This window comes from Ceratotherium simum, chromosome 20 (genome assembly GCF_057802395.1).
Source record: "Ceratotherium simum simum isolate JZ-2026a chromosome 20, ASM5780239v1, whole genome shotgun sequence".
Lineage (NCBI taxonomy): Eukaryota > Metazoa > Chordata > Mammalia > Perissodactyla > Rhinocerotidae > Ceratotherium > Ceratotherium simum.
This window is the reverse complement of record NC_141919.1, coordinates 15,846,991-16,099,071: the sequence shown is the minus strand read 5'-3', so window position 1 is coordinate 16,099,071 and position 252,081 is coordinate 15,846,991. Positions and strand designations below refer to the sequence as shown.

Genomic DNA, 252,081 nt, shown 5'->3' with positions numbered 1-252,081 from the left:
GTGGCTCAGCACGGAGACCCAAAGGAATAAATACCCAAACCTCACTTGTTCTCTTCCCTCTAATGTCCTATCCTCTGTTAAGCATGTGTAAACCCCATTCAATACCTATTCCTAGAATTCCATCCACATATGTCTCCTCTAGACCTTTTTGTCACCAACTTTCCAGTCTTATTCTTGTTTAGCCCCCTATTACTGGTCAACTCATTGAGCTATTGGACATGAATGAGTATAAATCTAAACTCAAGTACATGTCTCTTCACAAAGGAAACAAGTAAATATACTTCCTTAAACTCTGCCCGGTGGGAAGATTTGTTTTCACCACACATTTCAGAACCACCCTTAAGTAAGACTAACTGCAGCAGCCATAACTTCCAATGATGCCGCCATACATGGTAGACCCAGTTTGAAGGAGATTTGTTGGGTATACGGCCACAGGTCTCCCTTGGGGACTTTTGGGGAATGATTAATTGTATATTCTTGTGACTAAGTTATGAGGAATTTTGTCAAAGGGACCCAGACTCCTCTTTAGTCGAAGCCTCCTATCTATAAAATAGGATATATCAAGAATTTACAAAGAGAATCTGAATCCCTGTTGTGATGATTTTGTGTTAGTTTTCTGCCCATGGGACCTAGAATTTCATAGGTATATGGATAGGTATGTCGAAAAGTATCTTAGTAGGGTGCCCATCTATTTCATTTCAATGAACTTTATGGTCAAAGAGCCACCACCACAGATCCATAAAAGATGGCTGCACATCAGAAATACTCTGAGAATTTTAAAAAATATTTGTCAGGATCCCATCAGAGAAATATATATCTCATTGGTATAAAATGCCGCATGGGCTGCTCTTGAGTCCACAGGGAGTACACTCGTATTGATAAATTTGGCCGTATCCAAACATAATTCATCCTTCCTGGTCTAATATCCTAAGGATCCACCCTCACATATGCTACCTAGTTTTTGCTTGTACTATTGAGCAAGATCTTGAGTTCCTTTTGTGTTGTGTTTTGTTTTGTTTTCTGGATTAAACCTTGCAGTTTTCCTCAGAGCATAGCTGATTTTTTATTCCTGTTATGGGCCTAGCGTCAGTAAGGGAGGTTTTACAGGCAGGCCCTGAGGAGAGTGTGCATCTTATTTCAGGGATGAGTTATACTAGGATCTCCCCTTAGGAACTGGAGAGAAAGAGACATGAGAGAGCCACTTGCAGCATTCAGTTAATCTTCACTTCTTTTTCTCAGCTCCTCATAAGCAGTGACTTTTGGTAAACCTAAAAGGCCTTAAAATTGCAGAGAGTGTGCCAGATACAACAAAACTGAACTGCCTAGCAAGCCTCAAAGGTGTACAGAGGCAGGTGTATGCCCGCCAGGCAAAGTGTACAGAGCAGAGAATATCAGTTCTGACCAACTAGTAGTAGGTGTTTGACCATATCCTTCTCCTCTGATAATAACTTTGGGCTTCCTGGATGCTTGGTAAATCCACATAAGTGAAGGAATACAATTTCCTCACCTTGATCTTGACCTCACACTGAGTGCATCCTAGCAGGGATTAGGGGAGGTATACTTACCTGGCATCCATCCTCATGTGGGTAGTGATCATTTTATAAAAGATTTGGGAGCATAATGTCCCTCTTAAGATATTCTTGTATTCCGACTTTATCTGAATGAGGAATTGAGGCTATCTATTGAGAGCCCAAATACATTGGATCACTTTTTAAACTGTTCCAACGCCTCCATCTGGGAGCTGTTTCTCTCTCTGTCTGTCACTATTAGATTAGTTTTGTCTTTTCTAGGGTTTCATGCAGAAGGAATAATACAGTGTACTTGTGTGTGGCTTTTTTTTTCACTCAGGATAATGATTTTGAAATTCATCCAATAGTTGAGTAGCAGTAATGCAGGAATAGCCTCACACAGGGAGAAACAACTGCTTATGAGATCAAGGGAGACTCATTGTGCCCAAGGAGTTCAGGCTATATATGAATCCAAAGACATGTAATCATTCCAGATTCCTAGGCTTTCCCAATAAATGTCCCAAATTTCATCTAATACACCTCCTCAAATTGTGGATCCAATAGTTATTGTAATTTTTTGAAGAAATAATGATCCAAAACTTCCCAAATTTGATTAGAAATTATTAATTTACACATCCAAGAAGCTTACTGAACCCTAAGTAGGATAAATACAAAGAGATTTATACCTAGACACACCATAGTCAAACTGTTGGAAGCCACATACAATGACAAAATCTTAAAAAAAAAAGAGAGAAAAACAATTTAATATGTATGGGGGAGCATCAATACAAATAATGTCTAACTTCTCATCAGAGAAAATGGACCCTAGAAGGCAGAGAAATGACATATTCGAAATACTGAAAGAGAAAATTGCTAATGAAGAATTTTTTATCCAGCAAAACTATCCACCAATTATAAAGGTAAAATAAAGACATTCCTAAATTTAAAAAGGCTGGAAGAATTTCTTGATATCAGAACTGATTTATGAGAAATACTAAAGGAAATTCTTTGGGCTGGAAAAAAATGACACCAGACAGTAGCTCAAATCAGCTGGAAGAAATGAAGAGTGCCAGAAGTAATAAATATCTGGGTTAAAAATAAAAGAATCTATAAATATATTTTCTCATTTCTTCTGTTAAATTCTTTAAAAGGCATAAGATTGTATAAAGAAATAACTGTAACACTGTATTATTGGTTTTGTAAGGTATATGGATATAATATATATGAAAATAATAGCACAAGAGGAGAAAAGAATAGAGTTACATTGGAGAAGACATTCTATATTTCATAGGAATTAAGTTAATATTCATTTGAAATAGACTGTCATAAGTTAAGATGCATATTGGAATCCCTAGAGCAGACACTAGGAAAATAGCTCAAAAATATAGTAAAAAATATTCAATAGAGGAATTAAAATGATATGCTAAAAGATTTATTTAACACAAAAGAAGTTAGTAAAGGAAGAACAGAGGAACAAAAAAGACTGAAGACATAGAAAACAAATAGCAAAATGGCAAATGTAACTGTGACTCTATCAATAACTGCACTAAATGTGAATGGTCTAAAAAACCCAATTAGAAGACAGAGATTGGTAAAATGAATAATAAAGCAAGACCCAACCATATGCAATCTACAAAAGACACATCTTAGATTCAAAGACAAATATGTGTTGAAACTAGAAGGATGGAAAAGACATACCATGCAAATAGTTAACAAAAGATTGCTAGAGGGGTTGTATTAATACTGGACAGTGTAGATTTTAATTTTATTTATTTATTTATTTTCCCCCAAAGCCCCAGTAGATAGTTGTATGTCATAGCTGCACATCCTTCTAGTTGCTGTATGTGGGATGCGGCCTCAGCATGGCCGGAGAAGCTGTGCGTCGGTGCGTGCCTGGGATCCGAAGCCGGGCTGCCAGCAGTGGAGCGCCGCACCCAACCGCTAAGCCATGGGGCCAGCCCGAGTGTAGATTTTAATATAAGAAATATTACTAGAGGCAAAGAGGCACATATCTAAATGATAAAATGTCAATACATCAGAAATATATAAAAATTATAGATTCATACAAACATAACAATAGAGCTTCAAAATACATGAAGTAAAATCTGACAGAAATGAAAGGAGAAAGAGACACTTCAACAATAATAGTTGGAAATTTCAACTGCCTACTGTCCATAATTGATTTTAAAAAGGAAAGAAAATCAGCAAGGTCATAAAAGACTTGAACAACAGTATCAACCAAATTAACTTAAGTGACATATATAGAACATTCCACTCAATGACTACAAAATACACATTTTTTTCAATAGCACATGGAACATTCTCCAGGATAGACCGTATACTCATTCATAAAATAAATATCCATGAATTTAACAGGAATGAAATAATATAAAATATGTTCTCCAGCCACAATGGAATGTGAGATATCAAGAACAGAATATATCTGGGATATCGAAAAATATTTGGAAATTAAATGATACCGATCTGAGTAACACATGAGTCAAAGAATAAATTGGGAGGAAAATTAGAAAATACTTTGATGTGAATGAAAATTTTAAAAATAGTATATCAAAATTTATGTGATGTGCCTAAAGCAGTACTTAGAAAGAAATTTATAGTATTAAACACCTATAGTGGAAGAAAGGAAAGTCTCAAATCAATAACTTAAGTTTCTACCTTAAGAAACTAAAAAATGGAAAATAAACCAAACTGAAAACAAGCAAAAGAATGGAAATAATAAAGACTAGAACACATGTCAATGAAATACAAAACACAAAAATCAATAAAATCAGAAATTGACTGTTTAAAAGATCAACGAAGTTGACAATCCTTTAGCTAGCATCTCCGAGAAAGAGAGAAGATGGACTTTACCAAAATCGGAAATAAAAAAGTGCCATCCATACAGAAATTAAAGAATTATAAGAGAATATTATGGACAACTTTATACCACAAATTAGACAATTTATAAGATATTGACAAATTCTTAGATCCAAATTTCCAAAACTGACTCAAAAAGAAATAGAAAATCTCAATAGATCAATAACAAACAAGAAAATTAAATTAGTAGTTAAAATCCTTTCGGGAAAGAAAAGCTCAGATTCAGATGACTCAACTGGTGAATTCCATTGAATATTAAAGGAAGAAATAATCCCAATCCCTCACCCTCTATTTCAGAAAATATAAAAGGAGAGCACATGTTTCATATCATTCAATTAGGCCAGTGTTATCTTGATATCAATGGCAAATGAAGACATCACATGCAGAGAAAAAACCAATATCCCTCATGGATATTGATGAAAAACTCCTTAACAACGTATTAATAAGTGACATCTCCAAGATGGAGGAGTAGAAGACCCCAGCCTCCCTCCCCCCACAAAGATCAACAATTGGACTGCTCCCCATGAACAAAAATAGCTCTGAGAGAGCTCTAGAGTCCACTCAAGAAACTTCAGCAACACAGAAGAGAAAGAAAAGAGGGTAACCTCACAAAAAGGGACAGAAGAACAACTTCATTTTGCCTGCATCACCCCATCCTCTGAGCTGGCATTGCTCAGTGCCAAGAGGGACCTCCTCAGCTAGAAAGAGTTCTCCTTTCAGGGAAAGGAAGAGTGGAGTAAGCAACCAGCTTCCCAGCCTTCCAGGGCATACATGAAGCACCCACTTCGATTTTATCCCACCCAGAGACTGGCAAAGCCGAGACATATAGAGATGGCTAGGAACAAGGGAGAAGAGCAGGGTTACCAATATCAGCCACACAGTGGAAAAGACTACAGTTCTGTGACCTGTTCTGTAGATGACCCCAGCAACTTTCACCACTGAAGAAACCAATGGCAGCACAGCCACTGCAAACACCCAGCAGAATTTATTGGTTTTTGCCCTGCAAGTACATCATCGCATTTGCTGCTGCCAGCCACCTGAGTCCCTCACTGCTCCCCACTCCCACTCTCACTCCCACTGGAGCCTGGGACCCATACAGGCAGCCAGCTCAGGCCTCTGAGGCTGCAAAGTTTAGACCCCCGTGGCTGACCTTCACCACTGCTCTTGTACTAAGCGCTAGTGCCTCAGTCTGCGCATTACATGCCACGGGCCTCCATTGCTATGTGTGCACCCATAGCAAGATCTTACACCCAAGGAAGTACACATCCATAGTTAAGGCCCCCAAAGCTGCTTGTGGGCCCAGGTTTGGCCCTATCTCCTGTCACTGGCCTGCACCACAGGCTCACCTAAAACTAGCCCCCACAGCTGCCCACCTGTACAGTACAGCCCAAGTCTGACTCTCATCACTGGCCTCCACTGCCGTGTGCACACCGGTGGAGAGACCATGCAGCCACAAGAGTGCACACGAACAGCCAGGGCTGCCACAGCCACTTGTGGGCCTGGATTCAGCCCTGTCGCCTGCCACTGGCCTGCACCACTGGGCTTATCTGTAGCTAGCCCCTTAAGCTGTGCACTGCATGCCCCCAACCTGACCCCTGTCCCTGGCCTCCACTGCAATATGCATGTCTATGAGGAGACTATGCAGCCACAGGAGTGCAAGCCAACATCCAGGGCCCCCATAGTTGGTTGTAGGCCTGTATCTGGCCCTGTTTCCTGTCCCTAGCCTGCACCACTGGGGTCACTTGCAGCTAGCCCCTCCAGCTATACACTTGTATGCCTCTGGCCTGATTCTCAACACTGGCCTCCACTGCTGTGCACCTGTGGCAATAACCAGCAGCCATGGTAGTGCACACTGACAGCCGGGGGTCCCATAGCTGCCAAGGTGCCCAAAGTTGGCCTCGACCCTTGCTGCTTACCCTGGCCCCCACCACTACATGTGTGTTTGTGACCAGCTTTTCCACTACACAGGCACCCACAGCTATCCCTGAAGCTGAGTGTGTACATACTACTGGCTCCAGCTACCATTGCTGCCTGCCCTAGTTGTTGCAGGCACTAGGACCTGGAGGTGCCTGTGAGGACCCCAACAGCCATTGCAGCCTCTATGAACTGCCTGCACTGCACACCAAGGATGAAGCACCTGAGCCAGCAAGTCAGCACAAACCCCTCAAAAAACTGGAACCACCACATGCCCTTGCACTTGGCACCCCACACCACTACACCTGGGGTCACACCGTGCTCCAGCATACCCCCACAAGTGGACATCTTTCCTTAACAAAGTCAGTTCATAAAGTCTGGAAAAGATGACTGTTTCTTCAGATGCACAGACACCTACACAACGTTCACAAAGAATCAGGGAAACATGACTCCACCAAAGAAACATAATAAACTTCCAGTAACTGACCCCAAGAAGTGGAAATACAGGAATTGCCTGACAAAGATTTCAAATAATCCTTCTAAAGATGCTCAGAGAGCTACAAGAGAACAAAGATAACAATTTAACAAAATCATGAAAATATTACAAGAAAAAAAGTTCAACAAAGAGATAGAAAAACATAAAAAAGAAACAAACATAAATTTTGGAGCTGAAGAATACAATGACTGAACTGAAGAATTCAATAGAGAGCTTCAACAGCAGACTGCACCAAGCAGAAGAAAGAATCATTGAACTTTATGACAGATCATTTGAAATTATCCAGTCGGAGAAGCAAAAAGAAAAAGAATAAAAAGGAATGAAGAAAGCCTACAAGAATTATGAGACACAATTAGGAGAAGCAATCTACACATCATTGGAATCTCAGACAGAAAAGAGAAGGAGAAAGGGGTAGAAATCTTTTTTAAAGAAATAATGGCTGAGAACTTCTAAAATGTTGGGGAGAGGTTTGAACATCCAAGTTCATGAAGCCAATAGGTCACCTCAAAATTTCAACCCAAAATTATCTTCTCCAAGGCATATTATAATAAAACTTCTGAAATCAAAGACAAAGAGAGAATTTTAAAAGCAGCAAGAGAAAACAAAAATTGTCGTACAAGGTAACCCCCATAAAGCTACCAGCAAATTTCTCAGCAGACTCTTACTTGGCAGGCCAGGAGAGAGGGGTATGATATATTCAAAGTGCTGAAAGAAAACAATGCCAATTAAGAATACTTTACCCAGCAAAGCTGTGCTTCAGAAATGAAGAAGAGATAAAGATTTTGACTAAAAAACAAAAGCTGAGGGAGTTCATCACCACTAGATCTGCCTTACAAAAAATGCTGAAAGGAGTTCTTCGAACTGAAACAAAAGGAGATTAACTAGTAACATGAAAACATATGAAAAGATATAATACACTGGTAAATATAAGTATATAGTCATATTCAGAATATTCTAATACTGCAATATGGTGGTATGTTAACCAGTTAACACCAGTGTAAAAGTTAAAGGATAAAAGTATTAAAAATAGCTATAGCTGCAACAATTTGTTAATGGATACACAATATAAGAAGATGTAAATTGTGACATTAAAAACATAAAATATGAGGGAGAGGGGAGTAAAAGCGTACAGTTTTTGTATGCAATCAAAGTCAAGTTGTTAACAGCCTAACATAGACGGTTATATCTATAAGATGTTTCAAATAAGCCACAGAATAACCACAGAACAAAAACCTATAGTAAATATACACGAGATAAAGAGAAAGGAATCAAGTATACCACTACAGAATATCGTTAATTCACAAATGATGAGAGCAAAAGAGAAAGAAAGGAACAAAGAAGCTACAAAACAGCCAGAAAACAATGAACAAGATGGCAAGAGTAAGTCCTTACCTATCGATAATTATTTTAAATACAAATGGATTGAATTCTCAAATCTAAAGTCATAGAATGGCTGAAAGGATAAAAAAAATAGACTTACTTATATGCTGCCTACAAGAGATTCACTTCAACCTCAAGGACACACATAGGCTCAAGTGAAGACATGGGAAAAGACTCCACACAAATGCAAATAAAAGAAAGCAGAGGTAGCCATACTTGTACCAGGCAAAATAGACTTTAAGTTAAAAACTGTTACAAGACATATAGATATATAAAAAACATATAATTTTAAAGGGGTCAATTCATCAAGAGTTTATAACAATTGTAAATATATATGCGTGCATAATCAGAGCACCTAAATATATTAAGCAAATAACTAGCAGATATGAAGGAAGTAATAGACAACAATACAATAACAGTAGGGGACTTCATTACCCCACTTTCAATAATGGATAGATCATCCAGAGAGAAAATCAATAAGGAAACATTGGACTGAACTATACCCTAGACCAAATGGACCTAACAGACATATACAAAACATTCCATCCAATAGCAACAGAATACACATTCTTCTGAAGCACATATGGAATAGTCTCCAAAGGAAATCATATTTTAGGTCACAAAACAAATCTCAGCAAATTTATAAGTGTTGAAATCATACCAAGTATCTTTTCTGACCACAATGGTATGAAACTAGAAATCAATAACAGGAGGAAAGCTGTAAATTTCAAAAATAAATGGAAATTAAACAACACATTCCTGAACAACCAATGGGTCAAAGATGAAATCAAAAGGGAAATCAAAAAATATATTGAAACAAATGAAAATTGAAACAAATGTGGGATACAGGAAAAGCAGTGTTAAGAGGGAAGTTTATAGTGACAAATGACTACGTTAAGAAAAAAGATCTCAAATAAACAATCTAACTTTACACCTCAAGGAACTAGAAGAATAAGAACATCCTAAACCCAAGTTAGCAGATGGAAGAAGATAACAAAGATCAGAGCAGAAATAAATCAAATAGAGAATAGAAAAACAACCGAAAAGATCAATTAAACTGAGTTGACTTTTTTGAAAAGATAAAATTGACAAAACTTCAGCTTTTTTCTAGAGAAAAGAGAGGACTCAAATAAATAAATCAGAGATGAAGGAGATATCACAACTGATACCACAGAAATACAAAGGATCACAAGAGGATACTACCAACAATTATATGTCAACAAATTGGACAACCTACAAGAAATGGATTAATTCCTAGAAGTATACAACCTATCATATCCACATCACAAAGAAATAGAAAATCTGAACAGACCAATAAGGAGTAAGGAAATTGAATTAGTAAACAAAAATCTCCCAACACAGAAAAGCCCAGGGCCAGATGGCTGCACAGTTGAATTCCACCAAACATTTAAAGAAGAATTAATGTCAATTCTTCTCAAACTCTTCCAGAAAACTGAAGAGGAGGGAACACACTCAAACTCATTTTGGAGGCCAGCATTACCCTGATACCAAAGCCAGATAAAGATACTACAAGAAAAGAAAACTATAGGCCAATAACTTTGATGAATATTGATGCAAAAATTCTCAAATTCCTAAAAAAATACTGGCAAACTGAATTCAGCAGCACATTAAGAGGATCATACACTATGATCAACTGAAATTTATTTCTTTATTTCTGGAATGCAAGGATGGTTCAACATACACAAATCAATAAATGTGATACACTAAATTAGTAGAATGAAAGACAAAAATTATATGATAATCTTAATAAATGTAGAAAATGCATTTGACGAAATTCAACATCTTTTCATGATAAAAGCTCTCAACAAATTGGGTAGAGAAGGAACAAACCTCAAAATAATACAGGCCATATATGTCAAGCCCACAGCTAACATCATACTCAATGGTAAAAGGTTGAAAGCTTTTTTTCTCTAAGATCAGGAACAAAACAGGGCTGTTCGTTATCACCACACCTATTCAACATAGTACTGGAAGTCCTTACCAGAGCAATTAGGCAAGAAAAAGAAATAAAAGACATCTAAATCAGAAAAGAAGAAGTAACATTGTCTCTGTTTGCTGATGACATTTTCTTGTATATAGAAATCCTAAAGATTCCACCAAAAAACTGTTAGAATAAACAAATTCAATAAAGTTACAGGATACAAAATCAACATACAAAAATTAGTTGCTTTTCTATATACTAATAATGAACTATCTGAAAAAGAAATAAAGAAAACAATCACATTTACAATAACATCAAAAACAATAATATACTTAGGAATAAATTTATTCAAGGAAGTAAAAGATCTGTACTGAAAACTATAAGATATTGGTGAAAGAAATTGAAGAAGACACAAATAAATGGAATGATATCCTGTGTTCTCAGTGTTCATGGATTGGAAGAGTTAACATCGTTAAGACGTTTATATAACACAAAGCCATCTATATAGTCAATTCCCTATCCAAATTCCAGTAGCATGTTTTACAGAAATAGAAAAAAACAATCTTAAAATTTGTATAGTATCACAAAAGTCCCCAAATAGCCAAAGTGATCTTGAGAAACAACAAAGCTACAGGCATCACACTCCCTGATTTCAAACTATATGACAAAGCTACAGCCATCAATACAGTATGGTACTGGCATAAAAGCAGACACATAGACCAATGGAACAGAATCAAAATCACAGAAATAAACCCATGTATATACGGTCAACTAATCCTTGACAAGGGAGTCACGAATATTAAATGAGGAAAGGATAGTCTCGTCAATAAACGGTGTTGGGAAAATTGGATATCCACATGCAAAAGAATGAAACTGGACCCCTCTCTTATAGCACTCACAAATATTAACTCAAAATGGATTAAGGACTTAAACATAAGACCTAAAACCATAAAATTCCTATGAGAAAACATGGGGTAAAAACTCCTTGATAGCAGTCTTGGCAATGATTTTTTGGATATGACACCAAAAGCACAAGCAACAAAAGAAAAAGCAACAAGTGAGACTACATTAAACTAAAAAACTTCTGCACAAAAAAAGAAACTATCAACAGAGTGAAAAGGCAACCTATGGGATGGGAGAAAATATTTGCAAACCACATATCTGATAAGGGGATAATATCCAAAATCTATAAGGAACTCATAGAACTCAATAGCAAAAAAAAAATAACCCGATTAAAAAATGGGCAAAGGACCCAAATAGACATTTTTTCAAATAAGACATACAAATATTCAACCAGTATATGAAAAGGTACTCAATATCATTTATCATCTGAGAAAGACCAATCAAAACCATAATAAGATAGCACCTCACACCTGTTAGAATGTCCATTATCAAAAAAAGAAGAGATAGCAAATGCTGGTGAGGGAGTAGAGAAAAGAGAAGCTTGTATACTGTTGGTGGGAATGTCAATTGGTGCAGCCATTATGGAAAACAGTATGGAAGTTCCTAAAAGAATTAGAAATAGCACTAACATATAATCCAATAATCCTACTTCCAGGTATATAACCAAAGGAGATGAAATTACTATCTCCAAAAGATATCTGCACTCTCAAGTTTATTGCAGCATTATTCACAATAGCCAGAACATGGGAACAATCGAAGAGTCTATTAATGGATGAATAGATAAACAAAATGTGATATGTATATATATATATATACATACCTACACACACACATATATACATAGAACAGAATATTATTCAGCCATAAAAAAGAAGGAAATCCTGCCATATGTGGCAACATGGATGGCCCTCGAGGGCATTATGCCAAGTGAAACAAGTCATACAGAGTATGACAAATACTCTAGGATCTCACTTATACGTGGAAGATAAAAACATTGAACTCATAGAAACAGAGAGTAGAATGGTGGTTGCCAGGTATGGAGAGGTGGGGAAATGGGAAGATGGTGGTCAAAGGGTACAAATTTTCAGTTATAAGATGAATAAATTCCGGAGATCTAATGTACACATGATGACTGTAGTTAACAATACTGTGTTGTATACTTGAAGGTTGTTAAGAGTAGAGCTTTAATGTTCTCACCATAACAACAACAATAAAATGGAAATCATGTGAGGTGAAGGAGCTTTAGCATCCATGTGAATGGCAGGCACTCATTTTGAAGGAGAGCATAGGAGGAAAATCATCTGCAGAGAAAGACTGTGAGTTCAGTCTGGGAGTGCTGCATTTTGGATGCCTTTGTAAAATCCAAGGCAATGTACTACAATTGAATACACACAGGAGGGAAACCACGAGATTATTGAGTTATGAAAGTTTAGTAAAGAGAGTGTCTCCAAGAGGAAGCTATCATCATCCACAGATGCTGTGGGGCCAAGTGAGACAAAGATGGAAAGGTGTCCCTTAAGTTTAGCTGTAAGGAAGTCACTGACCCCTGACCTAGATGTCTGGAAATTCTTGCTAGTGTCTTGTCTTGTTGACTCTTGGTCTGTCATTGCCCTTGAATGCTAAAATATATTTCATTTGGAAAGAATTCAATGTAGTGAAATAAGTAATAATTTCAAAAAGAAAAATAGGCATTTAGGAACACTGTACTAAATTGCTAAAAATTATTTTTTATTTGTAGCAGACATTGAAATTATTCATCTAACATCCATCTCAGCTTCCTTGAGTGACAACCACCAAGTTTAGGAGGGATGAACCTTATCTTCAGATCCAGAGGAAGGCCTTGCTTGGTCTAAACCACTCAGAATAATCCTATTTCCTTGTCATAGTGATTGATGCAGGTTTAAGCCAATCAGATCACAACATTCCCCTAGCTGCAGAGATTGTATCTGGGTAGTCCAATCAGAGTGAAGCTTGGGAGTTTTGTGTGATGCTTCTAAAAACTGGCCTAGGTCTTTGCTCTGCCCTTGGATGTGAGTGCGGAGCCGCCACCATGAATGCTGCTGGCAGTCTTTTTACAAGGCCAGCCAAAGAACAAAGCCAACATTTGAAGGCAGACAGAACTGAAAGAACTGCATAAAAACTGAGCCAGAGCCTGGACCAAACCATGAAAATCCTATGGACTTTTCAGTTACGGGAGCCAGTCAATTCCCTTAATTGTTTAAGCCAGTTGAATAGCTTTCCTGTTATTTGCCACAGAAATAATCTCAACTGATAATATTTTTGTTGGTTTGAGTAATTTAAACTGAATTAAAACGATCTTCATTAAATGACAACACATTGATAGCTTCTGGATATCAAATACATTTATAGTTTCTGTTAGATACACATCGTAAAGGATCAAAACTAAAATCCCAAAAGCTGAACTCACTGCCTCATTCACACAGAAAAAGGGCTACAAATTTCAAGGAAAACAAACCTTTAATATTAAAGTTGCTTGAAGATAAAGGAAAAATTATAGATGAGCCAGAGCTGAAATAGCCTGAAAGAACGACAGCTACTTTGACATAAACTTCTGCCAAGCTGGCAGAATAGAAATGAAGGAAAACTGATGCCAATTTAAGGTCTACTACTTACACATTTGCCAGTTACTCTCATGTACATTATCACACTGAGTTCTTACAATAATCCTTTCAGGTTGCTATTATCCTCTCCCCCGCCCTCTCCATTTTGCATTTGTGGAAACGGGCTTGGAAAGTAAAAGTGATTTTTTCAAGATCATATAGTTATTTAGTATCAGAGGCAGGATTTGAGTCTAGATTATGCTCTTTCTACAACCTTGCTGTTTCTTTATAGGATATAGCTGGAAACAACAGAGTCTGTGATGCCAGCTAGGGTTGGAGCAACTTAGCTGAAACCATCATATACTGGCATCAGAATGCCGTCAGCAGTTGCTTCGTGTGCTGGAGGTCTGTTATGTTGCAGGCCCTAAGCTTTAGCTTTTCAGTATTATTTAATTTACAGACAAGTCTGGCCCTTTGCCTTGGGAATAGCAAGCACAAGGGAAGCATTGGATTCAGTGGTGGTTGCTTCCACAGAACCTAACCAAACACAGAATGCCTTATTCTGATGCACTGCTTCCTTCTCGTTTTTCTAAAAAGATTCACGAACCCTCTGCCAACATGGTAAGTGTAGGGGGAAATGAGTTCTTGAATTGTCATTCTAGGAATTGCCTTTTGCAGCTGAAACTTCACCACTTAGTCAAGACCTCCCCTGCCATCTGTTCGGCTCCGAAACTGCTCCAGAGGTTGAGAGGAGCTGCTTAAATTACCAAGAGCCATACTTGTGATAGACATTCCACTCCGTGGAATCTCCTCTCCTTTTCCCAGCTGTCGCGCACTGGCTCCAGAGGACCACACCTTCAGGCTCCCCAGGGGACTATCGCAAGGTACCAGGTCTTCAAAGGCAGCTCGTTCATCAACAGATCACTGTTCACAAAAATTCATCCGAAGCAACCTCATAATCTATCCTTGAAAACTCACCTCGTCCCAGGCACTGGTCCAGTCAGGTCTGAGAGAATTTAAGGAAACCTCTATCAGGTTTGACGGCTCAGTATCATCTTAGTCCCTTGGTGGAGATGACAGTGACTTGCTGGCGCACAGTAGGCACTGTTCTTCAGGCCTAATTGTTAGACTCTTCCCTAGTTTTTGTGAGCAAACACACTGTCTGGTGCTGCTGTTCTAGAACAACATCTGTATCTTTTCTCTCTGTGCTCAAGTCTTTAGTTTATCAAGGACTGAAGTTCTTTTATTTTCAGTTCAGCCCTTGTAAGGGCCAAGGAAGTCTTTGATTCTTGCTTCCATGTCTCTCTAACATTTACTCTTTCATTTATTCATACATTTGTTCAATATGCTTGGTTATTAGAGAATTTTTGCCAGGTGTTCCTGCTGGTCATGGAGATTCAGTGTCTTAGGTCATGCTCCCTAGATGCAGAGACTGAGATGGGAATTGTTGTGCAAGTGGTACACTGAGGGAATGCCATAAAGGGAGGGGGGAAACAGCACAGGGCAGGAGAAGAGCTGGGCACTGGAGTGATTTCAGGGGCCACCTGGAGAGTGAGTTGTACGTACGGGTTATTCTCTCCATCACACTGGGGCTCGGCTGTCAGACCCCTGCTACCAGGCACTGATGGCTATGGACACCCTGGGGGTGGGATGGGTGGAGGCTGCTGTAAACCCCCAAGCGCCCCAGACAGTCTGTCAGTCAAGGACAGTTCCTCTGGAGACTTGAGGTGTGAGCCAGTAGCGGCCAACCCGCTGACATCTGGGGGTGAGTGCACCCCAGTGACAAAGGATCTGGGTGGGGCATAAAGAGCGTCTGCTGCACCATGATACCTGGTGCTTAGTCTCTGAGTGACTCCATAGAAATAGGTGGTGATAGCACTCTGCACAGGAGGAGCAGATAAACCAAGCCAGGCTTGAGCACGTGGGGGAGGGGGCGGAGGGGAAACAGGGGTGGTTGTCAAGGAACATTCTCCAAGGCAGTGACTCGTACATTGAGTCCTGAAGGGTGAGACAGAGGATGGGAGAGGAGGAAGTTTCAGGCAGAGAGCACTAGCGTGAACATCGGTGCACAGGGCTGCGTCATGACTTCTGTGTGCCCTGGGCGCTTCGGCCTCTCCTGGGCCCCCTCCTCCATAAAAAATAAATAAATAAAAATTGCATTTTATGACTGCATTGGTATAAGTATGAATATAATCCAGGTTGGATTTTCTTTAGATTTTGAAAGAGATTGAAACATTTTCATGGGCCCCTAAAAGTACCCTGGCCCTGTGCCTCTTGTGCCTCATGGACACATGGGCCCCGTTAGTGAAGGGAGGAATGTGTGGGAAGGAACCCTGAGTGGTTCAGCACTGCTGGATGCTAAGTGTGCGGCTGTTTCTGTCTCCCTGCCTTTCCTCCCTTCCCCTGCCTGCACGTCAACTGACCCTTATCACCTTCTCTTAAGACATGCTCTGCTGAGACTGGACTGGGATGAACAGTGTCTCCCCCAAACTCACATCCACTTGGAACCTCAGAACGGCATTACTTAGAAATAGGGTCTTTGCAGACGTAATTAGTCAAACTTAGGCGGACATCCTGGAGTAGAGTGAGCCTTAATCCAAGGACTGGTGTCCTTATGACAGAAGACACGGAGAGAAGAAGGCCATGTGATGACGGAGGCAGAGATCGGAGTGGTGCAGCTACAAGCCGGGGAATGCCAAGAATTGCCGGCATCCGCCAGAAGTGAGGAGAGATCATGGAACAGATTCTTCCCTAGAGCCTTTAGAAGGAGTACAGCCCTGCCGACACCTTGCTGTCGAATTTCTAGCCTCCAGAACTGCAAAAAAATAATTTCTGTTGTTTAAGCCACCCAGTGTGTGGAACTTCGTTATGGCAGCCCTGGGAACCTAGTCCAGACTCTGCAAAGTGTCTCCTCTGAATCTCAGGTGTCCCTGGTTAGGACTCTCTGGGCACTGTTGGGCCCAGACTCATTGACTCTTTGCTCCTTACTTTCTGCAGCCGCTGTCCGCTTCCCAGGGTGGTAGTCAGCCCCTCAGCGCTGAAGAGCTAGCAGAGGAATGTACAACCAGGAGGTGGTAAGGCAGCTTTTATCTCACCAGAGTCGTGTCCTTGCTTCATTCATTGCATCCCACTTACCATCAGCAGTGCTGGGTGCTAGAAGAAAATGGAGCAATGTCTTCAAAGTTCTAAAGAAAAATGTTTGCTTTGGGGGACAGGAGGAGGAGTGGAAGCTAGATGCATTTGCTATTTAATATCTTTCTTTTATCCCTGATTCAGAAAGAATAGCCAAATATACCCTGTCCATAAAACCAAGCCTTTCTTGTTTTCTAGTTGTTTAACAAAATAATTGGTTAATGTGTAATTACTGTGTAAAAAAATTGGTTGCATGTGTACTACATGCAAATGTGCAGATGATACACTGCAATATCTCATAAACTATGTGCTACTGGAGGGGAAGGACCATATGTTTTTCTTCATAATGCTCAGCGTCTGGTACAGGGCCTAGAACATCAGAATCTTCCAGGAAATGTTTGCTGAATGAATTGATCTGCCATTGCATTGATCACCAAGGTAATTTAGCTCATCAGGGCCACTGGGCAGATGTCCCTCCCTGCATCACATGCATGAGTCCTAAAGGGGCATCTTCTGGATGGGACCACGATTTCATTGGTGGGGGTGTATGAATGACTAGCTATGTTCTCCAGGTAGTACCTCCAAACAAGTCCTCAAGATCAAATACTCTTCACTGATGCATCAATACAATTGACTAAGGTATTGTCCTGTGTATACAGCAATACTAGTGCAAAATTATAATCTTACAATTAAAAATTTTTGTTTGTGATTGACAACACTTCATTTCTAGTAGGTTTACTGAATATGGAGGGTAGCTTTAATATTTACTGAGTGTTTTCTATGAACGAGGACTATGCCAAGCACTGTATATGCGATATCTCATTCAATCATCACAACCTATCTATGAGGTTATTATTATCACCACATTACTGTTGAGAAAACTGAGTTTAGACAGATTGATTATTTTGCCCATAAGTGGCAGAGCTAGGATTCAGATAGTGGTTTTCCTAACTGCAAAACACTCTGCTGGTGAATCTCCAGCTGTAGTATACTAAAAACAGATTGATCAAAATACAGATTCTTAGGTCTCACTCCTGGAGAATCAACAAGTCTAAGGCAGGCTCAGGAATCTATATCGCTAAGTATCATCCAGGTGACTTGGATGCAAGTGGTCCATGTGCCACACTTTGAGAGGCACTGCTCTAGACTATGAGATGTCAAATACACAGTGGGAATTACTTTTTATCTGACATCATGATTCAACATGATTTTCCCCCTCATAGGTATCCAGTTGTTCCAGCACTATTTACTGTAATTATCATTCTTTCCCCACTTCTTGTAGTTTCATTTTTGTCATAAATCAAGTGTCCACATATACATGGGTTCTGAACATGACCCTCCTATTTTATTTTTTCTACATAATTCTTATCATCATCCACTGTAAACACTCTTTGAGAAATTCCACTGTGGACCAAAGGGCAAGAAACCTTGGAAAACCCCATGGATCATTTCGTGACTGGACATGATATCCGTTAAATATAGAGACGCCTATTTAGAAAGCAATGCCCAGAATTTCCTGGGATCCTCATTTAAATACATCTATTTGAATCAGTAGAAGAAGGGAAATAATAAAAATCAGAGCAGAAATAAGTGAAATAGAGACTAAAAAAACAGTAGAAATAATTAATAAAACCAAGAGCTGGTTCTTTGAAAAGATCAACAAAATAGACAAACCTTTAGCTAGACTCACCAAGAAAAAAAGAGAGAAGGCACAAATAAGTAAAATCAGAAATGAAAGAGGAGAGGTTACAACAGACACCTCAGAAATACAAAAGATTATAAGAGAATACTATGAAAAGCTATATGCCAACCAATTCGACAATCTGGAAGAAATGGATAAATTCTTAGAATCATACAACCTTCCAAAACTGGATCAAGAAGAAGTAGAGAATTTGAATAAACCAATCACCAGTAAGGAGATCGAAACAGTAATCAAAAACCTCCCCAAAAATAAAAGTCCAGGACCAGACGGCTTCCCTGGTGAATTCTACCAAACGTTCAAAGAAGACTTAATACCTATCCTTCTCAAACTCTTCCAAAAAATTGAGGAGGGTGGGAAGCTCCCTAACTCATTCTATGAAGCTGACATTACCCTGATACCAAAACCAGACAAGGACAACACGAAAAAGGAAAATTACAGGCCAATATCACTGATGAACATCGATGCGAAAATCCTCAACAAAATACTAGCAAATCGCATACAACAATATATTAAAAAGATTATACACCATGATCAAGTGGGATTTATTCCAAGAATGCAGGGATGGTTTAACATTCACAAATCAATCAACGTAATACACCACATTAATAAAATGAAGAACAAAAATCACATGATCATCTCAATAGATGCAGAGAAAGCATTTGACAAGATACAGCATCCATTTATGATAAAAACTCTGAATAAAATGGGTATAGAAGGAAAGTACCTCAACATAATAAAGACCATATATGAGAAACCCACAGCTAATATCATCCTCAATGGTGAAAAACTGAAAGCTATCCCTCTAAGAACAGGAACCAGACAAGGATGCCCACTGTCACCACTCCTATTTAACATAGTATTGGAAGTCCTAGCCAGAGCAATCAGGCAAGAGAAAGAAATAAAAGGGATCCAAATTGGAAAGGAAGAAGTGAAACTGTCACTATTTGCAGATGACATGATTTTATATATAGAAAACCCTAAAGAATCCACCAGAAAACTTTTAGAAGTAATAAACGAATATGGTAAAGTTGCAGGATACAAAATCAACATACAAAAATCAGTTGCATTTCTGTACACTAACAACGAAGTAGCAGAAAGAGAAATTAAGAATACCATCCCATTTACAATTGCAACAAAAAGAATAAAATACCTAGGAATAAACTTAACCAAAGAGGTGAAAGATCTGTACACCGAAAACTATAAAACATTTCTGAAAGAAATTGAAGAAGACACAAAGAAATGGAAAGATATTCCGTGCTCTTGGATTGGAAGAATTAACATAGTTAAGATGTCCATACTTCCTAAAGCCATCTATAGATTCAATGCAATCCCTATCAAAGTTCCAACAACATTTTTCACAGAAATAGAACAAAGAATCCTAAAATTTATATGGAACAACAAAAGACCCGAATAGCTAAAGGAATCCTGAGAAAAAGAACAAAGCTGGAGGTATCACACTCCCTGATTTCAAAATATACTACAAAGCTATAGTAACCAAAACAGCATGGTACTGGCACAAAAACAGACACACAGATCAATGGAATAGAATCGAAAGCCCAGAAATAAACCCACACATCTATGGACAGCTAATCTTTGACAAAGGAGCCAAGAACATACAATGGGGAAAAGAAAGTCTCTTCAACAAATGGTGTTGGGAAAACTGGATAGCCACATGCAAAAAAATGAAAGTAGACCCTTACCTTACACCATGCACAAAAATTAACTCCAAATGGATTAAAGACTTGAATGTAAGACCTGAAACTATGAAACTTCTAGAAGAAAACATAGGCAGTACGCTCTTCCACATCGGTCTTAGCAACATCTTTTCAAACACCACATCTGACCGGGCAAGAGAAACAATATAAAAAATAAACAAATGGGACTACATCAAACTAAAAAGCTTCTGCACAGCAAAGGAAACCATCAACAAAACGAAAAGACAACCTAACAATTGGGAGAAGATATTTGCAAACCATACTTCTGATAAGGGCTTAATCTCCAAAATATATAAAGAACTCATGCATCTCAACAACAAAAAAACTACCAACCCAATTAAAAAATGGGCAAAAGACCTGAACAGACATTTCTCCAAAGAAGATATACAGATGGCCAACAGACACATGAAAAGATGTTCAAAATCACTAACTATCAGGGAAATGCAAATTAAAACTACAATGAGATATCACCTGACGCCCGTCAGAATGGCTATAATTAACAAGACAGGAAACAATATGTGTTGGAGAGGATGTGGAGAGAAGGGAACTCTCATACACTGCTGGTGGGAGTGCAAACTGGTGCAGCCACTATGGAAAACAGTATGGAGATTCCTCAAAAAATCAACGATAGAACTACCATATGATCCAGCTATTCCACTGTTGGGTATTTATCCAAAGAACTTGAAAACACCAATTTGCAAAGGTACATGCACCCCTGTGTTCATTGCAGCGTTATTCACAATAGCCAAGACTTGGAAGCAACCTAAGTGCCCATCAAGGGACGAATGGATAAAGAAGCTGTGGTATATATACACAATGGAATACTACTCAGCCATAAGAAACGATGAAATCCAGACATTTGTGACAACGTGGATGGACATTGAGGGTATAATGCAAAGTGAAATAAGTCAGAGGGAGAAGGTCAAATACCGTATGATTTCCTTCATTAAGTAGTAGATAATAACAACAATAAACAAACACATAGGGACAGAGATTGGATTGGTGGTTACCAGAGGGGAAGGGGGGAGGGAGGAGGGTGAAAGGGATAATTTGGTACATGTGTGTGGTGATGGGTTGTAATTAGTATTTTGGTGGTGAACATGATGTAGTCCATGCAGAAACAGAAGTACAATGATGTACACCTGAAATTTTTACAATGTTATAAACCAATAAAAAAAAAATAAAAAAATAAAAAATAAATACATCTATTTGGCCTAATTGTACCAAGTACCATTTCTGGTACTTTTAGAAATCTGTCTACAGCTCAGTAACACCCAGGAATTACTCTTTTTCCCTCTTCATTTTCATAGCTCTCCTTCCCCAATATCTCTTTTATCAAATCAGCAGTACAGCATTTTGGAAAACAAGTCATCTTTTATTAAGAACATCTTATTCTACATTCAAAGGTCATTAGGAAAGATAGATAAAGTATAGACATAGTAGTATTTACCTCTCAGGTGTCCTGCTTTTGAACAAATCTTTTTCCTCCTAGCAAGTTGCTATTGCCTCAAATAGGGTGCTGAAACAAAAGGCTTCTGTTTCAATATGGTTTGATGCCAACAAGTAATTTGGATATGCTGTGAAGCAAACTCTTAAAATCATCTTTTATTTTTACAGTATTATATGATACCAGTCAAAAAGGTAGCATTTGTGATGAATCACAGGTGAGGAAACTGAGGCACAGAGATATGAAATTATTTAACTAAAACCATGAAGGAAACTGTGTGAACAACCCAAGTTTCCACTGCATTGCTTTTCAAGGAGTTCTGAAGTTGGGGACAGTTACCCAGCTGGATTCCCAAGAAGGGCAAAGGCTTTCCATTAGCAATGGTTCAGGCTCCGGACACCAAGTTTCCATTTATATCTGCATTGTGGACAGTTGAGCGGTGACCCAGCTGGTCACAGGAAGTATGTGGGCTTTAGGGTTCTTATCCGAATGATTACAGAATGGCCAACTCAAATTCCGAACACTAATTTCTCAATAGCACAGAAGGAATGTTTTTCCAGTACAGGGGGTGAGATAACTTGGACTGGGCTGTGCTATGTTTATACATCCTTTCTTCATTCTCTGTCAGTGAAAAACCCCACAAGTAAGTGTTGAAGGAATTTCAGTTGTTCTGTAGTCAGCCACTCAGCTCTTGGGACCTCAACTGGTGATCTAATTGATAGTGACTTGGGGAGAAACAAATGGATTTGGAGGCCTAAGAAATCACCCATAGCCACTGCACTCAAGGAAGAAGTTCATGGGCTTTCTTCCTTCTGCACAGAGACCCCAGTTTGTCTGTTGAGCACGATTGGCTGAAATTTTCCTCCACTAGCATGTGCAATGCTCCCAAAGATATGCTGACCACACTTGTATATTCCCTGGGCAAGCATAGTCATATTTTATCATTATATTGGGGAAAAAGGTCATTATGTTAATTGTTAATTGAAGTTGATGTTTTCTTGGACAGCCACATCCCTGACAGGCCAACAGACAGTGCTGGGGAAAGGATGGTGAGCTTCCCTGAGGCTGGAATGGGAGTTCCCCTTGAAAATGTTTCTCAAGGTTCCCCGATAATAAGAGCAACCTAGGGTGTTGGTTAAACATTCAGATTTGTAGGCGTCTCCTTTGGGGATGCTGATTTGGGGGGTTGGGCTATGTCCTGGAATATGTGTTTTAACAGCTATGTGACTATTCTCCTTAGGTATGGGAAACACTGCCCTACAAAGTATGATTTTGAAAAAGTGATCAGAGATAGGGAGTCCCTGGTTCCTGAATATCCCCCATCATTCCTGTGAAGGCATTTCTTTCTTTCTGATTACTTTCCAAAACTTTCATTCTGTACATCCCACTAACTGCCATTCAGTCCCACTCGAGGTGTTGTTCTTACCTCAGATTTATCATGTCCTCGTCTCTTCACCTCAGCTTACAATTCCCACCCCATTTCAGGTCATTCCCTTTCCACACACTCTCAGTCACAAACTATCTGCGCTTCCAAGATATACCAAGCTCCTCAAACCTTCTGACTTTTTTCACATTCCATTTTGTGTATGGACTGTCTTCTCTCACTATTTTGCTCACTGCACTTTTATTTCTTCTTCAAGAGCTCAAAGGTCACCTCCATTAGAAGTTTGTCTTCTGCCACTTCCCCAGGCGGAGTTAATTCTTGCCTCCGTTCTCAACACTCTGGATTTCCCTCACCTGTAATGTAGGTCATGTTGTAATTATTTGTTCACTTGTCTGTCTCTCAGGAGGCAGCATGGACAGGAACAATGTCCTCGTCTCTGCGTTACAGTGCCTAGCAGAGTGCCAGGTACATGGTAGGGATTTTATCACTATTTGCTGAGTGAACTTTAGATTTTTAATAACTATGTATTAAATGATTATTGTCAAATAAAGAAGATATGGATTAATTTATTTATATAAGCCCAGATATTCATTCATTCTTTCATTTATTGAGACAAATATCTATTGAAGCCCTATTATATGCTAAGCATTAGCGATTAGTAATAAGCAAAAACTAGACATGATCCTTGCCTCAAGGAGGTTTGAGTGGAAAGAAATATATTAATCAAGTAATTATGTAATGAATAAAAGATTTTCTACAGTGAAAAATACCAAGAAGGATAGGCATATGGGGGCAATGAAAGCATATATTGAGGGTGGGGGTGACAACTGATCTGAGTTTTGATTATGAAAAGGAATTATCTAGGGAGAAAGGAGAATTAAGAGTCTTCCAACCTCAGGAAAAGGTCTGTTCAAAGGCCCTGGGGTGGGAGGGAGTATGGAAAGAACAGGGGACAGAAAGATGGATAGTATGTCTGGAGCAGAGAGAGCAAGTGGACTCATGGCAGAGAAATGCTGTCACATAGGGCATATGGGTTTTCATAGTCCTGCGAGGAAGTCCTGTCTTTATTCTAAATGCAGTGGGAAACCAGTAAAAAACAGAGTGATGCTGGTGAGTGTGTTATTGCATTTTTGTGGGGATTTATTCTGGCCAAATGATGATTTGCTTTACTATTTATTTTTGTTTTGACCATGCAAACTTCTTCAGGACAGGAACCATGTCTCATATTTCTCAGTGTTCCCAGCATCTAGCATCACACAATAAATAGAGTGGGTGACCAAGAGATGTATGTTTCCCATTTTATTTCGGATTCTTGAGAGCTGGGCTTTACATAAACACACTTAGAAAGGAACTTAACCAAATCCATTCAATCTCTTATGATGACATAACAATTTGTGATAAAATTGTGAGAAATGTGTTTGATATGGTGAATGGACAGCTGGTTAGCCACTATTATCTTAATCAACAAAGACTGTTTCTTAAGTGTTTGGGAAGCTAATAGTCAGGGTTAGTTTCAGAAGAACCTGCTTCCTTTGTCCAATAAAGTTATTTTATTACTCATGATGCTTGAAGTTTTACTACTACAAAATCATTACTAGGGCCTTAAAGACCCTTTGGTCTTTAAGAGTCCTCTTCAAAAATGTGAATACTTAATTGGGGGTAAGAGATATATTAATATTTATCAACAACGGGCCAGCCCAGTGGCATAGTGGTTAAGTTTGCACACTCTGCTTCTGCGGCCCGGGATTGGAGAGTTCGGATCCTGGGTGTGGTCTTACACAGTGCTTGTCAAGCCATGCTGTGGTGGCATCCCACATACAAAAAGTGGGGGAAGATTGGCACAGATGTTAGCTCAGGGCCAATTGTCCTCACACACACAAAAAAACAGTATATCAACTGACATCTTTGGGATATTTCAATGGGGATTCAAATATGAAGGAAATATATGTACAATCATGAGTCCCTTAACTACAGGGCTACATTCTGAGAAATGCATTGTTAGGTGATTTTGTCATTGTGGAACATCATAGAGTGTACTTACACAAACCTAGATGGTATAGCCTACCGCACACCTAGGCTCTATGGTACTAATCTTGTGGGGCCACCACCATATATGCAGTCCATCATTGATTGAAACGTTATGCAGTGCACGACTGTACTGGGGATAGAACAGGGGCATCAGTTATGTGGACGTGAAGTCTGCCAGGTGGCCAGTTCCTCAGTTTTGCTTTTAGAAATGAAACTCATTTTGAGAAGATGGCAATGGCTGTGCTACTGACTGTAGCTGAATCTGTCTGGACTTTGGCATCACAATAAAACACAGTACTTTTCTCCCTAACCTCTAGGACACTGAAGTTTAATGATATCACGAGGGACGGTGCAGTGGACTTTGGGAGATACGTTGCTCTGTCATTCGAGCTGAGCTGGTGGCACTATCTATCCAAAGCCTTTGTATTTTAATGGACTTCTCAAATCAGCTTTTCAGAAGCAAGTTCCTTTTGTAAGGCCAGGATTTCATTAGAACACCAGTGTACCTAATATTAAAATAGTGCTTTCTGATCTTCCATCCAATCTTCCAGACTTCTTTATTTGCCCCACTGCTCAAAAAATTTCTAGGTGCTGGAGGGGACATGAATGAGAAAGAGACTCTTTGTTGAGATTTTGGGGTGAGGGTGGTTTTCCAGAATATTCCATGATGATTTGAAAATTAAGAACTCTATGCATGACAGGGGCACATTTGCACTCACATGTTCTATGAGACTTTTCTTATTTCCCTCTAGGGCTTTCTGCACTCTGCCCTGTGGATTTCTACAACATCATTTTCATATTTGGCAATTGTTCCTCACTGAATGAATTGTGGCTATGGCAAATCTTGTATTAAAAATAGTTTTAAATAAAGCCATTCTGTTATTAAATGTAACTGCTTTATTTCTTCATATATTCACAAGAGATGAGTTCGGAGTTTCAATAAATTAAAAAAATCACCACCAAGGACTAAGGTTCCAATTATTCAAGCAACCACACTAACCAAATTTTGATCCACCAATTTTTTTTACCTCTTCCTCTGAGAGATGCTCATCTCAGTTCCTAATTTGTCTAAAAGAGTCTAAATCAGGGATCAGCAAACTGTAAGTCAAATCTGGCCAGTAGCCTTTTTCTGTAAAAAAATTCTTACTGGAACACAGCCCCGCCCATCCACATAAGTACTATCCATGCTGCTTTTGTGTTACAGTAGCAGAGTTGAGTAGTTGCAACAGAGAACATAGCGCCTGCAGAGCTGAAAACAGTTACTGTCCGACCCCTTACAGAACAAGTTTGCCGACCCTGGTCTACGATATGTTTCTATATATTCTTTGACTATCAATTAAGCTCTGAGCTCCTTGAAAACACAGACCAAATATGATTTCTCTCTGCATCTTCACTGCTTATCACACTGTCTTGTTGGAAAGAAGTGCCCAAGTTCAGAAAGAATGAAAGTAACCTAATCCATCTGTATAAATAATCATGTTCGCCTCACCCCCACCCTTAAAGAATATGGGAAAGAACCATTGAAAACCAGGCATAGGGTGATTTCCTGTCAGGACAATTTTGCATTGATTTTCAGGAAAATCTGTATCAAGAGGGCAAACTGACCTTGGTGGGCTGCAAAGGATTGCTTCTGTTCTCATTCCAGCAATCCAGGGATGGGAAGGCAGGGATGTGAGGGAAGGGCCAATGCAACCTTTCTGCCCCAAGAGCATTTTCATACCTAGTGATTCCCCACGTGTATTTGTAAGGATGTCCTGGTGTCAGGTGCTGGGCAGCTTGGGCAGGGACTAGCTAAGTGGGTGTGCTGGGATATTCATGTCCCCACTCACTCATCACAGCAGGAAAATTCTGTTTTGACATTTGGTAATACATGAAAAAGGAGGTTTGGGGGAAGCAAATGTAGCCTGTTCTCTGTACTCTTTCTACCTTTGTTCGAATGTTCTTGGTTGACTTTCCCTACATATGTAAGTCTGGGAAATGACTGGAATGTAAACTAGTTTTTTTTTTAAAGGTTCATAGATCTAATACCTCGTTTGAGTAGGAATTGGAAAGGCCTTAGGAAATACTCTTGGCTCATTTCCTTAATAACCAAGCCAGAGGTGGCAAATCTATACTAAGTTTATTACCACTCTGACCCCTTATCACCCTTCTGCTGTCAGGCATCACTAATAAATCACTGCGTTCTTCAGACAGAGCCTCAGAATCCTTCTTAACATGTTCCAAGTAGTTACCACCAATTAGTCAGAATTGGCACATGAGATGAAACCTTACATTCCAAAGCTGGTTTTATATATTTCTAAATGTGAGAATCTAATTCCACCTTTTATTTCTTCCTTAGCTCCTCGTGTAGTAATTGATCCAGACCTTGAAGGCGGGAACTGGGGAGGCCTGGCAAACCAAGGCATTTTCATCAGACTGCAGAGCACAATCAAGGTGTGAGGTGACTAGATGGAGTAAAGCAGAGTGTGCACTGGAAAGTCACAGGCAGTGAACTTGGAATAGGAGGAAGGAGCCAGGTTAAGGTGGGCATTGGCGTTCAGGCCGAGACATTTGAATGTGATTTGGAAAGTCAGTGTTCCCACAGGCTGGTAAGGGTATTGGGGTGCTCCAGAGAAACAGAACCAATAGGATAGCGTGTGTGTACACACACACACACACACACACACACACACACACACACACACACAAAGAGGGGTGGCGGTGGGGATCTATTTTAAAGAATTGGCTCAGGCAAATGTGGAAGCTGGCAAGTTCAAAATCTCTAGTGCATGCCAGCAGGCTGGAAATTCTGGCAGGAGTTGATGCTGCAGTCTTGTTTCTGAAGGCAGTTTGGAGGCAGAACTTCTTCCTCTTCAGAGGACCTCAGTCTTTTCTCTCAAGTCCTTCTACTGATTGGATGAGGCCCACACACACTGTGGAGGGTCACTCACTTTACTCACAGCCTAGTGATTTAAATGGTAATCACATCTAAAAAACACCAGAACTGAAAGATTGACTGGTGTTTGATCAAAGAATGAGGCACTGTAGCCTAGCCAAGTTGACCCATTAAAATTAACCATCACAGTCTGCATAGGTAATTTACGGTGGCAGACAGATTCGTGTTTTTACATTTGTGTTATATATTTTAATTTCATTTACATAAAACTTCTGATTTCACAGAAATTATTGGTTAGAAGAAAGGTAAATTTATTTAAGTAAAACAGAGTTGATTTAAAGAAAATTATTAAATAAATATTAGGCACAGATGGTATATGGAGATGGTGAGTATATGAAGGTTGTACTGAAATGACTGAGATTAGAAAGTCATAAGCAACAGAGAATTGTTATTTTTGACCTTAAACAAATGACAGCCAGTTATTTCTCCAGCAAAAATGGGTTTATTCAGGATTAGCAAAGAATTGCAATTCGGGGTCTGCAACCATAGCAAGCCATGTGGAAGTCCCTAGCAGCAAAGAAGTCTGGAGAAACTCAATTACAGAGAGGAAGAGGAAGTTGGGAGGGCTATTACAAAAAAAGAGTCTATTGGAGGGATTGAGAGTTCAAAGTGCAGTGGCTTTTCATTGGCTGAGGTATGGCAGTCTCTCACTGACTGAGCTTCTTGCTGGTCAAGAAGTCTTTCCTCTTTCTGTTGGGCTAGGCTATGAGGTAGGCTGTGAGAGCTCCCCCTGTTGGCCTCCTGACTCTATTTTAACGAGGTGTCTGTTTATTAATTTCCATACTCTACTCCTGAAACAAGGAAATGTCATAAGGAAACAAGGTTTTAGGAAATTACTTCTGCTGCCCTGAACAAAGCCTATGGACGGAAAAAAATCATCGACAAATAATAAATGTGAAAGTGTTCTTTCTTGTTATAGTAATAAGATAATGCATTTTCTAAAGACGCTAACTTTTTGCTATATTTTGTGAACGTAATTTTCCCAATCTGCTGTTGTTTTTTTAAAAAATTGATTATGCTACTTCTTTTCACAAATAGAAGTTTTAAATTATGTGTAATCTGTGCAGTAGGTCTTTTGCTTTATGATTTCTTAAAAGAATTTTAAGCTTAGGAAGTCGTTCTTGGTTTTAAATTCACAAATCTAATACCTTATTTGAGTGGGCATTTGGAAAAGCATGTTTTAAAAATATTTAACTTTTTAATGTATCTTGCATTTATTTTGTTATACACTATGAGGGATGGGTCTAAATTAATTTTATTTCCTTTAAATTTCTACCCAGTTATTCCTGCACAAGTTAATGAAGAGTTCTTCCTTTCTGGTGATGTCACTTTCATTTTCTAGCAAACTCTTATACAAAACAAAATCAGTTCCTAAACTATCTAGTCTGTGTTTTTTATCCATGTATTTTTTCTTCTTTCAGTAGTGTCTTATTTTAATTATCATATCCTTACATATGTTTAAATATCTAGCGTGGCTAGTCTTATCTCATATTCTTCATTCAAAATTTTCTTTGATAAACTCATCTATTTTTCCTTCCTGAGAACTTCAGAATCTGGTCAGATTTGCCAAAGTTTTCACAGAATGTTAATTGGATTTTGCGTAAATCATTTTGTGTGTTGTAATGAATTTAAGTATAATTCATTCTGGTATGGATTTATGCACATTTTCAATCAACTTCTGATGGTTGTGACTATAGAGCACAGATAAGATTAGAGTCAATGAATTGGTCTAAAATAATAACAAAGACATTTTATGACAGTTGCCTCCTTCACTTTAGCAGTTTAGACGTATAAATAGCTAAATTGAATTTAATTCCCTTTCATTCTTGCACCTAAATGTCTGGTCCAGTTGTAATCCAACAATCAAGGATCCAATGACTGGCCTCAGAGAACGGAATAAAAGAAACGATGATAAACATTGTCAGCGAATGGATTTAGAAACTCTTAAAGAGTAATTCCCATTTCAACTTTCATTTTAATTCCTTAGTATTTCAAATGGAAACCCATGATCCCTTTCTGTAAGAATCTGCACCTTGGGTGTTTATAAATTTTTTATTTCTGCTTTCTTTGCCCTCCTTATGTTGGTGGTATCTGTACAGCTGGTTCTCCTGGCCCTGGCTATTTCTTGGTGCTCTTGAATCTCTCCTGACAGTAGAAAGCAGTGATCAGACAGGTTGAATGATTCAATGGAAATTTAATCTGATCTCATCTTAGCCACGTGTAAGAAGCAAACTGCTGTGAACTAGAACTGAATGCTGGGAACGATCTGATCATCCTGCAGGTCTCTCTCCCTTCTCTGCCCTGATATATGACTGCTAAAGGAATTTAAAGCATGTAAAACACTGTACACGTCGATTTGTTGACTTGGCCATTGATCTGGACATCTTGCCTTCTTGCAGGTAAAATTAAAGGGGAGAATCACAGATTCTAGATTTTACTTATAAGGGCAAAGCATGTAAGTGTATTTACTTAAGTTGCTTCTTGATGCAGTAATGTCTTATTTCCCTTTAAACTAGACTTCCAGCTTTGAACCCAGATGTAAAAGCAAAACAAAACAGGACAACAACCCAGACAAAGGATTCTCTGTCAATAGAACACTTTAGCTGCAAAGACTGTAGACCTGAAGAATAAATAGAGTTGACACGATGTGATTGTCAGTTCACTGATCTGAAGGAAAGGAATCCTTTATTTGTGGTTGGCTAAGGAAGGCCGGTTACAACGCAGAAAAGCTGAGAAATGGTAGGAGAAAGTAGAAAAACAAACAGGAGCAGAGAGAAAAACAGGACGTAAAAAAAGTGTTAGGAACAGAAGAAACAGCAACCTTCAGAGTCTATGGTGCCAAAGTTCAAGAAGATTATGGTGACCACTGTCACATTGCTGGCCCCCAATGATCCACATCTCCCAATATTTGCCTTTGTGTGGTCCTCTCTTTTTGAACCTGAGTTGGGACTGTGACTTATTTTAACTAACCAGAAGTGGCAGCGTGATGCTGTATCAGTTCTTGGTCTAACCCTTAAGTTCTGCTTTTGTGCTCTTAGGATCCCTGATCTGCCTTATAAGAATTTTGCTACCCTGCCAGAGCTATGTGGAGAGGCCATAGGAGAAACCATGTAAGAGGGAGAGGCCCTGAGAGAAAAGCCCAGCTGTCCCAGTGTCCCAGCCAAGCCCAGTCCCCTGCTGACCTACCAGCTGGATGAGTCCACATGAGTGACCACTGGCAAGATCAACAGAAGAGTCACCCAGCTAAGCCGAGCCCAGACTGCAGAATTGTGAGCAAATAAAATGCTCGTTGTTTTAAGCCACTAAGTTTTGGGGTGGTTTGTTATACAGCAAAAGATAGCTGCTGGTATGACAATGGAGGAGAAGAGTTGGGATCAAGACCCAGTGACTCTACTCTCCGGGGCAGCATCGTGTAGAGTGAAGATGCAGGCGTGGGGCCAAAGCAAGCTTGGTTCAAATCCTTACTTTGTCACTTTGAGCTCTGTGTCCTTGGGCAAGTTATTTAATCTTTCTGGTGCTCAGTCTTGTTACCTGTAAAATGAGAAAAATATTTCTTCCCGCACAGGAGAGTTAAGAAATGAAAAGAGAAAGTTTGGGGCACATAATAAGTAAGTACCCACCAAATATTAGTTCTTTTCCATTTCCTCCCTATGGTTCCCTCGCAGCCTGAGGGGATGAAAGTGATCCAAACTACATTAACTCTGAAGGGTGGTCCTGTGAGCTGCTAAAGGCAGCTCTGTCACAGGTCAGTTTTGCACTGTGTGTGTGTATTTGATAAACATTCATTGTGTTTATATGAAAAAGAGGTAAACTCCTAAAATAGAAGTGACATTTTTTTTTTGTAATGATGGCAGCTTTTGGGGCCACTGCTGGAGTCCATGCACATTTGTGTCTATGTCTCAGACCATCTACACCTGCTCCTCTGGAGGACCGCAGTTGAGCATTAGACTAAGCTTCGGTCATCAGGGAATGTCGAAGTTACATTCAGTTTATTTTATTGCAGAAGACATGAAGGCATAGACTATTTCTATTAGATTTTCACAAAAAAGCATCACTATCTCAATTGTTTGCAAAGTTCACTTAGGCAAAAATTGCACATTTTGAGGCAGTGCTGGATAAAATCTGGCTCTTGTTGAGTCCTTACCTTCATACTGGAACATGATTTAGGGCCCTGGAAAGAAAGAAGTCCCACATCGAGTGTCTAAATTATGTTAAAACTGTGCAGACACCAAGTTTCCAAGCCTTCTGAGAGAAAACACACACACACACACACACAGAGACACAAAAGAAAGGATTAAGAAGAAAAGAAATAAACCTGCCCTGCCTCACTTTCCATTCTATAAAAAGAGAAAGCCAGACTGGAAGGTTCTTGATGGCCATTCCAGCTCCAAGGGTAGCAGACCTCTCAGATCCTGCGCCTGTGTTAGCCCTCCGTGAGGGCTAACACAGGGTGCTCTCCAGAAAAATTTTAATTGCAGAGCTTTAATAGAAAAAGAATCAAAATACTCTTTCAGATTCTGTTTTTTTAATTTTATTTTTAATTGTGTTTTTATTGTTTCCATTTTATTTTGAAAGAGAAACAAAAGCCACGATTTGCCGAATTGCTTCACACATTTCCTCACCATACAACTGCCCTGGCAAGTTAACCTAAAACAATTTTCTAAAATGTATTTTTAATGAGAAACTTAGATCCCTGAAATTTGTCTTAAACATGTTTTCCCTTCAGACCTCTTCGAGGGCTCTGGAGTTTCCATACCTCACTGTCAAGAGCAGGGCAAAGGAATTCGCCTCAGTTTAGAAGTTACCTTGTATTAGTCTCACTCAAAGTGGTTTTTCTCTCGGTGGCTCAGGAAAGCCATTCAAATGATGTGATTCTAGTAATAAAAGTTCCAACGGGGAGGGTAAGTGTATGCCCATGTAATGCTGAGCCTATTAAAATGGCCACATCCAAAGCTTACAGGGACTCTGAATAGGGGCGGGTCAACGTGGAAAAAAGCATGAGAAAATAGGAGAGCTAAAGTGAGTCTAGGAGTGTCCTCCTCTCTCCAGATTAGGTCCCAGGATTATAGTGGACATTTGGTTTTGCCTCCTCTCATGCCAAGAGGGAAAGATCTCCCCAAAGTCCCCCTGTGTATTTCCAGAATGCTGACTTGCCCCCAGGCTTCACAGTGGAGCATGTACATTAGACCACAGTTTCTCAAACTGTCTGTGGCGAAGGACCAGTTTGCTTCTTCTCCCATATCCCCACCCACTGTGGTCTGAAACTTGTGTAAGACACAATAAAAATGTCACTGGAAAAATGACACACAAAACAAAGGTATATACAATACAAGCCTCATTTTTTTTATTAGATTTAATTACTCTATCAAATTGCAATAAAAGTTTCTAGCCATCCTCAATTTCTGTACTTATCTTGTTGCAGATGGCAACAAAAATGTGCAAACAGGTATGGGTCCATGGACCACACTTTGAGCAGCACTTGCTTAGACTAGGCCAATAGTATTCTCTGGTTCCCAGTAATTATCTCAGGGGAGTTCTTATGACCTGAGAGGGTCCCATTCACTTGAATGTTGGGACTTTAGTTGAGAGCACTGGGACAACAATTCTGCATTTTTCCTGGCTGGATACCATCTTGGGACCACAAGAGAAGTGGCTTGAGAATGAGTTAAAACTGAGAAAGCAGAACCAAGGGATGGCGAGTCAGAAGCTAAACCTACTCCTGTATTGTGGAGAAATATAAGGCAATAAATTAAAATTTTTACTTAAGCCAGAATTCATCCGGTTTTCTATCCTCTGTAAAAGAAAGAGTCTTATGTGATACAGTGATTAATTTGCATATTTCCCATGAACTCTCAGCCAGCTTCTCTTTTGCCAGTCATCTTTCCAGAACACAGATCTGGGTATGCCGTTTTTCTGGTTATGAAAACCCAGCTTCCCATTGCCCTCAGCGCAAGTTCAAGCTTCTTAAACTGTCATTCAAAGTCTTTCACAATTGAGTCCTCTTCTACTTTTTCAGCCTAATTTCTTGCTACTCTTATCCTCAGGCACTTACCCTATGCTTTAGTGTGACCAGACATGTACTTTCATATATGTTACAACTTTGCTCACGTTCCCTCTGCCTGGATTGCACTTCTTCCCAAATCCTTTTCTGACTTTCCAAGAATAGAACCTTGAGAACATAAGGTATTCTTTATTTTTAAATGTTAAGCATTATGCATCACTATCATTCCTGCTGATTCGAGGGCTGATTTTGAGAGTGTTCACAAGAGGGCAAATTGATGCACCCAAAGCGTTTGATAAAAACTGCATTTATCCCCCAAAGATCTCATTTCATAGGGAGTCTAACATGGTTATTCTACCAAAATCTCAGAAAGCAACAAGCTTAGACAAAATGTGACTTTAAGTTATTGCAAAAATTAATATACAAGAAACGAAAACGTACGTCCACACCAAAATATGTACACAAATGTTCACAGCTTTATTCATAATAGCCAAGAAAGTGGAAACAACCCAAATGTTCATCAACTGATCAGTGTATAAACAAAATGTGGTATACCCATACAATGGAATGTTATTTACCATAAAAAGAAATGAAGTAATGATACATGTTACAACATGGACAAACTTTGAACATATTATGCTAAGTGAAAGAAGCCAGATACAAAAGGCCACAAGTTGTATGATACTATTTACATGAAATGTCCAGAATTGACAAATCTATAGAGAAAGTAGATTAGTGCTAACCTAGGGCTGGGGGGAATGAGAAGATTGAAGGGTGAAGGCTAAGGGGAACAGAGTGTCTTTTTAGAGTGATGAAAATATTCTAAAATTGATTGTGGTGATGGATACACAACATTGTGAATATACTAAAAGCCATCAAATTGTACAAACTAATGAGTGAATCATATGGTGTGTGAATTATGTCTCAGTAATGTGGTTTAAAAAAAAAAAGTTTGTAGGAGCTTTATTCACAGTTGCCAAAACTGGGAAGCAACCAAGATGTCCAAGGTGAGTGGACAAATCAACTGTGGTACATCCAGACAATGGAATATTATTCAGTGCTAAACAGAAATATTTTCCAGTGCATTCTGGAAAAGGAAAAATTCTGGAGACAGTAACAAGATCAATGGTTGCCAGGGGTTAGGGAGGAGGATGGGATGAATAGGCAGAGCACAGAGGATTTTTCGGGCAGTGAAACTACTCTGTGTGATACTACAAGGGTGGATACTTGTTATTATACATTTGTCCAAACTGTAGAATGTGAACCCTAATGTAAACTATGGACTTTGGGTGACAATGATGAGTCAATGTAGGTTCATAGTTGTAACAAATATCCCACTCTGGTGCTGGATGTTGATAGTGGGGGAGGTTGTACTTGGGGGGGTGGCAGGGGATTATGGAAACTGCATTTTCTGTTCAGTTTTGCTGTGAACCTAAAACTGCTCTAAAAAATAAAATCTACAGAAAGAAGAAGAAGGGGGGGTGAGGAGGAAGGGGAAGAGGAGGGAGAAAAGGAAGAGGGCAGGGGGAGGAGGGGAAGGCGACCTCACAAGGTCCCTCTCACTTGGCACCTTCTCTGAAGGTTTCCCTGACCCCTCTCTCCTCTCCCTCCAGGCAGGAGAAGTAATTGCTCCTTTATCTGTGTTTTCCCTGTGTTCTTATTCCTACTTCTTTTACAGTTCCTATCACTTTATTATAGTTGGTTGCAGGTCTCACTGACCGAACTATGACCTGTCCGAGGGCAGAGGCACTGCCTTATTTTGTTGATATTTCTACTAGAAATATTACCTAGTAGAGTTCAATAAAGGTTTGTTGTGTGAATGAAGGACATCTTACAGCTTCTGTTTTAAATGCAATTTTAAAGGATTTTTCCCCAGAATCTGTTCTTCTCCAGGCTTTTTGGTATCCTGCAAACAGCTGCCTCCACAAGGTTCATCCCAGGGACAGTGGTCAGGATGTGAGAGGACTGTCCCTAGAAAACTGAAAACGTATGTGAGTCCTAAACTAATGACTTCTCTCTATTGAGTCTCCTCAGCAGCGTATTCTTCTAGTAGAGCTTGTGGAAAACACTCCTCCTTGGAGACCTTATAACCAAGTGCAGTCTGAAATCCGGGACCAGCCTTCTGTGGTGACCTCAGTCAATTGAGAAGATGTCATGGTGTTGTGGGGAGAAGATCTCACTCTACCAAAAGCCATCTCCGCCACCTGCGCATGGCTGCCTGAAATGCTCTGGTGAGAGCTCTCTTACAGGGCTTAGGGGGGAGATATACGTAAAATGTATGAGGTGTCTTCCTGGAGGGGTGACATTTTAACTGTTATTATCCATTTATACCTCACTGAGAGTCACATGAAATATAGTTCTTGAAAGCAGGTTTTAAGAGGACAATAGAGAAAACCTATAAAGACACTGGTGCTGAGAGTGAAAAGAAAAAGGTAACTTAGAGGTGGTAGAATAACAAACATAGCTTTTCTTTACCTCCCTCATCTGCCAGAGTTAATGGAGAAAGTGAATATTCTTAGCCACACAACTGCTTTAATTTTAAGACTAGTGCACACTTTCTATTTTAAGAAGCCACTTACTAATATTGTTTAAAATAGATGCGTTGAGGATGAAGGGGATTTAGGAGTCAGGGCTCTTTTACTCACTCGCTGAATGACCTAGAGAAGTCCCTCACCCTCTCTGAGCTTCAGTTTTACTCATTGATAGAAGGGGCACAATAATACCTGTCCTGCTTCCATCCCAGGGTGGTTGTGAAAATCCACTGAGATCGCTGAAAGTAAAATGCTTTATAAATTAGACGCGCAAGTTTATTATTTACAGTCGATGTTAGTGTGGGAGGGGGAAGTGCCATGAACCTCTCCTACGAAACATCAATGGAGTTTATTTTTGGTGGTACAAAAAGAAAAAAAATCAAAGAAGTTGCATCTTTAGTGTCTTGTTCCTTGTTCAGAAAAGGAATCTTACTAGCATTTGGGGAAAAGCCTTTTTATTGAAAGTTCTGGTAGGTTTTAATTTAAGGCACACAATGTATAAGGCTATCTAGTGAAAACATGCCCTTTTAAAGGAGAAAAGCTGTTGTGTGAGCATCTTTGTTAATTTGTGTCAGAATCTGGAGAGGGGAGACCTGCAGGGATGCCTTTCTGAGGAGCCTGGTGTGTTGAGCAGGTGTCACCCACAGTATCTGTCCCTTGTCTGATCTCTTCCAGAGATTCCTTGGCAGTTCACGAATGTGCCGGGGCCTATCCTGTGCAGTCGTGTGACTCTTGACCTGTGCAGGGCTTTTCCCTAAAACTGCACCATGAGGTCCTTAAGGACAGAGACCACAACCTACAGGTACTTGTGTCTCCTGGTTTCCAGCAGTAAATGCTATTAAATGAAAACCTGGCTGAGGCTGCGTATCAAGGCGAGGAGGAAGTGGCGCCTGGTGGCAGATTTTATCCTCCAGGCAGGGTACCTGTTCCTGCATAATTGAAAGGAGACTCTGCTGGAGTGAAGGCCGCTTCACACTTTCACAGGAGATCAGGTAACAGTGCTGGGCCGTGGGCGTCAGAGCAAGGGCATCACAGTTTAAGAAAGACATGAGAAATCAGGAGACAGGTCAGAGGACAGCTGTCATGAAGATAAGGAGTTTACAAAACAAGATGTAGGAAAAGAGGAGGGAAATACTGGGATTATTTAGACCTGACGAGGAGCCTGAAAAAAGTGTGACAGGTAGTTGATTTTTGAACATGTGTAGGGATGATTATATAGAGCAGAGCTTCTCAGCCTGTTTTCGTGGCAAGGCACTCTTAGAAAAAGACTATATTTACAGGGCCCACAAGGGCAATCAAGTGAGGCTGCTCAAGACTAGATTCTGCCCTAGGCTTTGACACTCCAAGGTCCCATCCTGCCACCCAAGGCCTGAGGGGATCAACAGCTTAGCACAGTGTAACCTATCCCAGCATTTGGGGAGTATATGGACTGAATATTTGTGTCCCCCCTCAATTCATATGTTGGAACCCTAATCCAATGTGATGGTATTAGGAGATGGGGCCTTTGGGAGGTGATTCAGTCATGAGGGTGGAGCCCTCGTGAATGGGGTTAGTGCCGTCATAATAGAGACTTCACAGAGCTCCCTCACCCTCTTTTTCCACCAATGAGGTTGCAGGGAGAAGGCAGCTGTCTGTGAACAAGGAAGCAGGCCTCGCCAGACACTGAATCTGCTGGTGCCTTGATCTTAGACTTCCCGGCCTCCGGAACTGTGAGAAATAAACCTTTGTGGTTTAGGGCCGGCCCCGTGGCTTAGCGGTTAAGTGCACGCACTCCACTGCTGGCGGCTGGGGTTTGGATCCTGGGCGCTCACCGACACACCACTTCTCCGGCCATGCTGAGGCCGTGTCCCACATACAACAACTAGAAGGATGTGCAGCTATGACATACAACTATCTACTGGGGCTTTGGGGGGAAAATAAATAAATAAATAAAATCTTAAAAAAAAAATGTTTATGGTTTAAGCCACACAGCCTATGATATTTTTCTTATAGCAGCCTGCAATGACTAACACAGAGATTTGTATACCTGTTAGGAAATTGATGTCAAGGGCAGGGACTGCATTTGAAAAATACCAGATTGGTTTGTCAAAGGGTGTGTGTGTGTGTGTGTGTGTGTAGCTGTCCCAAAAGTCTTTTATGCAGTTTAAGCTTCACTAACTTTAGAAAAATAAGTGCTACAGACTTACTCCCAAGATCATTTGAAGGTTTAATTATTTATATTTATTTTATACAGTCGTGTGCCACATAAGGATGTTTTGGTTAACAAGGGACTGCATATACGACAGTGGTCTCATGAGATTAGTACTATATAGCCTAGGTGTATAGTAGGCTATACCATCTAGGTTTGTATAAGTACACTCCATGATTTTTGCACCACAAAATCGCCTAATGATGCATTTCTCAGGATGTGTCCTCTTCATTAAGCAATGCATGCCTGTAGATTAATTTGCATTTTCTACAGTTTTATATAAATGGAATCATACAATATATACTCTTTTTGTTGGTCTTCTTTCCCTCAGCACAATTATTTTGAAATTCATCCATGTTATTACAGCTCCTTCCTTTTTATTACCCAGTAGCATTCCATTGTATGGGTATGGATACATCACAATTAGTTTATCCATTCACCTGTTGATGGACATGTAGGTTGCTTCCAGCTTGAGGCTGTTACAGATAACATTGTATGTAAGGCTTTGTGTGGACACAGGCCTTCTTTTCTCTTGGGTAAATACCTAGGAGTGGAATGACTGGATCATATGGTAGGCGCAGGTTTAACTTTTTAACAAACTGCCAAACTGGTTTCCAAAGTGGTTGTGCCATTTTACATTCCCACCAGCAGTGTATGAGAGTTCCATTTCCTACACATTCTCTCCAATATTTGGTATGGTCAGACTAATTTTAATCTTCTTAAATAGATATTTCATGTATCTCATTTTAGTTTTAATTTTAATCTGCATTTCCCTAATGACTAATGATGTTGAGCATCTTTTAAGTGCTTATTTGCTATTCGTATACCTCCTTTGGTAAAATGTTCATATCTTTTGCCCACTTTAAAAATTGGGTCATTTGCTTTCTTTTTTTTTAAAGATTTTATTTATTTATTTATTTTCCCCCAAAGCCCCAGTAGATAGTTGTATGTCATAGCTGCACATCCTTCTAGTTGCTGTATGTGGGACGCGGCCTCAGCATGGCCAGAGAAGCGGTGCGTCGGTGCGCGCCCAGGATCCGAACCCAGGCTGCCAGCAGCAGAGCGCGTGCACTTAACCGCTAAGCCACGGGGCCGGCCCTCATTTCCTTTCTGATTTTCCTTATTTTACATGCTATATTTTTATGCATGTGATGGTATTTCATTCATTTATGTTGAGTATAGTATTCCATCATATGAATCCACTCCACTGTTGATAAACAGTTGAGTTTTTCAGATTTTTGCAGTTACAACTAGTGTGCTGTGAACATACTCGTTCGTGATTTCTAAGGCGCGTGTGAAGAATGTCTATATAGGATGGAATTACTGAGTTGTAGAGTACGTTCATCTTCACCTGGACTAGGCAATGCCAAAGATTTCCAAAGTGCTTTGACCAGTTTACACTCCTTCTAGCAGTGGATGAGAAAGGACTTTGCCACATCCTCACCAATAAACAAACGTAGTATGCTCTGACCTCAGCAGTGTGAAATGGTATCTCATTGTGGCCTCAGTTTGTATCTCCCCAGTGAAGTTGGGCATCTCTTTATATGTTTAGGGACCATTTCTGGAGCAGTAATCCTGGCTTGTTACTCTTCACGGTATCTTTTGTCAAACAAGTTCTAAACTTAAATGTGGTCTAAATTATCAATCTTATCTTTGTTTACCTTAGTTTATGCTTTTTTTGGTCTTGTTTAAGACATAGACCCTTTCACCACCACCTCTCCCTCAAGACCACCCTGCCTGACCTCAGTCTCTTCTTGGCCTAATTTGGATCTCCAGCTTTTTGTAAAAGGACTATTGAAACTTTTGCCCTTTTTAAAAATGGAGTAGGCTGTTTTTTTCTTACCAGTCTGTAAGTTTTTTAATATCCTGGAAAGCAATGTTCTTGTGGGTGATTGGTGTTGTAAATATTACAAGTATCTTTTCTCCGTTCGTGTCTTGTATTTTCATGGTCTGCATTACCTTAATTTTAATGTAGTCAAGGTTATCAAAATTTTCTTTCCTAGTTTGCACATATTACATCTCGTTTAAGAAATCCCTTCCTGTCCCAAGTTCAAGACATTTTATAGTTTTAGATTTTTGCTTCCACATTTAAATCTTTCCTCCTTGTGGAATTGATTTGTGTGTACGTGTGGTGGTGTGAATAAAGACTCACAGTCATTTTTCTTCCCCATATGGAATAACTAGTTTTCTCAAGACCACATATGGAATAGTTGTCCTTATCTCACTGCTGTGCAGTACCTGCTTTCTCATAAGTCAAGTTTTCATAAATATACACAGCTGTTTGGGAGCTCTACTCAGTTCGATTGGTCTATTTGCTGTCTGGGCCAATATAACAGTGTCTTAATGAGTATTGCTTTGTAATGAGTCTTTGATATCTGTCGACCAATCCCCCACATCTGTTCTTCAGCAGTATCTTGGCTCTATTTGGCCCCTTGCTTTTCCATATAGAATCATCTCGTAACATTATGTTACCCTTTTGGAATTTTGATTATAACTGCATTACAACTATCTGGAGAGAATTGTCATCTTTACAATATGGAGCCCACTTCCTACTCAAGAATATTATATAGCTCTCTGATTATTTAGGTCTTTTTAAAAGTCTTTCAATAAAGTTTTATATTCTCACCATAAAGAGCTTATATATCTTTTGTTAGGTTTATTCCGAGGCACTTTACAGTTTTGGTAGATAATATCCTCCCTCCTCTTTTTTTCCCCGACATTTTCTGAGTTATCATTGCTACTCCTGGGCTGTCTTTAAAAAGCTTTGGAAGTAGAACTTGAAATTACTTTACCCTAAGTTGTAAACAGTGCCCAATCCATTTCTTCAAGCAATTTGTCCATTTCAACCAAGTTGTCAAGTTTGTTGGCATAATATTTTCTTAGTTTCTCTATTTTCTGTTTCATTGATTTCTAGTTAATTCGGGTTGACTTTACTCTTCGTTCTCAAGTTCTTTTGGTACAACCTAAGGTCACTGATCTTAGCTTTTCTTCTTTTCTAATATAAACATTTAAAGCTATAAATTCCCCTATAGCACTTTTTTGGCTGCATCCCACAAATTCTGATATTATTGTATTTTCATTATCTGTCAATTTGAGATACTTTCTAATTTCCCTGGTTTCTTTTTTGACCTATGGATTATTTAAGTGTGTTAATTTTCCAAATATCTGAGGTTTTCCCAGACATCTTTTTCTTACTGATTTCTAGTTTAATTCCAATCTCATTTAATTCATAATCCGTGTAATTTTAATTCATAATCCGTGTAATTTTTTCATTCTAAATTTATTGAGATTTATTTTGTGACCCAGCATATGAATTAACATGGTGCATGTAGCATGTGCTCTTGAAGAGAATATATATTCCGCTGGTGTTGGGCATAGTGCTTTATAAATATTGCTTAGGTCAACGTGGTGATTTTTTTTTTTTTGATCTTATACGTCTTTACTGATTTTTTTTTTTTTGTCTAATTGTTCTACTAATTGCTGAGAAAGAGGTGTTAAAATCTCAAACTATGATGGTGGATTTTTCTGTTTCTCCCTTAAGTTCCATCAATTTTTGTCTATGTATTTTGAAGTTCTGTTATTAGGCACACATATTATGATTGTTATGTCTCTGATGTATTAACCCTTTGTCCTTATGAAATACCCCTCTTTATCTCTACTAATGCTCTTCATTTTCAAGTCGTCTTAATTTGATATTAATACAACGGTTCCAGTCCTCTTATGCTTACCATTTGCATAGTATTTATTTTTTCCATCCATTTACTTTCAACTTATCTGAATCTTTATATTTAGTGTGTCTCTTGGAGACAACATATATAGTTGGGACTTTCTTTTTCTGACATTCTGACAATTTGTGTATTTTAATTAGAATGTTTATTGTTTTAACATTTGATATAAATTATTGATATGGCAGGATTTAGGTCTACTGTTTTACTATTTATTTTCTGTTTGTTGCCTTTCATATTTGACTCTGTACCTCTTTTCCTGACTTCTTTTGGATTAATTGAATACCGTTTTGAATTTCATTTTAACTTATTAGCATTTTAGCTATACTTCTTTCTGTTAATTTTCAGTGGTTGCTCTAAGGATTGCAAAATGCATCTGCAACTTTTCAGTCTACTTAACTAACACTGTACCACTTCATGTAAAGCAGACCTCCTGTAACCCTTCACTCCTACCCATGCCCTGTCCAGATGCACTTCTATATTGACCCAATAGGATCTTCTACCTATCCTATAATTTCGTATAAGAAGCACTCTGACCTCTTTCCTCAACACTTCTTATGTATAATGACCCAAAACTCATCATTAGTAACAACAAAGCAACAAAGAAGGGAGACTTTTCTCAGCATCTTCTTGGTAAAGAAGGAACGCACATTCACAAACTTATTATGCCTGTTTTTAAACTTGTCTGTTTCAGACTGACAGAAACCTCACAGCAATTTAGGGTGCGGAAGTGGTTTAAAAATTTTTAGCAAATACTTATTTGCCAGACTTTTTACATATCTCCTCTAATCCTAAAAACTCTGTGGCAGATATTATTGCCAATTTAACAGATAAACCTCACCCCTGAGCATCAGACCCCTGTCAGCTTCTCAATGAGTCCAGCCCTGGCCACCCTATTTAAAATCACAACTCACCCGGCACTGCCTGGGACTCTTGCGAGTTCCCTTGCCCGTTCTTACTTTTTTCCCATAGCACTGACCACCTCCCAATCTATTATATAATTCACTTATTTATTATTCTTATTGTCTCCCTCTCTAGAAAGTGAGCACCTTGAGGTAGGGTTCTTTGTGTTTTGTTTCCACTGATACACTCAAGCACCTAGAACAGTGCCTGGCATGTATTAGGTGCTTGGTACGTGTTTGTTGAATGAATGACTCTCCATCATTTTCACCTGGATGTTTCACAGGCATCACATACTCTGTCCTCCAGTGTCCCCTATGTACCATCATTCATCCAGGTACTCCTATCAGAAGTATAACTGTACCCATTCACAGTCTTATGTTCACTCATTAATTTATTCTTTGAATAAATATTTTGAGCATCTGCTATGGACCAGGCAAAATTCTAGACACTGGAGCTTCAACAGTAAACAAAACAAAAATCCCTGCCCCATGACTCCCAGTGAAACTTTTACTGGGGGAGATAGACAAAAAACAAGTACATCTGTCAAATGCTAAGGAAAAGTAAAAATAAAGCAGGATAAGAATGATAGGAAGGCTTATATAAGATGGTCAAGAAGGGTCTCTCTAATAAGGAGACTTTTCAGCAGAGACCTGAGGAAAATGAGGGGCAAATTGTACATATATGAGGAGAGATCGCAGGCAGAGGTTATAGCAAATGCAAACATCTGAAGCAAGAGCAAGCCTGGCATGAGCTTGGGACAGCAAAGCCAGCATGGCCTTTTTCCTCTCAGTATTTCATTTTGGATAATTTCTATCACTATAACTTCAAGTTCACTCACCTTTTCTTCTCTTGTGCCTTATCTGCTGTTAAGCTTGTACACTGGATTTTTCATCCCAGACAATGTAGTTTTCATCTCTAGAAGTTCAATGTGGGTCTATGTTTCTACATAACCTTTGGAACATACGGAATACAGTTAAGCTAACTGTTTGAATGTCTTTCTCTGCTAATTCTAACATCTGTGTAGGTTCTGGGTTGGTTTTAATTGGATCTTTCTCCTCCCTGAGTTGTTTTCCTGTTTCTCTGCACATCTGGTAATTTTTGATTGGATACCAAATATCACGAGTTTTACTTTGTTGGGTGCTTCTTTCTCTGGCTTTGTGGAGTTAGTTTTCTCACACACATGCACCGTGGATTACTCCAGGGGGACCATCCTCAGACCTCCATTGTTCCATGTGCAGCTCTCTCCTTTCAGGTACTCTGTTCTGCAAACTCTAGCTGCCTTGTTCTCTCTGGACTGCCAACTCTGTCTCCTCAATTCAGGCATTCTGCCAGGCTTTGCCTGGGTTTCCCCTCACAATGCCATGTCCTGGAAACTCTCAAGGCAGTGAGTAGACCTCACCTTGTTTCATGTCTCTCAGGGATACTGTACTTTGATAGCTGATGTTTAGTGTTGTGAAAACCATTGCTTTACGTATTGTGTCCAGGTTTTTGGTTGTTTTAGGTAAGAGGGTAAATCTGGTCCCCATTACTCCATCTTGACCAGAAGCAGAAAACTCTTTCCTGTAAGATTTTACTTGTATAACTTTTAACTTTGAGATATGATGCCTGTTTCCTTATTTGTTGTAGAAAATTGTATTTATTCATTATATATTGTAGGAAATTGAACTTTAATCTATTCATCAACCTTGTAATATTCAAACCACTGACTATGACATGCCTGATCTTATTCTATAATGAACTCAACCAGTATAAAGAAAATTGTAGAAATTTCCTTAAAGACTGGAAAAATACCTGTTTTCCTCTTTGCATTAATTAAGGTACAAGTAATTGTACCTTGCAAGGTAAATTGTAAAAAGAATCCTTAAAAAATGAAACGTAGATCTTTGTATCTGTAGGTGTGTTTGATAAGTCTTGCTCATCTTTCAGATTTCAGCTCCAATGTCATTTCTTCAGGGAAGTCTTCTCTAAGTCAACACCCCCTACTGCTCAGAGCACCCTGGCCTGTCTTTTAAAATGGTTACCTCAATTCTGACAATTATGCAATGACTTGTTTGACACATTTCCTCTGCCATATAAGTTCGGTGGTGGGAGAAATTATATCTATCTTGTTGACCTCTGAATCCCCAGGACCAAGTCTGGTGCCTGACACAATGCAGGTTCTCAACAAATATTTGTGAAATGAATGAGAAAGTGAAGACCACACAGTAAATAGTGAGGCTGCGATACTGGCCGGGCCTATCTTCCTCCACTCTCTTTTATCTTTCCCCAGGCTGTCTGTGATGGTAAAGTGCCAAAAAAAAAAAAAGGAGAAAGAAAGAAAGAAAAGAAAAAAAGACATTGCATCTTTCAAAAGATTTTAGTGCAATTTTCAACATATCAGATCGACCATCATTAAGATGTTTAATAATAGGTTGTGTTGGTGAAGATATGGAGAAATAGATACTTTCCTTGCTTTAAAGTGTTTTAAAGTGTAACCCTTTAAGAAGATCCATCTGGCAACATCTGTGAAAATTCAAAAATGCACATGCACATTCAGCAATTCTACCTCTAGGAATTTATACTAAAGATTTAGTACTGACAGTGAACAAAGAGGTGTGTACAGAACTACTCATTGTAATACTCATTGTAATATAATGCTAAATAGGAAAAGATTGAAAACAACCTAAATGTTACTTATTAGTAAAGTCTGGTGTGTGTGTGTATAGTGTAGTGAAATGCCATACAGCTTTTATTAAATGAAGGAAATTTGTGTATGAATATAGAACAATTGGCAAAATATGGTAAGTCAAAAAAGCAAAGTGCACAATAGTATATATTGACCACAAATATATTAAAAAGCAGAGGATATGTATAATATGTATATTATATACATGTACATGTGCATATGTGTATTTTTTTAGTATTGCACAGAATGTTCCTGGGAGGATACTGTTATCAACAGTCAGTGGGGGGCCGACCCCGTGGCTTAGTGGTTGGGTGCGTGCGCTCCACTGCTGGCGACCCGGGTTCGGATCCCGGGCTCACACCGACGCGCTGCTTCTCCGGCCATGCTGAGGCCGCATCCCACATACAGCAACTAGAAGGATGTGCAGCTATGACACACAGCTATCTACTGGGGCTTTGGGGGGAAAAAATAAATAAATAAAATCTTTAACAGTCAGTGGGGTGGGATATGGAGGAATATGGGCAGAGGGCGTATGGGACACATCTTTGGGCCACTTCAGACGATCCTGGTGTCACTGGTGTCTCGTGTAGGTTACAAGTTTCTTCACTACAGGCCAACACTTAGTTTCTGGCTTCTATTATTTTCTGTTGGGAGATAATTTTCCATGGGTCTCTTGATATCTTCCAGATGATCTTTTCAAGGATGTGCATACAGCGAATAGGCTTGGAAAGTAAAGATAGTGTCTCCCTCTGGAGCAAAGGGCAGGTTTGTTTACTATCCAGTGTGTCTTCCACGACTACAGTGAGTCTGGCGCACCTACTGCTTGCCCATCATAAAGCATGGTTTCCTAAACTCAAGGTTCTTCTCCTGTAACACAACCCAATGCATGTGCAGGCGTCACCCAGCACTCTTTGTGTCACTCTGTGAGATCTGGGCCTCAGGGAAGTGGTGCAAGATTAGCACTCTGGCTCCTATTCCTGCTGTGAGTAATAAAGTGTCCTCTGACTTTGACACAGGAGTTTTGTGCTTCTACTACTCCTGAAACTGCGGCAGACTAACTTCCTAGCTTGACAGTGGGGTACAGTCTCAGCCCCTTTATAAGTGACATCTTCAGCCTCAGATGAAGAGTCACATAGAAGGGCATGGACCTGACCTCATCCATAGCTTCTGAGCCAGATGGCACAATCTTGAAGCACAAGGAGTTATCTTTCCTGGAGCAAACTGTGAAAAGTACAAAAATTCTCTCTCTCTCCTTCTGACGGACTATTCTTAGGCAGTGTTTCTTTCCAGACTATCCAGAGATGTCCCCAGGGAACTAAGTGACCCCATCTCGTTGTGAAGCAGTAGCTGGCATGGTAACAAACAACTTTGTATTTTCTCCTCATTCATCTGTGCTTCTTCTTTATAATCTAAAAAAATCATAATTTTTCTTAAGCCTATCAGAACTGATGTTGCAAGGCAATTAAGTAAACTGAATGCTAGAGAGGGACAATCATCTCCAAGGAGAGATAAAGACACATGACTTTTTCACATTTGCCAGAGTGCAGAGGGGGCTGTTTTATAAGCTGCTAAGTAGTAATCTGCAAACATTTTTATATTCTTGGCAATTGTGGGTTAGCATCTCAGTCTGGAATAGCTGGGATGTTAGTGCCCCTTATGTCTCAGACATAAGGGATGTTAGTGCTCACTCATAGGTTTTTTCATGGCCTTCCACTGGGTGCTCAGGACAAAGACTGGGGCAGGGCAGGAGACTGGAAGGCATGGATGTACAGTATAGCTGCTGCTGAGGTGGGACAGGCATAAAAGCCCACCTGTTTCCCTGGACCATTCTCTGCTGTTAGCAAAAGCTGTAAGCCATTGATGGAGGGTCAGCAAACATTCTATCAGGCACAGACATTGCTGCTGGGGGAGGAGTAGAAGCAAACCCCCTCTACCTCAGGGGAGGGGTAGGAAACCCTCTCATCCCCAAGACAAGGGCAAAGATCCTTTATTTCTGGAAGAAAAGTAGAAGCAAAAATCAACATTTTGGGGAGAGGAGCAGAAAAAAATTAGTACCTAGTATCCTCCACTGATACTACTCCTGGGGGAGCAAGAAATTCCTACTTAAGACAAACCACAAATACAGGAAAAGGAGGATGGTAATGCTGAGAAAGACCTACTTATGAAGCCCAGGTGTGCAGAGGCTGCCTAAGACTGAGACTAGACTAAGACAACAAAGAACTCCCACTGTCCCTATCGTGAACCTAGCACAGACCAATGAGGAACAGTCGTCTACCCCTGGGAGAGAGGCAGGATCATGGAGCAAGAACCCCTCTGTGGCACAGGCATGCAGAGACAGCTGAATGCTAGAGAGGGAACAGGAACACCAGGGGGAAGAAACCCTCTGGCATCCTATCATCTACTCTGAGCACAAGGTAACAACAGCTCCCTGCTGGTGGAATTTGAAGCCTGTGATGCATTGCAGATAACAATGACAAAACACAAACCCAACTCAACTTCTTGCAAGATTGACTCAACCTCCCACGCTGGCCTAACAGGCATATGTTTATATCCAGGCATAAACACTGTTTACCTCATTTTGTGAGTTTTTTCCTACATACAATAAATTGAACTCAATATTAGGAGACTCAGGAAAAAAGGAAAAAAAAAATACACCTTGTCAAGAGATGAAGCAATTAACAGAATTAGACTCAGAGATGACCCTAATATTGGGATTATCAGTCAGGGACTCAAATTCCTATAATATATTAAGGGATATAGTGGGAAAGGCAGACAACATGCATTGACACACAGGGAATTTCAGCAGAGAGATGAAAATTATAAAAAAGATAAATAGAAATGCTAAGAATAAAAAGCATGACATCAGAGATGAAAATTCAACAGGTTCATTAGTAAAATAGACACAGATGAAGAAAGATTCAAGAAACCCGAAGATAGGTAAAAAGAAACTATTCAGCCTGAAACACAAAGAGGGAAAAACCAAAGAAAAAAAATAAGAAACCACCAGAATACAGCATCCAGGAGTTGTGGGACAATAACAATCTAATGTATGCATAATAGAAGTCCCAGAAAGTGAAGCAAGAGAGAAAAGGGCAGAAGAAATATTTGAAGAGATAAGGGCAAAGAATTTTTCAGAAATAGTAACAAAACATCAAACCAAAGATCCAACAGGATAAATTCCAAAAACAAAAATTACAAAACCACAGACACCTAGTAGTCAAACTACTGAAAATTAAAGAGGAAATAGTGAAAGCAGCCAGAGAAAAAGAAACACATTCAGAGAGACAAAGAATTACAGCAGAGTAGTCATCAAAACAATGGAGTGACATCTTAAAGAAATAAAAAAGTCAACCCAGAATTCTGTCCTCAGTGAATACATCTTTCAAAAATAAAGGTGAAATAAAGACTTTTTCAAAAAACAAAACCTGAGAAAATTCATTGCCAGCAGCCTATGATAAAAGAAATGTTAAAGAAAGTTCTTCAGGTATAGGTATGCTATCAGATGGAAACTTGGATGCACACAAAGAACTGAAGAGGGCCATATAACAAATTACTACAAAACTTAGTGACATAAAATAACAAACATTTTCTCAGAGTCTGTGGGTCAGAAATTCAACATCAGCTTAGCTGGGTGGTTCAGGGTTGCTGGCCAGAGTTGCTCATGTGGTTGCAGTCAAGATGTTGGCTGGGGCTGTTGTCATCTGAAGGCTTGACTGGGGCTGGAGGACCCACTTCCAAGCTCATTCAATTCATATAACTGGAAGAGCCCTCAGTTCTTCACCATGTGGGATTCTCCATAAGGCTTTTGAATATCTTCATGACATGTCATCTGTCTTCCCCTGGAGCAAGGGATCTGAGAGAAAAACAGAAGCTGCAATTTCTTTTATGACCTAGCCTTAGAAATCACACATTTCCACCAGGGTCTATTCATTAGAAGCAAGTCACTACTGCCTGCACCTCAAAGGGGGGAGAATTAAGACTGTCCTAGAGGGAGGAGTATCAAAGGATTTGTGGACATATTTTTAAAGCACCACACACCAGAAATTATAAAAATGAAGATAAATATAAAAGACATTTTTGTTATTTTTATTGCTTTAAAAGAATTCAGTCTAAAGCAAAAATAATTACAATGTATTTGGGGGTTTATTACATACATAAAAGTAAACTGTATGACAACAATAGCATGAATGATAAAAGAGAGTAATTGGAAGTATATTCTTTCTTTTTTTTCCTTAAGATTTTTCCCCAGTTTTATTGAGAAATAATTGACATACATCATTGTATAAGTTTAAGGCATACAGCATGATGGTTTGATTTAGATATATCGTGGAATGATTACAGTAGGTTCAGCTAACATCCATCTTCTCGTATAGACACAATAAAACGAAAAGAAAGAAAAAAAGGAAAAAATTTTCTCCTTGTGATGAGAACTCTTAGGATTTAGTCTCTTAACTTTCCTCTATATCATACAGCAGTGTTAGGAAGTATATTCTTGAAAGGTTCTTGTAACTCTACACGAATATATAGAATATATTACCATTTGAAGGTAGACTGTGACAAGTTAAAGGTGTATATTGTAAATCCTAGGGAAACCGCTGAAACTTTTTTTTTTTGTAAAGAGCTATAACTAATAAGCCAATAGTGGAGATGAAATCAAGAAAATACTCAGTCCAGAAGAAGGTGAGAAAAGAATAAAAAAGGAAGAAATGGGACAAGTAGAAAACCAACAAAATGGTGGGCGTAAATTCAACCATACCAATAATATTAAAAGGTAAATGGATTAAACACCCAATTAAAAGATATCAGATTGAATAAAAAAGCAAGACCCAGGTATATACCATCAATAAGAAACCCACTTTAAATATAATTTAAGAAAAGATAGGTTAAAAGTAAAAGGATGAAAAAAAATGAGTACCTGCAAAAACTGGTAAACTCTAAACAAGGCCTATTGTTTAATAATAGTATCATACCAATGTCAATTTCATGGTTTTGATGAAATGTTACTTTAGGGGGAAGCTGCACGAAGGGTACAGAGGAACTCTCTACTGTTTGTGTAACTTTTCACATCTTCTGCCAGCATCCACAGAACCGTAACAGGCTAACTCATTCCCTTGTAAATAGGGTAAAATCAAATGCCACACTCAGCAGTTTTGTTGACAAGGATGGCATGCTGACAGACAGGGCTCTCCAGGTTAGGAGGGACAAGGCCCTACAGGCCAGTTCAAGGAATGTAAGTCTCCCCGAGATCCAGTAGTGAATGTTCCTGCCCCAAAGGTACATGCAGCAGGAAAGTAGTGAGTCTCCTACATCCTCTTAATGATGCTAAGCAGCTAGAGGTAGGATTGAAATCAGTCACCCAAATGGTACCTTGATTCTTGCTTACTCTTCTAGGCAGGAAGAGGAAGGGATGTTATCATAACAACAAAGCAGCAAGCCCTGTGGCCCCAGCCACAAGGCAGTATGGCTGTGGTTGCTGAGGCAAGGAATCACCCAAACTGACATTAATGTCAGCGTTGAGGTCTTTACTATTCAATATAGAGCTCTGAGTGACCTAAAAACAGAAGTTCATTTGGTGGAACTGAGTGTGGGTGGCAACTCAAAAGTGAAAGTGAAGAAAAGTGAAGGATTGCCTGTTAGTGCAATGTCGAGTATCTGGTTCCTGCCACAGCCAACTTGGTTGGTAGTTGAGGACAGGGCTCTAGGTGCCATGGCTGTGGGTGGCCAAAGCTGGAAGACTGCGGACCAGAACATAGTGACAACTGCATGGGCAGAAAGTAAGGGGCCCTGGATGCTGGGAGAGGAAACAGCAGAGGCGCTCAGCATCAACCCTGGAGCCAGGAGTCAATGCAATCACATTTCCTCCCCACCACCATGGCTCCCACTCTCCATGGACTAGCTTCCCCTGCCAGCTTGCACTCCCAGCTGGGGGTAACTTGGTCTCTTGGCAGCTGTGCTACAGCCCCTGATGCACGTTAAACTTTTTGGTGTACGTTCCTGTAGAGGAAAAATGACACTTGAATTTAACTCATAGAGTGTGGACAAGGTTTGTAGTGGGGAAGGGAAACTGAAATTGTTAGGGGCTCGTCTGAGCCAGAGAGAGCTGAGGTGCCAGGTGTTGGAATAGCCAATTAAAACAAGAAGCCAAAATGAAAATAACAGTCAACCCAAACTGAAAGTAACCATCAAGTACCACGATAGTATAAGCAAGAAGCTAAACCAGACAAAGCATGGACTCCCTGTTCCATTTTCCCCCACAGAACGGCACACCAGCCAAGGGTCAGGTGGACCAGCACAGAAATGGTGGCCGTTTCACAGCTGAGAGAACTCTGAAAAGGCTCCTGCAGCTTTATGAACCCGGGGTTGGAGATGGGTGAGAGAGAGGAGGAAGGGCTAGGAGTGGAAAAAGTACCGAGTCAGAGTGGAGAAAAGTGTCTTCAAGTTTCCCCCCTTCCCCTCCTCCTCATAAGCAGGTCTCAGCAGAGGCACCCTAGGAAGGCCTCTGTTAAAGGCCCCTTGAGAAAGAGGCCTCTGAGGGTAGGCCTGTGAGCTAGGACTGCAGTTGTGCAGAAAAGCCCGGCAGGAGGGGGCCCTGGGTCCTTGACTTTAACTTCCTTCACAGACTACAGTGCAGTGGCAGCTTTCTTGGAGGGCAGCTTTCTCTCATCAGCGTGTCAGGTAAAGCCTTTGTAATCACCTATGTTTGGGCCTGAAAAACCACACTAAGGTTTCTGACCAGGAGCCAGATCTCTCAAAAAATAACCTGTCACCAAGGTCCTTTGAACTAATTCAATATATGTATAATGGAACTGATCTATTATATGCCTGCACTTTCCCTTCCCCCAAGTGTCACATTCAAGGACCACCGCACGGACTGCCCAGCGGAAATAATATAGAACCCCAGGAGGACAAAGAGAAACCACAGCTTCAAAGACTTAATGGCTGCCCGAGTACTCAGAGTCATGGCCAGGTACCACAACAGCACCAACTGCCTGACATGATCACCAGATACACCTTTGTACAAAAGGAGGCAGCTCTTAACCTGCTACTAAGCTTTTGCTGAAACTGAACGCATGCCTCATGGAGGCCTTGTAACTCTTTGGCTTGACATCCCCATTTTGGGGTGGGTCAACTTGGACTCGATGACTAACAAGATGAAAAGGACCCAACAAGCCTTGCAAGTCAAATGGAAAGGGCGCAATCAAGAATGCAGCAGCTTTTTGGTGCTTTGAAAAAGTGGCAGCTATTCCTTTGGGAGTAAACATTATGACCCACTCTACTGCCTAAAGTAAAGCTGCTGGCTAATGGCGCCCCTGACCCACAAACACTCCCTAAGCTCCTGGGCCTAGACCACCGATTGTCTAAACTGAGACCTAATGGAGTCCAACAGGCTGCTGCCGCTGCTCAGCCTCGCCGGCAGCTACGTAAAACCAAAAGCAGGTGTGGTCGCTCCTCTCAGTGGACAGAACTCAAAGCAGTGCTTAGGACTCTGGCCAATCCTCCCCTTGATGAGCCTCACTACAGTCCTACTAACTTTTGGGTTCTCGCCTTCTAGCTAGGTTGTTGCCAAATGGCCTACCTGGTCTGCCAGATGAAAACCTATAGATAGGCAGATTAGACACCTCTCTTTGGCCATTAAACTTAGGCAAATTGTTCAACTTCCCTAATAGTTAAAGAAATGAATATTAAAATTAGATACCAGTTTTGATCATATTGACAAAAATGAAAAGCTTAGCAATATCCAGTATTGGCCAGGGAATGGATGCAAAGTTATTCTCAAACACTGTTGATGGAAAGTAAATTGGTAGTCTTTTTGAAAGGCAACTTGACTAAAAATTCACATACACACTGAATGATTCCACTTCTAAACAGCTATTGAAGAGAAATAATCAAACACATGTAAGAGGTGTGTATTAACCTGTTTGTAAAAGTGAGGGTAACCCTCCACTAAATTTTACTTGTGCCCTCTCTCACATTACCTACTATTATATTTCTTTACAATTCCCACCAAAGTTTTGGAATCTATACCTAAACCTGTCATCTTTGGCTTTTTCCCCCAGGATTGCACTGAAATTTTCAAAGGGTCACCATAACATTATTAAAAGTAATGTCCTGTTACCAATCTTCATCTCTATCACTATACAGCAGTCAACATAAACTGAAATCTAATTGTCTACCATGTGCTTTCAAATAACTCACATATACTATTTTACATATAGCTCATATGATCTCATAAAAACCCCTTGAAACAGGTGGTATTAATCCTATCTTACAGATGAGGAAATAAACTCCGAGTGCCTTGCCAACAGTAGTTCAGGAAACCGAACCCAGAGTACCTCAGTGCCAGTTCAGTGCTTGTTCTACTAATATTAGGGTGGTCCCAGAACTCTCATCTACTGGTTCCTTTATAATTCTTTTTCTATTATTTACCAAAACCAAAGATCAAGATTAATTACGCCCAGCATACTCAAAGACCAAGTGTTCATATTATTGACTTTCTAAGAAGCATATAAAAATAGGCAATTGAAGGATTCAAAATTATATGCGTTCAATTAAATTCCCATGTCTATGGTTATCAATAATTTAGACGGAAACAACCAAGCAAATATTGTTTCATAGCAATTGGCAGACTTTAATATTCATGAAAAATTAAGTCCATCATACACCTTAAAAATATAGGAAATTTCATGCAGACATGAAGCTTCCAATTCAGCCTTTGTGGCAACTTTTAGAATTACATATAAATACATTTTACAGTTCCCAAATGTCATAATTTCATATTGTGGCTTATACAGCTTCTCTTTATATTTTACACATCTCACCTTGCTCACTTGATTAACATACCTTAGACTGCACCACTTCGGATTATGGAAATTAAAAAAAAAAAGCAAGCACAATGACCTGTCTCCTCCCACTTTATGGAAATGAATGAAAACATTTGTGTATAGAGCTAATTAAAGAAAAATATAAAAAACTTTAAGGCTTACACACTTTAGTAGCTAGGACTACACCTTAAGAAATACAAAATTAAATCCTCCAGTGACACTTCTATTATTAATGGATGCAATTTTCAAATTTAGAATAAACTACAAAAGCTATGAGAGAAAAAAAGTGATGCAAATTTGTGTAGCACATTTAAAAAATAGTATTCATGATATGAGGGAGAAATTAAAAATAAATGAAATAACTGATTTCAGAATTAACTGAAATGTAAGCTGTAATTTAGAAATTAAGTAACATTATTACAGAATAAAACCTGATGGCAAAAATTTTAAGTAATAATGCCAACCCATGGGTATTAACCTGTTGTTGCTTCCATGAGCAAAACAAGATCATTTGTTTTGAGACAAGTTGTAAAAGAATGAAAACTAGTCAGTGAATTCAAAGCCTTTCTAAATTATGCATAAACAGCATGCCTTCCTTTCCTTTCAATGGATTTTTAAAATATTTAGGCTCCTTTTAAGTTTCTTTTCTTTCTAAGAAAAATAATAATAATCAAAATAATTTTGGGGGTTTTTTTCCCCCTTGCAATTAACTTCAAGATCATTCATATGGTAGGTAATAAGAATTCTCATTATATAAACATCTGCCAAGTACTGAAGGACATAAAAAAGAGAAGTAGTTTTAAAAAAAACTCAACAGGTTACAGGCTTCCATAATTTGACAAGTCAAATTTACTTCATGGAATCCTTTACTGCACAATGGCGTAAAGGCCACAAGACCTCCTGTGGTGTATGCAGAAAAAGTCCTACTAGTAAGATGCCAAATCACATAATGACTCCCTCAACCTGACAATAAAGGTCTGAAGATTTACAAGTAAGTCTTCCTATTAAAACATGACATTTATGCTACCAGCACATTATTGAGATTAAGTCTATCTAATCCAAATTGCCACAGAGGTCATTTCATCACAATCATCTGTGAAAATATTCAAGAGTACTTCCTTTTCTCCAAGAAAAGGTTAAAACATTAAACTAATCATCTCTTCTTTCCAAGGTACTGGAAATAGAATAATAAACATAAAAAAATACAAAGGAAAATTCCCTCCAATAAAGATCTCCTAGAGGTAGAAATTTAAAGCAGCAAATACTGTTTTAGCTCCAGCTATCAGGAAACAAAATTGGTATTAATCTGAAATTATATAAATGGCTGCTGCTTACGATACTGAAGACACAGACCACGGGCAGTAATTTATCCCTGAATTTCATACTCAAAATTCCCCCATATTAATACCATCATGACAGTTTTTACTAGTATATAATCGTTTTAATGAAAAAAAGTGCTTGCTTTTGTAATCCAGGTCATCTAAAGAAAAGACATTATTGTAAACATCTCACTGACAAATTGTGTATTCATTTAGTTTGACATCATACATTTCAAATATGCAGATTTTATTCTTATTTACCCAGATTCCTACTAGTGCCTTTAATAAAGGTTTTTGTCCCTCTCAGATGCTGAGATCTCATACATTTCAGAGTGGTCCATGAGGAGTATGCTTTTAAAAAATGTTCAGTTTAGTGTGGCCAAAAGACTTACTAATTTCTCAGTTACTTGAATGTGTTTTACTGCCTCGTGATCCTATTAAATTTAGCATTTCATAAAAATGAAACGTCTGATGCTTCTCTAAGTTCAGCTGAGCTAGAAAAAAATAAAATCATATAATTTGAATCGTAAGAGAACAGACACACATTTCATGTACAGATTGCTTGGGTTCAAAATGAACAAAAGTCCCAATTCCAGATGTTGAATGTGACCGAGGACCCTTAGACTCTTCTAAAAATAACATGTGCAATGCATACAAAACAACACAAAAGGAGATTATTGTGGACTTCAATACTATTAGTCATTAGCATGGCAGACTTGCAACGGACAGCTTCATGAAGACACTGGAGATAAAGTTTTTTCTACTGAAAGACAATTCTGGGTTTCAAGAAAAAAGTATACTTGAAGACCTTTTCTCCATTTTTACTTGTGTAGTACAAATATGCATGGCATAGTATATTTCTGAAAAAGCAATAGACAGATTAAGAAAATAGACGCTATTTCTAAATTTTGTTAGGAATAAGAAGGCACCACTGATTTGAGGTTGTGTCCTGTCAATGTGATAATTGATTTTGAGTTGTTTATTTCAGCAATTGCTCTTATTAAACTTTTTTCCTGGTGATATCACTTGAGACTATTGTTGTGGTTTACGGACCACAAACAAGACACATTCATAGTAGTACTTCATCATAGAGAGATCATTCACAGTATATGTTGACAAGACAGATTCTTTTTCCACCTGTAATGCAAACAATAATCATAATGATGATGATGATGATGACCATGATGATAACACTAACAGATACTGAGCACTTTGAGGAGGAGGCACTATTTTAAACATGTCATATATTAATTCATTTATTACATACAAGAACTCCCATAAAATTGGCACTATTAGCCGTCGACTTTACAAAGAACAGGCAGCTCAAGGTCACACCACTAATAAGTGGTGGAACTGGGATTCACATTCAGTGTCCAACACCAGAACTTGAACTCTAAACTACCGTAATATATTGCTTTTCCTTAAGAACAAATCTGTTGTTTATTTTTATAATCAATGCAATGCTTCTAAATAAACATACAACTAAAACACAAAGTATTATAAAACCTCATAATGCACACGATAAAAAAAGATTCAACAGTACAAAAGTACATACAGTGAACAACATCCCTCTTACACCTGCCCTCCCACCCCATGTCTGCTTCTCCAGAGCCTACTAGATATCTAGATACTAGGTATCTATCAGTCTACAAAGGCCAATATTACGATAATGGTCAGCTACCATTTACTGAAAGGTGAGTACACCGGGGATTATACTTTTCCATTTATGTACACATTATCCCAAACCCTTATAATTCTAAAAGCTAAGTATGATTATTTTTACTTTATGGATGAGAAAATAGAGAGGTCAAGCGGTAAATCCAGTAACTGCCATAATACTGCCACTCCTATTTAAGTGTTTTGGAAGTTAAACTTTGGGAATACTTATTTCATCCTTACCTCTACCTGGAATCCATACTGCAGAACGACATTTTTTATATCTTCATAGCTCAATTCTATGGAAAGTTCATTTGCCAGATTTTCAAAGTGGTATAGCAGAGGACCTATGGTTTAAAGATACCATGAATGAATTAACTTGAATATAGACATGCACTAGTAGCTGTGTTAGACTGAACTCCAAGTTAAATAATAAGCTGGGTAGTGGATAAAACAGATATAAAGAGAAGTAAGGAACCTTTACATTTGCTAAGGACATGTATCCAGACCCCTGAAACTCTGGCCCAGTAATTAACATTCGAGTGCTGGGCCTACATTCATGGGGAGTGAGTCCCTCAGGTATACCAGCCTTGCATTGTGATTCTCCATGTCATGGGCCTGACATCTGTAACTCTTAAGTCCCTGAAGGAGTAGCTGAATCAGAGAATGCTAAGTCTCCCAATTCCAGAGGTATACTGTAATTATAATTCCATAAGTAAATACAAAACTGCAGCTACAAACTGGATATCATGTGAAAACAGAGAAGGGTCCTCAAGCTAGCCTGGGTAGGAAAGAGTGTCGGGGTGAAGGGAAGTCATAGGCAAAGCTCTCCTGAAGGAAGACGTGACTCAGAGCTGGCTTTTTAAGTGCACAGTTCATATCCCAACCCTAACATCTACTGTGTGCCTATGGACAAGTCACTACCTCTGCCCCATCTGTAACGTGACTTTAATGTGATAATACACATGGAAGGTACTAAGTAAATGATACCTATTACAACTTTTTTTTATGACAGTCCTCTTTTACTATTTTCTCATTCCATATATTCAAACACCTATCATCTGACTCAAATCAGATTTTCCAATTGTTTAATCTCTCACATTTTGCCCAATCCATCAGCCTCATCCAGACAACATTATCATTCCACAGTTTTATTAATCCTGTCATTGGGTTAATTATAAATCCTGGGACCAACTCACCACTCCCACCCCATCCCCACTCCTCATACAAAGTGCTAATCATAGGAGATAAAAGTAATAACCAGGACCAAGTTTCTGCTCCCAAAGGCTCACCACTCTGGAACATACTTAGAGTTCAGAAGTTCTTCTTCTTCTCCCCTCTTTTTTTACCCTACATAAACCAATAGAAAAAATGACTACAAATATAATTTATATATTAGTGTTCTTTTCAAAAGATAACAATGGTTCCCTACCAAACTACTCTATCAAGCTTAGATTCTTGTTAGTTTTATTAGTACTAGTAAAAATGACAGTAGCTACCATTTACTGAGCACCTGCTGTGTCCTAGACCAACCCGAAGCTTTTTTAATAAGAATGCAGAACCTCACAGCAAAGTCTTTACAGCTGTAATGAGTATGCTATTCCTGCTCAATTATTTTAAGAGCTTCCCACAACACTGTTTTATTATATCTACATAAACACACTCCAATGATTCTTACATACTCAGACCATATTTTACCTCTACTCATGTTGTGTTCCACCCAGAAAGCTGCAACTCTCAACTCGAGCTTTAACCATGCTCCAAAACCTTGCTGAAATCATTTTAATATAATCCATCCGAGTTTCCAAATCTACTGCTCATCCCCTTAATATAGTGCACTTGAAATTCATTTAATGAAATGGGGCACTGACTGCTCAGTCATTATTTTTCATGTAATTAGTACTGTTTTTTAACTAGATTACAAGCTACACAAGTAAAAAAAAGTGTCTTATGTTTCTTTTGAATCCATCATAATTTCCAGCATAGCACTGCATGTCCAGTTAAGCACCCGTAATTTTACCACCCAAAGACAACTAGTACAGTTGTGCTGCAATTTTTTACAGTCTCCTATTACAAATGGTACTTTAATACCTCTGTGCATATTTCAGATTTTCCTTTACAAAGACATTCCTCAAACTGGAATTTCCAGGTCACAGAGAATCAACATTTTTACTGACTTTATTCAAACTGCCAAAATGCTTTCCAAAAGAGACAGAACAGTTTTCACTCACAGTCGCAATGATGAGTACTTGTTTCAACACCTTAGCAAGTAGTGGGACTGCAATGGTGCAGTTCCTTTGGAAAACAGGTTGGTAGCTTCTCATAAAGTTATACAAACACACACCATATACGACCCAGCAATTCCACCACTAGGTAAGTACACAAGAGAAATGAAAACTTGTGGCCACATAAGGATTTGTACTCAAGTGTTTACAGCAACTTTATTTATAATCATAAGAATTTGGGAACAACCCAAATGTTCATCAACCAGGAGTGAATAAACAAAATACAGTGTGTTCATACAATGACTACTCAGCAATAAAAAGAAACAAGCCACTGGTACATGCAACAACATGGATGAATTTCAAAACCATTATGCAAAATAAAGGAATCCAAATACAAAAAGTAACTTACTGTATGATTCTATTTATATAATATTCTGGAAAAGGGAAAACTGTAGTGATAGAAAACAGAATAGTGACATCAGGTATTGGGGGTAAGAGGAGAGCACTGACTACAAAGGGGCACAAGGGAACTTTTTGGGATGATAGAAATATTCCCTATCTTGATAGAGGTATTTGTTACATGATTATCCAGCTTTCAAAATTCATCAAACTATCCACTTCAAAAAAGGGGGAATTTTATTATATGTCAATTATACCTCCAAAAAAAATCTGACTTAAGAAAAAACACAGTAAGCATTTTCATTAAACAAAATATTTGCTAATTTGGAAAAGGGAAAATGATAGGCTGTATACAGTTTCATCTGCATTTCCTTGAGGCTGAGCAGTTTTCCATATTCATTACCTAATCGCTCATTCTTTAAATGAAAGTTCACCAAGCACCTAGCAAATGCCTGGCACTGGAGATATAAAGATGAATAAACATGGACACACTCCTTAAAAAGTTCTTTATTTTCTCAACTCTCATGTCTCTATATGTTCTTTTTTTTTTTTTTTTGTGAGATCATCTGCCAATCCTCCTCCTTTTTTTTTTTTTTTTTTTTTTTTTTGCTGAGGAAGACTGGCCCTGGGCTAACATCCGTGCCCATCTTCCTCCACTTTATATGGGATGCCGCCACAGCATGGCTTGCCAAGCAGTGCATTGGTGTGTGCCCGGGATCTGAACCAGCGAACCCTGGGCTGCCGCAGCAGAGCGTGCACACTTAACCGCTTGCGCCACCCGGCCAGCCCCTCTATATGTTCTTTTAGTGGACCTAACAGAAGGAGCAAAGAAATATTTTTTCCTGGACCATAAATATAATGTAAGCTCAGAACCCAAAGCTGAGATAACATGAAAAAGCACAAAAATAAAGTCAAAGCCATCTCTAATCCTACACTCACAGATAACCACTTGAAAACTTAATGTATCTTCCTGCAGTCTTTCCTTGGTGCATTAGTATGAGATATTACATACCTAATTTTGCATCTTACACTTCATTAGGAACATTTTCTTATTTCAGTAATTATTTCTGGAGAATGGTTTTCCTGTATGGCTATCCCATGACTACTTATGCATTCCATTACTATTAGAAATCTAGGTTCAATCTAAGTTTTTGCTGAGTATGTTTGTCTATTACTCAGTCTTTAGTCTTTGCCCATATCTAATTACTTCCCTCTGACAGACTTCTACAAGTATAATTAATCTAACAAATGTATGTAATAGTGAATGTAATTATGTAATAGGCTGGATGGCAAATATTTTAGGCTTCAAAGGCTACATAGTCTCAATCACATATAGTCATGTGCCGCCTAATAGTGTTTTGGTCAATGACGGACTGCACATATGACACTGATCCCATAAGATTAGTACCACATAGACTAAGGTGTGTAGTAAGCTATACCACATAGGTTTGTCTAAGTACACTCTGTGATGTTCAAACAACGATGAAATAGTCTAACAACGCATTTCTCATAACACATCCTTATTGTCAAGCAACGCATGACTGTATTCTTATTTGTGTCTCCCTCCCTCAACCCTTTAAGAATGTAAAAAATGGGCTGGCTCCATGGCCTAGTGGTTAAGTTTGGCATACTCCACTTCAGTGACCCAAGTTCGGTTCCCGGGTGCGGACCTATACCACTCGTCAGTGACCATGCTGTGGTAGAGACCCACGTACAAAATAGAGGACGACTGGCACAGTTGCTAGCTCAGGGCAAACCCTCCTCAAGCAAAAAGAGGAAGAGTGGCAACAGATGTTAGCTCAGGGCGAATCTTCCTCAGCAAAAAAAAAAAAAAAAAGTGTAGAAAATATTCTTAGCTGGTGCTGGTGGGCCATATGAAAATAGGCTGCAGGCCAGATTTGTCCTGTGGGCTGTAGTTTACCAAACCCTGATCAAATGTACAAATTGTTAAGATTTTTCCATATACATCAAATTGTTGTTCCTGAAGAAAGCTTTACGACTATACTCCCACTAGCCGTATACAAGCATGGTCTACCTCACTGTACCTTATCTAAACTTTGTAAAACTTACCCACCTACCCCATCTTAACTGTTACATTCTTTTGTCCTCTGATGACATCCCTGCCATTCTTTGCCCATGTGTTTTATACCTTCTTATATTTTTACTACCACTGTAACAAGATCTCAATGAGGAGATAATATATGTGTTCAATCATGCACCTTTTATAGGAAATCTCTCATGTTTTTAAAAATTCTGTAGCTTTTTAATGCTTTAAAATCTGTGAAGACTTGTCTCTCCTTACACTTTACTAAGATCTCCTTTGGTACTTTAACCTGTTTATTTTTCCAGATGAAGTTCGATTCACTTTGCTAACTGCCTGCTCTCCATTACCCAACTATAAATGTATCAGCGCACGCACACACAATCCCCCCACACCCCCGCTTTTTAAAATAAGTTCCACATAAATGCACTTAAGGGGTAATGGTCATTATGAAAAACTGAAAAACAGGAGGCACAGCCATTCTTCTGCATTTTGCCAAATCATAGCCTTTCCCAAAGGACATATACATAATAGCTCCTCACTAATTTTCCCTAACCTGGGGAAGATTAAAGAGTACCTCAAACCCCCTTAGAGCATTTTATAAGTTAATAATATTCCCAACTCTGATTTTATACAATGTGGGTAATATTTTCAGTATAATTTAACTTCCAATGTAAACTTTTTAGTATTCAGAATGCCTTGCAGCTATATTTCTCATTATAAATAAATATATTGACATTCTGGTCTACGTAAGCATGGTTAGGGTGAAATCATCCCCAGGGGGCTGATGCTCTCTCAGTTTACAGATAAAATTAATTTTCCAGGTCCACATGACTGAAGCCAAAACCATGGGAATGTTATGAATTTATGAATATAAACACCACTTTATCATGTCTCTTTTGGCAACTTCTGCGGCACTTTAACATTACTTTGTTCTCTCAAATTTCGAAACTATGTATTCACTCATGCACATAACAGTCACCAAATACCCACTAGCTGTCAAGCTCTGTACCAGATGAGAAGGAAGCATTAGATTTTTGCCCTCATCGAGCTCAGAGGTTAGGAGGGGAAACAAAAATATATGGGCGACAACACCATGGGCGACACCATAATGTGTTAAATGCTATTGACAGATTCTGTGAGAACCTAAAAGAGAAATGCAGAATACTTAACCTAATCTGAAAGGATCACCTGAGCTGAGTGTTAAAGAGTACACAAGAAAGAGCCAGATGAAAATAGAGGGGAAGGAGAGAGGGCTTTCTAGGTAGAGGACTGACACTTGAAGTCAGGGCAGGGGTGGCAAAAAAAAAAAAAATGAAGCTGATAAATGAACAGCTGCTCACCAGCACTAACCATCAGGGAAATGCAAATCCAAACCACACAGAGGTATCACCTCATACCTGATAGAAAGGCTATTACCCAAAGGACAAGAAAGAACAAGTCTTGGCAAGGATGTGGAGAAAAGGGAGCCCTTCTGCACTGGTGGTGGGAATGTAAATTGGTGCAACCACTAAGGAAAACAGTATGGAGATTCCTCAAAAAATTAAAAATACAACTATCATATGATCCAGCAATTCCATTTCTGGATATTTATCCAAAGAAAATGAAAACATTAACTCGAAGAGATATCTGCGCCCCCATGTTCACTGCAACATTATTTACAATCACCAAGATATGAAAACAACCTAAATGTCCATCAATGAATGAATGGATAAAGAAGTTGCAGGACATATATACAATGGGATATTATTCAGCCATAAAAAAGAATGAAATCTTGCCATTTGCAATAATATGGATGGACTTTGTGGGCATTATGATAAGTGAAATAAGCCAGAGAGAGAAAAACAAATACCATATGATCTCACTTATATATAGAAATCTAAAAAAAAAAACCCTCCAAGCTCATGGATACTTTATAACTTCCAGTTATAAAACACATAAGTCACGGGGATGTTATGTACAGCATGGTGACTACAGTTAATAATACTGTATTGTATATTTTAAAGTTGCTAAAAAAGTAAATCTTAAAAGTTCTCATCACAAGAAAAAAAAACTTTTAACTATGTATGGCGATGAGTGTTAACTAGAATTACTGCAGTGATCATTTCAAAATATATACAAACACTGAACCAGCATGTTGTACATCTGAAACCAATATAATGCTGTATTTCAATTATACAGACCTCAATTTAAAAAAATGAAGCTGAGACATAGACAGAAGAAGGATCACAAAGGGCACTGTATATATCCTGAAGAGTTTAGGTTACCAAGAAAGCTAGTCTTGCTTGCATGCAGGGAGTCTGACAGGAATAGATTTGCATGTGGGAAGATCACTCTAATGGTAATATGGAGAACTGAAAGGGGATGGAGGGTTGGAGACAACCTGAAGGCAGAGACAGCCTTAAGGAAACTACTGCAGTAATCTAGGCAAGCAACGATGAGGGCCTGGACTAAGGTACCAGCATGAGGTTAGAGCAATGGTTCTCAGTTGGAGGTGATTTTGCATTTTTGGCTGTCACACGTGGGGAAGTACTCCTAGAATCTAGTAGGTAGAGGCAAAGATGCTGCTGCTAACCATCCTACAGTGTACAAAACAACCCTCCCCACCCCCAAATGAAGAATGATCCAGCCCCAAATGTTAACAGTGCCACAGCTGAGAAAATCTGGGAAAGAGATTCAAGAGCTATTAAGGAGCTTTAGGAGATACAACTTGTAGACTGATCGGGTGCAGATGGTGAGTAAGAAGAAGGCTAAAGGAGGACTCCCAGTTTTCTGGTTGGGGGAATCTGAGTAGCTGATGGAACAGAAAAGGCATGAAGGAAGCATCATTTTTTTGAGACACGCAGATATGGAAGTATCTGTGGTGCATCCAAGTTGGAAACAGTGGCTTGGAGCATAAAAGAGATATCTGGACCAGAGATACACTCTGGGAATTGAAAGAGTAGGACAAGCCATGAGATTGGGTAGGAGTGACATGGAGTAAAGGATGAGCACATGGCATAAAAAGTGAAAAACACTGAATAGATACCTGGAGCACACCGATATTTAAGGGAAAATTGACTCCGAGATTATTATTTTTTAAATTCTTTAACTTATACATGCAAAGGATTTTATTTGGAAAGTATTAACATTCCAAATAATTATTTTTAAGGACTCTGTTTCTCCATTATTCCAGTTCTCAAAATCATTTTGAAACTCTGACCTAAGAGTAGACGCTCTCCTAATTGACCATTAACCACCATGCCCCATTACCTCTGATGATGACAACATACCACAGGCCACGCCCCAACATGTCTACTCTTATCAAACAGTATGCTTATCAAGGGCCAATTTCATTTGTTCCAGGCAGTTATAATTATTGTTATTACATAATTTAATAAAATATCAATAAACCAATAAAATAAATGTTCAAAAAGAAAAGTTGTTTCCATGAAAGTGAAGTCAAACACTCTGGAAATACACAAAACCTTACCATAACACAGTAACTGAGGTCAAAAATTTTAATCACATAAATACACGGTCAGATTAATGCTAAACTATAAAGTGACCCAGTGTGAGCCTGCAGAGCTGGCTGGTTAGGCATTCAAGAGGTTGGATTTGGGCTCTAACCTGTCGCTGCCATATAGAAGCTCCAGGACGTTTCTGCTAGTTACTTAACCCAAGACTCAGTTTCTTCAACTATAAAATAGCAATAATGTCATTTCAATATAGGGTTGTTTTGAGATTAAATGTAGGGTTGTTTGAGATTAAATGAGGTATTATAGGTGGCTAACACAATCCCTAACCCACAGTGAGCAAATACCCAGTAGGTAATGTTATCTTTCAATCATTCCTTGGGAAAAGGAAGACTTTTCTTTTAAAGAAGACCCAAGGTTTGAGATATTTATTTCATATTATGGTTAGATTTTATAGCTGCTCTCATCTTTCCTGCAGAATTCTAAAGAGAAGTTTGGCAAAGACCTACTATTATCTCTAGGCTTAGTTCTACTGGCAGAATCTCTGATAATGTCAAATCATTAAGAAGAGAGCAGGTGACAGAACCCATCACCAAAACTAGACGGATCCTGAATGCCAAAGACTCAAACAATGTGTATCTGACTTTTATGTAGTATAATAACCATCATGTTTTTCTTAACATGGATTATATACCTCACTAAAATAAGACAAGTATATTTACCTTGATTATTATCATTCTTCTCTTTTTATTTTAAAGAAAGAAGATAAAACTAGCAATTTCCCTTAGATTCTGCATGGGAGGGACCAAGTCATACTCAGCGTTTGATTTCTAGCACCTAGCAGTAGGAGGCAGTAAAGTCTTTGCATAAATGAAATTGTATTTCTATTCTTTCTTAAACTTAAGGTAGTCATAAAAGTCATCATACCTACTCTTTTCCCAGTATGTACATGTACTGGGGAGGTCTCCATGGGAGAGGTAAGTGCTTTCCCTCAAATGTTTGATTATACGAAAAAAAAGAACACTCTCTTCTTAACAGAACAGACTGCTGTCTCCACGGAGTGGGGGGTGGGGAAAGTGAGGGGATGATTATCATCAGATTAATAATAGTACTCTTTGAAATTACGACTGCTGTGAGACTGGAATAGTACGAATAAACAAGTTTGGGGGCTTCCACTACTTTTGGAGGAACTAGCTAGGACTGGAGGAACTGCACCACTAACTAGGATGCAGTCTGGAGGAAACTGAAGAAGTTTTAAAACATGTACAACACAACTATAATTTTCATGAACATTTGGTTCTGTGAAGTTACCAAATGTAGAATAGCTATAAGTAGTCAGATTAATGTGTAAAATTCTAATAAACACTGAGGAACTTACCTAGATTTATCCAAATTCCACCTGGCTTGAGTATTTTCCATATTGTGTCAATATAATCAATTACATTGTGAGCTGTGTCTATGAAGAAACAGGTTGCAATACAGTCCCAGGTATCTATTCAAGGAAAATCAAATTACTACATTTGTTATTTTGCCTTTCAATTAATTCTATAAATGTACCAGTTACTTCTTACAGAATATGAATATTTAACTACAGGGATATAGAAGCTAAACTCCTCCACTCAACTACTATAATCAGGGTAACCAAATAATCATTTATGAGACACTTCGCAACTCATAAAAGTTTTTATTAATAATTTGATAATCAATTTGCAAATCATTTTTTATCACCTATATTACTACATAGCTTTACCAAATGATATTTATAGGAGTTTTGTTTATAATCTATTCAAATTCTAGCCTTCATTAACATCAGTTAAGATGAAATAATAGTCATTTGAATTTTAAATTATGATTTAAACCAGTATTAACTACCAATTCTAGAAGGTTTCAGAAAGACTGCATGCACTTGTGGCCAACTGAGAAATGAAGGGCATCAAAATACTTAAACATCCACCAGTACTTCGGAGAATCTCCTTCGAAAAGGGAGGATGGGGCAGTCAGAAGCAGTGGGTGGGCACCCAGCAGACAGTGCTGTTTGCCTCTTGGAGGCTGCGGCCTGGCACAGGGATAGAGACGGGACTGAAGTGTACACATGCTGGGGCTATAAAGGCACATGACCCAAGCGCAGATTACTTCCTTTATCTCCTCTCTCAAACCCTGCTCCAGGAGAAAGTCACTTTCACTTGTTGAAGTGATGTTTTCCATTACTTCACTCTTATTTTGAGACCTTGCTCCCTAACTTATCCCCAAAACCTAACATCTTCCATCTCTCTCTTTCTACCTTCAGAGTACAGGTTTTCCCAATGTCAGAGTTCAGGGAAAAATTAATAAAAACTTGACTATCTTGCTACTCTTCTACTTGAATCCCTCCAATGGTATCCCATCTCTCTCAGAGTACAATTCGAAGTCCTTGCTATGGCCTGCAAGTCTGCCTCAGCAAACCCTCTCCAATCTCATCTCCCACCACTGTACCCACCACTCACTACATCCCAGCCAAAATGACCCTCTTGCTCTTCCTGGAGCAGAACAAGTGCCCTCCCCACCCTCTAGTCCTCCTTCCCTCTCCATGCCCTCTATCTGCAACATTCTCCCCCACATATCTGAATGGCTTGCTTCTTCACTTTTTTGAGGTTCTCTACTCAACATTTTTTTTTTAGGTTCTGCTCTTACAAAGGCCTTCCTCCTTAACTCTACATAAAACAGCAGCCCCTCCCCAGTCACTCATTATCCCCTCTCCTCTGCCTTATTTTCCCTCCTCACAATATTAACTTGTTATTGCCTCTCTCTCCCTACCAGAACATAAGTTCCCCGTGTGCAGGGGCTTTGTTTTGCTCATGGCTCTCTTTCCAATGCCTAGCACACACCGGCTACTTAGCAGGTGCTGAACAAATATTTGTTGAATGAATGATCTTGGTGACCCCTCAGCATTCTATTTCTCTTCTTCCTTTTACTGCCAATCACCCTCTCCTCTTTCCCCATTACCATCTCCCTTTCTCTAATGTCTAGCTCAAATTTCTTCAAGAGTTTGCCAGTCTAAACTTCATAGCCTGATTATAAAGGTCCTCCACAATCTGGAACCAATCTACTTTTCTGGCCATTATCTCCCATTAAACCCTCAAAGAAACTTCCCTTTCTCTTCCAGTCAAGTAGTTCTCATCCCCAATTACCTATTCATTCACATCTCGGTACCTCTGCCTACCTAGATTTCCTCCTCCCTATCCTTCAAGTCACAGCCTCTCCACAAAGAACTTCCTTCTCATACTATCCTACTTTCCTCTATATTGCATCACTCATTTGAACTTTGTTTATATGGTGCCATATTAATAGACCCAACAGATTCTAAATGTCTTAATTGTGAGATCTTATACTTCTTTATATTTCCTATCATTGCCTTACACAAGACCTTGAAAATATTCTAAATTGTCACTGAAGTATACCTGATATTCCACCATCAAAATGATTGACTAAAACTTTGACTTAGTATAAAATTAGCTCATTAAATTTAGAATAGAGGACAAGACATTTAAAATGCTTGCTTTGGACTTACTGCATTCTGAGTATATTTCTTGAAAATCTCCAGCTGTCATAGAAAAGTTAGAACCAGGAGGAAGACTGTGGGGGTCAACATCAGGGAAAAAGATGGGTCGAATCTGATCAGCTGACCTCCGGTTATTGCTAAACTGATGGATCCAGGGATAAAGCTTATATTTATTAATTTCAGAACATCTGCAAAATATGAGCATAAAATTCAGTGTTAACTAAACATTTTACCAAGAAAATCTACTTTAAACACTAAAACATAATCTCTTTGATTGAAAGTTTATTTATATAATTCATTAACACAAAGTGTAACCACTACACTCCATCCAATTATCTGAAAATGCACATATACATGCAGATGAGTAATTAATCATGGATTAAAAAACAGAAAAAAAATTTAAGTAAATTCAGAGATATAAATGTATTGTTCTTTCAAATTTTTAAAAACATATTTCCAAACTTCAAACTCAAGTAGAAAACAGTCCAACTATTTTTTCAAAAACTGGTATTGGTTTTGCTTGTTATCTATTTTAATTATTTTGTACCACCTTGTCCTTTTTACCTTCTCACCATCCCCTAACTCATACTGCCACCAAGACAACATATTATTTAAACAAGGCAGCTATTTATTTTTTCCCTAACACATCTCTTCTGGCTTCAAAAATAACTCTTTTCCACTGCCTTCTAAAAGAGGCCACAGAAGTTCTACGAGATCTTTCCAACTCAGTCATGTGAGCATAATTGGCCATTTTCTAGGAATTTGATAAAAAGAGTAATGATTGCTACACTGAGCTCTTACTCCACTGAAGAAACAAGTGGGTGAAGAAGTTTAAGGAACAATGAGAAAATACTCCTTCCTGGATCATACTTAGCCATGAAATTCTGGACAGAAATCATTTCATTTTCACGGAATGCCCAATTACTGTCTAAGAAGTAACTTACCCATTCCGTTTCAACATTCTGTTAACTAGGCAACTGATTAAAACGGTAATTTGTATAAGCAATTTGACTTAAGAAACATGATATATATGATAATTAAACACTATGTATTTATCTTCGAATTCAGAATTGTTCAAAAATAGGTAAGTCAATCTGATTCTGAGAAATTACTATTTCCAGCAAAAAGTAAATTAAATACCTGTTGAGTACAAAGTTGGAAGAAAAGAGCATAAAAAAACTCCATTCATTTCCTTGACAAGCATAACCTAGCATAGCTATTTCCCAGGCCAGTCTTCCTAGTCCAGCACCAGGTACCAGAATATTTACTTTAGAAGGATCCCTGAAATGAAATAAGGCAATTATGTCCAACCCCTCAAAGAAAAAGAAAAAAAAAAAAAAATACAAAATCCACATTAACAACTAAAATCTTAGATATTCAATAAGAATAAGCTCACTCAAGACTCTGACTTCTTAAAATTGAGAAATAATTCTAACTACCAACAAAAAATAAAGATGTAAGGAATTATCATATGTTCAGATATCAGACAAAAGTTTTTCCCCCAAAATATTATTTTTCAGAAAAAAGGGAGTTGCCTTATATCTGAAGACTTATGAAGACACTCATATTCCTAGTAGCTGTCACCTGAACAACTGTCCTGGGAAGACAAATTATCCCAAAGGGATCCCAATACATACAAAAAGATTGAACAAAATCATTTTATCATATGAAACAGTAAAACAAATTTATTTCTAAATTCTATATCTAACACAATGGTTTATATAACTAAATAGATGAACTATATGTAGGTTTTAACGTGTCACGTATATCTTTAAATCTTATATATTTCAGTTGGCAAAAGAATTCGGAGGGGGCATATTCTCCTGGGGAAATGGGGAACTGCCTTCTAATTGAGCATACACAATGGCAAATATATCACACAAAACCAGAGATTCATAACCAAACTGTTCTCTAGTTATTAGCATCACACTGCCATCACAAATTTCCTTTGCTGTAAGACCCATGGCCATTCCACTTTCAAACTGCTAAAAAGCCTCAGCAAGGCGAGGACCTTTCTAAGGAATTCTGGCAAATCAATATAACCCTAAGGAAACTAAAATGGTATTCTTACAGGAAACCAAGAAAATGTGTATAATCAGCTGGCATCATATCAATTAAAAAGGAATTTCACTATTATCTGTATTCCCCAAATTTAGTTCATAAATCAAATCCCACATACAATTCTTTTTTATGTTCAAACTGCCTGGTCTTTAAGTTTGGTGGGCTCCAAACAGTAAGAGGGCATTTTATTAGTGGCTCATATTATAGCCTCTGCATTTCCCACTTAGAAAGGAAAAAGAAACAGAACTATGGGGCTTTTGAAAATTTAGTCTACAAATATAGTAACATGGGAATCTGCCCAGGGTCATTCAGGCTTAAAAAATCTATAAATGGAACATGTATTTGTATAAAAACCTTAACAAAGTCTATTTAGTTTGCTTCACTATTGAATTTTATATATACAGTAAGGTATAAACCAAATTTGTTACAAATAATTTCTGACAAATAGATATTAAGATTAGTAAGACATTCTTTCTTTAACACTTGATAAGGGCAAACTGATGCCAAGCTGCCATATAATAAAATAAAATAGAATGCTTTCTTCTCATTCCAGATTATATACAATGTTTGTGTGTGTAAACAGTTAAATTTTTAACAAAGAGAATGGGTACATCCTCCTGTTTTGTTCAGGCCTATCTGTATCAGTTATGTAACAAGAATATACATGTTCTTAATATTAGAATTTGAAAATTCTAGGACTCTTTGCCACCCCTTGTGTAAAGGACCAGACAGTACAGCACCCCACCCAGGCCTCTGTCTTTTTCCACTACCTACCAGACCCACCAAAACCCTTCCTTTCCCAAATTACCTCTTTTCTTTTCTCAGTTCCCATTTGCCCAGTTAAAACATGCCTTCCCAAGTGGTTGTTCTCAGCTTAGATTAAAAAATCAAAGTAATACAACAGAAAGCAAAATGATTTGGAAGTAAATTCACAGTAATTTGGAATGATCTGGAAGTAATTCACACAAAAATTATCACACAGAAATTAGAAATCATGCTAATCTCAAGGGAAAGTTGTGTTAATAATGGTACCTTTTGGTAACATATGGAAAGTTAACTTTATGACTGTTACTATCAAACTCTCTCTAACTAATCAGACCCATGAATTTTCTATCTCCAACTTGTGGCAGAAAGTTTCTGAATAAAACTACTATTAAAAGGCTGCCGTCAAGCCATGGAATGCAGAATATATCAAAGCCCCATTTTAAGAGTTAGTAGAGATTACTATAGATCTACAAATTATTTGTATGACAAAAAGGGGCGTTTCAGTGGGCATATAAAAGGAGACATTAAAACAAACTCTCTAGGGCCGGCCCTGTGGCTTGGTGGTTAAGTGCGCGCACTGCGATGCTGGCGGCCCGGGTTCGGATCCCGGGTGTGCATCGAGGCACCACTTCTCTGTCCATCCTGAGGCCGAGTCCCACATACAGCAACTAGAAGGGTGTGCAGCTGTGACATACAACTATCTACTGGGGCTTTGAGGGCAAAAAATTAAAAAATAAATAAATAAAATCTTTAAAAAAAAAAAAAAACTCTCTAGAACTATAAAAATGATCAAGACTCAAGCAATGAATGGGTGATACGGAGAGGATTATCCCCTAAATCTTCGTTCTTAGCTAGATTTTTTTTCATTGGGTCTTTATATAAGGGATATTATCAACACAATGTAAAGTCTTTCTAATTATAATGGTATGAAACTAAGGCACTCCAAAAGGCACTTTCTGCTATGAATCCATATAAAGTCTAGGGCATTTCTATGAAGGTATTTCTGTGGAGAATAAGAGAAATATAAATCTAAGTATAATCCTTTATGGTGAGTTGGCTAAACCTTAGAAAATCAGGAATAGAGGCATATAATATGTGGCTCAGTAATCAAATTGCCTGCTTGAGATTCTTAACAAAACAATAAGCAAGCAAACAAGTTTACCTAAGTGATTAAGGTCCAACAATGGAGAAGCAGTATATTTACTACAAATGTGACACTATCTGATAATAGCAGGAAAAATTTCAAATGTTTATTCAAGACAAGTAAGAATGGAGAAGGAAGAGTACATCTCTAAGGACAGAAGAGAGAGTGTCCGTGCGTCTGAAGAGGCTGTGGGTCACATTTGCACCACCCTTTGTGCTCTAATTATTCTACAAGCAGTAAATGCTGTTCCTGAGAAAGGTTTCCTTTACCGTACACAGAACGATCTTTGCATTGCAGGTGCACATTAGCAAACTCCAACAAAAAACTTTCTCTTGTTGTGTCAACATGATGACATTTAGCTGATCCCTAGTGGTAGCAGGATGCACAACTTGCAAGCACCAAAAGTGTTTGGTTCTGTTTGAATCACAGCAATTCACTGTCCAAAATAGTAAAAGCCACTAACAACTTGTGGCTACTGAACACTTAAAATGTGGGTAGTCCTAATTGAGATGTGTTGTCAGTGTAAAATAAATGCCAGACTTTGAGACTTAGAATAAAAAAGGAATGTAAAATATTTCATTAATACTCTCATATACTGATTATATGTTGAAATAATATTTTAGACATACTAGGTCATTAAGGTATATTATTAATTTGACTTGTTTCTATTTACCTTTTTATGTGGCTACTAGAAAATTTAAAATAATATATGTGGCTTGTATTATATTTCTATTGAATAGTGCTGGTTCATACAGAGAAATCGTAAAAACACTATTTTTGGCAAAAAACAATTGTGAAAGGACACCACAAACCAATATATGAATTTTTAAAACATACAGAACACAATGTATTGTTTAGGGGTATATAAACATGTAGTTAATGTAGGAAGATAAGACCAGAATAACAAACAAATTCATGTTAGTTCCTATCTCTGGAAAGAGCGAGAGTAGAATGTGCTCTGTGTGGTTTGCAGGGCAGATTCAACTGCATCTGTAATGTTTCTTCTAAAACAAATACAAAAAAAATCTGAAGTAAATATGACAAAATGTCAAGATTTAATAGAGCTAGGTGTTGAAATAATTTTTTATTCAAAGTAGAAAATTGGTTAAAAATCAGATTAGTGTCTAGCTCCTTGGTCCCAACTTACCTCATCATCCACTCCCAACAAAGAACTGCCCACATCATCAGCCAGACAACTTCTCACCAACTCCAGAAAACATTTTCTCACCTTAATCTTTAGAGCTCCTACACACCCACAGAACTTCAGTTTAAATTATCACCTTATCTATGAAGTCTTTCCCAACTATCCCAGGCAAGGCTTGAACTCACTTCTCGATGCTTTTAGTACTTCATTCATACCTCTGCTACAGTTTATATACCAAGTTCTTTACTTTGCTCCTTTCATCTAATACAGGAGTCAGCAACCACGATTCACAGGCCAGTCATCTGTTTTTACAAAAAAGGTTTTACTGGAACACAGCCATGCCCATTCATTTATGTATTGACTATGGCTGCATTCCCATGACAACAGAGCTGAGCAGTCCCCAGAGACCACACTGCCTGCAAAGCCTAAAATATTTACTAGCTGGCCCTTTAAGAAAAAGCTTGCCAACCCCTGATCTGAGTATCTTGAACCTCCTTCCCTATCAGCCACAGAGCGTCCTTAACCTCTTTTATGACTGAATAAATATTCCATTGCACGACTGTACGATAATGTATCAAAATGCTCTAATGAAGGACATTTAGATTGTTTCCAGTCTTTTGTTATTATAATGTTAAAACTAATATCCTTAGAATAAATAATTTTCCACATGCAGGAGTATATCTGTAGAAAGCTTCCTGAAAATTGAATTGCAAGTCAAAAGATATGCATTTAAATTTTGTTAAATATTACGAAGTCACCCTCCATAAGATTTTACTAATTTATTCTTTCTCCAGCAACATATACAAATTTCCTCACACCTTCAGTAATAGTTATATAACTTTTAAATCTTTGCAAAGTAATAGGTGAAAAATGGCATCTTAGTGTGGTTTTCACATTTACATTTTCTCATGAGATTGGGCATCTGTTCTACTAGGTTATTAGTCTTGAATTGTTTTTCCACTGAGTTATTACTCAAGATTTGTATGCACTTGAAATCTGAAATTATAGGAGCCTGAGATCTTGATTTGAAAGAAATCTGAAATATATATCTTTGGTCTAAGAGGGCTTTCAAGATGAGGGAGAAATCTATTTTCAGTCTCTAAACTACTCTTGCATTATTTGGCAGTCTACATTTTCTCCATTTTCTCTTTTAAAACGGTTTCTTTTAAAAGCTAAAAGAATCCTTTCATAAATTATAATTTATATTCTTTATTTTAATCTAAATGGAAAAATATTTCTTTAAAACCCAGCATATTTTTTCCTAATGCCCAACTATAGAAAAGAAAAAATACATTCAATTAGTCAATAGTCTACCAGTATCTTCTCAGAGTGTTAGACATATACTGAAATGCCAAGACATGATGGATTTTTACCCCATAAACAAAATATCACTTCAAATTCTTCTAAAACAGAATAGTTAATAAAATTAAGATCTAAAAAAAATACATCCAGCAGTTTTCAGGATTCATAAGAGAATATGATTCTACATGGTTGTGATTTCTCATTTCAGATAGGACTCAAATGTAAGAATCTCTTTCCTTAGCAACTATAAACTTGATTGCACTAAATTCTTAAATTTAAGTGATTAGACAGTCACTTGAAAAATTAAAACTCTCAGGCTGGCCCAGTGGCTTAGCGGTTAAGTGCGCGCTCCGCTACTGGCGGCCCAGGTTCGGATACCGGGCGCGCACCGATGCACCGCTTCTCCGGCCATCCTGAGGCCACGTCCCACATACAGCAACTAGAAGGATGCGCAACTATGACATACAACTATCTACTGGGGCTTTGGGGAAAAAAAAGGAGGACGATTGGCAATAGATGTTAGCTCAGAGCCGGTCTTCCTCAGCAAAAAGAGGAGGATGGGCATGGATGTTAGCTCAGGGCTGATCTTCCTCACAAAAAAAAAAAAAAAAAAAATTTAAACTCTCAATACAATACTATTCAGACCATCAACTGAAGTTATTGTACTTATGTTCATATTTGAGAAAAAGGTTTAAATCCTGAGCTCATACTTAAAATTAAGAAAAATTATATTGCTAATGGCAATGAGCAACTGCTTACTAGAGCAAAGTCCAAATCTATTTAAAACCCAAACCAGAGGCTAATAACTACTGAAGAGTTTGGCATTCAGCACAATTGAAACAGCATTTCCTTAATTAACAAATAGACCCCAATGCAGATGTCAATCTGTGGCTTCAAAGCTGCTTGTGCTCAGAAACTCCAGCATTTAAAAAATCCTGAACAGGGACAAATTGGATAAATTGATAAGACAAATGTACTTTCACAGTATAGTTAATTCTATACATATTTAAGTATATTCTCTTTTATAGACAGCTCAGTTAGCAAAAAGAGCTTTATTAAAATTTCAGAAAGAAAAGAACACAATCAAAAGGCTAGCCGACATAAATTTGAGTCAAATCCAGTCTGAGTATAAAGACATCAAATTCCCATGTGCTTGCTGTGCACAAACAAAGGATCCTGGAAATTTATCTGAGACCCAAACTTGACCAGTATTTATCTAGAATCAACTTGGATTTTGAAGGGCTATAATTAATGTCCCTTTTCCAGGACTTGGGTCTTACTTTTTATGGCAAAGGTATGACTTTAATATGGATACGGATTTTATTGTGTTTGATTAGCTTTAAAGGTTTTTTGATAGCTTATCTTATTTACTATAAGGAAACTAATCTAAATTAAACAAGCACAACAAATGACATAGGAAGAAATAAGTAATTTTCCCATTGAGTCCAAGAACGGCAAAAAAGAGTTTGATAGATATTTTGGCATGCTTCATTTAAAGTTTATATATCCTGTCCACTTTTATAATATTGATTACTTTAAGGGAAGGGAAATGGGTGGCTGGGCAACAGTTATGGGAAGGAGACTTTATATCCTTTGAAAACTTTTAAATTTTGAACCCTGTGAAATGTTTTACCTATTTAAAAAAATTTTTTTAATTATTCTTTAAAAAAAAATAAGCTATTAAAACCATTAAGAATTAATTCATCCTTTTCTCACCAGTCCACAGTCTGTCAACAGTAAAAATAACAGCAGATAAATAACAGAAAACTAATACTCTGTGCTAGCTCACTAAGTACCTTTAACAATGACATGCACACCCTTCCAGTATGGCTGACGTTGTTATGCTGACTGGATACCATGGTAATATATGAGTATGAATAAAATCATGTTTAAAGTGCTAGAAATGATACTGACATAAGTGTCTGACATTCAGTCTTTCAAATATACCCAAACTTGGGTACATTCCAACTGTAAAGAGTCTTACCTCACAACTTACTTGTCAGAAACAAAGACATTTTGAATTTTGAGAAATACCTGGGCTTAATGTTTATAGAAGCAACTAAACTATTATCTATTATTTTATAGAGCAGAACACTAAATATACACACTGAGAGAGAGTACCAACTAGAAACTTTAAGAATATCCTTTTTGAAGCAACAATGTTTATAAAAGTTCATAAAACTTAAAACAGTTATTTGTAAAAACTATAAATAATCAGAAAATGTAAGAGATTAGATCGTAATTTTAACAGTTGTAGAATATTTAATGTAGATAAAAATTAACAAACTGCAGCATTTATTGAAGTAAACAAAGGTAGCCTTTAAGAACTATGTAATTTTTAGTTATTTATTCCAACTCAAGCCACAAGTCTTCAAAACAAGTCTTATTGAGGAAGACTTCATATCTTATAAAGAAAAATTAAAAGCATATCTCAAGGTTGCCACCTCAATATTCCATGAGCAAAGAGGCAAAGATCCCTCCCAACAAAGAAAAGTCCTGCATCAGATGATTTCACAAGTGAATTCTACTAAATATTTAATGAAGAATGAACACCAATTCTTCTCACTCTTCCAAAAAATTGAAGAGGGAATACTTCTTACCTCATTCTAGGAGCCCAGCAAAGTCAGATAAAGACATCACAAGAAAAGAAATTCACAAGAATTTTCACAAAAGAAAAAGAAATCAGTATCCCTTATAAATATAGATGTAAAAATCCTCAACAAAATAGTAACAAATTGAACCCAACAGTATATTAAAAGGATTATTCACCATGATCAAGTGGGATTTATGTCAGGAATGCAAGTGTGGTTCAACATAAAAAAAAAATCAATCAACATATATCACATTAATAGAACAAAGGAAAAAAACCACGATCATCTCATTTGACACAGAAAAAGCATTTGACAAAATGCAACACACTTTTATGATAAAAACCCTCAGGACACTAGGAAAAGAAAGAAAATTCTCAACGTGACAAAGGATATTTATGAAAACCCCCCAGCTAACATCATACTCAATGGTGAAAGACTGAAAGCTTTCACTCTAAGACGGGGAGCATGATAAGGATGCCCCCTTCACCACTGCTATTCAATATCGTACTGGAAGTTCTAGCCAGAGCTATTCAAATGGGAAAGGAAGAGGTAAAAACTATCTCTATTTGCAAATGACATGATTCTATACGTAGAAATTCCCAAAGAAACCACAAGACATCTACTAGAGCCAATAAACAAATTAAGCAAAGATGCAGGGGACAAGATCAACACAGAAAAATCTATACATCAGCAACGAACAATCCAAGAAGGAAATTAAGAGAAGCTACTGCATTTGCAATACCATCTAAAATAATTAAATATTTAGGAATAACTCTAACCAAGGCAGTAAAAGATATGTACACTGAAAACTACAAAAGACTGCTGAAAGAAATAAAGAAGATCTAAATAAATGGAAGGCCATCTTGTGTTCATGGATAGGGAGATTTAACATTGTTAAGATGTCAATATCATCCAAACCAATCTACATATTAAACACAATCCCTAACAAAATTCCAACGGTCTTTTTCACAGAAATGGAAAAGCTGATTCTGAAATTCATACGAAATTGCCAGGGGCCACAAATAGAAAAATAATCTTGAAAAAGAATAAATTGAAGGACTCACACTTCCTGACTTCAAAACTTACAAAGCTACAGAAATTAAAATAGTATGGTACTGTTATAAGGGCAGACATATAGACCAATGAAATAGAATAGAGAGCCCAGGAATAAATCCTCACACATACGGTCAACTGATTTTCAAAAACAGTGCCAAGACAATTCAATGGGTAAAGGACAGCCTTTTTAACAAATGGTGCTGGGGAAACTGGTTATCTACATGTAAAAGAATGAAGTTAGACCCCCTACGTTATACTATATATAAAAATTAACTCAAAATAGATCAAAGACCTAAACTTAAGAAGTAAAACCATAAAACTCTTAGGAAAAAATATTGGGGAAAACCTTCATGACATTGGATGTAGTAATGATTTCATGGATATGACATGAAAAGCACAGGCAACAAAGAAAAAACAGATAAATTAGACTTTATCAAAATTATAAAATTTTGTACCTCAAAGGACATTACCAAGAAAGTGAAAAGAAAACCTACAGAATGGGAGAAAATACTGCAAATCATATATCTGACAAAGGATTAATACATGTAAAAAAAGAGTCAAAGATCACACAATCTCATCTCTGACAAATCATCTTCAATCCAGACATAATTAAGAATATAAACAGCATGAAGAAAAGAGACAATGCTATATAAACAATTAGGAACCCCAGGCATACTGTGTCCTCACTAACAAAACTTGAATACAAAATTCAAGTCTATGGACGCTTTTAAAAATGTAAATTAAAAGCTTGTCAAATGAGCATTATATATGTCAAGCATTTCCAGTAGTTGAAGTATTTGAAATTTGCCTAGCTTTGAAGCCTATGAAAAAATCCTTTCTAGAAAAACACGTCACTAAAACACTTCTCTCTAAATTATATCAGTAGGGCACAAGAAAAAAAAGGCAGTGAATTATTACCTATTCTACTTCTGAATCTTGTACACCAGATGTTTGGACATGCAGAAATAAGCAGTGGTCTTTTTTTTTCAAGAGCGATAACATGGCTGGAATAATAAATTCAACTGTGCTTCCAATGTTACTCACTTACCGAGCTATTTCTGGGTCTCACACCCAGAACACTATAAATCTGATTGAAGAAATATTCACAGAATCGAAAATCAGTAAAGTGTCATAACTGTGATCAACAATGGAATAAAAATAATGAAAGCTTTTAAGTGATACAGGAATCACAAGTATATAATGAATCTATTATTCCTTCAACTGGGTGTTCAGAAGGTAATTATAGCACAGCGTGTCAAAAAATTACTGGCCATAAGTAGAAATACAATGGGTGATTTTCATGATACTTACTCAGCTGAAGACAATGTAGCCCGGCAGACAGACATATAGGTATTCAAAGAAGGTGGATTAGCGGCCATTATATGTTAAAGCCTGACTAAACAACAAAAGAGCCTCAATCCTATCCTTCGCAGCAGACGACAATACCAATATATCAATGGTTTCCTGTGGACACAGTAGTTCATTTACTGCTGAAGAAGTAACTACATTTTCATGCTTTGAGAGTCTGAGCATTTCTTAATATTGCAAAGATCTTCCTATTAATCTACTGGAGGAAAGATGCTAAAATCAATGTGCAGCAAGTAAAAGGTGAGATGCAGATGAAAACTTAGAAACTATTTCATTTTCTAGAAAGCAACAATATTGCTACATTGCCACATTTCTAGATGCAAGGGTTACATACAAATTTTTCTTAAGTGATTGTTTGAAGGAGCTAATACATATAAGAATATTAGAAATTAAAAACACCTGAGAGATTCACTCCCCCCCCCCACACACACACACACTAGCGGCCTGCCAGAAGAAGGGGAATGCCTTTTTTCTGGTTGTCAATATTATTTACTTTAGTTTCTACTGTTCTTTTACATACAACGTCTGGCATTCAATCAAAAAATTATGAGACATCCAAAGAAGCAAGAATATGCAACCCACTGTGATGAGAGGAAGCCATCAACAGAGCTGACCCACAAATGGCACATATGTTGGAATTATTAGACAGGGATTTTAAAATAGCCATAAAAACTGTTAAAGTATCAAGTGGAAAAGGTAGATCACATGTACAAACGAGAAATTTCAGCCAGATTTCTCAGAGAGAACATATACATACATACACACACACAGAGAAATATATGTATACATGGAAGTGCTAGAAACTTTTTTAGAAATATGGTTTCAGAGATAAGGAAGTCTTTCAATGGGCTTATCAACAGACTGGCATAATAAAGAATCAGTAAAGTTCAAGTCGAGTCAATAGAAATTATCCAAACTAAAGTATAAAAAGAGTTAGGGGGGAGGAGTAATATAAAAAAAGAACCATCTGAAACCTGAGAGATAACGCCAAACAGTTTAGTATATATTAACCGGAGTCCCAGAAAAGAAAGAAAAAGAGAAAGGCCAGGAGAAATATGTGAAGAGATAAGAACAAAGAATTTCTGATTTGGTGATATATATCTACCCAAACCCCAAAAAGCAAAGCAATCTCCAAGTAGGATAAACACAAAGAAAACCAAACCTAGGCACCTCATAGTCAAACTGCTGACAAAGGTGGGGAGTGGGGTGAAGAGAATGGGGAATCACCGCTTAATGGGTACGGGTTTATTCTGTGCTGAGGAAAATCCTCTAGAACTATACAGAGGTGATAGATGCACAATATCGTGAAATGTACTTAATGCCACTGAACTGTTTACTTTAAAATGGTTACTTTTGTTATGTGCATTTCACCTCAATTTCTAAAAATGAGGGGAAAAAAAGATATGAATATATAATTCTCAAAACAAAAAAATATATAAAATGGCCCTTAAACATAGGAAGAGTTACAATCACCCATAAGAGAAATGCAAATTAAAATTATGCCAAGATACAATTTGTTACCCATTAGATTGGAAAAGTTCAAAAGCTTGATAACACAATATGCTCGGCAAGGCTGTGAGTAAACAGGCACTTCCACACATTGCTGACAGGAAGGCAAAACAGTACAATCCTTACAGGGTATGTGGCAACAAGTGTGGCAGACAGACTCTAAAGTGGCCCCCATCTCCTGGTGTTCACGCCTTTTTATAACCCCCTCCCTTTGCGTGTGTGCAGGACCTATGACCTGCTTCTAACTAACAGATGTCACGCCTGTGATTATATTATAAAAGACTCCATTTACAGCCTGTTTGCTCTAGAGATTTTCCTCGCTGGCTTGATGAAGTAAGTGGCCATTTGTGAAAGCCCATAAGAAGACAAGGAACTGCGAGAGGCCTCTAGGAGCTGAGGGAGGCTTCCAGCCCACAGTTAACAAAAAGGCAGGGCCTACAATCACAGTGATACGAATTCTGCCAACATGAGCGAGCCCGGAAGCAGAAATTTCCACAGTGAAGCCTCTAGATGAGAACACAGCCAGCAGACATCTTCACTGCTGCCTTGCAAGACCCTACAGAGAACTCAGTTAAGCCACGCCCAGCCTTCTGACACACAGAAACTGTGAAATAATAAATGTCCATTGTTTTAAGCAGTTAAATTTGTAGCAATCTGTTGCACAGCAATAGATAACTAATACACTAACAAAGCTACAAACACATTTACCTTTCAGATGCAGCAATCCCACATCTAAGAATTTATACTGACGATACACCTCCAACAACACAAAAATACATATCACAAGGTTATTAACTGTAGCATTATTTATAATCACAAGATACTGCCAATTACTTAAATAACCTAATATAGGAGATTGGTTGAAGTACTCTGAAGCTATAAAGGAAAAAAAAAAGACCGATGAAGATCTCCATGAACTGATATGTAGCTACTTCTAGGATATATCATTAAGTGAAAAAAGCAAAGTACAAAATAAAATATACAGCATGCCACATTTCATGTATGAAAAAAGGGGTACTTAAAAAGAAAGAACATATTATCTGCTTACTTTCATACAAAACAAAAACAAGAAAGATAAACGAAAAATCAATGATACTACTACCTACCTAGAGTGTGGGATTGGGGGTGGGAGGTGAGATAGAGTACAGAAGGAATAGGGGAGGGAATGAGACTTTTTCTGAATATCATTTTTTTTTGGTCTAGTTTTGTCTAGTTGATGGTCCACGAATCAAAAAACAAAAACAAATCAATAAGGATGGGGCGGGCCCCGGGGGACACACAACTCTAAAACTGAAAGCAAAGAGAAACACATAAACCTAAATGTACTGAATTTCAAATAAAAAACACAACCACACTGAGGGTAAAGGGGTTGAAGGGGACTGATCTGAGTAAATTATGAAGAATATTTTTATTAAATACTCTTGGTTTAGGGGGAAAAATAATTGCTAGCAAATCCTGAACTCCTTCCAGTAATTCTGTTTTTCATAGTGGTATGGAGGTAGCAATTCTGAAACAATTTTGTTTGTATTATAGGATTGAATGAACGAGTAAATGTACTGATGTTGTCAGAAGCCAGGGTTCTCACTGTGGAAAAAGGCAGACAGACGTAGAGAATGGGGGAAGACAAGGAGAAACTCAATGGGTTTGGATTGGAATTGGAGGTATCAGTACGAACTCACGATTTCTAATGTGTGTGTGTGCTGTCCACTGAAAGGTCCAGAAGCAATAATTTCTTAGTAACAACTAACGTGCCTAGGGCCAGATCCTTGTTTCTACATACGATTCTGCATTAAAAGGAACCAGGAAAAGGTCCTTGGAAAAATACCCAATTACAGAACTGCTGTAGGGAAGATACAGGATGGGACAGAAATATCTTATCATGCCAGAAAGTAAGAAAAGTGCTCAAAAAAATGATTGGGGCATGCCATGCCAAAAGGACATAGGAGCCAACTAAAGGGACTCCTCCAGCCAAATCTGAGGCAATTCGGACAATAAAACAAAAAACAACAGTAATGGATTATAACCTCTTGAATAAAATAGGAATGATGAGTTCTCCCTGATAATAGATATCCAGATACAATAGAATGCTGACTGATAATTGTAGAGTTAGAAAATCACCATTCCATAACCATCCTAACACAGGTTATTTCCTGCAAGAATCATCAATGGATGATAATTCCAGCAGGGGGAAAGTTTGAGGAGTAGGATATTAATTGCATGGTCTCAAAGCATCTCCCCAGAAATTGCTTATTAGTTGCAAGAAGAGAAACAGTTACTAAACAGCGGGAAAACCAAATAACATCTTGATGGGTGGTCAAAATTAAAATCATCAGTGATGGGCTGACAAACACTGTATGTCTCTGAATGTGATATCCTGAAAAGGACACAACATGAACTATGTATTATTTTGAAACGGGACATATAATCTAGATCTAATCATGAAGAAACACCAGACAGCGTCAAACTGAGGAATATTCTATAAAATAACTTCCCTGTATTCTTCAAAAATGCCAATGTCTTGAAAGTCAAAAAAAGGCCAAAGAACTGTTCCGGATTAAAGACTAAGACATTACAATTAAAGGTAATACAATATCCTGGATGAATTCTAGACTGGACAGAAAAATAAGTGTTATAAAGGACATTATCAGGATAATTTATGAAACTTGAAAACAGACTGTAGACTAGAAAACAGTATTCAAGGTTAAATTTCCTCAATCTGGTAACTGCACTGTGTTTATGTAAGAGGATATCATTGCTCTTAAGAAATAAACTCTGAAGTATTAAGCAGTAAAAAAAATGATATACACAAACTGATCTCTCAAATGGTTTAAATGATAATTGTGCATATTTGTGGTTCTAGACACACACATAAAGTAGGGGAAGGAGGGAGAGAAGTAGGAAAAGGAAATAATAAAGCATATGTAAAATGCTAAGAATTGGTGAATTTAGGTTAAGAGTATATAGGAGCCCCCTGAACAATTCATACAACTTATTTGTAATTTTGAAGTTATTTCAAAATAAAAAGTTTTTAAGAAAGAGAGAACAGACATACACACATATGTATTGAAATTTCTAGAAGGATATACCCAAACTTAAAGATGTCAATCAATGAAGAGAGGCAGGAGATGAGGAAAAGGACCCTCTCTACAAAGATCCTTTAAATGACAGACTGAATTCCATCCAGTGGTTCTCTTTAATGTAAAGCCTCTAAGTCAGGGATTCCTAACCTGGGATCCATGGACCCACAGACAGAATTCACTGGATCTATGAAGGGGATGGGAAAAAAGTTACATTTTAATTTCATGAACCTTTGATACTTTTTCTTCAACTATGAATGCAGACAGCAAACAATAGTAGTATTAGTAGTACCTGGGACTTTATCACCAATAGAAATCACATATATTTTCACCTCACATCAGTTGTTGAGATTCTCAAAATATTACTGTTCAGTATTTTCAAAATATAGTAACACCTGCTGCTAGATTTTATTTAATCTGATACATGATAAAAAGCAGGTTGTATCACAAGTTTGCTTTTTAAGTATTTTGATAACTGCATTTCAAAATAGTTTCTTTGTAATCCTATATATTTTATTTTATTCATTTATAAATGTTATTCCAAAAAGCAGACCATGGGCTTCAGACTACTCAAGGTTTTCACGGCATAAAAAAGTTAAGAATCTCTGCTCTAAGCTACAGATCCCTCTTTTACTTACAAGTATGTCATAATGAGGAAAATTAAAACAGTTCGCAGCTTTTTGCTCTACTATAAAGAAAATTATAAAAAGGTAGACATGATTGATAATGAACATTCAATCTAACCTCATTATTTAATTTCTAGATAGAGTAATTTCCCATAAGGGCTAGAGCAAAAATTATTGAAAACATTAACTGCAACCTCACACAAAGCATCCAAAAACAAAATATAACATCACATCCCCACACGTGAACAAACACAGGCACACAGCAGCAACAGAAATGAATCAAGACTGTGAAATGCCTTGTAGAGAAACTCAATGCTTACATATCTTAAAGAAAGTGGTTAAAAATACGGCACTATTTACCATCTCTCTTTTGGAAAATTTTTTAAAATTTCTTTAATGATTGGCTGGTAGCAGGCATCCCTTTCTGCTTTCCCAGTTTCACTCCAGTCTCTCACAAACTGTTTCAATGTGGATTTTAACTTATCCATGTCAAATGTAGATGCTGGCATAATCTTTGCATTCCCCTGTTTAAAAAACAGAAATTTATTAGCTTCTGAGAAAGTAATCAATCTTAAATATGGTTAAATAGACATGGGGCTATACAGACAGTTTAGTGGATAAATCACTAGACTTTTACCCCAACCGGGGTTCAAGTGCAGCTTGAGATCCTAAATGAAAAGTTTGGTGGTCTCACTTCTACCCTCAATAGATTATGGTCCATTAATCATGAAACCACCATATAATTAAGCAGTCTTTACTCAGGAGAAGACCAGAACTGAGCTCTATGGAGACTGAACATTCTGACAGAGAAAAAAGTCCCTCCTGATCAGTGATGGGGCAGCACGGAGAGGCTCACACTAGAGTGGCCCAATCGTATCCATCCCGTGCATACAAAAAGAGGACTTCCGTTTCTACTACTGCCAGTCCCTTGAGATCTGTTAAGTGAAAATAATTTTTTACAGATGAATATCAATAGATACAAGATACTGAAAATAATGAGGTTAGCAAGGGAAATTAATTTTACATAGCTAATAAAGTTGTTTATAAAAATTTAAGTCACTAACTCTAGATGTCGGAACAGTAGGAACACTACATGAAAAGCATATCAAAATGCCAACAATTATCTCAGTATTTTTAGGAAAGAAAAAAAACCAGTGACAAAATCCAGTTTCTGGAATGCTGTTCTATTAAGCCTACTCAAATGACTGAACATATAAGTGAAAGCATTCTCTGAGTAGAGCAAATGACCTGTGCAAAACTATAAAAATGAAATCCAGAAAGATAAAGACCTCAAAACATAGAGGTTAAACCCTAAAGTAAAAACAAGTAGGGCCGGCCCTGTGGCTTGGTGGTTAAGTGCGCGCGCTGCAATGCTGGTGGCCCGGGTTCGGATCCCGGGTGCACATCGAGGCACCACTTCTCCGTCCATCCTGAGGCCGAGTCCCACATACAGCAACTAGAAGGATGTGCAGCTATGACATACAACTATCTACTGGGGCTTTGGGGGGAAAAAATAAAATAAATAAAATCTTTAAAAAAAAAAAAAAACAAAAAACAAGTAGAACAAACTTTCACATACATCTTCTCCATATTCTTTATTTTCAAACATATGTATGCAATCATTCACAATGGTCAGTAGTATTTCTTGATTATGATCAATGCATTTCCGGATCTTGTCCAAGTGAAGAAGAAACTGAGGAAGTAGTTTCTGCTGATTAGCTGGAAGTGATCGAAATTGTCTTTCTGTCCGGTTCACTCGCTCATGCATACTGGTGCTAAAACATAAAAGGTGTTTTTTAAATTGGCAAAAGAATTCTCACCAGACGACAATCTTATTTTAAGGTTGTCTTTTTGTACGATTATTCCCTTATAATGTTGGATACTGTCCTGTCATTTACAATCTTTTGGTTTCTTAAAGGACATCAACTTAGAAAGTTGTTTATGTTTTCACCTTATGACAAATTCTCTAAGCAACCAAACAAAAGACAAATACTTTATAAGTAGTAAAAGTAAACATCTGCACCAATTAGAAGAAGGAAAAAAGGAAACATAAACAGCATTAACAGAAACATAAAGAGGATTAACGTACAATAAGTTTATTTTTATGATTTCAATTTCCAAACTTAAAATTTTCAGCAAAACCAGCTGAATTCTTTAGATTTCTCCATCAAATAGCAGAATGCTGTTCTGAAGTTACTTTAGAATATACACAAAATGTGTCTTGAAATTAAGTAAGAGCCAACCAAGATGAATTTTTTAAAATACCATTAAAGATCTTATGTACTACAAAAGTAGTAAACAAATAAAAAATTGAAATTCTATAGTGTTTTATACAACCACCTTCACATTTTGCATCCAAAAGCTTCCAGATAACTCTAAAAGTCATTTTGGGGACTACCTATTTACAAAATCTGAAAACATCATTTTTAAAAGTTAAACATTACACTCAGTGAAACACCATTTTACATCAATCAAATGGGCAAAATTTAAAAGCCTGTCTATATGAAATGTTGGTAAAAATGTAGAGTAATTAGAATATTTATATACTGATTGATGGTGAGTGCATACATTAGTAAATCAGCATTTTGGTAAATAATTTAGCATTACCTAGTAAAGCTTAATATGCACAATCCCTACGACCTAGCAATTATACTCCTGGACACATAGTCAAGCAACTCTTGCAAATGGGCACCAGGAAACGTGAACAATCTTCATCACAGCACTGTTAGAAATAAACAAAAAATCTGGAAACAACCCAAAGGTCCATCAGCAGTAGACTGAATGACAAAAGTACAGTACAGCCATACGATGGAATGCAGTTAAATTAATAAATTACAACTACACATAATAACATGGATAAAACCCAGGAACATAAATATTTGTTGAAAAAGCAAGCTGCAGGGGCCGGCCCCATGGCTTAGTGGTTAAGTGCGCACGCTCCGTTACTGGCAGCCCAGGTTCGGATCCCAGGCGCGCACCAACGCACCGCTTCTCCGGCCATGCTGAAGGCTGCGTCCCACATACAGCAACTAGAAGGATGTACAACTATGACATACAACTATCTACTGGGGCTTTGGGGAAAAAAAAAAAGGAAGAGGATTGGCAATAGATGTTAGCTCAGAGCCGGTCTTCCTCAGCAAAAAGAGGAGGATTAGCATGGATGTTAGCTCAGGGCTGATCTTCCTCACAAAAAAAAAAAAAATGAAAAGAAAAAGCAAGTTGCAGAAAAATACGTAATGCACAATTCCACCTTATGTAAAAATAATATATTGTAGGGACTGAACATATGTAAAAACTACAAGGAAAGCAAGGAAATGAAAATTCAGGAAAGTGATATTCTTTGAGGGGAAAGGGATAGGATAATGTTCTTTTTTTAAACTGGGTGCTAGGTTCATGGGTGTTCACTGTATCATTCTTTACATTTTACATACACAAACAAATAAATGTATATGTCTTCTAAATGTTCTTTGGCACTTACTCAATATTAAACGAAAATGAAAAATACTCCTCTTCATTTGGTTGCCTGAATCTCTATTCATCCAAATAATTCTCTCATTTTTACCTTCTTATGCCAAATCACTGTCTAATTTCTGAACAATAATATTTAAAGAAGTTCTGAAGAAGCTCTTGACAAAACTTAAGCAAAAATCTGGCCATGTTTTTCAAAGCTTACGTGCGATGATCCTCTGGGGGGACTGGGGTAATGCGAAAAGATCAAATTGGCAGAGGCTGCATTGATTTTTGCTTTTTTCACCCTGGAGATACTGTAATAGTGAGCTCTGGAGTCAAACAGATCTGGATTGAAATCCAGGTTACGCCACCTATTTGCTCCATGACCCTTGGCAAGTTACTTCCTTTCTCTGTGCCCCAACCATCTCATACAAAAACTAGGTAATACATAACAACAACGATGATGATGATGATTACAGAAGTGATCATTTGTTGAGATTTAATAAATACCAGGCACTAAACCAAGTCACTTAACATGGATTACTCTGAAAAATCTCCATAAAACCCAATGAGGTAGGTATCATTATACTCCTCTGCCTACCCAATGGAGTTTCACTGAAAAATGTAACAAAATGCACACAAAACACTGATCCCCGTGCCTGAAAACACAGCAAGCACTCAAAGATAGCAGGTATATCTAATTTATACAATTAATATGTTTACAATGAGAATATGAAAAATGCAGAAAAGTAAAAGTACTCAGGGGAAAAGAGCTACTAAAAATCTCTCTTCTAGAGGCAACCACTTCTAACTTTGGCATATTTCTCTTTGTTTTGTTCTTGTTGTTTAAGACAAAGTCACCTAGCGCCTTTCTAGTCAAAACGTGGTTCACATAACAGCAGATGACTTGCAAGTGCTTAGGAAGGGAGAATCCCAGGCCCTACCCAAGACCTACTGAAATGTCATCTGTCTTGGTTTTACCAAGATCTCCAAACGATTCACATGCACATTCAAGTTTTAGAAGCACTTGTAATTCTTCATCCTTATTAGAAGAATTTCCCCAGGTCAGAAAAAAGTTCTCAAATGACTATAATGACTCTTCATCATCCATCTTATGGAACCAAAATTTACTTAGCTATTTCCCAAACTAGACTGGGCATCTAGATACTTTCACTTGTCTATATGATGAACTTTTTGTGTTCAAAATCTGTCTAAATTTTAGCGAAAAAAATTTACCACGAATTACCAAAAGAATTACCAGGTCAGAAAGGATAAGTATTTTTAAGGCTCTTGATACAAACCGATTTTCAGAAAGATTGTATCAATTTACATTCCTAGCAGTAGAGAATGACACTAAAGGAACTATTTAAAGCCGCCATAATATGTTAGGCAAACAGAAGAGTTCCAACAGTTTATAATTCACTGTCAAAAGGTCAAATAGTCTCATAGTACTTCATTTCTAGTATTCCTGGGCACTGGATGCCCCACAACCTCCCTCTCACCACACCTCAAAACTCAACACATTCAGCTGCACTTACCACACATCCCACCAAAAAAACTTGCATTTCTTCCTGTATGGCTGATATTGATGAATGATACACTATATATCCATTCAAGTCAGAAACTAACAAGTCATCCCAAAATGCCTCTTCTCATGGCCCACACAATCAATAAGCCTGAGATCCTTTTGATTTTACTTCATAAAACTAGCTGCAAATTATTCCTCCTCTTTACCCCAGGCCCTCATTATGTCTCCCAAAGATTACTGAGAGGCCTGCTACCTAGGAATGCTGTCCCAACCTAACTCCCCCTGCCACTCCAATCAGATGAATTCTTCTAAAACACAAGTCTCATCTTTGTGACTAACTCCATATTTCAGAATATGTAAAAAGCAACTGATAAATGTTGCTAGGCTCCCGAAGTGCCACTTTTGGTTCTCCACGGAGACTACTTATTTCCATGACGGCAGGGGAGTTGAGATACGTTATGGATTGGTCAGAAGAGCCCCCCACATACTTGCTGTCAATTCCTGATACACAAGTGATGGCACTACAAAAAGCAAGATAAGATGCAGCATATCCTTTAACCCTTGGTTACTTAATGGTGTGCAAAGCTGTCCACAACATATGTCCACAGGGACTCTTTTGAAATAAGTGAGGTCTTATCAAAGTTGAGAAAAGAGTCCAATCTTTACTATACTATTACAATTGGGGCTAACTTCATTATTCTAGAAATGCTTATGCTATCAATGTGCTTTAAGACAGGGGTGAGCAAACTACGGCCCATTGGCTACTCAGTCCGTTTTGTAGAAAGTTTTACTAGAACACAGCCATGCCCATTTGTTCACACATTGCCTATGGTTGCTTCCACACAAGGGCAGAGTTGAATAGTTGTAACAGAGACCACCTAGCCCCCAGAGCTTAAAATAGTTATTGCCTGGCCCTTTAAAGAAAGTTTGCCAACCCCGCTTTAAAGGAATGTTTTACAACCTTCAGACTCTCCTTGGTTCAGAAGTCAGCCAGCATCAAGTGGCCACATCCTCTGCTGGCTAAGAGGAGAATACAGTAGAGTCAGCAGTCATATTTCCTCAAGGGTTGGCAGTGACCCCAACTCTGACTTAGTCACCTTTCATCAGGGTCAATCCAATGCTGGGTCTGAGCCAGGGTCCAAGGTCAAAGACCCATTCCTCTGCACCTGTTGAACTACTCTAGAATTGCAAACAGAAAAGCATATCTTTTCAGAAGGAACGTCTGTCCAATCCCATTTTAAATATCTATTACATACCCAAGGTTAAAATTTTCTTACTATTATCACTACTTACTAACACTAGTAATTTACTTACTAATAAGGGTAAAATTTTAGTGAACAATCTTGAATTTCAGGCCAGAATCTACCACAATTTGGTTGTGTAACCCTGAGCAAGTTGCTCACCTCTTTATATGCCTATCCCCTCACCTGTAAAAATAGACTCTACATCTCAATTTTAAACATCTCATCTAACCACTATTTCTAAAAGTAGGATGTTTCTGACAAGACCTTTGATTTTTCAACTGTAGTATTTTCTATGTGACTAGGTATCTTCACTCAACAAGAGGGGTATTTTAAGGCAAACGTTTTTTGCTATTCAGTACAAGGCTATAATCATTTTTACCTTAGTCAGAATACATCATCTAAGCAAAATCTGTAGGAAGTACAAAATTGGAAGCCATTGGAAAGAGAAAACATCAATCAAAGGACATTTCTTGCTCTATGACCTTTAATCTTAATCTCCTATAATCTTAATCTTAAAAGACATTTAGCAGTAAAACCAAACTCTCTAAAGTTTGGAAGTACCTGCTGAAAGTCTAGAATAGGACTGTCCATCAGAACTTACTGCAAGACGGAAAGGTTTACACCTGCACTGTCCAATCCAGCAGACACTAGCCACATGTGGCCAGTGAGCACTTGAAATGTGGTTAGTGAGACTGAGGAAATGAATTGTAAATTTTATTAAATTTTAATTAATTTAAGCTTAAATTTAGCCAGATGTTATTAGTGGCTACAGTATGAGATAGTGCAGATCTAGAAGACCACAAAATGTTGGAATGTAACAATCCCAGTGTGTTTTCTGCTACACAATGCTTTCCACACTCTCAGTCCTTTAACTGATATTTTAAAAGCATATTTTTCATTGCATACTATTTTCAGTTTAGGGATTTGAAGTGTTTCATCAAGAGAGTCCATGCAAATAAAAAGGGTTGTTTTAAAAAAATGAAATTTTCCTCAACCCCACATTAACTGGTAAAGAAGAGGGATGAGAGTATAGGAAACGGTATCACATCCACTAGAAGGCTCACACAAGCACTCTTTTCTATATTGCCACACTTGGGTCCCAGTTCCAGGTAAAAGTTCCCCTGCTACCCCCCACCTCCACCCCCGAAAAAAAGGCCCATCTAATACCTAATCACAAATATCAATTCTAAATTAGTCCTAACATATTAGAACTGAGTACAAACACATATTAACTAATTGGGTCCACTATATTCCCAAGACATTTCCCAATATTATTTCTAGATTTTTCTATAGTAAAATGTACCCGACTTTTCTGCACCTACCACTCTTAGCTATCTAATGTCAGCTACTTTCCTTCCCCGCCTGGTTCTTCCAGGCACAAAACTTGCATCAAATTCAATTCTCTGATTGTCTGCCTTCCTCCCTCTGTTGATACTAAATACTACGAATACTACGAATTCCCTTTTGGGCTCCATAAGTAATGCAGTCCACGGTTCCCAGGCCTGGGTTTAATGAGTAAACTATTTCATCAAGATCTTCGAACTTCAAAAATTCATGTCATTTCTAAATAACTTGAAGCTTTTACTAACCAAGTTTCTAAATTCAGAATAGTAACAAACTAGTTTACCCATTAGTCACAAATAGACTATTGAGGAACGACAAATGTATTTCTTTGCTACTTATTTAGCAATGACAAACGTATTTCTTTGCTACTATTTGTCTTATTTGTTAAAAACAGAGCTTCAACAACATACGCCAAAGGCTGGCGACGAAAAAGTAAATAAGATTCAGTCCCTGTCCCTGAGGAGGTCACAGTCAAGCAACATAAAAAAGTCTGCATAAAGCACAGCAGGAGCCCATCTAAGGGAACAGTTTTAACTTGCGTAGGAGGTCCTGTCTGTCTGATTTCCAATGGCAGACTCAGAACATAGCCGTCGGCGGACTCATGTCTTAGACGAATAAAAGTGCCATCTTTAACCCGAAAATCTAGTTGATTCCAGTCCCTTTCAGATCTTGAAATTATAATTTTGCGACTAAGCTATTTTAACATCTATCTAAAAAGATGAAAAGTGGAAGTCAAGAAGTTTAAAAGTCCTACCACCGTGCCCAGCCCACAGTGAGAATTCGATACATATTTGAAAATAAAAGATCATAAAGGCAACTCTTACTGCATCTTCTCTCATTTCCCTCCTTAATAATAAGCAAATTTTAGTACATCCGGCCCACCTCTGACCTTAATTTCACCCACCAGTTAAAGAAATTGAACGGGATCATTCACTCGCTCACCACAAACGTGCCTGTACGTTCACAGCGCCAAGGGGGGGGGGTGGAAATCTTAAGCTGCTCTCACAAGAAGTGGCAACAGTTTGGGAAAAAACGTCCTACAGCATCCCACGTGTAGGTGAACTTGGGCTCTCCGTGTGTTCAGTTTGGAGACAACCCATACACACCATGCCGTGCCCTGGACGATTTTACCACCATCATCTTCTACCTGAAATTGTTATAGCACTTCTCCAGTAAACCCCACCGGCCTCAAAGCCAAACCTTTAACGAGGGGTGGAAGGCAAGAGAGCTAATCTGATCCTGAGGTTAGAAGACAGGAGGCTGAGCAGCAGACGGCGCGGCAGAGACGCGAGCGTGCAGGGCCCGGGCAGGGGGGCGCTAAGGTGACTCGGGGCCCCGAGGTCAGCTCAGGCGGCCCGGTCCGGGCGCCGGAGGCGTGGCGGCCGGAGAGCGAGCGCGGCTGGCGCCATCGTCCCGGCGGGTCCGCCGCAACCAGCGGGCGCCCCGACGGGCTAGGCCGGGGTCCGCCCCGGGCTCCTTACCCGTAGTAGCGGAAGGCATTAATGATCTTCCAGAAGTGCTCGCGCTCGAGCCTCTCCTCCTCTTCCTCGGTGCTGCGCGCGGCCGCCGCCGCCGCAACCGCCGCGGCGGAGCCCAAACGCCCGGCGGAGAACTGCACTTCCACCTCCTCGCTCCCGCCGCCGCCACTGCGGCCGCCGCCGCCTCCGCAGCCCTCGGGCAGGCGAGAGGCGGGCGGCGGAGGGCGCCGCCGTCGCTGCATCGCCGCCGCGGCCCTGGGCCTGGCTCGCTTGCGTCTCGCCGCGACTGAAAGCGTGGTGGCGGCTGCTCGGCCTCCCTCTAGACGGCGCCCGCCGCGGACATGCCCCCAGCTCGCAGCGCGCTCCGCCCCCGCCACCCTCAGGCCTCCCTCCGCGCCGGGCTCCGCCAGGTCTTCAGAGCGCCCGGAACGAGCGCGCATGCGCATGCCAAGGTACGACGGAGGACCGCGGCCGCCTGTGTTCATTTGCTGCGGGCGTCGGCGACGGCGCGCTGACGTCACGACGATGCGCCCAGTGGGCGGAGCTAATGGCCAGGTGGGAGGAACGAAGGAGGAGATTCCTGGTGGGGTGGGGTGGGGTGGGGTGGGGTGGGGTGGGGTGGGGTTGGTACCTGAGAGCAGCCAGGTGGGTGGGGTTCCACAGCCTGCGAGGGCTGGATTCTGGAGCAGGCAGTTGGACTAAGACTAAAGTACTAGAAAAGGAGGGAAAGGCAGAAAAAAAGTTCAGCTTTGATGAATTTATTGGGAATTTTTATTTCAGAAAGTCTAGAAGGAAGGTCTTGCATTCATCCTAATTAAGTTTTATTTCCTAAATAAACTTGTATTTTTAATTACATACGGGGAGAGAGACACCATCATCTTTCCAGTGTTTAGGAGCCTGCCAAAGTCCCAATCCTGCCCTGATGGCAGCAGATGAGGAAAATGCAGGGACGTAACTCTATCCAGTACCCGTGCTGGGGAAGACCCTCGAAGCGCACAGGAGTCTTAATGCCCCAGCATTGGCGCAGGGACATCCACTAGCATCTAACCGTGGCCCTTAGCGATGCCGGACTTAACCTCTTTCTCTTCTTCACCTGCGTTCACCTTTTGCCTCATTTCTCTCTGGGCCCGGGGCTAAAACGGCTGCCCTACCTGCATTTAATGTAATTCTTAGGAAATAACTCATTCCATTCAATTAAATCAGTCTCACAAAATAAAGGGAAAGAGTGTTTTATTTAAAAGAGTTAAACATGCATAGGGACCACAATTTCTGTTAAAAAGATATATTGCAAATAAAGTGGCTTCATACTTTCACGATTTAAGTGAAATAAAGACAATGCTAAAAATATACTGTGGTGGTTCCATGTTAATGTTATATTTTTATACAAAATTTTTATAAAATGTCAGTCTATTTTTGAATAGTAATGAAGTAATACATAGTTCAGAATTCAAAAGGAAAGTGCAGAGGGTTACAAATGTGGAGTTTCTTTATCCCTGTCCCTAGCCACCCATATCCCCTCCCCAGACAATATACTGATTCTTTTTCTATTCTTCCAGATTTTTCTATCCAGTGCCTATTTTTCTTAGAGACTGGTGCTTGGAAATTATGTATAAATTCTCATATTATTAATTGTTACCAATACTATTTTCATATACACATACGCAAGTTATACATGTCATAATTTGTGATATGTATTGATATAGGTCCAAATGACCTAATTGATAAAGGCCAGAATGCTGTGAATAATGATAATCAGCTACATACTTGTGAACATCTTGGGAAGTATAATAAACATTTTCAAATTAATTTCCTATGTAGAGGCTGTCTTGGTTCTGTTTCATAATTTGTTGAGAATCTTAGAGTCTGTGTCATTAAGGTGCTCAGCTTTGAACTCAATTGTGATTTTGTACATGAAGAAACTGGAGGAGCAGACATATTAAGTGATCATCATGGGGCCACACAGTAAATTACTGGCACTGCGCCCACCTACCCAGGTCTTATGTCTTTATTTTATCAGTATTTGATTATGACACTGACTGTACTTTTAAAATATTATTCTGGGGGCCGGCCCAGTGGCGCAAGCAGTTAAGTGCGTGCGCTCCGCTGCCATGGCCCGGGGTTCACCTGTTCCGATCCGGGCGTACACTGATGCACCACTTGGCAAGCCATGCTGTGGCGGCATCCCATATAAAGTGGAGGAAGATGGGCATGGATGTTAGCCCAGGGCCGTCTTCCTCAGCAAAAAGAGGAGGATTGGCAGATGTTAACTCAGGGCTGATCTCCTCACACACAAAAAAATATTATTCTGTCTAACATTTGTTTAACATTTTACATTTTTCAAATTGTTTTTCTCTATTGTTTTCCCTTCTTTGTTCCTTATTTCAACTCTCTGAAGGAGGTGTTATTATTATCTTCCTTTAACAAATGAAGAAACAGACTCAGAGAAATTAATTTTCTTGCCCAGGGACACATAAATAGCAGAGCTGAAGTTCATTTATTCATTCATTCTTTTCAACAAATGTGTTGATGGCCTCCTATGTTTCTTGTACTGCGCTAAAGGCAGCTAGAAGCTGGTGGAAACATGGGCATCTCATTCTTGCTTTACCAGTTAGTAACTGTGACCTGTTTGAAAAGTTACTTGAGGCCTCGATTGTATTATTTCTAAAATGGATATAATATTACCTTTTTACAGGGTCATGAGGAGGAATAAATGAGATAAAGAATGACAAATGCCTGATATATCAGCCCAATAAATGTTTTCTCTCCTCCTTTCAGATGTCTTTAGAATAAGTTTTTGGCCTTGTTTTAAAACACTTTTAACGCTTCCTTAACCTAACTTCTTTGCAGTGAGTTTCTCCTATAGAAATCTTCCCAAATCATGGAGCCATTGGGCTGAAAGTTTTGGAATGTTTTCATCAGACGGAAGTCAGTTAATCTCCAGAAATTAGTAACCACAAAACACCATAATTCTTTTTTTAGTTATTCTGAAGAACTGTGAGTTAAGCAGTTAAAGCTACACATTCATACATTCATCATTGCTGATGGGAATGTGAAATGGTACAGCCACTGAGGAAAAGAGTATAACAGTTTCTTATGAAACTGAACATGTGCATACCATACAACCCAACAATTGCACTCTTGGACATTTATCCCAGAGAAATGAAAACATGTGTTCACACAAAAACCTGTACATGAAAGTTCATGGCAGCTTTATTTGTCAAAGCCCAAAACTGGAAACAACCCAAATGTCCTTCAGCAAATGAATAGTTAAACTGTGGCCATTCATACAAGGGAATACTACTCAGCAATAAAAAATGAATGAACTATTGATAGACTCCATAATTTAGATGAATCTCAAGGGAATTATGCTGAGCGGGGGGGAAAAAACCAATATCAAAGGATTACATACTGTATGATTCCACTTACGTATTTTGTCTTGAAATGCCAAAATTATAGAGATGGAGAACAGATTATCGGTTGCCCCAGGTTGAGGGTGGTAGTGAGGAAGGGTGGTGACTGCAGCTATAAAAGGGTGGCACAAGGGAAACTTGTGATAGAACTATTCTGTATCTTGACTATGGTGGTGGTGACACAGATCTATGCATGTGATGAAATTGCATAGAAATTAATATACATGCCATACACACATAAATGAATACCTATCAAACTGGTGAAATCTGAATAAGATCAGTTGATTATATCAATGTCAACTTCCTGATTGTGATATTATACTATAGTTATGCAAGATATTGACATTGGGGTGAAGGGTATATGAGATCTGTCTGAATTATTTCTTACAACTGCATATGAATCTACAATTATCTCAAAATAAAAAGTATAATGACACATAAACTTGTAACTTCTACTTTATTCTTATGGATACATTTTTACATTTAAGCCCAAAACAAGTTTCTAAGTAAATTAAATACTTTTCTCATTTAAAACATTTGAATTATGGAGATTTTCAAAGTTATATGAAAATAGAGACAATAACATAAGAAATCTCTTATGTTATTATAACTCTTCACCCAATTTCAACAATTATCAACAATTATTTACTAATCTTGTTTTATCTAACCTCACCTTGTTGATTGTTTGTTCATGAATTTTTGTAGGGGTATTTTAAAGCAATTCTCAGACATTATATTATTTTTCCCATACACACTTTACTATGCATGTCTAAAAGGAATTTTTTAAAGATAGCCATCATTATTATATCTGTCAACAAAATTAATAGTAAATCTTATCATCTAATATGCAGTTCTTATTCAAATTTCCCCAGTTGCCTCAAAGATGTCTCTTTATAGTTAGTTTTAAAAAATCAGAACATTATGACTACTCCTTTCTTTTATTCCTCAATCATTTGACCTGCAGAATATCCCATATTTTGGGTTTGGCTGATTGTTTTCTCGTGGTACCATGTCTTGCTTCTTTTACTCCACATTGTGTTTTAAAGTTTTTTCCATGTTGTTGTATAAAGTGTAGTTTGTTCATTTTCATACCATGAGGTATCCCTTAGACAAACATATCACACTTTATTTTTTATTAGAAGACATTTTATTTTTTTTCACGTACACTCCAGCTCCTTTAACCATTTTTGTTTTTCTTCAGAGCACTTAGCACTACCTGACATTGCATTCCTGTGATGGTTAATTTTATGTGTCAACTTGACTGGGCTAAAGGATGCCCAGACAACTGGTAAAACATTATTTCTGGGTGTGTCTGTGGGATGTCGCCAGAAGAAATTAGCATTTGAACCAGTAGACTGAGAAAAAAAAAATTGTCCTCACATTGTGGGTGGGCATCATCTAATTCATTGAGAGCCTAAAATGAGCAAAGAAGCAGAAAAAGGGTAAGTTTGCTTGAGCTGAGACAGCGGTGCTCCTGGTTCTCAGACTTTCAGACTCAGCCCAGGACTTATACCATCAGCCTCCGCATTCTCAGGCCTTCGGACTCAATTTGCTTAATTTCAGATTTCTTCTCAATAGCGAATCTGCTAAAGGATGTTCTTTTATCACTATGATTCTGTTTGAAGCTACTCAAGTCATACAGCTATTAAATGGTAAAATCCAAATTTGAAAGCATGTCTATAAGCCCAAGAAACTATTAACCACTGGATCTACTGCCTCTACTGAAGTTGATCTTAACTTATCCTTAAATAAGTTTCATGACGTCCTTTTAGTTTTGGAAACCTTATTAATTTGCAAATGATTGTTATTTACAGTGATTTAAATTCCACATGGGCGAGAAAAGATATGTATTTTGCTGACCAAAACGGAGAGACTAGATTGCCCAAGGAATATGTTTATGGACATAAACTATTTCTTACTCTTTATGTCAAATATCTTGTTTTTATATCAACAGAGACTCAAACTGCTATTGATCTAAGGACTTCAAGAAAAAACGAGAAAGCAGCTAGTGGCTTCTTTGGCTCAATACCAGGCTTCCCTTATAATCATCATCAGTCTAGGATTTATGATTTTTATTCTTGGAATACCTCCATTAATTCTGCTCTTTCCAAGTACTGTCTTTGACTTAGAACTAGCTAGTTTTGCCTTTGTACTTTGTTCTAATAGCTGCATCTAGGCTAAGGACACCATAATTTGGTCTTAAAAAAATGAGCACAGGGGCCTGCTCCATGGCCTAGTGGTTAACTTCAGTGTGCTCCACTCTGGCGGCCTGGGTTTGGTTCCTGGGTGCAGACCTACACCACTCGTCAGCGGCCGTGCTGTGGCGGTGACCCACATAGAAAATAGAGGAATACTGGCACAGATGTTAGCTCAGGGTGAATCTTCCTCAGCAAAAAACAAAACAAAACGAACACACTCTCCACTATGGAACTAGAGATATGACTCCTGTAAAATGGTCTCTTTGTACGCTTAGTGAATCTTTATATTCTTAATCACAGGAGCCAGTATCCAGTTGCAATTTTGTATACACATTGTTTTAATGCTCTCAATAGTTATTCTCAAACTTGGGATGAAAATTCTATTACTATTGCTGATTTTTTTTTTAATAATTTTACTTATTTATTTATTTTTCCCCCAAAGTCCCAGCAGATAGTTGTATGTCATAGCTACACATCCTTCTAGTTGCCGTAGGTGGGACATGGCCTCAGCACCACCGGAGAAGCGGTGTGTTGGTGTGCGCCTGGGATCCAAACCCAGGCCGCCAGTAGCGGAGCAAGCGCACTTAACCACTAAGCCACGGGGCCGGCCCTATTGCTGATTTTTTAATTAAAAATTAAGTAAAATTGATTTTTGTGTAAATTATAAGTGCTAACATAGTTTACAAAATAAATCATTGATTTTCTACTTCTAGGAATCACTATTTTTTCCCAAGAGCACTAAAGTAGTCCCTACAAAGATTTCTTCCCAACCCATGAGCTTTTATTCATTTTCTCTTGTTGTTGGGGAACATTTCAAGTTAAAAGGATACATTGAACTGACAGTATTCCGTGCTTCCTCATTTGAAAATCCAGGGCCAAGGCAATCCATAGGCATATGCATGCATGTTTAGGATACAAGCCAAGCAAATGTACCCAGAAAGCTTTTGGGAAGAGTTATATATCTATTACTTCCCAAAAAAGCATCAAAGAAGTAATCATGGGGAAAAAATCAAAACTTGTTTGGACTTCCTTATACTTATTTTACAGACTATTTTTGTTTGTTTATTTGTTTAAATTACCTATAGTGGTGAAGATGGGAGTACCATGGTATTTTCAGGGCAAACGGCCTATTAAAGTCATCTGAAGGCTCTGCCAGAACCTTGGATTTGAGCTTTGTCTGGGGACCTCATACAAGTAAGAAAGACACTTTCTGCTTCCCTCGTCTCCGCAGAGCCCGTCTCTAAGATCTTATCCTGATTTCACCATCTGTTCCTTTTCTGAAATTATTAATAAGGCATAATATTGGGCTATTCTATTGGAATTACATCTCATCATGACTCCTGGCTCTCCCTTTAAAACTCTCATCAGTCTCTGGGAGGTCTCTCCTTTATCCAGCCTTTAATGATCTATACCTATTGTCTAGGGCCAGCCCCGTAGCTTAGCGGTTAAGTGCGCACGCTCCGCTACTGGCGGCCCTGGTTTGGATCCCGGGCGCACACCAACGCACCGCTACTCTGGCCATGTTGAGGCCGCGTCCCACATACAGCAACTAGAAGGATGTGCAGATATGACATACAGCTATCCACTGGGGCTTTGGGGGAAAAATAAATAAAATTATAAAAAAATATATATATATATATACCTATTGTCTAAATTTGCCACTCAAAAGTGCTACATTTGCTACCAACATCATTGACATCTCCTGAGAGTTTGTTAGAAATGAAATATCTCAGGCCTCACCCACTGAATCTTAATCTGCATTTAAACAAGATCCCCAGGTGACTCATAGGCACATTAAAGTTTGAAACTTTAGAAACAACACAGAACATTCAAGTACGAATCCTTTTACTGATAGATTAAAACCTCTTTCTCTCTGAGGGCCTATGTTAGGTAGGATGCTCTTAGCAATATGAACAGAACACTCGATTGAAACTAGCTTAAATAATAAGGACATTTACTATCTTAAATAGCATGAAGTTCCAAGGCATAACAGCTCCAGGTTGAGTTATCCACATCATCAACCCTGTCCTTTCCATCCTTCAGCTCTGCTCTTTTCCGCATGTTAGCTTAATCCTTCACAATCACAAGATGGTTGCTGTAGTTCCAGGGGCATCACACTCAGATACAACAAATCCAGCAAAGAAGAAAGTCTGTTTCCTCCTATATCTGTCTCCTTTCTTCAGAAGGGACGCTTTTCTTGGAAGCTTCCCAGCAGACTTCCCATAGGGCAGCACACTCCCATTTCTAAAGTAATCATAGGCAAAGGATATAGAATTACCTTGCCAGGCTTAGACTAATTAATATCATCTTCATAATCCTGAAACACATGATACCTGATACCTGAACCAATCATACCTCTTTTTATCTCTTATCAAGAAGGTGAATGGTGTGGTGGGGATAGGGGGGTTTGCTGCTAGGAAGGCAACTGATAATAACTTCTTCTTCATGTTTAAACAGAAAAGAATAAAGTAGAAGGGACAAAAATCCTCTTTAAGGAACAAATCATCTCTTATTTAATATATACCCACACTACAAGCAAAGCATATCTAACTAAATATGTGTATATAATTAATGTTTGGCTTCAGTTTACTTTTGTACACTATGCTCTATGCCAAATGAAATCCTGATATGTATTTTACTTGCTAATAAATATGCTTACATAACAATTATTTGTGGGCAGGGTTTGGCCTAGGTCAAAAATCTGGTCTATTGCAACACTTCCTAACTTATCTGCCAGCCTCCAGACTTCCCCCCAGTGCATCAGATATAGGAAAGACTTCAGATGATTCTTTTTTCAATAAATAATTTTCTTTTTCAAAAGTGAATTGGTTATGTTGCTCTTCTGATTCAAATCCCTCAGTGATGCTCCACCTCCTATTGGATAAAGTCTAGGTTCTTTAACATAACATAACATCCTTCCCAGTAGGCCACAGGCAATCTTTCTAGTCATGTCCCTTGACTCCCCTACTACCCCCTCACCTTATCACCCCACAAAGAGTCACTCCTTCCTCTACAACCTCAGAGCTCTCTTTCTTCTGTTACTGAGTTTCTCACACCGCTTTGTAATTAGTTGTTAAAATATCTGGTTCCCCAGCAGAATGTGAGCTCGTTTAAGGCACAGACTGTCCCTGTTCCTAGCACTGTGTCTGACACAGTGTAGGCAATCTACAGCATCCAATGAACGTGGATAGAGCAAGGGTTGGCAAACTTTTGTAGAGAACCTAATAGTAAATATTTTTGGCTTTGCAGGCCATAAAGTCTATCACAACTACTCAACTCTGCTGTTATAGCATTCAGGCAGTCACACAGAACACGCAGAGGAATAGGTGTGGCTGTGTTCCAATTAAATTTTATTAAAAAAGAAATGTGATTGGCTGGATTTGGCCAATGGGACGTAATTTGCTATCCTTGTTATTGATGAATAAATGTTAAGAATAAACATTTATGTTGCCATAAATATCCTTCTTCCTTTTTTCCACACCACCTTAAGGCCCTGTGGGCCTCAAACATTATCTCTAGGTCATTCTTTATTGATATATCTACCAGATGATGGTTCCCCAGTGTCTGGACCTATTGACCCTTTCCCTGGTCCTATCAAAAAGAGTGGAAGTAGGTAGGACAGTACACAACCCAGAGCCATAAGCAGGATATTTCCCACACACCAGAGTCTTAAAGTTCATCCTAAATTTTACAGACTCAGCAGCCACCCAGGAAGCTCTAGGGGTGAGGAGGTTGAATCAATTCTTCTGAGTATCCATTAGCTGAAACTCTGGATTTAAAATGTAAAACTTGAAGCTAGAATCATAGCTAAGGAATTTCCAGAATTTCACTATCTTCCTAAAATCTCTGGAAAAATCAATGTATTTTGGCTGGAGGTAGCGTTTCTTTCCCACTCGTGATGTTTCCATCCATGAAACTGGAAGTCAGTCAAGCAATACCCCTTGACTTTCTCTGCTCTACTCACTCTGCCCGGGGACGGTGGGGTGTCTGACCTGATCCATACGTTTGGGCAGAATAAACTGGGCACACTCGACTCAGCTCCTGACCTCATTATTTTCCTCTTGGGAGGAAAATTGTTGCGGTAAGCACAATTTCTTCTGTTACTCATGCCAAAAAATCCTTCCCGGTTGGAAAAGTTGTCCTGGTCCAATGCTGCCTATGACTGTGTAAGTCTGACTAATTCTGGATGGAGTTAGGAGGCGGATTTGACTCTCATGTTAAGATACATTCTTCAAGGTAGGCTTTCTCAGTAATAGAAGGGATATTTTTGCTGTCATCTGCTTCTCCTTTGTCTTATTGCTCAGATTGTTCTGAATTCACATGGGAAAGAGACGAGTGTATTAACTGTAGTTTCTTATTTTCTGTATTCTTGATGCTCTGCCATCTAGGGCCTCACTGACTCAGGAGAGACTGCCTCTCCCAGGGCTAGCTAATCCCTAGAGCCAGCAAACAACTCGCCTTCAGCTTTCATATGCAAACTGACCAATCCAGAACCCATATCCCTCAACTACCTTCTTTATCAAACTTTCACACACCAAGGTAATATTCTGCCCTAATCAGCCCAGGGCCAGGTACCAGACAACTCAGGATAGCCCCTACACCCCAGAGCCTGCTGAAATTATTCAAACTAGCCAACCCTAAACCTGCTTACCCTGCCTTGCCTTGTCTTTCCTGTGGAAACCATAATGAAGACTTGTGTCCATGCTTTCCCCTCACTCATTCTGCTTCCTCGAGGACCCTGGTACTTCCTCTTGGGACCCTGCATGGTGTGGTGTGCCTCCTCCTCTCAGAGACTGTGAGTAACAAACTATCTTTTCAATGGCAGCTCTCTCCTAATCTCTTGGCCTCAATATATCTGAATCATAATAAAACCCATATTTCAGGGCCGGCCCAGTGGCTTAGCCATTAAGTGCGCGCGCTCTGCTGCTGGCGGCCCGGGTTTGGATCCCGGGCGCATACCAACGCATCGCTTCTCCCGCCATGCTGAGGCCCCATCCCACATACACCAACTAGAGGGATGTGCAACTATGACGTACAGCTACCTACTGGGGCTTTGGGGGGAAGAAAAAAAAGGAAGAGGATTGGCAATAGATGTTAGCTCAGAGCCGGTCTTCCTCAGCAAAAAGAGGAGGATTAGCACGGATGTTAGCTCAGGACTGATCTTCCTCACCAAAAAAAAAAAAAAAAAAAAGAAATAAAAACAAAATTTAAAACCCATATTTCAAAACAGGGAGTTGTTATTGGGCCCCTCCAAAGGATCCAACAGATATCTTCAGAAGGTGATGCCAAGTGTGACTTTATACCACCATCTCTGATATCATTTCTCCTTTTTTCCTGCCATATTTCTTTTTAAATCAGGAAATTGGGAAAAGAATTACCCAAATAGCTGGGCCCTGATTAGCAACAATTTGTCCAGGTTTCATTTATTCTTGAGATTCTAACCATTGACTTCCTAAAGAAAAATAACTTACCTAAGAATTTATCAGTCAATCTGCATCTTAAGTGTGAAAAATTCTTAAGTGTTGTGAACACAAGAGAAATGTAGTTAATGGTCCAAGCTTTCAAGAAGCTTATGGTACAGTAGGGAAGCAAAACTAGAAAATATTAAAAAACTGATATGATTTAGTGTTAAAACAGTATGGGTTAGGTAACGTGTAATGGGAGTTAAGGAAAGGGAAGAACAATTTGAAAGGGGCATGAGAGCTAGATCTCATAGGATGAATTTAACTTGAAGAGGCAAAGAGGTGGGAATACTCTGCAAACCAATTTAAATTGGTTTAAGCCAAAAGGGAAAAAAAGAATTTATTGTTTCTCATAACCAAAAGATCAGGCAGAAGTAGATGCAGAAGCTCAAAGTGTATGATCAGGAATTTGTCAGTTGCTATTTCTAGTAGTGCTACAAGAGGACTATTCTTGGGGGCTGGCCTGCGGCGTAGCAGTTAGGTTTGCACACTCCACTTCGGCAGCCTGGGGTTCACAGGTTCCGATCCCGGGTGCAGACCTACACACCACTCATCAAGTCATGCTGTGGCAGCTTCCCACATGCAAAAATAGAGGAAGATTACCACAGATGTTAGCTCAGTGACTATCTTCCTCAAGCAAAAAGAGGAAGATTGGCAACAAATGTTACCTCACTGCCAATCTTCCTCACCAAAAAAAAAAAAAAAAAAGAGCACTATTCTTTTCTAAAAGTTTCAACAGAGCTTCTGGCCAGAGCTTTCATTGGACCCTATTGGGTCATGTGCTCTTCGTTGAACCAATTGCTATGACGAAGGAGTTATGGTTCTCTGATTAGCCAGGCTGGCTGTGAAGTCCAAACCTATGGACTGAAGGTAAGGGTCTGATGGTTCCCAAAGGATATTCTAAGTGATGTTATCCAAAGGTAAAATTGATTCTGGACAGGAAAGTACGTACAACAATCTTTGGTGTAGTGGGAGAATAACAGCATGAGCAAGGTGGAGAGGAAGGCAAAGACCATCTTATTATAATCCATCTGAAGAAATAGAGGAAAACAGATTTCAATAATTCAGATGGTATAAAATTACTAGAACCATTAAAAGTCAAACAAAAGAGTTTGGATGAGTCGCTAAGCAATGGAGATTCATTTTAGATTCTGAAGCAGTGGAATGATATGATGAAGGTAGTATTATAGAGTGATTAATCAGACAACAGTCAGGGAATAAACTGTTGTCAGGAAGACGAGATGAGCAGATTGTTCAAATAATCCTGAGATGGCATAATAATTTATGCTAGACAGTAATAGTGGAGGGAAGAGATTAAGATAAATCCAGATAATATTTTCAAAGTAAGAAAAGACAGAGTTGAATATAGAAGATGAATAAAAAGAAGAATCAAAAGGGATGACAAAGGTTGTAGCCAGAGTTACAAAGATATTACTAATAGAAATTTATAAGGAGAGTGGGTTTCTCCTCCCAGTGCCCCTATTCCACAAGCCTGCTATCTCATCCTATGATTTCCATCACTAGGCTGGATAAAGAATGCTAGAGGTTCTAAGTACTGAAAGATTATGGTACCTCACTTCCACCATCATATATGACTCCAAATAAAAATATTAAATGGTAAAATAAGCATAAGAAGTCCAACAGTCATGATTTGTCACATGATTCTACCATGATGTTTTTTTACAATGATAAATATTGAATTTTTTACAATTTTTTTCTCATTAGAAATTTATTTGCTGATACCATAATTCGTGTTTAGTTTATGTAATCCAGCACTACTTATTAGTAATAACATCCTTGTTTTTCACCCGCAGGTTGCAAACACATATTTTTAGACTGTAGATATTCTTTGTCTTTTTCTTTTAAATGGTCCCCTAATACAGCTAAAATTCTTTTTTTTTAATTTTTCAAAGAAAATGAAAACAGGGTATTGAAGAGAGATCGGCACTCCTCTGTTCATTGCAGCATTATTCACAATAGCCAAGACATGGAAACAAACTAATTGTCCATCAATGGATGATAGATGCAGAAGATCTGGTGTATAGATACATATAAATTAGAATTCTGAAATTCATGTTTATAACTTCCAGCTATTTAAAAAATAAAAGCATATCTATTTAATCTTAGTACTTAGAACCTTTTGATGGGGGTACCAATTAAATATAGGCAGAAGGAAGAGAAGAGGGAAGAAGAAAGATGAAAAGTACCACAGATAAAGCTATCTCTTGATTAGGGAGAGGACTGACATTAGCACTCAGGCAAAGATTCATCTCCCCTCTCCAGCTTCCCTTCTCTGGCCGCTAGAGCAGAGGATGGATTCTTCTTAATTTTAGGAAACTAGAGAGATTCAGTGATTTGGTGGATAGAATACAGAGAATGTGAGAATTCTCAAGGGAGTAAAAGTCTAGAATGGAAAAAGAAAGCTAAGTACCAGCTCACAATTTCAAAACTATTGATTACTGGATTAATGGAGCATGCAATTAGAGTTGTACTTTAATGTCTTCTTACTAACCTTCCATTTCTACAAATTTTAGACTTTCTCTCCATGTCTTTAAATAAGAGCTAATATTTAATGAGCACATATCCTGTGCAGATTACTGTGTTAAATGTCATTTGCATGGCTTAAACATTTAACTTTATAAAGTAAGTTTATCATTAACTTTATAAAGTAAGTTTATAACTTTGTAAAGTAAGTTTCTCATTTACAACTTTATAAAGTAAGTTTATCATTATCCCTATTTTACAGACAAGGTGATTAAGCCTCAAGACAGACAATAACTTGCTTGAGTTCACACAGCTAGATAATTCCGCTCTATATGACGGACATCAAAGCTCTGGTTTTCATTACCACGTTATACTCTTTTCCAAGCAAACAGAGAAACTCTTAAATTTCTTTTAGCTAGGTGACAATGTTCCAACCTGAAAACCAGGATTTTTATTGCTAAAGAAGAAGGGGCAGATGGAAACTGGGAGGCATTCTCTGCCACATTCGGTAAATCAGCACAATTTTTCCTCTAGTGTTGGAACAGATCACTGTTTCTCCAGTTGAGCACCAGATGAAGTAACTGGCTTGCATTTAGGGGTTTTATTTTCTAAAGAGTCAAACCACATTTAGCACTGTGGAATGCTCCTACTATATGTGTATTTGGGGTGCTGGTGGGAGATCTTGTAAATTCACATCTCATCCCATGGTACCTGCCAGGCATGCATTCTCTCTCTGTCTCTCTCTTTCTCTTCCCCCTGCCCCCATCCCTCTCTCCCTCTCCAATAACCCTATATAGTTCATTGGAATTTGATGCAATGGCATTTGTGGGGTTTTTTTCTGGTCTCTTTTGCATCCACCTTTGAAATAATTTTAGACTTCAGAAAAGTTGCAAGAGTAGAGCAGAGAATTTTCATATTCTCTTCACCCAGCTTCCTCTAATGTTAACACCTAATGTAATGTTGGTACAATGATCAAAACTAAGAAGTTGGTAGAGCAGGATTAACTACAGAATTTATTTGCATTTCACCAGTTTGTCCACTAGTGTCCTTCTATTGTTCCAGAATCCAATCCAAGTTCTGGCATTCCATTTAGTCATCATGTCTCCTTTGTCTTCTGTGTCTGTCTGTGACAGCTCTTCAGTCTTCCTTTTTCTTTCTTGATCTTGACACTTGGGAAGAGTCTTGATCATTTGTTTCATAGAACATCCCTCAAGTGGGCTTATCTGATCTCATAATTAGATTGAGGCTGTGCATTTTTTGCAAGAATACCAGAGAAGTGATGTGCCCTTCCTGGTGTATCATATTAGAGGGTACGCTATGTCAATGGCATGTTTTTAATCAAGGGAGTGGCATGATACAATTTACAATTGGGAAAGATAACTCTGGCAGCTAAGTGCACAGTGAACTGGAGTAAAGGAAGGTTGTTGTCAAGGCACCAGATAAGAGGCTGTTGTAACAGACTAGGCAGGGGATGAAGGTAGTCTGAACAAAGGCTCTGGCTGTAGGGATGGGGATGAAGGTCTGAATATGAGATTTCTAAGTAAAACTAAGGATTTGGGGGCTGTTTCCTCTAGTGGAGTGAGGAGAGAGAGGAATTGAGGATAACTACTAGGATATTAGGTTGACTCCATTATCAGTTGGTGGCCAAGATCTTTGTAATTCAGATCCCCTAACAAGATTTTTTAAAAAATAATTTGCTGGTGTGTGGCTGCTATAGAGGCTGCTTGCATGTTTGTGAAAAAGACACAGAAAGGGGGAGAAAGAAGTGTTCAGCTCTTCATTTACTCTTGTTTTCAAATTTCAGGTTTGGAAATGCAGCATCTTTGGTCTATGTCTATCAGTGAAGACTAGGAAGAAGCGTCAGCATCTCATTATGGCCCTCATTTTCTCTGGGTAAAAGGGAATTTTCATATGTACTTGACAAATATTTTTGGAATATTGCATGAAAGAGTTTGTATGTCTGAGTCAGGACCAAGGAAGGCAACAGAATGTAATGGTAGTTGTTGCAAACTGTTCTCTGGCCAGGAGTGTTTCTTATAAACTCGTTTTGGTTTTAACCCAGAACAGTGAAGCCAAGATGGAAATCCAAGAGGAAAGTAGTGAAGATTAGTCTTTCTTGCTCATTTCTATGTTAGAGTTAGAGGGGAGGAAAAAAAACCCTCAGATTTTCCTAATGTTGGAGAAGCCTACCTGAGCTTCCATTGACCTAAAAGCTGGTCCTAACTCACACAGTGCATCAGAGAGGCAAGAAGGGAGTTTAGCTGATTTGAAGCCAATGGGTTATAATTACATGTTAAATATTTATACTTCCCAATAAAACATAGATTTTTTGTTGTTTGTGTTTTTTTTGCAGGGGAAGATTTACCCTGAGCTAACATCTGTTGCCAATCTTCCTCCTTTTTTGCTTCGTTTCCCCCCACTAAAGCCCCAGTACATAGTTGCATATAGTTGTAAGTTCTTCTGGTTCTTCTACGTGAGCCGCCACTACAGCATGACTACTGACAGATGAGTGGTGGTGTTGCACATCGGGGAAGCGAACTCGGGCCGTTGAAGTGGAGTGCACCAAACTTTAACTGGTAGGCCATCAGGGCTGGCTCAAAACAGGTTTTTAACTGAGCTGCACATAGAATCATCTGTAGAGCTTTTAAAAAACACAGATGCCCAGAACCTATCCCAAATGATTCTGATACAGCAGGTGTATTATTCAGAATTTCTTTGGTTGGCAGTGGCAGAAATGCAAATTGAATCAGCCTCAGCCAACAATTTGGAGTGAGTTGTGTATTAGTTATCTAATGCTGCATAACAAATTACCCAAATATCCAAAATTGAACAGCTTAAAGCAAGTTACCTTGTACAGTTTCTGTGGATCAGGATTTGGGGAGTGGCTTAGCTCATAGTTCCGCCTCAGGGTCTCTCATGAAGTTAAAATCAAAGTATCAGGTGGGCTTCGGTCAGCTAAAGGCTTGACTGGGGTTGGAGGACCCATTTCCAAAGTGGCTCAGTTACGGGACTGGCAAGCTGGCGCTGGCTGTTGGCAGGAGGCCTTACTATTTTGCCACGTGGATTTTTGCACAGGGCTGCTCTAGTATCCTCACAGTATGTGGCTGGTTTTCCTCAGATGGAGCAATCCAAGAGAGCAAGGCAGAAGCAGCTTGATACAATTTTACGGCTGGGATTAAGGTGTCTTTGAGGGCCGGCCCCGTGGCTTAGTGGTTAAGTGCTGGTGCTCCACTACTCGCGGCCCAGGTTCAGATCCCGGGCGCGCACCGATGCACTGCTTCTCTGGCCATGCTGAGGCCACGTCCCACGTACAGCAACTAGAAGGATGTGCAACTAAGACATACAACTATCTACTGGGGCTTTGGGGAAAAAAAAAAGGAGGAAGATTGGCAATAGATGTTAGCTCAGAGCCGGTCTTCCTCAGCAAAAAGAGGAGGATTAGCACGGATGTTAGCTCAGGGCTGATCTTCCTCACAAAAAAAAAAAAAAAAGGTGTCTTTGAGTAGGAGGAGGGGGATAGTATTTATAGGTTCAATGACATATTGTTGCAATAGCTGAGGACCATTCTTATATAGAGTTTTAGGTCCTAGAGCAAATATACCATATGTTCCACCATACCTGTTTATTTTTTTAATAGGGTGAAATGATTAAAATGAGCATCAAGGGAAGGATTGAAAGGGAAAAAATAATAATTTTAAGAACCAACCCCAAAGGTTATGTGTTACTTGCTTCTAGCCATGGTGATAGGATTAGATCTGTCTTAATAACTGTTTAACATCTTTAACGTTTGCAAAGCCCTTTAGACTTTCTCAGCTGATTTCATAAATCTTATTTGATCTTAAGAACAATCTTAGGATGGAGTCAAGAGGGGTGGGACTGAAAGATGGAGCTAATAAGAGTGAACACTCACCAGGTGCCAGGCATTTGACTGGCTGCTTTATATTTATTAACCCTTCTAACCAAACACCATGAGGTCAATATTAATGATTTCAACTTTGAGGGAGGCTTAGCTTCCTTGGGCTCAGAGAAGTTAAATGACATGCCCGTGGTCAAGCATCAGGGCTGGAATGAGAACTCCATGATTTCCACGTGGCTGGTTCACTTTTCAGCATGACCAATCATTGCTGCCGCTTTCTCCACATGCTACATCCTTGACTTAATCTTTGTCTCCTGTGAGCATAGGATGCCCCAAAACACAGAGGACCCTATAATTGCAGGCCCAGAAGTATTGTATCCTAAGAATGGTTTGTGTGTCTGTGTGTGTGTGAGCACGTCATTACAAGCCTATTGGAAAGAAAAAAAGATGACAGAGGAAAGTATATTAGATTGGAAAAGAGACCTAGTTCACAATTTATACTGAAATAAGTCCAATTCTCTAGGAATGTCTACCTTTGTTAAAAGTCTGGCTCCAAAGCAGTCTACTTGAGTGGTCCCAAATAATATCTTGGTACCTCATTTTCCTGTGTTCTCAAGTGGGGTAATAATTCCTACAGTTAGCCTAACTTTCATGGATGTGGTAGGATAGGTGGCCTGAAAGATGGGAAGCACTTTGTGTTCCTATATGTGTTTGAGTGAAATAAATGACTTTTAGGCAGTAGACATTATCTCTATTACTAAAGGCCTCAAACTTTCTAATTGCTCTTATAACTTACCAATAGGCCAATAAGTGAATTGAGTTAAGGTTTCTAATTATAAGAAGTAAACATTACTTCTCCATGTTGTTATTACTAAAAGCAATTATAATTATCCAATCTGGACATCAACTCTCCCACCAAATAAATCTGCTATTTCTAGCAGTTGTGGACCAGCTAGGCAATATATCCTCAATCCAGTATTGTCAGGGTGGTCATAGGAGGGGACTCCTTTTTTGAGCCCTGGACCACCTCTACTTCAGTAAAGACCACATAAAAATAGAGGTCTGGAGGATTTCTCGTCTTACATCCCCCACATATCCTGGCCTCCAGAACACTCAGCCAGTCATATCCTCAGTGAAGTCATAGCCCTTATCCCCCTCATTCCACTCCTGTCAATCGAATAGTCAACGATTCCTGTTATCACGGTAGAGTGTAGTGGTTAAGAGAATGAACTCAGAAGTCAAATTTGAATTTGGTTCTGCCACTACTTGTGTGGCCTTGGCAAGTTATTTAACCTCTTTGTGCCTCATTTTCTTCATCTGAAAAATAGTAGAATCTTCTAACAGGGTTTAATGAATATCAAATGAGATAACATATGTAGGGAGCTTAGAATGGTGCCTGGTATGTGGTAAGCACCCTACAAGTGATAGCTATTTTTATAACTGCATGCATTTTTCTTTTTTTAAAAGCAAAAACTCTTTCTTTTAAGAAAAAACTACATTTTCTCATTTTTTCTTCTTGGCATAAATTTTAATTCTTTCCAGTGGAACCAAAACCTCCTGAATATCTTTCAGTGTCATCTAAAACTTTAACTTCGTCTATTTCTGGAATAAAAAAAAAAATCAGTTCACAAATGAGCCGTGCAATTCGACTGCCCTTTTTGACTTTAAATTTTTCTTTGCTAAAATTAAACAGTATAACACCAACATTTCCTCTATAATCTTCATCTATGACACCAGCTCCTACATCTATGAAGTGTTTTGCAGCCAAGCCAGAATGTGGAGCTATTCTTCCATAAAACTCAGAAGGAATAGCTATCTGAATGTCGGTTTTCACAAGGGCTGTCTCCATAGGTGGTACTGTATAATCATACGCACTGTACAGGTCATAGCCTGTGGCCCTTGCAGACCTCCTGCTCAGAGCAGTGGTGGCTGCGAGAGCCTGGCATAGCGGAGCCTCATCCTGCCCTCCTCCGCAGGCACCTGCTTGCTGGGAGAGATGGCAGGTGTCTCTTCAGAGCAGGGCACGGCAGAGCAGAACGCAAGGGGAGGCGGGAGCAGAGGGAACAAGAGGGTGCAGGATGAGCCCAGCAGCTGGGAACACACCAAGTTTTTGCATATATTTTTCATAAAGCTAAGTTACTTCCTAAGGATGTCAAGACTCAGGAAAATGATTGTTTAATCAGAGAATCCAATAAGGGATTTATATGCTGCCCACTGTGATTAGTATTACCGGACCAGACAGAGAAGACATGAAGATCACCATTGACCTAAACAAAATAACTTTAAGGGCTGATGTCATCATTCCCTTTGCGCCTTATTCTACCACATCGCCCATTCGTAAAACAGGAAGAGAGACAAAAAGTGAATACCAGGATAAGCAAGTCCCCAGAGTCTGCTGGGTCTCTCTTTTGCCTGGAGAGAGAGAGAGCAGCAACTCACTCAGGGAGACAACTTCAAGAAGCCTGCAGAATGGACGTAGCCTCTTGAATTGAATAGCTACAGATTCCAGGTATTCCTCTCTCAGCCTCCTCTTGTGTTGACTTCCGTGATATTGTAATAACGTGAGCATAGAGTATTCCAAAGTTAGAAGGCTACTCTGGTTCTTGGATTGTGAACTATGAAGCCTTTTCGTGGTATATAAATTGGGTGGCTAATAGCAGTGACAACAGCAAGCCAGGCCACAGAGCTTAGGACTAGCCTCATGATACAGTACAGCATGGTGGATAAGAGCTCACTATTTGGGGTCATGAAAACTTGGGTTCCAAACCTGGACCCAACAACTGTTAGCAGTGTGACTTTGAGTAGTGACCTTACCTCTCAAAGCCTTACATTTATATGGTTGTTATAAGGATAAAATAATGTATGTAAAATACTGTCAAAATATACTTTTCAAAAAGTTAAAAACATCACTCTTGTGCAAATATAAAGTGAGCATGTGTCAAAGATTCATTTAACATGTTAACGAGGGAACTGGCAAGATGGTAACAGTGGTTCAAAGAAAATTGGAGAGAGCAAAGCATTTATGCTGGCTGCAAGAAAAAGGCTTGAATAACATAGCTAATTTAGATACAAAACTGGTTACTGTACAGGGCAATAAAACTGTAACTTTTAGGGTTATCTTTTTTTACCAGATAAATCATCTGCATCTCTACTGGACAAATTTAATTTTCATTGCTAACATCTGTTGTTCTCAAAGGGGGGTAATTTTGCCCTCCACAGGACATTTGGCAATGTCTGAAGACATTTCCAGTTGTCACAAGTGGGGAGGGGTGCTACTAGCATCTGGTAAGTAGAGAATAGGGATGGTGCTAGACATCCTTCAATGCACAGGACAGCCCTTGACAAAAAAGAATTATCTAGCCCTAAATGCCAATAGTGCTGAAGTTGAGAAACCCTGGCTATCAGTTTCTGCAAGATAACATTTACGCTTATGGGATTTAAAATATCCTAATCCAGAGACAATAGCAAGTCAAACAAAGGTACATACTCCTAGAGAACTGGCTAATCCTTTGGTGACTAGGATAGACAATGCTTAGATAACCCGGGAAGGACATGCAGTACCTCTTTTGCCTATTTCCAAGCTTCGGAAAAATTTCTTAACAACACTTGGCACCATTCGTAGCACATGGTAAGTGCTCAGGAAAGGTGAGTTATTATTGTAAACTTATAGACCACTACATAGAAGTCCAAATGTTCATACAATACGATGAACACACTACTAGAATTTAAGTCTTGGGAGAACATTACAGAATATCACTGCTGTCAGAAATTATTTTCCTGTTGAATTATTTCATCATGGTCACTCTGAGGTTTTAAGAAAATCCTTCTATATAACATTCAGACCAATAGATAGTAGATTTTGTTAAAAAAGACAAGTCACGTTTAAAATTTTTCCTCAAATTCTCACTCAAAAAACCAAGCCTCTTTTCCTGCCTGAGAAACTTTACTATCAAATTGAGACTATCCAAGCTACCCTCAGGAGCTCATTTAATGTCTGTGGTAGAAAGAGGAATAGTAACATAAAGATCATAGGATTGCAGGCTGTGGCCCTGCTGATTGGCCGAGATGTTTTTATTCTGTGAGCATAGTATCCCAGAGAGAAGAGATAGCAAAATAAAAAAAAAAAAAGCAGCCACACAGTTGCCGAAATTCATCTTCTATAAATCAGCTATTGATATACCCAATAGCTATATCAATCTGGGTCCAATCAGGAGAGAGAAACCACAGAGTAACGTGAACAAGAAACGTTTAATATAAAGAATTTTATAAATTCTTTACATAAAATAATTATTTTAAAAAAATCTAATAAATAAGTATATAAATTTAATAAACAGATATATAATCACTATATATATTAAATATATTTTAAATATATTTCTATAAATACATTTTTAAATGTGTAGAATATAAAATATAGAAAATATAAATATATAATACATACATATAACAATAAATAATTACCCATTTATTATCTAAATAAAATATAAACAAGAGATTGGCTACTAGGAAGTAAAGAAAACTCTAAAGAAGATAGATATAAGGAACATCCACATCCTTTAGGGCTGAGATGGAACACCAAGGTACAGGTGTGGCCCTCCTTCCCCGCTCCCCCTCCATTGAGAGCCAAACCTTGTTGGAGAAGGCACTGCCACGGCTCACTGAATGGGAGGAACCTGATGGAAATCCACCCTCTGGAATTTGGGGGAAATCCACCCTCTCAGGTGCCACGGAAAAGCCACTCATGGGGTGGTGCTTCTCTAGAGGCCCTCTGCTACAGTTGCCTACCCACAGGAACCAAACTGCAAAATCCTTTCCCTGCAGTGTCTCTCCAGCTTGGTCTATTGACAAAGCTTAACTTAGTTCCACTTGGCAAAGGAAAAGTATTTAAAGGGCCCAGACACATTTTTACAGATGAGGCATCAAGGAGGAATTTGGAGCTAAGAGTGAATAAAATCAATAATTGGCACAAGAATGATTCTGTAATATCTTTAGGGACTGATAACACTGATAATTTCAGGCTGGTAGTGTCCAAATAACAGCCAGTGCGGGCCCTCCTGGGTCTGCAAGCTGCCGTGTGTCCACTATACAGCAGTAATTCTGAAAGTGTGGTTCCTGGGCCAGCAATGTCAACGTCACCCGGGAACTTGTGAGAAATGCAAATTCCGGGCCCTACCCCAGACCTACTGAATTACAAAGTCTGGGGTTGGAGCCCAGCAATCTGTGTTTTAACAAGCCCTCCAAGTGACTCTGACAGCATGCTGAGGTTTGAGAACCACTGGTGTTGTCACAGTAAGGTCTAGGAACTTGCTGTGCAGGCTTGAAGGGAAGAGTCAATAGGATTTTCCTTGTATGAGTTTTAGTTTCAATTTTTAATCTTGAAGAAGACAACCCAACTTCTCTGGGATCTGGAAGCTAGCAGGGAGCATATTACTATATCTCTATTTTTGCATTGACGACATGTTTCTGGACTTAGGGGCCTGACTGCATAGATATGCTCATTTTGGTAAGAAATTCTGTTTTTGGTGTTCTCTTATCTGCAGGTCATGCTACCTTGATTAGGACCCCAAAGCTGCTATTGCAATTTTCATCTATTTCTGTGTGCACAGAAGTGGAGAGTAATGCCTATTCAACCTTTTCCATATCCTTGCTTTTTCCTAACTCTCCACCAGGGATGGAATATTGAAAGAACAGCTGAAGCCACAAAGCTAAGGTCAGCACAGCCAGACAGTGGCATGGAGCTCACGAGCTCACTGCTGCTCCTTGCTCCACGGATAACCTCAGGAGCTGGCTTGCCTCCTTGGCTAGGCTGCCATAGCCCAGAAGAGAAAGCTTCATTTTTCCTTGACGCAGCTCTCACCTTTCCAGGCTCCTCAGTTTGCTCTCTTCAAAGGAGAGAGGGAGAGATGATGTATTCTAGCAGCCGATTTTTCTGCCATTCTTTGCTTTAAAATTAAAAATGTGTGTGTATGCATTGCGTGGTGTAGGGATTGTGGTCTGGCCCCGGTCCCACCACTAACTAGCTGCATGGGGTTGGGCAGGGCACCAGCTCTGGTTTTGATTTCCATACTGAAATACAGAGCGTTGGACCAGCTGATACTGCTCCAACATTTTATGATTTGATGTACTACCACCAGCATATCCTTAAAAGGTAAATTGTGGGGCTTGAATCTCACCCTTTAGTGTAATAGACGATGCATGAGGTCCTCTTTTAAACTCCCTCCTCTGAGTTTAACATTAAGCACAATGAAACCTTCCTATAGCAAATTCATCCTAAAGGGATTGAGGAAATTTATGCACAGAAAGTAAAGACTTCAGCAGATTTGCTCCCTTATAGTATATAGATACAATATCCCCTTAACTGCTTTGATAAGATTAACTATAATGTGAAACTGCACATACTGAAATGAAGCACCGGTGTTCTTTATTTCAAATTCCGGACTTATTTCTCACTGATAGTAATAAGCAAAAAGATTTATTTCTTCCCAAAATGATTTGAATGTTTCCATTTTTAATATCTGTTAAGGTTGTTCTCCCCGCCCCCCAAGATAAAGTCTTTCTCTGACCTATTTTCACATGCTGAAACAGGGGGAAAAGTCAAGGGTAACGATTTGCAATCAGCAGAGACATGCCTCTCTGTGGAGAAGAAGAAGGTATCTCAGAAATTCTTGGAAATGAAGGTTGAAAAATCATATTTAGACTTCTACTCTAAAAAAAAAATTCCTACTGTTTTGATAACAGTAATTTGGAATTACAGTAATCCAAGCTTGATAAAACCATGGCCAGAGAGAGTATGCAGAAAAAAAGGTTGTGGTAGACACTGCCAGTTTCTTACCTATTTCTTCCTCCTTCCTTGCTAAAAGAGGCTTTTGTTCCGGTGGCAACATCCCCAGGCAATGAATCATAATTGGTCCAAATCTATCACCACATCCTCTTCCCAGCCTCCCTTGCAGTGAGAAGTGGCCATGTGAGCCAGTTCTGGCCCCTGAGACATAGGGGCAAGTGTGTTGAGGACACCGTCGGGTGATTTAGGAAGGCATGTGACTGTCTGTGCCTCTCTACAGCTATCTTCCTGCCTTGATAGCTGACACTATGCCAGGAGCTTCCGCTGCCTTCCTGTGACCTCCAGGAGATAGGGCCACAGTCAAGGATGAAAGATCTGGCTTTTTCATGACATTTTTGTGTTGCTGCTAAAGTAGGGTTGCCAGGTAAAATATAGGACATCCAATTAAATTTGAATTTCTGAAAAACAGCAGTTTTAAATATGTAATGTTTAGGACTGACTTATACTAAAAAGTTATTTATAGTTTATCTGAAATTCAAATTTAACTGTGTCCTCTAAATTTTTTCCCCCGAAATCTGACAACTCTATGTACAAACCCTGGAATGCCTGCTTTGGAGTTTTTTGTTATGTAAAAAACAAACAAACAAACAACCCAGTGAGTGTAAGCTATTAATCAATAATATATTGCTTGCATGTGAACTCATTCCTGATATAATAGTTATTTATAAAAAAGTACCCAACATTTTTGTGTGTGTTCATCATGGGCCAGACACTGTTCTAGTTAGCAGGGACGTGTTTGTAGCTAAGTCACAGAGGCAGGTCCTGCCTTCCTGGAGCTTGTCGTCTAGCTGCAGAGACCCACTAACCGAGTGATTCTGTGAGTGGCGGTATGATTGCAATTATGATGAGTGCTCTGAAGAAAAAATCGGGGAACTTTGAGAGCACCTATGGGGGGTCAGGGAGGGCCTCCCTGAGGTGGGATTTTGGGGGCGATCTGAAGGGAAGCATTGTGGAAGTTTGCTACAAGCACTGGGAGCAGCATTTGTGGCCACCCCGAGGCAGGAATGGTCCTGGTACATTTGAGGAGAGGAAGCCCCAGTGGCTGAATAGCCGTGGGTGGGGTGATGGGAAGTGAAGGTTGAGAGGTACACAGAAGCTAGAACAGGGAACGCCGTGGAGGCCATATTAGGACTTTTGGGGGCCGGCCCCGTGGCGTAGCGGTTAAGTGCTCGCACTCTGTTGCAGGCGGCCCGGGTTCAGATCCCAGGTGCGCACCAATGCACCGCTTGTCAAGCCATGCTGTGGCGGCGTCCCATATAAAGTGGAGGAAGATGGGCACAGATCTTAGCCCAGGGCCGGTCTTCCTCAGCAAAAAGAGGAGGATTGGCATGGATGTTAGCTTAGGGCTGATCTTCCTCACAAAAAAAATAAATTAAAAAAAAAAAACTTACAAAAAAAAAAGACTTTTGACTTTATTCTTCTTCTATACTACACACCCATACTAAGTACTGTTGATATCCCCATCTCAAAAAGAGGAAATCAGTACTTTAAATAGCTTGATCAAAGTCATACAGCTATTAAGTGGATAACTGTGATTTGAGCCCAGGTTTGGTTTTTTTTGTAGTGTGTGACCAAAAAACTCCCTAATCATCAGAATGCAAGCTAGTCAGAAATATAGAAATAACGAGAGATAATCAAATGAGTCTGTAGAGAATGTTTAAAATTAATATAACAATATATTTTATATTTCTAAGGACTGAGAGGGGTGTGAGCCATCTGTTTGTTATTAATAAACAAAAAGTTGATCAGTACAGTAGATAATTTAAATTCTGGCATTGAAGGAGGCCTCAAAAAGTTACACAATTCAGATCTTTTCAATGCAAGGTCCCCTGTATTACATATCATTGAGGTAACTTATTTCTGTGACTTTAGACCATTGGTTTGAGAAAAACAAAACACAGGAAAAAACCTCCTATTTGTAACAAAGTCTCAACATAAGCTACATGATGATCCAGTGGTTTTAGACACATGCAAAAAACAATAACAGCAGCAACAACACACAAAAAAGATACTGTAGTAAATTGTTGATTTATTCAATGTGACTGCTACTCCTGGTAATACCATTATTTGTAGAAGGTGGGCACTGGCATGGGATGATAACCAATATTTTTAAAAAAGTAAAAATAGAAAAATATCAGAGTGCATTGTATATCAGGTAAATGTTTTGTGATACTTGATGTGTGTGTGTATACATACACATACATCCATACACATACACATATACATACACACATATAGACACATACACACAAACACACACACAGTAGATTGTACATATACTGGATTGTGATGTAAATCTTATTTCTTACTCTGGGTCTCATTCAGCAAAGTCTGACAATCACTGGTCTAGAGGAACCGACTCACCGTGAGCTATGCTATATCTACGCATTCCTTGAAGTGAGAACAACTCATTAAGGTAAATTCCTGTCCACTGTCATGGACAACTATGTCCTGTTCCGAATGTTGGGGAAATCATGTGTGATAGAACAAACAAACAAAACAACAGCCGTCACTGTACCCATGTACATATTGTATCTTGGTTAAGGTTCTTGATTATATTCCTTTGAGTTTCCTAATTCACCCCAGGAAGAATTTGGTGCATTCCATCTTTATGCTGTTACTTGCAGACCTTGGAAATAAAGATAGAAAGGAAATTAATGGAGAATTCCAATTCTCATTTTATTAAATCTTCACAGTAACAAGAGTAAATCTAAGGATGTTAAGATTAAAGGGATTCCAGAGCTAGAAGTGCTGGTTTTCCGTAAAGAACTAAATAGAGTCCAAGTCTTATTCTTTTAATGCTTGCATTAAATTTAAGCCTAACTTAAGATATTAGATATTCAATATCATTTGCAACTGGTATAATAATCCTTGACTTCAAGGAATGAAATAGTTTGAGAACTAGAATATCCCAAAGTGTGAATGGTTGCAGTAGAATTCTTGTCTGGGAGTGTTATCCTTGATTTGAGGAAAGAAGTATTTTTACCTTGAATCTTTTTCTTAAACCAAGGAAGCCTAGCTGAATATTTGGTGACTTTGGCTTAGAACTTGATGATAAACATACCACATCCTTATCACACAGCTCATGTTGGAGAAACCCACATATTTTTGTATAGTATTTAATCTTTGAAGTATGTAAAATGTAAAAATGATTATACCCTTTGACCAAGCGAGTGCTACTTCTGAAAATTTTTAATATAATCAAGAAGAAAAAAACAGCAATATGTGCAGATATTTTTATAGCACGTTATTTGCCAATGTGAAAAACTTGTAACAACACTAAATATCCAACAATTGGGAAAGGGTTCAATAATCTTATGTTAATTTTATTTTTTTTTATTTTTTATTTTTTTAAAGATTTTATTTATTCATTTTTTTTCCCCCCAAAGCCCCAGTAGATAGTTGTATGTCATAGGTTCACATCCTTCTAGTTGCTGTACGTGGGACTCGGCCTCGCGTTGGACGGAGAAGTGGTGCCCTGGGGCGTGCCCGGGATCCGAACCCGGGCCGCCAGCATCAGAGCGCGCACACTTAACCGCTAAGCCACGGAGCCGGCCCTAATTTTAACTATTATACTAATTACACTACTATTACGTTATAACTGGAAATTATATTTTAAATTCAATATAGAAAAATACCAAAAAGAAAAATACAAACATTTGATTATTAGATTTTTATTTTGCCATCTCTTATTCCTTTGGTTTGAAACTAGACATGTGACATGTTTCTTCTGCACTAAGATGTCAATGTCAAGTCTCATAATTCACTTTCAATGAGCAAAACAGAACTCAGCCTTGAATCCTTTAACTGGGAGAACTATTTAGTTTTATTTAGTTTCATTTAATGGACTCTAAAGCTTCTTAAATATTAAATACTAATTTAAAAACAGAGATAAGCATGGTAGTTAACATGTAAACCACGTAACCACATAAAAGAGAGACTGCTGGGGGCCAGCCCCGTGGCTTAGCAGTTAAGTGCACGCGCTCCGCTATTGATGGCCCGGGTTGGGATCCGGGTGTGCACCAACGCACCACTTGTCCGGCCATGCTGAGGTGGCGTCCCACATACAGCAACTAGAAGGATGTGCAGCTATGACATACAACTATCTACTGGGGCTTTGGGGAGAAAAAGGGAAAAAAAAAAAAAATGATGAGATTGGCAATAGATGTTAGCTCAGGGCCGGTCTTCCTCAGCAAAAAGAGGAGGATTGGCATGGATGTTAGTTCAGGGCTGATCTTCCTCACCAAAAAAAAAAAAAGAGAGAGACTGCCATGAACAACAAGAACATTGGATGTGTACTCATTAACATGTTAACATTGTGGACTAGTGGGAATATAGGTGATTATTTTCTGCCTTTTGCTTTTACATTAAACTTTTTAAAAAATAATTAATATGCTTTTATAAAGAGATGAAAAGAAATATTTTTAAAGGGAGTCTGAATGTTCCTGGTGGCTAGACTGCCTTGTTATAGTGAGAATAGGTAATGATTCACTTTTGCCTCAAAGTCCAGATTTAAATAAGGATTGAATATATAACTTCATATCCTTACTCTCCTGGGTCATTTATTGTTGCATGAACAATTAAATTCAATCTTTGTTATTTCCCTTACATTATTATTGCTTTATCACAATTACAATTTTATTTATTTATTTATTTTTTTGTGAGGAAGATTGGCCCTGAGCTAACATCTGTCGCCAATCCTCCTCTTATTTGCTGAGGAAGACTGGCCCTGGGCTAACATCTGTGCCCATCTCCCTCCACTTTTTATATGGGACACCACCACAGCATGGCTTGACAAGTGGTGTGCCGGTGCCTGCCTGGGATCTGAACCTGTGAACCCCGGGCTGCCACAGCGGAACACGTGCACTTAACCGCTACGCCACTGGACTGGCCCCCACAATTATGATTTTATATGCTTAGAATGGAAAATCAGTTAAGCAGGTTTACGAGATGTTCTGAGAAGCCTGAAGAGCAGTCAGTTGAAACTCTGGAAGGCCTCACTGCTAGCTCAGTCCCAAACTGAGGGTTAAACCAGGCTATGCTGAGGACCCTACAGGCTGCCTGTGCCAGGGCACGGTGGTTGGAAGAACTGGGAAAGGTGGTGGGTTACTACTACAGATAACACAGTGACTTATTTATGCAACTGGAAAAAACTCACATACATCTTGGAGGTAGGAAAAGCTGATCTGCTCTGGATTTTATCTCTTCCAACATTTGTTATTCTTTTTTCTTTTTTAACTTTATCCAATATCTAGAACACAAGCAAGATAGCTTTAAAAGGTAGGGCTGAATACTTCCTTACAAGCCTCTAGGATGTAGGTGAGGAAAGAGAAGGGTGTCACACACATGGAAATGTACTTTCTTGTGGGCTTTCGGCGCCCATCAAAACAGGCCAGCTATTCCTGGGCCTTGGATCAGATGGCAAAAGCTAGCATTTCGTATGGAATTAGGGGCAATGTACCTGAGCTACATAATCAAGGCTCCTTTCATTTTTATCAGCAGGTAGATCACATGGCCACACTCCAGTGGATGACTTAGTCACTAAAGGAGAATCGGAGCTAAGCACTGGCCATTAACAAAAGGATGGAAAGGTATGTGTCCAGTGGCTGAAATGCCCCTGGAAGTATCTCACTAGGGCCAGAAAGGAAGCCAGTAACTCTCAGAGAAGAGGCTCTGGCTCAGGTGCTATCATTTATGAAGGCTGGGCCCCTCCCTTCACCCTACACTCTCTATATCCACTCACGCCAGTGCCCTGAGCTTCATTACAGGAGGCCTGCCTTTCATCTAAGTAACAGATGGCAGGGGGTAGGCAGGCATACCTAGCAAGGATTTTCAGTTCCACTTAAAAGAAGAAATTTAAAAACGGTCCTAAAATTTCTTCAGATGGGCTCATGCCTACATAAAGGACTGACCCTGAAATTGGGAGTGTGCAGGATCAGTGGGCTCCTGGCTGGGCTCAGTCCCCTACTCAGATAGGAATTTATTGAGGACATAGGAAACCTAATTCTTATTGAGAGATGATGACATTTGGACCAGGGTAGTTGCTTCTCCCCAAAAAAGCATGTAATATTCTTCACCGCTGGAGTGACTCGTCCTGTCTTCTCTTGAGCCAGCTGATGACTGCATTCTGCATGCGTCAGCCATGCAGCTGGATCTATAGTTTTGTTCTCCTAGCACGCTTTGTCATCCTCCTTCTTATGGTTTCTACTTCCTGCCCTGCTTTCCCTTTGGGTAATTTCTCCTCTTAAATCAGGAGGCCTTAGGAGAGGTATTCAATTACAAGATGTGTACATGATCCAGTCCTAGCCAATCACGCCATCCCCCTGGCCACAGTGACTGGTTTAGCAAACGTCACGTGACCCAAGCAGGACCACAGTCTCCATGGGACTTTTCAGTTGGGCTAAAATGGAAAACTGCTTTTTAAAAAAACTGTTTAAAATAAAGAATTTTAAACATATGCAAAAGTAGTGAGAATAATACACAACTCCCTATACCCAAAACCCAGCTTCAATATTTATCAACTCATGGACAAGCTTGAAAAAGGATAAACTGTCTTTTTCCACTGGGGCTGTTGGACCGAGGAGGATGGTGCTGCCAAGAGGCATCATGTCTGTCAGTGGAGAGAGTCTGACTTCAAAATAAACCCACAGAGAGCGGAAGTGAGGCAGAGCCCCGAGGACTCCATCTGAGCTCCTGAATCCAGCTGAGCCTGAAGCCACTGCCACCGCTGTACTTCTTTCCGCTTAAGCCAGATTTAGGAGAATTTCCGTCACTTGCAAAATGTGTCGTCCAATATGAAAACCTTAAAGGAACACTTGATAAATAATTTTTAAAATCTTGGGTTTATTTTTGAGGTATCTGGGAAATATAAATTCATGGAAAATCTTTAAGAGGAACAAAGGAGAAGGGGAGCTCTAGACATGAAAACAAGACCATCAGCATTTTTATTTCACTCTGTTCAAAGGATAACTTCAATCCCATTGAAGTAACAGCCATCTACTAAAAAATTTGAACACAAATATTAGTAAGAGATGCAACAAAGGGTGAACATTTTTACCCTTAAAAAACTCACAAACAAAATAATCAAGTCCCCAAACCCATTCAGAGTCTCTGATTCTGAATTATCTTCAAAGCAATGGATGAATGAATATAATCGCTCCCACATTAGCATTATGCTATGCCACTCTTGGGTATGCAATGAACCATTTTCCTGGCTGTTCCTTCACCATCCACTTCGACAGGACAATACTTACACTTCTGCTTTGCTAGTTCTTGTACTAGATCCTCATACACTTGTGAAAAGACATCCTCTTCAGATTTTGTTCCATCTAGGTAAACTGAGAAGGGCAAAAGAGAGCAGTTCAAATGCTAACAGGATTATTAGTAAAGGATGCTTACTCTCGCACCTGACATCTCTTGAGAATACCAATAGGTTTCACCAAAGAACATAACTTAGAAAGAAATTAATAGCCATTAGAGAAAGAAATAGATAATAGCCAGGTACAATAGGTAAAAAATTTTGGTTTATTACAGAGAAATTCACACCAGCTGATGTGAAAATTATTAAAGAAAAAAGAAAGAAACACTTAAGTGGCATTGTGCATGTGACACTTTAGGAGCACGGAAGAGGTGCCTTCCCAAAAGAATCATTTAAGGGAGTAGTACTCCAACCTACTTATGCAACAGGATCACCTGTGAAACTTCTGAAACCATGCAGGGGTCTGGGCTCTGCTTCATGTACTGAATTCGAATTCTCCAGGCCCAGGAGACATGTGACAGAGTCAGTTTTGGAGATAAAGTAGAAGTTATGTAGGTTAAAGGAAGGAAAGGGCCTTCTAGTCAGAAAATCGCAGAGGTAGGGAGGTAGGTGAGAACTCTGCCTGTTAAGGAAAAGATGCAAAGTTTGGAAAGGCTAGAATGTGGGGAGGCAGAACAGTGCAGAGAAGAGACTTGAGAGCAAGGCTGCGCCTTAGTCTTTCGAGATTCTGATGTCTGGCTGTTTTGGTTTTATCCTGGAGAGCTGGAGATTCTTTGAGGGTATTTAAGCAAGGTAGGAGCATGGTTAGATTTGGATTTTAGATTGAGAGGGAGAGAGGGGCAGCAAGAAGAGGATGTCCCTGAAACCAATGGTCCAAACTGGAAGTGGTGTGGCGAGAACGTCAGCCGCGGCTCCGGGGATGGGGAGGACGGGTGGAACTGGACTGAAGAAGGGATGATAACGGCTGCCAGACCATGAGGAGGCCCCCTGTGCTTTCTGACATAGCTCCCATGGAGGCCACGAGGCTTCTCACAATATGGCCAATTCCTTTTATTCTGAAAAGTATACATCAGTTCTGATTCCTCTGCCCCCATTCCAAAGCTTTCTCTCTCCAGCTTTCTGTATCTTCTCCGTGTTGAGCTCTGGATCCCAGCAATCTGTTCTTAGCCCAGGCCCATAGATCCAGGCATCTCAACCCCATTATGTGCAAAACAGACCTGCAGTCCTCCCTTACAATTCTGCAACACCTTCACTTTCTTCTGTTTTCTGAAATAACAACTGCCAGTTCCCAAGGTGTTGTCCTTGACACCTCAATTTTCGGCACCCTCCGTATCTATTCTATCACCCAGTTCTATTGAGTACATACATCTAATATTGCACCCTCTACACCCACCCTCCACAGAGCCAGAAGGATCTTACTAAAATAAGAATTTGATATCTACCACGTCCTTGCTTAAAACCTCTCTGTAGAGGGCCTCCCACTTCTCTTAGGATAAGAACCCAAGTCCTTAAATGGCCTATGACCCTTCCTGTATCACCAGCATCACTTCTCGCCCCTGGTTATCTCTACCACAAACACACCAACCTTCTTTCAGGTGCTGCTCATTCTTTCCTGCCCCCTGGCCTTTTCGTGTGCCAGCCCCACTGTCTGGAGTGATAGTCTATCCCCCCAACCCACCTCCTTTTGTCCAGTTAAACCTATCAGAGTGTGTGGTTTAAATGTGGCTTCCTCAAGGAAGCCTTCCCTGATTGCTGGGACTTGGGCAATCCCTTGGAGCTCAGTGTCACAGTCAGCCCAGCTAGAAGGACAAGCTTGTGCAGTTAGTGTGTTTATCTGTTTCCCTGGTAGAATGTAGGCTCATAAGAGCAGGGACTGGGTCTGCCTTATTTCCCTTGATATCATGAGGGCAGTGCCTTGTACATGGAAGGCGTTCAATCCATATTTGTTGAATGACCAGCTAGAAGGTGACAAGCTTTGAGAAGAGCCATAGAGAGAAAAACATAAACCAGGAAAGCCAGTTGTGGAAGGCGGGGAGCCCAGCGTGTTCTGCCTTAGAGTGTCCTTTATAATCTAATACATGAGAAAAATGCCTCCTAAGGTCCTTTCTTTTGTGTATTTTGAGGCAATGACAAGTAAAAGGCCCTCCATGGAGGGAGAAAAGGGTACTTACCAATTTGCCATGTGACGTCCTCCATCTCTTGTCTGTGCTTTAGATACATGGGCCACACATGGCCATCAAAGTACCCTGGTGGGTCTGGAGGCTCATAGACCCTGGTACTGTCAAAACACGTAGGAAACTTTACATTGACGGAAACACACAATTGATAAAGTAAAATAACAGTCAGGATAATGGAAAATCACTTGGAGATTGAATCTAAACAGGATTAAGACTACACATTTTAGACTCAACGCCAGTTACAAAGACATTTCAACAGATTTAACTCTCTGATCCACAAATTAACTTTGTAATTCACTATCACTCATAATTATCTTTTTTTCCCCTCTAGTGCTTTATAAAAGAATTAGGAGACAAATATCAATGTAAATAATGATAGAGATACTGATATGTTGGCTTAAGCTTTAAACTAATCAGTGTTCTTTGTGGCTGTAGCAGAATACAGGCTCACTAATTTAAAATCATAATCAAGATGGGATTGCTTCATATGAAGATTTAGGGAGATGAGCCAAATAGCTTATATAAGGGCCTTTTCTCAGAAAAGTAATTTGCATTACTCCACATGGATGACCATTTATGGAAAAAGGTTTTGCTCTTTGTGTGAAAGAATCGAGGCTTCCCTTGTCTGAAAAATGACATACGTACATCGCTCAATAATGTTGTTTCCTCGTTTTTCCTAAATTTTGTCTTTTGAGTTGCAATCCACAAAGGTGATTTCAAAACTTACCTCCTCCTCCTCTTACATTCTTCATATGGAATGGTCAGAAAATAGCTTCTATTCCATATGGTGTCAAGGGGCCTAAAATAACGGTATATTTAGTTCACAAGGTTTTTTCTCCATTCATTCAGAGTCAATATTATAGTGAAAAAGGCTTACTTGTAATTAAAAAGAAGGAAACCTTCGACGATTAAAATGGGAACTTCCTCAGCACTTTCCCAGTCTGTTGATACCGGAGAGTGTCTTGATCTTTCCATCCAGCAGGAAATGGCACACATCATTTTTTCCATGTTAAGCGCTTCAAGTACTTCACACAAACAAATAAATATAAGAAATCAATACAACAAAAGTTTTATGATGTAGCTTTTTATGATGAGTATATTCAGGGATCTATAAGTGTATAAAATAACACTTTTATTTAACCTTCAAAACACCTAATAACAAATGTTTTAGATAAATTTAAACTCTAATATTGATAAATTGGTACGTTTGAAACATTTTTATTATGGAAAATTTTAAACATATAAAAAAGTAGAGAGTAGAGTATAATGAACTCCCATGTCCCCATTACTAGTTTTGACAATCATAAACTCATGGCTAATCTTGCTTTATTTAATAAGATAAATAAGAGGTCTTGTTAAATTATTAAAAGAATTTACAAAGGTCACGAATATGTCATTTTCAGAACTCTAAAATGTGCATATTTTTAGAGCTTACAATTGTAATTCTAGAAAAGCATCCTATCACAGTGATTCTCAAAGTGTAGTACATAGACCAGGCGCATCAGCAACACCTGAGAACTCAGAAATGCAAATTCTCAACCCTACTCCAGAACTACTGAATCCAGCCATCTGGGTTTAGGTTTTTTAGTGGGAGGTTTTAAAATTATGGATTAATTTGTCTAATAGATATAGGGCTATTAAGATTTTCTCTTTGTTCTGGTGTTTTTGTAAGTTGCATTTTTCCAGGAAATTGTCAAGTTCATTTAAGTTTTCAAATTTATTTGCATAAAATTGTTCATAATATCCTCTTATCTTTTTAATGTCTCTAGGATCTGTAGTGATATTACCTGTTTTGTTTTTGATATTTGTAATCTGTGCCTTCTTTATTTTTCTCTTGATCCATCTTGTTTTACCTGTTTGGGGTTCACTCAGATTCTTGAATCTGTAGGTTTATGTCTTATGCCAAATTTGAGACATTTCACACCATTACTTCTCTGAATACTTTTTCAGCACCACATTGTTTCTCCCCTCCTTCTAGGACTCCAATAATATGAATGTTAGATCTTTTGTTACTCTCTCACGTTTCTGTTCATTTCTTTTCAGTCTATTTTCTCTCCATTGTTCAGATTGAGTAATTTTTATTGTTCTGTCTTCAGGTCCACTGATTCTTTCCTCTGTCATATTTATTCTCATGTTGGGCCCATTCAGTGAGTTTTAAAATTTAGTTATTGCATGTTTTCAGTTCTAAAATTTCTATTTGGTCCTTTTTCACATCCTCTATTTCTTTATTGAGGCTTCTATTTTTCACTTGACTCAAGAATGTTCACAATCGCTTGCTGAAGGCTTTTTACGAATGCTGCTTTAAAATCCTTGCCAGATAATTCCAACATCTGTGTCATCACGGAGTCAGTGTCTTTTGCTTGTCTTTCTTATCGTTTCTCATTCAAGCTGACAGTTGCCCGGTTCTTGATATGACGAGTGATTTTCAGTCTCATCCTGGAAATTTTGAGTATTATGTTGTGAGGCTCTGGATCATATTTAATCTTCCTTTTTTGCAGGCAGTCACCCTGTTCAGGTGTAGTGTCCAGGTCCAGGTGGGGGTGGATGAGCTCCCTGCAGGGCCTCATCAATACTGGAGTCAGGGCTGCCATGGGGGGAAAAGGGGAAAGCAGAGTGCTAGTGTGGCTTTCCTGTGGCTCAGTGAGGATGGAAGCTCAGCTCTTACTGGGTCCTGCGGACAGTAACTGACACTCCCTGGGTGAGAAAAGTGGAGTGCCAACTCGCCCCACCTCCCGTTGCCGCATTCTGCCTTCTGCTGCCGGGCGGGTGTGAAAGCTCAGTTCCCAGCTGGGCTCCACTGATGTGACCCCTGTGGATGCTGTGGAGGGCCAACCCCCACCCTCCTGGTGCCAGGTGGGCCCAGCGGTATAGCACCCCACTGGCCCTGCTATCACCACGAGGGGAGCATGGTTTTTCCTTTTGTGTTTGGTTAGAGTAGGGTAGACATGATCAAAATGATTTTCTATTCTGCTGGGCCACTTTTTTCAGTCCTTTGATTATAGAGAATAGGTTTCTTGGGAGTCTTCGTGTGTACCTACTGATGGTTCCATGCTGCACACTTCTCTAGCACCCCTTCCCGGATATATGCGAGGCAAAATGAAAGCACAGGGAACTCACAGCCATGTCATTCCTCAACTCCCCTCAGTCCCTAGTCAGTCTGCTCTCTTCTTTTCATCTTTCAGAGTTTTTCCTTGTTTGTTGTATTCCATCCAGGGTTTTCAGTTACAAGAAGGAAGAATAGTGAGGAATGAGGCCAATCCATCTTGGCTGGCACCAGAAGTATCATTAGTTTTAACATATTTTCATTATCATTCTTAAAAATATTTTCTAATTTTCACTGTGACTTATTCTTCGACCCGTGGGATATATAGAAGTGTTTTGCTTCAGTTCAAATGCGACAGTGTCTGGGATTTGCTTCAAAATAATATAGAAGGAGAAAGTGGGTGAGGGTATACATGAAATATAATTGGCCAAGAATTCATCGTTTTTAAAGCTGGATGGTGAACTCCTGAGAATTCATTATACTTTTTTGCCTACTTTTGTATATGTTTAAAATTTTTCATAAGAAAAAGTTTTTAAAAATCAGAAAGAAAGATACTGATTAATTTTCCAACACTTGGGAATTTTCTACTTACTCTTTTGTTATTGATTTCTAATTCAGTTCTCTATGATTAGAGGATATCTCTGTATCACTTCAATCCATTGAAATGTATTAGGACTTGCTCCATGTCCTTGTGTATGTCTTCCATTTTGGTTAATGTTCCATGTGTTCTTCAGGAAAAAAATGTGTATTCAGCTGTTGTACACGTTCTATATATGTTAGTTTGGTCAAGTCTGTTAATTGTGTTGTTCAAATCTGTTATACCCTTATAATTTTTGTTAGCTTGTTCTATTAGTTACTAAGTATTAAAATCTCCCACAATAATTATAGACTTGTCTATTTCTCCTCTTAGTTTTGTCAGTTTTTGCTTAATGTATTTTGAGGTCATATTATTAGGTGCATACAAATTTTATATTGTTTTATCTTCCTGTTTAATTGATCCATTTATCTCTCTTTTCTCTAGCAATACTCTTTGCCTTAAAGTTTACTTTGCCTAATTTAGTATAGTTATACCAATTTTCTTTCAGTAGGTGTTTGCATGGTATATCTTTTTCTACCCCTTTCATTGTCTACTTTTCTATATCCTAATATTTAAATATATCTCTTATGAGGAGCTTTTTTTTTTTTAAATCAGGTTGACAATCTTTGGTGTATTTTAGTTCATTTAATTTAATGTAGCTACTGATATATTTGGTTTAAATCTATCACCTTACAATCATCTTCTAGTTTTCTACCATCCTTTGATTTTTTAGTTCTGTTTTTTACTTATTTTGTATTTATCAACTATATTTTAATGATTCCGTCTATTTATAAACTTGATAGCTATACATTTTTAAACTATTCTTTTGGTGGTTATCATAAAGATTTCAACGTTACCTTGACTTACTTTAAATGTGTACATTTACCTAAAAAGTTCAGATTTTTCCTTAAGATAGATTCCTAAAAGTGGGTCACTTGAACACATGGCATGAATATTTTAAGGTCTATGGGACGTATGCTCAATCTCCTTTCCAGAAAGGTTGTACCAATTTATACTCCCACCTATGACAGTTTTTGTTTTATTGAGCCTGTGCCATCATTAGATAATTATCATTGCTTTAAAAATCTGTTTACTAGTGTGGGAGATCAAGATTTGGCCACCCTGAAATATATCTCTTTACCTTGATTGTTTTCTCTGAAGGACATTTGACCTCCCCCACTAACTGCCTAAAGAATTTGACATGGTGGCTCCTTCCTGGAACAGATCTTCTATCATGATGGCTGTAAAGATAATGTAGGATAGAGATTACAAGAGCAAAGGCACCAAGCCTCTTTTATCAAAAACTCTATCTCTCCCTGACCAAATTATCAATAGATGACCCTGAAAAGAATTGTCCTTCTGCCCTCTGAAGTCCCAGGCCACTACCCACCCCCAACACGTTCCTTCGCCTTTAGCTGCAATACTTAAGCAAGCAGCTTAGACAGAGGGACGAGTTGCTCATTTCTGAGCTTCTCCCATGTATACATGTTATTAAACTTGGTATTATTTTCTCCTGCTAACCTGTCTTGTTGATTATTTGGCCAGCCAGAAGAACCTTAAGGGAAAGGGCAGAGGGAGATTCTCCCTCTTCCCCCGACACTAGCTAAATGGGAAAAAAAGTAAGTTATATTTCTTTGACTACTTCTGAGGTTGACTTTTTATTGTACATTTATTAATCAAATAATCTTTTGCTTTAGTGAATAACTTACTCATATCATTGGACGTGTTTCAGTTGGGATATTAGTGTTTTTCTTATCAGTTTGTAAGAACTCATTTAAATTAGGAATAATTCTTTATTAATTGTTGAAAATAGTTTTTCCTTGTTTAACTCTTACTTTGTAATAATCCTCCTTACTAACCTTTAGAGGAGGGGAAGAGGAGAAAAAAACATTGCTGGCTGCAGCTCAAGACACAAGAACAACCAGCCAGTCAAGAATTTTGCCTCTTAAGAATATCATGTGTCTGTAAGAATTGATTGCACAACATTTCTCCTCCAAGGTTATTAAAGTTAAAAATAAAGAACGTATTTTATAACGTTTTAAGAGAACTCTCTCTGTCGCTAGCTTGCATAAGCACTCAATGATCATCTTATAAAAGCTGATAAGACCATTAAATATAGTTTATTAGCATGATATTCTTTACAGGAAAATAGACTTTTTTTCTGATGGACTTTGATCCTTTGGCTTCAAAGCAGTGTTAGACTGGGCAAAGGAGTGAGGTGAACCCATGTAAAAAATATTCACTAACCTTTTTGAGCAGTGAAAAAAGAAAACAGCTTTCCAGTACCTTGGTCACTGGAAAGGTAAGCTCAGAGGATGGGCCTTAGAGTGTGCTCCAGGCAAGACTGGGGGAGGGGGAGGGGGGTAGAGTTATGTATGCCCCAGGCAGGGACAGGGAGAATAACTGCGAACCCACCCTGCCCCAGCTTCAGAAAAAAAATCTGTTGTTCTAATGTTTTCAGTTTTAAATATAAAACTGGGGAAAAGGTATCACTTATTTAAACAGCGGAACATAAATCAGAAACATGTACAAAAGCAGGTTTAAAGTACAGCAATATATTTAAGCACATTTTGAGACTGTCTTCATAGATAGCGAAGTTATTTGGGTTTGAAAAAGAAAATGAACAACAGCGCATAATGTTTACAAGCTCAACTACTTACCATCATACTGCAGAAATCCATTTTTATCTATCTCTATCTCAGACTCTGGCTGGAAAAATAATAAAGTATCTATCAAAACTGTGCCGTGCAGAAATAATACAATTATAGAATGAAGAGGCAATAAAACTTTAATAAACGCTTGTTGATGAGGATTAATAAAATCAAAGATCAGCACCAATCAGTGGTGCCATCTAGTGGATAAGTAACACTACTGCATTGAGCTTCCCTTCATGGCAAAACCTGTATCACTCAGCAAAGGCTTTTTGGATGTAATTCAATTACTTTGCTACTAGAACTTTTTTGTGTTAAATAAATTATCTAAGAAGTTTTGCAGATACCTTAAAGAAATCATCCTGAGATATGACACTGCAATTTGGGAGACGTTTCTGCAAATTCTTAGCGAGTGTTGTCTTCCCACCATTTGTCACACTGAACCGAAAAAGAAAAGAAAACTTGAAAATACCAGGAAGGAAGATGCATTAAAAAACATAAAACATTTTAAAATGATCTTAGAAAACGGATATTTAAAAAAATATTTAAGAAAAAATTACTTCTTTCATAAATAATGCTTTTTCTGTTGGTAAAACCATAGGTTAAGAAGATCTGATGGACTAAACGACGAGAAATAAGCTGGGAAGCATGGAGGAGAAAGGTACTACTGAGCAAGTGAACTGGGTAAAACTAACACTTAAAAATACAGCTACTGCGTTGAAAGCAAACGAATTTTTTTGTGTATGGTGAGACAGTCACAGGATTCACATGCAACACAGAGAATACGAGCAGCACGTTTTAGTGCCAGTATATAAAACTGCACATGGTCCTGTGATTTTGTTTCAGTGTAGAGGCGGCTTATTGCAAGCTCATCTATCCTGAATTCACATCTCCTGGGTGGTGCCTGCTTTTCCCCTAATCTCTCTTCACTTTGGGGCTGGACGGGAGGTCCACTGTAGTTTATCATATCCGGTCAGTTATTTGTTCTTTCTGGCTGGACTGTGACATCGAGGACAGTGGGGACCCTGACTATCTCCTCTGTGTATCTAGTTTTCCAGCATCCGGCACTGTGCATAGCAGAGGGGAGGCACTTCTACAGTCAGTCATTCAACCCAAGAGTTCTTTTACCCGGGCTGAGGCTCTTCCAAAGAGTCTATGGACAGATTTGGGGTCCTTGTGAACTTGAATGGGAAAGAAATTACATCTTTATTTTCACTAAATTCAAACAGAATTTTAGCATTTCCTTTAGTTATAAATATGTCACAAACAACAGTATTATTAATAGTAGCTGTGACTTTGTCACCAATAGAAATCACAGATATTTCCATATCATGTTGCAGTCGGGCAGACATCTTGAAGTATTACTGACACTCATTATTATTTCAAATTTACGGCAGGTTTTAGACCCACCACTGGACATTGTTATGAGTTAACAAAGAAGTGTATATATTGCAATGCTACAAGTTTGTTTTTTAAAATATTTTTATAACTATATTATCATAACTAGTTTCCTTTGTATTCCTGTATTTTATTTTGTGCATTTAAAACCACTACTCTGAGAAGTCAAGACTTCACCATACCACGAAATGCCCACAGCACAAAAAACTCCTGACTGCACGTTTATTTGCAAGAACTTGTGCTTAACCCCAGATAAAATGAATCGCAATGATTATAATCTAGAAAGGGGAAAAAGAACTAATATTTATTCACTGAAATCGTTTATGGGATATAATTCAATTATTACCCAAATACCTTATATCTACAAAGTAGAAGGAACTTGAGTCACAAGTTTTTTTTCATTTAACCTTAGAACACACATGGGTAGGATATGGGAGATCTCCTTGAAAACAGGGAAAAGGGAATAGGTGTTACCCTGTACATCGAGAAAATACTGTTATATATCTTTCCCCCTTTAAAAAAATGTCTATAATCCATATTGAATGTCCATAGTTCAGTTACTGAATTTTGGCTTAAAATAGACAGTAAACAGGGGTAACTATTACAGTATGAGCAATCTAGCTAGAAAATGTGTCATTTTCTAGACTTATTTCTTTGTTAAGATCATGTAGTCGAACCATTAGTAATTAGACCCCTTCTCACTGACTTAACCGGAGCCAATGAGAAATAAGCACCCTATTTTTGTAGATTTGGAGGAGATGGACCAGCTAGAAGGCAGTCCAGGTCAGGGGGACCGGAAAGGAGGGAAAGTGCTATTTAACAGTCTGAGCCTAGGATCTATACTTGGAATATAACCATCCTGGTCAGGTGACACCTTAGAACTCAACTCTTCTCCTCCAGCATGCTCCAGCAGGCTCACAGCCTCCCCGCACGTGCCGTCCACCCTCAGGGGCAGCGTGCCCTGACAGGAGTATCTTCTAGCCTAGGATCTGGGGAAGGAAAATGGTGACTACTTGGGGCCACTTCCTCCTTTGTTCACAACACCCAAATAAATGCAACTCCTGGCCCCTTGATTTTTTATGTGCCAGGTGACAAGACGGGTCATTGTATTTGGAACATGACAGTTGGCTAGGGAGAAGTTAAAAAGGCTGTCTGTAATTACTCAAAAAAGTGGAGAATCCATACTGCAACAGGTAGATATTAATATTCCCATTTCCAGTTGAGGAAACTAAGGATTGAAAAGTTATATACTCATAAAACTTGCCCAAGGGAACACCTAGCAAGTAATAGAGATGGGATACCAAGTCTAACTCCACCGCCCAAGAATCTTACGTTTTTTTAAAATCATAGAATTTTACAAGAATCTGATGAAGGTTATAAACCCTTTCTCCAGAAAAACGAACATCTTCACACATGCACTAAATTTTCAGGAGGTTCACGGATGCCCCTGAATCCTTTAGAACCCTTACTATCCCTTGCAGTCTCAATTGAATCATCACTTCACAGGGCAGCAAGCGGTGAGTACATGAGAAAGATACAACATAGCGAGTTTGGAGGAAGGAAGAAAGGCAGGAACTGCAGCTGAGTCTGGCAGGGGCTTCACAGCAGCAGCAGCACTAAACTGAGATCCTGGCACTTGCTGAGGAACAGGCAGTGAAGAGGAGGCTTTCTCAGGGAGTTATGGGTAGTGCCTCATGCACATGGCAGGTTTCTAGACAGAGGGCACTGTACTGGAATATTGAGAAGAGGGGACTTTTACTCACACACATGCAGAAAGAAAGTCAGAGTGGATCCTGTAGTGGACTTGGTCGCTGCCTCCCCAGGTTCCACCCGTTTTTGAGGTCTGGTTGGAATCCACCCCACTCTCAACTCCACAGTTGAGAGGGCCCCACTGGCCTAAACCAATCAAGGTCATCCCATCCCTTTTGCCACAGTGACTGTGGGTATGTGACACAGCTGGTCCAGTCAAAGGGAGACCCACAACCTAGGGGAAGAGAAGCACTTTCTTCCCCCGAGCTGGTCACAGCTGGCAGCCCCTTGTGACCAAAAAGTAGAGCCAACTCTAGGATGAATTCAAACGGAGGAAGATACAGAGAAGAGACGGAGAGAAACTGAGTCTTTGGTGACACCACTGAGCTCCTGTATCAAACCTTTCCTGCAGCCTGCCTGCTCCTAAAGCTCATACATTTCTTTTATTATTTATGGGTGGTCTTCATATACCAGGAAATTCAGATTTCATTCTAGATAATTGGGAACCACTGAATATTGTTCATCAGGTGAAAGACTAATTTAAAAATTTTATGTGAAGATTAAACTGGTAGAGGTACGTAGGAAAGACTAAGAAGGGGAGCCTGGAATTTGGGAATGAGGGCCTGAATTAGGATTGTGGTTGTGAGTGTGGAAAGGAAGAGACAGATAAGAAAAGCAATGCAGAGAAAAACTGAACTTCAGTTCTGATTAGCTGGGAGCAAGACAAGGCAGAGTTCTGACATTTAATTCATTCAATTTTACTTCTCATTACTTACTATAGTAATATAATACAATGATCTCCCCCAAATTACAAACTTGTAATTTCAGTAGTCTCAAATATTTTATTAACTGGACCACACATAACGTGAAAGTACTCAGAAGGAAGATGAACCTAATACAGTAGCAAAACAAATAATGTCCTTCTGTGTTGTTGTTGATGCCTTATTTGCGTGCCCACCTCTGGTACCATAGGTACCATGTGATTTAGGACACTTTTGAGGGAGAGGGGCAAACGACTAATAATTATGTCAGGGCAACAAGGACTAGCTCAAGATATAAGGTCACCCTAAGGATGGGGAAAAAGGAGTGGAGGTGAGGTGGTTCCTTATTCCTCATGTGCAAAGCTGGGCATAACAGGAAAGAAATGATAGGTGTTCTCCTCCTTTCACACTGGAGGAGCAGCCACACGGGGAATGACAAATCGCCCCCAACCAAGGTCGCATCTGACCAGGCCTTGCCTCTGGTGCCTGCTCCAGAAAATAAATGGTAAAGCAGGCAAACCTGTTTACTGACTCGCCCGTTTCTCTGCTTTTAGGAAACTCTCCCATCTCCTGTTGGCATTTACGTAGCCAACGCTCCACTGTTTTAGATCTGACAGTGGCCGGCTCTCTTCTCCAGGACTCAGGACTTCTCCATGCTCCTCCTTCCCCAACTAGGTCCACATGGAGACACCCTTTGGACATCCTGAGTATGTCGACCAGCTGTCTGTAGCAAAACTACTCACCCACTGATTCCAATGACAAATGTTTTCATAATTAGCTTTGAAAATCACGTCTTCCTAAAATATCCTAAAATTAAAAAAAAAAAAATCAAATGCTTACCATTTAGATGTCTAAAAGGGCAAAAGAAAGATCCTAAACTAGGAGGGCCAGGTGAGGGGGAAAGATGACTGCGAACCCTGGGTTACCCCATCCCTGGATTACCCACACGCCACGGAAGAGCTTCACACTGCACTGGCTTCTCTCTGCCACACGCTCCTGCTAAGCGCCAACAGCCGGTGTGCGCCCAGGGCCTGTAAGCCGAAGCCAAGTGAACTGAAAGGCCCCCACGGCCAAGCATTGACCTCTGAAGATCTGTTTTCAAGGGCATGGGGGAGTTGTCAGGCCACAGAGCACACTACAGTTTCATGCTCCCCTTGGCTTAGCCACGGTGTCTCTTCCCTGCAGGATTCAATTACCCAGGGATGCCCATTCGCCCCATGGCAGGGAACCTGCAGAGCTGGCTTGTCTCTTCCCTTCTGAAATGGGGAGAAAGTCACTGGTAGCCAGAGGCAAAAGGAAGTTAATTCCCTTTAAGGGCGCTATTTCCTTACCCAAAAGCCTAAGTCTAGGGCCACAGTAGATGAACTTTTTCAGAAATGGGCCAGATAGCAAATATTTGAGGCTTTGTGGGACAAGAGGCAAAAGGAAGGTTATTATGTAGGTACTTACGTAATGAGAGAAAACAAATTTTCACAATTTTTTGATGAAAGTCAAGACATAATAATAATTGAGTACAATTCTTTTTCGTAATGCATGTCTACTAATGAGAAGAGTGGAATTCCTTTTTTATGGGAGAACATTCCCTTATTGGATCTCAAAGTGAGTGTTCCCCATCATGAAACTGATTGCAAATGTTCAGGCGGAGGGCCAGGTTTTAGCCACAGGTCAGCGTCTGCTGACCCCTGGTCTAGAGAGTGGAGGGCAGTTTTGCACATGCCCCCTAAGGCTCACCAAAGTAGTCTTGTGGATATTCCAAGGACCATTTTCATCTCCTCAAGTGAAAAGGTGAAGCTCAGCTGCAGGGAACCTTAGAGTAGTGGTTCTGAAGGTGGTCTCTGACTGATGCTGCTCTCTATTCCCCAATGCTCTGGCTGGGTGATCAGGAACCCAAGCTGCGGCAGGTGGGGTGAGTGGTGGCTGAGCTGGAGGCTCCCAATTCCTACCCCTGACTTGTGTCCAGGCTCCCCCGGGAGTAAGGAGTGGGGAGAAGAGCCTAGTGGAGATAGCGTTGTTGTTCCTTGGCTTCTTCTCAGTTTATCCAGAATATTCCAAATCCAATTGCTTAACGTTTGGTTCTACTTTCATTAACAAGCCTACATAAGACAAGACTTCAGTAATGACTGCAATAAAAATAAAATAACAGAACAAGTTGGACATCCGAGTTTCACCCGGAATTGCACTGTTGAAGATACATCTCCATCCAAACTGCCAAAGTGTATTAAGGAACAACTGCTTACGATGAGTATCGTAAAATAAACTTTTGCATTCTCATTTTTCTGCTTTTGAATTTTATCTTACCCTATTCTTATTTTTAATATGTCAGTGAAAGGCTGCCAACCACCTTTTTTGGGAAGGGAAAGGCTGCCCTTTATCTCGAGATGGTATCTTTCTTACTTTCTTGGTGGTAAATGTCCTTTCTCCTATGAAATTATGTTGGCAGTAGACAGTAGATTGATGTCCTCCTTTGGCCAAAAAAAAAAAAAATCATAAAACATTGTCACTCCTTGCCCCCACCTCGTCTCTTTTTGGATAGTCTGTCAGAGCACACACTCTCAAGCCCAGAGAAGGCCAGCCTTAGCGATCACTTAGTCCACTCCTTCATTTTGCAGAAGTCGAAACTGGCCCAGACAAGGGAGCGTCTTGCCCAGGGTCACACAGCTAGTGAATGGAAAAGCCAGAAACGAAAATAAACCATGCAATTTAACTTCTTTCCTCTTTCCAAGCTGCTAAAGAGCTCTTTATTACTAGGAGCAAAGAAAGGATGTTGCACACGTGCTGGCTTAACTGTGAGGCTCTTGTGTATAATTGATGTCATTTTTATTGATGTATTATTGATGGGTGTGTATTTGCAGTGTACACTGAATGGCAAGCACTGGTCCCCTGTGCTTCTTGCCACATCTGTGCCTACATACACATGAGAATATTGTATCAATTACACCGCATGTAAATAACGAATGTGGTTGTGGCACTGGAAACAGGCTTGAGGGGGTTATTTAGGTGGAAACTCTAGCAATTCAGAAACCAGGAGTGAGGGAGAGTCAAGAACCTACTTATAAAATCCCTTGGGCTCAAGAGGGAACTCCCATAGTCAAATGCAAGTTTTTACCAAAACAGGAACCCTTAGTTTTATGTTAATCAGTAGTCTCAGCCTGTCCAAGACAGTGTTTGGGTAAATGCTGGGCATTTACCCATTAGCAATGAACAGGTGACAATGTGGTGGGACGGGGGGAGAACTGGGAGAAGCAGACATAAGATGTGTGGCTGTGGTTAGGGTGGGCGTAGCAATTCCAGAAACCGTTTATTTCAAAAACGCTGTTGGATACACAAGGCAGCTTCAGATGAACTCCAAGTTCAGGCTGTTATTTCACTGCCTGTTGCCCTCTTTAAGAACTATTTTAAAATCACATTTAAAAAGCTTGCAATCAAGAGTTGCCAGGCTCCAAATATAGCAGCAGCAGACTCCATGAAGCAAACACAAGCTTAATCAACTATAAATCGTAATTCACTGCATGTCTCCGGAGGGACAACCATTTGGACCTTCCAGCCTCATCAATCCAGGGCATCCAATTAATAGGAATATATGCCACTTCCAATCTCGTGGGATATCTATGTACTCTATTCTCCCAGTAAGTGCAAAGCTTTCCTCAACAGCAGAGAGCCTTTGCATAGCGGGAGGAGAACAGACTAAGATTAGCCAAGAGCAAACCCGAAATGAGTAATTTTAATATTTTTATACTATTTTTTACCCTAAGTAAAATATGTGGTTGAGTGCTTTCTTCATAACTGCTATGTGTTTATTATATTTAATTTGTTTCACTACTAAACATGGTACATTTTAGATTCTAAACTGCAAAACGGTCAGAGGTGGCATGTGCAGAATCAGCAGGTTATAAGGAAGATTTCAACTCCCTAATACAAATGGATGACAACACGCTAACAAAATATTGTGCTTTTCAACGCGTCTAATGAGCAGTCTGATATTTTTAAGAGTGAAACGTTTTCAGACTTCTTATTTATCTTACTCAATAGATATTTTGATGATCTTCTCCCATGCGACAGGGAAGTCTTTTCCTGCTGTTGTTTAAACTTTGCTCCCTTTTGGTAAACAGAAATCTCCCAAGGATGGAGTTTGTGAATATGCAACCCATGCCCCCTTCCGTCAGAATCACTAGATCTTTCACTAACCCCTAGTAGAAACTCGGTAGCTTCAGTTCACATAAACTCTTTTCCTTGCCGTTTTTCTTCCTCCTAACACACAACTGGTTTATAATATTGACAGTGCTATTGTAAACTTATGCACGCTGCATTTCCTGTATGCTCCAGCCTTTGCTTCCCAGTGCAGAGTCAATCTGCTAGGTCAGAGGTCCGCAAACTCCTGTGAGGTGCCAGGTAGTAAATGTTTTCAGCTTTGCGGACAGCTGCTCAACTCCGCTGCGGTGAAGTGACAGCGGCCACAGACGACACATAAGCCAAGGAGCGTGGCTGTGTTCTAACAAGACTTTGTGGACACTGAAATTGGAATTTCATATAATTTTCCCATGCCACAAAATATTCTTTTGATTTACCTTCGGCCAAATAAAAATGTAAAAGCCATTCTCAGTTAGCAGGCCGTAGGCGGGCCATAGTTTGTCAACGCCAACGCTAGAGGAATGGAGATCAAGATCTGACCCTGTCCTAACAGGGTGACTTCTCCTAACAACCTGTACGTACTCTTGGAGGCAGACTCCCATTTTAAGGATTATTACGGGGCGCTAAGGCACTAGGCCATCACGAGTACACATGCTCCTTGGCAGGCCACGTATCAGCCCTTTCAGAGCGGTAAGAGTCCCAACAGGGTATGCGAGACGCAGCAGGGTCGGGCTCCAGCGCAGGAACCCTCTGGAAACACCTCCAGGCCCCAGTGAGACTAAGCGGCGCGGCGGGGCCAGGCAGGTACTCACCGGCCGCCGGTTCGAATCCCCGCAAGCAAAGCGGCACAGGCGACGGCCAAGCGCGCGCCTGTCACTAACTCCCCGCAACCCCCGGAGCTCGCTAATGAGAGGCCCAAAGCCCTTTGCTCCGCGCCGCTTCCGGGTCAGAGGCGGCCCAGACAGAGGGCGCCAACCGAGGGCTCCATTCCACCCGGGCCGGACGCGGCGACAGCTGCAACCCCGTCGGGCGGGGCGGGACTCCGGCGAGCTTGGCCCCGCGCGCGCCCCTGCAGGCTCCGACCCTTCCTCGTCGGGGGCGCGCGCGGCCAGGTCGGCCGGGGAGCAAGCCCGCGGCGCCCTCGCTCGGCTCCGGCTGGTTCCGCCGCCGCGCGCGCCGCCGTGCGCGCCGCCCGCGCCCCCGCCGCGCCGAAGCTGCCAGCCGGGGAGCCAATTAGCGCTCGGCGAGGCGGCGGCCACTTCCTCGTCAGCGCGGCCGCGCGCTCGGGACGGCTCGGGCGGCCGCGGGGCGGGGCGGGCACTGCGCCGGGCGGCTCTGCCTGCGTGCGCTGGTCCGGCAGCCAGGGGTCGGAGCTGGTCCTGGAAGGCGCACCGCTGCGGACCAGACAAAAAGAAACTTCGGGGCGCCCGCAGTGCCGGCTGGCGGGGCGTTTGGTCGGCTTTTCGTGCGTGGTCTTTGGGCTCAGCCTCTCCAGGAAGCGACATGTCGAAGCCGCCACCCAAACCGGTCAAACCAGGTAAGGGAGCTGCTCCCCGGGTCCCCGGGCGCCTCGGTGCCCTGCGCTTCCTCTGCCACTTGGCAGGGCAGACCAGGCACGTACCCGGCCCCGAGCCTCGCTCTCGAGGTCCGACTCCCCAGGGTGGGAGTTGTTAGTTTTGTTGCGTTCACTACAGGGGAGGGATCGTTTTGGATAGCAAGAGGATTTCGAGGATTTTTTAAAATTTTATGTTTCAAGAGGAGTCACCCTCGTTTTGCAACCCTGTCATTCGCTGCAGCTTTCCAGCGGGTTGTGATGGCTACCTCCCTTTGAAGCTTTCCTGGAAGACAGACCCATTGATCTCCCTTTAAAAAAAATTTAAAGAAATATGTCTTGAAATGTTCGGTCTTTTAGCCACTTCCTCTTTTATTTCAGTGTGTCACTGTCAAGTTAGGGTTCTTGACCGGCCTGAGCGAACGGGAAGTGCGCTGCTTGCAGGGTGGGGTGGGCGCTCGAGTCTCCTTTGGGACTTTTGAGAGGAGCGGCGTTTAAAATTGACCTCGGGATCTTGGGAAAAGCATTTAGAGGACTCTGTCCTCGAGCTCGTGGCGAGAAGAATCTAGGCTGCGGCAGAGCAATCTCGGCTGTTACATTCGGAAGTGTCACTTTATCGTGCAACTCAAGTCCTCTGCCTCCGCTCCCGCCAATGAATTTGGCGTGGTAAACTGGAGAGGGTGAGATTACCAAGTTCCTCAAAGCAGTTTTCTTGGCCGGTAGTCCTTGTTCATTTTTGAGTCTATGCTTAGCCTAATTTCTGTGATATGGAGAAAGGAGAATTTAAAAGGGACTGACGCATTTCAATTCAATACTGTAACAAACTCGTGCGTTCATTTGGTAGGTAATTACGGGAAACCTAGGAAATGGAAGATAAATGGCTCTGATATAGTTAGGTTTTTTTTCGCCAATCTCATGTAACTTCAGTTATAGCACAGGCTGAAATTTATCCATTTAGATCAAATTTCGAAGTAACCTCAGTTGCAGGAGGTAGAGTTTCAGTAATTAATTTTTTTCTTGATTTTTCTAAACTTTAGTCAAGCGAGTTTCATGACTATCCGGTTTCTTTCTTTGCCATCATACAGTGGCAGTTTCAAGTCATTTTACTAGAAAATTATGTACATACATATGTGGCATAGTCATTCGCTGAAGATTTAAATTTTGGTGGGGTGGAGTGGCTGTGAAGGAAGTTGCTGGGACTTTGGCTCTGCTGTGAGCAGAGACAGGGTGGGGCTAGAATCCGGCTCTCCACTTCTCTAGAAGGGGAATCTGATGAGGAATTTGCATTTTAAGTGCTTGTGTGGGAGGTGGCAGCTTTCTAAACTCATGTAAATCAGGACGTCAAGTATCCAACAGAGCAGAGTTGTTTTTTGATAGCTAAACAAAGTACTTTATTTTAAAGAACGTCCTGAGAAGCTGTTCATGAGGTTTTTTCTCTCTCTAGACATTAAGTGATGTCTGTGCTGCAGCTGGAGGGACGTTGACAGTGATGTGTGTGCGTGTGTATGTGTGTGTGTGTGCGTGTACTCATGCATACAAGGGTGTGATTTATCGATCATACTGTTACCAGTTGGGGATACACTCCCAGGAACCATTTTTATCTGACACCACTGCTTTCTCCTTCTCTTTAGCGAAGCAGAAAGCAAACGATTGAAAATGACGGCTGTTTAGAGAGAGCTTTGAATCCACACTAATTTATAAATGAGATCCAAACTCAAATAAGGTCACCATAGAAATCGGTTTGTTAGTTTACTAATTTACAATGAGAAATATTACTTTCATTTAGACTTGACCCTTTGTGTGCCCTGGCTTAATTGAAAACAAAATTGTCCTATTGTAGTATTGTCCCACATTTACTGTGTGCCAGGCACTGATCTAATCACTTTTACGTGTATATTAACTCGCATCTCACAACAACCGTACGAGATCAGTACCATTATTGTTCCCATTGCACAGGTGGGGAAATGGAGGAAAGCACAGAAAGGTTAAGTTGCTTGCCCAAGGTCAGCAGCTGGATGGGGAGGAGTGGGCAGGGTTAGAAGCCAGGTAGTCTGGCTCCAGAGTCTGGGCCCTTGACCATAGTGTTACTTTGCCTTATGTCACTGTGCACCGCTCACATGCGTGGTCGTGTGTATTCAGAGCCGGTGGGCAGGAAGTGGAAAGGAAAGTGCCTCTGGTCCTCAGTCACGCTTTCTTGTCGCAAATGCGCTTACAAGCTCACCCCCTGGTTGGTGGCAGCAAGGAGAGTGGTGCTCAGCTTTACTTTCTTGTCCCGCAGGCAAGCTACATGGGTAAAAATGTCTGAAGCAAGCCTGAAATTAGGGGTAGGGGGATGTATTTAATTTTTGTTCTTTGGGTGTGTTTATACCCTGCGTCATCCCAAATGAGAGTTAAAAAAAATAAAAACGAAGATAAAGAAAGCAGGGTCATATAGAAGGAAGAATAATAAGAAGAAACCAGAGGAAAAGTTAGCTTACAGACATGCATGTCGTAAGGTCCTCCTGAGTTTCTAAAGGATCCTAGTTTTTGTAAAATTAACATGTATTACTTGCTCTGAGAAGAGTTATTTTAATGGCACTGAGATGTGAGACTAATTTCTCCCATGGGTTCTCTGAGAGTGTTGAGCTGGACTGGACATCTCTACAAGAAACACAAGTGGGACCTCATAGTGGTGGTCCCTAAAGCTTCCTGCAGGGCAAGATCCCGGCAAAACAGCGTGGCTCCCTTCTATAGGCAGTGCTAAAAGGAGGGGAGCAGGTGAGGAGGAGAAAGGACTTACTGGGAGATTTTAGTAGCAAGGGACATTAAGCTATAATGTGGGCCGATGTATCTATCAGGATGATTGGCATATGCCCCATCAGGGGACCAATTTTGAAAGGAATGTCCTTTCAAAGTCAAATGTTGGTCAAATGCTGGCTGGAGAGCCCCCTGCCACTTCATTTCCTTTTGCATCCTCCTGAGATTATACCAGGATTTGGGTTTGTGGCCACATCCAATGTTCATTTGCTAAACAGTTCTTAATATGTTCAGCTAATATATAGGCCCTGTGCTAGACATTGGGGTTCCAATGAACAAGAAAATAAAGTCTTGTCCATGAAAGTCTAATGGGGGAGATTTGTGTATCTACAGATAATATCTTAGATTGTCCCATATCTACAATTGGATGGCTGATCTTACCATTTCATTAAAAAAAAAATCTTGTAATTAAAGATAAAAGTAATATATTTTTTATTATAGAAAATTTAGAAAATATAGTATAGCAAAACAATACATATATAGATAAAAATATAGAAATCATTCCTACCTATCATCTAGTGATAACCACTGTTTTCTCTCAGAGTTTTTTTTTTTTCCTCCTTCTTCAAATCCATTTCATTCAAAAAAGAAAACACAAACAGCTATTCTCAGAGCAGTGTCTCAGTTTCGGTCTTAAGTGTTTTGTTGTTGGTTGGCATATGTTTCCTATGGTCTGTATAGTATCGCCTACACTCTGCTTGCAAAACAGTTCTGTCACATTTTGACCTTTCCTAGCTTACTGATTTTTTTCTCTAGGGTCACTTTTGGCCACTCAAGGTCTGTCATTGAAACTCTCCCCTCTAATTGTTAGATGTGGCACCATGGTACTCAATCTGCTAAAATGGGTCACATTTCGTGGGCTTCAGCTCATCATTTATGGGACCCTCTTTTCCTTCTGAATCCTTGCAGCCTCTCAATTTTATGCATATAACACTTTTGTTCCTTTCAGCCACCCTCCGAAGCCTTGAGGTTCAATTAGGGTGCACTCGCCTGGCTTGTCAGAGTGTAGAAGACCACTTGTGTTCTTACAAAGACTTTTCAAAGAGACTTCATTCTGAAACTTGATGTAAAGATGGGCCAAAGGATATTGAATGCGATTTGGACTAGAATTATCTCAGTCTAAGCGATTTGATAACCCTCCACTGTAGTTGGAAGCCTGCTGCCTGACCTTGACCAGTTCTTTTAAATGGCTCATCGATTTAGGTGGTGGAAGTAAAGTGGCGTAAATATTTCACGTGTCTTATGAAAATAAATTCATGGGACTTGGAAGAAGCAAATGTCAGTATTTTGGGTTCTTTTGTATTCACAGTAAAAACATCATAAACTTCAAAGATGTCACACATATGCTGCTTATATAACACCTTTGAGAGGAAAAAGGTCTTCATCTAAAATGATCTGAACTTCTGTGTAATTTCTTCCCTCTGAATAAATGAATTAGTCAAAGGTGAGAGTATGGGGTTGGCTTGAAATATGCATGTGGATAGTTTTCCTTCATAAACTTGATGCTCCATTTATACCTAATGGTAGAATAAAGTTTGAGAAACATTTTGAAAATTCCAGAATGATGATAATAGTAGTAATTAACATTTATTTGGCTGTAAGTGTCAGGCATTGTGCTGAGCACTTTATATGCTCTATCTCATTTAATTATTCTAACTTCTCTATGAGGTGGATCCTAATATCCCCATTTTATGGATGAAGTAGGACTTAGTCAGGTTAAGTAAACTACTTAAGGTCTCAAAGCTAAGAAGTGGTTGGTTTGACCTGGGAATGGAACACGAGCCTTAACTGGAGTCTATGCATTTGGGCAGAAAAGCTTGTAAGGATTCTATAAGGTTGGACCAACCCTTGTTGGGCAGCCACCTTTATTACCTAATGCAGTTATATTATTTGCGTTTACTTTGTATAACCCCTCTCTTTCATTGGATCTGTATTAGACTATTAGACGCTTTTTGAGAGTAGAATAATCTTTTATTTCTTTATAACTGCACAGCAAACTAAACTTTTTATGCATGATAGATACATAAAAAGTCTTGATACATAATAAAGTCTTTGTCTGGAAGAAGGGGGGAGGCAGTGGTCGGGCGCATCTTGTAGCTTCACTGTAAAGTAGCAAAGGCTGGAGGCAGTGTTCATCAGCACTACTTCTGGAAATAATGGGGTCCCCTCCCTCTTGTATTTCAACATTCCTGTGGCTTGATTTCAATGTGACTAGTGCCATGAGCTTTTCTGACATGCCTCTGTAAGGGAGGAAAAAAATCTTTCCTCTGCCCTGTTACATTCTGCATGTGGGTCCTGCGAATTTAACTGACAAAAAACCAGGGTAACAGGAGAAGAAGGCACACAAATTTAATTGATGTTTTAAATTTTGCCTGCATAGGGGCTATACAAAAAAGAAGTGAAAACCCAAAGAAGTGGTTAGACTTGAAAGCTAATATACCATTTTAACAAAGGGCAATATATTGTGGAGAAGAGACTAGACACAGGAAAGGGGAATTTGGGCTTCTAGCGGCAGTAAATTGTGGGAAGGTAAATAAATATATGGGGAAACTAATGGAAGATAAGGGTTATTTTAGCAAGGGTTAGTTATTTTAGTAAGGGTTGTTTTAGTTTGTTTGTGCAGACTTATCTAGGTGCTGTCTCCATCACTGGTGATAAGGGTTGTTCTTCTCCCCCACTTGTCTGGTGGGCAGGTCTGGGGAAACACGTTCACAAGGGGAATTTTTGCCCTGCTTCTAGGCGGATAGGGGGAGGGCAGAGAGTTCTTCTTGTGTCTACTTTTTCTCAATTGCCTTCAGCTGAAAATCATCCTTATATCAAAGCAGCGTATTTTGGGTTGACATATTCCAGTCCCCTTTACGTCATCCCTCTTGCCCAATAAAAACCATTGACAAAGTTGTTCTCACTTGCTTAATGCCCAGGGGGGGACACAATACATTAGAGAGAGAAAAAGGAGAAGAAACAACTTTCAGTGGGCTGATGTAAGCTGTCAAGTCAAGATTCTCTATCGATCTGTCAATCATACCTCAATAAAGCTGGAAGAAAAAGATTCTCTATCAAACAATCAAAAGGAGGTAGAGAAAAAAATTACAGATATCAGTATAGAGAGAGCTTCGTGGTGCTTTTGAGCAACTTCATGGTATTCCATTGCATTTATTTAACCAGACCCATATTAATGCACATTTAGATTATTTCCATTCTTTTGTTATAACAAATAGTGTTACAACAGGCTTGTTGCTTACGTGTGTGAGTAAATCCACAGGAGAGAGCCCTGACAGTGGGATTGTTGTGTCAGAGGGTATGTGCATTGTCATTTTCATAGACATTTCCAGAATGTTCTCCAAAGAGGTTGTACTAGTTTACCTTCCTATGAAAAACGTGTGAGCGTGCCTTAAACAGAAAAATTACAATATGTGGATAGAAGATATTATCAAAATGTGGTCAGAGGGCTGGGAAGTGCAAGACAAGGAGCTTGAGGAAGCTGAGACGGTATCACAGAAGAGGGGAAATTTAACCAGGATCTTGAATGCTGAGTAAGAGTTTGCTAGGCAAAAAAGGGGGAAAAGTCATTTGGCTTGGGCAAAAATAGAGAACTTGATATGTCCTCCTATCCATGCCTGACTGCATAGGAGCTGAGCCTCTCCCAGAGAAGCCAGAGAGACGCACATGGAACTGTGAACCAGAGAAATTTGTCCCAAATTAAAGAGAAAGACATTTGCATAGTGTAACAGTGTGTGGAAAACGGTACCTCCACCCAGAAATTGAGAATTTAAATATCCACCTGTCAGCCATCTGTGTATCTGCATATCTGTTTGTCAGAGTGTAACAATGGCTGTGGGTGTTGAGTTTGCAGCCGTGGGTGTTGAGTTTGCAGCCATGGGTTAAAGATGGTCACAGCTTCAAATCACTTTAACCAGTCACTGGTGGGACTGCTGTGGCCACCTCCTTTTTATTAATTCTTGCCAGTCATTTGTCACTTTATGTTTGGGCATCTGTAGAATTTTTGGAAAGTCACAAGGCAAATTCCTCAGCTTACTTTGGGGTAGGAGTTGGGGGAGAGTTTTGTATTTGTGCATTTTGATTAGCGTGGGGTTTTAAAACTCTTTAGCATCCCTTAGAATTTGATAGCTACTTTGGTTTTATATTCTTGGGACCAAAGAATGCACAGTGTGGATCTTTTCTGCCTCCTGCTCCTGATTCCTGATTCCCTGGAACCTGAAGGCAATTTGTATTCAAATGGAGGAAGACCCTAGAGACCCACTCAGGTTATACTACTGGTAGAGGGGCTGCCTCAGGCCCCTCAGGAGGATCTGAAGGGAGCCCTGGAGAGTCTCTCTGGCATCCCTACACCACGGATTTTGCTTGGTTCTGAGAAACTCATGGGTTCTGTTTCAGGATTCCCTCATCTAGGAGAACTTGAATCTGCTCACTTGCATGAGACAAAGAAATGACTCCACCTGGAGAATATTCTGGAGAGGTTGTGTCTTCTAGGAACCTCCTGACCAAATCCATATTTGGGTGGAGGGCGCCTCCAAATTCTAGCTCTCTGGGCCTGGGCGAGGGCGGCGAGGTGGAGAGGCCCCTCCAGCCTTTTGGCACAGTTGGCGAGTATCTCAGATTCCAGATTTGGAAGATTCCACGGAGTCTCATATTTCCTTCCTTGAAAACCGGTCTCTTATGACTAACTCTGAAATGTTGCCTACCCAGGTTTACAGGGTTTTCTGGCTCCTCTGGGGTCTATTTTTTTGATGAGTCAGTGTAAGTTTGTCGACAGTAGTACTGGAAGGACCTAAACAGAAGGTATTCTGACTTTGCCACAGAAAGCGTTTTCTCCAAAGTTAGTATTTTGAGTGGGGCACCAGGCTTGGGATTGTTTTCAACCTTATTTTTCTGTTGGGGAATAAATCATTCTCTTTTATTCCTCTGCACTCAGGTTCTAAGTCTCAGTCACCCAAGCAACTGCCACCTAGAACCTGGGCCTGTGTTAATCTGAAATGTGAAGAAGGAGTCGCTGCTTAGGATGACTGCTGACTTCCTCTGTCAAGGAGCTGGTCCATCCACAGGGCTGCTTCTCATCTTTGCCTGATGCCTTCCCACTCTCCAGAACCAATTCTGTACCTAAGTATTGGGGCTCTAAAGGGTCCCTAGGGCTTGACACTGGCTTGGTAGGAGCTCTGTTCTCCACAATGGGCTCCCACCCATGTCCTGATACTTGGTTGGTATGAGTCTGTCTGACTAGACTTGGTTCTGGCACTTTCTTGTTGACTGGCACTGGGATGTCTGCTGCCTGGTCTGCCCTGCACCCTTGCCGTCGGTCTGCTTTTTCCCTGTGCTTGGATACATGCCCCATATTGTGTGGACCTTTGGCTAACATACCTGTGCCGTTCCGATGTACTATGACCCCAAGATTGGTCTGGATCTGTGTCTGCTCTTGGATGGATTTCCCCTGGGGCGCCCTTCCTTCCTCAGACCTAACCTTTGGCAGACCTGACTGCCATAGCCAGTTGTTATTTGAGCTCTGATTGTGGCATCTCAAGGGACCAGGGCCACATGCCCAGAGAGCCTTACCAACAGTATCTCGGTCAGGACTGTCCTGACATCCCGTGGAACTTGGTTTTCTCTTCTCCGTTCCACAGGACTCTGAGAACGAGCTCACTGCTTCACGTCTGATGAACAGTTCACCTTCTGTGTTCAACTCTTCCCAAACGTGCTTACTTAATATAAGCTAAAAACAAGATTCCTGACAGGAATTCTGTTTTCAAATGAGCTAGTCTTTAATGACAGAACTTTTAGGCATAAAGATGGACTAATAGGGTGGATCTTCTAGGACCAAGCTGTGATTGGGAGGAGGGGGAGACAGAATATAGTAATGGGAAATAAACATTGGTCTTGGGATGAAGTTCTGGCCCCAATTTTTTGTTAACTTGTTAGGTCACCTTGATAAGTCAGTCTCTAGACCACTCTGAGCCTCAGTCTCTTCATTTGATTCTATCTCTGATTCTAAATCTCATTGCCCTCAACTGGCTTTTCACATAATTTCCCAAATTTCTACATAATTTAATCCTGTGCTTCTTAGACAGTCCTGGGATGTTTTCGATGATCCCCTACCTATCTTCCTGCTATTCCCAATACTCACTGCCACGTGGATACAAACATATGGAGGAATTAAATACTTTAAGGGCTTTTCATAAGTCCAGAGGAGAAAGAGAGGAAAGGAGGGGGTGAGTGTTAGGGTGGGGACGTAATATGTTCATAATTAGGTCTGATCTGATTTCCCTGAGGCTCTGGATACACAAGGCAGTGTGTTTTTTTGCAGCTGCCTAGAGGGAAAGAACACTGGGGTCGCCCTGCGGAAGCCCTCAAATCTGGGCTCTACATGCTTGGATTCCAGGGAGACCCTTGCAAAATGTGGTCATTTATGAATGGTCATTAAGGCCCTTTGTGTTTGGAAAATGTATAAAGTTGATTATAATTCAGTGACATCAACTCCTTAGACTTGACATCTAAGAATATGTCTTCTGCTGGTTTTTAGAAATTAACTCTCTGTGCAAAATATTGTTCAGAATCCTGCTTTCTCCCGTGTTCTTTTTTCCTGTCTTTTTTGGAGGTGACAATTTTAATCCATGGATTCAAGTTCAGACCTTGCTTTATAGAAATTCTCATCTTTCATTCCAGGAAGGAGGGTTTTCAGTGCTTCTTTTTGGAAGAGGGATGACAGTTCTTCCTCTGAGACTGGTTCTCAGCCCACCCATTGCTGTCAGTTATATAGGTCTCACACAAGGAACCAAAAGCCTCTCTTTTTTTAAAGAAAATAACATTAATATATTTATAGGAGTTCCAATATAATGAGAATTTTAAGAACATAGAATTGTACTGATGGGAATAAGTTTATTGCTATAACTTTAGAACAAAAAAAAATTCTGTTCATAGCTAAAAATTATTATAGTGTTCTTGATTATTAATTTTCCACTAAGAATCTTTAAGAACCTAGGTAAAGAACTGCAATTTGTTAGGACAGATGACAAGAGAAGGCGTGTTACTTCTGCGGCTGGACATTGGGCTCTGAAGGGGGGCACATTCCTAGTCATTATTATGAAGCCTGCAATTTCCCCGACCACTGTGTGTGGGTGGAAAGCCACGGCCCTAGAGAGCGCTGAGTTTTGTCTCTTCTGTCTCTGTGGGCAGAGAGATTATTTTCACTGTCAACCCATCCACATCGTAAACAGCAAATAGTTCTGCAGGCTCAAGTGTTTGGGAGGGGACCACGCGTATTCCTAGAAGTTTAAGGGCAGATTCCAATGTCTCAATCCGTTGCCTTCCCCCCACCCATGACTCCTTGTTCACAAAAAGATAAGTGATCTTCTGGGCATACATGAAAGAAAAAGAGTTAAAAAAAAAAGTCTGTGAGCAGCTTGCAGCCCTCAGGAGTGGGTGTGAAAGATGCCTTTGGCCTTGGGGTGGCTGAGCTCAGTCGCTGAATGTAAGTGTATCAGGAGTGCTGTCACTGCTCACGCCCAGGCCTTGAGAGGAATCGCCAGCATGGTCCTGTAATTACCCTATTTTAATTCCAACCCCACAAAACCACAGCTTTTCATTTGTCTGGCCTTGTTCTCTAGGGGAAATCCTAAGGACTCCATTCTCTTGGGCCCCTCTTCCTCCTCCCATAATCTGATCTCGTTTGGGAAAATACCTGAACATTTCTTTGGGTTAAGGTTCTCCCCTGATCTTTTCAGGGAGCCACTCGGACTCCTTGGGTCTTCCCAGACCCTCCAGACTTCTATCTAGCCCCTCCTTTCCGTAAACAACCTCGACTTTCAGGACCAGGCAAGTTGGGAGAAGGAGCTCATCGGTGGGGGGCATCCCCCTGCCTGCGCTGCCGAGGCTGCAGGGAGATGCCAGGTCTGGCCCTGGGATGGCCGGTGGGTGTAGCGCCCACCAGAGGTGTCATGTCCAACATTGCCAGGGCCACCAGGCAAGGCTCACCGCTCTCATGATAGGAACGTGACTCTTAGGAACACTTTGTAAACCTTTTGAAGGAGCACTGTTGTGTGACTTCTCTGAGGATGCAATTAGGGAAACAGTTTCCAGTTTAAAGATATCTTAGTCTTAATGAGTAGATGATCGTGAAAGAAATGAATGTCTTAGACATCTTGCTGGTTTCCTATAGTGGGTTCCTCTCTGAACCCACTTTCCTGGTTTTGGGTCTTTTATAATTTTTTTTTTTTTTTTTAAGATTTTATTTATTTATTTTTTCCCTCCAAAGCCCCAGTAGATAGTTGTATATCATAGCTGCACATCCTTCTAGTTGCTGTATGTGGGACGCGGCCTCAGCATGGGGGGAGAAGTGGTGCGTCGGTGCGCGCCTGGGATCCGAACCCGGGCCGCCGGCAGCGGAGTGCACGCTCTTAACCGCTAAGCCATGGGGCCAGCCCTATAATTTTGGAATGCGGCCTTTTGCAGAGTCTCTTGGATGTGCTGCAGAAGAAAATTGGATCCTTTTGTTTTCTGAACTGAGAGGGGCTCAGTTTTCAAAGTTATTGCTTCTTCTTTACTCTCTAATTATTTTTTCCTCTTGTGTTTGATAATATATCTTACACATCCAGAGCTTGTATTTATTATACGAGAGTTCTAGTATTAACTAGAAATAGTAAAATGCCCTCAGCTACAGGTTTGGCCCCTGTGTGTCCATCAGGTAGGCTTCGAGTGAGCGCTCGCTTAAGCTCAGTTCTATGTTTCTAGAGATTCTCTTTTCTTTTTCTTAGATACAGTGTATGTCCTTGTTCCTATATCAGGTTTTAAAGAGGTTCTGCTTTAAATAAAGGAGACCTTTTTTGTGTGTGTGTGAGGAAGATTAGCCCTGAGCTAACATCGTTCCCAATCCTCCTCTTGTTTCTGAGGAAGATTGGCCCTGGGCTAACATCTGTGCCCATCTTCCTCTACTTTATATGGGATGCCGCCACAGCATGGCTTGACAAGCGGTGCCTTGGTGCACGCCCGGGATCCGAACCTGCGAACCTCGGGCTGCTGAAGCGCAGCACACAAACTTAAACCGCTGCGCCACTGGCCCAGCCGCAATAAAAGAGACATTTTTATCATCATGTTGTCTTGCTAACATGTGTCTTTATAGAGGGCTAAGACCAAGGACATTTTCCATATATTCTGAGAACATTTTATTATTGCCAAGAGTACCAGACACCTACATCCGAAACATTTCCATTCGGTCTCTAAACACGGTTTACACGCATTCATATGTTAAATGCTCTGGCCTGGTGTGTTTTTTCAAACTGTGGGTAGTGGCCCAGAGAGAAAGAAAGAGAGAGAGAGGGAGGGATGGAGAGAGGGATTAGAACAAGAAGAGAAAATATCAGAATCACTCAAAATAAAGATAAGTATTTTTCGTGAAATTTTTTTTAGTTTCATGAGAGAATGTGTATGAGTGTTTCCTGGGTCCTGATGTGCAATGAATTTCTTACTGTGGGTCTCAGAAAAATTTGAGAAACCTCTAGCCTCTCTGTGCTCATGTCCCCAGCCTCGTCTCACCATTTCTCTTGCCAGGCTTCAGGCATGTTGATCTACTTGGCATTCCTGGACCACCGTTCCTGCCTCCAGCCCCTCAGTCTGTATAGTGCTTTGTATTCTGGGTCTGCCCCCCCCACCCCCCTCCCCAGCCCGCAGCCCCACCTCTTTGCATGAGTGACTGCTGTTATCTTTCCAAAATCAAAGTCCATGCCACCTTCCGGGTATGGCTGGCAGTGACCTGAGAGTCTCCCGCTGTCTGTGTCACTTACAAGTCCCTGGCATTCTCGCTTTTGTGAGCGTACTTGGCATGGCCATTTCTTATTTCCACTGATTTATTTATTTATTTTTTTCTGTTGAGAGCAGGGAGACAAAGAGGACCCATTTAAGAAAACTCTGCTGATAAATGAAGTAAAAATAACTTGTAAGTTATCCTTCGATAGGGCATTAAAAGAGAACATTTTCCTGGTTATATGTGGAATTCTTATTCTTTGTAGACAATTTAGAAACTAAAGAAGAAAATAAGCATGACTCATAGTTCTACCATCCAGAGATAACTGTTAACATTTTAATGTTGTTTCCTTCCCGTTTTTCTTCTATGCATATCTTTGTTTGACTTAGTTGATTGTGTACATAATATTAACCACCAGCCTTTTTTACGTAGCTATAAAACAAGTACATATCCCCAAAAGGCTAATTTTTGAAGGATATGATAAACCTTTTTTATTATTATTGCGGTAACCTGTATTCCAACATATGTATATAATTACAGGTTACGCATTTTTGTTTTTTCTGTAATTCTAGGTTTGTAGCTGTTATGGATTGAATGTTTATGTCTCCCCCGAAATTCGTATAATGAAGCCCTAACCTCCAGTGTGATAGCATTTAGAGATGGGGCCTTGGGGAGTTGGTTAGGGTTAGATGAGGTCATGCGGGTGGGGCGCACATGGAATGAGTGGCTTTATAAGAAGAGGGAGAGAGATCTCTGTGTGTGTTCCAACAGCAAGGAGAGGCCATGTGAGCTCACGTGTGAAGGCAGCCTTCTGCAAGCCAGGAAGAGTGTTCTCACCAAAAACTGAACTGGCCAGCACCTTGATCTTGGACTTCCCAGTCTCTAGAACTGTGAGAAATAAATGTTGTTTAAACCACCCCGTCCCTGGTATTTTGTTATGGCAACTAGAGCTGACAAACACAATAGCTATAGGTTTCAAAAATAACAACTAAAAACTCACATTTAATTCTTTAATAGCCACTAAGGGATATAATATTAGATGTTATGCTTTGTTTGCTTAACAAAAGCATTAGGATTTCTCTGCTGGGGTATTGTAAATGATAAATTCCCTAATACACAGGAATAGGATCTTGATAATGCTGTCTTGTCAGTGAGGACAAAGACACAGGAATAAGCTCCCAAATAAGGTAAAAATTTGCGGTAATTAATAATAGCTAACACGGGCACATACAGCGTCTCTGGAACTGTACTCAACACGTTATGTGTATTAATTTGTTTAGTCTAATTTAATCCCAGGTGTCAGCATTAAAAGCTCAGATCTCTGAGACACATCCAGAGTGTTCAGAGAATGGGTCCTGGAGCCAGACGGCCTGGATTTAAACTCCATCCTTGCCTCTTCCTAGCTGTGTAGACCTGGCATAGTTGCTTACCCTCTCTAAACTCAGTTTCCTTGCCTATAAAATAGGGTTAATAATGTATTTATATCCCAGGATTGTTTTGAGGATTAAATGAGTTGCTGCAAGTCAGCATTCTGCATGGTGTCTGGCGCGTGGTGAGTGTCCTGTGAATGTGAGTTTAGGTGGGTAATTCAGTTTTGGATTAGAGATTTTAGTGTTAGGGAATTTTCTGTCTCAATCTTGGAGGTATGGACTCACTTGCCCAACCAGTCATTTCACATAGGACGTGACCGAGACCCAGATTGCCTGGGGGTCAGTGAGAGGCAGATTTGGACCCGCAGCTCTTCATGCTATGGCATAATGCTCCTTTGGTCTGACTTGTTACTTATAGGAAACGGGAACCGTAGGATAGGGGTCGACAGACTTTTTCTGTAAAGGGACAGATAATAAATATTTTAGGCTTTGTGTGCCACAGATGGTCTCTGTTGCAGTTACTCCACTCTGCCATTGTAGTGCGAAAGCAGCCATAGACAGTACGCAAATACTAACTGCGTCCCAATAAAACTTTATTTATGGATGCTGCATTTTGAATTTCAGATAATTTTCATGTGTCTCAAAATATTTATTTATTTTTCTTTTATGAGGAGATCAGCCCTGTGCTAATATCTGCCAATCCTCCTCTTTTTTGCTGAGGAAGACTGGCCCTGGGCTAACATCCTTGCCCACCTTCCTCCACTTTATATGGGATGCCGCCACAGCATGGCTTGACAAGCAGTGCGTCAGTGCACACCCGGGATCCGAACCAGTGAATCCCCGGCCGCCGCAGCGGAGCACTGGCACTTAACCGCTTGCGCCCCCGGGCTGGCCCCAAAATATTATTTTTTTGATCCCCTCCCAACCATTTAAAAATGTAAAGCCATCCTTAGCTCACGACTCTTGCAGAAAAAGGCATCGCTGTGATGGATCGGCCCGTGGACTCATCTTGCCTTTTGCAGAGGGAGGCATGACGAGTGTAGCTTTTTTGTAAAGTTCCAGTGACTGAAATAAAGGGTTTTGTTCCATTCTTCCCTGCGGTCTCCTCAAACTGACTTTGGAAGCAGTTCATCTGGGATGAAGGGGCTTTAGGGGCCTTTGCTCGCTGTCTCTAATTTTTAGCCAGTCAAGACATAGTTGGCAAGGAGCTCGTTGTTTGAAATTTTGAACCCCGCTCTTTGGGACTTTTATGTTGTACCACAGAGAAGAAATGAAAATAACCAGCAGTTATGGCCCCTCAAGATGTAAAAGTAACCAAGTTTGCTGAAAGGCCCTGAAAAGTATAAGCAAAGGAAAAAAATGGATAAGAAAGGCACACTGTTAATAAACAGACCCCTCTTGTCAGAAAAAACACTGGCTACTGTTTTTAACGAGTCTGCCATTCCTGCAGCTGAAATCAAGACACGTTTCAAATTCTTTAGGTTTTTTTTTGGGATTGCATAAGGGGAGGTGGGAGGAAGAGGTAGTGTTGGAGTAAGGAGACAGGAAAATATTATTACGTTCGTAGGCTTTTTTATTTTTACTTTTTTTATTTTTCCCCCAAAGCCCCAGTAAATAGTTGTATGTCATAGTTGCACATCCTTCTAGTTGCTGTATGTGGGACTCGGCCTCAGCATGGCCAGAGAAGCGGTGCGTCGGTGCGCGCCTGGGATCCGAACCCGGGCCGCCAGCATCGGAGTGCGAGCGCTTAACCGCTAAGCCACGGGGCTGGCCCCATAGGCTTTTTTCTTAGTTGTATGCTTTGAAGGTATATATGCAAATAGGATTCACTGGATTTGATTTAATTAATCCAGGAATATAAGTATGAAGGAAGAAACTTATTCTTTACATCGGAAACTCTTGGACATTGTTGCTCTCACATGATGATTTTCTTTGCAAGGATTATAGCCTCGGTGTTTTATTTTCAAGAGCAGTGGGCTTTTGTGCAATGATGTGAATAGAGATCTTCACCAAAAAGCCTGTTCTGAGCTAATCAGCTCATTTATGGGCGATGGAATCTACAAAGCCCAAGGGAGCCCCGTGTTGGCCCAGCAGAGCACAGCTGTTTCCTTTCACCCTAGCAATCGAAATGATGGCCTTGACTCTTGGATACTCTCCATAGACTCCTTCTGTTTTGTTTTTGAGCAGAAAACATCCTGTTTCATCATGCATGTTTCATAAAATAATTTAAATAGGCCTAGTAGAAATAACATTAATACTTTTACTTATCCTGAGACTATTTGGAGGTGATGACACGTGTTTTTCAAACCATAGGATATAAATTAAGAAGATTAATGCTCCCTGCGTTTTCTTAGACAAATGTGAAAAATATATGTATATAGTAAATTCTTATTTTTCCGTGATTCTCCTTTGTTCAAATAATTCTCTTTCTCTTCTTTCTTTTTGAAAGCTCTAATATTGGTTATAACTATTAACTTTTGGGGGAGATGGGAGAATATTACTTTTTATATGCCAGCTGAATTTTGAAATTCACAAAGTGGAGGAAATATTACCCATTCTTTAGAGAGTCCTGTAGCAAATCTCTAGTTTGATCAGATAAGCCTAGAGCAGTGGCTTGCAAACTTTTTTTGACCTTGATCCTCTCATAAGATGTATATTTTAATTAATGACCTGGTACATACAAAAATATACACACACACACAGACATATACACACATATGACCATAGAGTACTGAGAAGTTCACCTTTGCCTCAAATTTCTTCCAAAATCAGCCATTCAGCTTTGGCTGACTGGCAAGATGGTGAAATACCTACTTCAGTGTCATTTCTGGCACATCAAGACTTGTACTTGAGCAAGGATTGCAGATTGCGTAGGTAGCCCTCGTGTAGCAGCACCAGTAATGCAAACAAGGCATGCTGTTTGGATTTATTGTTGTCTTTATATTCCCTTTGAAAGATAGTAAGGACTCTAAATGAAACTTATTCCAAATGACCCCTTTTGTGCTTTATGTATCAAATTCTCTTAGTCAATTGAAGTATAATGTATATTTATTATTAGAGAATAAAATATTGCAATAATTAATGATGATTGTGAGGCCGTGAATTTTATATGTCCAAAAATTATTATATAAATAGTAAAAATCATAGATTGAGAATTAACGTTGAGAGAGTGCAATCACTAATAATTTTGGGGAAACCGTGGTCTCCTTTGTGGGATTACCTTCAGTGAAATTACATCAGCATTAAGTAAATCTTCAAGCCCAGGAGACGAAGAGGAGATAAGTCGGTTTCTATTAGGGAAGAAGGAAAGCTTACTAACTTGGTGGCAGTATCACTGTAGGCAACAGCCATGCTGGCAGAGCTAGCACCAAAATATCTTGCTTTTTTGCAGACCTCGTTTCAGAGAGAACATTTATTTCGTTTTGCAGAAGTCTTGGCAGGCTGCAGTTCATGGTGCTGAGGAATTATGGTTCTTGCCCTGTTATGTAAAACTTTAAAAAGGGATCTACCAGAATTTTTTTTTTTAAATTTTTTTTTTCCCTTTTTCTCCCCAAAGCCCCAGTAGATAGTTGTATGTCATAGTTGCACATCCTTCGAGTTGCTGTATGTGGGACGCGGCCTCAGCATGGCCGGACAAACAGTGCGTCAGTGCACGCCTGGGATCCGAACCCAGGCCGCCAGTATCGGAGCACGAGCACTTAACCGCTAAGCTGTGGGGCCGGCCCCAAAATTTTTAATAATAGAATTGTAATCTTAATTAACTTTTTGAACAAAATTTCAGATTTATTCTTGTATCCCAGGTGTAGTTCATCAGATGTATTCTTTTTTTTTTTTTGTGAGGAGGACTAGCCCTGAGCTAACATCTAATGCCAATCCTCCTCTTTTTTGCTGAGGAAGACTGGTCCTGGGCTAACATCCGTGCCCATCTTCCTCTGCTTTATATGGGACGCCGCCACAGCATGGCTTAACAAGCGGTGGGTCGGTGCGTGCCCGGGATCTGAACCTGCGAACCCCGGGCCACCTCAGTGAAGCATGTGCTCTTAACTGCTGTGCCACCAGGCTGGCCCCTCATCTGATGTATTCTTATATCTTGTATTTCAGATGTATTCTTGTATTTATTCCTGTATTTTATAGTTCATTCTGTAAAGGCAACATTTGACTTTGGCAAATATTGATTTTAATATTTGGGTTTTGGCATTATGCCAACAAGTGAATTTGGTAAATTTCTAAAATAAGCATCCATCTATCCATCCATCTGTCCAGTCCCAATGAAACAAAAATTTCACAAAACTATGATTATTTCTATCATGTACAGTCTTACAGTGTACTCTGATCTTTTCTATTGTATTTAATATTTTTTAAAGCCATTAAGTTAGTTTCACAATCTACTCATAGGTCATGATCCACAGTTTAAAAATGTTGAGGCTCACTGTTCTCTGGAAATAGTGACACAGTTGGGAGGGGTCATTTTCTTATGGTCCTTTTGTATTTTAGTCCCACAAAAGATGTGAGGAGGGTTTACTAGTTACGTTCCTTTCCCAGAAATGCAATTTAAGATCTCAAAGGCATGGTAAGACTTATAAAAAATGAATTGATGCTACTGCCAAATATTTTTCTATAGTGCTTGTACCAGTTTGCACACCCACTGGTAGTGTCTGAGAATTCCAGTTCTGTGTCCTTAACATTAGCATTGTCAGGATAGTTAGTTTTAACTATCATAGTGGGTATGTAGTAGTTATCATAGCCATTTTAAATGAAGTCCATCTAAAATGTCTCATGCCGGGCCGGCCCCGTGGCTTAGCGGTTAAGTGCACGGGCTCTGCTGCTGGCGGCCCGGGTTCGGATCCCGGGCGTGCACGGATGCACCGCTTCTCCGGCCATGCTGAGGCCGCATCCCACATACAGCAACTAGAAGGATGTGCAGCTATGACATACAACAATCTACTGGGGCTATGGAGGGAAAAAATAAATAAATAAAATCTTTAATAAATAAATAAATAAATAAATAAAATGTCTCATGCCTCTGAATATTTTTAAGCAGAATGTAAATGAAATAGTTGATCTGTTACAGAATATGAAGGTCTGATATTTTGAATAGTCATCCCCCTTGCTGTTTATTCTGTGTGTATCCATTATAATGAGCAGTCCCTTTATAATGTTGTCTTGGTGGCTCACTCTAGAAGCTTATCCTCCACTCCTCCACCAACAGAGAATAAAGTAGATTAGAAATTGTATGTTCAAGTTTGTAAGCCCAGTGGCTTCTAAGTGGTATTTCAGGGCCTTAGAGGTGCACTGATACATATTATGTTTGCAAACGTCAGAAACAGAAAATTCTTTTACCCCTTGCCTCTGTAAGACCCTGTCCCTCCACCTACCTCAACCGTATGGACAGGGATCAGTTTATAGGAGTCTGGGGTCGGTCTAACTCCAGAGGAAAATAAAGCATTTGTTTGGTGACTAGTGGATTCAGCCCTTCTCTATAGGGGCAGGGTGGGGTTGTTGAGAGAAGGGAAGGGCGTGCCTGGCTAGGTGAGGAGCCAGCAAAGTGAAAAGCCAGCAGGGGCCCGCTGCTGCTCCTTGAATGGGAATTTGCTTATCTTGCTTACGTCAGGAGGCCAGCCAGCCATACTGAAATCCTTAACACCATTCACGTGCTAGTTCATGTGAGCGTCACAGAAAGACAAAAGACTGGACCTCTTTCCAGTCTTAATTCAGGGTGAATTCCAGGGTGATTTCAGGTAATTTGTACAGTCTTCTCAGCTCCACTTTCTCTCTTTGTTATATGTAACCAGACTTCCATGAGAAAATGCTCGAGAGGGAGGCGCCTGAGGAAGGCATCTAATTTAGCCTCCCTGCATATACAAGAACACAACTATTTCACATTTCTGAATCTGCCTTCTTTAAACAAATTTGGAATTGATCAGCGCCTGGTATTGATGATTTGTTAAGATGTTTATTATGATTTTTTAAGATGTCTGCAAGGACAATACTGTAGAAACACTGAGTAACCAGGTTTCTTCCCTCCAATACTCTGTCTAAACCTGTAGACCTATAGAACATTGCTCGCAGTTGAATTAAATATGATGTAAAAATGATTGATGAATTAAGTATTATTTATTATCCTCTTGAGAGACTATCCAGGGTTGGTAAACTATAATCATGAAAGTCATCTGTTTTTCTTTTTTATGCAGTTCTTTCATATCCTTTTCTTTTCATATCCATATTCTTTTGCATTCTTTCATTTCTACTTGACTCAGGTTTGAGAACAAAATAAATTAAGGCCCAGAACTTTTATAATATATGGATTACAAGGGATCCACAAGAGACTAACATCCTAACATTAATCAATAAGTAGGATTGTGTATGTGAAAGTGTTTTCTACAGCCTTACACAGGGAGAATGTTTGCTTGTGTAAGAGCCTGGAGAGTTGCCTGCTGTTCCATATTTAGTATAAATCAAGATGCAAATAAATCTCCCACTTCCTTTTAGTTGTGAACATTTTAAGTAAGACAGTTACAAAAGATACAATTGCAAAAATCAGTGGCTTAGTCACACTCCAAGTATTTTTTTTCGGATTCTTTAATTTATGTTGAATTTTTTCTTAGGTCATTGAGTTGACGTTGGATCTTGTTTCCAAAATTAGCTATGGCACATCTCATCGCTGCCATTCCCTCAAAGGAGCAAGAAGGTTCTTTCATTATAGATTTGGTCAGGAGTGGGCCGGCTCCTTGTGTACCTTCTTTTTGGAAAGTGTGAAGTGATCAAGATAACTAACCTCCCCTCTCAGAGACAACCGGGTCAGCAGAAAGTATTTCTCCCAGTGGCTCCTCCTTCCGTTTGATGTTTCTTTCTCAGGCCCACTCGTGTGGGTAAAAAACAAAGTCAAATGAAAAAAAAGTTTTCACTTTTGCTTCTGCTGCTTAACCTCCCCGCAGTAGAGCAGGAAAGATGTGGCACTAGAATTTAGATCGAAAAAATGTTTTCTTGCAGACCCGCTAAGTAACCGGGGATCTGAGCTGCTCTTCTATATTAGCGCGTTTAGAAGAAAGAATGATTCCCACCTCCACCCCCATGAAAGTATCTTTACTGTTTTCATTGATTGTAAAAATAATACATGCTCAGTGTAATGGATATAAACAATACATGTAAAGGAGAATGTGATGTTTCCCTGTAATTCTGTCATTCAAGGCGTGTGTGTGTTAACGTAAATGGGGTGGTACTTGGCATACTGTTCCATAACCTGCTTTTTTTACTGAATATTTTGCAGGCTCTTTGCTACGTCAGTGTCTGTGGAGCTGTCTGCAGCATTCTTTTTTAATGACTCTATCATGTGGATGGGTCAGAGTTGACTAACATAGTCCCCTCTTAATGGATATTACATCATTTCCCATTTTCTGACGTTCTAAACCTGCGTCATTCAGTATGCTGGCCACCAGCCACGTGTGGCAGTTTAACTTAATTAAAATTAAATAATGTTTAAAAATCAGTTCCTCAGTCACACTAGCCACCTTTCAAGTGCTCATCAGCTACATGTGACTAGCACAGATGTAGACCTTTTCCATCAATGCATAAAGTTACAATGGACAGTGCTGTTCTAAACTACTGGTTTTCAGACTTTTTTGCGTTCATGTTTCCACTCCTTCATTCTTCATTCATTCAACAAATAATTGTTAAGTGCCTCCCATGTGCCAGGCACCATGCCAGGTATTTGGGTATCTCATTTAAAAAACAAAAACACCTGTGCTTACAATACTTCCATTCTATCAGCAAAAGGTTTTGAGGACTCACTCCTGATAAATATATATGTAGTTATAAGTTGTATATGTATTCTATTATGCTGTTATGTTGTAAAAACGTGTTAAAGTAGGAATGAGAAAGAATAAGATAAAAAATGTAAATAATTTCTGAAGTAGTCTTCCTATATCCCACCTTGGGGACCACTGTTTTGAATGATGCTCTTATACTACATGGTCATCTCTAAAAGTTCTTCTGGTGCTGAAACTGAACTGTTATCACATTTTGAGTAGGTAGTTTTTATTTTGATATCCCTTCTAAATCTGTTTATTTCATAGAAAGACTTTTTTTTTTTTGCTATCTGTAGGCTTTTTCCTATACTGTTTGAATTTGTTCTTTTACTTACATTTCATTTAGGAAGCATTTATTAAGTTCACACTATATGCCAGGTAAGTGCTGGAAAATTGGACAAGTTAGGTAGGGTTCCTGCTCTTAAATGAGATCGGCGGGCAAATCAGTGATTCTGAGACGCGGTGTTACAGAAATGCTGCGGGGGAGCGTATAAAGAGAGGTACTTTTTGGCAGAATGGAGGACAGCTCTCGTCTCGCATGAGCATGACCTCTGCTTAGTTACTGCATTCTTTTCTCTGTTTTGGGACTTAATGGAATCACAGATTTCTCCAACAAGTACTCTTTTTCTCCATGATATTTTCTTTTCTTGTGGAAAATATAAAATCCTAAACCATTGATTTAAGAATATTAAACCACTGTCAATTGTCATATTAAGTATCACTTTATGTGAAGACACTCATCTTTCTATTTTTAAACGTCGATCTTAGGTTTGGAAGGGCTCTATATAGGACAGAAGCTAAGTATAAATAATTATGTGGCTCTTGTTGTTTGAGAGGGGGCAGCAAAATCATCCCCCAGAGATGTGTGTTTATTCATGCTTTCATTTAACAAATATTTAAAAAATACCTCCTATGCGGAAAAATTACTTAATTCCAAAATAAATTTCCCACATGGGCTTTTAATTAGGGAATTTTGAATAAGGAATATAATGGATAATACCACTTAGAGCAAATTTAGAAATGAAAGAATTGATCACGTGTTGGTTTTTTTCCTCTCTTTTAGGGCAAGTTAAAGTGTTCAGAGCGCTGTATACGTTTGAACCCAGAACTGTAAGTATTCAGTTTTTAACTTTAGAATTGGCATAAAAACCTAAGGTGATTTCATTTAGATACTTCCTCTGGCCTAAAAGGTTCGCCTTTTCTTTAATAGACGTAAATAATTCACAGGAATGGATGTTCGGTCACTTCCCACTGCGGTCCAGAGGTGTGAAAACTAAGCCTCTTGGTTGATCCGCACATCCTCCCCGTCTGGAGGTCACGTGGTCATCTTGTGCTGCTTGTCCCCGTGTGGTGACACCACTACCCACTTTAAAATCACCAAGTGACCTGCATATAAAGCACGTGACCCTGTCTTAGTCATCTTCCTCTGAACCTCACGCTAACCTCTTACGCTAATCTTCCCCTTGACTCTCTACCTCAAGCTACATTTTAATAGCAACTTCTCTCAATGGCCCAGAGCAGTTTTTTATGTTTCTGCTGTATGAGTTTTCCATTGTTATAGTTTCTGGTATCCATCCATAAATCCACCTATTATGTGACAGACGCTGGTCCAGGTCTTAGGGATGGTACAGTGACAATGGGAAGGATGGTCTCATGGAGCTCACCTACCAGTGGGGGGAGACAGATAGTAAGTAGACAAATGAATGACTGTCGGGGCCTGATAAGTGTTATGAAGAAAAACAAGGAGGGTAAGGGGCAATGAGGTTATGGAGGAAGAGTGTTATTTTCAGTAGGGTGTTCAGGGATGGCCTTTCTATAAAGGTGACATTTGAGCAAAGATCTGAAGGAAGTGAGGGAGCAGAGGGAACAGCAAGTGCAAGGAGATCCTTGTTGGATTTTAGAAACAGCATGGGGGAGAGTGGGGCTAGGAAAGTAGTGAACTAGGGAGAGGGAGGTAGGAGATGAGTTCAGGGAGGCTGGGTCTTGTGGGTCTCATTTGGATTTTGCTTAAGATGAGAGGCAATTGGAGGGTTTTGAGTGCAAAGAGTGATTAGATAGTTAAGCTTTAGAAGAATCACTCTCTCTGAGGTGTGGAAAACCATGTAGCAGAGCAGGAATGGAAGAATGGACTCCCCTTATGGGAGTCCAGACACTTAGGAGGCAGAGGAGAAAGAAATTAAGAAGGAAACCTGCTCTCATTGACTCTTCTCTCTTACTCACTAGAGACGAACACCGTCCCTCTGTGGGCAGCCAGCTGCTGCGGCTTCATCTGGGTTTGCCCTAGACCCTGTTGTCCCCAGAGCAGGCACCACAGAACAAGTGGCACTGAGCATTGATTCACTGCCATCAGGTTGGGGCCTGCCCTCAAATCCCAAATCTGTCCTTTACTCACTGTGCAAATTTACCTAACCTCGTGGCCATCGTTTCCCTCATTTGAAAATGGGAATAATATTAACCATCCTACAGTAGAACCTTGCTGTGAGCATGGAATGAGATCACTGTTTAAGTCCTACCACATGGTGAATGCCACCAAATGGCAGCAACTAATGCGGCTTATGTAGGGTGTGCATGTGTTCAGATGGGTTCTCCCAAGAGTTTGTAAACAAAATGTTTCTGGAACAGGAAAGGGATTTGGTGGGTGGAGATAAGTCTCAGTTGTTTATTTTTTTCACCAACAGGCTCCAATGACATCTCTCCTGAGTTGGTGTTGGTGGGGAATGGGCAGTGTGTTAGTCTGCTAGGGCTGCTATAACAAAGTACCATAGACTGTGTAGCTTAACCAACACAAATTTACTTTCTCAGAATTCTGGAGGCTAGAAGTGTCAGATCAAGATGTCGGCAGGGTTGGTTTCTTCTGAGGCCTCTCTCCTTGTAGATGGCCATCTTCTCCCTGTGTCCTCATGTTTTCTGTACTTGTCTGTGTCCTAATCTCTTCTTAAGAGGACACCAGTCAGATTGGATTAGGGCTCGTTCTAATGACCTCATTTTAATTTAATTACCTCTTTAAAGAACCTGTCTCCAAATACTGTTACATTCTGAGGTACTGAGGGTTAGGATTTCCACGTATGAATTTTGAGGGGACACGAAAAGGTAAGGCAGTGTGAGGCCCAGACAGTGTCTTTGTCCTCTGCTCACAGGGAGGGCTATTATTTCCTGCCTCTGATTGTCCTCATCAGTTGTTTCATAGGGTGCATGACCCCTGAGGCAAATAGGAGTGGGAGAGGGGAGGTAGTCATCAGCTGCCCTCTGGATGGTCGATGAATAGACCGTTCTCTGCCGCCTCCCTAACTCTAGAATGGGACCTGCGTTGACTGGGTTTGAGACCTGAGGTGACTCCTGACTCTCTCCTGTCTCCCCCCAGTATCCTGTCAGTCGTCTCCTTTGTCCTTTCTCACTTACCTCCTCCTCCTCCTTTGGTTCCTGTGACCTTTAACAAATATTTTTGGTTGGTTGATGTATTGATTACTTTAGTTCACCTCCAGTTCTGCTCCAGATGGAGTCTCTCCACTGCTTTTTATCTTAGTTATTATTGAATGAATACATAGGAGAAAATAGGTATTTATTAGGTTTTTTGATTATTCTGTATTTAAAATGTTATTGTATTTTTTAATATCCCTGGTCCCAAGGATCTTAGGCTATAGAGCGGTGCTGTTAATTCATCCTGTGTGTACTGGATGGTCGGTGATGACTGCCACACGCCCTGCTGCCCCCGACTCTGCCTCTTTCCACCTTCCCTCAGTCCAGATGTTAAAGGGGAAGTGTCTGGCCAGACGGGAAGCCTTTTCCCATGGGCCTTCCTGACTGGTTAAGTGCCCGTGCTGTACCAGTTATTCAATATTTTGAATATCATCCCAGAACTAGGTTAGTCTTACATTTTTTTTCTGAAGGGGAATTTCCATTGGACAATGCTGGAAGCTCAGTTTGGTCTTTTTCCCCTGGACCAGTAGCCATCTTCTCTGGTGGGATACATGTACCCCGGTACATCCTAAACTGACGTGGCCTCCTTTGGGTCGTTGGGACCAGGCTAGATGGAAGGGCTGAGCTGGACTCTGCGAGATGATTGCCGACAGGTGCAGCACCCCGGAGAGGCCTGGGTCCAGTTTTTAGCTACTATTCCACCCTCAGGAGACAGGGACAGCAATGCCCATCTCCAGTCTTGGTGTCCACTGAACAAGTAGAACACTGGGCGGCTTATGGCTCCTGGTTCTTCCTGCCAACCCAGTTCTCCTCTGTCTTGCTTGAAGGCAAGGTAGTGCTGGTACCACCCAGTCCTGTTTGGTTCTTATTTCTCGCCCAACCCCCACTTCAATAAAGTGCCGTACAGAGACCTGGCTCGACTGGATAGACCAGTGTAAAGATGTGCTGATGGAGAGAGAACGGCATTTCCTGTGTGCTGGGGGTGTATTGATTTCCAAAGGGAAACCAGCAGGACCCTGCTCTATCATGTAATGTTTGCTGGTCTTCACAGTACTATGTGTAGAGGAAGGAGCCCTGGAATGGGGTTCCAAAAGCTGAAGTGGGAGCCCAGCCCCGCCACTCACTCACTGTGTGATTTGTGGCAAGTTCCTCAACCTCTCTGAGCCTGGTTGTGAAATGGAGATTATACCCGTGACCCGGCCCTGCCAAATGGGTTGTTATGAGGATTAAATGAGGTCAGGTATGCTTTGCAAGTACGAGGTGCTGCTGCTGGTTTTGTTGTACTGTATTATGTGGGCGTGGGGGGAGTGGGACACAGGTATTTTCCTCAGCCACCACCTTTTAACCTGGTCATGACACCATGATGACTGATAATGGCTATGCATGACCCTTGTGTATGAGAGAAAGCATAGGTGGTGGGGATGAGCAGGGACTCCAGAATCTGACTGTCATGGTTCAAGTCTAGGGTCTACCATGTACCTGCCCTAAGGCCTTGGAGAAGTTTCTCGTCTGTAAGAACAGCGCCCACCTCCTAGTGTTGCTGTGAGGGCTAAACTAGTTAATATTTGTAAATTTTTCCAGACCAGTGCCTGGCACATAATAATACTATAAAGTGTTAAATATAACCATGTATGGAGAAGTTGATTTGTTTTTATTAATTTTGGGGGCTCCAGGTTAACAAATCTGAAAAATTTCAAAAGTATCTCACAATCTTTCTAAAATTTTTCATAAAATATATATTTGCATAAACCAACAAAATTAATGCCTTGGGAATTATATGTTACCCAGAATATATGGAACAGGAACGAGAATACACGTTACCAAGCTTGTACTCATCGCTGTAATGTCCCCGTGGCCAACAGTTTACTTGTTCTGATACCCTGTGGTTCTTCAAGGAGAGAGGAAAGGAGGAATGTGGTTAAAAACCAGAGAACAAGCTGGAAATAGAGAAGTGCTTCCTTGATTGTGTCACTATTTTCCCATTTCTGTTCCATGAATATGATGCCAGGAATTTAAAAGTAAATCTTCATTAAATAATTTACATTGCGTCCTGCAAATGGTTTCTTAATGGAAAATGTTCATATTGTAGGCAAAATCTGAATTACCTTGTTGTCTATACTGCCACCAATAGTTTGAAGAATTTGGTAGACCACTTCCTTGGCTAGGTTAGGAAAAACTGCCCCCAGTTTCTCTGGAAGAAGATATTTTATGGGTAGTAGCATTGTGTGTCTGGGAGCTATTGATTAAAAAGAGCATAACAATCCAGTCTCCTTTCCCAGGATGAGAAAACAGTGAGACCTTTTTTTACCTGACTGAAACTGACCACCTGTTGTTGCCTTAGTTGAAAAACAAGTCTGACCTAATGGGCGGCTTGTGGCAGACACCGCTATTGAACGGCAGCCATCGATTTTAAAAACCAAAATAGCACTGAGAAGTATCGAAATGACTGGACTTAGTGGTATTTTCCTAATGGTGCACTTTACCAAACCACAGAGGACATGGATTACTTAAAAGATGGTGAGTTTAAACTGTCCTTGGCTTTACTGCCTTTTTAAAAAATTGAGGTAAAATTCACATAACATAAAATTAACCATTTTAAAGTGAACAATTCAGTGGCGTTTAATACATTCACGATGTTGTACAGCCACCACCTTTATCTAGTTCCAAAACATTTTTATCACCCCAAAAGAAAACCCTGTACCCACTAAGCACTTCCTTCCTATTCTTCTGGGCTTTGTTCCTTTTTTTATGAGAAAGACTAATCAGAGGAATTGTGTGTGTGTGCTTTATTTTCGTAAGTTACTTGTTCGGTACTTTTTCAAAACGTGCCTTTTTGTTTCAAGGGTGAATGATCGAATGGAAATTTAGACAGACTTGACTTTTGCGATTTTAGAAGGAGGCTGTATCTGTAGGGAGAGATGAATCCTTAACTATGATGAAAGCACTGACTGAGGAGGATTCGTTGTTAGACGTAAGTGGGCAAGGTTAGCTCCTGGACAAGTACGGAATGAGAATGGCCCAGCATGGCTCTAAGACCAGAAAGATCTCTTCAAGGCATTGAACTCTTCCAAAACTGCCGGAAACTCAGATTCACTCCAGAAAAATGCTAAGTTTTCACAGATATTCTGTTTTCCTTGCTTCCTTACATCCTACTTTTCCACTCCCATCCCTGGCTGTCATCTAAAGGAGAGATAGTTAAATGCTGTTAAAATTGCCAGCGAAGGCCAACTTTCCTGTTATGGATGGCCACTGCGTCTGGCTGGGATGCTACGGTGGTGAGTGAGTCTCCTTTCCATCCTCTCTCAGAGTGATCCAGTTTGCAGCAGAGAAATACTAAAGGAAATAGTTTGATTCCCTAATCACTTTCTATATCCATCACATATTGGTAGTAATGTTCAAATGCTTCAGGAAGTGCCTTTTAAAGGGACTCAGCCATTTTTGGGTATTATTAATCATCATTTGCTAATTTTTATGTTTGAATTCATAGTGCATCTAAATATCCATGTATTGTGGTTGTTTAAAGCATGATATAGCTAATCTAGTCTTCATTTATATTTGGGGGAAATAGTAATAATAATAATATAGTTCAGCTTTGAAATTAAATAAATTACTAGTGCAGAGTCGTATTTACTGCCCTAGTCTGCAGCTGAGAGAGGAGATAGACAAATGGAAAAATGAATGGGTGAAATAATTTGTTTCACTAGCATAATTTTTATTTGTATGGAAAAGTAACTATCCAGTAACAACAGTAACAAGGTAAACATTTCTCAGTATCCGAAACTCACTCTCAATAGACATCGTCCTGTTTACTCATAAAGTTATGCTGATAAGTGTTATCTAATGATGAGAAAAAGAAGATGCTTAATTAAAGTGCTTGGCTTTATTCAGAGTTTGTAGGACATTTGGCTGGTATAGGCCAGAGCACATATTGACTGTGTAATCATCTAACCCCTCAGAGCTGCTTGTGGTCTGGACTGTCGAGTTGCTGCTTCATATCTTTCAGCTCTTTAGCCTTATTAATGGTTGAATTATGTATTAACTCTTCTCATATATGAAATGTTCATTCTCTCTGAACGTGAAGAGGTGGAATAATGGTTTTCTCAAAATAAGCAGATAGCAGATGTTGATATAAAAGTGTTTAAGAATTGAAGCCTAATCATTTAGGAGAGAGAGCCAAGCTTTTAGTTGTTTTTCATGGTTTTAATTCTAGACATTTATCTTTTGTGAAAAATATATATCACCTTTTAAAACTTTGCAAGGAAGAATCTTCATTAATATTCTATTTTGATATAAAAATGCCCTGCTTTCATTATGGAAGAATATAAGATGTGTATGTGTGGAAGGGGAGACAGGAATCCTTATTTGTTATATGTATAATTCCTTGAAGTTCACTATGGGAAAAATTCAGCTTCCTATACATGTATTAAATTGTTAATAATGTTTTGTTATGTGGTTTATGTGCTGATTTAAGTATATAAAAACCACATTGTCTATAAGAATATTCTACAATTTGGAATTTATATACTTATTATCATAATTGTTGTAGTCTAATTGATGAAAAAATCACATGGAGTCAAACTTGTAAAAATCTTTTTCTTTTAGCCAGATGAATTGTACTTTGAAGAAGGTGATATTATCTACATTACTGACATGGTAAGTCCAGCTAATATTTTGGAATACCATGAATGAACTAAAGATGCATAATATAAGACTATTTTCTATAGCTGTAATATTGTCCATTATTTAAATGTGTATCTATATAGAAATACATATGTCCAAGTCTATTCATTTTAGCACAGTTTGTAATAGCGTAAGATTAGAAGTAGTCTTTATGTCCCTCAATAAGAAAATAGTTGAGGGCCGGCCCCTTGGCTTGGTGGTTAAGTGAGCGCGCTCCACTGCTGGCGACCCGGGTTCGGATCCCGGGCTCACACCGACGCGCTGCTTCTCCGGCCATGCTGAGGCCGCGTCCCACATACAGCAACTAGAAGGATGTGCAGCTGTGACACACAACTATCTACTGGGACTTTGGGGGGAAAAATAAATAAATAAAATCTTTAAAAAAAAAAAAAAAAGAAAATAGTTGAATAAACTTTGGTATATGCATAAATGGAGTATTATGCAGCTATAAAAAGGAATGAGGAATATCTCTATATACTATTATGGAGTAATTTAAGTGAAGAAAACAGGGTGAAAAAATATGGATAGTTTGCCTTAACTTATCTAAGAAAGGGTGAGAGGATACAGATATACCTATTTTCCTCAATTTAAAATAAAAAATCAAAGGAAGAGTCATAAAATAAAATTTAAAAAATAGTTTCATCTATGGGGGGAAGGGAAATAGAGTAGAGGGAAAATAGATGGAAGATAGACTTTCAAAAAAAGTGTACCTTGTTTTGGAGATCAGACTTTGGAATCATGTAACTTTTGCATAGTTATAAAATTAAATTAAGTGGTAAAAAGCAATTCCTGAAAATTAAAAGCAGAATGAATGAAATGAACTTATTGTACTCCAGGTAATTGGCATAACCACACAGACAGGAACTATTCCAAGGGACTTTAAAACTCAGGAGCTCAACTAAACTTCCCTAGTAGAATATATATGAAGGACAAAAAGAACTGCCAAAAAGATTGTGAACTGTTTTTAGTCATGATCTTGTTGGAGAAGTGATGGTATTGCTCCTCTGAGATTGTTGCCTGTGTATAGTGGTTTAGAACAAATGAGTCATTAGGTCAATGATGTTGAAAACTGCGATTTTCAGCCTGCAAGAAAGCATATGCAGATGTAAGATCAGTGAGGCTAAGTAAAAACCCTGTAGCTTTGCATTTGAGTTGGAAGTATGTTGTAGTTTATCTAAAATAAAACAAAACAAAAATATTTCCTGCTCTGTCCTTTGATAAGGCCCCTCAAAAACGACCAACCCAATAATAATATGTTGTTTCCCTTTAAAAGGAACAAGGCTCCTTTGAGAAATGTCTGGTACCAGGTCAGGGACAGCAAAGGGGCGAGATAATCCCGGAACATCTTGTTATTAGAAAGCAAGGAAGCTACCGAAGATTGCTAGAGTCACGTTGGACAGACACAGAACTAAGTTGAAGGGGCTGCCACTAGCCAAAGATTGGACAAGTTGAGCAATCACTCAGGGCAGCACTTCTCAAGGATCGACACATTTACTATGTTTAAAGTCATGAGTTCCTAATGATACTTCAAAACAGACATCATTGACCACCCTGAAAGAATGCGAGGGAACCAACTTTTTATTCTGAGAACTAAGTAAAAGAATCAGAATTTCTTCTTCTTTTTCTCTATGAATTTAATCTCTGGGTAACTTGTGAGTTGATGAGGGAAATTTTCTCTTTAAAGAGATATTCAAGGCATTTAAATGAAGAAAGAATGATAGAATTAGAATGTCACCCATTTTGCAACCTCTATGAAATAATGGATCCAGATAATGCTCATCAGTGGCTACTAACATTACAAAAAGAGAGACCACCAGACATCATGGGTCTCCTAATGGAAGAAATCAATACTACTTATGAAATAGACTTGCCAAAAAAATTGAATCTGAATCTAATTAAGCCCCTAGAACTAATAACCAATTTATAGGCAATATGGGGAACAGAGGAACACATTAAATGTTAACACAAGGATGAAACAGGCAAAATCCACACAGGTTGAAACTCTACAGAACAAACTGGTTTCTTCAACAAGTATATTGTGAAAGAGTGAAAAAAAAAATGGAGGAGGAACTGTAGATTAAAGAGACTTAAGAGGCAAATCAATCAATCATTTTGTGTGGCCTTTATTTGGATCCCAAATTATGGGACAACTGGAAAATCTGAGTATTGATCTAGATATTTGATGATATTAAGGAATTATTGTTAAATTTTTTAAGCTGTGATAAAGGTATTATAATTATGTCTTTGAAAGAATCTTTATCTTTCAGAGATACATAGTGAAATATTTACAGATGAATCCAAATAGGATATCTAGAATTTATTTCAAAATAATGAACAGGGGAAGGAAGTTGTGGATGAGGGTATATCTGAAACAATATTGGCCATGAGTAAATAATTCATGCATTTGAGAAATGGGTAGATGTTAGGTTCATTATACTGTTCTTTCTACTTTTGTATAGGTTGGAACTTTTTTATAATAAAAAGTTACCAAAAAAAGAGGGTGAAATAAAGAGATCTTAAGAACCCTACCCCCTACTACCCTGCCCCCACAATCTCGAAGCTAAGAGAAATTAGACTCTGGATAAAGAAATCTTATCGAGTCTAAACTAGGTGTAATTTTTTTTCTTCTTTTTCATACGCTGTTTGATTTGTTTAATTGTTGAGGCTCTGTGGTGAAGCATATTTGATGCGTTACAGGTAGATGTGTGAATATTTATGATTTAGTGATAAGGGAAATGGACCTCTGGAGCTAGGGAGTGAGGATGCTTGATCGATGTGACCAGGACCGATGGACATTTTGTAGAGCAGGTGTATTCCATGAACCAAATGGTTTTAAAAGTGATTGAATGTCAATTGATTTGGTATTGAACTTTTCTTTCACCAGAGTGATACCAACTGGTGGAAAGGCACCTCCAAAGGCAGGACTGGACTAATCCCAAGTAACTATGGTAAGCACGGCCATGGTGGCTTTACTTTGGCTGTACTTTGTGCACTGTTGGTTGTCTGGCTCCTGAGGCGTTTCTGCTTGCTGCTGTGGCTGAGAAATGAATGGAGTTGTGGCCAGTCTATGGCATTGTCTACTCCATGAGCCTCCTCTTAATGAAATGGTCACGGACGCCGGTGGGACTTGAGCTTGACTCCTTGGCTTAAGAAAATGCACTGTAGCATTCTTGAAAGAACCACAGTGTCCAAGGAAAGGTTTATGGTTTTACTTTATTCAACTCTTAGAACATTTTTCTTTCTTTCTTTTTTTCTCTTTTGCTGTTAAACCAAATTTCAACGATGGTTTCTTAGGCTAACATTTCTTTTGTGGTGACGTAACCCTGCCTCGTTAATTCATGTTTGGGGCAGTGATGTTCGTTAACTGCAGATCAGGGCGGTTCAGGGAGCTTGAGCAGTGGGATGCGGCCCCTGCAATGAAGCTGCTTCTGGTTGGAAGGAGGACAGAACAGACTTACTTAGAAGTCAGCAGAGTAAGGTACAACAGAATGCAGGATTGGTAAATGAGGATCCTGGGTTTTAATCCGTTTTCTTCCACTTCCTAATAACAAGGGATCTTAGTGAAGGCACGTAACTGCTACCCCTGGGACTGTTTGCCCATCTGTATAATGAGAGGGTTTGATTTAAATCACTTCTACAGGTCTTTTGAACTTGAGCATTAGATGAATCCTTAGACCGATAGGGCTGGTATCAGACACTGGTTCCCAGCACTGGAGGGGGACTTAGAAAATTTCAAGGAAGGCACTGCAGAGCTCCCAGGGGAGGGAAAGGGGTGGAACAGAGGGGAGCCAGGGCTGAGGCCTGGGGCCCAACACAGGGGCCCCACTTGCCCTGGTCTAAAGGTGATAAAAAAGACTTTAAACGTTTCTACACTCCTCTAACCTTTGAAATCCCTCATATACTTCTACCGTGCACTCCATTTCCTTCTGGTCATAGACACTGAGGATGGAAAATGCTCCTCTGTTGTTTGGTTCCGTGGTAGCCAAGGGAATGTCCAGTTATAGCCCTCTATGGAAGGTAGGGGGTGGGCCTGAAGTCGAATTTGAAGAGTAGTCTTCTGGCCACTCCCACTGATTCTAGGACAACAGTGAGCACTCCTTCCTTAGAGGCAGGTGGGTTTGCTGATTACCCTTTCTGAATACAAGAAGCAAACTATTTCCCCCTCACTCACCTCCCACAGGCACACACACAAGGGAAACAGAATAATTTTCAGCCATCTTCAAATTGAAGTGGAGTGTTTTACAGAACGTAAAAATGAACATCAAATACTTTCTCTTGCATTCTTGTGACTAAGTTTGTTTATTTAGTACTTGAGTAAACTGGTGTGCAGGCCCTAGATCTGTTTGGTTTTATTTGTACTTCTAGTTAATTGCTGTCTGTTTTTGTTTATACCTCCAGTTAATAATGGTGTTATTGCCTTGTTGCTAAGGTTTTATGTAACACACAATTCAGCTTCTTTTAAAGCAGGAAACATCAGTTTGAATTGCTGCTATTTCTTGTCCACATTGAGTAAGGGAAGCTGTATGGTGGAAGGCCCTGGTGCCTCGGAAGCTGGGGACTGTGAGGAGGGCGTGGCTTCAGTGTATCATTTGGGTGGCACGTCCAACATTGGGATTGCACTTTTTCTTTTCAATCTAGTGGCTGAGCAGGCAGAATCCATTGACAATCCATTGCATGAAGCTGCCAAAAGAGGTAGGTGTGATTCTTTTTGATTGAGTAAAATGCTCAGATTTTAATTGTATAGTTTGATGACTGTTGAAAAATGTATACATCCATGTAACTAACACCCAGGTCAAGATCTAGAACGTTTCTATCATCCCAGGAAGAATTTCTGCCTCCCCCAAAGGCAGTCTCTATTCTGCCTTCTATCATCCTAGTGTGATTTTAATTTTAATTTTAAAATTTCAGTCAACAAACACTTTTGAGTGCTTTACCTACCCCGTGCTCAGTGGCAAGTGGAAAGGCTGGGTCTGTGACTCCCAGAGCTCAAAGTCTGGCAGGGGAGAGATGTGTGTAACAGATCATTAGAAGATGGTGTGATGAGTACAGCAGTTGAAGTGTGTTTATGTTGAATAGGCTATAGAGGCCAGAATGAGTAACTGGAGGTCAGGATGGTGGAGACTTCTTGGCGGTACAGCATTTAGAAGAGTGTTAGTGTGGTGCGGGTGTGTGTGTGGTAGGGTGGGGCGGGGGAGGCACGGAGCATCAGGGATAGGCCTTGTACCTGGGGCTTTATCCTATAGATCCTCTCTCCAAACCCTGGGACTTTTGGCAAAATCTAGAGACATTTTGACTGTCATAACTGGGAGGATGCTACTGGCACCTTTTGGGTAGAGAGGCCTGGACATTGCTGAACATCCTACAGTGCGCAGGACAGCCCCCACAACAAAGAATTCTCCAACCCCAAATGTCAGTAGGGGCGCTGTTGAGAAACTCTGCCATCGATAATAGGGAGTTTTTTAAGCCCTCCCTTTCGTTCTGTTTTAGATATTTTTGAAATCTGAATGTGCGAAAGGAAATTATTGGTTTAGGATGGTGCATGACTAGAACTACTAAACTGACATTTAAAAAATTCTTCTTAAATTAGATACTTAGGTCATTAGCCAGAGGATTTTAAATTAATAGTTATACTTTAGCATATAAGAGCAGCAGTTTTGAGTAGGTTATTTAGCGTATCTTTTCTTGTAAGAACTAAAAACACATTTTAAATATGAATATGAGTAGTGTCTGCTTATCCTTAGGTTTGTTTTTTTTCCCCCAAGTTCTGAAATTTGATAAAGGAAAATAATATATATAAATTTTTTATAGCTAAAAATAGCCTATGTAGATCCATTTAGGCAACTCTTCCCATTAACCTACCATTAAAAATTGATGTTAATGCTTTCCATTAATAAACTGGAAGGCAAAATGTACTGTAATAAATGCATTACTGGGCAGGTCTTAATTTCAAATTTGCTGATTAATCCATTGCAAATGGAAATTTATGCAGGATGAAATTAATTTAAAAGCAAAACAAAAAAATAAGAGCTTTCTTCTTGTGCTTTTATAAATGTAAAATTTTTTCAGGCAACTTGAGCTGGTTGAGAGAGTGTTTGGACAACCGAGTCGGTGTTAACGGCTTAGACAAAGCTGGGAGCACTGCCTTATACTGGGCTTGTCACGGGGGTCACAAAGGTACTACATTTTGTTTGTTATCATAAACGTCTATGCTGCTGAAAATGTGCTTTGCTAGGGGATCCAGAATTACAAAAATGAAAAAAAAAAGTCGATTATTTTTTTCAGATCCTTTAGAACATCAGCCAAAAGCCTTGTTTCTGGAAGCTCTGTAAAAGAGTGGGTAGAATGTAGTCAGTCAGCCTCACTGCGTGGACCTCTCTCCCTTGAAAGAGTGGAAACTTCCTTTCCTCTCTCCGGCTTGGAAAGGTTACAGGAAAACAACAGTAATATAAAAACAAACCCCGCTATCTAATCTTACAAAAGAAAGGGGCAGAATTGACTCCTAGCTTAGCTTTTCCCCAGATATGTTTTTATGATTTACATTTTAAGTTTAATGCAAACTATTAGATTCAGGAGAAAGACAGCATTTGCTTGAGTTAGTGATTTGGTCGATAACTTTCTCTGTTATAATCAATAATAATGACAAATGGAATTTCTAGATATATTTCAGCCCGGCCAAAAATCTACCAGACTCACTCTCCTTTTACCTCTCTCTACAACACACCTAAAAAATAAACCCAACAACAATGAGAAACAAGGAACCAAACAAATTAAATGGCATAGCCAAAGGAAAATTACAGCTTCTCCCAAGAGAAGCCTATGTTTTTTTAGCTAATAAACAAAAATTTAATTAATGAATATTATAGCAAAAGTAAAAATATTCCTGTGATAGAGATCATGTGAAAATGCAAAAGCCAAATTATTTGAAAGACATTTTTCAGTAAATAATTGTACCTTTTAGAATCTTAAGTCTTCTATTTACATGAATTTTGAAAAATTTGTTATAAGGATTTTTTTAAGATTCTTCCAAAGAATCCTCCTTTTAAAAATTATTAAGCCTAGTCTTATCAGACTTTTACTTTTCATTCTTAAAAAATATCTTTTCTGTTTGCATTGCAGATGTAGTGGAAATGCTATTTGCTCAACCAAACATTGAACTGAACCAACAGGTGAGATTGCATACATGGAGGTCAGTTAACACACCTGCCTTGTTCTCTTTGTGCAGCTTATGGGCATGTAAAATCCTATCTCAGTGTCTTGAACTGACTTTTCCCCATTTATTATCTTTTATAAAATTTTTACTCAAAATACTATATGTGCATAGTTAAAAAATTATTTTACTAAGTTCATATCGTATAAGGCCCCAAATGCCTGCTGCATTCCTCTTCATGTGTCACTTTCAGCTTTAAGCTCCTGTTTCTTCTTACCTTCATGTTCCTAAGGATTATGCTTATGGAGCTGTCTCATAATTCATCATTTTTATACGTAGTTTGGCATCCTATCTGGTGGGTGAAGATTTAAGCTTGTCAGCTGCCCCATTCTCCTCTTCTGGGACCCAACCTTTCCTCCTCTGGTCCTCCCAATGTATCATGTCATAGTTTTTGGTTATATTACTATATAATGCTTATACTATTAGGGCTATTTAAATATAGTTCACTGCTTGTATAACTTTTTTGTTTCTGTACTTATTGACTTTTATTTAGTTTGTGTGTGTATGTGTCTCACTAAGACTTCTACACTGTCTTATACTCTCTTGGTAGACTTTTCCAAAATGTGTAAGATAATCAACTGCTTTCTTTTTTCTCCCTGGAATGATACTTGCTGAAGCCCTCTATCCTCATTCTCTAATCCGAGCGACTTGGCTCTGCTGTCCTTGGCTGTCTTCCTGGGAAACCCTTCACCTCTCTACTGTGTTGTGTCTTCACTTTTCTGGATCCTGTGTCTTGCATCTTTTGAAGAACATCTTCAAGTAGATTCCTGAGAAAGGGGGGCTTGGGGTTGATTATTTGGCTGACAGAATTTGAGGTTGAAAATGATTTCCCAGCCTTCTGCAGGCGTGGCTCTGTGCTAGTCTAGTTTCCAGGGTTGCTTTTGAGAGGTTGATGCCATTTTGATGCCCATTCTTTTGTGTATGATCTGCTTTTTCTCTCACTCAGAATCTTGACTCTATCTTGGTGTTCTAAAATCTCACAATGGCGTGCTTTGTGGGTCTTTGACCAGTAATGATGGCGAACTCTTTTGGCTTGGAAAAATATCTTGTATTTTTTTTTTATAGCTTTTATCTGACCATTTTCTTTGTTTTTTGGTTCCAGAATGCCCTTTAGTAGTTACTTATGTTGGACTTCTTAGATAGAACCTCCAATTTTCTTAATTTTTCTCAGAGATTTTCTCACCTTTATCTTTATGTTTCATTTTGGTTGTCTTTTTAATTCCCCATAGCCCTGTATTCAGTTTTTGTTGCTATGTCATAGATGACCACAAACTTAGCAGCATAAGACAACACCCATTTGCTTATACTTTCTGTGGGCCAGAATTCTGGGCAGGGCATAGCTGGTTTCTCTGCTCAGGGCCTCACAGGCTGGAATCAAGATGTTGGCTAGAGCAGGATTCTCATCTGGAGCTCAGGTCCTGTTCTACACTCATTCTGGTTGCCAGGAGAGTTTCTTGCACCTGTAGTATTGGGGTCCTCAGCTTTCAGAGACCACCCCTCTCCATAGATAGTTCACAACATGGCTGTTTGCTTTCTTCCTCAAGGCCAGCTAGAGATTGTCTCTCTGGTGCCACTCCTTTTCTTTTGGAAAGGGCCCACCTAGGGGCCGGCCCGGTGGCGCAGGCAGTTAAGTGTGTGTGCTCCGCTGCGGTGGCCCGGGGTTTGCCGGTTCGGATCCAGGGCACGCACTGACGCACCGCTTGGCAAGCCATGCTGTGGTGGCGTCCCATATAAAGTGGAGGAAGATGGGCACGGATGTTAGCTCAGGGCCAGTCTTCCTCAGCAAAAAAAAAGGAGGATTGGCAGATGTTAGCACAGGACTGATCTTCCTCACACACACAAAAAAAGAAAGGGCCCACCTGATCAGGTCAGGCCCACCCAGTATAATCTCCCTTTTGATGAACTCAACATCAACTGGTTAGAAACCTAATTACAGGAGTGATATCCTATTATATTTACTGGTTTCACCCACATTCAAGGGGAGGGAATTATACAGGCGGGGTATACCAGGGGTCAGTGGTCTGGGGGGCCATCTTAGAATTGTCTACCACAAGCTCTTTCTTTTACTCTGTTTGTTACTTTTAAATAGCATCTTTTTCTTGTTCCATTAGGTTATATCATCTTATGTCTCTGATATATTAATTATAGCTTTTTAAAACATTTTCTGCTATTCACTGTACTGTGACATTTTCCTCTAAGATGCATTTATTTTGTTTATTTTGGTCTTTCCTCAAATGCCGAGTGTCTTTGCTGTCCACTCAGGTGTAAGTGTGACTGGAAGCTCTGTGTGTCTATGGGGCTTGTTGGCTGGCGGGCTTCTCCGTAGGGTAAAGTAGTAAGGCCCTGGCTGTTTTGCTGGGTTATACCCAGAGGCCCATATGAGTTCTTCCTCCGTCCCCACCACGCGGGGCTGTTCAGCTTCACCAGAAAAGCATCCTCCAGCCTCCTGCCTGGGGGTACACGCTAGATTGTACACACTGGGGCAGTGGGGTAAATAAAGGCAGCTGGGAGAGGGGTCTTACTGCTCCGTTTGTTGGTTTTTCAGCTAACCCTCTGTTTTTAGTTCCCGGCCTTATTGCCATTTCTCTTGTACCCAGTGTCCATGAGCTTGGAAACTATCTGGTTAATTTCTCAGTGGAGTAATTCTACCGCCTTACTTGGTCACCTGGCAGCAAGGAGAGAGGAAGGTGATCTGGGGTTCTAATTACTCCTTATAAACGCTTTTACCCAGTACCCTTGTTTTCACCCCCATGCCTCGTTCCTGCTCCAAGGTCTCCAGGCATCTCCAATTCCTAATTCAGGGCTAGGTGTCTGCAGGGTCAGATTTGCTTGCTTCGCCCTGGTGTCTCCCTCTGCAGGCATCTGCATTTCTGCTTGTGCTCCGCCAAGTCAGTTTCTACTTCTCCATCCCACTGCTTCTCCCAAAATGACTCATCTCTCATCTCTTGAGTCTTCTTTCCCTTTTTGAAATTTTATATGATTTTATGACTTTGTTCTCATTTTAGGTTTACTTAGATTAAACCTAAATTCATGTGTGTTTTCAATCCACACTCTATTTAAAAAATGCTACTTTCTCTTTTTATCACCATAGAACAAGTTGGGGGACACAGCTTTGCATGCTGCTGCCTGGAAGGGTTATGCAGATATTGTCGAGTTGCTTCTGGCAAAAGGTGAGGTGTGTGCTGAGTTTATCTGGTCTTTGCTTACCCTGAAAAATAGACTACATCAAATTATACCATGTGAAGTAGTAGGAAGAATAATAGGCTCTTTATTTTAAAACTGGGATTTTAACCTCTACTCTGACTGTATCAGAATTATTATGATAAGATGAAATTATTGAAGTTGATTTGGGTAAGTTTTTAGTTATAAATTAAAACCTTGGTAAGCTTTAAAATTACATATATTACTTTTAGTAAGAACGTATTGTACATTTCTGCAGGATTAAAGGGCCTTAGAAGGAAGGCACACACGTCCACGTTTTGTGTGTGTGTGTGTGTGTGTGTGTGTCTGCATGTACGGAGGGGATCCTCTCTGAGAAGGCTGTGGGTAAAGTTGCTGAGGCCCCTGTTCACACAGGAAAGTCTTGATAGATAAGAGAGAAAGCTGTGGCTGCAGTGTCCTGCTTTGAGCTGAGCAGGTGCTAGATGTACAGAGAAGGAAGTGCTAGGTGTAAAGAGAATGAGAGAAGATCCATTGATCCCCTGTTTTTACACAAGTCAGGGAACAGTGAAGTTATGGACTGACCATCCATGCATTTGTTTGTCCCACAAATGTTAATTAACCCTTACAGAAGGCCAGGCATATCACCCTGTACCACGCCCTGGTCCAGAAGGCTGTAATATAGGATGCTTGAGTCCCCAAACCACAAGTCATATGGCTGCACTATCATTAGGGGTCCTTGGAGCAATGTTGTGGGATATACGAGAGGAAATGTTTTTGATTTAATGTATATCAATATTGTAGACTCCAGGTCTAAAGGGTCAGACAGCATGAGAACCACTATCGTGCCCCTCAAAGGCTATGCCAGGAGCTGTGCTGTCTGATGTGGCAGCCACTGACCATGTGTGCTGCTGAGCCCTTGAAATGAGACTAGCCTGAATTAAGATGTGCTGAAACTGTAAAATGCACACCAGATTTTGAAGACTTAGTGAACAAAAAAGGAAAATATCACAATGATTTTTATATTGGTTACATGATGAAGTGATGACATTTTGGATATACTGGGTTAAATAAAGTATATCATTAAAATGAATTTCACTTTTTTGAAAATGTGGCCACTGGAAAATTTAAAATTACATATATGGCTCACATTGTATTTCTATTGGGCAGTGCTGTTCGAGAGGGACGCGGGGAATGGTCGTGTTTCTTCTCTAGCACCGCTGTCTCTGAACATTTCCTTTTGGGATAGAAATCATGTATATGAGTTCTAAAGTGGAATTTAATGTAAAATATGATTAGTCACAGAACTCTTAACCCTCAGGATTTTTGACCTGTAGCACAATAAGAGAATGAGGATTTCTATAGAACCCCAGCTGTGGATAGATGTCAATCTGCTCAGGAGAAAGAGATTTTGGCACACAATCACCATATTCCTAATTAAACATACTATTTTTTTCTTGATTCAATATTTTTGTGCCTTTGAGTTTTAGAACATTTTTTTTGTTTGTTTATTGAAGAGGATGTGGTTGCAAAGGAAATGGCACTCAGACACTGTGTTAGAAAGTGTAAATTGGTAGAGCCTTTTTGGAAAGCAGTCTGACAGCAGCAAGCAGAATTAAAAATGTGCATATCCTCACATTTCAGCACCAATTCTAGGAAACCATCCTTCAGAAATACATATAAACAAAGATATTGTTCAAGGAGGTTCGTGGCAGTATTGTTTGTGATAATGAAAATTAGGAACAGCCTAAGTGCCCGTCATTTGATGGGTGATTAAATAAATTTTGGAACGTCCATAAAGTGGAATGCTTATAAATGTTTAAATAGATTGAGTTGTAAGTCTGCGTCCTACTAAGGAATGAGGACCATTATATATTAAGTTAAAAAAATATTGGGTCAAAAGGCACAAACTTCCAGTTATAAAATAAATAAGTCATGAGGATGTAAGGTACAGCATGGTGACAATAGTTAATAATACTATTGTATTGCATGTTTGAAAGTTGCTAAGAGAGTAGATCTTAAAAGTTCTCATCACAAGAAAAAAAATTTTGCAACTATGTGTGGTGATGGATGTTAACTAGACTTATTACGGTGATCATGTCACAGTATATACAAATATCGAATCATTATGTTGTACACCTGAAACAAATATAATGTTGTATGTCAATTATACATCAATAAAAAGAATGAAATTACAAACCAGTACATGTATTATGATTTTGTGTATATGTACATATGTCTGTGAATGCATTCATACACATAGGGAAGACGAGAACTGACAACCGCTTGTTGGGAATGGTTACCTCTGGAGAAGGTAGAAGATGGAGGAAGGAGGGGGTTTGTTGCAGTATGAAATGGGACATATGCTTTTGTTTAGCATAGTTCTGTATTTTCGAATCTTTCACAATGAGAATGTATTCATGAATTCTGATGTAATTTTTAACAAAAAAGATAAGGAAAAAAGTAGGTAGAAGATGGGCTATGGCAACAATGGATTGCCTCTAGGTTTTATTGTATTACTATTCTGCTAATTTACACGAGAGTATTCTTACAGACATTTTCCCCTCAAGCTTAACCTATATGGTCTTTTCTGAAGATCTTCTTGAACAGAAGAAGAGGCAAAGGCCATGTTGAATTTAATCTCCAGAAACTCATGCTGAGGCCCATGTACCATTGGGCTCTAACTGATTTATGATCTGCCAAGGGGCACTGAATTCCTGACTGAGAAGTTCACATGCAGCTCTATAGGAATTTGAAAGGAAAGACTATATTTTAATTGTACACCATTATTACAAGTGCAGCAACAAGCTCCCTGATTACAGATGCCCGAATATACTATTACTGTTTTGAAAAAGTCTTCCTGTTTGGAAAAGCTTATTTCTGGGCCAGAATTGTTCTCTGTTCTCAGTTAGTTTTGCCAGAAGTGATTAGTTTTGGTAGAATGAGGATTGGCTGCTCCTATAGAGTCTTCAAACACCTAATTTACTTTTCTTGTGTTGGGGAAGGTGCTAGAACAGACTTAAGAAACAATGAGAAGAAGCTGGCCCTGGACATGGCTACTAATGCTGCCTGTGCGTCTCTCCTGAAAAAGAAACAGGGAACAGGTATTTGGTTTTAGTTCGCTTTCTCCTCTGGTGCCGTCATGACTAAGGTTTATTAACTTAGTAGTGGGAAGAAACTTTTCTTGATAAACTCTTCAGGTGATTCTGAAGTTAGATTTTATATCCTTGGTCTAAATCAGCACTCCAGCATGGAAGAATACCCTCATGCAAACAGAAATTTGAAGAGATACTGATCTTTTACTACTTTGGATGTTTCTTTTGTTCCTTGCAATCAAGTTCTAATCACCTTGCTTTGCATTACAGTCCTTATAAGAGAAACTGTGGTCTCCATCTCCTCGTTCCAGATATGTTTTTATGAGTGGTTATCTCTAAACATTTTTTAAGTTAAGCACTCAACAGCTCCATGATTATATTTTGTTTCTGTTTGAAATGAGAGTCTCAATAAACTGTAATCAAAATTGTTCTAGACTTTGTAAATATTTTGGTATCGATTCACAGTACAGGGGGTGGTTTTTAAAGATAAAGTTTAGGTATACATTCTTAAAGATAAAAGTCACTATTGATGTGGGACAACAGGTTTGAAAAAAATTGAAAAGTTTGTGTGGTTGTTTTGAAAAGGTGTTGAAGAAAAGGTGTTAAACACACTTGCATCATTCATGGTTACTATTCAGAGACTGGCTGTTTATTTGACCTCTCAGTACGTAGCCTATTGAACATGTGTCCCCAGATTCGTTCTAATGTGGTGATTCCTGAAGGAAATGCTGGGAGGGTGTGCCTTGAGCTCTTCTTCCCATCCTCCTCCCCTGTTTCCCCTTTTCGTTCATCATCAGCCTCCTGGCCCAAGAGAAACCCAGAGATGTAGGAAAAAGAAAGGTAGAAAATGATTTGGTTGGAGGGAACATTCAGTCTCTTTTTCTCTCACTTCTCGAGCCTTTCTCTACTTTATTATCTTTATTATCTTAAAGTTTGGCACTTTAATGCCATTTTGAAGTATAAGCCAATAATTGATACTTTTTTCCCACCATTTTTCACAAAGGAACTAGCATAATGGAGGACTCACTTTTTGCAAGTCTTTTGCATTGCTGCTCATTCTTCCAAACCTTTTTAGTATTGCTTTAGAGTCTAAAGTTTAGACCGATCCATGTTAGTGGAGAATCACCAAAACAACCTTTGAGAAATTTCCCATATAGAGGTTAAGTGCATTGGTTTCCATTTTAACTTGAGGGTGTTATCACTTTCAGAGTTCTTGAACTTGTGTAATGAGATACTGCTTTTATCATTTGAATCGAATTCCCATTAATTTTTGAACTCTTTGAAAACTTATTTCTCCCTTAGGAATCCTTTGATTTATGAGAAGAGACAATGTTATGCAGTCCCATATTCCATTCCTAGCAGAAGCAACAAATCAAGTCAGTTCCTGATTTGCTGCTTTAGTCCATCAAAAATAGCAAGCAGTCCCCCTCTCTTCATGGTTCACCAAGGGAGCCTCCCAGAATTATCCTCCTTGTCATCAAATTCCCACCATAGCCTTCCTCATGAATCTATTGTGTCTTTTGTCAGTTATTCCAGATATGTGTTTGTTTCAGATTTTTATTTCTTTTAACTTCAGATGTAGTGTAAACCATTAAGCAGTTGGGAATTCCTTAGTTATTTAAGCCATGAACGCTCACTGGCAGAACAAGTCTTTCTTTAAAGTAATTACTCACGCACAGGAGGATATAAGTTCTACTAAATGAACCTGGGGTGGTGCTCCCCAGATACATTTTAACTGAGCAGCTGTATTTGCAGCCGTGTGGGAGAGACATTTTGACTTGAGGTGGCCCTCCTCCTCCCTGCTGCCTTGGTCGGATCAGGAAGTAGGACTATGGCCTAACTTCCTTACTCTGCCACTGACTTCCTGTTGCTATATGGGTGCCTCCAGAATGTCCTGACCCAGGAGTAAGGTTTCTTATGGGCTAAAGGTTATCAGAGTCTCATGCCTTGCATGAACTTGATTGTGATAGGCAAGGGAAATAGCACACCTGCTCAGCCCCCAGAGAGCTGCACCCAGAAGCCCCCACATGAGCAGCTGGAGCAGGGGGAAGCAGGTGCTGAACTCTTCTCTTTTCCCCTCACATTTCTACAGTCTTTGTAGAATAGGGCCAGGAGGTGGGTGCTCTCTTTCTCTGCTCACTTCAAGTGTCTTTAGTCTACCTGCCTAAATTTGTACTGATTAGATAATGGATTCTTTAATGAGGTAATCTTGAGGCCTGGCACACAGAGCCAAGAAATGAATTTTCTTATTACCTTTTTCTCTCTTTTTTCTTGGTTCATTCCCCCAGTCATCCAGTTACAGAGGTTTTAATTTGTATTTTGATCTGAGTTGGAATGAGAGTGTGAATATTGGGCCATATAGCTAGTTGCCAGCATGAACTCTAAGCTGGAAAAGGTATATTCTGATATTGTTGTCCACATTTAAAAACACATCTTGGATTTCTTATAAGGACCAAATAATTCATATGTTGTAGTTACCATGAAGGGTAAATTTGGGATATAGGGGTGGGGTCAGGGCTATGCTTGAAGGTTGAGCCCTTAAATTCTTTTTCTAATTTTTAAAAATTGGGGTATAATTTACATTAAGTAAAGTACATAAATCCTAAGTGTTCAGCTTGATGATTTTTTTTTTTCTGTGCTTACACTTACTCACCACAACCCAGATCAAGATGGAGACTATTTCCCACACCCTGGAAGCCTCCCTTAGCATCCTTTGCTTCTCTCACCATAGATTCGTTTTGCCTGTTCTCAAGTTTGATATAAATGGAATCAAACAGTATATACTTTTCTGTGTCTAACTTCTTTCACTTAACGTTATGTCTGTGAGATTTATCCACATTATTATGTTTATCCCTCCACCATTTATTATTTACTTATTTATTGTTTGTTTGTTTTGTTTGTCTTAAGTGCTGGTATCTGACTTGGAACATGTAAATCCAGGGCAGTGAGCTTGAGGAAAAATGGGAGAGAGGTAGGGGAGGATGGGAAGTGCTCTAGGAGATACGGTACCATGCTGGTCATGCCCCAGTATGGGCTGTGAAGAGATACAGCTCAGCACTCAGCACTTGTCCATGTGAGAAGTTTCCAGAGAAACTGCCTCAGAGCAGTCCATGAAAGGAAGGAAGGAGAAGGAATTTATTTGCCAGGCTCATTCCTGTCTCTTGATTTCCATTTGGTCAGAGTTTGCTCCATGGCAAGTCATCTTTCTCTTGCTAACAGGAGAAATGAGGTTAAAACAAAGTGCAGAAGTAACCATTGAAGGACGAAATATCTCAAATGGGCAAGACACAGGATTGTAGTAGCAAAGTAGAAAGGGAAGGAGCTTTGCTATTTGTCTTTAGCTTAAAAAGCTACTGTTACCAAGTTCACAGCCAGTCCTGCAGGTCCTGGGTGTGTGTGGGATAGAAGAAATATATTCCTCCCGGTTCTCCAGATCTCTTCTTAAGGAGAATGGAGAAGAATATAGTCCACCTGGAGACTTCTGGTAGCTTGCAAGCTGGTGTGAAATCGTTGAAGCTTGCCTCTGTTCTGCTCACATCCACTTGTTCATCTTTTATCTTTCCTTCTCTCTCGTGTAAGATAAATTGGCTTCTACCTCTCTTTACTAACTCTCCCTTGTCCCTTCCTTTTTCTCAATAATCCTTTTCCTAAACTTGTAAAGACTCTTAAAAAGACTACAATATCATTAGCATACCTAAAATTAATAATAAGTCCTGAACATCATCAAAGATTTTGTCATTGTCAAAATTTGCCATTTTTCTCATTCAAGTTTGTTTATTCTTTGCTTTACTTACTTATTTACTTCGTTTCTTTAAGTCAGGGTCCAAATAAGGCCAATTTCTAATTGACAGATATGTCTCTTAGTTTTTTTTTTTTTTTTTAAGTCAATGCTTCCTTTCCCCTCCCTCTTCCCCTTTTTTTAGCCCGGCAATTTATTTATTAAAGAAACTGGGTCATTTTACCTGAATTTCCCAGTCTAGACGTTGCATGTATGCATTCCCATGGTGTTTGTCGTGCTCCTCTGTCCTCTATATTTTTGTTAATTGGTGTTAGATCTAGAGGCGTGATTAGATTTGGATTTTATTTATCTGTCTATCTTAGGGGTAGAGGAAGAATACTTAATATAGAAAATCAGGTTCTTCCATCAGAGTCACATAATATCTGATTGTCACTCCTCCTATGATGTTAGCATCCATTGATCATGTCTAGATCCATTATTTCCGTAATGGTTGCAGAATGGTGATATTCTAATTCTGTCACTCTTTCTCAGTTATTAGCTAGAATATTCTATAAAGAAAAATTTCCCCTCATCAGCTGTTTGGTTACTCAGAGGAGTAGTTCATGTAGTAGGGACAGAATAAAGGATGGATTTTTGCCCTTTATTTAAGAGTTTTCAAAATAGCATTCTGGTTCCCCATCATTCCCTGAAGGGGACCAGTGAATTCTCCTTGGTATGTGTTCAAATATTTGCTATGTGTTCAAATATTTGCTATATTTTATCCACTATAGTTAGTATCTGTATTGATAGCCCATCTTTGGCTAGTGGAGGACTCTTCACATTGGATCCTGAACCCTTTTAAAATGACACTATCCTTGATAGGATCCTTGCTTTAGGGCATGACAGGAGGTTCCAGGTCCCTCTTTTACATTTTCTGACCCAGACTTGGAATGAGTCATATTGAGCATGGGAATGTAGTATTTAGAGACCATCACCTGGATGCTATAACGTGCATTTACTGAGCTCTGACAATGTGCTTATACTTGCGTTTGTTTTCCCCCTAAAATGGTACCTAGTGTAACCTGTTGCGATAGGAGTTTGACGTGGCAGTTGAATAGGTGAACAGTTAAAGATCAGATGTCTTTCTTTTGAGCTCTGTTCGAGGTTGATTTAACATTTGATGGGGTTCAGCTTTTTCTGTTTCAAAACTTTCATTTATTCATTGTTCATTTCAGTCTTTTGCTTCTGAGTATACTTTATTTATCAGTGTTTTCTAAAATGAAACTGAAGCTTCTGTGTTTTCGTTCTCTTTCTTTTCCTTTTCTCCCCGTATTAGTTGTCTTTCTGCCCAGTGACCTTGCCTTCAGGTAAGGCCGCAGGCTGCCGACTGAGTGAAGCCACATGTGCGCTTGTCACTGGGAGAGGAGGTTGGAAGCACAGTTGTCAGAGTGGAGGGGCTTCTGGTGTGTTCCACATTGGCCATGGTGCATGTGGCTGGTCGCATTTTGTGCGAGATGGACTAATGGTCCCTCAGCACCATGTGCTTTACTTTTTGGTATGTCTAAGGAACATGCAGACAAATGTATTTGTAGATAGATAAATCTGTGGCAGCAGAAACTGAACAGTTAGCCTGAAAAGCAAAAGTGGAAAAAGATCCTCAGGGAAAATACAATCCCTGGGTCTGAGGAAAGATTACAGTTTGTTGAATTGTCAGGAGCTTTGAAAGTGAAAACAAAATCCGAGCGATTTGTGATTTCTCTGTTTTGCTTTTTTCCCCCTATTTCTTTCAGATGCAGTTCGAACATTAAGCAATGCCGAGGACTATCTTGATGATGAAGACTCAGATTAATTCCCTTTCAGAGCTTTAAGATCTAAAACTTCTGTTGCTTTTGCCATTCCAAAACCTTGTCTTTGCCAGAAGAGTGTTGGTAACTGTTTTAAAAAAAAAAAAATCTATATGAACGTGGCAGTATTGCACTGTTTGAGTAGAACGTGTAAATAAATAGTTCTCACCTTCGGTTTGCCGATAAGTGGCTGGATACTTTGCTGTATAAAGTACATTGTTGTTCACCAGAGTAGAACAAGAAGAGATTATTTCTATTTATCAAGCTAAAGGAATTTTAAGACTTTTTTTCTTTGAAAAAAATCGGGATGGTTTTTTTAGTTAAAGTTCTTTACCTCAAGGATTAAGATATTTTGAATGGATTTTTCAAGGGGGAAAATGCTTATTATAATAATAAACCAAAAGACTTAACAGAAAATCGTCAGCTATTCTGACAAAAATAAACATTTTAAGAGACATTGTTCCTTTTGTCTGTTTTTCTGGTATCACTCTTTGCTGGTAAATAAATAAAGCTTTTTATATTTATATTTAGATAAAGACTGGTTTTATTTTTTTAAATTATGTTTTGTATGTATTAGCACAAAAGAATTATAATAGCCAAATTTCTCTTCAGTCTCTTATATCTGCTTTGATTAAAGTCAAGACAATAATCTTTGAAAAGATACATTTCTAATAAAATAGATAACTTTAATAATTATGAGACTTTCACTTTTATCTCCAAGGTTATACATAGGGTGAAGAAACCCAGCAACTCATTATAGTTTGCTTAAGGTTTGAAAGATTAAAAAAATTGATTTCCTTATGGAAGATGGTGTAGTTTTCCATAATGGAGTGAGGGACCAAGAGCCGTGGAATTTTTTTGCATTTTGATAACATTTGTTTTCTTAAATCAAGGCTCCAGCTCATAATGGTTCAGATTCTTTTGCTAAAACATCAGTTAACATTGCAGGGAGCCTTCTGTACGACTGAAGTAACACTTCATTTGAGATGCTACTGCAATGATGATATTAACAATGACATGGCCATTGGCATTTATCTAGATTCCAGGCCCTAGGCCCAGAAGTATATTTTGTAAGAAGACTTCGATACTAATTTCAAAAAACACATTGGTGAAGAGAAGGAAATGTTTGAAAAAGGAAGTGGGTTAGCTCAGGAAATGAATAACTGCCTCAATAGAGTGTCCTCTGTCTGTGGCTCTTCGGTTTTTCTCTCCGAGGGTGCCTTGAGAAAGGATACCCTGAGAAGCCTGTTCGAGGCCTTTCAAATACCCCAACTCTGTTTTAGTAGAAAGAAATCTGTATAAGCAGTGACAGCAAAGGATGAGCACAAAATCTGAAATTAATAAAAATTAATTTCTTATTCTCAAAACAAATACATTATTAGATTTGAGTTAAACATTTATATTTCTTCATAAGCATAAACTTGAAGATATGAAATCCTTGTTGAAATTCTGTCTGTTCCAACGGAGGCTTTGAGGCTTCATTCTTTAAAATGGGGTTTGTGTCTTAACAAAACACTTGTGGAAATCTCTAACTTTTTGCTCTTGTGTACTTTGCACCTAGGGTAATTCGGATAAATGCCAACTAAACAGTCTTAATTTTTTAACATGGGCAGAGATAATACAGTTTGTATGAATATAGATACTTTTTATGAAAGCACTCCATGCTTGATGTAGATATATTTTTTATGTATTTGCGGAAAAGAATAGTGGAGGCTTTACTGTCATTGCTTTTAACATTATCAAACTGTAGAATTCTAGAAAATTGGCCAACTGTAGTTTTTTTGGGAACGGAGGGCAGATTTAGGTATATGCACGAATTTTTGGTGAAACAGGACAACACATTTAGCTGTGGTTGAAACTCCATGGGAAAATTTACTTTTGTTTCTTGTTTATTCAGCCTAGCTGATCTGAGCTTTCTCAGAGATTGTCTAATGCTGAACTCAGCAACCAAAAGCAGTTCTAAGAACGTGCCACTGCTCTTACTCTGTGCAGAGGAGAGCTTTGATTATGTTCTAGAAATGATTTTGGAGATTTTGCTGGAACCTGAGCTTTCTGACAGTCACTGTGGCCTGAACTCCTTCCCAGCAGATGCATCATTGAGATAGAAGATGGCTTCCAGCCCCTTGGGCAGTGAGATACTTGTCTAGCCATCGGCCTAGTAGCCTCATGCAAAGAACAGTTTTTATTACTTTCCCATTTCAGTTTCCTTACTGGGACTGCTCTGTTGCAAATTATTTGTTGTCGGACTGCCATCCATTATGGTCGTCGGTTTCTGTATTTCTTTAGTGAGCCCCCCATTGGCTTCTTTTTTCAATAGACTGGCCATGTTGTTACTCAAAGGAGAATATTGAGCAAATCAGTCATGACCCTATTTTCTTCTTTAATCTTAAAAAACAAACTGGTAATGCTGAAAATGAAATCTCAGATAATTTTAGGTAAAGGGAAATATAATGTTTCCATATAAGCTTTCTTCATAAATGTTCTTTGTTGTGTAGAATTTCTGATTTAATCGTATTTCTTCTTATTGTGAATCCTGTATTTCTCATCTTTGTAAACGATGATTCCTTTTCTGAGAGGCTTTAGAGCCTAACATTCACATCTGATCATGAGCATTTCTCTGTTGACTTTGATTTTGTGTTTGTTCTCCTGAATTTTATATTGTAAATATGTATGGGGCAGTAAGACACAGAGCAGCCATATGTTGCGCACCACACTTTGAAGTGTCTGATTACTAAAAGTTGAGGTTTTGGTGGGAGAAGTATTGCGAAAGATTCTGCTCTCTCTGTTTTAACTGAAAATACAGCTTTGGTGAACAGTTTTCTTAAGTGAAGGAAAAATTGCAGACCACAAATTCATGGTTTCTGTCTCCTTATTTCTTAATAACAAGCCTTTACATCTGCCCCTCCCTTAAAATGACATAAAATTAAATAAAACTACCGTTTATTAAATGCCTACTCTGCCAGTTCCTGTGCTAGACTCTTTCATAGACATGATGTCATTTGATCTTTACAGCAGCCCCAGCAGTGAACATTAATGCCCCTATCTTTATACAGAGAAGCTGAGGTTTGAAGAAGTTAAGTAACTGGCTCAAGGTCACACTGCTTGAAGGTGGAAATGCAGGTCTGTCAACTTCTGAGCTCATGCACCTGCTGCCTAGGGCACTGGCAGATGACGCCATTCACATCCTGCCAGAAAAATACGCAGAAATAGACCGGCTCCTATTCCAACTCAATCTGTGGATGTAGCATCTAATAAATTCAGCATATCTGCTAATTTAATTAAATGTGTTATTTAAACCAACCCTAAAAGCTTTTTTTTTTTTTTTAATAAAGAATCTCCTCCCACTTCCAGAAAAATTTTGGCAAAACTTTTTGGTTCTTGGTAACCCTGAAGAAATATGATTTAATGAAGCAGTTTGTACTCCCAAGTTTCCAAAATTTCCAACTCTATGCCCATGAAACTGTGAATAAGTATTAAAGAAGGAAAGCCTAGATTAGCGATTGTTCTTGTGCTGAGTTTGCATTGCTAAATTCAACATTTCCCTCCGACAGTCTGAGAGCTCGTCACATATTTCCACGTAACCATGATGATAAATGCATCTCTGGGAAGGGTCAGAGAATGTTGTCTTACCCAAGTCTGAGAGCTCATCATGGACATGTAGGTAACTCATACTTCCCAGGCAGCTCTGTGGTTGCCTTCTGCCAGTGGCCATCTGCTTGGGGTTCCCAACAGGCTCAGCCTCCCGCCTAAACTTGCACTGTTGCCAACTGGGAGCTGGAGAGATGCCAGGTTGTTGGCTGTGGCTGGAAAAGACAACTGAGGAGATCCAAAGGGATGAGTTAAAGAGCCTGAGAGGAAGTAGGAAGGAGAGTGGAGGAAGAGACAAGGAGGAAAGAGGTTGAACAGCAGAGGAGAAATGGTGACCTTTTTAAAATTATCCATAGTTCTGATATGAAATCACAAGAATGATTCAAGAAGTGGCTAAGAGTATGGGGTTTGGAGTGGAACTCTCTAGATTCAAGTCTGGCTCTGCTGGTGATTGCTGAGTGACCTTGGACAGATAATCTAAAACACTCAGATTCCTTAGCTGTGAAATGGGGAAAGTAATAGTACCTACTGCCTAAAGTTAGGAGGATTAAATAAAATGATCTATGTGAATGACTTAGTGTCTGGCAGAGTAATTGCTCAGTAAATGTTGGCTATACTCATAAGCCTGAAGGAGGAGGTTTTCATTAAAAACAAATAAATGCATTATATGAAGGATGTTCAACAAATGTTTTTCAAAGGCACCCCCATCATTGTGAAGTGTAGGATTTCCTAAAATACTTTAAAAATGAATGGAGGACAATGTTGTTTCCTTCCAGTCATTTAGGTGTGTTTACCTGTGGTAGTAGCATTTTTCAATGTAAATATACTTTTTGTGAATTACAGAGAAGAGGTATATAACTAGAAAAGACCTGGTTGTTATTGTTATTATTATTAAAATAATTAAAAGGTCAAGTGAAGAGATTGTCTCTGTCACTGTTTCAGTTTTACGTTGTTACTTTGGAGTCATTTGATGGGCTTGAAATACCATGGGTCCAATATTTGGTTTGTGATGACTTTAAATCTGATGGGTATTTGATATTACCATCTTGCTCTTACATGTCTTCAAAATGGAAACAATCCATCTATTCAAATAGATTAGCTTTGCAACTTCATACATTTACCCTAAAAGATATAAGCTTCAAGGATTTAGTCTCCCAGTGTCAATGAGATAGAGAATCTAAGACACTTAGAAGTTAAGTATCATACAGTCCTCACTAACTTTGAACAAGAAGGCCACAGAACAAGAGTTACATTGGATATTTCATCATTCTCCATTCCAGAAGGGGAACTCCTGAGGCCACAAGGAAATGCCTTCTTATACCAGGAGTAAGTCTAAGATGGGGAAGCAGAGCCTGTTTGGACACAGGTTGGTATGAAGAATCAGCCAAAGCCAGTCATTGACTGAAACTAGAAATAGCTTCAGAGAAATCTGTACTCCTGGAAAGCCCTCAGAGAGGATATATCACCAGGAGACCAGGGCTCAGGGGACACCTGGCCTGCAGCCCTCACCCTGTCATTTCTCAGCCCTGTGAGGATCAGGTGATGTTGGCTCTGTGTGTGAATGCAAAGTGTCATTGCTGCATCAATTTTTTAGAGGACCTTGATCAAGGACCTGATTTTTGGGAACCTCAGATTTCAGCATAACCCAGTGTGGTTGCTGTGTCAACTTTTCAGCGTGTGGTACCCCTCACCTGCAGCAGGACACGTGAAGAACCCCTGCACTTATTCTCATAACTGGGGGTCAGATGGTGGGTCTCAGGATGAAAGGGTGCTTGGGGGTCTTCTACTCTCACCCAATGAGTACGCGAGTCTGGTGTAGTGGGAGGTTTTTGCTGTGTCTTTAGATCTGCATTTGTCAGTTCTTGGGTTATTGCTCCTCTGTGAGTCATATCCTTTTCACATATGTTTAATCTTTTGTCACCACTTATAGACACTGAAATTTGTAAAGGCCTTTCTTCTCTTTCTTAAAATTGGAAATTGTGCCTTATCTCTCCCTCTCCATTTTTTATTAGTAGTGAGCCATGGTTTCTTCTGTACTGTAATGTGAATTCGTTAATTAACACTACTGCCTCTAACTATGAAGCATTTATTCCCCACTAGGAAATTTCAGCAAGAAAACTATGACTGCTAATATGAGAACTGTTCCTAAATTTTGTCCTTGTACAGTCCTTAGATGTTCTTTGTTCAGTGCAATGTCTGACCCCTCTCCCCCTGTTTTAATAGATGGAGCCTGAGGCCCAGAAGTGACTTCTTATTAGAAACATAGCCAATTAATGACAGAGCTGATCACCAATGAGGAATCAGATGCAAGGGATTTGAGATAGTCGCCATGGGTATTTCTTTCTAGATTGTATTGCTGTGTGAGGGATCATTTTCCCACTGTGGGTGTTTTTTCCTTTAGTGAGTTGTCCAGGTCCTTTATAATTCAGCTCTCTCTCCACCCTCCCTTTTCTTTGTCTTCAACTACATTTAGCCACACACGGGGGAATGGGAAGGACCTGATCAAATCAACTAATTTTTTTTTTTTTTACTTTTATCTCCTGATAAAAGGTTAATAAGGGAAGAAATTAAAATGCTAGCTAAAATGAAATTTGCAATGATAGAGTTTATTATCTATGTTTTGTGGCTGGCCTAGGATATTACCTATCCTAGATGAAAAGGAGTTGAAACCCTTGTGTCCTAATTTTTATGGCGTCTGAGCTACTACAATATCAAGATGGTGCAATTCCACGGAGTATGTCCAATCACGGAATATCAATATTCACTGTGCTGTCTCTCTATTTCACTTATCAGGAATGAATATTGCTGAATATTTAGCAAATATTCATGAACATTTTTATGTTTAAGGTGCTTTTTTAAGTTGAAGAATAATAACTAAAAATGTTGAATGGTTTTACTTAGTACTTGTCTAGCAGTTTTGTCATTTAGACCCACTGAAGAATCCTAAGAATGAAACCATGGTAAATAGGTAATGTTTCAGTAAATACTTGTGGCTATTATGTTTTCCTTTGACCCAAGAGCCCAGTAAACTTTGTCATGACTTCAAATGAATAACTATACAAGGCTGGTTTCATTTCTTCAGTTTTTATTGATGTGCTTTGCTTATTTTAATGGCTTGCATATATTTTTATTGCAGTGTTAATAATGATTTCACATAAATTCATACCAATAGGAAAAATCTCAGTGTGTTCAAATTAGTTTGTGGATCTCTTCTGTTGCATACAATTGTGGTTTAATACTAAAACTGTAACAATATACATCTAGTACTATCAAATTTTCCTTTTTACTGCAAGCAGTATAACAAACTTTATTCTCCATATAAGTCATTTTTATTTCTCTTTCAACATAATTTCTTTACTGTGAGAAAAGCCACCAATACTCATTTTTTAAAGAATCCTTCAATCATATATTATTTTCTTACTCTCTATTTTGTAAAGTCCATGAAGGGCTGGCCCCGTGGCTTAGCGATTAAGTGCGCGCGCTCTGCTACTGGCGGCCCGGGTTTGGATCCTGGGTGCACACCGACGCACCGCTTCTCCGGCCATGCTGAGGCAGCATCCCACATACAGCAACTAGAAGGATGTGCAGCTATGACATACAACTATCCACTGGGGCTTTGGGGGAAAAAAGGAGGAGGATTGGCAATAGATGTTAGCTCAGAGCCGGTCTTCCTCAGCAAAAAGAGGAGGATTAGCATGGATGTTAGCTCAGGGCTGATCTTCCTTACAAAAAAAAAAAAAAAATCCATGAAAATTCTTCCCTCATCCACACCAATAAGGAGTTTTTAATAGTGATCTGAGGGACTGTCTATTATATGATCTTTTAAAAAATTGGATTACATCATGCTGTTGCTTAAAATACTTGTAAGTTTTTATTTAAAGTTGGAATGGCCTGTTCTCAAATATTGTTTTATTGCCCTGCATGTATTTTTTTAAATAAAGAAAAATTGATTTCATTTATAAATTTTGATTAAGGCAAACTAATCTTTAAATGTCATTGTTGGACAGGAATAAAATAATCACTAGGTACATTTCATCCTTTTAGATCTTTGCCTCTAAACCTGTGTGGTATTTTCTTCCCTGTTCCTTCATCCCTAACATCCAATGTACAATCTAGTCTTGTCAATCCTGACTCCAAAATGATGTTTCTCAAATCTGTGCTTTCCATTCCGTTTCCACCACTACTGCCTGGATTCTCAAGGGGGAGTTTGTATCTTTGTTTGGGAGGTCCCATCTGAGTAGAGGTTGCTGGAAAGTAACCTAAGCTGGGAAGGGATGTTCTTGGAGATTTGAGGATAAACTGCAGATAAGAGCATAATTATAATGAGGAAGAGCCAAAGTTGTAGCAAGGAAGATGAAGATGTGCCCCACATTTGTAAATGAGGCAAAAAAACTCAATTGGTGGGAAAAAATGAAGACGTGGACCAGGCTAACCTTCTACGTGGCCTCCAGGGCCTGCTGCATGTGTGGGTCTAGCTGCCTGGGAAGGCTTGCTGTGACAGATGGCCAGCACCCCAGCTCAGGCTCTCCCCAAATTCCTTATCTTCCAACTAGGCACACTTTCTACCCTCAGGCACTTTCTGTTCCATTCCTTCTGACACACTGTTGACATGATAATCTATCTAAATGACCATTTCCACATGGAATGATCATCTGCCTTCTCTTTCTCTTGAAACTGAGATCCAGTGCAACCTCTACTCTGAAGCTTTTTCTGTTTAGTTAAGCTGGAAATGATCTCCTTCTCCTTTAATTTCCTACATTTGCTGTTTTTACTTTTCAGTTATCATCTATCAAATATTTTTGTGCCATCGTTACCTTGTGTTTATATTCATGCCTTATCTCATTGAGCTCTTTGAAGATAGGGTTCATCACTGCTTTTGCCTCAGATAGCATAATGCCTAGCATAGAGGAAGTGCTTAAATTAAAAAAAAAAAGTCATACAGTAAAATTTACTCTCCCTCCCCTTTCTACGTTAAGTTCTATGAATTTTAACATATGTATAGATTTGTGTAACCACCACAATAATCAGGATACAGAACAGTTCCACCACCCCAAATAACTGTGCTGTCCCTTTATAGTCACACTGTCCCCCTACTTCACCCCCTGTTATTCACTCCATCTCCTGTTAATCACTGATCTCCATCCCTATAGTTTTATCTTTTTCAGAATGTCATATAAAAAGAATCATACAGAATGTAATCTTTGGAGACTGACTTCTTTCACTCAGCATAATGCCTTTGAGATTATCCAAGTGTGCTGCATGTAGCAACAGTTCCTTTTTTATTGCTGAGTAATATTCCATTTTATGAATGTAACACAGTTTGTTGCTGAACATTTGTGTTGTTTCCACTTTTTTGGCAATTATGAAAAGCTATAAACATTTATGTACAGCTTTAGTAAGTGCTTTTTTTTTTTTTTTTTGACTCAGAGCATATCAGATTTCCCTTTGTATCTGTCATTGCCAGGGCACGAGGCTGCAGGAACGGTCCAGGTGCCTGGATTCTAACCTCCCATGTCTGCTTGCACCTGTTCCCGTGCCCATGCCTTTCCTGCCTGACTCTCAAATGTCCCTGGGCATTTACTCCAGAAACACCATCATTTCTTCTGCAACACACCCAAGGCCCAGATGCACAGATCTCTGCAACAGCCTGGATGATAACCGAGCTGACTCAGTAAATCTGTGATTTTCTGCAAGCATTCCGTAGCTCAGCCTACACCGGGGAACAGGATGCGCCCGCATGAAACACAGGTGTTAAGCGGAGCTCTGAGGGGTAGGGCGGCCGGAGCACTGCGCAGGTCTGGACAGGACCCACAGTCCTGCGCTCGCCGCGTTGTTCCACGTCTTGCCGCCTGAGCCAGGCCATCTCGCGAGATCTGATAGAAGCGGTGCCGCTTCACCACGTGCAGCTCGGCCTGGGCGCTGCTGCGCCGTTGTTGCTTCAGCAACTGGAACACCATGTCGCCCCGCGACCAATGTCGCGTGATTCGCGGTGCCCCTCTTTAGCTGCGGGGAGCACCCCTGCTCCTGCAGCGTTTCTGACAGGGAGTCTCCCGGCCACCGGTTCCTCCTCCTTCGCGTCCTCCGCCTTCCCAGACCCGAGCAGAGGCCTCCAGATCCAGCGCTGGAGGTGTGGCCAGCCGCCCAGTAAGTGCTGTTTGAATGAATGGGTGAAAAAATAATCAGTATAGTTTCCAGCACTTGGTCTTATGAGCTGCCATATGTAAGCAATATTTGTGATAGGCCTCACTGGAGCCTGAAAAGGAAAACTGTTTCCTTCTACTGTACACACTTCTGACACCAAAGTGTGGGGTTTCCACACCAAGCAGTTCTCCAGCTCTCTGGACACCAGCAGGGTGTCCTGTAATTCAGTTTAATTCTGACACTGTCTGTCTGGGGTTATCAGACTCCACAGGTAACTAAGCCCCCTTCCCCGGGGGGCTTAGTCCCCGAGACTGCTCCCCCACCCACTTGAGACACCAGTCACAAGTCCAGGTTGTCACCAGTGCTTCTGACCTGCTAGTTATAAATCGGATGTGCCTATGACCCCTCATTGAGTTTGATAATTTGCTAGAATGGCTCACAGAACTCAGGAAAACAATTTACTTAGTAGTTTAACAGCCAGATGGAAGAGATGCATAGGGTAAGGTATAGGGGAAGGAAAAGGAGCATCCATGCCCTCTCTGAGTGCACCACACTCCCAGCACCAACCCAGAAGTTCTCCAAATCCTTTTGGGTAGGGTTTTTTATGCAGGCATCACTATATAGGCATGATTGATTAAATCATTGGCCATTGGTGATTACCTCAACCTCCAGTCTCTCTACCCTCCCAGATGTGGAGGGTGGGGCTGAAAGTCCCAACCCTGTAATCACATGGTTGGTTCCCCTGTCAACCAGCCCCCATCCTGAGACTCTCCAGGAGCCCCCAGCCACATTAGTCACATTATTAGCAGACAAAAGACACATCACTTAAGAGATTCCAAGGGTTTCAGGCACTGTGTGTCAGGAAAGGGGGAGGGAGACCAAATGTATATTTCTTATGATGCACTATATATATAATATTAATATGTTATATATGTAAATATAATATATAAAAATATACATATATATAAAGAGTAGTTCTAAAATAGACATATAATGTTCTTTCAGATTTCAGGAAAAGGTAGGATTACTTCTGGGTAGTTGGGGGTGTCACTGAGGCATAACCAATATTATTTGGATTCTGAAATCAAATAATTGCTTCCCAAACAGAGGCTTGATGCTACAAATCAAAGAAATTCATGAACATGTATAAAAATTTATTTTGTGATTTATAAAGAATTGACCATTTTTGAAATACCTGCAAGAGGTCCAAAATGTCAGTTTGTAGCATTGACAGAATTGTTCCCCGTGATTCAGAAATACAAGACACTTTAAATACAGGTTTCTTAAGAAGTTGTCACTGTAGACATTCTCAGAAATTTCAAATAGACCAAGACAGTCTCAGAAAAAGTCAGATGGCACAAAACGTTCTGACTTACCCTTTTACTAACAGAAGGTAGTATGTTTTACAAAGTATGGCATAGAGAAAAATGTATTCATCTTGAGAGAGCTGAGTTTTAGTCCTGGATTAGCTGCAAACTAGCTGAATCAATTCAGGCAAGTCACTTAATCTCTCTGAACCTCTTGTTTCCTTGTCTCTAAAATAACAGTACTGTTGGCTACCAAGCAGGATGGTGGTGCAGATGTCAATGCACAGAAAATGCTTGTCATATTATTCATTCAATAAAGGTTTAAGTCCTGCCTTCTTTCCTTCTCTGAACTTTAACTTCCTTATCCTTAAGATTTTATTCTCACTTGCCGATCTAGAAATTTGTGTGCTTGAAAGATATACCTGTTCACAATTTACCCAATCAAAAAAAAAAAAAAAATCCAGAACTAGAAAAATTCTATAAATCATCTGGTCTTAGTCCCACAATTTAAAGATGAGGAAGTTTTTGTATTTGAAGTTACATTGGGGAGTATAGTGGGGGAGGTTAGGCATGGTGATCCAGGCTTCCAAATTAAGGAATGTACTTCATGATAAATAGGGAATAATGACATTAAATATCTCACCGTGAACTCAGAGATTCCCAGCTGCTCTGTGGAATTTAGTTTTTAGTCTGGAATTCACTTTTTAATTTTTTTTAAAGACTCTATTTTTTTTAGAGTGTTTTTTTTTTTTTTTTTTAAAGATTTTATTTATTTTATTTTTTTCCCCCAAAGCCCCAGTGGATAGTTGTATGTCGTAGCTGCACATCCTTCTAGTTGCTGTATGTGGGACTCGGCCTCAGGATGAACGGAGAAGCGGTGCCTCGATGCGCACCCGGGATCCGAACCCGGGCCACCAGCATCGCAGCGCGCGCACTTAACCACCAAGCCACAGGGCCGGCCCTAGAGTGGTTTTAAATTCACATCAAAATTAAGAGGAAGGTACAGAGATTTCTCATATACTACCTGCCTTCGCCATTGTCAGCATTTCTCACCAGAAGGTACATTTGTTATGATTGATGAACCTACACTGACACATCATAATCCATAGTTTACATTAGGGTTCACTCTTGGGTTTGGACAAATGTATAATGACATGTATCCATCATTATAGTGTCATACAGAGTATTTTCACTGCCTTAAAAATCTTCTGACCTCCATCTATGCATCCTTCCCCCTACCTCCACCCCCACAAACCCTGGCAACCACTGATCTTTCTACTGTCTCCATAGTTTTGCCTCTTCCAGAACATCATGTAGTTGGAATCATACAGTATGCAGCCTTTTCAGATTGGCTTCTTTCACTTAGTAATATGCATTTAAGCTTCCTCCATGTCTTTTCATGGTTTGATGGTTCATTTCTTTTTAGTACTAAATAATATTTCACTTGTGGATGTACCACAGTTTGTTTATCCATTACCTGCTGAAGGACATCTTGGTTGCTTTCAAGTTTAGTCAGTTATGAATAAAGCTGCTGTAAACATCCATGTGCAGGTTTTTGTGTGGTCATAAGTTTTCAGTTCCTTTGGGTACATACCAAGACGCATGATTACTGGATTATATGGTAAGGGTTTAGGTTTGTAAGAAAGTGCCAAACTGTCTTCCAAAGTGGCTGTACCATTTTGCAATCCCACCAGCAATGATTGAGACTTCCTATTGCTCCACAACCTCACCAACATTTGGTGTTGTCAGTGTTTGGGATTTTCACCATTCTAATAGGTGTGTAGTGTATCTCGTTGTTTTAATTTGCATTTCTCTGGTGACATATGATATGGAGTATCTTTTCATATACTTATTTGTCATCTGTATATCTTTTTTGGTGAGGTGTCTGTTAAGGTCTTTGGCCCATTTTTTAACCTTGTTGGTTGTTTTCTTATTGTTGAGTTTTAAGGTCTTTGTATGTTTCGGATAATAGTCTTTTATCAGATGTGTTTTTTGCAAATATTTTCTCCCAGTCTTTGGCTTGTCTTCTCATTTTCTTGACTGTGGCTTTCACAGAGCAGGAGTTTTTAATTTTAATGAAGTCCAGCTTATCATTTATTTCTTTCATAGAGCATATCTTTAGTGATGTATCTAAAAAGGCATCACCATGGCCAGCTCGGTGAAGTAGTGGTTAAGTTCGTGCTCTCTGCTTCAGCAGCCTGGGGTTCGCAGGTTCAGATCCTGGGCACGGACCTATGTGCCGCTCATCAAGCCATGCTGTGGCAGCGTCCCACATAAAAAAATAGAGGAGGATGGGCACGGATGTCCGCTCAGGGCCAATCTTCCTTAGCAAAAAGAGGAAGACTGGCAACAGATGTTAGCCCAGGGCCAATCTTCCTCACCAAAAAAAAAAAATTAAAAAAGGCATCACCATACCCAAGGTCGTCTATGTTTTCTCTTATGTTGTCTGCTAGGAATTTTATAGTTTTGCATTTTACATTTAGGTCCAAGATCCATTTTGAGTTAATTTTTGTAAAGGGTGTAAGGTCTGTGTCTGAAGTCCACTTTTAAAATGAATTCTTATGCATGTTCCTAAAACACAGAGAAGAGGGAAGAGCCATAGAACTCTAATCAAGGTGTCAGACAAATGGTCAGGAGGAAATTTAGAACTGGTTATTGAGCAACTAATATTGCTAGGAGTCACTTTGCACAAAGGGCCTTATTATCTCTCTGAAAGGTCTAAATTTGATGGTAGCAAACATCCTTATTTTCCAAAGAAGAAAATACTGAGTTGAATTTCAGAAGCTGTAGGTAAAAGGACTTCACAGAAATCATTGCTAAAATTATGGAATGAATTATAAAACAAATGATGAGTTTCTAGAAGAGTAAAACATTCTCCTACGTAATCAGAACACAAACAAGACGCTCAGAAAATTTAACACTGTTATAATACTAGTTCCCCAGTTGTCTTACTAATGCCTTTTATAGCATTTTTCTTCTTAAATCCAGGATTTCGCTTTCTTTTGTTTTTACACAAATCGTGTATTATTTATCTTGTCTATTTTTTGTTGTTGTTATTTAAAATTTTATCTTGGCAATAGCTGTTTCTCTTTAAGATCTCCTCCCCTCCCTTTTTTTTTTTTGTAACATAAAGAGTGTCATATTTTACACCTTTTTGGGGGGAGGTTATTTTGTTTTTGTTGTTATTGTTTAAAAATTTATCTTGGCAGTTATTCTCTATATGTGCATGAGAGCTTTATCCCTTTTTTAAATTGCCAAATAGTATCTCAGTATATGGCTGTACCCTAGTTTATTTGACCAGGCTGCCATTGATGGATATTTAGGTTATTTCTAATCTTTTATGGTTACAAACAGTGCAGTGATAAATAACATTACATGTATGCCATTTTACACATGAGTGTATCTATCTTGAGCATATCTATCTTGAGGATGAATTTGAAGAATTGCTGAATATGTACATTTATTTCCATAAACTAAATTCAAATTACCCTGATAGGAAGATTGCTCTACATCAGCAGCGGATGAGCACGCCTGTTTATCCAAAGCTTGCCAATAAAGGATTTATCAAACATTTTTGTGATTTTGGGGCATTACTGATTGATCTTCTGTCTCCTGAAGATTTTTCTTTTAAGCTCATAGGAGTGCCTGAATTCCTCTATTTAGTTTTACCACCCTTAAATCCATTCTGTATAGAGCTGCTCAAAACTGTATTACCACTCTGCTTAAAATCCTGCAATGGCTTCTCTATAGAATAAGGTAAGGACTTCTCAGCCTGGCTTCCTGTGGTTTTTGTTTCTCTCTTTAACCTCATCGCTCACTACTCCTTAGTAACCACCACTTCTTCCCCAGCTCTGCTTTAACCTTGCCCAGTCACTAATGGTTCCTCCCTGAGCCCCAGTGGTTGTCTCACCTCCAGCCTGTGCAAAAGCCGCTGTGCTTGCCCAGAACACTTTGAACCTTTTTAGTCTTATTTCTTTACCATCCTGGTCTGGATCAGGTGCTCTTTTTGTGTGCTGCCCAGCTTCTCAAGTTTACATCTCTCCCTGAATTTGTGAGGGCTGGCATTACCTCTTCTTGTAAATTCCTTGAGGTCAAGGACCTTGTCTTAATGTTTGTTGACCAGAGTGGTAGCACAGAATCTGGACCAGGAAATGTTAGTTACATAAATATAGTCCCCTACTACAAGGCGTATATTCCCAAGATATATGTCTGCTCACAATCTTTTGTTAGTGTACATGTGTTTTTATTTATTTATATATGTATTTTTTTTGCTGTGGCAAAATATATAAAATGTAGAATTTACCATTTTAACCATTTTTACATGTACAATTCAGTGACATTAATTACATTCGTGCTGTTGTGCAGCCATCATCATTATCTGTTTCCAAAACATTTTCATCACCTAAACAGAAACTCTGTAACCATTAGGCAATATCTCCCCATTCTCCTCTTCTCCTAGCCCCTGGCAACCTCTAATCTACCTTCTGTTTTTATGAATTTGCCTATTTTAGATGTTTCGCGTAAGTGAAATCGTACAATGTTTTTCCTTTGTGTCTGGCTTATTTCACACAGCATAGTGTTTTCACATTTCATCCGTGTTGTAGCATGCCTCAGAACTTCATTCATTTTATGGATGAATAATATTCCATTGTATGTATATGTTTGTTTGTTTGTTTGTTTGTTCCATCCATCCACAGACGAATGGAAACTTGCCTTGTTTTCACCTTTTGGCTGTTGTGAGTGGTGCTGCAATGAACGTTGCCGTACAAGTATCTGAGTCCCTGTTTTCAGTTCTTTTGGGTATTACCCCTAGGAGTAGAATTGCTGTGTCATTTGGTAATTCTATTTTTAGCTTTTTAAAGGAAGCACCAAACTTTTCCACAGTGGCTGCACCATTTTACATTCCCACCAGCAATGTATGAGGGTTCCAATTTCTCCACATCCTCACCAACGCTTATTTTCCATTTTTTGTAGACATCCTAGTAGGTGTGAAGTGGTATCACACTGTGGTTTGGATTTGCATTTCCCTAGTGACTAAGGGTGTTGAACACCTTTTCATGTGCTTCTTGGCCATTTGTATATCTTCTTTGGAGAAATGTCTATTCAAGTGCTTTGCCCATTTTAAAATTGTGTTGTTTGTCTTTTTTAGATTGAGTTTTAGGAGTTCTTTATATAATCTGGATATTAAAACCCTACAGATATATGGTTTGCAAATGTTTTCTCCCATTCTTTAGGTTGTCTTTTCACTTTCTTGATAATATCCTTTGATGCACGAAAGTTTTTAATATTGACGAAGTCCCATTTATCTATTTTTTCTTTTCTTTTTTCTTTTTTTGTGAGGAAGACTAGCCCTGAGCTAACATCCGATGCCAACCCTCCTCTTTTTGCTGAGGAAGATTGGCCCTGGGCTAACATCCGTGCCCATCTTCCTCAACTTTATACGGGATGCTGCCACAGCATGGTCTGACAAGCGGTGCGTGGGTGTGCGCCCAGGATCCGAACCTGCGACCCCCGGGCCGAGGAAGTAGAGTGCGCGCACCTAACCATTATGCCACCAGGCTGGCCTCCTATTTTTTCTTTTGTTGCTTGTGCTTTTGGTTTCATGTCTATGACTCCATTGCTAATCCAAGGTAGTGAAGAGTTACCCTAAGTTTTCTTCTAAGAATTTTATAGTTTTAGCTTTTATGTTTAGATGATTGACCCATTTTAAGTTAGTTGTTGTATATGGTGTGATGTTGTGGTCCAGCTTCATTCTCTTGCACGTGTTAATCCAGTTGTCCCAGGACCATTTGTTAAAGAGCCTGTTCTTCCCTCATTGAGTGGACTTGACACCCTTGTCAAAAATCAATTGGCCATACATGTATGGGTTTGTTTCTGGACCCTCACTGCTATTTCATTGGTCTGTATTCTACCTTGATGCCAGTACCTCGCTATTTTGATTGCTGTAGCTTTGAAGTAAGTTTTGAAGTTATGATATGTGAGTCCTCTGATCTTATTCTTCTTTTTCAAGATTGTCGTGGTTATCTGGAGTCTATTGAAATTCCATATGAATTTCAGGATCAGCTTTTCCACTTCCGCAAAAGAGGTCATTGGACTCTTGATAGGGATTGCATTAATCTGTGGTTTGCTTTGTGTAGTATTAACATATTAAGAATTTTAAATCTTCCTACCCATGAACCTGTGATGTCTTCCCATTTATTTAGGTCTTTAATTTCTTTCAGCAATGTTTCGTAGTTTTCAATGTACAAGTCTTTCACCTTGCCCAGATTTACTTCAACTCCTAAGTATTTTATTCTTTTGGATGCTATTGTAAATGAAATTGCTTTCTTAATTTCCTTTTTAGATTGTTCATTGCAAATGTATAGAAACACAACAGATTTTTGCGTGTTGATCTTGTGCCCTTGCAACTTTGCTGAATTTGTTTGTTAGCTCTAGGAGCTTTCTTATGGATTCTTTGGAATTCTCTGTAATTAGGATCTTGTCATCTGTGAATAGAGATAGTTGTATTTCTTCCTTTCTAATTTGGATGACTTTTATTTCTTTTTCTTGTCTAACTGTTCTGTCTATAATTTCTAGTACAATGCTGAATAGCAGTGATGAAAGCAAGTATTTTTTCCTTGTTCTTTGTCTTAGGGTGAAAGCTTTTGGTCTTTCGTCATTTGGTGTGATGTTAACTGTGGGTTTTCCATAAATGCCCTTTATAATGTTAGAAAGTTTCCTTCTATTCCTAGTTTTCTGAGTGTTTTTATTATGAAAGGGTTGGATTTTGTCAAATGCTTTTCTGTGTCAAATGAGATGATCATGAGGTTTTTTTGCCCCTTCATTCTATTAATGTACTGGTTTCCTTATGTTGAATCAACTTTACATTCCTAAGATAAATCCTACTTGGTCATAGTATATAATCCTTTTAATATGATGCTGAATTCTGTTTGCTAGTATTTTGTTGAGGATTTTTGCATTAATATTCATAAGGAATATTGGTCTGTAATTTTCTTTTCTCATGATGTTTTTGTCTGGCTTTTGTATTGGAATAATGCTGGCCTTCTAGAATGAGTTAGGAAGTGTTCCCTTCTCTAATTTTTGGAAAGGCGTGAGAAGGAATGGTATTAATTCTTCTTTAAATGTTGGGTAGAATTCACCACTGAAGCCATCTGATCATGCACTTTTCTTTGTTGGAAAGTTTTTGTTACTGACTTAATCTCTTTTGTTATAGCTCTGTTAAGATTTTCTATTTCATCTTGAGTCAGTTTAGGTAATTTGTGTGGAATTTGTTTATTTCATCTAGGTTATCTAATTAGTTGGCATACAGTTGTTCATAGTATTCTCTTATAATTACTTTTATTTCTTTAAAGTGTAGTAATGTTCCTACTTTCATTTCAATTTTAGTTATTTGTGTCTTTTTTCTTTGTCAGTCTAGCTAAAGTTTTGTCAATTTTGTTGAGCTTTTCAAAGAACCAATTTTTAGTTTTGTTGATTCTCTCTATTATCTTTCTATTCTCTATTTTATTTTTCTCCACTGTAATCTTTATTATTTCCTTCCTTCTGCTAGCTTTGGATTTAATTTGTTCTTCTGTTTATAGTCCCTCAAGGTATAAAATTAGATTATTGACGAGATTTTTTTCTTTTCCAATGTAGTTGTTTACAGCTATACATTTCCCTCTGAGCACTGCTTCCACTGTATCCTATAAATTTTGGTAGGTTGTGTTTTCATTTTCATTTGTCTATAAGGATTTTTAAATTTTCTCTGTGATTTCTTTGATCCATTTGTAGTTTAAGAATGTATTGTTTAATTTCCACATATTTGTGAAATTTTCAGTTTTCCTTTTGTTATTGATTTCTAGTTTCATCCCAATATCACAATCAGAAAAGATACTTTGTATGATTTCCATCTTTTAAAATTTATTGAGACTTGATTTGTGGCTTATTGTATGCTCTATTCTGGAGAATGTCCCATTTGCACTTAGAAGAATATGTGTTCTGCTGTCGTTGGGTAAGGTGTGGTATATATGTCCGTTAGATCTAGTTGGTTTATAGTGTTGTTCAAGTCCTCCATTTCCTTACTGATCTTCTGTCTGGATGTTCTACCAATTATTGGAAGTATATTAAAGTCTCCAACTATTATTGTAGAACTATCTTTTTTTTTTTTTTTTTAGATTTTTATTTATTTTCCCCCCAAAGCCCCAGTAGATAGTTGCATGTCCCAGCCGCACATCCTTCCAGTTGCTGCATGTGGGACACGGCCTCAGCATGGCCGGACAAGCCGCGCGTCAGTGCGCGCCCGGGATCCGAACCCGGGCCGCCAGCAGCGGAGCGCACGCACTTAACCGCTAAGCCACGGGGCCGGCCCAGAACTATCTTTTTGGCCTTCAATTCTGTTAATGTTTGCTTCATATATTTGGGGCTCTGTTGTCTGTTGCATATACGTTTATAATTGTTATATTTTCTTGATGAATCAGCCCTTTTATCAGTATATTGTGTCCTTTGTTTCTTTTTAACAGATTTTGACTTAAAGTCTATTTTGTCTAGTTTTGGTATAGCCACCCAGCTCTCTTTTGGTTAATATTTCTTGGACTATTTTTTTTCCATCATTTTACTTTCAACCTATTTGTGCCTTTGGATCTAAAATGAGTCTCTTGTAGACAGCATACAACTGGATCATGTTTTTTTTCATTCATTCTGCCAGTCTATGCCTTTTGAGTAGAGAGTTTAATCCATTTACACTTAAAGTAATTACTGATAAAGAAGGACTTACTTTTGTCATTTTGTTATTTGCTTTCTATATATCTTATACCTTTTTTTGCCCCTCATTACCTCCATTACTGCCTTCTTTTGTGTTTAGTTGATTTTTTGTAGCAGATTGTTTTAATTCTCTTCTCATTTCATTTTGTATATATTTAAGATATTTTCTTTGAGGTTACCATGGGGATTACATTTAACATCCTAAATTTATAACAATCTTATTTGAATTGATACCAATTAAGTTAAATAGCATACAAAAACTCTGCCCCTATACACCTCTGCCTTCCCTCTTTTTATGTTGTTATGGTCACAAATTATACCTTTTTTTTTTTTGGCTGAGGAAGATTTGTCCTGAACTAACGTCTGTTGCCAATCTTCCTCTTTTTTTTATGTGAGCTGCCACCACAACGTGGCCACTGACAGATGAGTGGTGTGTTTCTGTGCCCAGGAACCGAACCCGGGCTGCCAAAGTAGAGTGCACTGAACTTTAACCACTAGGACATAGGGGCTGGCCCCACAAATTATATCTTTATACATTGTATGTCCAGTAACATTTTTTACTATGTCCAATGTAACATTTTTATTTTTTTAATGCATTTGCCTTTAATCCTGTAGGAAATAAAAAGTGGAGTTATAAACCAAAATACAATAATACTTGCTTTTATATTTGCCCATGTGTTTACCTTTACTGGAGATCTTTGTTTTTTTATATGGGTTTGAGTTACTGTTTAGTGTCCTTTCACTTAAACCTGAAGGATTCCCTTTAATATTTCTTGTAGGGTGAGTCTAGGTAATGAGCTCCCTCACTGTTTGTTAATCCAAGAATGTCTTGATTTCTCCACCATTTTTGAAGGACAGTTTGTTGGATTTAGAATTCATGGTTGACAGTTTTTTTCTTTCAGCACTTAAAATGTGTCATCCCACTGTCTTATGCCCTGTATGGTTTCTGAAATCAGTTGTTAATCTTATTGAGGATCCCATGTACATGCTGAGTCACTTCTCTCTTGCTGCTTTCAGGATTCTCTCTTTGTCTTTTGACAGTTTGATTATAATGTGTGTAAGTGTGGATCTCTTTTGGTTTGCTGCTTGGAGTTGGTTGAGATTCTTGGACTTGTAGATTTGTGTATTTCATCAAATTTGGGAAGTTTTAGCCATTATTTCTTCAAATATTCTTTCTGCCCCTTTCTCTTTCTCAGGCTGTCATAGTACGTATATTGATTCTCTTGATGGTATCTCATAGGTCCCTTAGGTTCTGTTCACTTTTTAAATTTTTTTCTTCTTTTTGGACCTCAGACTCAATAATTTCAATTGTACTATTTTCAAGTTTGCTGATTTTTTTGCCTGCTCACATCTCCTTTTGAACTCCTCTAGTGAATTTTTCATTTCAGTTATTTTACTTTTCAGCTCCAGATTTTCGGCTTGATTCCTTTTTGTAATTTCTGTCTCTCTATTGATATTCTCAATTTGTGCCTATGTCATCTTCTTGCTTTCCTTTAGTTCTTTGTCTGTGTTTTCCTTTAGCTCTTTGAGCATACCTAAGACAGTTGTTTAAAGTCTTTGTCTAGTAAGTCTGATGTTTGGGCTTCCTCAAGGACAGTTTCTGTCAATTTATTTTCTTCCTTTGAAAGGGCTATACCTTTGCATTTCTTTGCTTTATGAATTTTTTGTTGAAAACTGGGCATTTGAATATTATAACATGGTAACTCTGAAAATCAGATTCTCCTTTTTTCCCTAGGGTTTGCTGTTCTTTTTTCTTGGTTGTTGAAGGCTGTAATCGTCTGCTTAGTTTGACTTTTTGAAACTATTATTGCAAAGACTGTCTTTCTTATTGTGAGAGGTCCCTGAAGTCTCTGTTCCTTAGCTTGTGTTCAGCTAGTATTTTGACAGATTTCATTAAATGCCAGGAGCTAGAAACAAAACAAAACAACAACAAAAAGAGAGAGAGAGGAAAAAAACCACCTCTCCCAGTCTTTGCAGTTTGACTCTGAGCTGGTGCTCTCCTTTAACACTTAGCCAGGCTGGCTCCTAACCTAGGGATCAGCCCAAGGTGAAAGCGTAGGGTCTTCTTAGGTTTTTTGTCTACATGTGTCTTGCCTTAGGCATGCATGTGGCTTTCTAAATTTTGAGTGTACATCGCTGCTTTGTATGTGTGTGTGTGTGTGTGTGTGTGTGAGGAAGATTAGCCCTGAGCTAACATCCCTTGCCAATCCTCCTCTTTTTGCTGAGGAAGATTGGCCCTGGGCTAACATCCGTGCCCATCTTCCTCTACTTTATATGGGACGCTGCTGCAGCATGGCTTGAGAAGCAGTGCATTGGTCCACGTCTGGGATCTGAACCTGCAGACCCCAGGCCGCCAAAGTGGAGTGTGCAAACTTAACCGCTATGCCACCGGGCCGGCCCCTGTGACTGCTTTTTAATGTCCTAATTTCCCCCCAAAATTTTCCCTCACTTTTTCCTTAAGCAGTCTATTGTATGCTTAGACTGTAATCTTTTGCCCCAGGTATTTGAGAGTTGTTAGTTTGACTTGCAGTGTTTTTGAGCAATGCTTGCTACTTTTCTGGCCTGATTTCAGAGTCTGAAAACAGAGATGATTGCCTTGCATCAGTCCTTCTGGTAGTCCCCAGACTGGTTAGAACAGACACACACAATTTGTGAATAAGGTCTCCTCTGCTCCCTCCTGAACCAGGGAAAAGAGTCCTACACTAGGAATACAGGCAGCCACTGCATGAAGACCAAAACCACTGCCATGCCAGGGAGGGGGTAGGCAAGAGCAAGTAAAATTGCCACAAAATTTAGCTAACATTTTGAAGTGCTTTTTTCTTGATTCAGTTTTTGTTTGCTAGAATTCTGACAAAGGTGGCTCTGACAGTTTCTGCTTGTTTTCCAGTTTTTTATGGGAAACAAGAGTTTGGAGCTGCCTACTCATCCATTTTGCTGATGCCACTTAGTGCACATGTTTGACTCTTCAGTTAGACTGTGCGTTCCTAGAGAGCAGGAGCTGTGGTTAATCTTTATAGTTATCTGCTTTTTGGCATTTAGTGCAAAGTTTTGTGTGAAATTGGATTCAGTATATGTTCGGTATATGTTCAACTGTGTGTGTCTGTTCTAACCAGTTCTGACTTGAACAGAGCCGTAGATATCATTTGCTGAACACTCAAGTATTAAGTCATTTGTTCATTCAGTCAATAATGTTTGTTGACCTCCTCTTGTATCTGAGGCAGTGCTCTAGCTGAGTTATAAGGATGAATCTGAGAGACAAGGTCTCTTCTGTGAAGGAGTTTAAATATAAAGGACAGAAGACAAACCATAAATCCTTAAACTGAGCAACAGGTTGGTTAGTGTTTGTTTTGGGAAGAGTTTCTTTTGGTGGTGGCCTCTTGCATAATGGTAAACTGAGACTAGGCTCTGGGGAAAGACCTGGAGGCAACCCCTCCCTTCTCCCTCATTCCCACCTGGACCTTTTGACCCTGGAGAAGGAAATTTAGACATTCAAGAAAGTGCTGAAGAGGGATTTTTTTCCTAGTTCTCCAACTCCTTTATTATTTGGTTGGAGATTCGGAAATCTGATTCTTGGCTTATGCTCATCGTTTAGCTTTGGCTTCGAGGCTTCTGCCGTTTATCTCCCACACTTCCCCTCTAGCCCCTGCCCTGTGAATTGAGGGTATCCTAATCCCTTATTTAGTGTTTTAAATGTGGATGATTGTATCTTCAAAATTTATTCTCTGCATGCCTAACAATTGAATTTCTTCAGGATAACAGTAGGGAAATTAAATTACCTTTCAGTTTTTTCAGAGTAGTTGGCCAAGGTACCACCTGTTTGTCAAGGCTTTTTGTCAACAAAGGTTTCAGGATTTCTTATATGTTTGGAGAAGAATTTTGTTGTTGATTGACTTCTCTTTCATATTAAGGGCATTATACAACAACCTACAAATAAAAGACAAAATAAAAAAATCATAAAAGAAAACTGCTGTGAAACAAATGAACAAAAATCACAGTGTTGGTCTCCCCTCCTCCCTTAGTTTTGCTATTTTAAATCCTAACTTTAAAATGTTGACTCCTGTGGGTTAATGCTGTTATCTGAGTGGAGTGTTAATGCTACATGGTTACACTAAGTGAATAAAAGAGTATTTTTGAAGTTATTGAAAAGGATGGAAGAGACTGATTTTTCTTTTGCACAAAAGCACCATTAAGGTCAGTTAATGGCAGACAGTTGTGTCATTATGTAATAATTTTGGATTTAGTACTATCCTTCAGGGAATTTCAAATTTAAATAAACAGTTGGACAAAACCATAGAATAATGTCATACTTTCGTAGTTTGTTTTGATTGGGTTCTCTTGGCCCAAATGCTGAATATTTGAGGGTAGATAGCTTGGCTATTAGTGTCCTCTGTCAGAAGAGCTCAGTCATTTATTTATTCATTCAACAAATATCTATGGAATGCCTACTGTATGTCAAATATTGGTGTTGAACAAAGATGACATGATTCTTGCCTTTATTGAACTGAGGTCAAGTTCAGGAGACAAATAGTAAACAAGTAAACAAATAGTATGAATTATGATAAGTGGTGTGCAGAAATGGACTGTGTGCCATGTTAGGGGATAACAGGGCTACTTACTTCAGTTGAGGCAGTCATTTGAGAAGATGGACTTAAAATAAGATTGAATGAGAAGGAACTCTCTAGGCAGAGGAGTGATGGATGGTGAAGCTTTCAAATTCACCTTAAGTCAAAGTTGGAGAGTTATCCAGGAGCCAGATCATCTAGTCAGTGCCAGTCCTTGAAGTGGCCCATGATGGGATAAGTACAGAAATTGACTAAAAGCGCTTAAAACCTTTTAAACGATTTGACAGAGTGGTTTTGTATCTATTCCATCTAATACAAAAATTAGGCTTTTATTTTGATGTTCTTTTTCTGGTTTTATTTTTTCTGGTAATTCATTTTTATTATATCTTATAAAAGTATCCATTAGAGAGGGATTGGAAATTTAAAAAAATGCGAACTGGTCCTTTACCATAGATAGTTTGAGAAGTACTGCTGTGGGAGCCTTATAGGCCCTAGGAAAGAGTTAGATTTCCTTTTCAGTGCAAAGGGAAGTCATTGAAAAGTTTTAAGCAGAAGAGTTACATGAACCGATTTATATTTTAAAAAGTTGACTATGGAGCTAGTTTGGCTAGCACGCTTGTCAAAAAGTAGACTCCCTTGGCAGATGGGGGATATATTCCTAAGGCATTTTATTGACATATGAACAGGAAAAGAACAATAGAAAAGAAGATTAACAAGAACAGAAACATTGCCTCTTAGAAATAGTAAGGATTGATACCTAAGCTATTACAGTTGAATAAGAATTCTAGGGCTGGCCCCGTGGCTTGGCGGTTAAGTGTGCACACTGTGCTGCCGGCGGCCCGGGTTCGGATCCTGGGTGCGCACCGACGCACCGCTCCTCTGGCCATGCTGAGGCCGCGTCCCACATACGGCAACTAGAAGGATGTGCAGCTATGACAGACAACTATCTGCTGGGGCTTTGGGGGAAAAATAAATAAATAAAATCTTAAAAAAAAAAAAAAGAATTCTATAAGCCTTTTTCTTCTTAAGCCCTTTGAGGGAGGAAAAATGGCAATATATATGTAAGAAAGACAAATTGTTTTTGAAAAGAGCTATAGTAGTTGCTGTGTGGAGAGTGGATTGAGAGTTATCAAGGAGGGGATGGGGAGACCTGTTAGGAAGACCATTGCAATGTCCAGGGTAGCTTGCACTAGGTTTCTGGCAGTGAAAAGGTAGGTAGTGGATGGATTCTAGATGTATTTTGTATATGGACGCAACAGAACTTGTAAATGAAGATTGGATATGGTGGAATGAGGGAAAAGTAGGAGTCAAGGATGATTCTTGAGTGTCTGAACGACTGGTTATATGATGGTTCATCATTTACTGATATAGGGAAGACTCAAAGAGCAACAGATTTGGGGGTGGGGGCAGTGAGAGCACAAGGAGCAGTGTGGGTAGGGGCAGAATCAAATAATGTGTTTTCTACATGTTGAATTTAAGATGTGTGAAATACACAAATATAGATGTCAAGTAGGCAGTTGGATATGTGATGGTAGAGCTCTGAGGAGAGGTTCTGGTCCCAAGATACACATTTGGGATGATAAGTGTACAGGTGATATAGATGGTATATAATGATATAGAAAGAGCATAGTTGCCATTACTGGAGTTAGAGGACCTCCAACCTTTAGAGGTAATGTCAAAGAGAAGGGCCAGCAAAGGAAACTAACTTGGAAGGAGTAGACAGAGAGAGGAGGAAACAAGAAGAGTGCAGAGACAGTGAAACCAAGTGAGAAAAGAGTTTAAAGAAAGTGAGAGGAATGGTTTTAATTGTGTGAAATGCTGCTTAAAGAAATAATAAGATTAGGACAGAGGGTGGTGACTAGCTTTGGCAACATAGAGGTCATTGGCGACCTCATAGTTGAGATTCTAATTATTCTTCTTGTAAAATAAGACACTTTTCCTGTAAGAATGACCTGTGTGGAGATGGTGATCTTCAGTCTTGTGATAGCCTCTCCCTTAGCCATTGAAGCCCTTTCCCAGTCTAAGGATACAAGCACTCCCATCAACATGCCAAGACTGGCTCTTACTTAGTCCTGGCATGCCCAAGGCAGAGTTTTGTAGGTACTGCATAAATGCTATTAAGTTCAAGGTTCCTACCAGACTCGTCTACATTTCTTCTGCTTTAAAATACTGTGGCTTGTGCATCAACTTTCCTGTGCCCCCAAACCAACAGATGTCACATCTTTTAGTGTCCAGTTCCTGTCTTCTCCATTTGCATTTGTCTGTTTGGCACCTTTAGACTTTTCACCTTGGCACAAATGTGGAGGTTCTGTAGGATGGTTCTTCCAGTAATTACTCCTCACTGGCACATACTGCAATTCCTGGAAAGAGTTGCTTTTCTCCCAAATTCTGCTAGATGCGTCTGTTGAACCTCCAAGCTGTTGCCCACCTGGGAAGGAATGGTTAATAGATTATATACTAACATGGTTTTTGCATGTAGATTATAGAATTGTAGATTGCAAAAGAAGTCAGAAAAACAGGCACTGAATTTTATTCATACTTGACGTTATATAATCCCAGAGTGGGAGGATGCTTGATATCACGTGAACACACTGTTCCTGACCACCAGTCACAGGAATCCTGTCAGTAACATCCCCACCAACCAGTTGCCCAGACCCTGCTACCAGCCCTCCTGGGAGTGGAAGGGTGCTGCTTCCTGAGGCATCTGTGCCATTTTTGAACAGCTCTAAGAGAAAGAAAATGTTTTTATTGAGCCAAGATTGACTTTCCTATAACTTACACACACTGATTACAGTTAAAAAAAAATTAAAAAAAAATTTTTTTTTACATTGGGATTAAGTCTGCTTTTCTTATGTGACAGCCCTTCAGATATCTGAAAACCAATTTTATTGTTACCTTAAATCTTCTTTCCTTCTCTTTCAAAAATGGGACTGGAAAATAATCCAGTAGGTTGTCACTGTTCACTTGAGGCTGGGCACTGTCCTCCTGCTCTCTCAGGCACTTAGATCACCAGTTATTTAGCTTTTTCCTGTGGAAGCAGAGAGTGCTGGGTAGGGGCTGGGACGAGAGAAAAGGGTTTAACTTAATGTTTGAGGAAGCTCTTCCCCACCTTCTGCCTGACAGCCGTTGTAAGAGACAGCTGGCGCAGGGAATGCTTTATAATACGCCTCTTGAGGAATCTGGGCAAGTGATTATTTAAAATATGTTTCAACAAGTTCACACATCTCTGAAAAACTATCATTAGCACCTGTGGTGGCTAAGATTATTGAAGAAGCCTGGGAAAACATTCCCTGAAGCAATATAGAGTTAATAAAAGTGATGAAAGGAAATTAAAATATGTATTTACTTTTTGTTCTTATGCTGATTTTAGGAAACTGAAAGCTATCTTGTGTCCTATATTTGGTCCAGTAGTAACTCTAAAGACTGTAGCGGCTCAAAGAGTGTCGTGGTGGTTACTATGTTAAACACTTCACATGTGTGGTAGATTCAAGACGACCACAGACTTTTTAGCACTCCACCCAGTGATAGGTAGCGTTTAATTCTCCTTCCCATGAATCTGTCCTGGCTCTTGTGACATGCTTCATCAGCGGAATGCAGTAGAAGTGACTCTCTGGGACTTAGGCTATTTTAAAAAAAGGCTTCCAGCTTCTGTTCAGGCCTCTTGGAACATGAACGCTTGGAATTCAGTTGCCGGATTGTCGGGGAGCCTAAGTAGTGCTGTGGAGAGGGCCGCTGGGGAGGAACTGAGGCCTCTGGCCAACTGCCCTGGGTGATCTCCCTCCTGACAGCCGTCCTGGAAGTGGATCCTCCAGCCTCAAAGGAATCACCTCGGCTCATGCTTTGTGGAGCAGAGATGAACACTCAGCCAAGCCTTTACCAAATTCCCCACCCACAAAATCATGAGCAAAATAAAATTGCTGTTTTAAGCCACTAAGTTTGAGTTATTTGTTATGTAGCAGCAGATAACTAGACTACATTCATTAACTTATTTAATTCTCACAATCACCTTTTGAGGGAAGTACTGTTATTTATGCCATTTTACTGGTGATGAAATTGACCCAGAGGTGTTATATAATTTGCCCAAGATCCTACAATTGTGCCAGGGAGATAGGAATTGAATCAAGGTCTGTCTGACTCCAGAGCCCCGCTTCTAGCTTTTGAGCTAAATTGTTAATGTGATCCCACTGTTTGGATTCAGTTAACATGAAAAAGTAAATTTATGTTAATTGGGTGTGTTGAACTTTTAGTTTTTCACACACTGGGTACCTCTTTTTAATCTAAGGATCATGGTGGTTTGTAGACAGATAAGGAATTTTGGAATACCAGAAAGTAAGCATAGTTACTCTCCACGGATCCAGTGCTCACTTATCCGTGTCAGCTCTCTGGATTATATCTGAGATCACTGAGATAAGCACAAAGAGGTTCTGAGTAGTGAGAAATGAAACAGAGACCACAACTTGCAAAACTGTACCGTAACTTGCAGAACAGATAAACTTGTACCAAACCGTGACATGCTACAAACTATCTAAGCTCTGACCCCTTTAACACCAGCTCATTCAGACCCCTGTGTTCAAGATAAGTCACAAACTGGACCTAAGAGTATCTGTATAAGGACTTGTATCTTTAAGAGATAAAAACCACTGATAGTTCCAGTAACTCATCTAGTTTACAAATTCTGACCAATCGATGCCCAGACCTTGCTCATTATCTTCTGCCCTACAACCACCTGATGACAAACCCAGTCCCCCAAACCCGGTAAGTCCCCTTCCCTAATTGCCCTAGTTTGAGATGTGTCACAGATCTCATGGCGTGTGTTCCCCTTGCTGCAGGAAGCTAATAAACCTAACATTTTTTTTGACCACAGGTGTTTTTTGGTGATTTTCGGTGAGTGGACTTTAATAGCAGAAAAAAAGATATGAGTAAGCCTAGCTTAGGTGACGGAAAATGAAAAATCAGACATCTAACCTTGAGGAATGTATTAGTTTGCTAGGGTTGCCCTAACAAAATATCACACGCTGGATGGGTTAAATAATAAAAATTTGTTTCCTCACAGTTCTGGAGGCTGGAAGTCCAAGATCAAGGTATTGGTTTCCCCTGAGGCCTCCCTCTTTGGCTTGCAGATGGCCGTCTTCTGTATCCTCACATTCTATGTGTGTGCATCCGTGGTGTCTCTGTGTGTGTCCAAATTTCTTCTTCTTAAAGGGACCCCAGTCAGATTGGATGAAGGACCACTCTAGTGACCTCATTTTAACTTAATCACCTCTTTAAAGGCCCTGTCTTCAAATACAGTCACATTCTGAGGGACTGGGGCTTCAACCTGTAAATTTGTGAGGGGACACAATTCAGTCCATAACAAGGAATGCAGATGTTTGGGGGCTATTTCGGGTAGGTAAGCTGGCTTGGGTTTGAGGATACTGAAGGAGTGGTCTTTTTTTCCTTGATGCTCTACTCTCATCATTCACTAAGTGTGGGCCAGACCTTGCTTGACCCTCCCTCAGCGGGAGGATTGTGAACAACACTTCAGGTGAATCACCAGGACAGGCTCCCTGAGAAAATTTCATGAAATGTATCATCCCAGATTTTTTTTCCCACTGTGATACGTATGATGGATAATATCCCTGAGTACAACACACCCTGTGGCCCGTTCCTCTCACCCTCAGGCTACCTCTAACTGCCCCTTTCTTTCTCAACCAGTGAAGTGTATTAAGTGCAAGTGAATGATGGTGATATTATTGTAGGGATAGCAAGACCATTCTAATTCATTTAAAAAAAAAAACAAATAGTTTGCAAACTTTAGCTATTTGAAACCCAGCAATTTGTTGTCTGGGTGTCCTCACTCCTCTAGCCTCAGGAGATTGCCTGATCCTTTAATAACTAGTAGAATTGCTCCAACATTAGTTCCATATGCTGTTGGAAATCCAGTGTTCTCCCAGTATCTCCAGAAACTTATATTTCTTCAGGTCACAGCCTGCTCTAATTTCCTGCTGCTTCTGCATCCCCCTAGTTCCTTTCCTGCTAAGATCTCGTCTTCCCTAAGGACCTCTTCTTTTTGTGAATACCAACACAGCCTTTGGAAAACCGTATAATAACCACAAGCTCGCATGCCTGACATGAATCCTCTGTACACATACTCCATGCATTTTGTCAAAACTGCACTTTCTTGTGGTCTGATGATGCCACCTTTTCCATTAGTCAACTCTCTACAGATTTATTCTCATGTTTATATTTCTTTTATTATTGCAGTGGAATTTGGGGAGGAAGGAGAGGGAAATGTTTATGTTCCATTAGTTATCTTGAACTAACTGCTTGTTTTCAAAGGCAAAAAGATATATAATGATTACATTATAAGCAAAGGAATTTCAGAGTTAAAATTTCCATATCAACATGTGTGATTCGTTAAATCACACCCAGCGTTTCTGATTTAAGTTACAGTTATAAATTTCATTCATTTTCATACATATGAAGTTTCTAGAATTCTTTTGGACAAGAAAAATCTTGGTCTCTAGAGCAAGTCACTCTAATGAATGTGAAATGGTTTTCATAGACTTTCTAGTGAAATAAATATTTCAATCATATATTATTCTAGCATTTCTGAAATAATGTGGGGAAAAGTTGAAGAACTGAAGGACAGAATATGTAGTTTATTTGTCTAGGTAACTCATATAGACATCTACAGTGTCTGACATACATTAGATGCTCAATATATAGTAATCAGTGAGCAACAAGGATTCGTGTTTTTTTACTATCAGTTCCTACATTGGCCACTAGAGAGCACTAGTTGCAATGATTAAAAAATTAGAATTCCTAGAAATTATATACAGCATTTGTTACCTGTCTTAATTCTAAAATCAGTTTTAATCACGCTTTATGTGCAGTATGATTTCTGATATTTAATCTGAGAAAGGCAGCTTTATTTGGGGGCTACTCTGAATTTTCTGCTAAAATAGAAATGCAGAGTTTCCAGTGTGCATAAGAATAAGGAGAAGAGTCAAGGAATAATGGAAGATTCTTCCTCAGGGAATGTGCAGAAGAGAAGAAGGTTAAATAGTGGAAATGAAATTGGAAAAATTAACAATCAGATAAGAGAAGGGAGTGAAGGGGACTGTGAAGAGGAAAAAGTGAAAAGAGTGGAGGATTCCTGTGAAATTAAAGCGAGTATCTTTTGATGTGAAATTTCCTCATTCATTCTTCCTCTACCAGCGCTTCTCAAAGTTGAGTGTTGTAATGGGTTGAATGGTGCCCCCCCACCCCCCAAAAAAGATATGTCCCCAGAACCTGCGAATATAAGGGGAAAGGGTGTCTTTGCAGGTGTAATAAAGTTAAGGATCTCCAAGTGGGCCCTAAATCCAGTGACAAGTGTGCTTAAAAGAGGCAGAGAGGAGACGACAGACACACACAGAGCAGAAGGCCCTGTGAAGATGGATGCAGAGCGACAAGGAATGCAAACAGCCACCAGAAGCTGGAAGAGGCAAGGAAAGAGGGAACCTTTGCAGAGAGTACAGTCCCCTAACACTTCCAGAACTGTGAGAAAATAAATTTCTGTTTTGTTAAGCTACGTGGTTTCTGGTAATTTGCTGTGACAGCCCTAGGAAACAAATACAAGTGTGCCTCAGACTCACCTAGAGGGGTGGTTCAAGCACAGATTGCTGGCCCCAGCTCCCAGAGTATCTGATTCAGCTGGTCTGAGCCAGGGGCGAGAATGTGAGTTTCTAACAAGTTCCCAGAGGATGTTGGTGCTGCTGATCTGGGAACAACACTTGAGAATCACTGTTGTAGACCTATGGTTTTCAACACCAGCTTTACATTACAAACTCACTTGGGATGCTTTTAAAACACTCAGAGATTCTGATTTTTAATTGGTTTGTAGTGGGACTTAGGGAGCAGTAGTTTTAAAAACTCCACAGGTGATTCCAATTCATAGCTGGCAAAGAACTCCTATTTTAGACCTGCAATTTACTTTAAAGTTCCTCTGAAGTAGCCTGCAATATGAAAAATGCCATTTCTGTGAGACTGTATAAGCAGTGGCATTGAATCATTAATAAAAAGTTAACAATGATTATTACTTTATTTTTAAGAAGTCAGGAATGAGGATAATCTATTTTAAAATGATTTCCTAAAACTGTAAGATGATCTTGGTGTTATAGTTCGTTCTCAGAGGATGTGAGTCAAAGGATGTGCTGCTGTTTGTTGTTAGCATATTATACTGACAAATGGTATAGTACAATTCTTCTCTGCAAGAAGTTCTGAGTAACATTCCTAACATGATGCTATGTGGGACTCGGTGGTGTTAGAAATGGAGGTCTTGTAGAGTAGGATTTTGCATAACACAGGTTTTGCATAACAGACTTAGATTGAAGTCCTACCACTGTCAGTACTACATGTGTAACCTGCAGCAAGTTATAATTTAAAAGCATTTGTTTTATTATCTGTAAAGTGGATCCTCATGCTTAAATGATATTGCTTAGTTTTTTAGTTTTAAGTATATTCTATTGATTTTCTGCTGGAGAAGTTGATGTTTTCTCTCTCTTGTACTGCCTCAACACCAAAGCTCCCCACCAACCCATCTAAGCTTCTCCTCCCATCCTCCTAGTATAGTCATATTGTACATTTTTGGTGAAATCAGTATTCATAGTTTACATTTTTTTGATTACATAAATATTGTTCACAGTATTATCATTAAGTGTAATATGATTACAGTTTCTTTTATAATCTTTTGGTTTTTTTCCCCTGGAGTTTATAATTGCTGGGTTTTTTTCTTTATATTTCATTTCTGTGCCTATCATTACTTCTTCCCCAAACATTCTGACAGAATGGTAAATGTCCTTTCTGAATAGCCACACCCATCAGATAATCTATTAGCTGGCCCCTCCCCCATGGAAACAACTGGCTTGGAGCTGTTCATTCTACTGCTCTAATCTGGATTGATTGATGTCTAGGCTGTTGCAGAGCTGCCATCTAGGAACCACTCTCTTCTAAATTCCCCTCACCTCTCTCTTTGCTTAACTTCTTGTTTTTTGGATCTTGTGACTTTTTGGTTTGCATCCTTCTTTTGCTAGAATTTATACTATGAGGGGTTTCTGGGAAGCAATGCTTGGGAGGTATATTGTCTGAGGAGTACCTTGTATTCTAAAAAGATTTTTTTTTTTTTGAGGAAGATTGGCCCTGAGCTAACATCTGTTGCCAATCTTCCTCTTTTTTCTTTTTTTTCCCCCAAAGGCCCAGTAGATAGTTGTATGTCATAGTTGTACATCCTTCTAGTTGCTCTGTGTGGGACGCGGCCTAAGCATGGCTTGATGAGCCGTGAATAGGTCTGCTCCCAGGATCCGAACCGCCGAACCCTGGGCCACTGAAGCGGAGCACGCGAACTTAACTGCTCTGCCACTGGGCCAGCCCCTAAAAATATCTTTATTTTATCTTTTGTTTGATAATGTGGGTGGGAAAGAATTCTAAGTTGGAAATAATTTTTCCTCAGAACTTGGATGACATTTTCTATCCCTTCTCTTGCTTTTTGGACATCTGATGACGTTCTTTTTCGTGAGTCTTTGATGTGTCCTCCTTTTTTTGTATTTAAACTTTTAGGATCTTCTTTTTATTCCTGGTGTGTTAACATTTTATGATGTTGTGTGTTGGTATTTTTGGGTACTTTCATGGGTCTTTTCAAATGATAGTTTTATTTTCTTCAGTTCTGAGAAATTTTCTATTATATCTTTTATAGTTTCCCCTCCACTTTTTTTGCTTTGTTTTGTTTTCTTTTTCTGGAATTTTTGTTATTCAGATGACAGATCTCTTCAAAAGCTACTCTAATTTTCTTGTCTTTTCTCTACTTTCTATTAGTATTTTTAAAAAAGCTAAATGGAAGGTTTTTTGACCTAATCTTCCCAGCCTTCATTTGAACTTTTATTTTTAATTTTGGTTATGACAGTTTTAATTTTCAAGAACTTTTTTTTTTTGTGAAAGTTCCCTTATTTTAAGAGTGTCTTGGGGCCGGCCTGGTGGCGTAGTGGTTAAGTTCATGTGCTCTGCTTTAGCTGCCCGGGGTTTGCAGGTTCGGATCCCCAGTGCAGACCCACGCACCACTTGTCAAGCCATGCGTGGCGGCGTCCCATATAAAGTGGAGGAAGATGGGCATGGATGTTAGCCCAGGGCCAGTCTTCCTCAGCAAAGAGAGGAGGATTGGCATTGGATGTTAGCTCAGGGCTAATATACCTCACCAAAAAAAAAAAAAAAAGAATGTCTTGTTCTGTTGTATGACTGTTATACCTTCTCTTATTTTTTTGAAGTTGTTAATTATTACTTCAAAAGTTATTTTAGTTAATGTTCTCTGTAACTCTGTAATGTCAGTGTTTCCTCTGAATTCCTTAATTCTGTTTTGTTTTTCTGCTTCTGTTTTTCGCTTTAGAAGCATGCCAGATATTTACCTGTTGTCTCTAAGCTGAGCACCCGCTCTTCTATGCTTAGTTCTGTACTGCTACTTCTGGGAGTCTGCAGACATTTCCCAGGCTCCTTTGCCAACTTGGTTCCTCATAGGTTCTGTTATTAAGAGACATTTGTGAGAGTTCAGAAGTAGGAGGAAAAGATACACTTTCTACTTCTGGTTTCCAAAATAGCAGATAGTTGCTGGAAGTTGCTGGTGCTTGCTGTGGAGGTTTTGGGCTTCTGGGGACATACTCCCATGGTCCATTAAGCAGCAGTAGCATCTCTTTGGCGTTTCTCCTATGTCTGGGGAGACTTTCACTGCCCTAGGCTGCCTCCTTGTAAAGGGAATGAAGGAAGGTGAAATGGTCACTGATTTGCTCTTTATGCAAGTTACATCCAAACACATCTGTTTTTCAAGGAAATCAACTCCAGAGACAGTCAATGGGAAATCAGTTCACCTCACCAATTCTACACTCTGTTGACAGAATTTACATCAACGTTGCTCTATCCCTCTTAAACAAGATGGATAAATTACATTAATATGCTGTATTTTTTATATGAGCTACAGGAGAGAGAAGCTAAGGGAACTTTTTGAATTTGAAGCAGATTGGTAACATCTACAGAAAACTTGTTTATGACATGGCATTCTGCTTGGCCAGGACCTGTGCTTCATCAGGAAAATGTCACATCAGAATTGGAAATGTGGATTTGAGGCTGTTTATTTCTCTGTGTATGAAAACACATTCAGTTTTACTTTTCTATCTATACTAGACTATACCTTTCAAAGGTCATGGAGTCTTGCTTCAATTACGTTTGTCACCAGGTTCATTTCTGCGTCTGTATGCAAACCCAGATAATGTGTGTGTGTATGTGTGTGTTAATTGTTATGCAACATGATTAGTGCTGAGCACTGTGGCCATATGGCTCACCAGAGTTTTTCCATATTAATTGCCTTTATAAGTCAATAAAGAGACAAAGGTAAAGCTAGAAGAATTAGAGGCAGACCTCATTTTTTTTTTGAAACACAGTTTTCCACCTACTTAGTGAAGTAAGGAAAGTTGGAAAACTCTCAAAGAGGCTCTGACCCACAGGCATTGAGTCGAATCATTAAGAAGGGATTCCCAATCCAAGCCGTTAGGACAATGTAAATTGGACAAGAACTACTTTTTTTTCTTGACCGTATGTCTCGAAAGGCATATTATTTAATAAACTGTCAGTCAGTTGCTTTGGAGTGAGAGTTGCATTCACTTGGATTGGGCAATCAACATAAACTTCTGTGTGTGTGATCATGGAATCTTTGTGTGTTTGTTTCTGTGTTTGTGCAGAATCCATGTATAGCAAATCTAGTGTGATCCAAGTCTCTCCAATTTGGCATACAGAAAAAATATTAATTTGGGAATCAGAAGAATTGGGATCTAGCTCCAGGTCAGAGCTAATACTTGCACATAAAGAACCTCCCTGGAGTCTTAACCACAAGAATGTTCATCTATAGTATTGTTTATAACAATGAAATCTAAAAAAAATCACTAAATTTCTTAATTATTAATTGCTTAAATAAATTATGGTATATTTACATAATTGAATTTATGCAGCCATTTAAAATATTGTTGTAGAATCATAGTAACTGGCATGAAATGATGTTTTCATATATAGATTTACTTCATATAATGACTGTTAATTTAGTTATTTTTTTTGCCATAATGGCTGTTTAATAGCTATGCCACTTTTCATACAATTTTAAAAAAAGGTAACTATTTTTCACCCAAGAAACACTAAATAAATATGCTATAAGAAATATGGTTTTAGGCTAATGAACACTCACTGATTTTCTCTACACAGTAGTTTCTAATCAAATAATACAATATGAAACAGTGAATTTGGGCACCATGTTTGGTGATTCCAAAATGATTGCTTTGTGTGTGTTTACTAATCAAGTGGGATAAAGATATAGCATCTCTGTGTGCTCTTTCCATACGTTACTAAGCACTGGCAGATTTAGCCTTTATTTTGCGCTAAAAGTGGTTTTCAGTGTTCTAACTTATTTTGAAGTCCCATTTCAGTGCAAAATTATTTTATGCAAAATAATAACCGTGAATCCCCAGAAGTTTGAAAAGTTGGTAAAGAAAATGGTGCATAGAGAATTCATCTTCCAAAAGAATGACTCCCTCACAACTGTCCCAACCAACACCCACTATTAAGACTCTTCTTCCTTATTTTGTGAGAATAATAAAACTTTATTATATTTTAGTCAATGTACAAACCATACTCATATACTTTCATATATTGTTGTCTATTGCTTATGTAACTTGTTTTCATTTTTCAGTTAGCAATGTGAAAATTGTTTGGGTATCACAGATTGGGATGAAATGTATCATAATTTTTCCCATTAAAATTAATGGAAATTTAAAAATTACTGTTTTCTCACTTAATAAGGTTTACCAGAATTAAAAAACATTGTTACGCAAGGGGTATGTGAATGATTAAATAAAGCAGGTTGCAACTTACAGGTAGCAAAAGATAAGCGTAGTAGAAATATATACATATACCTATAAATAGATAATAAATTGAAAAGATATATACCAAAATTGTCCCCAGTGATTATAGTGTTGGATGATGGGTGCTTTAATTTTTCTTATATCCACTTGCATTTTTCCTGTCCTTTCCTTCTTTTATTTGCTAAAGTGGCAAGATAATATTTTGAGATATAAACTGTGTTCCCTCAATTCCCCCCATAGATTTTGTACCTCTGTGTCAGTCTGATGCATTATGAGATTCACTTTTATGCCCCAGGGATGGGCTGACAGAGCTGACTGCGGATAAGAGAAGAGTTGATTTTTACCTTTTCTGTTTTTGAAATCAAGAGCTGGTAAAGACAAGTGGTTTGGAAGACTGCAAGAGCAGTTTAGAGCTGGTTTCTTCTGCATAAAGACTGGATAATGTCCACCTGGGCTTGGGTGGGGCAGAAGAGAATCAGAGGGAAGTGAGAAGGTGATGGGTCCTAAATGGGCCAAGTTCCAGAATTTGGAAGGAGGAAGAGAGTGACTGAATCCTCCAATACATTTGGGGCCTTGAGAGCGGGAAAGGACTTCTTGCAGAGGAATTAAAACTCACAAGTAAGCTGAGTCATCTCAAAATAACACTAGCTGTGGTCTTGCCAGCTGTTGATTTAGGGCTCTTCACATTTGAGTCATTATTGAGGGACAGGAAGAGGAGGAGAGGGAGGGACAGGATTAGTTTCTTCCTAGACTCTTACCATAATCCAGAGATTTCTATTTCAGCAATAGATTAATAAGGTTCTGGGTCAATACAGATCATTTGATTATAATAATGTACAGAATATTATCATCTCCAGATAATAATAATGGCAACCAACATTACAATACACAAAGATAACTTTCTTGGAATTTGCCTGGTTTCAGAATGCCTTTATAGTTGCTCTCAAGACACTTTACAAATAAACAAAAGTAACAGTTTTGAAAGCTCAAAGATTGGCGAGGGTTTGTTTCTATTAAAAACCTGATCTGAACAAAATATACCGGTCTAGTTCCACATGAGGTTAAAATGTGACTTCATTTCTAACCTGCCAAATAGCCTAATTTAAAAAATAGCATTGCACAAATAAAGTATCTCCTTATGCCTTCTAGTAATGAATTCTGTCTTACTATTTACGTCTATTTAAAAAAATTACAACACAAGGGTAAAAAAACTTGTAAATATGCATTAACCTTATTTCTTGTGTTATTTTGCTTCCCTTGCTCTCAGAGTTTATTCTGCTAATTCAGCCCTTAACTCTCTGCACCCTGGCTGGGCCCCCACCGCTCCACTGCAAGTCCTCTTTTCCAAGTCATCAGCATCCTCCTTGCTGCTAAACCCGTGGCCTCTCTCTGTCCTTTTCTAACTTAATCTCCCATTAACATGTGACACTATTGCTCAGCTGTACCTTCTTGATAGTCCCCCCCTGCTTTGTCCACCTTCTTGGATTTTTTTTTCTTTTGCTCTTAAATGTGTCATAAGACCTCTTCTTTTTTCTTTTTCCCATGCTTTAAATATTGGCGATCTTTTGGTCTTTTTTCTTTTCATTCATCCTCCTACTCTTCCAGAGAAATCTTATTTATTTTCAAGGCTTTAATTATCACCTATATGCTAGTTATTCCCAAAGCTACGTCTTCAGTATAGTTTTTTCTCCTGAGCTCTAGACTTGATGTATGTGACTGCTTAATGGGCGTCTCCACAAGGATACCCATAGTCTCTCAAACTCTATCTTCCCAGAACTGAACTTATCCTCCTCCTCAAGCCTGTTTCTCCTGTGCTTCTCTATCAGTGGTTGTGCTTCAAGCCATCCAGTGACCAAGCTAGAGGCCTGGATGTTCCATTGGACCCCTTCCTCTCTCTGCATTCCCATGTGTATTAGCCTACTTGGGCTGCTATAACAAAATACACAGCCTAGGTGGCTTAAACAACGGAAATCGATTTTCTCACATTTCTTTAGGCTGGGATGTTCAAGATCAAGGTGCTGGCAAATTCAGTTTCTGGTGAGGACGCTTTCCCTGGCTTGTAGATGGCTGTCGTCTTCTATGTTCTCACATGGAGGGAAAGATGGAGAGAGAGCGAGCAAGTGAGCAAGAGCTCTCTACTGTCTCTTTTTATAAGGATGCTAATCCCACTGGATCAGGGCCCCATCCTTATGACCTTATTTAACCTTAATTACTTCCTTAAAGGCTCCAACTCCAAATCCAGCCACAGTGGGGGTTAGGGCTTCAACATGAATTTGGGGAGTGACACAAACGTTCAGTCCATAACACCAACCATCAATCACCAAGGTCTGTTCAGTTCTTCCTTATAAGTAGTGTTTGAAACACCCACTTCTCTCAACTCCTGTGGTCATTAATTTAGTTCTGGACATCATTATCTTTCACCCGATTGACCACAGCAAGCATCTTTACTTGTCTCCCTGCTTCCAGTCTATCCTTGTCCCATCCAGTGCCTGTGCTGCAGCTGGGATGCCCTTTCTCAAATGCAAATCTGACCACGTCACTCTTCTCTTAAATCTTTTCTCTGCTCCTCCATTACTCTCATGATAAAGCCCGGATCCCTTAAATGGCTCACAAGGCCCTTTGTGAACTGGGCCTTACTTGCAACCATAGTCTCACTTCTCACAACTCCCCACCTTGTGATTCATGCTCCAGCCTTAAAAACAACCACAGTTCCCCCAAAGGACCACACTTCCTTCCCCCCACTCTGGCCTTTGTCCTTACTGTTCTTCCTGCAGGAGCAGCAGTTGTGCTCTCCTCCCTTCCTTCTGCCTCTCCTTTCTTCTTCCCTTCCCTCCTCCCCAGCAATTCCAGAGTCTCTAATGTTTACTCATCCCTCAGTCTCAGTGTAAACACCACTTTCTCTGGAAAGCTTTTCCTACTCTCTCAGGCTGGTTGCTGTTTTTCCTCCATAGGTTCCTTTATTTACCCCTCTCATTACTGTGTCACCAGAGTCTAGCACACAGCCTGGCACATAGCAATTCAATCATTACACTTCAATCATTACACTTGTTAAAGTGAGTGAATACACCTTACCTAACCTTTAGGCAAGTTAATCAGTCAAAAAAGCTATTGTGTTCTGATTACAGTCTCTTCCACCTCTGAGGGAAAACACAAACCAGATCTGCATAATGTCAATGTGTTGTCTTAGGGGAGTTGGCTGGAGATACTGTAGGAAAGAACTCAGTGGGGTAGGAGGCAACAGCCATGGATGTACCCAGGTCAGGTCAGCCACTGTGTGGGAGGAAGTTTGTCTTTGCATACCCTCATTCGCTGTGCAGGCTCTCCCTGACAGCTCCCTGTCCCCTTGTGGGTGAATGGCTGCAAACCTGAGTGATATTTAAAACATTCAACAAGTGCTCTGCTTATATACATAAGTGAATAAGAAAATGGGAAACGTATTTCTTTTTTTTTTTTAATTATTTATTTATTATTTATTTATTTTTTTCCCCCAAAGCCCCAGTAGATAGTTGTATGTCATAGTTGCACAGCCTTCTAGTTGCTGTATGTGGGACGCGGCCTCAGCATGGCCGGAGAAGCGGTGCCTTGGTGCGTGCCTGGGATCTGAACCTGGGCTGCCAGCAGGGGAGCGCATGCACTTAACCGCTAAGCCACTGGGCCGGCCTGAAAACGTATTTCTTATTCCCTAACTAAATTTTTTGTCATAAAACAAGTGCAAAAAATACTAGTGTAAATCATTCATCCAATTATTTAATAACTTCCAAATTATTTGTTGGTTTTAGAAAAAAATCATTTTCGTGGCTGTCACTGACTACATAATGTTCCTTTCTGAGCTCTGATTCTGCACAGGAACTACATCAAGGTCTCCCAGGGACTTGCTCATTGGCTTTGTTGCAGCCAGAGTGCCTGGTTTGGATGTGCATCTAGATGCCAGCACCTCCCACATGGTGGGACTTGGAGAGCCTGTGATCCAGCCTCACCCACAATGCCCCCACCAAAGTGCCTGCCCACCACTTGTTCTGTTGTTTCAACCCAGGTCCATGTAGAGCAGTGGGGGAAATGGGGGCACTGCTGGTTCCACCACTGCCTGGTCCACTGAGCGGCCACAGTGGCCGCCCTCACCTGCACTACCAATGCTTCCAGACTTTGACTTGCCTTTGTGGTCCCAGCAGGTAACAAAGCCTAGAAGTAGTAATGGCTTGAATGGATGAAGTATCCCTGTTGGTCCAGGGACCCACCAGCAGCTTGAATGGATAGCTTTTGGTTGGGGAGGAGGATTTGAGCATCATGGCCCTTCTCTGCTCAAGAGCCTTTCCTTATGGTAGGAAATACTTAAGTGTGGATTCCTTGGCTGGCATGGGGAGTCATGGGTGTATGTTCCAGTCTGCCTCATGGCCCTATGTCCCTTTGATTTTGACATATGTTCTGTGTTGCAGGCAAACTGGAGGACACACACCCCACATACAGGGTCTTGCCTCTCTTATTGCACTTGGACTGTTGCCTCTTTCTGAATCGCTCTCCCTTTCTCTTCCCCCTTAATTCTGCCTGTTAACATTTTATCCCTCCTTCAAGGCATATTGGACATACTGCCACCTCCTATGAAAGAATTCTTGATCCTTCAACCAGATTATAACCGTTCTCTCATTTGAACTTCCTTTTAGTTGTTCTCTTATGACCTTGACCCTACTGAGCCTTATATTTTTAAATTATCATTTGCATACTTTTTTTTAATCTTCTTCCTTTTCCTAGACTGAAGATCCCAGAGAGAAATGTCTTCTATTTTTCCTTTTTATCCCTTTAACATCTTTTATAGTGCCTTTCACATAACAGATACATAACCCTTTTTTGGTGAGAATTGGAATTATTTTTATGTGATATGTAAAAGTGTTGTCAAGGAAAAGTTCTAGAAGCAATATGACAGCTCCTGGAAGAAATGTTTCTGGTTTCTGTATTTCTCTAAGCCTTAGATGCCTCTTCTATTGGAATGTGGGTGATAAAGGTATATGTCTCATAGGTAGTTGTGTGGATTAAATGAGATCATATATTACTTAGCACACAGTCTGCCATGCAGCAAGTGATCAGTAAATGGCAGTGGTGGTTGTTGTTGTCATTACCTTGCTCCATAGTAAGATCTTGCTAATAGAGCTGTCCAAAGGTGGAATTCTTCCTTCTTTCCCTGGGGCTATTTGCTTATTCTTTCATTCAGCTTATATTTATGGAGGCTTACAATGTGCCAGGTCTGTTCTTGGGGCTGGAAGTCTCATGCTTAGAACAAACCAGATATGGTTCCCACCTTCATTGAGCTGAGTCTAGAGTGGGAGATGGATATTGATCCAGGAGTTATGCAAGGAGAGGTACATGGCCCCGCAGGAGCCTGGTTTAAGGAGCCTTGACCTAATGAGAGAAGGTGTCCCTGAAGTGTTCAAACATGCCGTCCAACGACCTGGAGAAAGTACTTTAGGAGGTGATTTGATCAGGGCTGGGGTGAGGTGAGTGATGGGTTCATCTCAGGTGCAAAATTTAAGGGGACACAAAAAGACTGAATAATCAAGATAAACAATATTTCAATGCAATATTTAAAAAATCAAAATTAATGAGTAATAATCCATGGTGAACAAAAATACCACAATTTTGAATAAAGACAGGATTAGTAACAGTGTTGTGCTGAGCCATAGTGGAGCCTTAGGCAAGAGGAAAAATCAAATACTGATCCTTAGTCTTAGCCCTGGGGTTTGACTAGATAAGAATAACTAAGTCCCTTCCTACCCAGAGAGTCTGGAAAATTATGTACATTCATAATTCATAATTAGAAATTTCCTAATTATATCCAGCAGAGGGCAGTGATACCTAAGTAAACAGTTGCAGGCTTTTGCTATCTCATCATCATTGTCATCATCATCATCAAATTCTTGGAATTACTTTAAAGGTTAAAAGTTTTTGCAGTGGAAAGAGGATGTGCTGTAGAAGCTTAATATAACTCTGGTGTTGGAGGACCAGCAAACTCTTATAAACTGTGTTATATCAAGCTTTCTTTTTGATAGGTATATTTTTGTAGATTTGGTTTGAAATGTAGTTGAATCCAGGACTTACAAACCATGTGGTAAAGAGCATTCTGTAATTTTGGAGGGCAAATTTTTGGAAGCAGCAGTTAATGTTTGGCTGGTTTTCTCTTTATTCCTGCTTTTCCTTCTTTCAATATTAGGATTAGAGATTTGGAAGGGCAGTTAGACATCATGTAGAAAGAGATCATTTGCCAGATGAGAAAATTAATGCAGTAGAGGCTGGTTTATTTACTCGTTAATTCATTTGTTCGTTCAGTCATTGTCTCATTTATTCAAGGCTTTCATAAGCATTTCTTGTCTACCATATGACGAGTACTGTGATGGCACCATGGACATAGAGACTAACATAATCACAGTTCTCATCTCTGATGAACACTACTCAAGAGTAGGAAACACTGGCAGGGATAGACATTTAGGATACTTAGGGTAAGAGAGTGTGCAGAGATACGTGCCAAGTGCTCTGGGAAGTTTGTTGAGGAGCAGCTAACAAGGATTCATTTGTCTACGTTACTGTTAGGAATACTTTTAGGGCCTAAGACATGAGGTATAGTACTTTGTTTTTAACTAGGACTTTGACACAAAGCGTATCTCTAATTAAACTTCATAAATTTCCCAGGTTCTAGTTCAGTGGGGGCATCCATCAAATATGTTTATTGATGACCATCTGAGAATCAGGACAGAAAGGCTGGCTTCTAGAGAGATCGTCTAGGCACATAGTTTTTAAACTGTGCCCCTAGGAAACTCTAGGGCAGTGCTTCTCGCAGTTGGTCTGTATCACCTGCATCAAATGCTTTGGAGTACTTGTTGAAAATTCTGATTTCCTTTCTTGAGACCTACAGAATTAGATGCTGGAGGAATGGAAGGAGGGAGGGGAACATGCAGGTACACAGGTCTTCCAGGTGATTTATATGCATACTGAAGAGCCCCAGGAACTGTTGCCTCTTGCCTCTCCCAGCTCATATATACCCTTCAACCAGAGCACCTCCTCTTCAAATTGTAACCTCCATGAGGTCTGAGGTTTTATGTCTATATTGTGTTCACTGCTGTATCTCCAGGAGTTTGAACAATGCCTGGTGCAAATTATTCAATATTTGTTGATTGAATAAATGAAGATATATAAATTGGGTTCCTACCTAAGAGTTCATTTTGAATAAAAGTTTCTACTGTTAACAAAACAAAAGTTCCCAGACCATGAGTTTGGATTATCCTCTTTCTTTAAGGAAAACAGATGTAGCTGAAGGCCAACAGGTAATTACATTGGATACAATGTAGAACAATTGGATACAGTAGAACCTAATTAACTGCATTTTCAAGGCCAAGTTTCCATTTCATTCTAATAATAATCTGTAAGGCACAAGTCTCACCCCAGCATTTATTCCAGTAGAGATTGTGATTTGCCAGATGTCAAGTGTCAGTTACTGGTGTGCTTGATTTCTGGTCCAGCTGTCCTGACTTGTGGGCCAAGGCTCTTAATGCTGCCATGTCCTACACTCTTGATTCAAGCCAAGCGAGGAGGTAATGTTGTGTGTGTTACATTGTCAGTGATGGAGCTGGAGCTAAGCTCTTTTACTTGGACCCTTACATTCAGTTCAGTGGCCTTTCCAATTTTTATCTTGCTTTCGTGACCCCTGTGCTCAGTTCTACAACTGGAAGTTAGTCATTCATTCATTCCCTTGTCCGTTCATCCATGAATAAGTATTGATTGAGCATCTCTGTTTAGGAATGCCTTTATTATTAATTTAGCTTTACAGATACAATTGGGTAGTCTTTTTATACTTTTGAGAAGAATCTACTTGTTATTTTATAATGTGACTTCCAGGTCTGTGTGAGTGATTATGTAGGTGCGTTGCTAAAAGTGAAGTCCTTGGATAGCAAAGGGCATGGTTTAGCATTCTTGGTTTTCTCTTCTCAGTGGAATAGAGATCAACTATTTTTTAAAAATGAATTATAGAGATAAACTCTTTTTATACAAATTGGGGCTTGAAAGTAGGAAGGAGGTAGCAAGAAGGGAAGGGAGCAATATGGAGTAAAAACAACCTGCTTTGAGATGGTCTTTGTTTAGGTTTCCCAAAAGCATGTGCTGAGACAAGGATTTGGGTGTAAGTAGTTTCTTTGGGAAGTGACCCCCGGAGGCACTGTGAGGGAGTGGGGAAATGAGACAGGGAAGGGAGAAAAGATCAGTAATATCCTTAGAGATGACATGGAAGGAGGCTCCCTGAGTCACCCAGAGCGATGAGGAATTTGAGATTATCTACCAACTCCCACCCTCATTAGTTAAGGGTCGCTCCTGGAGCATTCACTTCCTGGTACTTCCAGCCTGTGCCTTTCCTCCCTTGTGTGGTCAGAGTATGCCCTCAAATAAGAGGATGCTGCAGGGAGCCATGGGGGTAAGCCATGGGAGGCTATCTGAGAACTCTCTTCAGATGGCCTCTGGGTGTGTGGAGGGGATAGGGACAGGGCTTTGAGATGATGTATGTGTGCATATGCTTGATTTCTTCTGGCTAGGGATCAAAGCAGTAACTGCTTTTTGACATAGAAGGCAAAATTTTGTTGGTTTTACATGTTTTATTTTAATTATGAAACAGCCATTCTAATAAGTTTTCTGAAAGGGGTAAAACATTTTGCTTAAATATTTTTTAAAAGGTAACTGAAAGTACAAACCCAGACAACTTTAAATTCTTAAAACCAAGTACTGCCGTTGATAGCAGGGGTCTCATTTCAGGAGCGTCTTGTCATGCATGACGGGTATACAATGGTATAACTCTGTGTTTTTGTTGTTTTTTTGGGGCTTCTGAATGGAGACTAAAATTTTTTACAGTGGTTTAGCTCACAGGACATTCTGTCCATGAAACGCATTACTGTTGAAGGTGTGTCTGGTCCTTACCTGTTTAGTGCTACCTGGAGTATATAAAATCAGAATGAATTTAGCATTTCTTAGTAAGTACTAAGGTACCTTGTTTTTATCTCTGGTTCTTTTAGTTTTTAGGTCCCTGAAAACAACTCTTAAGAATAACTCTGGATGCAGGATGACAAAATAAAAGTACTCTTGTTTGCATAGTCTGTAATATCTCTATTACATTTACTGCAGTGTTTTGCTGCATGTCAGTATTCACTTGGAGTCCCTTGGACATCTAGAAAGGCTGAGCCAGATAAGAAGCATTAAATATGATCTTATTTTCTACATTAAAAAATGAATTTTCAGAGCAGCAATTTGTATGAAGCAAATAATCAGATTATTTTCTTTATCTCTAAGTATTTCCCAGATGGAACAACCTACATAATAGTATATTATGCAGCTTGAGTTGGACGTACATCAAAACCATTAACTTACTTTAAAAGCTCCACTGGGAAGATGAGAACTAGAGTTAAGATGAAATTTACTTTTTGAAGAAGAATTCCAACAAGGTAAGGCCAAATATGTGGAAAAAGCATCTTTTGAAAAAATATTATTGACTGTATTTAATATTCTTGGATTTCTGTTAGGCAATCTAAAGCAGAGAATTAGTGATGGAATAAATTAAGTAGATGAAATTGGAAAGCGAATTTTTATTCTTATCTCTTCCTTTTTTACTTATGACATCTTGCCTATTATTAGAAGAATAACAATTGCTGCCTTTATTCATTAAGACTGTGGGATGTAAGTGACAGAAACCCAACCTTCGGCGTAGCCAAGCTACAGGAAGGGTGGAGCCTGACGGAGGGATAAGTGGAACCAGGGACTTGAACAATGTCAAATTTCTCTTAGTCCCTCCCTTCAACTTCTCTTTGGATGTCAGCTTCATTCTTCTTTCTCAGCACAGACTTTCTCCATATGGCAGGAGATATGACCATAAATAGTTCCCAAAATTTACATCTTTAATTTCTTTCACTGGAGAGTTTGACTTAATGTGCATAGAGTCAAGTAGTTATGAAACACTCTCATACACACAACCCTCCCCGCACTGAGTGAAGGCACTCTTTGATTTAGTGTGAGACTCGTCAGCCTTGGCCAGAGTCAGGTTCTATCACTCCAGAGTCAGCTACCTACCACATTCCGGGCAGACTTCACCTGGGGCTTCACATACGTGATCTCTAATCCTGGGACTCTTCCAAGGTAAGTCTTACTATTCCTCTTTTTCAGATCAGACATTACCCAAAGTCACACTGCTGATAAATGAAGGACCTTGGATTTGAACCCCGAGTCTGTCTATGTTCTTTCCTCTGTGCCATGCTGCTTCACTAAGGTTTTTTTGACTACATGACGTTTATAATGCATTTGGGTCACCAACATGCCCTTTTGCCTGTTAGATACCCTCAGAGTTCATTCTGTCCCTGAGCAGTGGAAGGGAGTTCATCTAATTTTTTTTCAACTTCTTTAAGTGGTAGAATGCTCAATTCTTACTCAGGTGAGTTTTACTTCTAGAGATTAACTAGTTATACCAGCCGATGTAACCAGTGATATCACGAAGTTGTGTTTTTCCTGTGAGAGTTTCAGGGACTCAATTTTTTTTGCCTTAAAAGTTCGTTGAGCCTGACAGTGTTGAACTTCACCTGAGCCCTGCAAACACTGGCAGTTAAGATATTCCCTCACCCTTTTGTCTTCTGGGAAACAGCCTGCCACTCTTCTCCATATGACTTAGATAAGACTTACTTCCACTCTTCACTCTTTCTCATGACTCCAGTAAGACTCACAGGTGACTCCCTTGTTTACCTGGGACAAGGCCAAACATAGACCTTTCCCTTTTTGCCTAAATCTGCTGATAATGTCAGATGCAGACTCTCCAACTTTCTATGTTTTGTCTCATAAATGATTAGCTCAACTGTTTTGTTCCCTTGAAAGTAGCTAGACACAGAGATAAACATTTCCTAGTCCATGTGGGAGAAAAAGTTCATGTGTGTGTGTGCATGTGTGTCTGTATGAGAAAAAGAGTCAGTGTCCTAAAAGGAATGTTGGAAGTTATCCCAAACATGAGTAGCATACCTCAAATTCTAGAACAGAAAAGTCCAGTATATTTTGGTGCTACTGTCGTATAGGTTTAGAGGCATACCAAGTCTCCTTAGATGGAAACTTCACCAGTTGTTGTTGCCATTAAGATTCATGCTGAGGATCAAGATGGTTTTATGTCCAGATTCATCTAAATTTTCTTTCATTTTTAGAGTCCTTGTGTAATTAATGTGCTCTGTGTCTTGCTCCCACCACCTGTATGGTTGGAACCTATATATATCAGGAGCACCCTAAGGTCCAGTCTTTATTAAGTATAAATTCAAAGAAATAGCAGTCTGACAAAAAATTATAATTGATTACAATCAAATCTTAGAGTTTCTCAAAAAATATCGAAAGGAATCCATTTTATAACCCATAGTTACTCTTCATAAAACCTTTATTTGCCCATCCATCTTTTAATCACCCAAAAACCTTTCAATTGACTTCAGCTGTTCTCTTCTTCCATGTCCTTCCTGCCCCCCACCCAAACACCCAAGGACACAGTGAAGACAAGTAGTTAATTAATGCATAAATATACATAGTGTGTCCTCCTCTCCCATCCTCTAAGGAAAGTTCTGTCTTCACCTGCTCAGTTTCTTGGCTTTTTTGATGCTGAATCAAGGTGAGTAAGAACTAGAAAAACCAGGATAGGGCTGAGGTTTACTCATGGGAGAAAACAGAATAGTGATTAAAGGGAAGTGGATGCACGGGTGTGTATAGGAGGGGAGTAGAACAATAGGAAATCACAGCCTCGATGTGACTCAGTTTTCTTAACACAGAACTTCCTGTATAGTAAGTTCTGAGAAACTATCTGAAATAGATTAATGGCTTCCAGCCGATTTTTTTAAATCAGTAGAACCATTTATTTAAAATATTAAGTGAAACTTTATTAAAATAAAACTGAAGTTTGGACAAGGAGCCTGGGTATCTGCATCCTTCTCTCTTGGTGAAGACAGTTTGAAAACCAGTTAGAAATTCCAGTTCAGTGGGAATATATGCTACTAATTTTTAAAATTAAGACACAAATTATCATTGATTTTTCTTCTATTACAAAAGCAATATATGTTCTCACTCATAAGTAGAAGATAAAAAAAACAACCACAACAAACACATAGATACAGAGATTAGATTGGTGGTTACCAGAGGGGAAGAGGGGAGGGAGGAGGGTGAAAGAAGTGACAGGGCACATGTGCACGGTGATAGATGGTAATTAGTCTTTGGGTGGTGAACATGATGTAGTCTACACAGAAATCGAAATATAATGATGTACACCTGAAATTCAAATAATGTTATAAACCAATGTTACCTCAATTAAAAAAAAAGCAATATATGTTTATTTGGGGAAAAATTAAAAATACAGATAAGTACAGAAAATACTGTAATTTCAGCACCCCAAGATAACTTTGATTAACAACACTGTCAACACTTTCCTGTATACTCACTGACTTTTAAATATGCCAGTGTTTTAATATGGTAATGCCATAGATTTTTGTTTCTGTTTTATAGAAAGAATCACATCGTGTCATTAAAGGCTCAAGAGCAATCTTATGTACTGTCAGAAGCACATTAAACTGTGATCTCCAGATTATTGAAAAATTGACTTCCCCTTGAGCATTTTTTTTTCTTAGAGTTTCCTGTTATCTGTCACATCAAAGGTAATGATCTTTTTCCTCATTTCTTACACCTGGGTAAATTCTCTGGCTCCATTGAATTTGGTTTATAAATACCCAAGCCAATGAAAATCCACATGGTCTAATTAAATTGTGCTGCATTCAGCTTCCCCTGTCAGAAAGTGTAGCACCAGGCTCCAAATCAAGGGGTCCATTAGCAGCAGGGACAAAATGGCAGGCTCAAAACCGTACCATGGAACCTTGAGCAGTCTCCACAGTTTTTTAAGGTGCCATCACTTTGAATGAATTAGAAGATTATTTATTTATTTTTTTATTTTTTTATCTTAACCTGTGGATTTGGTTTAGTCAATCTATTAAGTGAGCCTCAGACACTAATGAAATGGGGCTGAAACTGGGGTTTGGGATTAACTGTGAAATTAATTTATCCTTGTTATGCATGATTCTCATTTGCCCAGATAACTGAGAATTACACTCTTTTCCTAAGGAAATAACAGTTCTGGTTTGGAGGAGATAAGAATGTTAATGACAGAAGAGGGGACATGGAATTTCTTAGCAACACTTTCTCCCCATTCCTACCTCAGTTAGGACGGAGAGAGGCTAGGGTCTGCAATTGCAAAGCCAACCTTCAAATCGCTTACTTGACTTTAAAAAGTGCAAATTGCGTTCCGCTTTATGTTTTAAACTCTTGACCCCTGATCATTATCAGGTAAGAACCATATCAATTACCGTAACTGTAATTGCATTACTTTTAATATTATCTAGAAAATCATGCACATTAATAGTGGAACTTTTTATCTCTGCTGAAGAAAATTACTCCTAAAAATTTATTATACTATGAAAGTAGATGATTTTTGTTTCATTTTTGTGCAAAAGAATCCCAGGATTGAAGTACATTTAAAAATTGTTTTTGGGAGAAATACATTAAGTTTCTTCAAACACATGATCTTTTAGTGCAGGAGTAATTTTGCATTATAGAAATGCAAATGTTCCTTCCTTCAGGATTAATGTGCTTATTTCTTGACTGATGATCAGCCTCTTCATCTGGCAGGGGTGTGATAAGGCCAGTTTGACTACTTACATGTTTTGTTTTACAGAGCTTTATAGTTCTTATGCTATTTCATTATGCCTTTGGGCTCTAACAGCTTAAAATAATTATTTTAATATCTGGAATTGATAAGAGCAGTCTAAAAAGAAATACAGCATTGTTTGCATTATATTTCCGCTTAGAAGGTAATGGCTGTAATAAGATTAAACTCGTATATGAATTAATCATTTTGCCTGCTGCATCTTTCCAGCAAAATTCTATCTTGTGTACAGCATACAAAAGAACACAGCAAATTTGTAGGTTATATTGCTTTTATATCTTTCCTTGTAATACATTTGTTGGTTGAACAGATAGCAATTATCTTTATTGAGGACTACCATGCTAAAGTAATATTTTTAAGATTCTGGTTATAAAATGGATTTCTGGTTGTTCTGTAGTTTCCAAGGCCAACTGCTAGAGTGTATTTCTTTTCCTTGATATATAAAAAATTCTTGATGAAAAGATCACTTTCTTAAGTTAAGAAACAAATATAATTTTTTTCTTTTCAGGTCTTTTTTTTCCTGTAGGTTTGTTTCTTTTCAGCAACTTTCCCCCTCAACCTTATTTTCTTTCTCTGAAAACCATCCTAATTGGGTATATTTTGGGTTCTATTCTCAGTGATATTTTGTCCTATGAGAAATAATAATCATAAACATGATCACAAATCATCACGGTTGACTCAATTTTATGTTTGAGTATAGCTACTTAATATCAACTATGTTGTGAATAAATATCTTCAAGGTTGAGAATTTTTTCTCTAATTGAGGTGAAAATCATATAACATAAAATTAACCATTTTAAATTGAACAATTCACTGGTACCTAGTACATTCACAATGTTGTGCAACCACTACCTCCATCTAGTTCCAAAATATTTTCATAACCCCAAAAGGAAATCCCTGACTTTTTAAGCAGTTACGTTCCATTTCTTTCTCCTCCCTGCCCCTGGCAACCACCAGTCTGTGTTCTGTCTCTATGGATTTACCTATTCTGGGTATTTCGTATAAAAGGAATCCTAATATTTGTCCCTTTGTGTCTGGCTTCTTTCACTTACTTTGATGTTTTTGAGGTTCATTCACATTGTAGCATGGATCAGCACGTCATTCCTTTTTATGGCTGAATAATATTCCATTGTATGGATATACCACAGTTTGTTTATCCATTCATCCATTGAAGCACATTTGGACTGTTTCCCCCTTTTGGCTATTTTTATGTGTATAAGGCTATTATGAACATGCATGTACGTGTGCTTGTTTGAGCAGCTGTTTTCAAATCTTTTGGGTATATATCTTGGAGTGGAATTGCTGGGTTATATGGTAATTCTATGTTAAATTTTTGAGGAGCAGAATTTTTTGTTTAAAATTTTGGGCAAACATTTATATCAGTTGTCTTAGAATAACTGTGCTTGATTCATCTGATGACTCACTAGGCAAACTTAAGTGAAAAGTAAGCTTATAAAAAACTACAAAATTTTTCCAAACTGAGAGCAGAAGTGTATTTTTTCAATTAACAACAAAAAAAGGGTGCTCAACTGAAGACTGAAATGAATGAGATATGTAAGAGACTGTGAACAACAGTACTCACCTTAGACCAGGGCAGGTAGATTGGCCAGGGCCACAGTGCACATGGGATGACCAGATGCCCCAGTGAACTCATGCCTGTGGGATTGTCCTGGGGCTGTGCTGGTTCCAGGAGAGCAGCAGATTGCTTCCACCACGGTATGTTTTTTTACGAGATCACGTGAGACCGGGCTACCAGAATGATGCTGACATGCTGACTTTGGGTGACTTTCATCACATCAGAGTCAGGGTCAGTTCTGGGATCTGGGCTTCTGATGGTCCACCTTAGGCTTGAGTCATGTGTGTGGGCTTGTGTGTCTTCTCTTGCTCATCCATGTGTCTTGACCACAGTGCTACCTCCAGTCTACAGATCATGATCATGGCAGGGGTGGGGCCACGTGTTCTTTACCCTGGGTGCCCCCCTCCATTAGCACCCAGGGTGGTCACTCCACCTTTCTGCAAGCTTCCCACCGTTTGTCAGACAATCTTCCAGGCGCATGATGTGCCTATTTCCTCCATGGGCTTTCGAGACCTTTGTCCTGTGACATCAGTGGGCCCTTCCAGTCCCTTTCATCTCTTGCCTCCTATCAATATGGTGACATTGTGTTCTCTTAGGTTGGTCATAGCCATGTTAGACAAGGGATGAACATTCTTTGCATAAATGGATCTGCTCCTCTTATAGCACCCAGGGGTCGCTGCCTATCCTCATTATAGGTGGCAATGTATGGGAAGCCAGGTGTGTGGTTAACATGGAAAGAGTTCACATTCTAAAAATGCAGTGATTACAGGGAAGACATAGTTGGAAGATGTGTTTTTCTATGTTTATGCTATAAAATTTTGAATGATAAATTTAACATGGTCAGGAAACAAATGATTGTCCACATTTTCCCTTATTACTCTAGGTAAATCTTGTGTTTATGGTCTTCACAGTGAAGCACAGTAACAAACTTTGAGAGAATCCTTAGAGGCCAGTTTCACAGGCAGTTCGGTGGATCATGCGGCGTTATGAGTACAAAATAACCAGCACTAAATAAATGGTTTTAGGGAACTGCAAAGGCAAGAAGACCTATATTGTTTCAATACAAAGAGATTCTGAAGAGCTAGGGCGTTGTGAGCAAGTGTGTGGCTACTTTTCCTCATGGTGGAGATAGAACACTTTCTATTCATCACACATTTGGTAATTTAAAAAAGAAAAGAAGAAATGATGGACCTGAACAGGAAGAAATGGTGCCTGGACACTCTGAAGAATCTTCACATGCATTGATTGGACAATAAGTTAATTCTAAGTACCTTTCTCTACACATTATTTTTGCTTAATAATCACTGTACCTCACATGGACCCATGAATTTTGCAATACATTTTAAAGATTTTATTTATTCATTTTTTTCCCCCCAAAGCCCCAGTAGATAGCTGCATGTCATAGGTTCACATCCTTCTAGTTGCTGTACGTGGGACTCGGCCTCGCGTTGGACGGAGAAGTGGTGCCTCGGGGCGCGCCCGGGATCCGAACCCGGGCCGCCAGCATCAGAGCGCGCGCACTTAACCGCTAAGCCACGGAGCCGGCCCTGCAATACATTTTAAAATCAAATATTGTTCAGGGCCCTGCACACTCTAGGGGTGGCCCTAGTGAACAATGCTCTGGGTTTATATACAACTAATAGATGCCTTCCATCGCTGAAGACTATAGTTGCTCAAAAGATGGAGAGGATAACCTCCTGCAACAGAGATTGATCTTCATATCAGGTTGTAAAGAGAATACTGTACTCTAAATCAAATTATGAGTAATGTCAACAGAGTCTAGGTGATAAAGAATTCTAGGTCTTGTTTGTAACTTGTACATTATTTCATGGTGGAACTGGTTTAGAGAGGCTGTTATTTACTAGAAAATCATTCTGAAAGAGCCAAAACCAGAGAAAATGATACTATTTATGAAACCACTGCAGCAGTTCTGGAAGAGATAATTTAATGGTGGTACAAGGAATGGATGTAATGAATTTTCTCTACAATGCTATTTATTATATTTTAATATGGAAGATGTTCAAATTATTCATTAATGTGGAACTGATTAAAAAGTTATGATACATTCATTCAAATGGAATATAATTCAATTATTAAAAATGGTGTAGATCTATAGTTGATATAGAAAGTTCTTCACGTTATTTTTTTTTTAAGTGAAAAAAAGCAGATTACAAAACAGTTTGTGTAGTATTATCTAATTTTGGGGGGACTAACTCTGCCTCATATCTGCATTTGTACATTTACACAGGAAAAATTTCTGAAAGTATATATCCCAAAATACTAACAGTGCTTGATTCTGGGTGGCTGGATTAAAAGTATTCTTAAAAAAATAACCACCTCAAAACCTGTAACAACCTCAGTACAAAACAAACTGCTATCTACATCCATCTTATCAGCTCAGGCTGTAATAAGGCCACAACATATTTAATATTCAAATGAACATGGCCATCCCCACATATGAAAAGCTCATTTTTCTTCAGAGGTTCTTTTCTCTGATATTTCCTGGGACCCCTAGGTTTATAAGTCCAGAGGGGTCTGTTAAGGACACTATCAATCAAATGTTTGTTCAGGCTGCTGAAGAGTCCAATTTCTTTGCTGCTGTTTCTGCTTCTGCTGGGACGCAGTGTAACCTCCATGATCAGGTAACCCAGGGCACTGAGCAAGACTCTGTCTTTGGCGGGAGTTGTCATGGTGGCTGAAGCCCCATCTGCTGTGACTCTGGGCCTGCAGTCATTCCTCCGGATGCTGGACCAAGAACTGTTCTAGCATCAACTTTTTGTGTCAAGGATCATCTCTTTTGTTCCAATTTGCTCCAAATGCAAACACAGCTGTCTTCCTTAACTGCCTCAAATCATGGTGCAGTGTAGACTTGCTGGTCCAGCCTGAGCATCACAATAGTCCACAGCACAGTTTTCAAAGTGTTGGTCACTCAGCCTTAAATAACCGAGTTTGATTGTAGGTATGTCTCATGTAGGGGACGGGAGCATGCAGGACTTTGTATATAATAATAATAATAATCTCTCCTCTGGGACATCTGTTTCTTTTCCTTCCTTAAGGGCTTAGTCTAGTTACACAAACTGTTAGTTTATATGATTAAACTCAACAGTTAACATTTGACTCAGTACTCTTTGCATTCAGATATACAGTGGCTTCCCATTTTTCTCCAAAAGCAACAATTGGATAATTACCTTTCAGTGATATAATTAAGGATCTATCCTGGTAATTTTTCCAAACATAAGATAGCTCCGAAGGTCTTCCAAAATGTTCAGAAGCTCTCTAAATGATAGTTCTCTTTTTTAAAAGAATAAAAAACATTAATGAAGTGTTTCACTGATCATCAGGCTGGCTGATGTTTACTGCAGCAGTGAAGAAGCTGCAATTTTATGCCTTCCCTCGTTCAAGAGGAATCATTGATTTTCTTTCAAGTAAGAGAAAGTCAGTAGTCTTCATAAGTAAAGGAAAATGTGTTTAAGTTTTCCAAGTAATCTGAGTTTGGATTTTATTCATATTATTATATTTCTTATGAAGGACCTAAGCTGAATTCCTGGATTTAGCTGTGTTTAAAATTTTAATTTGTGTTTTCATGAAAAGAATGCATGCATATAGTTAAAATATCAAATAACGCTAAAAAGCTTATAAAATACCAAAAAGACTTTTATTTTTAGATTTTTATTTTATTTTATTTTTTATTTATTTTTATTTTTTTTGTGAGGAGGATCAGCCCTGAGCTGACATCCATGCTAATCCTCCTCTTTTTGCTGAGGAAGACTGGCTCTGAGCTAACATCTATTGCCAATCCTCCTCCTTTTTTCCCCAAAGGAGGAAAAGTTGATAGTTGTATGTAGATAGTTGTATGTCATAGTTGCATGTCCTTCTAGTTGCTTTATGTGGGATGTGGGCTCAGCATGGCCAGAGAAGCGGTGCATCGGTGCGCGCCCGGGATCCGAACCTGGGCCGCGAGTAGCGGAGCATGCGCACTTAACTGCTAAGCCACGGGGCTGGCCCTTTAGATTTTTATTTTATTTTCATTTTCATCTATCCTCACTGACCATTGCTGATCTACTCCCTAGAGGCGTCCAACTTTAATTTTTTAAGCTGCATCTTCTGTATTTATCTTCATATTTCCAAATAATATAGGTTACATCTGTCTCTTTGGTCTTCAATCTTAGACATTTATTGACTTTCTATTATGGAAGATGAGAGTTTTAGCTCTTTATCAACTTCCTCTTCTTATCCACCCATTGTTTCATATAGTTTGGATAAGTCTATATTCAAGTAAGCCAAGTGGTTACATTTTCTTTCTACAACCTTCTGTTTTTCCTGGAGATAATGGTTTTCTCTCTCTCTCTCTGTTTTATTTTTGATTTGCTTATGTATTATTATTTTTTTTTGTGAGGAAGATCAGCCCTGAGCTAACATCCATGTCAATCCTCCTCTTTTTGCTGAGGAAGACCGGCTCTGAACCAACATCCACTGCCAATCCCCCTCCCCTTTCTTTTTTCCCCAAAGCCCCAGCAGACAGCTGCATGTGTCACAGTTGCACATCCCGCTAGTTGCTGTTTGTGGGACGCGGCCTCAGCATGACCAGAGAAGCGGTGTGTCGGTGCGTGCCTGGGATCCGAACCTGGGCCACCAGCAGCGGAGCGTGCGCACTCAACCGCCAAGCCACGGGGCCGGCCCCTGCTTATGTATTTTTGAACCTGTGGGTTAGTTTCCCTCACCCTTGAATGCTATTGTAAAATGCCTAAATCAATTTCCACACAATGTGTCAGATAAAATTTCGGTGTCATATTATCCTGTAGACCTCTTCCCTCAAGTCCCCCGTTCTTCTGCTCTATTCTGTCCTTCTGCACTGGTTGCTTGCTTGGTCTAATTCACAACTTTCATCTTTGTATTTCATCTTGCCATCTTCCTGCAATCTCTCTTTATTTTATTCTATGTTGGATTCCTCATTTCTCTGAGTCATTTGCTTTCCTTTTTCCTTGGTAATTCCCTTGTTTTCCTGGAGCATATCCTTCTGTAGTTTCCTTAGAAAAGGTTAAAGGGAAGAAACAGTTTTGAAACTTTGTGTACCTGATAATTTTTTTATTCTACCCTTACACTTAATTCATAGCTTGCCTAGGTAGAGAATTTTAGGTAGAAACTAATTTTCTCTTCAGAATTGCTCCATAGTCTTCTAGTTTCCAAAGCTGAGATATGCAATGCAATGCAGATTCCTGATCCTTTGTGAATTTTTTTTCCCTCCTTCTAGAAATTTTTAGGATTTTTTTCCTTATTCCTGGTATTCTGAAATTTCAGAATATGTGCTTTAGTGTTGATTTCCATTTATTGTTCTGGGCGCTTAATAGATCCTTTTCATCAAATTTCACTGGGAGATTTTCTTGCATTGTTCTTTTTTTGCAATTTCTACTATCTGGATATGATGACTCTCCTGCATTGATGTTCTGATTTTCTTATTTTTGTCTTTTTTTCCATTTCTTTTTGTTTTTACTTTCTAGAAGAGTTCCTTGACTTTACCTCCCCACCATTTCCTTGAAATTTCTATTTTGGTTATCATATTTTTAATTAATAAAAATTATTTCCTTTCTATGATCATTTATAAAAATTGCAACTTGTTTTTTTTATGAATGCAATACCTTTTATTTTCCCTCTGATGATAATATAGCTATTTTTATTTTAAAGGTGTTTTTTCCCTATTCCCTAGCATTGCCTATTTTCTCCACATTTCCTTTTTTATCTATTTATTTTCCCTCTGTCTTTCCTGTTGGAGGCATTGTTCATTTGCCTCAAATGATCCATGGCTGTCCATCACATTTACTAGTGATGGCTAAAAGCTGCTTGAAAGCCACTGTGCATTGGTGTTGTTGACTGATGGGCCTCCTGGGATGATCAGGTGATTTCTTCCAGCTGTTTAGTTGGAAACCCTCACATGTCAGTCTTGAGGTCTTTATTCTGGGGTGGTTCAGTTTTACCAGGAACATGTTCTCCACTCTACTGTTTGGGGAGTAAAGACTGGACTGCTAGAATTCTAGAACTAGTCAGCAAAAGAGGGCTTG

General features: G+C 39.4%; 3 protein-coding genes and 1 pseudogene across 9 annotated transcripts; 1 reads left to right on the top strand and 3 right to left on the bottom strand.

Annotated features, from left to right (window-relative positions):
- Nucleotides 1-46,446: 46,446 nt before the first annotated feature.
- Nucleotides 46,447-95,556, bottom strand: CARNMT1 (carnosine N-methyltransferase 1). 2 transcript variants are annotated; one of them, XM_087444475.1, is made up of 8 exons: nucleotides 95,083-95,556; nucleotides 87,615-87,810; nucleotides 86,396-86,559; nucleotides 70,533-70,673; nucleotides 69,402-69,580; nucleotides 67,233-67,346; nucleotides 57,978-58,081; nucleotides 46,447-49,790 (listed from the first exon to the last, which is right to left on the bottom strand). In XM_087444475.1, exons 1-8 carry the CDS (start codon nucleotides 95,523-95,525, stop codon nucleotides 49,707-49,709), a joined length of 1,425 nt encoding a protein of 474 aa, XP_087300601.1. In that variant the 5' UTR covers nucleotides 95,526-95,556; the 3' UTR covers nucleotides 46,447-49,706. The 2 variants fall into 2 exon arrangements, with proteins under 2 accessions (XP_087300601.1, XP_004439691.3); XM_004439634.3 differs by lacking the exon at nucleotides 46,447-49,790 and adding an exon at nucleotides 54,541-57,215.
- Nucleotides 95,557-114,017: 18,461 nt separating this feature from the next.
- On the bottom strand, nucleotides 114,018-114,448 carry LOC101408592 (deoxyuridine 5'-triphosphate nucleotidohydrolase, mitochondrial pseudogene; annotated as a pseudogene).
- Nucleotides 114,449-121,032: 6,584 nt separating this feature from the next.
- Nucleotides 121,033-144,136, bottom strand: NMRK1 (nicotinamide riboside kinase 1). 5 transcript variants are annotated; one of them, XR_015555381.1, is made up of 10 exons: nucleotides 143,885-144,136; nucleotides 139,688-139,751; nucleotides 135,384-135,474; nucleotides 135,046-135,094; nucleotides 129,643-129,790; nucleotides 129,493-129,564; nucleotides 128,760-128,866; nucleotides 126,584-126,667; nucleotides 124,493-124,581; nucleotides 121,033-121,959 (listed from the first exon to the last, which is right to left on the bottom strand). XR_015555381.1 is itself a non-coding variant. In XM_004439633.3 (9 exons), the coding sequence occupies exons 2-9, from the start codon at nucleotides 139,714-139,716 to the stop codon at nucleotides 121,940-121,942; spliced, it is 600 nt and encodes a 199-aa protein (XP_004439690.1). In that variant the 5' UTR covers nucleotides 139,717-139,751; nucleotides 143,885-144,136; the 3' UTR covers nucleotides 121,033-121,939. The 5 variants fall into 5 exon arrangements, 4 of the variants coding, with proteins under 4 accessions (XP_004439690.1, XP_087300597.1, XP_087300596.1 ...); XM_004439633.3 differs by lacking the exon at nucleotides 124,493-124,581; XM_087444471.1 differs by lacking the exons at nucleotides 121,033-121,959; nucleotides 124,493-124,581 and adding an exon at nucleotides 126,249-126,329.
- OSTF1 (osteoclast stimulating factor 1) lies at nucleotides 133,918-193,993 on the top strand. 2 transcript variants are annotated; one of them, XM_087444473.1, is made up of 11 exons: nucleotides 133,918-134,004; nucleotides 135,638-135,697; nucleotides 167,407-167,453; nucleotides 174,363-174,413; nucleotides 177,325-177,388; nucleotides 179,079-179,132; nucleotides 180,507-180,614; nucleotides 181,557-181,606; nucleotides 184,739-184,817; nucleotides 187,812-187,910; nucleotides 193,410-193,993. In XM_087444473.1, the coding sequence occupies exons 2-11, from the start codon at nucleotides 135,685-135,687 to the stop codon at nucleotides 193,466-193,468; spliced, it is 624 nt and encodes a 207-aa protein (XP_087300599.1). In that variant the 5' UTR covers nucleotides 133,918-134,004; nucleotides 135,638-135,684; the 3' UTR covers nucleotides 193,469-193,993. The 2 variants fall into 2 exon arrangements, with proteins under 2 accessions (XP_087300599.1, XP_004439689.1); XM_004439632.3 differs by lacking the exons at nucleotides 133,918-134,004; nucleotides 135,638-135,697 and adding an exon at nucleotides 144,383-144,609.
- The last annotated feature ends 58,088 nt before the right edge of the window (nucleotides 193,994-252,081 follow it).

Bases quoted from the DNA above. Each gene is read 5' to 3' on its own strand.
- NMRK1 (XM_087444470.1), bottom strand. From the start codon at position 139,716: ATGAAAACATTTGTCATTGGAATCAGTGG. The intron at 135,475-139,687 runs GTGAGTAGTTTT...TTTTCGGTTCAG, and splicing joins TTTGTCATTGGAATCAGTGG to TGTGACAAATGGTGGGAAGA. The intron at 135,095-135,383 runs GTATCTGCAAAA...TTATTTTTCCAG, and splicing joins CTCAGGATGATTTCTTTAAG to CCAGAGTCTGAGATAGAGAT.
- CARNMT1 (XM_004439634.3), bottom strand. From the start codon at position 95,525: ATGCGCATGCGCGCTCGTTCCGGGCGCTCTGAAGACCTGGCGGAGCCC. The intron at 86,560-87,614 runs GTATGTGAAAGT...TTTTTTAAACAG, and splicing joins ATAAAGAATATGGAGAAGAT to GGGAATGCAAAGATTATGCC. The intron at 70,674-86,395 runs GTAAATAGTGCC...ATTTCATTTCAG, and splicing joins AATTTTCCAAAAGAGAGATG to GGATCCTTCTAAAGTAAATA.
- OSTF1 (XM_004439632.3), top strand. From the start codon at position 144,576: ATGTCGAAGCCGCCACCCAAACCGGTCAAACCAG. The intron at 179,133-180,506 runs GTAGGTGTGATT...AAATTTTTTCAG, and splicing joins GCATGAAGCTGCCAAAAGAG to GCAACTTGAGCTGGTTGAGA. The intron at 184,818-187,811 runs GTGAGGTGTGTG...GTGTTGGGGAAG, and splicing joins CGAGTTGCTTCTGGCAAAAG to GTGCTAGAACAGACTTAAGA.